The sequence below is a fragment of the Labrus mixtus genome, chromosome 12 (assembly GCF_963584025.1).
Source record: "Labrus mixtus chromosome 12, fLabMix1.1, whole genome shotgun sequence".
Taxonomy (NCBI): domain Eukaryota; kingdom Metazoa; phylum Chordata; class Actinopteri; order Labriformes; family Labridae; genus Labrus; species Labrus mixtus.
In genome coordinates this window covers 21902700-22142044 of record NC_083623.1, presented here as the reverse complement: position 1 = coordinate 22142044, position 239345 = coordinate 21902700, and the positions used below count along the sequence as shown (strand labels likewise).

At 40.1% G+C, this 239345-nt stretch overlaps 12 protein-coding genes and 1 non-coding gene across 14 annotated transcripts; 9 read left to right on the top strand and 4 right to left on the bottom strand.

Moving 5' to 3' along the window:
- Window positions 1–74454: 74454 nt before the first annotated feature.
- On the bottom strand, window positions 74455–85464 carry LOC132985403 (uncharacterized). Its single transcript, XM_061052752.1, has 6 exons — window positions 85299–85464; window positions 82986–83036; window positions 79745–82827; window positions 78001–78144; window positions 77445–77525; window positions 74455–75344 (listed from the first exon to the last, which is right to left on the bottom strand). The coding sequence occupies exons 3-6, from the start codon at window positions 82806–82808 to the stop codon at window positions 75211–75213; spliced, it is 3423 nt and encodes a 1140-aa protein (XP_060908735.1). The 5' UTR covers window positions 82809–82827; window positions 82986–83036; window positions 85299–85464; the 3' UTR covers window positions 74455–75210.
- Window positions 85465–86011: 547 nt separating this feature from the next.
- On the top strand, window positions 86012–124170 carry vsnl1a (visinin-like 1a). Its single transcript, XM_061052561.1, has 4 exons — window positions 86012–86277; window positions 95005–95171; window positions 119856–120071; window positions 121872–124170. Exons 2-4 carry the CDS (start codon window positions 95010–95012, stop codon window positions 122067–122069), a joined length of 576 nt encoding a protein of 191 aa, XP_060908544.1. The 5' UTR covers window positions 86012–86277; window positions 95005–95009; the 3' UTR covers window positions 122070–124170.
- A 1947-nt stretch (window positions 124171–126117) lies between these two features.
- Window positions 126118–130276, bottom strand: sf3b6 (splicing factor 3b, subunit 6). The gene is made up of 4 exons (XM_061052560.1): window positions 130117–130276; window positions 128392–128510; window positions 127596–127734; window positions 126118–126668 (listed from the first exon to the last, which is right to left on the bottom strand). The coding sequence occupies exons 1-4, from the start codon at window positions 130144–130146 to the stop codon at window positions 126579–126581; spliced, it is 378 nt and encodes a 125-aa protein (XP_060908543.1). The 5' UTR covers window positions 130147–130276; the 3' UTR covers window positions 126118–126578.
- A 7016-nt stretch (window positions 130277–137292) lies between these two features.
- tdrd6 (tudor domain containing 6) lies at window positions 137293–150800 on the top strand. The gene is made up of 17 exons (XM_061052558.1): window positions 137293–143197; window positions 143436–143503; window positions 143615–143695; window positions 143841–143880; window positions 144101–144180; window positions 144332–144386; window positions 145623–145690; window positions 145779–145842; window positions 145969–146045; window positions 147173–147227; window positions 147419–147486; window positions 147574–147628; window positions 147807–147853; window positions 147934–147997; window positions 148109–148176; window positions 150033–150087; window positions 150227–150800. The coding sequence occupies exons 1-17, from the start codon at window positions 137293–137295 to the stop codon at window positions 150316–150318; spliced, it is 6942 nt and encodes a 2313-aa protein (XP_060908541.1). The 3' UTR covers window positions 150319–150800.
- A 1071-nt stretch (window positions 150801–151871) lies between these two features.
- pla2g7 (phospholipase A2, group VII (platelet-activating factor acetylhydrolase, plasma)) lies at window positions 151872–158015 on the bottom strand. The gene is made up of 11 exons (XM_061052559.1): window positions 157711–158015; window positions 157071–157198; window positions 156326–156476; window positions 155748–155841; window positions 155554–155622; window positions 154180–154351; window positions 153756–153869; window positions 153435–153526; window positions 153080–153250; window positions 152821–152969; window positions 151872–152707 (listed from the first exon to the last, which is right to left on the bottom strand). The coding sequence occupies exons 1-11, from the start codon at window positions 157772–157774 to the stop codon at window positions 152607–152609; spliced, it is 1305 nt and encodes a 434-aa protein (XP_060908542.1). The 5' UTR covers window positions 157775–158015; the 3' UTR covers window positions 151872–152606.
- A 1945-nt stretch (window positions 158016–159960) lies between these two features.
- Window positions 159961–166851, top strand: ints9 (integrator complex subunit 9). The gene is made up of 17 exons (XM_061052557.1): window positions 159961–160057; window positions 160774–160901; window positions 160999–161059; window positions 161187–161249; window positions 161387–161526; window positions 161803–161889; window positions 161963–162083; window positions 162617–162751; window positions 162865–162976; window positions 163115–163295; window positions 163830–163890; window positions 164249–164420; window positions 164535–164659; window positions 165430–165597; window positions 165915–166013; window positions 166130–166267; window positions 166482–166851. The coding sequence occupies exons 1-17, from the start codon at window positions 160049–160051 to the stop codon at window positions 166656–166658; spliced, it is 1977 nt and encodes a 658-aa protein (XP_060908540.1). The 5' UTR covers window positions 159961–160048; the 3' UTR covers window positions 166659–166851.
- A 755-nt stretch (window positions 166852–167606) lies between these two features.
- glrx5 (glutaredoxin 5 homolog (S. cerevisiae)) lies at window positions 167607–172292 on the bottom strand. The gene is made up of 2 exons (XM_061052556.1): window positions 171877–172292; window positions 167607–169718 (listed from the first exon to the last, which is right to left on the bottom strand). Exons 1-2 carry the CDS (start codon window positions 172166–172168, stop codon window positions 169546–169548), a joined length of 465 nt encoding a protein of 154 aa, XP_060908539.1. The 5' UTR covers window positions 172169–172292; the 3' UTR covers window positions 167607–169545.
- Window positions 172293–172540: 248 nt separating this feature from the next.
- prkrip1 (PRKR interacting protein 1) lies at window positions 172541–174165 on the top strand. Its single transcript, XM_061052554.1, has one exon. The coding sequence runs from the start codon at window positions 172577–172579 to the stop codon at window positions 173150–173152; it is 576 nt and encodes a 191-aa protein (XP_060908537.1). The 5' UTR covers window positions 172541–172576; the 3' UTR covers window positions 173153–174165.
- Window positions 173835–174112, top strand: LOC132985881 (small Cajal body-specific RNA 13). Its single transcript, XR_009675104.1, has one exon. It is a non-coding gene; the product is annotated as a small Cajal body-specific RNA 13 (non-coding RNA).
- Window positions 174166–175559: 1394 nt separating the features above from the next.
- clmnb (calmin b) lies at window positions 175560–185367 on the top strand. Its single transcript, XM_061052553.1, has 10 exons — window positions 175560–176053; window positions 176506–176567; window positions 176663–176758; window positions 177678–177761; window positions 177863–177955; window positions 178081–178307; window positions 178397–178590; window positions 178928–179010; window positions 180055–181628; window positions 184122–185367. Exons 1-10 carry the CDS (start codon window positions 175969–175971, stop codon window positions 184246–184248), a joined length of 2625 nt encoding a protein of 874 aa, XP_060908536.1. The 5' UTR covers window positions 175560–175968; the 3' UTR covers window positions 184249–185367.
- A 3043-nt stretch (window positions 185368–188410) lies between these two features.
- Window positions 188411–194971, top strand: LOC132985258 (alpha-1-antitrypsin homolog). 2 transcript variants are annotated; one of them, XM_061052552.1, is made up of 5 exons: window positions 188411–188435; window positions 192635–193253; window positions 193500–193770; window positions 194006–194153; window positions 194351–194971. In XM_061052552.1, exons 2-5 carry the CDS (start codon window positions 192644–192646, stop codon window positions 194540–194542), a joined length of 1221 nt encoding a protein of 406 aa, XP_060908535.1. In that variant the 5' UTR covers window positions 188411–188435; window positions 192635–192643; the 3' UTR covers window positions 194543–194971. The 2 variants fall into 2 exon arrangements, with proteins under 2 accessions (XP_060908535.1, XP_060908534.1); XM_061052551.1 differs by lacking the exon at window positions 188411–188435 and adding an exon at window positions 192251–192391.
- Window positions 194972–199943: 4972 nt separating this feature from the next.
- LOC132985256 (alpha-1-antitrypsin homolog) lies at window positions 199944–203867 on the top strand. The gene is made up of 5 exons (XM_061052549.1): window positions 199944–200044; window positions 200591–201215; window positions 201383–201653; window positions 202754–202901; window positions 203526–203867. The coding sequence occupies exons 2-5, from the start codon at window positions 200600–200602 to the stop codon at window positions 203715–203717; spliced, it is 1227 nt and encodes a 408-aa protein (XP_060908532.1). The 5' UTR covers window positions 199944–200044; window positions 200591–200599; the 3' UTR covers window positions 203718–203867.
- A 2075-nt stretch (window positions 203868–205942) lies between these two features.
- LOC132985257 (alpha-1-antitrypsin homolog) lies at window positions 205943–214191 on the top strand. The gene is made up of 6 exons (XM_061052550.1): window positions 205943–206219; window positions 207811–207890; window positions 208397–209021; window positions 209170–209437; window positions 212773–212920; window positions 213853–214191. The coding sequence occupies exons 3-6, from the start codon at window positions 208406–208408 to the stop codon at window positions 214042–214044; spliced, it is 1224 nt and encodes a 407-aa protein (XP_060908533.1). The 5' UTR covers window positions 205943–206219; window positions 207811–207890; window positions 208397–208405; the 3' UTR covers window positions 214045–214191.
- Window positions 214192–239345: the final 25154 nt, after the last annotated feature.

Sequence of the window (239345 nt, the reverse complement as noted above, 5' to 3'; positions counted from 1 at the left end):
ATGTATTTTAATCCATAGGATCATAAAGTATGCACTTATCTAGGACACTAAATTATGCTAACATTAGTGTTGATCAGCTGCTACGGTGAGTTTCCTGCAGCACCATATTTTTATTTGATGCCTGATTTGTCTCTGTCATTTAAAACATAGCTTTGGTGCTAATCCCTAATTTAACAAGAATATTACATGAAACACATCAACTAACTGAATTAACTCAAGAAAACGTTTTTTTTTGTTGACCTAACTGAAGCATGATTAATTGCTCTTAACTTGAAAGCTTTAACATTTTTATTCGCACATATAAACCCGCCCCAATGTAAAATATACAGAGTGATGCCAACAAATGTCTAAATGTCCTTTTATTCTCAGCTCGATCACACTGTAACTCAAACGCTGTAACTCATGAACTAACACATTTCTAAATGTAAACCTTTTTGTTTGTGCTTGCAGCCTTTTTACAGATTGCTCTCTTCACCTTCTTACATGTTTATTAAGTTTTTAGTGAGACAGATACTTACTTTGGGCACACATTCACTTCAGGAAATAAGAGTGGCTGATGCAAACCAGTCCTGGTAGTCTAATTGTTATGAAGAAGTTTAACATTCAGAGGATAACTGTAAAAGGCATCCCAGGGTGAAAGGGCACAGTGATGGTTTAGTTTGTGTCGCCTGTATGTGGGCTTTTTTGCATCACAGATGAATTTGTGTTTGGTTTGCCCTCAGCTTGAATAATTTAGGCAGACATTTTGCAAAGTATATTAAAAACCTTGACCTCCAAAAAGAACAGTGGTAGAGTAGAGCGGGCGTGTTCCTGCATGCTTGATGAGGCAGGCACTCTTTTCCCGCCTTTTCTTCAGGGTCAGAACTGTCAGCTATTTCTTAGGGGAAGTAAAGTTAGTGGAAAACTAATTGATCTGACATTCTGAAATATTTCTATTTTTTCTTGCTAATGTCATGAAAGACAGGTGAAGTATTTTATATCTGGTTTTAAAGACAAGTTGAGGAAAGATTGTGAGCATGTCATGAGCTGGATGATGTCCAAGATGAAGACACTTTGAAAACCATCCTCTGGTATGCTGGGAGTGAATCATAGTTTGGGGCTTTGCTTCTGTACATGTGAAACTTACTGTAAGCTCTCTTAAGCTGCAGCTACATAATTAGGTCAGAGCCCTTCAGCAGTGTGAACAACGCACACTGCAGCTTGTGTTTGAGCCGAGAAGACAATATATGGACTTTAGTGCATGAACTGAAGAGGATACCCTTATTTGCTTTTGCTTCTCAGGCAAAATATTTTCTAAGATATACTGTAGCCATGTGTGTAATAAAAACATGTTAAGGTAAGGTGTAATTATAATCAATATGAGTGTGTTCTAAAATATAAATAATATGTATACAAAGAATTTACTTTAAATCAGTCCACGCATTTTAAATAACACGCAAAATAACTTGAAACACAATAAAAAACTAACAAAATTAAGCCACTTTACTAAGATCAAAGCAGATTGTATGACGCTCACTAGACATATTTTTGAAATGTCGACAGTTTTAATTTTTCAAAATGGTAACAAATACTATTGTTGAAATTATGTAGTTTTTTTACATCAATCATTTTTACTTTTATAGCACTTAATAATTAGGGAGTTCAGTTTGTTATCATTGTCTTGATATTATTGTGTGTACATGTTACTTGTATGTGCCCCCCCCCCCCCCCACACACACACACACACTAATATTTCACTGCAGGCGTACACTTTTTTTTTAGCAGCCCTGTATTTGGTCAGGTTCTTAGAAGTGACAACACATGTAGGGAAATGGTGAAAAGCCGACAAATTGATAATTTTACAAAACATTGAGTAAAAACGTTGTGACAGAGGACACGATAGCAAATAGAGTAACAGGGGAAATCTGTGATTGTTCATTGGGTTGTTTAATTAATTGATGAAATTAGTGCAAGCTTTCCTGATGGTTGAGTAAAGTAGTGCTCATTTGCACGAGGATACTGTAGCTACATTATTGGCGTAAATTATGCATAATCCTGTGTATGAAAATGATCCGTTCAGACATGAAGAGGTCTCTGGGTGGGCAGTTCAGAGCACAGTTACCAGCTATGATATGACCAAAAAAGTGGGGTTTGATTTTTGTCTGCGCTGCTGAAAAATTGCATGATTGAAAGCATAGAATTCATAGAAACACAGGGCAGTTGTACAGATAGAAACACAGTGATGAAGGGTAGAGCCGTCTGTCACTAGAAGAAGCTGTGACAATATTCAGAAAATTAAGAATAAACTTAAAATATTTTTTTTCTTCATATGAATGCCTTTTTTTAAAGTGACTTTCTCGAGACCCCCTCCATAGCTTAGCTTCCATGTGGGTACTTTGTCCCACTTCTCCAAACAGAGACAGGAGGACTGTTAACTGTGGAGGGTTGGCATGACGTCAGTGTTTTGCCTGAATGCCGCACAAACGCAAAAAAAAAGACTAAAGGGAAAAGATTAAAGGGAGAATCATTTGACCCCAGGTGAACCTAAAATCCACGTTCCCAATGTCACAAAGCTGGCTCTCATTTACCTGACTGGATCACCATGTAATCTTACTTTGCAAAGTCAAATCAGTTGAAAAGCACAGCCCTTTATTTACCTCATGATGTTCTCTGCAGGCAGTTTATTCCCCTACTTCTCCTTGTGCAATACTAAACAGTGCAATGTAATTCTATATTTATTTACCTGTACTGTTTATACACTTTCTGCCTGAGCATACATGTATTATTCTCTTTAACCTGTACAAATCATATTTTTCTACTGCAGAATACATATTTCTTACTTTTGCAATATTTACATTTCTGACTGCAATACTGTATATATTTATATTCTTTTCTTGTGGCAGTATATGTTTTACTGTGCTATATACATTATCTGCTGTAAATAGTTTTAATATAAATTGTCCCTAAAATTGATATATTCATGATCACAATAACTCAATCAGGTTTATGTAAATGTCAGTTAACCTGATTTTGGCAACATCTCAATATCCACGATCACTGTGTCTTTGGTAAATTGTAAATGGACTTGAGCTTGCATAGTGCTTTTCTAGTCTTCTGACCACTCAAAGCACTTTTATACCGCAGGTCACACCAACACATTCACACACTGATGGTAGAGGCTTCTATGTAAAGTGACCATCAGGAGTTACGAATCCCATTCATACGCCGCCGCGGGGCAATCCAGGGTTGAGTGTTTTGCCCAAGGACACATCGGTTGGTCGTTACAGGAGCTGAGGCTCGAACCCTTGACCTTCCTGTTAAGAGAAGACAACTCTACCAACTGAGCCACAGCAATTCTCTTTATTCTCTTTCAAGACCGAGTGACTTACATTTAAGCAGATATTTGTCTGTGCTTCCCTCCTATGAAGGCAGCCATGATGCCATGCAGGCTGTATAGCCACTCAGTCTGACACAGGGGAAAAGTGATGTCAGTGCATACTCTGTTTTGTACTCAGTACACTTACCCACCAGTCATAAGTACCTCATACAACCCGACTTCTAAAAACTTGTTGAGGCATAGTCAGCAGAATGTTAAATCTCTAAACAATATGAAATCAAAACCAGCCATCAGTGTTGCTTCTTTAATATTCATTGTGCAAAACAACCACGGGTCAGTGGTGTGTGAAAGAATCTGAGTAACGCTTTCTTCATAACATAAGACACCTAACTTTTTATATAGATCGTACCTCATGGAGGAGTATCTCAGTGGAGCCTCACAGCTCAGTTATGAGCCGAATAATGCAGAAACCGCTCTCCACCATCAGCCATGGATGCTTAAGATACAGCTCTGAATATTTAATAGCACCTCTTTTGAAGGCCTATTTTTATCATCTTGGCTCAATAATTCAAAGCGTACTTCTCCTGTTCTCATCTGCAGTGAATTGTATCAGTGTCATTGTTCTGTGCATATTTGTTTGTCACGACTTGTACATGTGTTTGTGTCTTTGGCTTACTGTCATTGTTGCAATGTCGCACAGAAAAGCAGACTGAGAGAAAAGGAAAGGAAACACTTGTTTTGGTCCGTGTCAGTCACCGGGTAATGCGTCTGCCCCCACACCGAGCTATCAAAGACGCCTTGCTGAGGAAATAACTTTAAGTTTTGCGTGGTCCTGACCAGCTTGTCATGCTGTCAAACTCTGTGGGGAGAAAATGGCTTTTTTCTTTTGGTTATGTTCTGAATATTTCCAACAACAACTTAGATGAGAGGGAAAGCATAAAAGGGAACTGCCAAACTTTACCGAGGCTGGGAACAATTCCCCATGATGTCAGCCCCGCCCCCCTTGAGTCTCAGATCTCTTTATGAAAAGGTCTGTTTTAGAATAATAAAACTCCAATCAAGCTCAGACACAGCCAAAACGCCCAGCACTTGACCTACAATCAAAACGGCCAAGAGAGGCATCAATGACCTTGCTCTTCTTTGACCCCCCCCCCAATCAGGATGAACGACAGGTTTGGATAAGAAGTATAGCCTGACGACGCCTACATCACAATGTCGCCCAGAGCTGTTTAAACGGATTTAATTAACAGCTTTTATTACAGCCCTGAGTACACTGAAAAGAAATGATGCAAGGACGTTCCTAACTAGGCCTTTGGGCTTTGTCCTTTGGCAGGGTAATAACATCAGTTTGAAAAGATCTGAAGAACTGCTTCTCTTTATTAATACCACCATGGGTAAATAAAATAATCAGTTTTTATGTTCGCACTTTAAGAAGACGCTTAAATTAAATAAAGCATAACAAAACATTTACACTTTAATGAAGTGATGGAGATTTTCTTCCCTGTTCCTTTCAACCTAATGTGGACCTTTATTTACGGCCCAACCAATATGATACAGGGATACCGATATATCGGCCAATATCTTTCTTACAACTATCTTAGATCTGTAGAGATAGATATAAATGTACACGTGTATTGTGTTGATCCCTCAGAAGCAGTTATCAAACACTTACAGAAAAGATATTTAATGAAGACAAGATGGTAACTGCACATGTACGTGCGTCAGCGTTCGACACTCTGAAGAGTGATAACGCCTGCTGTCATCCAGATAGCGCCCTCTGCTGGTGAAAGAGAGCTGCTAGTGTAATACAATGAAACTCAATGAAATGCTGTTAGACTGGTGAATGAATCTAGTAATATGAGCGCATGTCTGCAATAAAATTAGCCGATACTGATATTATCAGCTGGCCGATTAGTCGGTCAGGCTCTAATGTAAGGCAGTGGTAATCAGTCGGGCTCTACCTTTTATCAACATATGGGCCAAGCTACATATCTTGATATAGTTTAATTTCATCGTAAAAGAGTCCATCATCAACTGATACAGTGGTGTTTCCTTTGTGGCAGCTGATGTAGAAACGGGTCAAGACATTCCCCATCCAGTGTCTCGACCCCGAGGTCCCTCACGGCCCCCGGATTCATTAACCCTGTTGGAACTCCTCTCACCTCTATCTTGACCCTCGTGTATACTGCAAATAAACAACATTTTGTATCATTCAATGGAGTGTGCTTGTTAGTGAATCACTGGCTTATTATGAGCAATCAGATATTAAGATAAACTGCAAGTGTAGGGCACTCGTGACCACCCTATCCACCTCCTTATGAGATTAATTCTTGTTGTAACTGTACACTTTTATTAGCTTTTCTGTTTTTAAATGCATGAACTCCTGCATTATATGGAAGTGTAAATGCATTGTCATATAGGTGTATGCTCAGTTGTGTGCTTAATGCATAAATCGACTCTGTAATTGCGTTTAACTGTATACAGTATTTGTACAAGCAAGCGTGTGTGCCTTAACACACAAATGCATGCAAGCGTGCTCTGAGCGTGACTTAATAGAGACAGATGGCTCAGGTGCCCTCCACACCCATGTTTGAGCTCTGCTCATGCCGGCGTATTGCGTCGATCGCTGCGTGTGTGTTCTGTTGCGTTCCTCCCTGAATGTGTGTGCCATGGCATGGTGTGTTGTTCTCCGCAGTGACCGGGAATGGTGCTGCGGCCCCTGATGGTATCAAAGAGAGGCGCGCCAGCAGACAGCAAGTCGGGACTCACGTGGGAACATCTCAGACAGCACAGGGGACAAGAGGAGGCACTTTGTGTTTCATGGCAGTTTTATATGCAAGGTTACTGCTGAACAGAAAGTGAATCACTGTCTGACTCACTGCTGCTTTTACTGTCTAATCAAAGACACTTTCAGACTCCCTTAGGTGTAGTGTTCTTTATTCTCTGGGTGAAGGGAATGTAATTTTCATTCTATGAAAAATACATTTCCTTGGATTTAATTATGTCGTATATCTATAAAATATTGTGATTATACTGTTTACTTTCTAGCAGTAGCTAAAGATCTATAAGTTCACTCGTATTGCATAACAGTAATACTTTTACAGCATTGGTTTTTTGTTTATTTAACAGTGACACATGCAGTTAGCATTGCTTCATATGTTAAATACAAAGTAGACGCCATGAATAAAAGTTTCTAGACTTGGCTAATTTGCAACCCCTTCTCATATATTCGCCTGCTTCCACTGCTAATCAATTTCAACTTGAAACCGTAAACCACACTTTCTGCAGTGGCCGCATTGTTAACTTCCCTAAGCACCGTGCTGTGACGTCTTTATGTTTCTTTTATGCACGAGAGCCAGTTCACGACCGTGACAAGTTCACACAGGAAATCTGAAACAGGCCACATTTAAAATGTAATGTGAACAGCAAAAAAAGGTATCTGAGTAATGAATTTCAGAGCAAATAGTGTAAGATGCTCCTAAAAACGTACGGCTAAGATTTTTTTATTTTGCTGTCTCTCTTTGTTCTCAGATGTGTCTTTAGAATATTTATTTACTGCACATTCAAAGGTATAATATGCAACACTGATGAAGCAGATGTGCAATAAATACTAACTACATAAATCACTGAGTAAAGCGAAGTTAAACTCCCTCTGGGTTTGTTGTTTTGAGCTCTGTGTTCACGTTGGAGGGACAACACTTCAGTCAGCTTGTTTATGTTTCACTCAGAGGCACACATGTTTCATACATGTTTTTTTATGGGAACCCCTCCCTCCCTAACTGTTGGTCCTGCCACTATGCGGAGTAAGAGAGATGGCCCCGTCCACTTAGGGACGCTGTTTGTTGAGGCATAATTGTCAATGCAAGAACGCAACTGAAGAAGAACCAACAACTTTCCAAACCAAATCACTACTTACTCTTGTCTCTGTCTTTTCAGATCCTGCTCCACATGTTTTCCCGCCTTGCTGTGCTTCCTCGCCCTGACTATGTTCACCTGTGTCTTGTTATCTCCTGATTGTGTATATATAATATAAACGCTGTGTGTCCTCCCTCCTGTAACTAGTTTGCTGTTTATTCCCCCGTGTCACATAGTTCCAGCATTCCTTCTTGGTGAGTTTTCTAGTGTATGACCATTGCCTACATTTTTTTGCCTTCTTCTTTTTGGATGTGTTTGCCAGGCTGATTGATTACCTGTATTTGGACCTGGACTGTGTATTATACTCTGCTTTTCACAACTCTGCCCTCGTGTGTCCCTGTATTGGTGAGTCCTTTTCTATCCTGTTCTGATAAAGTCATGTTGGAGGTTTGTAGAGTATAACGACACATTTCCTTGTCTTGACCATAGACAATAAAACAAAGGTAGCATTAACATCGCAAAGGCTTGTGCGGTTTATGTAGCAAGTAAGGACTGATTTAAAGCAGCTTTTTGACATTTGAAAATATCGACTTAGATTTAGACGAGGAAATCTATACATCTCTCTGCTGAATATGGAGCTGGAGGCAGTCAGCTCAGCATTACGAGTGGAAACAGTGGGGAAAGCCAATCTGTATTCTGTCTGTAGCTTCATAAAAAAAACATCTCATGAGTTTGGCATTGATCTTTTATGTTTCTCTCAGTAAGAAAGCATAAAAGCGCCCACTCTTATGTAATATTGTTTCATATTGGATTCCATCTCTGTCATCATTTTCCATAAAGAGCCTAAGGCAGGTTTTACTGAACAAGGATGCTGGTTGTCAGCAGGGGATCTCTGTTTAATGGATCCCTGTTTAAATAATAATGACCTGTTTTCCAGGACAGCTTGTGTTTAGGACAGAGCCTGTGAATGTATAAAGGGAATCCTTAAACACACACAGCAAGACACACATACACTCGCATAAAGTGCACGGTGGGACTTTGAAAACTATTGGTAGTTTCATAACACAAAGAGAACATCAAGTCTGTTTTAAAGTACTCTGTATGCTTATTTGCTTGTATTCATGTACTTTTTACAAAGATACATAAAAACAATGTAAAGGATTCATGTCCTGGTATTAGCAGCAGGTCCAGGCTTGGAAGGTTTTGGGATTTTTGATTTGTTGGTGAGGGACAAGTGGTATTGTTGTGCGCACTATTCCAAAAGTTGAACTAATTTTCAAGTCAGAGCACACTGAGCACAACTAACCAGCTGACGGTTTCCACAGGATCTGTGTAGGCTGCTCTGAACAGAACAGGGGCCGGAGAGCAACCCAGACAGGAAGTCAGACAAGGGAACGCGTAGAGCATCCAGTCAGTTTGAAAATGAAAACCTACTATTGACTTCAGATCATATATCCCATCACTTTAGCTACTGCCATGTGCCAAGGCTAATGAGGAATCTAAGAAAACATAAAAATAACAAACTTTTATCAACATTTTTTTTTTTTTTAAATCAAACGGCAACCTCCAGTGCTGAAAATTTAAGCTGAAGTGGAAAATCCTACAGTTTGCCGAGTGTCCAGTTGAGGCTTGCTGCAAGAGCACCAGTCACATAAAATGGCCTTAACCCTTTTTTACAGAAGAAATGAACATGTCTGATTAGCTCATGTCTCCATCAGCACACACTGTATCGTGTTTAATTATCCGATAACTCATTTTGATTTTGAGAGATAAGTGTTATACACAATGTGCGCGTAGCCGACCTGATTGAATGGCGGGCGCATTTTAGATGTTTGTCAGGAAGCTTAAAACTCTCCTCAGACCCAGTTCTCAGTCTGACATTAGGTTCACTGAAAGTTAGGTTGAGACAGCATTTCCAGCATGGAGACTGCCATCAATGGGCTTCCAAAGCCCACGTCTCTCAGACTCATTAATACTTACAGTCTGTGGTCAAACAGGCTCCAAATGAACAGCAAATCAATCTCAGAGTAACCTGCTGTTAGCACCATGTTCCCTTTCTTCCCGCTTGACCTTTAGTTCTTGAATCTTATGAACCACGAGTCCAGCTGCTCATGGCTGTATGTGTCAGTAACAGATCAAACAGAGAATGCGACATCAGACGGCGCAAAATCCCAGCCGAGATGGAACAGCGAGCTTGGTCACATAAATTTTCTGCTGATGTGACTGTTGGAGCAAGTTGCTAAAAGCCTGTCCCTGAGATGATGAACCCCCCCCTGGGCAGTGCCCGACATAATGCAACATTAAAATAGACATGAACACACAAAAGGAGGAACATGCTGAAATAATCACATGAATCTAAATGCTAATGCAGCAGGAGGCTGGGGACATGGAAGGAGTCTATTAAAAAATGGGCCGCATATGGAACATTTGACCATAAAATGATTTCTGTCCCTGCCTGAACAATCTCAATATGCACAATCCCATACACAAATACAATCACATACAGTTCATAGCAGCAGTTAACTGTCTGTCTAAATGATACAACTGTTTACATGTGTGAGCCTACTAAAGTGCACACATGTGTACTTCTCTTGCTGGTTAGATGGATGGATATGTGATGGTTCACTGAACGATCACTTTCCCTCTTCAGAAATCCATCCATCTAACCATCTATCCATTCATCGTTCATTACTCCTTCCATCCCCTCCCTGAAAAAAGCTGCATTTATGTAAGAGAAGCTGTAGAGCACAAACACTAAAAGCCAAATGGACTGAAGTGGATCTACATTATAGTCCTGGGTATGAGAGGACTTCAAATGGCAACACAGCTCACTTGGAAATAATGGTGTTAGTTAGAAAGACAAGAGGGGGGATTTATGTTTTATAGATATACTGTAGTGTGCTCAGTGCTCACAGCGTATTATTCCATCATCAGACATCGGCCAAAGTCTCTAGTTCTTTGAGTAAACAGTTTTCCTGTGACGTAATAATACATGCGTCATAGCTGGAAATCTTATCCGCAAACTGACTTATTTATCAGAAATATTGAAGGTTACTGACTCATGAGTGTGAGACACTTAAAGGCATATTTTTCTCCTGACACAAATTACTACCTTTTTTTTTATTATTAAGTTGAGCCTCTCTAGGATGGGAATTAATGCTCTATTCAAAATGCGAAGGCTATTAAACAATCAAGAAGGTACAGAAGCCCAAAGAGGAAATGCATCCACACAGATCATTTACTCTGCTTTTACTGTATTAACTAATTTGTGTTTTTCGCTACATATATTTTGTATCCCAAGAGAAAAGCACAGAAAAAAAACCTTGAACTAGGCTTAATCTACCCCATCGAGTGGGCAATGACAGCATGGAAAGAAAACAATAAATAATATTAAGAACATGGAGAGAATAATGTATAGGATAAGGAATTTGGTTAACATCCTTGAGTCACGATGGAAGAAGTTAATAAACACTGGTTTAATATTAAAAAAAAAAAAAATGCAGATGTGTGTTTACCTGAACATTGGACTTGAGCCAGAAACAGAGAGTGATGAACAAAAACACAAAAAAAAGATCAAATAAACACTTTGGGTCGAACAAACTAACCTCTGAGACCAAAACAAAACCAGTTACAAAACCTGTATTTTTATTTTATTCTTTTAATCATTAATTTTTGTAGCTTTTTACATTCTATTCTACTTTTGTCATTTAGTTTCCGTCTTAAAATGAGCTAGGAGAGATAATATGTGTAGAAAATTTACTTATGTTCACATCTTTTCTATAGGCACATATATTCATGCTTGTGCTGACACTGATTTTTATTCAAAACTTTTAATATAAAGTATTAAAAAAAAAGAAAAAAGAATCCAGCTGTGGTCAAATCGCAGTAATAAATTGGATGTGCTACGTGAACCAGCAGCAGGATGAAGCAGTAATTAAGTAATGAATAGGAGTGATAAGTGTCATTAGGATAGAGTACGGTATTTCCCTAAAGGTTTAGCTCATTAAATATGATTTGACCTTATCAATATCTATTTGAAAGCTCACCATTTATGTTGGATTTGGCACCATTACTACAGATCGTCTACAATTCCCATGAGACATTGATTAATAGCAAGTTGGGGGGCTTTCCTCTCATAATTATCCTTTTCGCTTAGTAGACGTGTTAACCTGTGTCTCATGTGAGACATGAGCTTAAGCACTGATTAATTTGATCATGACTAATTTGGTGCTAAGATTACAGTGAAAGTCTTTGAGATCCAGGACAAACATAGCTGTGTCCTTCATATACACTGTAATGTACATTTCCATCTCATTTATAAAGGCAGAAAGTGAAATGAGGATGTGGTGTTGAAGTGTGAAATGAGCAACCTAATGTGATGATGCTACTGCACTCTGTTCCACATGACCAGTGTGCATGTGCACTGCTAGCATGTCCATAGGAAAAAAAGGCAGTTGCCTACGGAGGGGGCCTCAAACAAGACGGTGAAGTGTGGGCAAACAATTCATGAGCAAAATATAGTAACCGTTAGCAGAAGCTCTTTAAACACATGCACTTGTCTTTATACTTGCTGCCTCCCGTTCCCCCAGCTCTCACAGGCCAAAGGTAGTTGGTCTTCTAACCACCACGCTAAAATGTTTGTCTTCAAGGTTCAAGGCTCAAGGTTTCTTTATTCGTCCCCCTCAGGAGAAATGTGTCTCGGATACATGGAAATTGTATCCAACCCAATCACTTTTCAAACAGATTAGGGACAACATGCAGGGCTGTATTTGAACAAGGCACTGATGCAGCAAGAATTCTGTAAAGAGCGCTTGTTTAAAAAAAAAAAAAAGACCTGTCTGACAGAGACATTTTTTTATTCTTTTTTATTTAATAGGGACTCATGCAATGAACATTACTTCAAATGTAAAATACAAAGTAGATGCAGTTGCTAACTTGCAACTCTTGTCCCTGGCTATTCATTTCTAAAGTACGTAGAGCCATTATAATGGTAAGCTAAGGTTCAGTATTAAGGGTCTTAAACGTAGTTTTGAGGATTGAATGGAACTGTAAACATGCCCTTATTATTTCAAACACAACTACCAGCAATTGCTTTTATGGCCTTATATCTTTAAAATGGAATTTAAGGCTATCATTTTATCCACACCACAACTCTGATCCTTCCAATGTAAACCACGTCTATTTTTCAAGAGTAACTGGTATCATCTTTCATTTGGACTCACTCAAATAGATTGACCGCAAGTAGTAGAACAAAACTGTTTAACTGGAAACAACAAGAGGGAGAACCAACCAATAACACATTGAGCTTTAAAGGAGCAATATGTAACTCAGACACGTAGTGTTTGAAATTGTAACTGAAGTCCAAATTCAAAACATTGGAGAGAGCTGTCTCCCCCTGCACCCTCCGCCCTTGAGTCGATGAGCACGCCAGTTGTCATGTCATGGACACTGAAGCTTCAGTGTTTAGCCAGCGCTGCATAGGTTTTAAAACTTTTCTGCGTTCTAACCTCTCTCCTTTTTTCAACAGTTTGAACACGTTTCTGCTCGTTGAGCTTATTGGAAAAAAGCAGAGGCAGAGTTTGTTTGCTGTGATAACTGGTTTCATATCTAACAAACCAAGGGGCGTCCAAAACCACCTACCTTCTCTGGACAAAACAAAACCAGACCATTAAGGCACGAAATCGAAACTTAGGAGGTCTACTGGCTGCTGCATTGTTGTCAGAGAAGCCAGCCCTTCAACATAGCATGTTTCCTTAATGTCTGATCATATAGTAAGGTCATTTTATGATTTAATTCACTAAATAGCTTATCGATTGGACTTTTAACTGTAAAAAGAAATGCACTTCAATAGCTTACTAAGTGAAATATGAAATGTTTAAACCAAAAATACAAAACAACTATTTAGAATTTGGATTAATATCAGTTGTCTTTACATTTTTTTGATAGTATGAACCCTTCAAGCTATACAGCTCTTTTTTCTGTATTTGGATATAATACCCTGATTGTGGCTGTTGCAAGTCTCTGTTGGTCTTTATCGTGCCCTCTTACTGAAAACACTTAAGTCATGTTGAAGCTTGCCTGAGGATAACCACTGGTAAGTGAAGGAGGAGGTATTAATAGAGGATGAAAGTCAATAGGAGAATAGAGCACACTAGGTGTAGAACAGAATACAAGGTGAAATTGGATAGGGCTTGAGGACACTCAGAGGATGCTTTGCGGAAGTCAAACAGAGGAACAGAGGCAGAGGGCTTTGGGAGAAGCTGCTTCTTTGCTGTTGGACCGCAGTGATGAGAGCTTCAGCCCAACATCTTGTCTTTCCAGATGACAAGGAAGATTTGTTCCCTGCAGGAGCAGTGACACATCCTGCTGCAGTACTCTTTATTAGTCACTAAGTGAACGGTGTTTGATCGACCTTCACAAGCTATAGAGTTGTGCTTGGCATACTGGCTTCATTACACTGAATATGACACTGGCTTTATTGGTTTACTTTTTGAATAAGAATCCATCTTGCCAGGGTCCACTGACCTTGCTTTCGATAGTCTTGTGCAAACAACTGGTGTCACAAATAATGGATTCCACCAAGCCATTGGGCAGGGGGGAGCAGTGGATCCCAGCACCCAATGCCTCAGGCTTTTGACACCAGCAGTAAACTCTGTCTTTAACATTCATCAGGTGTTTGCTCCATGGAAGGTCCAACCTGAGACATGATTCTGCTGACCTCTTGGTGACTTAGATCAGACCAGTTCTTTAGACCTAGTCTGTCAACATTATCCATAGGGGCCAGGGGTTTATGGTGGCAACAGGCCAGGTGGAAGCAGAGGTAAAAATCTCCGCAGGATGGATGGAAGTAGAGGGAGACAGGCACTGATGTTAGGGTTGTAAGGTTTCAAACAGCTGGGTCTAGATCCTGATACCCAATGACTTCATCATCCATTCAAGATCCAACTAAAGGCAGAAGTCCAAGAACTTGATCACCTGGGATAAATTCAGTGTTCTGCATGTTGATCTTGAATGCACTTAACATGCCTCTTTTGTACAAGCCGGAAACTCCCACTCCACTCTCTCTGTATTCCCTCAGCTTCAGCAGTATAGGTGATCATACGTTCATGGTGGAATATGAATTTGTATTTGAGATTATTTTATACTGATTGACACTTTACTTAGCAGCCTCTGCCATCAGTGTGTGAATGGGTAGATGTGACCTACAGTGTAAAAGGCCTTTCATTAGTCAGACGACTAGAAGACATTTAACTCAGGAAGAAAAATAACCTTGAAAATACACAATTTCTGAAACCTCTTTGTGTTTCACAAATGTTTGACCTGGCAGAGACCACACATTTCCACATAAAATAAGCAGGTATAGTCGCGGTCCAGACCAGAGAGAACACTCTCAGGTTGCTCCTGCTACTGCATTTTTAATGAAGATGACTTTAGGAAAAACTTTCATATCTTTAAAAGTCCTACCTTCCAAAAAGTATTTGCTTCTCATAAATATATGTATGTATGTCTGTCAGTACAGGGGAGTTGGAATTGATATTTGCTTTCCATTCAGAGGAGAAAGTAGGAAGAATGGATGAGAAAAACGGTTACTAAAAGTAACCTGGCTCCTTTCAGTTTTTCCGCTGCTCTCTTGCCAGATGAAGGCAAACAAGCGACATGTTTGCTGTATTCCACAAACTCTCTTACGTCTAACAAAGAAGCAACTCCTGCCATCTACCACCACAAATATAGAATATCATTCTGCGGGGAATGCTGTATCTAACTAACTAATTAGCCTGTCAATTTATAAGAGTTGAGCAAAGACTGGACTGGATAGGTGTAAAAACTGCCAAAAAAAATTAAGTTAGCAGACTTTGTCTAAAGGTATAATTCTCCAACTCCTTCATTCTTACCTCCACTGTCTAATCAATATCTTGTCACTTCTGTCCAAAAAACAAAATGGCTACTGCCACAATGTCTTAGACAAGACTTTTCCCAAACCAATAGGTGACACCACTGTTCCTGAATCCACTTCTTTTGTAGGCAGCAGACATAAGGGCAATGCAGATCCATCCAAAGACAAGTGTGTTTGTTTCAGACAGCACCTTGCACAATGGTCATAAGATCCATTTTTATTTTACAGAAAAGCAAAGTAAGTGCTGAAACTCAACTGCTCAGAGGCCTAAAGCAAAGAGGTAAGACTAATAGTTGCATTGATAGTCAATCCCTTTCTGGGCTTCTGACTTAATTAGTAAGTAATAATTAAGAGACATTTTTTTATCTATGCTGAGTACTCTCCTTGCTGATCCATTTCCATTGCATCCTCTTGAATTAGGCGTTTCCTTTATCTCAGCAAAATCTTTTGCAGTGTTTTTCCATATCCCACTTGTTATACGCTGACTATTTATTGCATCTTACATCATAGAGAAAAGATCTTATCGAGGTTCTTCTTACTGCAAAGATATTTGCCTGCTCCAAGGCTCGGAAGCATGAGCCATTTTTCCTTTTGGACAACCGTGGGAGACAGCGAGGATAATTTGCAATCATCTCTTTTGTTTTATACTCCCTGAACCAATAAATCAGAAATTCATTATGCAAATTAAATTAAGAGCAGTGTGTTATTGTGTTCATCTTTCATACCAGCAGCACAAATCAAGCCTCTAAACGACACACACAGAAACAATTTTATGGAGCTTGGTGGACAATCATTTTGTGGAAAAGAGACAGAATATCGCTGTTTTGAAACACTTTTCTAGGAAACAGGCCCATTAATTACATAGCTATGCATTTGTATCCGTAACACATGCTGGAGAGTGTCAGGGGTGATAAATCTTCCTCTCTGATTGATCAAACCTTTTAAGTTAATTTGGCGACAGGAGAAGGAGCTAAATCGTCATGAGTCAGGCAGCAAGAGTCAATTTTGTTTTTTTTTGTCCACAACTGTAACTCAACCTTGACATGACTGGAATCGACTGCCATTAGCTCATGTGAGGGGATGTATGAGAGTGTGCATGTGATGCTAGTGCTGTGATGCTGCAAATATGTGAAAGGGAAACTAGCCTTTGTGCAGGAAACACAAGTCTTTAGCGTAGTACTCCATTTCCATGTACTGAATATATACAATCCCACACGAGGGACACAGACCTAGTTATACATAAAGCCAAATTCTACAGTACAAACTGTTCTGCTCTATTCACTGTGCTATTCAATGCAGTGCAGCTGGCTAAGGGCCCGGCTTTCAGTGCTAACAGGGCATGAATGTTGCCATGCAAACCCAAGAGACGAAAGACGGCGGCTAAGCCAAAGAAAGAGACAGGAGTGGGTCTATAAAACCCTGCCAGCTAACAGCTTAGTTCAAACAGAGATGTTCAAATACAAGAGAATGAACTTACAAAATGTACCCATGCAAAACATCTAAAAAATATATTGTTTCTGAGAGGCAATTAAATGCAACATCTGATAAACAACATAAAAGTGTCATCCCCTGTGACTATGAAGGGAAATCAGAGGATATGTTGTGGTAACAAAAATTTGTTGGGGCTGGGGGAGGGGTTACTGCCCTTTGAGATGTCATGAAGGAAAAATCTCCAAACAGCCTGTTGGAGCACACATTTTCTGACAAGTGGAGCAGGGAAAAGACAGAGAGGATGGACTTTTCTCATAAATGTGGATTTGTAGATAGACTAGGGACACATATTAGTGTTTAAGGGCGGCAGTAGCTCAGTCTGTAGGGACTTGGGTTGGGAACCGGAGGGTCGCCAGTTCAAGTCCCGGTACGGACCAAATATGGAAGTTGGTTTGGTAGCTGGAGATGTGCCAGATCACTTCCTGAGCACTGCCAAGGTGCCCTTGAGCAAAGCACCAAACCCCCTCCCCACAATCAGCTCAGGAGCGCCCGTTAGTGCATGTCCATAGGACATGTGCATGTGAGTATTTCAGCCTACGTGTATGTTGCATGATAAACAGAGTGTAAAAACTGAATTTCCCCTTGCAGGGATCAATAAAAAAAAAAGCAAATCTTAAACACGGTATTGCTTATGTGACCATTAATAAATATTTGCAATCCGTGACATCATCCCACAAACATTAAGCTGCGCCAAAAACATTTACATATACATAACTGTATCAATATAGATAATATCTAAAAAACAAAAGGTGGTTAAAAAAACAAAAACCGTTTAAGTGTTTATTATTTCATATTGATATTTTCACTGGTGAATTTAGATCCCACTGTAAAGGAGTAAACAGCGCATCAGACTGATAGTAACAGTCCGTCCTCCCTGCTGCTGATAGACAGCAGGCTGACAGACAGCAGGCTGACAACACAGTTGTGTCTGTACAGAGACAGGTAGTATTGATTTAACTGTGATATCTTATTACACATGTCCTTTTAATGTCCGCTAATATGTTTGTATAGCTGGCCCAGGTAAACAAACACTTGTACATGAAAGCAGAAGTTGGACATTAGATGTTAAGCCCAAACCTAGAAGGGATGTTTCATGATGATTTTGTTCCCCACATATGACAGCTTTGATATTTTCCTCAAACAATCTGAGAGCTCAGATCTGTGTAGAGCAGCCAGTTGCCTCACTGGTTCTTCCTACAATGGGACTAACGTGGTGCGTAACAAACAGTTGTGTTGCTCTCTGCCAACCCACCACCGGGTCCTGGTATAGACAACAAACTGCTGCATGGGCTGCATATACTGTGTGATAGTGTAACCTCTTAGAGGAATGAAAAAACAACATCTTTCCACGGCTCAGAAGCTGATGCTGAAGCTTCCATATCACTCGCTCAGGTCTAACTTGCTAGCTACTTTGCAAGCCGTATTTTTTTTAAACAGATTTTGATCAATACTGGAACACATGGTCTTGAGATTGTCAGTGTAAGGGAGTCTGTTGCTATAGCATCATCTCATTAGTTTTATTTTGCTGCCACTTCATGTGTTGGATTTAAGAAGTTTGTTTTACCTCTTAATCAGCTCTCTTTGATTTGATGGTCTTGGAGACTCTTCCTCAGTAATCAGCAGTGGTAAGAAACTTTACCATGTTACTGCAATCAATATAGAAATTCTTTCATCTCAACTTGTTTGAACAATTTGAGCCGTGAAGTTAACCTGTGCACCCAGTCTGGGGAAATGTTGATGATTACAGAGTGAGAGTGAGATGGAAGAGGAAAAACCGAAAAGCGTAGAGTAAGTCCAAAGTGTGAGTGAGCGACTGCGGCATACATTGAGGAAGAATGAATATGGGATGTGATTAAGCTGTGAGTGAAGTTTTTGAGTCAGTGACTTCTTGAGTGAATGACTATTTGAGGTGTTAAATTTGAAGGATGATTGAATAAGTGAAGGATATGTTGAGTGAGTAGGTGATGTAAAGCTTGTTAGAAATTAATATGTTTGTCTGGGTGGGTGATGAAAATACAGAAGGACCTTAAATAAAAGCCAGTATTCCACTAATAGTGACAAGTAATTTGGCTGCCTGAGCCCAAGACCGGTCAGCCTATCTACAGCATCAATTAGAGCAGTGGTTCTCAACTGGTGGGTTAGGACCCAAAAGTGGGTTGCAGAGCCATTTTTAGTGGGTCAGAGAGGTGTGCCTAGAAAAAAAAAAAGTTTCAAATAGTCTTTCAAGTGTGCGTGATGGTGGCATGGTGATTGGTGCTCGAGACCCATGTGCAGAGGCTGTGTTCCTCTGGGCTGGCGGCCCCGGTTCAAATCCGACCTGTGGGTCCCCACTCTCTCTGCCCGATTCCTGAGTCTATCCACTGTCCAATCTCTAAGTTAAGTCATAATAAAAGCCCAAAAAAAATGTTTGAAGTGCTCGTAAAAGATGTCGGTAGTGTTCTGTTTTTTTTGTTCTGTCACATGTTTTGAACCGTCTGAATTCCAAACTGCACACAAGTTTCATGAAGGAGTTGGTGGTGGGTCCTTAGGCTCCACCAGTTAAGAACAGCTGAATTAGAGAATTGCTTTTTACATTCCACAACACTATTTCTATATCAAATTCATGGAGCCCTGGTGTCATTTTTTATTTTTTTATTTATCAGTATTTAACTTCTATGACTGACACCTGAAGCTTCCTGCAGGTGTCTCACATTTCTGGTCAATCATAAATAAAGGGATTATGTCTTTAGAGCTGAAAGTCAAAGGACTGTCAGTTGAGGAAATGTTGAGTTTTTACTCAAACTAGCTTAACTCTGAAATCTTTCAGGACAATTGGTTCATATGGAGGAACTTGAGCAAAAACCTTGATTTCAACATTGACATTTGGTTAAAAACAAGCTGATTTTGGGCCTGTCCATCCAGAACCTCTTTTCAGCCATTTTCCAACCGGCTACAATACGGTCATCAATGTGTCAAAAACACAATTTTGTTGTCTTATTTTGACAACTTAATTTTAGGGTAGGGGGACTTGAATAGGGAATCTAATGGCATTTCTCTTAAGTCATTTTGAATTGGTGTGTGAAATCCTGTCCTCTCAAAGACGTGGTGTCAGTGCATTTTATTCTTCATGGAAAAATCACAAATGCAGCACATAATTAGATGTGTGATGTTAACAAGAAGGTTCAGAGGCATTGAAAATGGAGCAGTTTCTAAACAATTCCCCACAGATGAAGAAGAATTAAGACTGTACATGCAGATAATTTGGCTGTGATGAAGCTCTGACTATGATGCAGAAAGACCCCTGTGTGCTGATGTAATTGATTGATATTTGACAGAAGTAAGTGTTTGAATGGCTGAAGGTGCTGAGGGGAGGATTTACATGCAGGTAGTCGTGAGAGGGTGATACAACCACACTCATGAATTGTTCTTGTGTTTTTCTTCTGTCTTTATTGTAGAAGACAGTGGATAGTATTGGAAACTAGGGCGAGAGAGTGGGGAATGACTGACTGAGAGCAAACATGTCACCATAGCGAGAAGTGAATAATGAACGACCAGCAAGTTGAATGCTAATGTCGCCCTGTGCAGCATCAGCCAGCTGCAACTTTTCACCTCCTGAGTTCACAGCCGGCTCATCCAGCTGTCATTACAGCCCGCTGTGTCCAAGCCTCTTCTCAGACTCCATGTTTGAAATGGAAAAGAACTTGTTGTTTTCCCTGCAGGGTTCTCATATCAACACACAGTGGCATTGATAATATGAAATATTTAGCAATTTTTCCACAGGGATGAAAAAAAAGTGTGTGCAATATGTACAGTTTGTGTGTTGACATATAATAAATGACACCCCTGTCCAATGTTGTCAAATGCAATCCATCATGTCCATATTTCACCCAAGCGAGGATAGAATGAATTTAATTTACGAACAATTAAAATATGGAGGTGAATGGATAGAAGAAATGATAGGATATGTGGAAATATGTTAACAGGGGCAAACAAAATGAAAATCCAAATGAAAGGGTTGTATGAGATGCAACCTGAGGAAAAAGGACTGATAGGCCCCTTTGATGTTTTTAACATGGAAGGTAGAGGTGGCTCTGGTCGGCTGCACAGCCCAGAATAATATTACATCACTGAGGTAGCTGCAGCATCAGTGCACAGTTACATGAGCCTGTCACAGATCTTTCCACTCCTCCATTCAGGTCAAAGGCCTCAGGATAATCACCTTCACGCAGTAATTCAGTGACAAGAATTTCATTTAAAATGTATTAAGTGTTTCAGTGCAGAGCTGTGCTACCACATTTGTCATCCATGAGAAATAAGAGCTGGGTAAAAAAAAAAAACAAGATAAAAGGAAACAGATAGGGATATCTGACTTAGACATGTTTGAGTCAGTCTATAATGACATAAGAACATAACACTGTCGACAAATACTGCTCAGAACAACTAATATTAAGAACTTGATTTCTTGCACTGTTGGTTTTTTTGTGTTGATCATCTCCAAAAAACAAATGGATAATTATTTATGATATATTTCACACTCTCTTTTACTTTGTAAGGCTAGTGCAGTTTTACAGCAGCATTAAAGGCCACATATTATTCAACCAGTTTAAATAAGTCTCAGAGCTCCTCACAACACGTCTGTGAAGTTTCTTGTTCTAAATCCACTCTGATCCTGTATTTGATCATGTCTATAAACCCCTCTATTTCAGCCCTGTTCAGAACAGACTGTTTCTGTGTCTGTAGCTTTAAATGTAAATGAGCTGTGTCTGACCACGCCCCCTCTCTGGAAGGACTTGGGTGTACTCTGGCTTTCTTGCACCATGCCCTGTTGTTTACAGTGAGAAGGCAGACTCAGAGGGCAGAACAAACACCTAGCTAAGGGATTGTTTTGTTCATATTTTAATGTCACAGTTAGTATTGTTTTTCACATTTATTTGGTCTGCACCAGCTAAGTGGCTCGTTGATATCAACCTGCGAGTTCCTTGCTGTCCTTTTTTCTTTTTTTAAATCTCTGCAGTTATTTATTTTTTCTTTTAGCTGGAATCAGCTGCTTGCTTAGATTAGAAAGCTGCAAAACCAAAATTTTTCACTGAAAGAGGCATGGGCTTCAAGTTGAGAGAAATTCGATGAAGGGTTTATGAGTGACACGTTTAGCTTACCTTTTTAAAAATAAAAAAAATGGATTAGTACAGCTTAAACTTTATCTCAACATTTCAGTATCAAGTTTAGCAGAAACCTGAAAACACCGCTCAAATGTATTCAGAGTATTGCTTACACATGTTTCTGCTCCTCCTTCAGCGCGCCTCCATCTGTGAAACCTCCAGCAGTTTCAGAAACTCTGTGTACTGCTGACATATGCTAAGCCAACAGCCCCCCAAAATGAGTCAAATATTCTGCATATTTACTTTTTCTTGCCAGAAGACACCAGAGGATTCTTCTGACTTGTAAATGAGCTACCTGCACCCAAAATGCTCAGTGGAGCTAGAACTTCAGTGGCAGCAGTTTTGCATTCAGCTGCAGAGCACAGGAGGTCTGTTGTGCTGCTCTCCCACACATACAGATGAATGCTACCACATTAGCATAATGAGAGAAAAACAAAGAAGTAAACTGGCATAAAGCAGCTGTTCAATGGATATGACAGAGAAACTTACAAATCTATTTCTGCAGACAATGAAGAGCAGTTTGTATTCATATGGGTATGTTAAACATGATTTGTATTGTGTTAAGAAAAGGGTCAGCTGAGGTTGTTGTTGTGAAAGCTGCAAAAAAAAACAGAGCTGCAAGGTTGTAAGAGTGATTTGACTTTGGGTCTAAACAGGCGAATAGCATGAAAAGCACATTAGCAAAGTAGTTGATCTCACACAAACTGATATCGTAACTTTTTAACCTTTGAACTTTTAGTTACTGTGAGGCACATCAAGCAGCTTAAAGCAGTAGAACACACATTGTTATAAATGCTAGTTAAGATGTGAGTTTCAAAATACAAAAATATCTTCTGTCTTTATCTGTCGTCTGCAAGCATGATGGCATTCAGCAGTAGAAGAAAAAGCAGTTTTTTTTTAAACCACTGTAAGAACTTTAAACAGATGGATGCTATGCAGCATGTTCACCATCTTCACCAGGAAACATCACATGTTTTCTCAGTGAGAAAATGTTCTAATGTCAGCTAACAGCTGAAATGTAAATACGCCCTGAAATAAACTGAACATAAGATTGATGAAACATAAATCTTAAGAGCATCTAGGGGTATATTGTTTCATTGCAGACATAGCTGTAGACTTAAAGAAAGTTATTTCACTGGAACATGCCTGTGAAGGTTTATCCCAGAGGAACATTTTTTTTTTCTCCGCTTGTGTTTTTGCGTAGGTGGCCGTCATGTCCCTTCACTCTGCTGAGACTAGAGTGACAAAGCTCTCCTCTCTGGCATTTCACTTTGACGTTCAGCACCAAACAAGCTGCTGAGTGGAAGAACATGCTGTTTTTATTTTTTATTTCCTTTTGCATTGTTTCTTCTATTGAGTGTGTGCCCTTCTGCTCCTGTGCTGGAAATAAACCATCACACTGTGAGGCATGCTCATGATTTTAACATGAGCAGCACAAAGATGAAAAATGATGCAACACAATACTGATGCAGGATGTTCACACAGCAGAACATATTTCTAATCTATTTTGTAATATTCTTCAGCATTCTATTCCTATTGTTTTATGTGGATGTAGGAAACCTTAAATAAACACCCTCTATAAAAGAACATGGATGTGTGTATTTGTGTGTGTGTCATTGTGAGATGAAGTGGAGAACTGATGGGGCAATGGAGGTCAGCCAATCAAACTGTAACAGGGAAACTCTCTGCTGTTCTGTGCTGTGGTCACTTGGGTTCATCTTTCCACTGCAAACACACATGCATGGGGTTTAATATATGCATGCACAAACAAGAAACACACACACACACACACACACACACACACACACACACACACACACACACACACACACACACACACACACACACACAGCAGAAATGAAAATAAATGCTGGCCTGGCCTGCAGCCTGAGGGGCTGAATTGTTATTGGAGACAGAATGAGAAGGTATAGGCGAGATTTGATACGCTGTATACTTGCCATATAATGTTGATCTATTAGATCCATTAAAGAACACAGCAGAACAATCGGTTATAGAACAATCTATAAGGGAAACCTGTAACAGATGCAGTTGGTAGTGAAACCCATGAGGAAGACTTATAAAAGGGCTCTCTTTTAGTGTGACAATGAATACCCACTGATCCCCACTGTTTCTCATACGGTTTGTGTCAGTTCAATAATATTTATCGCTTCCATCCAAATTAAGCATAATTAAAGCAGCAAACGCCTTGCATTTGCAGATTTGAGGGCTTCAGGATTTCAACCAAATTTCAGCAGAAAGACGGCTCTGAAAGAATTTGGATGTTTGGATTTTGTACACTTGAACACATTTCACCCCCCTGAAATAACTTCTCTTTTTAAAGCTTAAAGGTCCCATATTATACTTTTTCTGGTTTTATATGCTCTTTAGTGTGTTTTCCAAGTGTCCTGTGCATGTTTAGGCACATCTATGTGCAAAAATTCAAAGTCCTCGGAAACGCGGCTTCTCCTACCTCCTCCTGTTAGCTGTAGCATTAGCCACATGTAACACACATCTAACTCTAGCCCCCCTCGAAGAAAACGTCATTGTCAGTGTGAGATCACTGATCTAAGTCCATTGGCTCGTTGTGACAAGCCCTGCAGCTCATGTTGAAATTTCCGAGACGCGTGCTGAGCAACTGACCAATAACGACAGAGCGGATCGGCAGACCAATCAGAGCAGACTTGGCCCACGTGGGTCTAACAGTGGGGGCTCAACAGAGCGTAGCTGACGGACTCAGAGCGGAGAGGGAGCAAGGAGGAGCAGTACATGAAAACAGACACTTTTTTCAGACTTTAGCTATTGTGAACGTACAAAAGTAGATACATAGATTAAATATACGAACCCCAAAAAGGACATAATATGGGCTCTTTAAAACTCCATTAAATGTAGTTAAGTTAATGTTGTGAATTCATTTTGAATCGATGGAAGTTTTATTCTCCATGTTTTTTGGATTTTTTGCCTTACTTACATTACCTCAAATATAAACAGTTATCAAAGCCAGAGAAATCTGTACAGTGATTTTATAGTTTTTGTAACGGGAAGTATCTGGTCGTGTCTGCCACCATGACAGACACAACATTTTTATGGTTGCTGTGGAAACACAGGATGTTACGTCAAAGACCGCTGCATAAGGAAGCGGGCTACTGAAAGCTGTCGTACTGTTGCTGTATATACTGCTGTGATAAAAACGTCATGTGTAATACTCTGATACATTAGCTCAGTAAACATATTATTTTCCTCAGGTCTGTTTCGTCCGTTTATCTTGACTACGGTCAACTCAGAGTTTGTTTTCATCTGGGGTGGGGGTTGGATTAGAACAGAATCACTACCATGATTCCTCACCAGCCCGACGTCATCTTTTCTTATTGTTTTGATTGAGAGCCCCCTGGTGGTGGAATTTACATCCTGTGCGTTTAAAGTAATACCAATGGGCAGTTGAATAAATAGAATTATGCCTAGAAATTGGACGTGTGGCTATTTCCCTTTACTACATTGTAATTGACATGCTATTTCTGGGTAACTTATTGTAAAAAAATATTTATAAAAGAACTTGCCTTAAAAATAATAAACCAGTAAAACAAAGTCTTACACACATCCCTTACACTATCCTCTTAACTGGAGTGACATCTCTGAAATGAGTCCTGGCTTATGAGTCATGCAGACTTTTCCAGGGCGAATTAGAAATTACAACGACTGCTAATCAGAGATTTATGACAAGGCGGTTTCATGTCAATTCACATCAAAGCAAGAAGAAGTGATGCTGTTAAGTGCTGACAAGACAGTATGTCTGTCTTCTTTTTTACTTCCTTGGTTTTTAGCTGACTAAATAAAGCCTACAGAAAGCTAGATCTTGAAAGTTACAAATGAACGGTTGTTGTTTGTGATACTATAAGTAGAACAGCAAGGGCAAAAATTTAGAAGCTTACATAAGGGGGCATGTCACGGTGCGTGGGCTAATAAATTCACCAATGCATCTTTATGCAATTGTTGAATAGAGACTATAAAGATTAGCTGCAACAGTAAAGATAAGCTGCAACACAGGACACGTCTGTAAACACAGCACTGGCTTTGTTCAGATTCTGAGAAAACTTTACGAGAAAACAAAATTATCTTGAGGTAACATCCATCCCTAAAACTATTGAATCAGAGTTTACAGTGACATTATGTAGGGAGGGGTCCTCTTCCTCCCTGCTGCTGTATGGCACTGTACCACTGTGTCCATATACAGGTGTTGCACTACATCACTCTCTCTCCTTCAGTTTCCACACATGACAGACCCTTGTTGGCATGGCAGAGCCCCTTTGTGTGGTGTGGCAAGCCTTATGTGCGGCGAGGGGGAGCTATTGATTTGGCATGACGGCAGCCCGTTATCCCTGTAGTGTAATACACACTGTATGTCCTCTCCATTGTGTGTGTGTAGTGTGCATATCGGTGACATGGTCTGCACTTGTTGGAGCACGGCTGTCTGCTGCTGCCGTAGGGGCTGGGTCGCTCTGTTGGAAGTTGGCTCTGGGTGGTTGTGCGTGCTTTGGTAAGTCTGCGCTGTCTGCCTAACCCTTCTTGTCTGTTCCCAACTGATTGATCATTTTATGCTTCAGCATGATCGAGTCGCGACCTTTGAGGCTCTCACCCTCCGGTGCTCCGTGAGGCTGTGCTGTATCCTAACAGATTGGTATGTATTCTTTTGGATCACCTTAAAATGCCATCTTTAGATCCAAAGTATAGTTTACTAAATCGCTTGTTGATGCATTTATTTTATTTTAGTGGCTTGGTTTATGGTTTGGCTCAGTCATTGGCCATCAGCCAGATGTCTACTGCTGTTTTGACTCTCTTTTTGGACCTTTTTGGCTCTGTAGTGGAACTGTTCTGTTTTTTCATTTTGGCTCGTTCCTCTCTGTTCGGGCTTGCTTTAGTTCACTCCTAATGAAAGCCTGCCGGCTCCCTCAGTCTCCCGCCTGCTGTCTTGAAATGTGTTTGTTTTAATGTTTACCTTTTAGACTTAATTAACATTTGTGCCTCAGTGTTTTGTTAATTAATTTTGTTTTGCTTTATTTCTTTGGCTGTTTCTTTTCATTATTGGTTGCCTGCACTGCTTTGTACAGCTGCTCAAGGCTGCGCTCTGTTGCGCTCACATTCAAGAAACGGATCCAGTGGGGCAGGGCGCTGGCCGTCTGATGGATCAAAACCTTGGTGCTGACGTGGCGTGCGTCAGCGCACAGACTAGGTGGCAATTTGGGGTAAGGCGGCAGTCCAGTTCCCTGGTGGTGGTTTCTTCACAGCTCAATGGGATAAAGTAAAAAAACTCGGTTGTAACTTTCAACGCAATGTGACTTACCACAGGTCTGTGCAGTGATGTGGTTTAGTTTATTGTAGCGGGTGTTCTCTGATTTTTCCCTCCCAGCCTTGTACACGCTGGTCCCAAAGCCTCCCCCCCATAAGCAACCCCCTAACTAATGCATACAGTAGCATATGATTGAGAGCAAAAGACAGGTTATCAATATGTCAATGTGATCAGCAACATCAGACTTCAGCAGCCAATGACATCTACAGCTGGAGAGATTGGACTGATTTTTTTTTACTTTTTAGTGTCAATAAACATCTCACTCCAGCAGTTAAGGGCTACCTTTAGCCTCTGATCTTATGAGTACAGTCCCTGGAACATTCGCTTAACAGCTGACCATTTTCAGTGCAGTTCAAACTAACAGAACAGAACTAGTGTAGAATAGTGTAAATATCTGAAATGTATGTACTTTTAAGATAGGCATGAATTAACTATGCTCTCATTTGTACTATGTTAATGACTCCTTAAATGATCATACTTAAATGCTACATAGCTATCGTGGAGCCAGAGAAATAACAGTAAATCAACTGTGTTGTTAGCTTGGTAATGTTAGATGACATCATGTTACAGTCTTAGGGAGCCCATATGGTCTGAGAGTCTGTAAATGAAAGTGTCACTGCCGATTTCCACACACTGCGTGCACGCCACGGTCCGTCAGTGCGTGCACTATGCCGCTGTTAGCTGCCACTCTACTTAATGTTCCTGTTTCAACAGCGAGTCTGTCTCAGGAGCATGCCAGCAGCGCCACTACGCTCCCCTCCGTTTCAAATACACTGCGAGTCCTTGAAGCTATAGCTGCAAGCACGCGTCAAACTGGACAGAATAGATCGAGCCAGACAGGAAGTCAGACAAGGAAACGCACAGAGCGTTTCATAAATTTCAAAATAAAACGCAGTGTACGGACTCCTGATCGTATTTTCTATCAAATTATCAACATTAAGTCGAAACAGGCACCAAATAAGTCCTGGTCTGTGAGTCATAAGTGGCGCTGACGGAACGCAGCAAGAAGGAACTATGTGGAAATTAGCTGAGCCTCGTTAAGTATCTGTGGTCAAACAGAAATCTGGTACCTTTCCTATCGGGTATATGGCCTATCCCTGCATGTCACGTATACCTGATGAACTGACTGAAACTGATGAAAACAGGCTTCATTCTACAAGCACAGCACAGAATGTGTTTTCAACAAACTGAATGATGACCAGCCATTCCAAACTCTGTCCTCCCCATCACAAAGTCTACATTACACCAGCCAGATCTGCCTTTCCCTCTCATCTCTCTGTGTCTAGCTGTATTCACAGCATCTGTACAACTCTCTTGAGAGCCCTCGTCCACATTTCCTCTTCAAATTAGACTGATGTGTGCTCATAACTGCCAAAGTGGCGCTGCACACAACGCTGTCAGGATCAATTTCACTGATCACAATTTCACTGGTCTCTCAACATACTAGGCCCGGTTTTTCCAACACAAAGTGTGTGTTCGATGTATGTTTGGTTTGTGATAGACACCAAAGAGAGAAAGACAGTGAGAAGTATGTAAGCTGTGAATTGTAAAACTTTTCCCTTAAATGCCTCTGAGCTTTGAATGAGGACTGAAACGTCTTAAATGAATGAATAAGCTGGTTGAAGTGAATCCCTCTGCTAACATATCATCATTGATGAGAAGCTAAAGAGAAACAGTCTGGACTGTACAACAAAGGATGGCTGCAGTGGTTAGTCTGATTTACATTAGTTTACACTAGATGCTACAATGCTCTTACATTAAGTCCTGTATCCATCAGATGCTGCTGATATCAACTTTATCAACGAGAATGGCTGAGGAGGAGAAACTACCTGACTCCTCTTTTCGAGGGTACGATTTCCAGGTCTAGAGCTGCTGCTTATGCCCATACACAATTCCTTTAAAATATTCATGTTTTCTTGATGAAACTTCCTTGAATAAAAGAAAATATGAAGGACACTGAGCAATTTCAAGCAGACATTACGGTCACTACTGAGGGAAGCAGATGTGCCAACCTTCCTGGCAACAGTAAGCGCCGTTGAGAAGTGATCATAAATTGAGGTTGTGAGTGCTCCATTAATGGACAGAGGCCTTTATGCCACATCATGTAAATTTTGCAAAGCAAAATCTGGCCTGACTGTATTACAGTTACTCCTTTCTTTCCCTTCCTCCCTAAAGTAAGATGTAAGGTAACATTTATCAATTTCTTTCTATCCATGATGTCCACTTTAAAATGCCATCTATCTTCCTATTTTTTTTCAGTGTTCTCAATATTTGCATTTGCAAAGTCAACAACAATGGCATATCTTACCAAAAGGGCATGCAGTGAGTCAGATGGATGCATTTGAGGGAAATCTGTAAAATGTTTTAATCTGACATAACCCTGAAAATGTCAACATTATACAGCTTCATCTGCAGTAGCAGTGGTGAAAAACCTGGTTTAGGATTGATCTTCAGATTACTTTAAACACTCAAGTGGTTACTATGAATGTCCTCATATAACCAGCTGCTTGTGCTGTTAGTTTTTTCTATCACTTTCAGAACTTTTTATGAACCTTTACTGGTTCTTAGATGAATTAGGTATTTCTCTTATTATACTAATGTGGAGATCTTTGTGCAAACACAACATTACAGTACAAGTATGTTAGAATTTATTTGGCTGGAAACATTTCCTTGTACAAACAACAAGTACTGCCCAAAGAGGAAATCAATTCCAGTTTTAATTTTCTGTGTTTTAACTTGAGAAAGTGGGTCAGGCTGGTATTAGATGCTAGAATTAATTACACGAAAAGGATCAATTGTACAAATAAAGCAAAGGATGTCTTAAATCCCAGTTAAGACTTTGTACAAGAGATGTGGGCAAAGATATTCAAGCCAAACTTTGAACACAAACTTCAGTAATGAAAACTGCTGTGACGTGTTGGAGCATGATGATGTTAATTCACCGTGAAATCTTCTTAAAGGGAGCTTGGTCTTTGTTCTGGATAGGATGCTCTATTAAAGCAAGTGAGGATCAAAAGCAGACAGCTTGATGAATCAATGGAGAAGTTTAGGAGCAATGATGGATCACTTTCTCCAAGCCTTAAAGCACACACTACTGTTGGACTGGGATGGTTTGATAAAGCATTGAAATCAAGTAAAAAGCAAAACTATTGCTAATGTTATAAAACAGAATCAACACAAAACAAACATGAGCAGTTATGATTGGCTTGTATGGGGACATAGCATTTTGGGTTTGCAAAATACTATATTTTAATATGCGTAAATTAACAATATGAAACCTTCACAGCTTGTACTAGTAGTTTCAAAGGTGGATTTTATGGCACGATAACTTTCAACATGGAGAATGGCTTCTCGGCCAGCACGGCTGGATCGTCGGTTTACTGCAGCATGTAACTTTGGCAGCGGGTCGAGTTCATCTTGTGATAAGTGTGTATGGCTTTATGGCAGTAGTTCACACACCAGCCTTTAAAATAAGCCAATTAACCTGTATGTGTAAGTTTAATACAATGGCTAAGAGGATTATGATGGATGAACCTGAGAAGACAAAAAGAAAGTGACCGAACAAGAAGAAGACAGTACATCCCTGCTGATGTGATTCATAACAGATTGCAACATAACGTTAGACTTTATCGTTATCTCATGTTTAGCAACTTTACCGGGTGCAGAAAGTCATCTAACTCAAGTTATGTCTCAGGTTTGCATACCAATTAATTAATTAAATCCATCTTACGCCACAAGTTTGTCTCTTTCCTTGTCGATCTTCAAGTTGAATTTGGTCGAGACCCCAAGGTTGAGAAACCCTGGATTAATTACTCCCATATTGAGTCTTCAGTGACTGCAGTGAAACACCTTCATTATTTATATTAAACTATGAGTTTAGACTTGTTTTAGCCTTTCAACACGCCCCACAGCTTTGATGTCCAAATTAAACATGAAAACAATGTCAGTCTAAAGGCCTGACACTGCAGGGCCCCTTTAAGACACATTTAACAGCACCCATTGTTTTGACCCTTTTTATGAGTCACACTTTATTATATATTATATATTTATGAAACGTCTACCCTGCAGCGTGCACATGGAAGCTGGCACCACTGTAAAAAGAGCTGGCCTGTGGGTGGCACTTTTATAGTTGATTTAAGTTGCTGAAACAGACGAGTCAGTGGTGAGAACATCCTTATTGGTAGTTTGGGATTTGTTTTTATCCCCGTAGCTGCAAAACCCAAGGAGAGATTCTTGAAGCAACAATTAAACAGAAAAATCTATACGGCAATGACTCAACTCTGCTGGGCTTTTAGACGTAATAATTGTTCATCTTGGATTTAGAGGTTGTAGATATTCAGTTGTTATTTTAAAGCCTTAGGTGCTCACTGCTTAATATAGTACTATAGTATTCACAAAAGTGCTGTATTTACTCAATCATTCACTGTACCGCCTCGTGTGTTTATTTATTTAGCCGTGTAAACGTTTAGTCGTGTCAGTAATTAGTCTTTCTTAAAATCTCTCCTCATCAGTCTTTCTGATAGTTTGCGTATAATTTATTGAAATCTCATTATAAACCTAACACTCAAGCATTTTAGTTTAACAGGAACAAATCCTGAACATCATGTATGCCTGTAGGGGATTTTTTTAAGTGAATAAGGAGAAATTTGTTAGACTTTCAGCATTTAAGTAGAAAGAACGAGGTCTTTGTCTATCAATCAATCAATCTTTATTTGTATAGTGCCAATTCATAACAAGTGTTATCTCTAGACACTTTACAAAAAGCCGGTAAAAGACCTTTCTCTTTGTCATATTAAAAGATCCAGCGTTAATCCGTCTTTAGCAATATTTTAGCAAAAGTTACAGGGGCAAAAAAAAACTTCCTTTAAAGAGGCAGAAATCAATCTCTACAGAAACTGTGACGCGCTTGAAAATGGGATAGGGGGAGATGGGATAAGATTCAGGAAGAGGGATACGGAACGGGTGGTGTTGGTCGTTCAGGAATGCCGTCCATCAACGATCCCGAGGAACCTTAGAGAGCTCAGGAGCTCCCAGGAAAAGATGTGGTTAGTAACTGAGATTTACAGATAGCGACATGCAGTAACATGATGTGAAGTGTCCTTCCTGTGTGTCTTCATCACTTCTTTACCCAACGACTGTCACAGTTTAACTTCCACAGTGACGGATGAAGACAGTGGCAATACAACTACCATATACAGTACATATATATCATTTGACAAAATGATGCACAACATATAGACACATACTGTATGGGTACAATAGAGGCTCTGACCACTAAATATTCAGTCATGTAATTATCTGAAGCTCAAATTTAACAGAACCCCTATAAATGGTCAAAAAAACAAGGTGCATTTCATCGACTGCTCTGTTTATCTGATATTAACAGTTTGAGACAAAGGTTGGGACATTCAACAATTGTAGAGATGAAAGCTCAGTGACAGGACAAATTATTAAAAACTAATTTTAAACCAGAAGCAGTATGTTTTTTTCTGTATGTTTCATGTATTAATTTAAGATTGCAGTTTATAACATGAATTTATATCTGATGTGTTTTTTCTGCTCCTACTTTTAGTCTCCTCGGCAAAGGGAATTATTCACTGAAGTTAGCTTCATGTACTGTACGTCATAATTAATTCAACAAAGATTTCCAATGCACATTTTTCCTTCTGTCCTTAAGTCCTAAACTTTTAGACCTCAGCTAGCTTGATATACCCCCCCTCCCCATACACACGCGCACACACACACACACACACACACACACACACACACTTCTTTTACCATCTATCAAAACAGGTAGGAACCTACTCATCCTGTACTTTTTTTATACCTAATGTTTTGCAGGATGTTTTTTTTTCAGGTCACGTGTTTGTCAGATTTTGCTCCACTCTCTCCTAAATCCTCCCTGACTCTCTCTCCCACATCATGAATCATGAAATTAAACCAATAAGCCAAAATGCATGCACGCAAGACATTACATACAAGCAAACCATGGTTCTGCTGCATCACTCCGAATTTGGGGCACTGAAAGAATCTCTCCCTCTCAGAGAGGGGGAGAGATTGTTAACAAACTGCTGAAAAGAGATGCCTTTTGGATGTATACCCTCAACACTGTTGGACTAAATAAGGAATTAAGCATGTTTCTTGTAATGTTGTTTATAGGATCTTAGGCTTTGTCTCTACAGAGAAAAAGTTGTCATCTTATAAATAGTACACACTATATTATAAATATGATCACATTTTGATGGGATATGATTGGGCTACACATGAGTGCTGTCACAGTTCTTGTATACTCGCTGCTTTCCTTCCACTTTCATTAATCAGTGAGCGATGATTCGCTGTGAGTAGAAGTGTTTAAAGCTTTTTAAAATGTATACCTGTACTATTTGACTCTGAAGAGCGTTGAAAGTTAGTCCTTTATTAAATTAGCCTTGAGTGATTCCTTTTCTTTGGCTCCTGTCTTGAAGGTATCCACTGATTTGTATTTTTTGTAAGCCAAAATGCATCTTCAAAACAAAGTTTTTGAAGCTTTCATATTCTGTTGCTGATTCATGTTATACAATAATGATTCATGCTTCTGTATCCTCTGTTTATTAAAGCTTGATGATTTAGTTCCAGTCTCACAGCTTGTAATTATTCCATAAATGTATTTCCCTCACTTTTTTTTGTCTTTTTAGATGTTTGATACATCACATGCTGTCTGTCCTAGCTTTTATTCCAATAAAACATGCAAGAAACAGAGACTGTGGATATTGGTTAATCTTGTCTCTTTAATGGAGAGGAGGAATGATGATGACTAATACTCATTTCAACGTGCAAATCTCATGTGACTATTACATCATGACCCGACACATCCTTCAGTAAAATGTGTGGCTCAATCAATATCCATGAAGATAGTCCACACATGGCAGTCTGAGTAAAAGTTGAAGAACTTCTGAGGGATCCTGCAGCATTGCAGTGGATTGTGTAGCCCTATTTTCTTTATACATTATTATGATATATTGCCGCTGTCATAAGTATGGACCCATTTACACTTCTCTAGATTACTGAAAGCCAAATCAATTCCCCTTGCTGCACTTTCTAATAGACTTTAAGTCAAGGCATGTCAAGACAAAACTAAACCCAGTGTTTGTTTCCTGAGATAAAAAACACTTCAGGGGCCTATTCCGTTAAAATAAAACAAAAACAGCACTTTTCTTACATTCGATATATCTTATGTTAGAGGAGGAGAATTTTTCGAGATGTGCATCCTTCCAGAATACATTGTTTATACATTAACCCTCTGATTTCAAGATGGCCTTGTGTATAATTGGCAGGATAGTCAGATTTGTATTACTTGTAGGGTTGTAATGGGAGTGCTACATGGGCAGTGGCAGAGACGTGTTAAGAGGACTGCTGATGTTAGTGAGGGGTTGGAAATTACTTCTGTTACTGCAGCGGTTGCACCTAGATCTTCAGGAGGTCATTAATATTCATTGAACACAACACATCACATACAAAACACAAAAGAACTGAAACGGTAGGGGGGGAAGTCCCAATCATAAATTTACATATAAAATATGAGTACATGGTGGGGAAAGATCCAAACTGGGGTTTTAGGTTTCTGTGCTTTTATTCGGAGAGCTACAGAAAAGGCTTTCTACTCACAGCAAGGACTTTAGGCAAGGGGGAAAGACAGACTACACGTTAGTCTCCAGTGTTAAGATTTATATGTGAGGGAATAAGTCCAGTAATTTCATTTCCATTGTCCAAGCTGATCTGCTATCTGCAGGATTAAAAAGGATTTCACAGAGACAATCAATAGAAATAAATCAAAGTGAGAATTGTATCCCACAGCACTTCAACTCCCCTCCCTTCTCACTTCAGCCTTTCTGTTTACAATAGGATATTCTCTATCTGCATTATCACACAGTCCAAATACTGTCACTTAATCTGCAGTTAGTAATCGGTTCAGATACCAGAAAGCGTCACTCTTTTGGGTTAATATGTATTTGTCCTACTATAGGTGGATCAGTTTGGTTGAAGTTTAATTTCCTGATCACATAGAAGGCAAAGTGCATTTTTTTTTATCTCTGCAATTAAACATTACTTCCTTAAGATGCAAAAAAGACACCAAAACTAAATTTACATTAACATCAAAGAACGTACAACTATTTATATTTCGCTTATATAATTGTTTAAAAAAAAAGTAGAGCCCTTAGATTGTTCCCTGGGGTACCCCACCATTTTATTTTAGCTTCTAGAGGGAAGTTTCTGATTCCATGAACACCTAAAGCACAAACTGAAACTAAGCCAATCAGAATGAAAAACACAATACTAAACAAAGCATTACATGATTATAAAATACATTAAAAAAAACATTAGCACTTTAACCTATAGCTAAAGTGCAATATTTTTTCTGTCGTAAAAACTTTTTCTCAGTTTTTGTGCTTTGAATGTCAGGAACATACAGTGTATTGTCATTTGTGTCATTAATGTTTGTTCCACAGCTGTAGTAAACACCTTTATTGTATTTCTGTATGTATGTTGCATTTAATGCTTAAATTGCACCATATCTCTGCTGTTTTCTTTCTCTTCTATTTTAAGTAGAGATCCAAAGTGTATCTGGACACCAAATCTCACAACTCAAGCAATTAAAACTGCTGATGACAAATGATGTCCCATTGCACCTGAAGTTCTCCTGTTTTACTAAGTGTTGCTTGTGATCATGTTATTTCAACTCACAAATCTCTGGAGTCATTACACATGCAGATGTGATTGCTGGTGTTTTGCTTTAATTACAGCCAATTCTTAGCTCAGCAAAACTCTTCAGTCAGTGCAGTCTCACATTAACATTTTGGCACAGAAAAAAAGTAAAGAATCACAGCTGGGTAAGGATTTTAAAGGCAGTGTAGAGATGTGTATACTGTATCATACTAAAAATAAAAAACAATTAAAGAGCCTTTCGTTTGTTGGTAGCTTAGGACACTTTTGCATCTTCATTAGCTTAAAAGCAAAGTAGCAAAAGTGTCTTTATGGGACACATTGCAATAGTTCCTAACTTCTTTTTTTTCTTTTTTTTTTTATCTTTACACAACTCAAAAATGTTATTCAGCATAAACTTGTAGAACTGCATGCTGGGAAGCATTTTGCTTTACAACAGGAACTTGGTATCTGTGACAGAACTGTCGATTGTTTTTGTCCTAAATACATTTGTGGACCTATTAAAAATTATGAAAAAATTGTTTCATAATTTTAATGTAACTACGACGTAAAAACAAAACAAATCTAACAGCAAATCCGTAATGTAGCGCATCATTGTATTTTAAAAGCTGTTAAAATAGGATGACCATACATCCAACAAATATCATAAAACACTAATAGCGGTATGTCCTGGTTTTGAGCAGTCCTTGTCCCAGTTTTAAGTAACCCAAACAATACACCATGCTAACAACACTGATTTGTCTGTATATCTGTCAATCAATGTTGTTACCAAGACTGTTGCTGTTTCAACCAATAGAAAAAATCACTAATGCACCACGAGTCAAATACTGATTTGTCTGTACATATGTCAATCAATCTTGGGGTTGTGGTTGTTGCTTAGCTGTAGGCAATTGGAGAGCAAAGAAGGCAGGGGGGAGGAGGTGGATTTGGTTTACAGGTAGAGCTGGATGTCATCCGCATAGCAACAAAACTGAATGTTAAATTTATTGAAGATATGGCCAAGAGGAAGTAAAAAGATGATAAACAGAAGGGGGCCCAGGACAGAACCCCGAGGAACACCGGTAGTGACTGGAAATGGCTGAGATTTGAAGGTTTTGAGTTTAATGAACTGAGTATGGCCAGAGAGATAGGATTTAAACCAGAGCAAGGGAGTGTTAGTTTTTCCAATAGAGGTTAGTCTGTCAAGGAGGATGTTATGAGAGATTGTGTCAAAGGTCACACTCAAGTAGGATGAGGATAGTTGAGAGACTGGAGTCAGCTGCCATGAGAAGGACATTAGTGATTTTTACCAGTGCTGTCTCTGTGCTAACGAGGGGAATTGTTCATAGAGGTTGCTGTCAGACAAACAAATATGAGATGGAGCTGGGGTTTTTTTTATTTTAGAAAGAAAATGTTTGACTCGTCAACTAAGCTGATTTTTTCTTAGTGAAATGAGCCAATGAGCAGGAATAAAATTGGCCAAACTCATTGCGATCCAAAAAATCCATGCATTCATTTTGAACACTTAAATCCTGAATTACTGACAGACAGCCCTACTTTAAAGACAAATTCAAAACCTGGGATAAAGAAAAATAGCTTTGTTACTACAGTTGTGCTTTGAACGGCTGTGTCAGAGGAAAATGCATGTCTCATAATATGGTGAATAATATTAGTAAAGACAACTTTCATGGGTCAACAATTTAGTATGCATTCTGGTATGTCTGATTTTACTCTACATTTTCACATACAGTGAATGTACTGTGCACTGAATGTACTGTGCACTGAATGTGTATGATATTCTAACAAGGCATTTGATATTACCTCTCTGCAGAGTACCAGTGCTCTGCTCTCTTCAGTTCAATCAGCAGTAACTCAGTGTACCTAAGCAGGGAGTGGATGTATTGGTCGCCTGAGATCTTCTTCACTTCAAAGTCTTGTTTGCTTAGTTCAGCACTCCAGCACCTGGTATACAGCAGAGCTTTGCTGCTTTATCAGAGAAGAGAGATTTTCTTCGACTTGGGTATACCGGTATGTGATCATATCAAATAATATCCAAACCCCAGCTTGCCTCGCTGTAAAGTTCTGAGGAGTGTTTTATGCACTGCAGTCAGAGGATACCAGTCCTTTAGCACCAGATAACCTACTATACATGTATCCAAAGATATAACAGGAAAAAAGATAACACTTCCAATTTTGCTGTTTCATCTTTATGCAGCATTGCCCTTGGTGTGATGTGATGAGACTTGTTTTTCCAGAAAATGCGAATGAATTCAGATTCATTGTTTTCTTTTATCATCCATTTAATGCTATTTAGGATTTATCTACATGAGTTTGTGTTGGACTGTCAGGGGACCAAATTTAAAATGTCTCCCTTCATTGAGAAAATGGGCTGCAAACCTTTTTTTCATAGCAGTGTTATTGCACTCTAAGGTGATTTCCCTCAGAAGAAAAGCCCCTAGCTGACTTTTTTTCTCCCAGTTATATTCAGTGATGCAGCTCAGAATATAAATGACTACTGAATCCATGTCAAGGTATTATGCTAAGCGTGTTCAATACCCCTTGAGAGAAGGACATGAGAACAGGCTGAAATACTGAACTCAAAACTATGTGTAGTCATGCAGATGTGGCAAAGAAAATACTGAAGCATCGTGGCGGCAGACAAGACAAAAGGAAACTGAGGAAGGCATGAATCGTCTATACCGAGCTTTTGTGAAAGATTTTAAATCAAGTCCGTTTAATTCAATTCAATTGGCTTCATGAGCTGGAAAGTTTCAAAGACGTTGTTGTGAGAGCATCAAATTACACATTAGATAGATAATTTATTGATCCCGAGGGAAATTCAAATCATATCATATCATATCCTACAGTGAAATAATTGGACAGTACACAATCATTTTCTCCAGCAAATTTGCAATATTTAAATCAAATAACAAGTTCCATGTGATACACAGTGAATCTAAGCTCTCTACAGCTGTAATGATTGGCTCATTCCTTCCAATTAACATGAGTACAGTGTAGTTTTTTCATTTTTACGCTGTAACCAGAGTATTGACTTAAGAATATTTTGTTATTATCGCCCATGTTTGTGCAATTTAAAGCCTCATCAGCTCAAATGATCACATGAAATTCATCGTGGTGATTGTGAGGAACATCTGGAAGGTCCAGTTCCTCTTGTTGGTGAAATATTTGGTAGAAATATAAATTATTTGAGATCAAGTCATCATGGCATGTAAAAGATTTTGGAAAATGTCAACCTTTAAAACTTACCACTTAAAATATCTCAAATACATTTTTTAATTTTTTTGAAAATTGACCGATTAATGGACAATTGATTGAAGCCTTGATCAGAGCTTTAGTTTTCAGTTTCCAACAGGGAGTTTAAACGTTCAAATCCACAAGTGTAGCCGGCATTTCCAACAACATCATCACTGATCATTAAAAGCTCATCAGACAAGAACATGAGCATGTAACTAAAAGGAAATGCGTGAGTGCTGCGCATGAATTTGTTCCTAATGAAGTTTGTCGTAAAGTATGCATGCATTAGACATTGATGGAAATGCCACATGGGGCCTTGCTAGAAGACCTGAATGACTAATTGATTTTTTTCACACAAATTAGCCCTTTGCTATTGATTACCATTAAAACACTTTTGATTTAGTGGTCCCAGAAGATATCCCCGCCTGCATTTACATGAGTGTATGAGGTCAGAGGTGTTTGCAATCTGTGCTCACATTTTATCCAGATTAGATATATTCCCAGAATCTCACATCAGATTTAAATTAATCAACTCGTGCCTTGAGAAATTACTTCTGCCAGATGTTAGTCTAAGCTGTGATTTTTTTTCCCCTCTGCCATGTTTGATCCAACATGTCTGAGTGGAGTATAGAAGGAATGCATTTGTATCCTGATAATTTCTGTCAACTTCCTCTCATTGATCTGAAATCTGAGCCTGAGGGAAGATGCTAGACCTAACATGGCTAGCAGACTACCACCATATCTACAGAACCAACTGATCCACTGCAAGATCTGATCAAACGCTGGCCAGGGCAAACTTCACCTGCTGCCAAGAGCTGTGAACATGGACCAGAGGGATTTTCTGCTTTGAGAGGAAAACAGAAGGCAGGGAGGGAAGTTTGCACATTCTGCTGTCATAAATCTTCACTAGCAGTGTGAACGCTGGCTGATTTATAATTTGCTTTGGGGCCATCCTGTCTCTGCAAAGAAATCTGTGCATTCATGCTATATGAGAGTCTTTACGTTTGTGTGTGCATTTCTGTGTGTTTGCCTCCATAGTCGAGCTTATTTGCTTGAAAAACACACTTTGGAAGAGCAGCTTTTCTTATTTGTCTCTGGTTTGCTCCACTGAACACTGCGAGGCTTATTCCGGATAATTAAATAAAGCCTCTGCTCCCAAAACAATGAAGAACAGTGTATCTGAAAATTTGACTTGGGGGCATGTTCATCTCATATTGTAAACAAATTAAAAGTTAAAAAGAACATTGTAGTTCACTTCAACTTGGGTCTCACATGTGGGGTTTGAGAATGTTAACCCTACATCATGTGGATGAAAGGCAATGACAAGACTCAGGCTTGTCACAGATGTTTTTTGGCCTTTTGAATAGGAGTTCTGTATTGGGTCTCTCAAGGCATCCACAGGTATTAAATCTAGTACCCTTTTGGGCTGCTCAAGCATGAAGACTCCAGTTTCCTTTTACAGTGAGTGTGAAGCTCCGGAGACCACTAAGTTAAAGCTTTTTAATTGTTTTGAACAGGACTGTTATAAGTCTGTACACTGGTAGACCATCAGTGGTACCCTGCACCCAAACACTGCTAAGGACTAAGGAAAAGTCCATTCAAAATGCATAGTTATACTTGTCTCACCTTATTGTCTGTGGCCCTTAATAGATTGCAATTATTAATTTTTTTATTTAACCTTTATTCATCCAGGTGAGACCCATTGAGCTCAGGCCAAGAATAGTAGCAACACACAGTTTCAACGATGAAAACACTTAAACTCAGTACACATTTCATAATAAGATAATCATCTGCTAAAACCGCTGCATGCAGAAAGCTTGAATTCAAGACTTTTCACTAAGGTTTTAAAAAGACATCTCGCATCTTGATGAGAATATTTTCCTGGTGAAATAAAATAAAATAAATGAAAACATTCAGGGTAACTAAGTTTAATATTTTAAAGAAATATTAATTTCATAATGATACTCATTCTCTGAATTCTTACATGTAACTCTTTAGGGTGATTATCCACTCCTGGATGGACTGCTTTAGAGAAAGAAAAAAAACAAAAAAACATTTTGGGCATAAATTGAGAGTAAATCAACTTTGCTAGGCGACACTACACCCCTGCACACACACACACACCAAGCTGCCTATCTGCAGGTACTCTTTGAGCTTGAGCTTGAGCAGATTCAGATTCTTCATTGTCCCACAAGGGGACAATTTGTTTTGCAGCAGGATCACACAAAAGACAACAAATACAAGGACAACATCCACAGAAAAATCTAAATTAAAAACACAACACAATATTACACAATATAACACATAGCAGTAAGATCCGTCTAGAGTTCGTACCAAAATGGGAATTTGTACTAAGTTAGTAAAGTGCAATGGTGAGATGTGCAAATGTGCAGTTAAAGTGCAACCTGAGGGCTAATTGCTATTTAATACATTAATTGCAACAGGGACAAATGAGACCTGGAGTCTTTTAGTTTTCCTCACAGGAGCTCTAAAACGACGACCTGAGGGGAATAACTCAAACTCACTGTGAAGTTGAGCAGACCAGTATAGCCTTAGCTCTCCTCAGGACCTGCTTGTTATAAATGGTCAGAAGCCCATTCTGACCCCTCACTGATGTTTTGCTACTTGTTTTATCAAGCCCCCCCCCAAGTCTGTTTTTATTGGTTAGGTTCAGTCTTCTAATCCAAGCAGCAATACAAACATTAAAACAGATTCAATGAAACGTAGCAATAGAGAGTCATTATCTCAGAAGACACATAATAAGAATAAGCAATGAAAACGACGCTCCTATCTCATCTTCTGGCCTCCACCAGAGGTGTGTCAGTGCAACTTCATGGGTTTTGGGGACAATAGCTTTTGCATTGTACTGATGGAAACTTTTAACTCTCCTGCTAGTTTCTCCAAAGATGCTTTACAGCAGGACAGTCAGAAACAATCCTTGAGCTACCACAAGAAAGACATGAATGTATGAAATACCTTTATTACAGACAACAATGGAGCGATGAAGAGGAAAGAGAGATAAAGTAACTATGACGTGCAACAAAGGTCTCTGTTAATCACAAAACCAAACAGGAATATTTCTTATTGGAAGGGTCACAAGGGCGCCCTACAAATGGCATTTTTTATGAATATACAGTAAAAGTCCTCGATAAAGATTTATGGTTCAGTATAATATTGTTACTATCCCCCAGGCAACACTGAGGAATCAGAATGACTGCTGTATCAATTAAATCTAAATGATATTATGTCATGAAAACTGTGTGCATGGCTCACAGGTTGGATGAGACATTTTGTAAAAGTCACTATTTACTGTCACCTCGTTGTAACACATACAAGGTAGTGAGGTTTGGACTGTACGGTTAGGAGATGGACATATAAAACATGGACTCACTGGGAGATTCTGGGAGACTGCAGGCAGCAGGTCAGGAGTTGTATTGGATTGTGCTGTCAGACTTTTTCGTTTTCCTCCTGAGAGAGGTATGGAGAGACAGCTCAGAAAGAACAAACATACACGACAAGAAGAACAAGCATCATTATTTTACTCAGGCTAAATCACTCCCTCTCTCCTCTCACTGAGGTGTTGTCCAGTCCACGATGAGTCATCAAAATATCAAACTGACGCAGGCGGTCATGTGTGACAGACTGAAATGTGACGCCATGACGTCCACCATGCGTCATCAATAAAACAGGGATGCAAATGTGTTGTTGGTAAAAACATTCAACTGTAAATGCTTCACTCTGAATTTGCGTCAGTCTCAAAACAGAACTTAAAGTCACATCTCTCAAATAGAACGAAATGATCAAAATAAGAGGAACAGACCATTCCTCAACTCTGTACACAGATGGTACGAATATTAATCTTCAACATTTTCATGTGAATGAAGCTCATTTTTTCTTCCCTGTGTCCCTATGATACCAAAAAGGCAGTGATTCAACTTCCAGGAAAAGCCAGTTCATGAATTATGTACCAAGGCAACGAGGGAATGAGGCGCTACAGCTATGAATCACAGAGATGTTGAAGGAAGCTGGTCAGGGTAGATGGTGGGCATATTGAGATTAGCATTTTGACACTGAGGATTGGTATTGCATCCTGGCAGAGCATGGTACAACAATAAATGTGCAAGTATTGGTTTTAAGTGCCCCTAATACTTTTTATCAAACCAGAAATTTGGGAGGGTGTACTGGGAGTAGTTTTTAACTGGTAATGAAACATTTGATTTGCTACTGATGCCTCTATAAGACCTACAAAACCAAACAAGAACCATCAGTGTGGAGACTGACTGATTCTACTGGCAGACAAAACTGTGGTCAGGTTGGACGTCAACCAAGTAATTTACAGCACTCCGACAGAAAGCATTTAGTTATGTGTTGCAGTGAGAAGTATGTGAGACAGTCAGAGTGAAGCAGGAGAAATGAAAGGAGAGAGAGAGAGAGAGAAATAACTGAAGAGTTCAACACTGATAGAAGAAAGGTTGTGTGCCTTAAAATGATAAGTGCTCAGTGAAGACGTCCCTCAACCCAATATTGCCGATATGCCTGATACTGATAGTTCAATAACCCCCCATATGGCCCTTGGTCGCCAGAGCAACCAAAACCAATCAATCAATCTTTATTTGTATAGCGCCAATTCATAATAAATGTTATCTCAAGACACTTTACAGAACAGCAGGTAAAATACTTGACTCTTTGGTGTATTATCTAGACCCAACATGAATCCATCATGAGGACAACACTAAGCAACATTTAGCAAAGTTACAGAGACAAAGAAAAAACTTCCTTTAAGAGGCAGAAACGAGCAGAACCAGACTTGTGATGAACGGACATCTGCCGAAACTGTTTTGGGCTTGTGGTGGAAGAAATGTCGCTTTGTTTCGTTTTTTTTATTGTAATGTCAAAAATATATTATGTAGATGTTCTATTTTTGATTAACTGTGCCCACCGCTTTCACAACCTCCTAACACAGTGTGAAACCACACACTGGGACACCAATATCCTTTGCGGAGGCAACATGTAAGTACAAAGGGTTAATGATGAGGGAGCTTTGTTACGGCTCTGTTGTTAAAGGACTGTAGACTAAACTACAACACTGATTTACCATTGTGAAGTCAGAATCAATTTATAGGCCAGGTATGTACATGTTAGACTCAAATCTTATTTGAAGACACAAATAGATAAATGTCCTTATGCTGTTAACAGACTAATGCAAAGTACAACATATATTAAACATGAGGTGTGTTTTTTTTGCTTGCAGTGTTTTCCATAACAAGTTGATCAGGTACCAGTGTACTTTGTAATTTTCTGTGCCTCCCTAACAACTGTCATCGTTCCTATGATGAATGCTTTTTCACCCAGATGAGGTGTGGGTTCCATGGCAACAGCTCACTTTTAAAGCGCTGTTCAGTTTTTTTGTATGAATGATTCATCTTGGCTCTCTTCCTGCCATTACACTGTAAAAAAAAAAAAAACTAACAATATACATGTGCAATCCAGCTGTCCTGCTGCCAGAGAGCGTGTCATTGTCTCAGCCTTTGATTACATTTTATTTAATTGATCTGAGTGTAGCTGTGAAAATGTGTTTTCTCTTTATAGTATTTTTTTTTTAAAACCTACTGCTTAAATTCTGAATGTGAGGAACTCTTATTTCTTGAACTGTAAACTCCTCACGATGTAATGTGATGCTGAAGTGCCGAAGTGTCCCTAATGTAAAGTTAGATTCTAAAGAAAGAGAGACAAATGAATCCCTGCAAAAAACTGTTACAGTTATAAGAAAGATATTGTCCAATTCATCTCAATTATATTCAGACTGTCAAGAGTTTTAAGTCCACACTAATACGTTTCTTTTCATGACAACATACAGTATATGTCTAACATCAGCACTATACTCTGGCATTTAACATCCCCTAAAAGAGGTGTGGACTATGTGGTACATGTCTTCCTTTTATGATGCTACTCTTGCCCACAAAAGCAGTTCTTTTCAGTGTACTGAATCAGTAGAATCAGTTCAGTAAAGTGATTCGTTCAAAAGATTCGTTCACCGAATCGTTCAGTACTTCTCTGCAGCTCTGTCTGTGAATCAGAATTTAATAAGCTGAAACACGGCCGAACGCTTAGTTCTGCTCGCGATCGTACTGAGAACAGCCGGTGGTGAATAATAAACCAATGAGCTGAGAATTTAGTTGGATAAAGTTACAGTTTGCTGCTAAAACAATCACATTTATTTTCCCCGACCGTTCTGTTCAGTACATTCAGTACACGTTCAGTTCGTTCACTGAACGAGAGCTCCGCTCTTCTTCTCAGTCAGTCAGTGATTCATGTCGTTCACTGAACGAACTGAACGAACTGAACAAGAGATCCGCCCTTCCTCTCAGTTCGCTCAGTGAACGTGATTCATGTCGGAGCTCTCGTTCAGTTCGTTCAGTGAACGAACTGAACGAGAGCTCCGCCTCCGAGTCACTCTCTTCCTCTCAGTACGTTCAGTGAACGAAACACTGACTGAACGAGCACACACACACACACACACACTGTACTGACTGAGGAGAGGAGGGAGGGCTTTGAGTGACTCTTACGGTCTAGAGAGAGACACACGAGACGGGAGAGAGGAGAGCGCAACTGAAGTTGACAAATGAACGACTCTTTTCAGTAAGTGATTCAGTTCAGTTCGTTCACCCAGATGATTCGTTCGTTTTGAACGAATCGTTCACGATCTACACATCACTAGGAGGCAGGCTCATTCAGATGTGTTATTATCCCTGTGTAGAACTGGAGTGCTTAAACACTTACGGTGTTGCTTCATATTCTGTATAACATTCAAACGGATGTATAGCTGCTGCGTTGGGCTCATTGAAAGGTGAAGGGTCTGTTCGTCCAGCTGTAGCTCCTGAGGCCAAGCACACCACATTGGTTTGCAGCACGCTACATGTTTGCACACGAGATGGGAGTGTGCCCCGCTTCCTTTGCGTCAAGGATATCTGCTGACATCTCCCTGTCACATGAATTAAGAATACTTTGAAGTTGGCTTTCCATTTTGGAAGTGACTTCAACTGTATTATATTTAGTGTTTCACGTTCAATGAAATGGCCTGGTATCCTATAGTTATACGTTTTCAAGTTTCATTCAGGGTTTCGAGTGCTGTTGACAAGACCATAATGTGATGCATCGCTCTGTGAGTAGTGTCGAGGCTCTGGCTTGTCAAACAAGTTCTGTTTATTATATTTTCTTTTTCAGGTTGATGCCAAGAAAACTGGCCATCAAATGAATAACATCAAATTCAATTTGTTTGCGTGATGGTGTAGAAGCATATAAATGCCAAATGTGTTACAGGGGCTTCATTCATAGGATATCCAATGGTTCATAAACACTTTGGATACTTTTCAGAAAGTCATATAGATACCCGAGAAATAACTATGAAATGCCTATCAACCAGTTCTGGTGGGAAGAATTGAAAGAATAAATCCAATAGTAGTATAATAATAATAATAATAGTTCTTTAAAAAGAGTAATGTTAAATAACAGGATTATGGATGAGTATTTAAAATCCAAAAACCCTGATCACAGCAGATAAAAAACCCTGACAAAAATGACCATCGCTGCCTTTTCCTTCCAACAAGTGTACACCTGAGACTGTCTGCCAAGTGCAGAAGCTCATTTGCCCTGACTTCTGGCCGCAGATCAGGGCCTCAAGATTCAAGGCGATTGTGTGTCTACGGAAAGAGCTGCGAGCTGACTGACAATCTTTGGTAGACCCAGGGGGATTGAAGGAAGGAGTGAGGAAAGAGAGAGGGAGAAGGAGGGGGACGGATCAATGGTTAGTAGACCCTTACAGACAGATCAAGAGGTGACCTCTGAGTACAAGCCAAGAATACTTTAGCAGGGGAGAGAAAATGGACAGAGCTAAGAGAGTAGAAGACAGGTGAAAACAAAAGAGAGTTAGGCTAATGGAGAGGAGAGAAGGGCTGACACAGAGCTTAGGCTCGCTCCACATCTTTCCATGGGTGTCTGATGAAGCACTACAGTAAATATAAACTTGAAATGGTAAATGGACTTGACCTTGTATAGCACTTTTCTAGTCTTCTGAGTACTCAAAGCGCTTTTACATCACATATCACGCCTACCCATTCACACTGATGGCAGAGGATACTATGTAAAGTGACCATCAGACCTAACTAATTCCATACACATTCATACGCTATCGCTGAAGAAGCGGGAGGAATTCGGGGTTAAGTGTCCTGCCCAAGGACACAACAGAGTGGACAAGTTGCTGCAGGAGCTGGGGATCGAACCTTGACCTTCTGTTTTGGAGACGACTGTACTAAACAAACTGAGCCACAGCCGCCCAGAAATGGGTGAAACGGGGTGTATATTGGTGAGCCATGTATTGTTGGTGTGTATGTTGTGCTCCAAACAAAAGGACATGTTGTGGTGGTCCATGTACAGTATTTTGTGACGTTCTTGCGTTATTAATTTTTAACCAAGTTTTCAGTTATGCTCCCAATGATACTTGTAGCATGTCACATTACATGTTTAAAATGATGCAAGAGCAAACTTCACACTTTTAATAAGATGTTTGATTTGAATGAGAACTTCAAATCGATTTAAATTTTCTGTCTAATTCTGTACTGAGTAATTAGTCAGAATAATTGGAAGTATCCCAGAAGCTTTATCATATGGTGAATTTGAGCTCGACTCCCAAGATGGATCATTTCCTGCCGGGTAACTCACTACACTACAATTTAAAAAACACTGATAGCGTTTTGCCTCTTCTGCACTTTAAACAAACTGTATTCCTACATATAGCCAAAGTCTGCAGGAACACTATAGGCCAATAACACATGGGCCTACACACAGAAACAGAACAGTCTCACGCCAAAAAATGTGTCCTCCGGATTCTGCATTCATATTCAGTATCTTTACATTAACCTTATGGAATCAGTTAATTACTAAAATAATTATCAGATCTGCACTTATAGGCGTGTCTGTCATTTTAACCAATGACGACAGTTAGTCAGAAATGAGCGTATATAGATGATCATCTGTTCTTTCCTAATTCAAACAAAACGAGGAGAGAGATTGAAGGATCAATAAAAGTTCCATTAGCATTGCAGCCTGACAAATAGGGCAATTACTCTGTCTAAGAACAAGATCAGTAGACAAGTCTCCTCAAAAAGAGAAAAGCTTGAACAGAAACTTAGTGTCAGTTGCTTGACCAAATGGTCGCTGCTCTGTTGTCTTTTCCTCAGTGGGAGATTCTCTTGAAGTTTAAATAACACTTGTTTGCCCTCTCCCCTTCTCATCAAAAATTTAAACACCTCTCTCTTTGGTTCATATTCTCTTGTCTTATTATCAATTCTTCTGTCCCTCTCTTGGTTAAAGGTCGGGCTCGGAGCTACAGGATCTTCCCAGAACATAGAGGTTAGGGGTACAATGTCCTTCCCCTCTCTCCCTCACTCAATTATTAAACCAGCTGCTGACAAGCTCATCAGTTATGTCAAGACGAGGAAAAATCAGACATCTTTGGCTTTACCTGGAAAGAAAAACCTGGACTTTAGGGGCTGCCACAAGCAACACATTTAAAACTGTGACCACGGCTCACTTCTCTGCTGTTTCATCGTGTTAGCTGAGTGACAGTTGAAACGTGCACCTTCAGGCGCGCTCCAGCCAAACCCTATCTGTGAGGCCCCTGAGACTGTGCATTACCGTGCGGCTGCAGCATAACTTCATTAAAGTTTCATTGTGTCTTGGAGCAAGCTTGACGGGAGCTCTAAGCTGGCCGCCTGCATGCCTTCACTGACAGAAAGAACAAACTCTCCTCTCTCTGACTCATTCCTCTCTTCTTCAGACTCGCTCTCTCTTCATCCGTCCTTCCCTCTCTCTCTGGTCAAGCTGAGTGCTTGTTAAATAACATGCAGGCCCCCTGGGATTTGCCCATAAGCCTGCTGTTGAGCAGAAGGGCAAGAGGAGTCTCTTACTCACTTAGAGCTGTCTTTTCTGGTGTTAGAAATGCCTTTAAGAGTCAGGAGCGGACATTAAAAAAAAGCAGGAAGCAGGGATTTTATCTCATACTGCAAATTTGAACAGACCACGGATCGTTGTTGCAGACCGAGGGCTGCTGAGATTCTAATTGCATACCAGTGTGCATCCCCCAATCGGATGGTTGGTGGTTCCAGACCCAGCTTCTGCAGTCCACATGTTGAAAGAGTCCTTGTACAAATCACTGGACCCAAAATATCTCCAGGTAGCATTTAAAATCAACATGTGATGGGTATGAATGGAGATTATTTTGAACTGATGAGCACTACACAGAGCACAATCTGCAATCAGTGTGTGGACGGCTGAACATGTAGTGTGACATGTAGTGTGAAAGCGCTGCGAGTGGTCAGAAGACTAGTGTCATATACAGTTCATTAACTTGAATCACCATTTTTAAATTTGTTATAGCATGAGATGTATTTGTACTTTTATTCCTGGCATTGGAACCATAAGTCGGTTTTATTGTCTCCCTGTCTGTCTTCCTGTTTATTTGTCTCTATCCATCCCTCTTTTTCTGCCCTTATCCAATTTCAGTCAAGGCAAATGGCTGTCCACAATGAACTCTGCTTCTTTCAAGGTCTCTGCCGAGTCAAAGATATTGTTTCTTTTTCCACTGTCTTTTTTTAAATCATGTCACAAAGAGTACAGTCTAGACCTGAGCAAATATTTGTCATGATGATTTTTCTTATATGAAAATAAATAATATATGTATTGATCGTTAGCTGTGCAGGACATTTTTCTTTCTCTCTCTTAAGACCTTCAGCTGCAGATATTTGGAAGAGAAGAGCTATTTATAGATTTAGACTGAAAACTGGTGCTTTGATGTAGTGTATCTTTTTCCTGTGTACAACATTAGCACCACTGCTGCTTTTTCTGGAGCTTCCCAGCAGTGCGTGTGTGCGTGTGTGCACTGTGCACCAAGTCGATCTGTCGATGGACCTGAAAGGATGCTTTGGTAAATGTAATCTGGAATCAATTGGACTTGCTTGTGGCTGGATTTGTAGCGCAGGACTTATATAGCGGCTCTGTGTGCTTTAACTGCAAATAGGGGTTTGCCTTCAACCAATGAATATCCTCTGAGTCAACAGCAGCTACAGGGGGGGTCTATGGGCAAAGCAGCAGGCTGTGTTTCAGCTTACATTGTACACTTTTATGAGCTCACTTTATCTTTTGAAGTCATTTTGAACCTTGGGTCAAAATTAGTCTTCACTGAAAGTGGTATTATTTCTATGGCTTTGTGTATTATTGCTTTCAAAGCTGCAGTAAGTCAGGGATCAAGAGATTGAGTGCTCTATTCTAAAATGCTGATAGATCACCGTCATGATTAACTCTTGTGTAGTTTGTTTCTTCCTTGTTGTTTTTTACATTACTCCTTCATTTTGAGTTTTGCATAAGCATGCATATTAAGAGGCGTGGCTTATTTGACTGACATGAGGCCACATTATAACCTTTTGCCACCTTAACTTCAACTTTTTTCCCATTTATAGATTGATCTGAAGTATGGTGGAGATAGCATTTCCAATATGGCAACTGCTAACGTAAGCATAATTAAGCTCTAAGAAACCAAAGAGTGACATCTCGCACGTGATTTCCTGTTTTATTTTGACATTTGTATCCTTGTGTTTCTCAGATGTGTCCTGTGCATTTTTTTGTTGATAATCCTGAGTTTAGTTTTTAGAGTTTCCTGTTTTATTTTGTAGTTCTTGCCCCTGTGTATCATGTCTAGTTTTAATATATAAGATAAGATAAACCTTTATTTATTCCACAATGAAGAAATTTATATATAGGCCTATATTGAGTAGAACTTTTTATAAGCGCCATGGCTGTGAGTGAGTAAAGTAAAAAACGTAAAATAAGCTTTTTCCACATGAAATCATGTAGTCATGGTAACAGAGAAGTTGCAAAGTGCTGTCCCATTTGTATTTAACCACTGGAGCCCTCACAGCCTCATGTACTCAATCACTTTCCAGGTGACGTCAATTAAGTCAGTAAGGGATCAGGGATCAGGGTTTAGGGTTTAGGATTTAGGGTTTAGGGAGGACATCAAGATTCAGCCAGAGACTTAAAGCACAGACAATCAGGAGATAACGAGACGCAGGTGAATACAATCAGGTCGGTGCTGACACACAAGGCGGGAAACATGAGGAGTAGGACCTGGAAGACAGAGACAAGGGTAAGTAACAAAATGAAACAGAAAATGACAATAATGAAACAATAACTATAAATAAAGAGAAGACATTTAACGTCTAGACCGAGTGTCGAAAGGCAACAGAGAAACATGCATAATTCATTCTTCACAACAAAACTGCTCAGGCCCTGTGCCTTGTCCTTATTAGCCACCATACTTGAGTTTAAGGTCATGATACAAACTTGGGATGTAGAGTTTGAAAGAGCTTGGAGCTTGAGCTATGTTAATTAATTCAAGAAAAGGTGGGCATTTTGGGGAAATACTCTTATTCGTCCTTTTGTTGAATGTTTGAAAATCATTACCACACTGATGTTAAATCAGGAAAAGAAAGTGAAATCAGCTCCAAATAGTATATATTCCTTTCAAGTCTGTATATTGTGACCTCTGCTTCTTCATCATTCTTTTTGACTTGGCAATACAAGTCCCTCACTTTATGTAAATGTCTTTCTAAACTGCTGGAATACAGATTTGAGCTCGAATGATTAAACTTCTTTTCTGCCTCGTCCCTCTCAACATTTAAATTCTTCATATACATACTTTTCTAAATCTATGCTGACCTTTACACTCCTTAAGCCTGATTGATTTTAATGAGGGTAAATCAAGGATATGAGTATATTCTTTCCAAACTTTATGAGCTTCATCAGGCATGCCTGTTAAAGCCTAATCTTTATAAACAGAGTCAGTTTAAACATGCAGAGTATGCGGGCAAGAAACTGGATTTCTGTATTGGACTTTTGTGTGTTTCTTCCTTTTCATAAGAGTACTTTTCCACTTGCATGTTAGCAGGCTTTGGCTGTTTGCAGAAGAGCAAAAGAAGAAGAAGACATTCCCCCAGAATGAAACCCCAGAACCCATCCTCAGTAGATTATGCTTTTATTAATCACTTTAAAATAACAACATGTAGGAATTTGGTTTGATGCACTTTGGTGCACAAGATGCAGAAAAAGTCGGCTGTAATCCAATCCCTTAACCCATCATCTGATCAGATTTAGTTTTTACCGGTTTTCATAAACAGATCTCTGCAAACACGTTCAGTTTTAAATTCAATCTCAATCCTCACTTCTTCAGCTTGACTGTTCCTGACCAGGGAGACATTCTGAAGTCTGCAGTAGACAGTCATAGTTCGTCTGTTTCAGGAGAAGAAAACAACACTTTTTCACAACAAGGACATGTGTACAGATTTTAGAGGTCTGTCATATTCACCATATCAGACAAAGATTTACCTCGAGATGGTCGTAAAACCGTGTAAGAAGCACCTGTGTGTTGTTTTTGATAACAAACCAGCATGCAATGACAACACAGATGCAAAACAAAGCACAGCCAAGATTGCACTTCCTCCAGAAGCAGAACTTCACCAACTGTCAAGGTGCATGAAGAGTGAAAGGCTTGAAGAGGTCAAAAAGCTCCAGCAACACTTGTAGTATGAAGATCAACTTTATTAACATCCTCCTGAAGCTACTTGATTCAGAGTGTGCAGTCGACTGATGACTTTCTTCTATTGCTCTGTTGTAGAGTCAGTCTTTACTTATGAAATGAACACCTGGTTTGGCAACCTCACATTGGGAGATAAGAACAGGTAACAACATTTCATTAGAGTTACCAGTAAGATCATCGGCACTAAATTGTTTGATCTTACACCCTCCTTAAGGGCACTCACACTAGGTAAAGTTGTCCTGTACCTTGCTTAAATTGCCCCCACTCCCCCGCTGGCCTGCACTCACACTGCTCCAGGACTAACCGGGCCTGAGCATGGTTACCTCTTGTACATAAGGTTGTAACACAACACACGCATGGCTTTACGTACTAATGAAGCATGCTAAGCTTACTAGACAGGGGGACTCGAGAAAAATAAATTAAAATAAAAGAGACGCGCGATTGAGTCTGCGTCCGCACATCAGAGAACACAGACAGCTACTTACTGACTTTGTGGCTTATTTTGAGTCACTTTAGTCAGATATAGCCATAATGCTCTTGGATTTCTTGATAATGCTGACTGTCCACGTTGTATACCTGTGCTTGTTCTCGTGCATGAACTATACTGTGCCCAAGCACACCTCTTCCAGGCGTGCCAGGGCAAAGGGAGTGCTTGAGCATAGATTGGAGCACTCACACTGGTCAAACGAACTGGACTTTAGGGGTGAAGCGTGCTTTGACACGATATGGATTGCCTAGTGTGAGTGCGCCCTAAGAGAGCAACAACTGGGTTTTGAGACCACTTCCTTTTCCTCCATTTTCTGCTTATGATGAATTTGAGCTCTTGCACTCTGGCAGCAGATTCAGATTACCAAAGGCAGAATCCAACAGGATGAGGAATTACTTTGTCACCCAGGCCATAAGACCTATAAATTCTAAAGAAATCTCATGAGGAAGCGTTTCACGCGTTTTCAAGTTTTGTTGGTTTTAATTATTTTATTCTATGATGCTTTTACATACTCTGTGTTCCTGCAGCCACTTGTATTCATGAATTCTAATATTTTGTGCACCTGAGTCCATGTGCCTCTGTTGCCGATACATTTTATGTTTTTATTATGGCTGCTAAACAAATTCCCCCTTGGAGACCATAAAGTGAAGTTGAAATTGCACAGCACAAAAAAGCAGGTCTTGCCTAGATGTTATTTGTTGCTATCCACAGGCTACAAAGGAAACTCAAAAGTGTATCCTCGCTCCCAGTGGCTATCAGTGTCCGACAATAACCAAGATTGTTTATTCTCTTGAAAACATTTCACTGGATTTCTTTTTAAACATTAATATGAGGAGTGTAGCTAGGGCTGCAGCTTTCAGCTACAGGGAGCAGATCAAAGTGTCAGCGCCTTCAAAGGAATGTCTTCCACTTCTGTAGGTCCCATTCTTCACTTCAAGCTCTGTCTATACATTAAAGAGCCCATATTATACCCTTTTTGGGGTTCGTATATTTAATCTATGTATCTACTTTTGTACGTTCACAATAGCTAAAGTCTGAAAAAAGTGTCTGTTTTCATGTACTGCTCCTCCTTGCTCCCTCTCCGCTCTGAGTCCGTCAGCTACGCTCTGCTGAGCCCCCACTGTTAGACCCACGTGGGGCCAAGTCTGCTCTGATTGGTCTGCCGATCCGCTCTGTCGTTATTGGTCAGTTGCTCAGCACGCTTCTCGGAAATTTCAACATGAGCTGCAGGGCTTGCCACAACGAGCCAATGGGCTTAGATCAGTGATCTCACACTGACAATGACGTCGCACTGACAATTTTTCTTCGAGGGGGGCTAGAACCGAGCATTACATGCAGCTAATGCTACAGCTAACAGGAGGACGTAGGAGAAGCCGCGTTTCCACGGATTTTGAATTTTTGCACATAGATGTGCCTAAACATGCACAGGACACTTGGAAAACACACTAAAGAGAATATAAAACCAGAAAAAGCATAATATGGGACCTTTAAAGAATGCAATCCATACAAGGTTTGTTTGTATGTCATGCCTTGTTAATTTTTCTCATATTTTGTCCCCGGTGACCACGGACGATCATTACCAATGCAACTGTTCAGCAACTGTTTCCATGGTTTAACCACATGCTTGTAAATCTATCCCATTCAAATTAGAAGCTCTCCCTTTAAAGGTTTTATTAAAGGCTTTAGAGACACACAGGCCAAATCATCAACAAACCACACTGTGATCACTCTAGTGCCCAGTTGGGAAATAAGCATAACCACGGCCGGGCTGTGGTTAAGCTCGTCCCTGTTTCCTCTGCGTGTAAACACACACATTGTTTCTGCTACAGAGGGTGAGAAAGAGAGAGATGCCATGGTGGATAACAGGTGAGAGATGGATTGAAAGTGAGACAAGAGAGACTGTTAATTAGAGGCTTGTGATGTGTCCTCCTAGTGTTGTTGTGGTGGTAAATATTCAATGACATGCAATGGGGCTAATCCTCAGACAGCAGCGGCGACAAAGAGAAAGAAAACAGTGTCATCGCCTTCAGATGAGCGATGGCTGTGGGAGGGGGAAGGAAAGAAAAGAGGGAGAAGGTGGAGATGGAAGGTGGTGTGGCACATGGCCTGTTACCATGGCAATGAGTCCCATGGCGACCCGCTGAACATAAATGAATTCCATTTTCTGACATGAGGATTCCTCCCTTTACCTAAGCTGCTCAACTTTGTCATCCCGGACCTCTCGCCTTCTCTGTGTGGTGATTCATGCTGCCAAGTAATGAGAACAACACGGCTTTAAGATCTGCTCTTTACTGTATGTCGAAAGTCAGATAACGCTTAGTCACAGTAGGGCTCATTTATATTCACACTGCTGTAACTTATGCTCACAGACACAAAGTGAAATCCCGCGCTGCAGAAAGAGACTCGTTTCTGTGCCGCTGGAAACGTGCTGACAGGATTTCGGTTGCATAATGTGTCTGACAGGTCGACGGCTGTGATTTATGGTGGTGAAACATTGATGCTGATGTTCTGGAGATGAAAGACATCTGCAGGTGGTGCGGAACAGAGAGGAGAGAGAGAGAGAGAAAAAAAAAAAAGAGAGACAGAAATGGAGACTGCAACACCAAACTGAAGACACGCAGTTTTTTTTTGCTGCATTCTTGTCACATAATATCACCACTTCGGTTGTTAGATATCACAACATGAACTGTAGAGCAAAAAAGGGAGCTGTAGCTTTTTCATGGCTTACATAACAATGATCAAAACAAACACCTACAACAATTCTGTGCAATTGATCATTTCTATAGCTGATATTTAGATTTATACAATAGATGTTTTTCTATATTTTTCAAATGCTTTTGCAGAAAGAAAAAGAAGCAACCATGGCAACCACTCACGGACCGATCCCATCGTGCTAACTGTGAATGTTTTTGTCATTTCTGAGACGCCAACAACGACCCTCTTCCTACTTCCACATCTATAACTCTGCGAGGACAAAACGGGCCTGTACAGCGGTTTTTACAAAAGTCGTTTTGAATCATGTCATATAGCGGTCCGCTTCCTTGCTTGAGCACGGTTGCGCCCACATCTCCCGATGACTGTACTCGAGTACACAGGAAGTATGCCCGAGAACACCTGTTCGAGGGGACTCGGGCACAGTTCACATGCACTGTACGTTTGTGTTCACACTGATTTAGCGTACTCAGATCAGGGCCCAGGTCCCTAGTGGGAAACCACCCTTAAGATATTTTGTTCAAAAGGTTGGAAGCCTATAACTAAGCTGGTATAAGATCTGATACTATTTCATCCATTCAAAACTGTTCAAGCTTGTCCTAGGAGGGCTGCAGTGGAGTGACTTCAGTCAATATCAGCTGACATGAGGCAAATGGCAAGGAACACACTAGTCAATAAACTAGTCAACTATTCATGCATACATGCATTCAACATACAGGCAATTTAGAGATTCTAGTTAAACTTTAATCTATGAACAAGCTCCTTTGAGGGTCACTTTTAAAAGTTATAAAGTTGTTAAATATTAATTAATCTTGAATACATGAAACAAAGTTTGTTTTTACACAGCCTAAATGTTGAATATGATTTCTTAGTGGCTCAGTGGTAAAGTCGTTGACTCTCTACTGGGGGGTCGTAGGTTCGATCCTCAGCTACTGCAGCTGTCGATGTGTCCTTAAGCCAAACACTCAACCCTAAATTGATTCAGTGGCGTATGAATGTGAGTGAATGATTGGTGTGGCGGTGTGAAAATGTTTTGAGTAGACAGTCCATTTACCATAATCTAAATTATAAAAGGTTTTCAAACCATTCCATCCTTCCAAAATTGTTCCTGCTTATACAGTAATAGGAGGGTGGAGGTGGAGTGACTAGAGCCAATCTCAGCTCACATTTGGCAAAGACGTGTTACTCCTCAGACAAGCCAGCAGTCTGGGTAAACTAACAACTACTCACATCAAGAGCCAAAATAGAGTTGCCAATTAACCCAACTGTAGACTTTAACCCAACTGTAGGCTGTAGGAGAAAGCCAGAGTACACAAAACACCGGCCCAAGGGGAAAAAATGCAAACTCCTAACAGAGAGGCCCAAACCGGCCAGCAGGCTTCAGTCCAGAAGCTTCTTGCTGTGTGGTTACAGTCATAAAAAATGCACCCCTGCACCTCATATCAATAAAATTGGAAATTAATGTAAAATTGTCTCGCAAAACTGAACCAGATTGTCATCCTGTGAGCAGATGACATCTCAGATTCCCCCAAAAAAGCTGGTACCAGAAGAGACGACATTTTGAAAGTATCAAAAAGAAGACAAATAAACAGCTCTCCCCAAAAACCAACCAACATGCACCAGCTGTCAAAATGAGTTCATGACAGAGTGTAGGGAAGAGGAGATCAATGCTGTGTTGACTTCATATATCATTTCCAACTAAGTTTTCCTGCCGTTTGTGCAAGAGGATCCCAGACTTCAGCTTACTGAAAAGTCTGCTCATGCACAATGAGTGCATGCCAGGACATTGGTAGACAAGAGGTTTAACCATTTTATCTTTTCTTATGACTTGTAAACAACTTATAGCAGGACTACAACGACCACAGATACTGGATTTTTTGTCTAAACATTTGTATAACTGACGGCTGTTGGTTGAAAAGAAGATTTAAACAAATATAAGAACAAATGCTTCTTTTATAAATTACAAACCCTAGCTTTAATCATGGTCCAATGATTGGCTGCAGCCTGGTTCTGGCAGATAACAGCATATTCATTTTCAGAATACATGCAGGTTACACATTACATACAGTTAATCCTCCAGGCCATAGGTGAGCACACCTAAAACCTGTGTTTATGCACCCAAACACCTCTGGGTCTTCACTTCTCTGCTTTTTATTGCTGTGTGAACTGCTGCTACAGCGAGCTCCGAGCAGGGGGGGAGAAGTATTGACTATCTCTACTCGGCACATGTGGGCGCAGCAGCCTCAGCTGACTGAGGTCAAGAAAAGAGCAACTGATTTGTGCATGCGCCCTAATTCTCCCGCCACCCACCCCACACACACACACACACACACACACACACCCACACACATACACCCCCCCCCCCCCCACCGCCCCCCCTCCCCTCACAGCTGGAAATGTCAAGCTAGCTATGCAAAGGGAGGATGTTTGGAGTCGTTAGCAAGCTGAAATGTTTACTGAGGGTAGAACATGAGTATTTAATTGTCAGAGTGTGTGATCATCTTCTAGTATTGTGAGACGTGTAAAATGAAGATTATTTTATGAAAAGACAGTCAAATGGCTAGGGCAGTGAGGGAGCATCAAAGGAAGAAATTAGTTAGCTTTCAGCTCATTGATTATCAAAGTAACCGTTTCTAGAAAAGAGCTTAATTTACCAACTCTTTAGTAACATTGTATGACATAATATAGCAGAATAAGGCTTTTTGGTCACTCGCAAACTGCGTTTTAGGTCACTGAAAACGCACCTTTTGGGAAAACTCCTTCTAGGGTGAAGATTTTCAGAAACTCTGTTTGAGTTGTCCACGTTTAGATTGGTAAAACAGAGTTTTAGGCTTGTAAAGTCACACTGTGCGCCGGTTTCTCCTCCATTTAGTGTCATGTGCAGTGCTGTCAGTTCACTTTATGAGATGAGTGCAATGGCAGGTATTAACTTTGCTAACTGGACTTTTTACATGCTTACACATTCATACACAGTTACTCTCCCACTATGTTGACGAGCAGACGCCTCAATGGACAACTTCATAAATGAAACGGTGATTGCAGAGGAATGGCGAGAATTTTTTTGAACCGTTAAGAACATAGTTTTTCACTTGATGTGCTCATGACAGAAGGAACAATGGGTTTTGCGTTTTCATGTAGACGTAGATGTTTGATAACTGAGAGCGTGTGAGGATGGGACTATGTTTTAAATGGAGGAGGAAGACCTCTGTTTTAAAAAAACACCCACCTGTGTGAAGACTAGGCCTAAGAAATAAACAGTTCTGTGTGCCAGAGTGTTTAGATTCTCTGAGCTGTCTTTGGCCGAGCACTGTGTGACAGAGGTTGTCCTGTACGTTATAGAATCTCTGCACAGTGTGTGTTGGAGAGGTCTTTCAATGCATGGTTGTATAATACCTCTGGAAGTGAATACTGTAGGTGGTAGATGTAAAGCTTGAACCTTGAAGGCAACAAATGGTAACCTTGATTATCTCTGCAGCTGATGCTTCTTCTGTAGAGTAAAGTGCTTGGAAACAGTTTTTAGGTCAATCCTTCTGTCAGTGAAGGGCCTTTTGTCACGTAACAGTAAGTGTATGCTTCTCTAACGAGTTCCTCCTATAATTACACGTTGATTTTCTTTCAGGCGTATTGTATACAATCTACAAGTCCCTCATCATAAAAATAAAAATGATGTTTCTTTTATCGTCCAATCTTCTTTTAGTATCGGTGTTTTAATGTCTGACATCTGAGAGCCAGAGAGGGAGCAAAGTGAAAATGAGAAAGAGAAAGAGGGGAGAGTCTACATTGGGCAATCACAAACACTTAATAGATACTCTTGATTTGTTTTGCTGCATTGCAGCAGTGGTTCCCTCATGACCACTCCTCTGGAAAGGAGGGAGAGTCAAAAAAGGAAAAAAAAAAATGGCTGTCTAAATCTCAGTTCAACTAGTCTCATTATGCACATAATGCTAAATTGATTTATCGCACTCATTCCCAATAAATACAAACATTGTGATCCGGGAGTTGTTTTCCTGTTTCTGGTTCTCTTGGGGAGGTTGTTTATTATCCTGCTCATCTCTCATCTCTCATCTCTCAACCCAATCATCCAATTTTCTTTCTTTTTAAATCTTCCTCATTTCCAATCCATAATACTTTCATTTATAAAATCCCCAATTCACCACATTATTCCATCAGTGTCACTGTTTTCTCTCCCTGGCATTTCATTTCTCTGACCAGATCACAGCAATTTATTAGCCTCAGCTTCAACACAGACATCAATTCCAAAAACATCAATATTACTCTGTGGAAGGTGTTGCCTGCTGCTTGATGATTTAGACAGATTTAACAGTCCTCCCTTTTTTTTTCTTTGTGACAAAACAGCTAATCCCTGTAGGGAAGTGTGAGACGGCTGATGGAGGAGGCGTGATCCTGGGTCAGAGTATCAACAAACCCTCCTGTAAAGGTCAAACCTTTTCACACCAGTACAGTCCTTATGACAGGACGCCCTGCAGGGGACCATGATGGGGACAGAGAGGAAGAGAGTCATTAAAACTGCACTAAACTAAAGGGCATACTTTAATATTTCCTTTCTGCATCCACACAAACTGACCTTGTATTAATGAATAAAAACCATTTTACACAATCAGTGTGCACAGACAGACAGAAACCGTTTTTCTGAGGGCTAAAGCTAGAGCGGGGTTAGCATAGCTGACCTCCAGCCTAATGATGCGTTCCATTTACCTCGGATTTCAGAACTGGAAATGACGTCACGCCCGAGTTAACCGCATTCCAGTTACGAGTTGGTAACAAGTCGAACAAGCAACATGAACGCCCCCAGGAGTAACCTTTGTTTTGTTAGCTAATACCAGGCGATAACAACACACATGTGAAAGTTTGCACGTGAAAATAACAACACAACACATCCATATATAGAACTCGCACGATATCGGTGGGATTCATTTTATTACACAAAAAAGAGGACTATGCTGCTTATAAACACGATAGCTACAGCTTAAACAGTAGTGTCGATGCACGTAGCAGCCATGTTGGATTTTAACTCGGGCTACTAGAGGTTGTCTGAGTTTCCAAGTTGGAAATGTTGATGACATAACAGACTGGCAACTAGGATTTTCTGACTTCTGAGATCAGGTTGAACTAGAAGTGCTGGCCTGAAAAAGGTTGGCTCTTTCCAAGGTTCAAACATACCCCTCAAAACTTTGTTAAAGATCACTTATTTTAAAATAAAGAACTGGGAGTTATTTCTTGCAGAAAAAACTTTTGCCTGCCAACCGCTTGGCGATGAAAAGACTCGGAGAATTCACTCTGCCCAGTCAGTTGTGTAATAATCGCAGCTCATTTCTCCCAGTGAAGTCATACATTTCCTTATTTGCATTTTGGTTTGTCTACAAGAATATTGAGTTTTTCGGGCAGTGCCAGGCCATCTGTTTTTCCCTTTCACGAGTCTTTCTGCTAAAGTGTAATAACCATCGCCTGACTCAGGCCTCAAGTTGGAGGTGCAGGATGGGAATAGCAGGAAGGATGCTAATCTTAATTTTGCTGTGTATAGAATGTCACTTCATTCATTTTCAATAAAAAAATAAAAGACTAACCTTACAGAATGAAAATGTTGATTAGATGAATCCCTCTAACTCACTGATGGGTAAAAGAAAAAGAGTCATTGATGACAAAAACATGAACTGGTACATTAACGTCTGTCTAAGACTGTTAGTCGTTCTTTTTAGCAACTTAATATGCTTGTTTCTATGTTTCTGCTTGTTCAAATACAATGTCTGTTCTTTATTTATTTTGTCATTTACTAGTAAGTTTCAATGGTTTGTATTACCCTATCCATGTTTCTTTCACATCCACACACATGCTTTCATATTTTCTTTATGTCCCTTTTACATTCCTGTGTGTGAAAGAAGACATTAAATAGATAAATCAATTCTAACTTGCTTCTCCTTTGGAATCAATTCTTCATTATTCTTGTTTTTACAGAACTTGGCTGAATGAATTATGTAAATGTTTTAACTGCTTCTGTAACCCGCTGGCCTCACAAAAGCCCTGACACAGACCCATGTACTGTAACTGGGCAGATTACGTCCAGAGACAGTAGGATATCAGCATCAGTAAGTCACTACCTCTGACAAAGGGTTAAGCTGTCTGTTTGTCCACTGTTATTTTTTAAGTAAATTTGTTACCTAAGGGTAACAGAATGAAAAAATATAACTTCATTTTAGCATTAAGAGTTGTGTATTTCCTGTTCCTTGCTTAGAGCACATTGTCATGCTTATAATATATTTTTTTCTAAAGTTTGCATTAGTGAGCAAGATTCTGTTTCATTTACATTCTATGTCCTATTCTATGTCCCTCTAGCTTTTATCAAGTCAAAGTCAAAGTCAACTTTATTGTCAATTCCAAAATATGCCAGACATACAGTGGAATCGAAATTGCGTTTGTCTCCGTCCCACGGTGCAATACAACCAAAATAAGATAAAATAAGATAAATAATATTTACAGTAATCATTATGCTAAGCTAACACAATCGCCTAAAGGCTCCAGTTGAAAAAATATGTAATATATAATATAGAGATAATATTACTGCAAGCCAACTATACATTTCATAATATTGCTTTCATCTTTTGACAACCTTTGCCAAACATTTTATGACCATTCCTGGGTACCATAGAATACTAGAATGAAATGTCCATAAAAGTAGTGTTGTAGTTGAGATCACACTAACCGAGACCAAGACACACCTGAGACCAGAGTGCTCAGAGACCGAGACAAGACCAAGACCAGAAACATCAATGAAAAATCATCATCCTGTGTGCATTGGGCGCGTCACTCACTTCGACCATAACACAGTTATTCGTTCTTTTAGAAAGGGCCGTTTTTCTTCTAATCACAGTAATGACACAAAAATTGCCTTTCAATGGTGGTCTTGGACAGTCTTGATTTGAAATCCAGAGTACACCCAATCTGAGACCGAGACAAGACTGAGTAAAAATGCTTTCAATTCCGAGACAAGACCTTCAGAACGTGAGACCAAGATCGATTTAGAGTACTACAACACTTCATAAAAGTAAATACTTTGATGCAAAATGAAAAATAGTTGATATGATTGAAACTGGAAATAGGAGCAGACAGTGTCAGTAAAAGAAGGGTGTAGACATCCTGATGTTGGTTCTGTGCTTTCAAGTTTCAAGTGCTTTATCACAAACTAAGAGACCATTCAGAGCAGCTTTTAGACCTCAGGAATTTTATTGAAATTCCCTGGTCATGTACCAGAGAAGAGTTTCCCAGCAGGTTTGCCCAATGGTTAAAAAGCCTGTTGCTCACATAAAAAGCTCCATCAGTGTCTGCAGCAGTCAGAGATAACAATGCAGTTATATATTCTGAAGTGGAAATGTTTAATTATCCACTCAGTGTATGTATTTCTTCTTGGAGGCCAATGAAAAGATGTGAGCTGCTACAGATTCTCCAGACTGCTGCAATAACAGAGCAGCAATGTTCCCATTCGTACATGTAATCAGTCATTTCCAACTCCCCAATCTATCTCATCCATCTCTGCTGCCACTACCACTCACCTGACAACTTATGGGAAGCAACTCAATACATATCCATCATTTCTGTGTGTTATCACTTGTATAGAAAGCAGCAGCAGCAACAACTGCAGCAGCAGTGTCCACAGCCATTTTATCATGAATGTTGTGGAACAGCACCCTGGAGATCAATGATTGAATCAGCATCACGCAGTGAATCAGGGAGGTTTGTGTGGAATGAGAATTAGTCTGGAAGATCAATGCACTATAAACAATTTCACTGACAACATCCCCCCTCTCCCACAGCTGAAATAAATACACCTAATTAAGCACCAGAGGGAACGCTGACTCCGAGACCAGACACATTTAGAGAGAGCAACAGATAATGTGTAGTGTAGCTCTGAACAAATCAAACATCATCGATGAGGATCCATACTGCTGAGCCGCTTCCTGTGCTTGTTTTCTTATTTGTGCCTCAGCACCAGTGTATCTGTGTCCATTGTTACTGAAAATGATTGGTTACTTTTCTTTGATGTCGTTCATGTACTGATACTGATGGGAAAAAGACATCAGACAGGATAACTGTTATTTCCTTATCTCATCTTAACGCTATCATTTTGTGTAATATGAAGTATTGTTCGAAAATATTTTGGGTCAAATTTATTCTTCAACTAATAATGCAAAATATCATATTTTAAGACCCCCCCCCCCCCCCTCCCTTCTCCCTGTAGTTGGTTTCATCCAAAAGTGGCCACAAGATAGGTCAGAGAAGCTGGTGAACACATTCAAGGCGTGCAAGTGGCAGGTAGCAATGTGCTGCTATATTACTGAAGAGATTGGTAGCACATGAACCCCATTTTCAAAATATGTAAACATGAAAGATTATTAGTTATATGTACTGCTAAACCACTAATTGATGTTAGCCATCCCATGTTCAGGTGGTTTAGACTTCTGGCTCACGAGCTAATGTTTGTCATTACTTGTTATAAACAAGTGAAAAATGAAGCCAATAAGGAAGTCCAAAATCCTGCAGTTCGTCGAGTGTCCACTTGAGGCTGGCTGCAGAAGCACCAAAAGTCACATACACACCCCATTCAAAAGAACCAGTTTTTAGAGATTAACATGTTTACAGCCTGGTTCAAAAAAAGGAAATAGGTCTGATAAGCTCATCTCCTGATCAGAACACACTGTACGGGGGGCTGAATTTTTTAGATTTTATGAAGGATACGCGTTTTTCACAATAATGGGAGCAGCTGACCTGATTGACAGGTGACCCCAGTGTAACGGTTTGTCAAGAGGCTTAAAACCCGCCTTAGCTCCAGCTCTAATCCTGTCATTTGCTTGACTGATAGTAAAGTTGAGATAGCATTTCCAGCACGGCAAACGTCACTGAAGGGTCTCCCAAGCCCCCTGCTGTAACAGATGGGTGATGTCACTCAGGCTTCGTCCATTAATATTTACAGTCTATGTTTATAACGTATTCTGTTTAATATTCATCAGGAGAGCTCAGAGCTGCATGAATCTCATGGCACTGAGTGAATGGGATGACATTTTACCACCACGACAGCACGGGTAAAAGTCGATAATAGTAGTACAACACTGAAGTCTATTTGATGATTTCAGGTTGGGATGGAGAGGATCAGGATAATAGCTGACAACAGTGCTACTAAGGAGCTTGTCGTAGAGTTTGTTGGTGTGGACGGGGATAGGGAGCGAGCTACACACTTCTTCATACCAACAGTTCTTCAGTGGAAACAGTGGTCAGCATCATCTACTGAACTGTTTTTTTTTAAGATTTATTTTTTTGGGGGCTTTTTGTGCCTTTAATGGAGAGATAGGAGTCAGAGATAGAGTCAGAAATCAGGTATAGAGAGTAGGAAAGGAGCACAGGTAGGACTCGAGCCTGGGCCGCCCGCTTTGAGGACCAAGGCCTCCATACATGGGGCGCACGCACTAACCACTGCACCACCAGCGCCCCTCTACTGAGCTGGTCTGATGATGTCCAACCGTGTTGTTGCAGGGAACATCACTGACTAGTAAGACAATGCACCACATAAACTGCCAAGCCATGCATGCCTTCAGCATAAAACTTTTTGTTATTTAGGTGCTGTTATGCTTTTTATCTTTTGTTTTGAAATGAGTCCTTTCACCATTTGTAGCTCAAATTACCCCAAATTGGTGCAATGTCCCCAAAACGTACCTACATCTATCAACTCAGGCTGAAAACGGTAATTTCCTCCGCGACAGAGGCTGCGACAGATAGATGTTAGTGTTAGTGGGGTCACAAACAACATGAATGAAACATCCTTCACCAGACATTCAGAGCCTTCCTGGCATATTGAAGAGGCAGAGCCATTTCAAAGAGTTTACACTTGAAAAAAAAAAATATAACTACATTGTGTCTGAGGGGGGAAAAATCATAAATCTGGTGCAAGAAAATCACTTCTGTCTTCACTCAAACAGCTAAGACTCTGCTCTGCAGCACTTCCTCTCTGTTTAACCAAGTCACACAAGTACAATAAACAGATTAATTGCTATTTGACTGCGACAGTGAAATGGCAGGCATGAAATATTTGTTGCTTTTTCTGAGCAGATCTGCCAGCTTTCTAACCCCCACGAGCTGCAGCAATGAACATTTCCAAGACAGCATTATCAATTTATTTTTTGTTCAATCCGGTCACAGTCGTGCTGAACGTTTCAGCTTTATTAAGCAATTTCCCCAGAAGAAGCAAACGCTCATTTCAAACATTATAGAATTGCTACTGTATTCAGTCCACAGGAGCTGTTCAAACACTGATTGACTCTCCAGGAGACGCTCTGACTGCTATTCTCTATCAATACCATTTATTGTTAGCAGCTGTTATAAGTAGCTGCAGTTTTTTTTTTTAAGAAAACAGGTTAACATAACTGCAGTTATTGAGGATGAGGGAACCAATGAGCGTTTCCACTGCAGATTAGTGCCCTCTCCCATCATGCCTTGGGGGTTAGCTGAGAGGCAGACAGCGATTAGTCACTGGGTGTGCTGAATTTATGACAGCCCCTCATTTTCATGTCAGCTCAGTGACTCTGCTTTCGCACTAACACACTCTTTGAATATCGCCTTGTTTAATCAGCCCGATGTGGACGCGCTATCAAATCTGTGGTGCGTTTGCAGACCTCATATGCCAATCAAATCCACGAATACTCACTGAAGTTTAAATGTACAACAGGATGATTATTTTGTACATTTAGCATTTCTGAAAAGTAATGTGCAGCGTTTAGCTTCAAAGCTGAGCTCCGGGGACAGCTGGAATACAAAAGGCCAGTGATCAGAGTGTGGGTGGATGAAAACGGTGCAGGAGCAGGTATGTAATGAAGTACCATAATGGAATTATGAGAGATTTTGGCTCTTGTTAATTCAGGCCATTACTTAATGGCCCCACCTACGTTCTTTTAGCTGATAGGCTCTGGCCCTGATTCAGGCTCCACACATTCATCTGGACTTCACCTCACTAAAATAACCATCCGCCTCATCGCTCAGCAGCAGATTTAAACTGATGCCCACAACAGCATCTGAAGCTAAGGAGCCTAATGATGATTGATTGTCGGGCAGGAGCTTTGCTTTTCTGACCCACTAAACCAACAGAAAGTAAGAGGGAGAAATAAGAAGCATTTAACTCCATCAACCCAAACCCCCCCTCAGTTAGGGTACATGACTTTGATACCACTAATAGCAGTAATTGTAGTTGTATTTGACCCCACCTTTGATATTTAAACCATTAAAGCATTTAGCTACCAGGAGAAGAAGAAGCATTAAACTGTAGGTGCACAGGGAATTGAGTTTAGTAAATTTGTTGAAGTGAAAATTCCCTTTTGCTGGACTATGTTGAAACATTGAGTTGCAGCGTTTGGTAAAATCTTGATAATAATTTCTGTGTTATTATCTGCAAGTGTACATAAGATTGGCTTCACCATTCTTCACCATTTTTATTTTTCAAACACAAAACTTTAAAGAGATATATCATGCTGATCCATATTTAAATACTTACATATAATGTTACCATGTTGGATGTCCATAGTATACCTCAGCAACGTGTTTTTAAACACAAGTACACAGTTGTTGGCGTAATCCCTGGACGAGCTTTTCTGCTGCTTTGAACGAGATGTTACGAGAACTTTGCTGGACTTGATCAGAACCGTATGCCGGTGTAGGAAGTCAAGGACACGCCCACCCAGAAGCTCAGTCCAATTTCCCTGCTGCTTCAAACAGAGCTGGCCAATCAGAGGAAAGTGGGCACGTGGGGAGGAGGGCCTTAAAGAGACGGCAGCTGAAATGAACAGTTTCAGGCAGAGGCTGATATGAGGGACTTTACTGACGCCAGTATAAGATAAATAAGGAACGCTTTTGAGCTACACATCTCCCAACGCTACTCAAAAGGTGTCCCAGGCCGACATGATTAATGATGAAAGTGAGTATAATAGATCTTCTTTAATATCAATGAATGTCTTTTAGAAGGAGGTGGAGATTCTGTCACATTAAAAGCTTTCCTGGAGGATCTCATTGATGTTAAAAGTTGAAAACCTTTGGAGGAACATGTTGAAGTTCTTTGTCCTAAACAAGCATGGAAAAGCACAGTACAGTACAGTAAAAGCAGATACCTATGGTAATAAGAATTACGCTAAAAGTATAAACAGTACACCTGTGCAACAACTTCAAATGCAAAAATTCAGTAAAAAGAAAAGGATAAGGATGCAGAACACGGTATACTTGTACATTCCTACCCGATTGTTCAACTTGGTTGTGAGGAAGTTGACACACGTGCACATTTTCTGGACACATGCAGAGTTCAGGAACCATCCAGTGTGCATAACAGACAAACAATTTAAACAGCTTTATCATATCTACCGATTAATTTTTTTCTTGCTCAATTCTTTGGTATAAATGTATCCATAAATTCACCCGACAGGTTGTTATACACTTACTCTTCATTGTTTCATATATAAAGAGTTTCTGTAAGCAAATGCTTCCTTTTGATTTAACACTTCCCTTCCTCTTGTTTCTAACACTATGAATTAATTTTCATACATTCATTATCCGTGCAGCTTCAAATACAACCAGATCCATCATTTTCCAAACATGTGATTATATAAAAATGGTGGTGTCTTATTGCTCTTGTATGTAAAATGTTAAATGGCTGTGGTGGGTTCTTTGTTGTTGCAGGTGTAACTCTAAAACTTCACATCCAGTGAATGGTTTCATTTTAAATTCAGTATCCAAAATATAGGCCCCTAAATCCCTGTGTTGTTGAAGTGTCTGCGAACGGAGGCAGAGCTTTAGTGAAACCTCAGGACAGCTGTCCTATTTGCCACCGCATCCCCACCCAACCCCTCACCGGTGCTTCTCCAGTCCTTTTCGCTCTGTCATGACTCAGCGAGGATTCTGTCTAACAATGCTGTTTTGTTTCACTCAGACAGGTCTCCTTTCCAGGCAGCGCCAATTTAATTACAGCTTTCAGGAACAGGCAAAACAAAACAAAAAAAATGCTACGTTGTGTCATAACACTGGACTGTGAAATCCGCTTATTGTCATTTCTCACGGCCTGCTACCCTTCTTTCTGAACGGTACAAAAGTAAACATTACTGTGCAGACAATCCTGAGAGTGACAACAGCAATATATATTTATTTTTTTGGTTCAACTTTTTGGACTAACTAGATGAAACCTTCATGGAACACTATTTTTTGTACTGCTCTGCTACAGGATGACTGCTACAGCTGCTGTCCAGTGTTATCCTATCAGATTCAAAACGAGGTGTCACACACTTACAATAAAAAGTATCCTTTTAATGTTTGTATCACAAAGTTTAGGAAGCGTAACGTCCTGCTCACAAAACATACGGTCCAACAGTGAGCTCAGCAGTCTGCAGAGACGATAGATATTCCAGAGTATTTTTAGTCTCTGAGTCGATCATCTGATTCTACCACTGTGGCCCAGTGATTACTATTGATCTGAGAGAGGCAGCAAATACATGCAGGCTTGGTTTGTGTGAGTGAGAGTGAGTATACATACAGTAGAGTGCTGTAGTGTGTGTGAATGGGAGACTCTAAAGCTCTGCTTGTTTGCTTTGCAGAGGTGCTGGAGTCTGCAGACAGTTTGACACCACAGATTCTCCTTTGATAAAAAACCACAACGATGCATCAGCATATATACAGAAACACGGACAGATACCTGAAGGCAGCAGGTTGTAGTTGTTATGACTGTGGAGAGAAGATGGAGCTCATGTGTTGTCCATGCACTACAGAAACAAGTCTTTGTTATTCTCATTTGTCATATGTATACATTCTGTGCTTGTTCACCTTTGCATGTGCACAACTGAATAACAAGGAGAAATCGTAAGCTGTATAATAACATGCTCTTTTTTGCTGTTGAAATATTGAAGGCATATCGGCTAATGCTCATTAATTATCCTCGAGCTTTCCAGTAAGACGCTTTCTAAGAATAGGCTGCATGGTTCTTCCTACACAGAGGAGCCATGCAAATGCTTCTTAGGGGCATAGAGGGAGGAGGAGCCGTGTGTGTATTCTCCATCTTCAAGGTCTCTTCACCAGCATAATAACGTTACTTGGACCCTCATGCTGGGACGATGCCCGACTTTGATTCCACCTAATGAAAATAAACAAAACGTGTGCATGGCTAATCCTGTTAATTTTGGTTTTGGGGTAGAAATTAAAAACAGGGGAATGTAAATCACTGCCAGGTTTCTCTTCTAGTAATATTTCACGTCTCGGATCCCTGGGTGACGCTGGGAGATCTTAATTTGTGGTAAGTAAATCATGCAGGGAAGCTTTTGTGAAGAGGGGGAGGAGGAGGAGGAGGAGGAGGAAGAAGAGGAGGAGGAGGAAGAGGAGGAGGAGGAGGAGGAGGAGGAGGAGGAGGAGGAGGAATTTTGTAAGAACTTAAAAAGAAAAAAAGAGATAACTTCTGTCTCGGTTGCAGCCTTTGAAGTCTCCTTGCAGCTCCTAAAGCTGTAATGTCTCTTTAATGTTACATTGAAGAGAGAAGCAGATATACAAGTTTGATTAAAATACCTCAACAACTATTGAATGCCTTGACATGACATTTGTGTACAGTCAAGATTATCTGATTGGCACTATTTATGATTAGATCAAGTGAGAATGCTGACATCAAAAACTTGGATGTCAAATAGGATCATAATTATACCTGCTTATTATCAGTGTGTTAGCATTGTCCTTGTGAGTACATTAGCATGCTAATAGGGCATTTATAGCTCAGTATAAGTACTGCTTTTTCTAGTACAACCTAGCGAGAGGACTTTAGAAATGTCACTGTCAAATATCTTGATTTCAATTTGTTTAAAGTCAAATTGAGTTTCTCCTTCTGAACTATTTTAACCCACAAGGCTTTGCCTTTTTTCCCAAAATTCAAAATGTTGTCCCCTTCAGCCCTTCGGGGATATTTCAGCCATGTGCATCATATATGGAGCGTTAAAAACCAAAGCATTATAAACATTTGATATTACTGACTGCCAGTTCCCCTGGTAGTCTAAGCCTATGGCAACATAACTAAAAGCTGGTCCAAGTCTAAGCCAGACCTAACAATAAGCTTTATCAAAAAGGAAAGATTTAAGTCTATTCTTATAGTGAGTCTGCCTCTCGGACCCTGCCTGGTAGATGATTCAAAAAGGAGAGGGGCCTGATAACTGAAGGCTCTACCTCCCATAGTACATTTTAGAGACTGTAGCTACCACAAGCAGGATTGCATTATGGGAGCATAATGGTCCAGAGGGGTAATACTGCACTAATAGCTCTTTAAGTTGAGATGGTGCCTGTCCATTAAGAACTTTGTTAGAGAGGGATTTTTAAAAACATTTTTCATAGAAAGTCATTGCAGAGATGTCAATACAGCAGTAATGTGATCTATTTGTTCTAGTTGTAGTCAGTTCACATGCTTCAGCATTTTGAACCAGCTTCAGAGTCTTTAGAGAGATATTAGGGCAGCCTGATGAAAGTGAACTACAATAATCCAATGTAAAGGTGACAAATACCTGGACTACTTTTTCTGCATCATTTTGAGACAGGATGTGAGTGAGTTTGGTGATGTTACGAAGGTGAAAGAAGCCTGGAAATGTGAAGGACATATCCTGATCACATTCCTAACTGTGGTGCTGGATGCCAGGCTGATGCTATCTAGGACAATATGTAGGTCACATATTATCCTCCTTTCCAACAAGTTTAAATAAGTCTCAGAGCTCACCAAAAACATGTCTGTGAAGTTTTTTGGCCAAAGATCCTACAAACCCATCTATTTCAGTGTCTGTAGCTTTAAATGCAAATGAGCTGTGTCTGACCACGCCCCCCTGGAACCATGCCCAATTGTGTTTACAGTAAGAAGGTAGACTCAGAGGGCAGATTAAAAAATAAAAAAAAAGCTGTGGGAGTGTCACCCACCTGGGGGAGGGGCCACCCTTTGTGATGTCATGAAGGGAGAATCTCCACACAGCCTGTTGGAGCACACATTTTCTGAAAAGTGGAGAGGACAGACTTTTCTCTGACGGGGGGGTTTGTAGACAGACTAGAGACTCATATTAGTGATAGAAATGGTAGACATGGTAAAGTGAATTTTGCATAATATGTAACCTGTAAATCATTTCATAAAGTTTATTTTCACATATAATCCCTAACTATAATCTGGATCATCAACAGTTAAACTATCTTGAATTGATTCCACAGCCTTAAAAAACATGTTGTCATCCTCTGTCAAGCTTTAATGTGAAAACTTGATGATTATTAAAGAATAGTACACAGGTAACCCACTTCAGTTCACCTCTAGTGTAACTGAAACTGGAGCATTAGCAGCCTGTGTTTTTCAGAAAGAACAATAGATTACTGTTCCAGCACCAGCAAATGAAAGTTTGATCTCATTGAATACAAATGATGGACCACTGAGCTGTTGCACAAATACAAAATGAATGTTCATAATGTATGGGAAAGTTTATTGGAATAACATACTCTCACCTCTAATCACGGAGAAGAATACGCTTTTAGCCAAAGGGAAAAAATGTCCACATGAAGATTAGGCGCTGAAATGAATCAGCAAATAAACCGGGCAAATACGCTTCAGAAGCAACTGACAATGATATTATGAACCACAAAAGAAAATCTAATTCATCTTGCCCAGCCTTCAAAGTCTGTGCCTGATTAAAAAGGCAGATTGAATGTGTTGCTTCTGCATCCAATTATACCTGGAAAGCCATACTGCGGCGTTGGTCCTTTTTGATTTGTGTTTGCCTGTCTGCCAGCTGAGGCTCCTCACTCATTGAAACAAACTGGGCCCCTCCAAAAAGGCCATTTGGACTCAGAGATGTAAAAAAGACAAAACAATCATTTCAAAATCCTTAAAAACGTCGGAGTATAACAGTGATGAAATGGCTTTGATTATTCTGACAACAGCACCTTTAACATGAAAAATCCTTCAAATAATAACACTCCAAGAGGTAAGATATACAACCAATACCAACACAGCCCCACAACACATCAATACAAACAAAACAAATAAACGACCTCATCTTAGTCCATCACTTCCAACCAGTTTACATTTGATCCATAATTTCCCCAACTTGCCGACATGGCGTCATATTCGTTATCACATGGGGGGCAAAATATGTTTTGTTTATGTTAAGATACTTATTAATTCACGTATCAACTTTTTATTTCATGCAACTGGGAAGACTGGTCCTTGGTATTTAAAGCTGGCTTCTCAGTCTACCTCTCTCTCTTGCCATCACCAACTTTGGTTTGTTGTCTTCATTTTGCCTCCACAACACATCACACGCACTCACGATCGCAGTCACCACTGATTTACTGCTGCAGATTCTTTTATTAGGATGTTTTGCCTTAGTTTTCTCCATTTTATTAGAATTAAAATTACTTTAAAACTGTGTCGTCTCTGGCTTTGTCCAGCTCACTGATCCTGGGTTATGACAAACTACATTCAACTAAATTAGGCTTTATAAAAATGGGTCACATCTCCTTTTCACCCAGCTTCTTTTTAAAGAGGACTTAACGGTTAATAAAACAAGTGCGTTTCAGATTTAATAATACAAAAAGATGGATTGGCAGGTAAAGAAGCAGGGAGCTGGCAACCAGCATTCTGTTTTAACTTGTGTACTTGACTGATGCTGCATTAAACATGGCACATTAAACGTATGTATGCACTGGGAATGTGGTTATGTTTCCCTGTCTCTGCTCACTGGATCAGTCTCTGACATACACTGCATATTCTAGGAAAGAAACGCTAAAGAATAAAACAAACATAGTTAACGTTCAGGGAGCTGTGTTTGGCAGGTAAACAAACCCAAACAGAACATCTTGTTAGCATCATTATAAGTAGAGCTGAGGTGTCACGTCCACAGCCTACAGCCACTGAAGCGTTCGCTGCTGTGACCCTGTTCAAATCAACTCGGCTTCTCTCCCTGATGTTTTTTTTGGAAACACTGTTAAACTCGTTACCTGACACAAGAAGTTTTTAGAAACCATGTTAGAATAACCAATTATTTTAAATAAAAGAATGCAGTTTGTTTTGTTGTCCCTCAGTTGTTACTTAACTTCTAATGTGTTTACGTGTTTGTTTGGTATGATAAAAAAAGAGTAGAGTAAGTATACCAAGAAGTTTTTAAAGTGTAGAGCCTGGTGTTATGCTAACACACAGCCTAATGCTGCCTTCAGGAAACCAAGGGTCATGGAAATAACAGCTTTACATATGTCTTAAGATTCAAAAACATGCCTGCATATTTTAGGTACACCACTTGGTATGGATTGAAATATAGTAGCCTAGCGGTTAGTGCACATGCCCCATGTACAGAGGCCATAGTCCTCCAAGTGGGCAGCCCGGGTACAAATCAGACCTGTGGCTCCCTTCCTGTGTGTCTCTCTCTGATTTCTGACTCTATCCACTGTCCTATCTCTAAAAGGCAAAACGCTTCACTGTCTTTATAACAAAAAACACTTTTCTGCTAAAAGTGTCAAACTCCACAGGTGAAAACATTTGAGGTGAAGTAAAAGCTTTTCACTGTAACGAACACGGATCTATGTTGCCTAAAGAAAGAGTCATGGGACGTACATTCATGAATAACACATTTAATATTGAAATCAATTATTGATTTCTTTGGAGAATTGACCGGTTTGAAACTTCAGCTCACCTCCCACAAAGGGATACGTTGCATACAGTTTAACATTAACACCAGAACAGAAACAGAACGTACACGCCCACACACAGCTTGAACAAGCAGCACACTGTATCAATACAACTACAGGTAAACATGTACAAACAGTTGCATGCAACAACACTGAATACAAAGCTAACATATTTCATTAATGCAATTCATTAAATGTAGGTCATGTTCTGTGTTCATGTATGGCTAAATCCTATAAATATGAATTTAAAAGTGGTATAAATATATAAATAAGACCATCAAGGATTTCTACTTTAAAAAAACACTTTAGGTCTGGAAATAATAGCAATTATATAAATAGATAAATACAGAAAACAAATAGTTAATAAATAAATAAATACTGGGGAAATATCTTTGAAACCATTTCCCCAGCAGTGAAGCGGGCTTCTTTCATCAACAGTCCTCAGGTGAGACACTCGCTCACTGGCTGCTGCGGTTGAGCTGCTCAGTGGACCAACAGCAGCACACTTGTGATTTTATGGAAACTTCCCACGAGGAGATGAACTTACATTTTGTAGACTGTAATACCATCCAACATGTACATGAATGACTCACAAAAAAAGATTGAAATATGAGCAACACAGTAAAAAAGCGAATGCCATGGCAACAAAGAGCGCGTCATTAAACTCATGCACATCATCCTGATTACATTTCTGACATTTCTCTGTAGGGGTGTGGGCGGTGAAGGTGTTTAGTCTTGGCTTTCTTTGAAAGTCCAACTCGGAGCGGCCGTGTGCACGTTCTCAGAGGCTCCAGTCTCCTGGTTGGCTCTGGTGCTTCTGCACACAAAAACACAACAATATGAAATAACTGTACGCACCAGTCCTGTGTGTCCAGTTTGTCTGTTTATGTGCATTAACACAGTTTTATGTCAGCATACACCAGAGAAGAGCTTATGAATATAAGGGCTACAACTCCACCACACTAAGTCAAATTCCTTGTATGTGCAAAAAAAACAAACAATTGTGATTCTGATATCCCACATAATGCAGTAGGTAAGCCGGGATTTGTTTTCTGGGAAATATCAGCGGTGAACAAAAAATGAACTTTAAATCTTTTAGCAGAGTTTAACAGAATTCTTTTAAATGTGCAGAGACAGAAAGCCATGCTATAAGACTGATTTATTTTCTCATACTGACGAGTTGAACACATTTCATCTCAGAGTAGGAAAGTTGTCGTACTGACTCTCCTGTTAAATATTCAAAAGATAGCTGATTTGACCCCCATCAGACACACACGGGTTCATGAAGAAGTGGAAACCAGCTAAATAAGAGGAAAGAAAGAAAAGCTTTGACTTGTGAGACACTGAATAAAATGTCACAACTGGAAATGATCATGCCTGTCACTTGCTTCTTTATTGTTTGTTTTTCCATGACACATTCTATTTTTAATTGTTTAAAGCTCCTATGATAACTCGTCATGAACTGTTGGGCACGTTACTGAAAAGTAGTAACTAAAGTGTACTCAAAAAGTCACTGATGCTGTTACTGAGTTATAAAAGTTACTTTATTTGCTTCAATCCTCATATTAATGTTCACATTATATATCGAGATTAGACAATTGCATATTTCAAAAATAACACTGTCGTCATTTTCAATTTGTAGGTATTTTACTGATTTAACCTCTAATATGAAGCACGCCACCAACAACATCTTACCTGTGTATCAGTCTATAGTCACGCTTACAGATTGTGGAGCAGGCAGTGTTTTAAATCAAGCTGGCTGTTTGTATGGACTGCAGAGCTAACGGGAGCTGCACCTCGGTCTATGAAGTTTGCAGCACCGTGCTCTCTGACAGCTAGCTTAGTAGACGTGTGCTATTGTTCGGTATTTCTTTCTTGTGAGACAAGTTTTCCTTTCTTCTCATAGACTCCAACTCCCCGCTATATTCTTGTCGTTTAACTCGAGCAGGGGGGAAATAATGTCAGTATTTCCTAGACGGAGAGCTCACGTCTGAATGATCGCCTGTCTGTGTCCGTTTACAGCATGTGACGTTCTTTCTCCCAGGATGCAGCTGTGCTGACCTCGTCTGCTTGTTGTCGGCTGTTTCACATGACGTAGCGACTAACGAGTACTTTTAAATGTCAGTAACTGTAACGGCGTTATTGAATCTGGAAAGCAACTAATCCATACCCCATTGTTAGTACGAATTTTCATGAATTCATACATTTTGGTAACTTTGTGAATGAACCGTTTAAATCTGTCTACCATCTAAGAGTAACTCTTCTCTTAGGTTGAAGCTGTAACCATATCTATGTAAAACATGTCATAGCAGCAGTTATATTTGGTTTGGAGCCAACTGTCTGATGTAAGCAAAGGTTTGCTAAAAGTGAAATGTATATGTCTGACATTTACGAGTCAAGCTGCTGTCTTCTTTCTTGCCTTATAGAGATATATCCAAGTGGACAAGAATTTGTAGGATGTACCTTCTAGCAGAATATAAGCAAGTCTGTTCAGTCTGAACTTTGTCAGTTCGTGATTGTTAACAATTTGTGTTCTGTTGTAACTGTCTGACCTCGCCCGATTAAACGGTAGAATAATCCACAGTCTGTTTCGCAATTTCATCATTGGATTTATACAGCATCAACAACCCCCACCCAACACCCATATAGTTTTTAGTGTTACAGTGACGTGTTAAATAGCAACGCGTTGGTCCCAACACTGGTTTTGAATAAACTGAAATGACTACTGATGACCTTTAGCAGAAAACAAGACTATTAGGGACAAACATGATCATTTCTGTTTATTAATGCCAATAATCACTGCCGCTAGGTACGTGTCAAACAACGCTAGTTAATGCAGAAACAGAGCTCCTTTACATTTTCCACAGTAAATATTCACAGTGAAGGGGCGTTTCTGCTACAACAAGAAGATACTCACTGTGGCTCAGTTGTTCCAGGAATGTTTGACACATGAAGGACGGAGACCACGTTTTCTTTTTGGACTCCATCTCCTGGGGCTCTGAAAGAAAAAAAGACACAGCACCGTCTCATTTGTTTCTGTACCCTTAAACTACATTTCACGGCGGTGTTATCGTCCCACTGCAGCTTATTGGGGAAGAAGAAATTAATATTTGAACATTCATGAGAGAAAGCTGCGTCAACTTGAAAAAGACAAATCAATAATTGTATTTCTTCTCTGAATTAACCTGGCTGACCTCGATGAGTCTATCACCAACACTCTGGAAAAACAGTGTTAACGAGGCAATGCTGCAAAACAATGGAGGGACAGAAAAGTAGGCTCTAATTAAACTACGTCCACGTAATGGCTCCTCATTTGAATGTTTTAGAATTTGCTTTGAAGAATTTTCTAGTTAAAAAAGGTAATTAGACTTTAAATTGGCATTCTCATTATCTTCAAAGATTGTTGAGTTCTATGTCTTTATAAATTAAGTTTTTATGTAGTTGTCTTTGTTTTTCACGAGTAAACTACAAACCTCTGTGTGTCTCTGCAGTGTACATGGGCGCTTCCTGGCAGCTGCCAAGGGGCACTTCCTGCTCATCATCACCACTGCCAGGGGTACAAGACACCACTGGATCGCTCACACACTCATCCAAAGTGCGGACTTCATCAACATCATCTAAAGCACAGACAGAGGCAAGACACAGCAGAGTCAGAGCAGTGTGTGTGTGGTTTCATACTGTGTCATTAGAGATCATTAATGCGGTTCAAAGCTCCTTACTACCTAAGTGAATTATCTGACACTAGCTGACCACTTCTTGAATGTCATTTGGTTAAATTTGTATGGAGGTACTGATTCCAATGTAATTGGCCGTATACCAAAACTTCTCAAGCCTAAAATTGTTTTTCCCATACTGTGAAATGTAAAAATCCCAGCATGTTGCAGGCATACAGCAGTTTAAAGCTCACTAGGTTGGAATGACTTGAGTGAAATAAGAAGATCAATACTGCTCTCCGCTCTGTTTCAGGCTACAGCCATCAGCAGAGAAGCTTATTTTAGCACTGATACAGGAATCTGAGGCAAATAGGCAGTCTGGGTCTGTCCAACATAAAAACTGCCTAAAAACACCCCATAAGCAAATTTTTGAACAAATCCTCGTGGGATTCAGATTAGTAGGATGTTATTAGCCCGGTGTAATTATTCCTTTAATCTTGTTTTACCATGAAGTTACCAGAAAATGATACAAAACTTTCTGCAAGATTAAAAAAAATAAAAATAAAATAAAGTATAATATAATTAAAACAATACGCCTATTCCCCCATAACACAGTTGTATATATTAATATTAAAGGTCACATGTTGTAAAAAATACATTGCACCATGGTTTTCTCACACTTATGTGTCCCAAATCTGTCTACAAACCCCCCAATCATGAGAAAAGTCCATCCTCTGCATTTTTTGCCTGCCCCACTTTTCAGAAAATGTGTGCTCAAACAGGCTGTTTGGAGATTTTTTCTTCATGACATCACAAAGGGAAGTAACCCCTCCCACAGCTAGGTGTTTGTTCTGCCCTCTGAGTCTGCCTTCGCACCGTAAACCATAGGACAATGGAGTGAGAAAGCCAAATCCCTTCCAGAGAGGGGGCGTGGTCAGACACAGCTCATTTACATTTAAAGGTACAGACACAGAAACAGCCTGTTCTGAGCAGGTCGGAAATAGAGGGGTTTATAGACATGATCAAATACAGGATCAGAGAGGATTTAGAACAAGAAACTTCACAGACATATTTAGAGGAGCTCTGAGACTTATTTACAATTACTGCAGAGGAGGATAATATGTGACCTTCTTATTCCCCAGTTATGGTTTGTGAGTAAAAAACATAAATATCAACTCTTTGTACTGCTGTGACATTTTGTGAAGAAGGGTAATGAGCCGTTAAATCCCAAAGGAGATTCTCTTCTGTGATTTCTGTATGAATGTTGATACAACAGTCAGCAGGAGAAAATAATGTTCTTCTAGGAATTATAGCTTTCATATGATCTCCATTACTAAGGTTGTAGTGTTCAACGTAAGCATTTAAATATCATATTGTGTAAAGAATTAATTAAAGAAACATTGAGATGAGATTTGATCAGAGCGGGTGTGAAAGTCTTTTATTGGGCTTACTGCTGTATCTGTACCTCATGTGAGCTGTGAATACTGCTGGAATTAGTCTTCAACTATTGTTATTTACGACCATACTATTGTTGTATTATTGTTCTTATTGTTTTTGTAGTTACCTGATGAAGTGTCTTTTTGGCATCCTCTGAGAGGTTCTTTGAAGTCTGTGGGGTCGCTCTCCCACACTTCAGTGACATCACTACATTGCACCGGTGAGGATTCTCTGCTGTAGCCTCCAAACTCACTTTTACTGACATCAAAAAACAAGTTCAGCTCCTTCAGGACGTTGTCAAATTCTTTCTTCATCTCAAACTTGGGTTTGTTGTTCACATCAGAGGCTGGACTGTCACATTTAGAGGAAGCAATGCAGGACATTGACTGTGGCTGTAACTCATCCTGGATGCCCTCAGAGGATTTAAAGGCTGATTCACAGTTAGGCTTGTGCTCCGTCAGGCCGGGAATAGGAACATCTGCTGCTGAGATAGGGTTAGAAAGTTCATCACAACTGTAATCACAGCTTGATAATCCATTTGCCATGTAGTCAGTGTGACACTCAAATCTTTCCACATCCTCCTCCTTGCCCTCGTCATCCTCCTCTTGTGGCACCTCCTCGTGCTCGCTGCTCTCGGCCTCTAGCTTGAGGTGGTTGAGCTGTTGCTGGGGTGTTTTCAGCAGCTGCACAGACAGGCTGCTGAGCAGAGGGTTGTTGCTGAAACCAGCATCATTATCACCGTCATCCTCTAGTGAGAGCTGGATCTTTTCGAAAGTGTCAAAAGCCCCCGATACGTGGGCACAAAACGTGAAGGCAGATGACGCTGGGGAAAATCTGTCACTGCATATGATGGCTGTGGGGTTTTTGTCAGCATTTTGTGAATGTCTCAATTCTTGTGTCGCTGGGACGAATGCATTACTGGGGGGAGGAAAAGTCAAAGACAAGAGGGCGTCTGTCTTTGGTCCAATTTGGTCATCAGAGAAACCACAGAGCTCGTTTGATTGTTCATGTTGGCTATCGAGGATTAATGTGTCCCCCTGTTTGCTCATGGTAGCCTCTGTCTGTTCACTGATACATTCATCAGGTGAAACCTCGGTTTGGTCTTCTTTCTGTTGACTGTCCACTACTTCCACTGACATTGCTGAGATGTCTTTAACACCATTTTCCTCCTCTTCTTTTCTTTCATTTCCCTCTGTTGTCACTTCAATCACTGGTATTACAGCACTGTATGGGTGATCACACAAGCATTCAAGGGTATTTCCCAATTCAATATGAGTTAAGTTTTTGCCCGTGTTACTTATTTTGATCTCTTCCCACTCATTAAAGAACTCACCAACAGACATTTCACATGGGTCTTCTTTGTGTTTTTCACTTTGCTGCAGAGGTTTGACCTTTGAGTCCACTGAGTGTTCTTCTTTTCTTTGTTCATCACTTTTCATTTCATATCTTGTTGTGTCTTCTCTTTCGTTTATCTCAGTCAATCCGTACATCTCTGCAATCTCAGCCCATAAATATTCAACCTCCTGTGTCAGCAGGTGGTCTAGACTGTCAGGCAAAAGACCAGACTGGTCCTGCTCTGTTGAAGGATGTCCCACAGCGTCGGGGCTCCCTTGTGTTTTGTCCCCAGCAGGAGGAGTGGACTTCCACTGACAGTTGTCGTCATTGCTTGTATTGTTGTGTATATTTTCTGTGGTGTTGGGACATGGTTGTGGTTCTGTGTATGTCTGACATGTGCCCTCTTTTTCATCTTCGCACAGGTGTGTTCTGCTTTGATCAAGACCTGAATCCTCCTGTGATGGCTGGACGTCAGGACAGAGAGGTATTTCTATCTCACGGATTTTTACAAATGGAGATAATTGTACACCTTCAGTGCTCTCTGAGTTACAGCACTTCTGCCTAGCCTCCCTGTCACTTTCACTCCAGATTGCAGGGTCAATTACACCGACTGGGCCCGCATCATTATCTCCTTCAGTCGGCTCTTGACTGATTCTTGACGACATTGGAGCCTCTGTTGTGTGATCAGCCGTTTCACTCTCAGTTTTGGCTATCATCTTGCCAGCAGCACAGGCTTCTTTTGCCCCACAGAAGTCATCGGCTTCAAGACTGACAGTCTCAGTTACAATATTTGTGGCTAATACCATATCATGAGAAAGAACTGATCCCTCAGCCCACTCAGCAGCAGAAGGAATTGAGTTTTTGCTCATTCCATTTTCATTTACTTGCGCTTTTGTTTCCCAATCGCAGGCAGCAACATTTTCATTTGCACAAATCTGCAAGTCTAATATTTCTTCCTTATCTTTTACACCTTCTGCCATCTTCCCTGAGGGATCCTCTTCAGGGATTGAGTAGAATGATTCAGAGTTTGCATAATCAATGAAAGATATGAGACTGTTAGCCTCTTCCTTTACCTTGCTTAAAAGTACGTTCTCACTAAATCCATCCTCACCATCCCTCTGATTACTCTCTTCAGCTTCAGCAGATTGGCTCCATGTGTTATAGAAACCTGTGTCACAAAGTGTGACATCGTAAGTGCAATCAGACAGACATCTGACCTCCTCATCACTTGAACTGAGGCTGAATGCTTGGATTTGACTGACACTATTTTGCACCTGTCTCCCATCTCTGTCATCTCCAGCAGGAAGATTGCAACCGCAGGGGGTCTCGTCTCCAAGTGATTTCCCCAGACGGTCGCAATCAGGATGACTGGACTTGTCAGCGCTGACGTCTTTTAAAGAGTGAGACTCTGCTAATGCCCCACCTGCATCATCTGGCGGGTATGAGCTGAGCTTGTCAGTTTCTTTAAGAGGAGGCTCCTCATCTTTCACCAGGGGGACAGTTCTTTCAGGAGCAACAAAACAGGCATTAGATGATCCTGTGTTTGCTTCGTCATTGTCTGAAGTGGATGACGTAGTTATCGGGTTGACGAGAAAATTAGAGTCTTGTGGTTGAGTTTCAGGTTTTACAAAATCCATACCCCTACATTGTACACCAGCACTCTTCTGCAACATGTTTGTGGATAATTGTGCGTTGAAGGTTTTCCGAAATGTCAAAAGCTCAGGAAAGTCAAACCTGCTTTTCTCACTGTGTTCCTCTGGCATTGAACAATCTATTCTTGGTCGTTTGGTGGAGAGTGGTGAATAAAGTTTGCTGTCAGTTGGTGGACTGATATCGTCTTGTGAGATTTGATCCATTGTCTTCTTTCTTCTAAACCTTAAATAGAAACAGCGTTAGTGTAAATGTGCCACATGATAGCCATGCTGCTAGGATCAATAAGTGTTAGTCTATTAAAATAAATGCAATCATTACAGGAAGGATTCTGATACTCGGCAGTCGATGTGCTCTGATGTATAAAAGCTTCAACAACTCACCTTACATCAAACTTGCAGATCAATACATATGGAAGTTATTCAGCTTTAGACCTTTGGAAAAAATATGGAAGACAGCAACATAATATTCAATGAGTTCTGATATCGAACAGATTGTAACACATCATGATGCTGATACACAAAACAGAACAAAGAAATGCCACTGTCGCATCCCTTTTCTAACACCCTTATCAGAAGCTGTGGCGCATCACTCTCTGACAATGCTAGCTTTGTCACAATGAGCATAATAGGCCTTTTTCACACCGGAGATATTGCCTTGTCACATATGGAAAAGCACAGGTGTTACTAAAGGCATTAACAATGTCTGCTTCCTGTTAAAATGTCCCTGTCAACCATGGAAGAATAACAGTGGGCAGACAGGCACAATACCTGAAACCGCAGCAGCTAAATGGAATGCAGCCCGCATTAACTTCATAATTTACACCTCTGATTTTTCAACTACGACTCACATATATTTCTTTTGAATGAAAAACCTATGTCTCACACCTGTGCTCCCCCCTCCCCGATCAACCAAAAGTAAAAAGGAAACTTTAAAACATGAATGTGAAGGCATCAACCATGTGATGTGTCTGTTTCCTGATAGACCACCATGTCAAACAAGACGTACATTTCAATGCTTATATAATCAAATGAGATCTGTGGAACTATTTGTAAAATAAATGAAGGATTCCACAGTTAGTAATATTTTGACAAACACCTCCCTTTTTTATAATATTACATTAGGCATCAAGTTCACCTCTTTTAGCAAGTTGTTTACAGTTTTAGCTGCCGTTTAGGTTTGTTGTTACATCATATCACAACAGGTTTTTCTTCTTCCTGCATCTCCCTCTATCCCACTTTCCAAGTCCAGCACAGTCTCAGGAGTCTGTTCATCATAAGTCTGGTTCTGCTTGAGGTTTCTGCCTAAAGGAAGTTTTCTTTGCCACTGTTACTTTAATAAAATGTTGCTCATGATGGATTAATGCTGGGTCTTTGTAGATAATATAACAAAGAGTAAGGTCTTGAACCTGTTCTTTTGTGTCTTGAGATAATATTTGTTATAAATTGGTGCTATAAAAGCAGTGAGCCAGCCACAGCAAGGCTAATATGTCCAAAATCATACACTCAATCCTTACTCCCTAAACATTGAGTTCTGTTTCGAGGACTATATAGTTAACTCATACAGCACTCTTAAAAAAATATTTAGCTAACTACTCACTGACCTCCGACAGTGACCTCATTACTGTCACAGTGACACAACTAAATCGTGCAGCTTAACACCCACTGAGTATGAGGGACAAAAGATGACTAAAGTATAAATAAATAATTAATTAATTAAATAAATGCATCAATAAATACATAAATAAATATATTCATATATTTATTTATGTATTTCTGTGTCCATGTTGGACAAGGAAAAGTAAATATGTAAATTAAGTGGGCCATCCTAACATTACTGAAGTAGGATTGGTCAATTTAGAAAAACAGACAGAAGCAAATTTATATATATACTTTTCCTCTTACAACCTGGACACTGGAAATAAATAGATGTGTAAATGTAAAAATACAGAAATAAATTAATAACTCAATTAATGTGGAAATGTATGCATTGATACATATATAACTGTGGAAATACGCTAATAAATGAATAAATACATGTAAAAATATATAAATAGCCTTTTTCATTAACAAAGTGTATTTATTATTTATCCATTGATGTATTGTTTTCAGCATTTATATATTTATTGATGCATTTATTTAATTATTTGTTTATTTATACATTATTGTATGCATTTCTCCCAACATTTATTAATTTATTTATACTTTAGTCATTTTTTGTCCCTCATACTGAGGACATGAATACCATTAATAAAGGTAAATAGCAGAATAAATGTGAGTGATAACTATTATTATACATTTTCACAAAAATCACTCAGATTTCTTACACAAAATAGTGTATTCACTATCCACACAGTGAGTGAACATGAAGCTCAACACAAGCTAGTTGCTATTCCAAAAACTTCTAAATTTACAGTTTTGAACAGTATTCATAAATTTAAATATTAGTTTCTTGCTTCAAAGATTGGTGCTTTATTACATATCATGACTTGTTATAATTGCACATATTACACAGAATAACTCAAGCAGAGGTAGTTAGCCAAAGCTGTATTTGAACAATACAGCTGCCAAGAGGTAAACTAAACTTTAACAATCATTAAATCTTAATTTCAGATATTAACTCGGATAATTTCTGACGCTTTCGGCAGACATATCTTACCTTTTTATCTACTTAGTTTCGACACAAAGGTTACTCACCTTATCAACTAGTTTGCCGAGTATCTGGTCTATCAGTGGCTAGTTCAGGTTAGCTGAGCGTCGTTTTCCCGCGTCCTGCCTGTGGCGCGAAAAAAAGTCAGACTTCCGTCACTCTCTCTCACTCTCTCTCTCTTTCACTCTTTCACTCTCTCCCTCTGTCACTCTCTCTCTCCTGCCTGTCTCTCTCTCTCTCCTGCCTCTCTCTCTCCCTCTCCCTTTCTCTGTCTCTCTGTCTCTCTCTCTCACACACACACTCTCTCTCCCCCTCTCTCTCTCTGACAATCTCTCTCTCCCCCCTCTCTCTCTCTCTCTCTGACACTCTCTCTCTCCCCCCTCTCTCTCTCTGACACTCTCTCTCTCCCCCCCTCTCTCTCTCTCTCTCTCTCTGACACTCTCTCCCCCCCTCTCTCTCTCTCTCTCTCTGACACTCTCTCTCTCCCCTCTCTCTCTCTCTCTCTGACACTATCTCTCTCTCTCTCTCTCTCTCTGACACTCTCTCTCTCCCCCCTCTCTCTCTCTGACGCTCTCTCTCTCCCCTCTCTCTCTCTCTCTCTGACACTATCTCTCTCTCTCCCCCCTCGCTCTCTCTGACACTCTCTCCCCCCCTCTCTCTCTCTGACACTCTCTCTCTCCCCTTTCTCTCTCTGACACTATCTCTCTCTCTCCCCCCTCGCTCTCTCTCTCTCTCCCTGCCTGTCTCTGTCTCCTCCTCTCAGTGCTTCAGCAGCAGTGTGTGTTCAGCAGCATCATCCTGACCCACACCGCTTTACTATCAGTCGAGTCCGACTCTCCTCCCGCAAGAGAAATAAAACAATAACACAAAAGAGATCAAGACAAATCGCACGACACAAATCTTAAGCTCGACAGAAGAGCATCTTCATACGTTTAAATCGCGTCTTTTTCCGTCCTCGCAGGGTTTTATTTTGACCAGTCCAGACAGCAGACCGGACTTCTCCCGTTCACTCCTCACTCTCGCAAGGTAAGATTCATGCTCTGTATCAATATGTTTGAGTTTTTATCATGTGCATGGATAACGTGTGTTTTGCACATTGTCCTACATGATGCAACCTGGTGCGTCATGCGCTTCATTTCACACCAAGTATTGATGGATGTATTGGTGTCCGTATTAATGAGAGGCTGATGACAACTGCACATCTCATTTTTCATTAAAATAGATGTACCGTTTTGTGCAACATTTGCACGTTTTGCACGAAGAAATGCGATTTATCTTCAGATTAACATGGTTGTGTCTTGCTCTGGTTTACTCTGCCTATACAAGAACACATGCATGCACACACACACACACCCCACACACACACACACACACACACACACACAGACACACACACACACACACACACACACACACACACACACACACACACACACACAGACGAACAACAGGCTTTTGATTCAACAACTAAAGTGTGAAGACGGACAAATCAGCACCGTTGATTCATGCTGCTCGACGCAGCGCTGTGGGATTTTTTATATCGATTAAAAAAAATGTCTTTGCGTGGGATGTCTGCGCTTGGCACGACATGGCACGATGTGGTGTGATGTATCCCAGTGTAGTTTGGTATAGGGGCTGAGAGTGTGTGTGCTTGTGTCTCTCTCTCTCTCTCTGTGTGTGTGTGTGTGTGTGTGTGTGTGTGTGTGTGTGTGTGTGTGTGTGTGCAGAAGTGAGATGGGGGTGTGGTGTGTCTCATTAATCCTCACCATCCTCAGGGTACCTCTGCAAATCAAGCAGGCATTAACACACCCCTTGCAACTGCACCACCATGCTGATTATACTAACACCTCTTCTGCACACACACACACACACCCTGTTACCAGATACCAGATTTGCCAAAACCATTAACCATTGTTCCTATTGTTGCCGGGGCTCTGCCTGCCTCTCAAGGTCATCCCCTGTTGGCAAATGATGGTGGAGGGACAGTGTTATGTAACAGCCACCGCCTGGCTCAGGGGCAGGTCTGCTGGTTGTCACAGGTCTGTATAAATTACTCATTTCACGATATATATTTCCAGCATCCCGCACCTGTGTGCTGATGTGTAACTAAAGCAAGGATTTTCCCCCCCATTTGGCTCTGCCATGGCCTTGGTGGACTTGGAGACAAAGGGCTATGACTCAGGTTTGGAGTCAGCATGGTGCTCTGCTCTGCATTGCACTGCAGACTGCCCCGGAGGGTTTGTCCCAGCCTCTGCCCCCTTTTAGATCTATATATGAACAAAGTGTGAAATACACCCTGTAGATGTAAAAAAAAAACATCAACATGCACACAATTAAGAGCTGACAGGGGGCGGGGTGTTCACTGTTTTGTGCTAACAAGAGTGTCATGCTCTTACATCGTTCTCAAATCACACCCTGATTACTCTCACATCACTTTCCTTGAATTTATCCCTTTTCCGGTCTTACATTCGTCTGATGCACTTCCCCTCCTGTTGCAGGGACCGTAAAATGTAACCAAGTGAGCTGAAGAATGTCGAAGGAATTTCACAATTATCGCAATCAATAAGATTGCTGTGTGGAGAGACATTTAGTTGTTTGACACATACAGATAGCTTTTACTTAATCCTACGCCTCATTGGTTCCAGTACAAGGCTGACCGTGAGCAGAGCAGATAAGAGGAGCTCTTACACAGCTCTGAGAAATGAAAGTTGTTGAAGGCATTGGAAATGAAAACAAAGAATCCTTCCTGGCGTGTGGCCATAGTAACCCTCTTTCAACTCTGTAAGGCACAAGGTAACTATCTTTCAAATGTGTAAAAAAACAGTGTAGGAAGAGGATATAAAACTGCCCTGCCGCACCTTGTTTTGACTTGCGTCACTTTAAAGGTTGTGCAGTTGCACGTTTTATATAGAGTGAGCTGCGGGGGTGCAGGTATTAAAAAAACGTGTGACTTATTTAAGTGTCGGTTTGCTTGTTTTCACACCATGAATTCAACACTTAAGATAAATTCTTTCACAATGAGTTGAAGTATTTGCTTCTTAATAAATAAGATAGTTTTGTCAGTTTAAACAAGGCTTGGACCTGTATGATGTGGAAAAGGTGCTCTGGATGTAAGGAGTCGGACGAGGTGCAGCTCTGTCTTGTTGCATGCAGGAAAGAAGACCGAGACACGTGTAACAGTTGTATTTTGATGTGGTGTGTGCATGCTGTGAACATACCAGTTAGTGCATCAACATTTAGTACCATATGAGAGGCTTTCCACAACATGCATGAACTCCTCAGAGGTTTCCATGTGTGTCCACTTCGACATCACATGCGCAGACAGTTTGCTCATAATGTGCTTTTAGGGCCTTGAAATGCAGCTCCATTCTTAATGACTTCTGCTGTCCTGGAATGCAATGTGCTCACAGATTCAGAAACATCACAGACACACAGAGTCAAAGTGCATGTGCTTGCTGCATATTTGACTTGTATGAGATACACAACTGTAACCTTTCCATTCATGCACAGTCTACAGCACACACACACACACACACACACACATGCACACACATCTGCACAGTGATGTAATGCAGAGGCTGTTATCCGCCTTGTGCTCACATCTCTCCTGAGACACATCAGTCTCCTGCTGCAGCTTCAGTCTTCAGGCACAGCCCATCTTCTCTGACAGCCAGGATTGTAACATTAAAGTGTTGGCAACTTGCTGTGGGAGCGCACTGCCTCCTCAGTTTCACTGCAGCACTTAGAGAGTCTTCTCTCATGTAACAGGATGTTTTCAATCCCTTTAGATAGAGGAGGGGGCCAGGTCTTCATTGTCACATTTAGACCTATTTTGTTTTTAACCCATAAGGATTGCTGCAGAGTCTCTCTACTTATATAGAAGAATCTGATCAGTGTCAAGAGGCAACCTCCATAAAACCGTTGTGTTGTGGTGCCTTTTTAAAGATTTTAACTTGCAAATGTTACATAATATGGCTTCTTGTATGGCCAAGTATAAGAGGCCATCCAAGAAGTGGGTGCTCCTTATTTTTGGTGACTTCTATTAGCAGGTATTGGTGTCTGGACTCTGGTTTAACGGGGGAATGACTTCTACACACCATTACAGCAAAGCGCAAAATTCTGGTCCTGAAGCATGAAGTGATTCAGAATCCGAATCAGGGCCAGTTTAATCCTTTACACAATCTTGTTTTGATTGTTATTAGAAGGGGCTGCTTTTAAAGCATGTTACTCTTGCATTCACTTTTGTAAAAAAAAAAAAAAAAAAATCTTTAAACAATTTTACAAACATTTCAACAACTTCATGTTCCCATGAAATGGCTAGCAGAAGGCGATGTATTCCTGCACATGTGTTTCCTTTTAGAACTAAAAGCTAGGGACGGGACTAGACAACTCATAACTTCTAGCTGGCTCGTGTGTTTTGTGCATTATGGGGTATAGGGGGCGTACTTTGGGGATGTGTTCCATCAAGTATCAAGCGGTTGTCTAACGCTAAATAAATATGAATTTATACGGTCCTAGACTGTTCATTTGTCTGGCAGATTAGTTAGTTAATCACAGTGTTTACCACAGAGTGACATTTTATTATGATAATGAAGCAGATGTTTCTAGAAAAGACTATAAAAGGAGTTTTTTAAATGCAGAAAACTTGCTTCACAGTCGCACAGATGTCTGCTGGGACAGCAGGAGGGATCAATGGACCAAAATGACTTGAATATTAAAAAGTCTGCTGTCTTTGATGTTGCCAAAGCCACCTGGAATCCTGACTTTTCAAACTCTGTCTTCCAGACATAAATGTATTAGACACAATGAACACGTTAACAGCTTGGACATAGATTGCTGCTTATTAGCACATATTAAATTAGTATTCTAATATAACTCTTCATAAACAGCTGGAGCACAGGATTCTTGAAAGGTTTATTATAATACACTATAACTGCAAAAGCAAGCGCTATACTGTGTTAGTCCAATATTCATTAGATCAGTTTTCCAAAAGGCACCAACGGCACTGACACAGCTTAGATTTGTAGTTCAGCAGCTGAAATGAACTGATTTGACAACTGTAGACAATAAGCAGCACACACTTGTCACTCTATGTCAGAGGTTACCAACCTTTTTCATCAGAGCCCAGCCTCCACTTGTATCAAAAAAGGCTCATCGGCAGCAGCCTCCATGCTGGTAATGCTGTCTCAGTCTAACTATCAGTCAACCTAACAACAGGCTGAGAGCTGGAGCTGAGGCGGGTTTTGAGCCTCTTGACAAACCGTTACCTCGGCCCACCTGTCAATCATGTCAGCCTCTTGCCTAACTATGCATAACTCGCATTACTCTTAAAATCAAAACGGCTGTGTTTACAAAAAAAATCCCCCCCCCCCTGCAGGATTTTGCACTTCCACATTAACTTCATTTTTCAACATCAGAGGTTGACCGTGTGTTCTAAGGACCGACTCACTTTAGCAGCCACTTACGTTTCTGCACTTCAATTTGCTAGCCCTGAGGTTGCCTACTGATCTTGACTCCTAAGAGTGACTAAAAGTCAGGATCTCATGAGTCCTCCAACATTATGGAACATGAAGTGCTAACAAACTGTAGTACCCTTTCAACAAGTCCAAGTCAGATACCTCTAAAAACAGAAATCATTGGTGCAATTCAAACTGTCATCCACTAATGTTGGCTGAAGAAAAAATATTGAATTGAAGGAATTTGTTCAAGGGCCTGTCAGAGTTATGATCCCTTCAGTGAATGCTGCAGCGTCACTTTTTTAATATCAATGAGACATTTTTGAATGCTATGAGTCAGACGATTTTATTTTCAACTGGAAAAAACCTCAACAAAGGACATTTTGTCAGCTTGAGTTTTGCTGCTGTGCTGATCCACTCCAGCTTCATGATTATTGCCACTATTGGAAATCTCTGTAAACATTTCTAGACTTGTAAACTGTAGTTGAAGGATAAGAGGGTCAGTTATGAATAAGAAAACTGACAACTTGCTCCGCTTTTCACAAGAAAACGAATGCACTTAAAAAGCCCTGCGGGTCACATTTACACAATACTGCTTTTCTCTACTCCTGAAAAGGCCCTATTTGACTAACACAGGGTTTTTATCTGAACTCTGTTATGTGCTCATATTGCCGGATCGCAGTCATAACTAACACATTGAGTCCTTGCTCAATGTGCCTAACTGTTCATGGAAAGGAAGAGGAAGGTCTGTGGAATCATGGGACGTTATAGCTCTTTGGCTTTATGGATCAAAGTGTCTCAAATCAATTAAAGACCCTTACATGGTAGCTCAGACACCATTATATCAGCTCTATGTGATGTCGCGTTTATAACCATGGCTCCCTGAGCTGAGAGGTTTATATTTTTATGTATTTTAAAGTCACAAAGCAATAAAAAATAGCCTTTTAAAAATGAACAATAGGAGTCTGGGATCTCTTTCAGACAAACACAGATCTAAAACGCTGCTCATCCCTGAAGTCATCAGAAATGTGCAAGAGACCTGACTTCAGGTCCAGAGGGATGAGATACAGCAGCTCTTGTCCCTTTTTATCCCAGGCTCCCTCACAGACAATAAACTGTAGCCTTTGACATACCTGCAGTGACTTAATTGGTTATAAATGAATATTTATTTGCTGTATTTTCCATTTAATTGACTGGCAGTAGAAGCCTGGCTCGTCCTAACTTGATTTTGTACACCATAAATCTTAAATCTCTTAATAAGCTGCGGTCAAGCTGAGGGAAAATGTGATTTCAGGGCAAAGTAAATTCATCTGCCTCAGACCAATAGTTTCCAAATGATAATGTAGGCACGGTATCATCTGCTGGGGAAAGTTCTGAAGGGCATTTTTAGGAAGATGGATTATTATTTTCTTTTTTTAGGTCACTCTTTCCACTAGAAATCCAAATTAGATCAGCTACCACACACAAACACACACACACACTAAGAAAAGTTTATTTGCATTTAGAAAAGTTAACTTGCATTCTTGCCCATGATAAATGGATTGGTACCATTGTCTTGTCTGCACATTATGGATGAAGCTGTTGCAAGAAGCCAGCTTACCTAAGCCCACACTAGAAGTAAACATGTTGTTCTCTAACTTCAAACAAGTCCTTCAAACTAAACCATTGTTTCCTGTTTGCTGTTTTTATGCTAAGCTAAAAGCAAAAAAACGAGTTGTATATAGAGTAGGGATGTTCCTAGCGATTAATTTCCCTCTCGAATATAAATTCAGACTACACAAATAGTCCAAAGATAAGATGACACTCAGAAAACCCTGAGCACAATCAGTTAAACATGGTTAACACAGGATCACAGCAGAAAACAGTGTCAAATTGGCTAACGTTAACCAAATGTGTTGCTAACATTTGCTGAGCAGCGGCCCTTCTTGCAAGTCAACCTTCATTTACTGATTTCCGTTTGCTCAAAATACTGCCAAACCACTACGGGATGCCACTGTGCTGGTTTACATCCAGGAAGTAGAACAGTATGGCAGCAGCCAATAACAGGAGCTACTGCCCCTGCTAGTGGCGGGCGGCTGCGTTACAGCTCACTCACATCATTTGACTGGTATTGCGGGCCTGAATTCATCAAAATATTAATAATTAGTGTAAGTAACTAGTACTTGTACTTGACTAGCAGTGTGATTCGAGGTAATTGGTTAATCGACTCCCTCACATGCTAAATGATGAAGGAGAGAAACACTTTCTTTTATTGTGTTTTTACATTATTGAACTGTACTTATTCAGTCGCTACCATTTTGGAAAAATGACGTGGCGTTGTGTTTAATATCATCTGACTTTGGGGACACGACTGTTGGTTGCTGCAAGTTAGTTTCTTGAGCAACTTCATGACGTGATCGAGCCCTGATAATGAAAATTCAACATACATGCACAATGCTTTGAAAAAAAAATGTTTCTCTCTGGCTGTCAACTTCAGAGCTACATGTTGAGTTTTTTAATGAAGAGAATTGAAAAAGTCCCTGCTCACAATCACATTACTTCACCACAAAAAATGGAACTCTGCCAAATAAAAAGGGCAGAAAAGTGATGCATTGTATGTTCCAGGTGAGCCTCAGGTCCCTGCATTGTTGAGATTCAAAGCATATTGAAATAAATTGAATCCAGTTTCAACCTTGAAGGCACAAAATCAATCTCCCAAACTTATAGTGTCCTTTCAAAATATAGTCACCTTAGAGAAGCACCTTTAAAGGGACCTTTCCAAAAAGCGGCGCAGCATGGCAGGCGCTCGGTATATGACTGCAGCACCTCTTGGATGCCTGCCTGAGTCTCCTCGCCTCACACTGTGCACACAGAGACAGATTGGCACCACACATGCTGTTGCTGCCTCGTATCTCTCTTGGTCTTTTCAAGCTAATAAAGTCTAATAAAACATCTCAGCAGAGAGTAAGAGAAGGAAGGCTCCAAAAACTCGTACCATCTTTTCCAAATTATCATAATTACAGGTTGTTTAATGAACTAATCAAGGCCGTAAAGTGGTAGCATCAGCACTGTGCAGACACATCAGCGATCTGCAGAGGCAGCTGGATGCGAACAGCTCCAGTGGAGAAATGAAGGGTCATTAAACACTAAAGCACACTTAAGTTTCTCTAAAATAGCCACATCTGGTCAATGGATTTAAAATGTCATTATTACCATTTTTGCAAATCTAAAGAGCATTATTGAAAAGGTAAGGTAATACTCACCATCTGGAAAGAAATGAGCTCAGGGCTTGATCAGAGGGAAGACGCAAACCTTTTCGAAAAACATTTGAAGAATCTGATGCCAAATGGGGACGTTTTTGTTTGCTTCTTTTCAGAGAAAGTAGGTTTTTACGTATTAAAAAAGAACAATATGAAGTACAGCTGTAGACATGTATCATTCAATCTGTATTATAACAACATAACAATAATAACATACAGTGTAATGCTAATCCTCATGAAGTATTTTAAGGGTTCAAAGCTCTTCTGAAAGTGACTCAACAACAAACGAGCCAAACTAGGGCGAGCAGCTGCTCAAAGGGCGCCAAAAAAAGACAAGTTGCATGTCTTACCAACTGACCCAAATATCCAAGAAGAACTGATGTTACAGGACTTATTTTCAGCCATGTGAACACGTTCCAAGTCCTCACATGACATTTTTAAAGCTTATGTTGAAATTGAGATTTGTTTTTTCCCATTTTTCGAGTTCTCTTGTAACCCAGTCTTTATAAATCCCTGTTTGAAAACTGCTTTCAGACTTCGGGCACACTCACACTAGGCAATATGTTTTTTACCTGAGCACGCTTCATCTCCAAAGTTCAGTTCGTTTGACTAGTGTGAGTGCTCCCGTCTGTTCTCAAGCACTTCCTTGGCCCTTGCAGGGTTGGAAGAGGCGGGCTTTGGCATGCACAAGGACAAACATTGGTACACAACGTGGACATGACATATAGCCTAACTGATGCTACAATCATTTTAAACGATAGCAGCAAATGGGTTCATGTTGGTCTGATGCAGTGGTCCAGTGTTTACTTGAAATTCAGGCAGACGCAAATATTCAGTCAGTTGAATAAAACCCACAACTAACCCACAACAACAATCCAGTTTTACGACGTGATAGTTGGGTGATGATGTGATGACTTGACGACATGATGATGTGATGACATATGTACAAGAGACAATGAGAGTTGACAACAGGTACCTAACAAAGAAGGCCGTCTATAAATTGTAAGATGATTAAGAACATCATTCTTGATGTGTCTGTGTCTCTTTCCTGTTTTCAGGCAAAATGGGGAAACAGAACAGCAAGCTGACCCCTGAAGTGATGGAGGACCTGGTGAAGAACACAGAGTTTAATGAACATGAGCTCAAGCAATGGTACAAGGGTTTCCTGAAGGACTGCCCCACCGGCCGCCTCAACCTGGAGGAGTTCCAGCAGCTCTATGTCAAGGTAAGACTCCATGACTCACTTTTACGTGATGGATTATGCAAATCTTGTTCACTTCAATACTCACACTCATTTGCATTGCTCACCAAGCACACACACACACATACACACACACACACACACACCAATACAGGAAACCCCCGCTGATGTTCTGTGTGTGATCCAAGGTGGGATTGTTTGAGTCAAATAACGTGACTTAACCTTGTTCTTCTAAAACGTTCCTTGAAGTATTTTAACCCAAACAACAATCTTTCTAAAACTGCCTCAGCTTAGCAAACGTTTACTGGTTTTTTAGGTGTAGGCAAGGCCGCCCATAAGGGGGGATAAAGGTGAATGCTTTCTGGGGCCCAATCACGTGGGGACGGACCATGGAGGTTTACAAAAAAACATGGTCCATCCTCATTTTTAAGCAACAATGAACACGTTTTATTTTAGACCTAATGCTCACCCTAACCTCTTGAAAGTGACAAAAACACACATTTTATTTTTTGTTGTTTCAGTAACTTGTAGCCTGTTTCAAAATGTAAACCCCCTCTTCTTAAAATGCCAACGCCTTGGCAGTGAACTTAACTTTCATGCCAGTTATGTCGCCAATCAGTATAGCCATTCCAGGACCTGCACAAATTAAGTACCCCAGAAAAGAAATTAGAAGAAAAGGATGGAGCTGGATATGAGCTTTAACCCCAACACGTACTTGTTAACAAACTTGATTCTGATGAGAGCCAGGCAGAGGGTACTAATGTCAGCCAGGAGGCCTTATTTTTTCTAGGTTTTTCTAATGATCGGACATAACAATGACTCAATGACATAATCAAAACATCCATTATTTGCATGATTTTCTGCAATCTAGCTTTAAATTGGTAATAATGTCAGCTTTTAGGTTAATGGAGGGATCATTGAAGAAGAAATGAAACTCAAAGTCTGCATGAGAAGGGGGCTCCTGTCCTGTAGCAGCCACCTTTATAAACAGAGTCAAAGTAGCACAGGTGCATCAGAAGTGTTATTAATAGCATTGTGGCATCATTAGCAGAGACATTACTGTTAACTGTATTTTCATTATTAAAAACAACCAAATACATTCTCAGTGGGGTTTTCCTCTCTATTCATATTAACAGGGCTGGTTGGTTTGACATGAACACATTCTGAATGACCAGGAAGACCACCAAGGGAAATTTCACTCCCATTATACGCCCTGCTAGATTTGTGCAGGCATCCTGCCATCTTCCTATTTGCCTCTCCTGTATCTGGGCAGAAAACCAACAGAGAGGCAGATATCAGAGGCGCTCAGATGATTATCTTCTAATGCTAATATGTAACCTAGCGTATCTCATTACCTCTTACAGAGCTGTGTGAATTTAATCCATGATTTATTCATTTAGTTTTATAAAACAGAGACACATTCTCATGGAAACAATGATGATCTTATAGTAAAAGGGGGAAACGAGATTAAGTGGCTATGGCTTTAGACTCAACAAATATTAGCTCATATAATCAGAATAAAACTATTTTTACATGAACAGAGCTGTCCTGTAGGTCTTCTAGCAGATAAAAAGGTTTTTCTAACTGTTAACATACATTAAAGAATGAGCTCTAACAGTGAGAAATTGATTTCTGGTCTTTTGTCCAAATAAGGTAACTGTTCCACCTCAGCTGTGACCTACTGAGACCTTTTTATTTTGTTGTAAATTAAAATGAATATTCATATGAAACACAACCTGAGAACAGTTATAATAATTGACCTCTAAGATTCCCTGGATTCAACTTTTATTTAGGTATTATTAGATGGGATGGATATTGCAGGATGGCTCATATGATAAAATAGGATAAAATATAATACGCTACGATATGACACAATATAATACGATATGTTATGAAAGGATACAGTACAATAAAATATAGTACGATACGATAAGATACAATACCTTACAATACACTATGATACCATGTGATGCGATACAATGCCATACAATACAATACGATATGATGTGAAATGGAATGATACGATACAATACATATGATATGATACAGTATGATAAGATATGATACCATAGAGTATGATATGATACAATACCACTAAATATATACAAAACAAAATATAAGATATGATTTGTTATAATAAGTGATATGTGGCTCAAGTTAACAATAATTCTATTTATTTATTTATTAGTGTATTTGTCATTTGTGTCGGCTTTGTTACATCTAGTTAAAGTGCAACCGGTGCAACATATGTAGGACTGGCTAATTTGCAGTCCTTTTCCCTTGTAAGGCTTTTAGGAAATCACACACATGATACAAACAACACTGTGAAACAGACTATGCAGTACAGTAGAGCAGACACAGACAAGCAGATTGAACCATCACGAGACATCATAATATAGACTGCAAGACACTCGTGTTATGATACATTACAGTATCTGATTAACTGAAGAATATAAAGTTAACCCTAAAAAGTGAAGGTGCAGGATTCATATGTTGATTCAGTAAAAGTCACTATCACCTCTTCTCATGCTTCATGCTTCATCCTTTAACTTTAAACTCACTTTTCACTGTTGTCCTACTACATCCCGGTGTCTTTATCTTCTTTTTGTATCCAAATTTAAATTCTTCTTTGGCCATTTAACTTCTATTCACTTTACCCTCGTGTATGTCATAAGCGCCACCTTATTGGAGTAGTGCACGATGAGTCTAAACAGCTGAGAAATCTGTTGAGAGCATCATGAGTTTTTGAATTAAAATATCAAGATTCGGCACCAGTGGTTTAGTAATTGTATCACATGACAATGTATCAGGATGACAATATATTTCCATGTCAATTTTTGTGTCCCACCTCTATTGTTCCTGACTGGTTTGTTTTGAGTAAAATGGAGATGGACGTTTTGACGGCCTCCTTATAATAACAGAAAAACAGCGTACTTTCTGTGCTGTTAGGTTTCTTCAGTCAGTTAAGAAACGACTCTTATCCCATTGTGCGATTACATCGGGCTAATCTCAGCATCCCGCATCCTCTTGTATGTTTTTCTTTAAAATCCTAGGAGTCCTCATTGAAGAAAGTGCTCTTAGTAGAGTAAGAAGATGCGTTCATTGTTTTTTATCGCTGGTGCCAGGAAATGCCTCATAACCAGGGGGGGGCTGCAGTTATGTAAGACCCGCCTGGACTCTAAGGTCACGGGTGCACTTCCTCTAAATGCCGTCAGAGCTCATGCATCAGCTGAGATCAGAAAAGAAAGTGAAAAAAAAAAAAATCTTCAAAAAAAAAACATCAGAAAGAAGTGAAGGTACGGCTGCCAAGGTTTCAAGATAAATCAGAACTAAAGGGCACCTGTCACCGGTGGGAATGACATTCTCCATTCGGACCAATTTGTTCCATTAAAACCTGCGGAAAATCATTTCAAATCGAATCGCAAAGATAACCCGGACTCCTGGGAAATAAGAGAAAGTTGGCAGCTCTGACAGAGGGATACAAACACACAATAGAGATATCCCTGAAAATCTCTTTACGGCACAATAAATGAGAGGCAGCCGCGCTAAAGGGGGCAACACATCTTACATCTAAAGGGGTCTTGTAGGCTTCTGGGTAAATCCTGTTATTGATGCATCCTATTGTGTTTCCAGGCAACTGTGTATCAGTGATAGGGCTTTATTTAAATCCAGAGAGCTGATAAGTGGAAAAACGGTCTGCTGCGACCTCACATTAACAGGACAGATTGTTCCTGTGAAGAGTGAGTCTCTGTGTGTGTGTGTGTGTGTGTGTGTGTGTGTGTGTGTGTGTGTGTGTGTGTGTGTGTGTGTGTGTGTGTGTGTGTGTGTGTGTGTGTGTGTGTGTGTGTTTCTGCTGCTGTGGGAGGGGGGGGTCATATGTTTAGTGGGTGGGAGAGGGAGACAGAACAGAGTGTTTGCGTCGGTTGAAAGCGAGAAACAGAGATGAGATGAGAAGAGTAAGCAAGTGAAAGGAAGAAAGTGTGCATACACATTATTTATTAGTCATTAGCTGCGATGGAGTCATGCAACAGAGACCTGAGAAATGAACGGGAAGAGTCGTGTGTGGATGTGTGAGCCTGTGACCTCACTCATGCATGCATGAGACATAGGCAGGGCTCCACTTACACCTGTGCACCCACATCTTAATGTCTCTACACTTCCTTCAATCATCCCTGCCCCTTCAGATCGCAGACATCCGCACAAACCTGCACCTGAGACCCTTGATGAGGGTTGTTTCCTCCACTCGGTCGCCTGTCTGGACTTCATGTACCTTTTTTCGGTTCAAAGAAGACACACTGTTCTCTGGCTTCTTTTAATTTTTGTTTCCATCTGTGCTCTTTTTCCTCTCTCTCTCTCTCTCTCTCTCTCTCTCTCTCTCTATTGTTCGTTTAATTCTATCTGCCTATGTGGAGGTAATCTTTCAGGCTGTTAAAAGAGAGAGAGAGAGAGAGAGAGGAAGAAAACGTGATGAAGAGGGCGAGTTAAGAGGCCGAGGCATTAAAAAGGTGGAGGAGAGAAAGGATCAGGCAGAGGGAGAGAAAGCAGGTGAGGCATGTCGGCTGGAAATAATAGGTGTATGTATCTCAGGGCGGTGTGTGATGTTCACAGTCAATGCAGTGGCGCAGCATATAATCTGCGGTTCTTCTCTGTATACTGTTACCAGCTTTGTCCTTCTTACACTCTCAGTGGATCTGGATGAGGGGGTCATTGATTACTTACTATGTCATTATAAAAACTGCTCCAAAAGTAATCCCAATCTCAAAGAGTTTTGAATTAATTCCTGCTGGATTCAAATGTAAATTGAAAAAAAAAAAGTAAATGTAAAAAAGCTATATGCATTAAGATTGTGTGATAGGACGTAGTTGAAATGGTTCCCAAGTGATAATAGTGTGATTTCAATGTCCATTCAAATGAATGAGCTCATTTAAATGCATATTTTTCATTGAAACACTCAGTTCTTCTCATATTTCCTGATGAAAAAGGGAAGAAAAGGAAGATGGAAATGAATAGAAAGACAGATGTAGTTAGAAGTTAGAAACTGAAGACCTTTCATTGGAGCTTCATTTTACAAATCTGCTCTGATCTCACAGCAGAGTTCAACACTGCATCCATGCAAAAGACCTCGATAGAGACATGGTGGAATATTCACTACCAACACAGCTGCTTGGTTAACTCCTGTAGCTGGCATGCTAACCATTAGCACACCAATCAACCAGAAACATTTAAGTGCTTATCAATCACAGTGCGGCTCTCTGGCTGTAGCTCAGCAGTGGGTAGTTTGTTCTCTGGATTTTTCATTGTAAGGGGAAACAAAGCTATTCAGTCACATCGAAAACTCAATAGTCAGACATTCATATATTCTGCTAATAACTATGAGCCACAAAACGTTTGCTATTATCTTGATAATTGGCTGAAGATAGAATGTTCAGTTCCTAGAGTCTGAGCAGACCTCGAGGCGGCTGTGGCTCAGCTTGTAGAGTCGGTCGTCTCTCAACCGATCGGGTTCGATCCCCATCTCCTGCAGCCACATGTCCTATGTGTCCTTGGGCAAGACGCTTAACCCAAAGTTTCTCCTGGTGCTTCATCTGCGGCATATGAATGTGTTTGAATGTGATGAGTTAATACTGATGGACACTTTACATAGCAGCCTCTGTCATCAGTGTGTGAATGTGTAGGTGTGACATACAGTGTAAAAGTACTCTCAAGCTCAAGTCCATTTACCATTTACTATTAAAGCTCCAGTGAGGAACTTTCATATTTGGTTGATTTTGGTGACTCCTGCAGACAAAGCAGGACAGTAAGTCACTGGGCTGATCTTGTCATTTACATAATGTATGTATCCTATTTTCTGACAAAAACAAATCTTATCTCTTTTTTTTAATTCTAAATGTCTCATGTGCAACTCTAAAGGCTGTTTCGGACAGAACGCTGCTAATCCCATCATGTGACACCTTTACTCAGCAGGGTTACAGGCGTACACAATAACTACAGTATTCATCTTTCCTCTAATGGTCGTCTCATTATGAAGGTCACTATTAATATTATAGTCAGCTAAAAACTCCTCACAGGAGCTTTAAAACATAAGACTGAATTCAGAACAAAAAAAAAAAATCTGTTAAAAATGACCTGACATGCTTTACAGTCTCATTGCTCCTGTCATGGCGGTCACCTATCTATAAATCTTGGTTGAACATCGCAGAATCAAATTATGTTTTTTTTTTGTTTCCCAGTGGATTTCCACTTTAACTGGCATTGCCGATGCCAGACAGTGATGTAAAAATGGAAGAGAGGCTTCGGTGACAATTTACACTCCAGCGCTTGTATGCCTCAGTGTGTGAAATTTCTCATCCTTGACACGCCTGCCGCTCTGGGAGCCATTTGTAACAGGATAACGACGCTCCCTGAGATGTTAAGGTGATAGATTTTGTCGCTAGAAGTTTTTTTTTTTTTTTTTCCCTCCTGCTCTTGATGCATGCAGAGACAGCAGCCACACACACAGATATCTACAAACACACACAAACATTTAACAGTGACCCATGAACATTACCAACACTACTCATTATTTTGTTCTCAACAGGAAAACACTTTTAGAATAGAAATACAGGGAGTGTTTGATAAGACCTGGTATACTTGTTGCAGGTCAGTCTTTGTTAGTGTGATGGTTTATAGTGACATCAAATAAGCATCAATATTGTTGGTCACCTTCCAGTTGATGTTCTGTTTTTGTTGTTGTGATGAACTAGCATTTCAACGTCAGTAGGCTATAATGGACTTTGTGGTTTCTGCTACACACAGCAGCTATCTGTCCCTGTCTCTTCCACTCATATTACTCTGTTGTTATTTCTACAGCGGAAACATGTAGTGATTTACAAACAAAGAGCAGCAAGCTTGTAGTCTTGTAGCTGCTTTCATTGCTTCTGTTATGTCTGTGAAGGCACAAATAGTTAAAGGAGCAATATGTAACTCTGACACCTAGTGTTTAAAACTGGTACTGCAGTCGATATTGAAAACATTGGAGAGATCTGTCTCCACCTACTGCCGAGAGTTGAGGCGCAATATCTCCAATATTTATCTTAGTTTGAGCACGTTTCTGCTCGTGAAGCAACATGCTGAGGCTTTTTAGGTCAGGTAGAATCATTTATATCTGAACCACTTCTCTTGCCCGCTTCCATCGCTGCAACACCTGTTGGTTAGCCGTTTGCTTGGCAAACCGAGGGGGCGCCCAAAACGACCGCGTGGGGGTGTCGTAAAAACCGCCTATCTTGTCCGGAATCAAAACTCAGAAGGAGGACATACTGGCTGCTGTATTGTTGTCAAAGAAGCCAGCGCTTCAACTTAGCACGTTTTAGGATTTCATTCAGTAGATATCTTACATACTGGACCTTTCTGAAAATGTATTTTGTAACATCTAAATAAATAGGATTTTTATTTTATTTTATTTAACCTTTGTTTAACTGGGAAAGAAAGAATAAAAATCTCCTTTTGAAGAGTGTCCTGGCTAAGACAGGCAGCATTTATAGTAATGCATCGACCAAAGGATAAAAGAAGAGCGTTTTGGAAGAAAAGTATGAACACTAAACTCTTCTGTGTCGCTTCAGATGAGAAGTGAAATGATAAAGAGAGAAAGCCTGACTGTAAATTGGAAGCATTGTTGTGACACAAGCCCACTCTTACACACACACACACTGACACAAACACACACACACACACACACTGACACAAACACACACACACATGCTGACCTGAATGTAGATGTATGGATGGATGGATTCCGCTCTGTTGCGTCTCGCTTGCATAGCCTCAAGGCTTTTGCTGTTGACGGTTGTGTAGTGTGTGTGTGTGTGTCTGTGTTTCCACCATTTAGTAGCGCTGACTGTGAGACTCCCCTCGCCCTCCCCAGATAGACAGACAGTTCGTCGGGCAGAATGATAGGATGGTAAATGGAGCGACAGACAGACAGTGACATCATCTGGCTGACAGCCTGTTACTGTGTGGAAACATATGTCGCCTGATCACAGGAGACAAAAAGACAGGAAAGATAAAGATGCGTTTCTAGCATGGCGTGGAGGATGAGCTGTAAAGCCCGCCTTTTTCCAGGAGGAGTTATTTGGAAAATCCTTCAGTAATAATTTGGAAAGATAAAACACAGTGGAGCTAAGCCTCTGCAGAGGCAGCCAGTGATGACATAGTGTGGTGAGCATGCTTATGTTCACTAATGCAGTGTTATATATTGACTCCCAGACAAACGCACGCAACAGATGGAAAATATAGCACATGTCAATATCACAATAGTTATATTATTACTTAACAAATCATTGAGTATTAAAACAGTGATTCACTTTTGTATAATAAAATAGTAATACAACAATAAATAACATGTCAGACATATTTTAACAAATACATTTTAACTCATGTACTTTAAAAAGAAAAGAAGTCTGCTTTGAGCCATGCTTTGTATGACGGAGTCACACATGTACCTTCCTTAGAGAAAATAAAGTTCATAGAAATAAACATACCTTTATGATATCAAAGTTATACTGTTCTTAAAGGTCACATATTATCCTCCTCTTCTGTAATTGTAAATAAGTCTCAGAGCTCCCCAAAACATGTCTGTGAAGTTTCTTGTTATAAATCCTCTCTAATCCTGTATTGTTTAATGCCTATAAACTCTATTTCAGACCTGCTCAGAATAGGCCGTTACCGTGTCTGTAGCTTTAAATGTAAATGAGCTGTGTCTGACCACGCCCCTCGCTGGAAGGGCTTTGGTGGCTCTGGCTTTCTCACTCCATGCCCAATTATTTACCGTGAGAGACAGACTCAGAGGGCAGAACGAACACCTAGCTGGGGGGGGGGGGGGGTGTCACCCACCTGGGGGAGGGGTTACTGCCCTCTGTGAAGGGAAAATCTCAAAATGTCCTGTTTGAGCACACATCTTTTGAAAAGTGGAGCAGGCAAAAGACGGACTTTTCTCATAATTGGGGCGTTTGTAGACAGACTAGGGACACATACTAGTGTCAGAAAAACATGGTAAAGTGTATTTTACATTATATGTGACCTTTAATATACTGTACATATGGCTACATCAATTGATGTGACTTATATTAAATCAGAGATTATCTGTGTCAAGAACTGTGTGTTAAAATCATGGTACTTTGAAACAGAGCTGAAAGGAGATCAATGATCATTTAATCTGAAAAGAGGCTCTTGTAAATATTTGGGCTCTTTTTTTTTCAAAAACTAAAATTAGATCAAGGAAATGTTTTGTTGTCTGTTCACACCAGCAACCTTGCACCCTCTCCCCGTCCACACAAATACACGATAGCTAATGGTGTGTGTGTGTGTGTGTGTGTGTATGCATTACAAAGCTTGTCAAACCCCTTATTCTCCCATAAAATTACATAACATCAGACGATGCTCTCCCTCCTCTATGTATTACTCTGTCGCTTCTCTTCCTTTAAACCTCCTTTTTCATCCCTCACTCTCTTTTTCTCTTTACCCCCCACTTCCTCTCTCACCTCTCTTCCTCTCCGTCCAAGTGGGCCTGTGGCTGCCTTGCACCAAAAATAGCTTTTGTCATCTCACAAGCTCTCTCATGCCATTCTCAATCGCTGTAACAACACACTCCCCCCCCACACACACACACACACACAAACTGCACAAGAAAGTCTGTTTATGTGGTTTAGCAGCATGAAAGACTTGTATACTTGAAAAGACTTGAAAAGTTACCCGTTACTCCAACATACAAACAACACAGACTCTTCATTCAGAGCTCAGAATATTCTAGTCAGACAAATAGTAAGAATAAACTCCAGACGTAATGACTCACTCATTATGACAGTGAGTCGTTTACAATGTTTAGAAAGCACAGAGGGGAGGGGATCTTAACACTGAATTAACAGACTGTAATTTTCACAAGACAAACGCTGCAAGTTTTCCTCAGTCTTTCAGAACAGAAAATTGGTGTTAATTGTTGCAAGTGTCTGTGTCAGTGTTTGCAGATGAGATGCAGCTGAAATGAGCAGTAATGAAGGAAACAGACACATGAATTGAGTCAGAGAGGCAGAAAGGAAAACAGGAAGACGGACCAATATAGATGCAAAAATGCGGGGAACAAAGTAGGTCCCGACCAATATGGGATTGTTGGGGCCGATACTGGTATTGATATTAGGAAGAGAGAAATCCGATAAGATATATCAGCCGATAACTTTCTTTGATCTACATTCGATCTTTAGATATAGATATACACATTTATCCCTCAATTGCAGTTATCAAACACTTGACACTCTTGCTTGTTGTAATCCATATAGCAGACTCTCCTAGTGACAGAGAACTGCTAGCGAAGTACAATGAAACTCAAGTGAAATGCTATTTGACTGGTGAATAAATCATCTAGTAATATTGGCGCATATCTGTGATAAAATTAGCCAATACCGATAGCCACTTGATATGCTATATCGGCCGATATTATTGGCTGGCTGATTAATCGGTCAGGCTCTTGAACAAAGGGACACTGCCATGGTTGGATTCATGATAATGAAATGCTTTTTACCTATCAGCCTCTCTCTGGCCTCTTGGCAAGAACCTAGAGGTTGTAATTTAATTATTCAGCATTTTAGCAAGTCTCACCATTGTTGCAGGGTGAGAAGAGGTAAAGGGAAGTAGGGGAGCGTTTTTATCATACACAAAGTAAGATAATAGTTCTGTTGGGAAATCATGTTCAGTTTGAGCTGTTTATAATCATTAGCACATCCTCTGCAAAAATAAATCAGTTAACAGGGTTGAATGGGGAAAACAAGAGGACAAAAAACTATTAGGTTTTAATCCCTTAGTGCAGCGGGATAGTAGTGAGAATGACCTTCAGTTGGTAACAAGCCACCGTGTTAAAAGGTATCTACCCATGAGACCAATGCTGAATCTCCATCTGTTTGACCTCTGACCTTCATGGGGGGGAACACAGGCAAAGAGAAAACAGCTGTTAAAGGAATTTGATGTCCAGTTACATAACATTTTTATTTCAAGTATGGATTTTAAACATTATAACAGATCAATAATGTTTTTTTTACACAAGAAGCTTCAAAATCTCTCAGAATATGATATTGTTTATATGAGTATCTAAACTAATGGAGGTTGAACACAAATGATTAGGTGCTCATTTTAAATATGTACTTCAGGTCAGGTCAGGTCAGGTCAGGTCAGGTCGTACCCAGTAAATAAAATTGTCCTTGTTAATAAATGGAGTGGCCCTCGTCTTGCCAGCTGGTAGTGCTTTGAAGTAGCCCAATATTAGGTTAGGGGCCTGGCTTTCCATTTGGTTGTTTTCATACTATCCTCATAGCATCATGTCTAATTTTAGTCTTTGTTTCTCTGTCTTGGTCTTTCCATTTGTAAACATTGTCCTCGCCTTGTTTCTTCCTTATACTTGTTTTCTCTCAGTCTTTCTTAATGTTGGTGTTGGTCAAAGGTATTGATGGTTAAAGGGATAGTCTCACATTCTGGATGAAAGCTCATTGCTTTGTAGCCAAGTAAGAAATCCGATACCACTGTCGCTAAATCGCTAAATCTGGATCTACAGCTAGGCTATGTTTGCTAAGCGTAGCATAAAAACTTGGACAAAGGCTAACCCGGTTCTGTTCAATAAAAAACAGGTTAAATCCCATTTCATTAGTTATTGACAACTTTCAAATGTAAAAACGAATGTCTGTTAAGTTTTGGTTTATAGGCTTGAATCAAGATGCTTGGCTAAGCAAGGTTAACATCAAATTATTTTTATCAGCGAAAATGAATAATAAAAAAAACCTAAACATTGAAAATCTACCCTAAATGGATTTAGACTATTGGCCTAGAGTTATGATGGCTTCTAAAGAGGTATTACAGCATTAACTTGTTGACTGGTATCACTTAGATTCTACAATATTCAATTTTGATTCTAAGTAGTTACACACCTGACTGATAGTGGTGTTCCTCAGGGCTCAGCAATGGGGTCCTTTCCTTTTACCTTTATGCCTCAGGATTGTCAAAGGCCCTCTGACTCTAATCTTGTCTGTTTAGCTTAAAAGTGAAGTTTCACACATTCTCCCTTTTCCATTGCCAACTTTCTTTTTGGAGTCAGGAAGTCATTCTAGTTTGAACCATCAGGCGTGTTAAAAGCCAAGAAGCTTTTACACTAAGACACATTCAGGGAGACGCCTCTAACATGAAAACAACTCAGTTAAGCCTTTAATATTTAATTGAAACAACAACTGCTCTCATTACTGCAGTCACAGAAGTAGACCTCAAAGTAAAACCTTTAGCATGATGAGGGCTAAAGCAACAACTTTATAGCTTTTGATGTGGTTTAGATAATGTCATATTTGTATTAACAGCTGAATAAACAGTGAAGTAAAAGCTCTATAAATTTAGTTATGTAGGAAATCATTAATCATCTGTATTTCCTCCCCCATAGTTTATCAGATTATATCGCTGTAAAATTTCCAGAATAGAGTTATACAGCCTAACTTAACACGACCCCAATGATTAAAAACTGGGATGAATATAATGAATGTAACAGTTACTTGCCTTTTAATTGGTGGTGATGTTTATTTCAGAAGTAATATTATGTTGTTTTTAAGGCTGTTATTGCCGACTGTTGTTAAAACTGTAAGCCAACCAGGAAGTGTCTAGTCTAATGCCAATAGTTTCAAAATGAACTTTGAATGTTCTGCATTGAGGAGAACATCAATAGTTTTGCAGACATTTGGTCAGAAACCACAGTAATGGGCAAACAGAAATTTTGGACGGCTTGCTCATGAGAGGGATTCAACCTCTGGAAGGCTTTCATGTCATTCAAAATGTAATGACTATACCAAAGTACAGATTGACCTACATTGTCACTTTGATCAGTAAATGTATCCATAAATGTGTGAGCTTAATGCCAACACTGCATGATTGGGGCAAAAGGGAAGCTTTTGGTTAGGAGGGTTTCTCCTTTGTATTCCTCACATTCCTGTTGTCCACACTTCCTTGCTGCTGAAGTGGAGGTCGAGGCAGGCCGTGCATGAATGAGGACGGCTGTGGTTGGAGACGACACAGTCCGATGGTGGAGGCTGAGCATCGGCCGGTGGTTGGGACGACACAGTCCGATAATGGAGGCTGGGCGTCGGGCGGTGGTTGGGACGACGCGGTCCGATGGTAGTGGCTGGGTGTCAGGGACTTCGGGTGGTAGTAGTGCCAAATCACCTTGCTGGAGGTTGGGGGAGCTCTTCTCTACTTGAGAGCCTGGCTTCTACTGTCGAGACAAGGCCATAAAATAACAACATTGTAGCGTTGTAGCTGTTTGTCAGGAAGCTTAAAGCCCACCTGAGCTTGAGCTCTTTCATCGTTTCTTGATTGTCAGAAAGTTTTCTTTCAGACAGAATTTCCAATATTGCAAACGACATCAATGGGCTTCAAAAGTCTGCTTCAGAAACCTGTGGGTGATGTCACCGAGTCTATGTCCATGTATTTACAGTCTATGATTTTGTGATAAACAAACTTAATGGGCCTTCAGGCAAACTCAGCCTGTCACTAGAGAGTGGACAGTGCTCACTGTGACAATGACAGGAAAAGGTTGGTGCATTTATATTAATGCAACACATTCATACGGTGCAATTAAGAGTCGTGTTTCTGTGTCAGAAACTCTTCCCTTTCTTTTTCTTGTCTTTCTCTCTGGCGCTGTCTTTTGACTTTGCTCAGCCGGAAAAGTTTGCTTGCTGATTATGAGCTTCTTTAAAAGGTGGGCTTTCAAACGGTAAAAGCTGCTGTGGATTTATCTTCCCCAGCACTTTAGAGATCAGCCATTCTGAACACACCACTAGCCAGCAAAGATAAAAAAAAACAAAAAAAAAAAGAGGCTCCCTCTTTTCTCTGAAACTTTGTCTCGCTTTTAGTTGCATCACAAAGAGTAGAGGATAACCTCAGGTGTACCTGCAGAACCTGGCAGCCAGCAGTGAGTCACACTCGGCTTCCTGCCTCGCTTGGTTGCTTCCTGTATCTGATTTAACAGAGTCGGTATCATAAAAGCAGAAAAATAGCACAAGTGGAAAACCCTTTGCCTGACATTTCTTGTCATTGATAAATTCATGGTTTTCTGGCCCAGGTTTACACCAGAATGGAAAGTAGTTGATCCCAGGGTTTTGATAAGGAATATTGTATGCAGTGAGTCTAACATATATAGTATCTCTCTCAATGAAGCCTTCCTGCTCATTTTTGTTTTTGTCTTTTTTTTCAATGCCAATAATTTTCCCCCTAACTGCCCGAAGTGATGAAATCAGTTGCCAAGCTCAATAGTGCCATCTGCTGTTATTGACACTCCTAAAGCAGTGTTAATGCTGCCAGATGGATGTTTGGTAACAACAGATAAACCCGGGTCAGATCCCTGGACTGCTCCAAATTCCTCTTAAGTCGATGATTATTTGAAGTCCAGGAATCAGTGGCTGATTCGTTGGCGTACAACCACAACCACTCTGAACAGCAGGGATCCCTATTCGGCCATTCAGAGCAAGGGTGGGGACTCCCACCCTTCAATATCTGCTCCCAACCTCCAGCACAGAGACATAACCAGTTCTCATTACACGTATCACTGGTGGTTTATATTTTAACCAAGTGGCCTCTCTTCCTGAAAGCCTGTTGTCTCATGGAATCAAAGGCTCATCCCTCAAGACCAAAGCAGTCTTAAAGACCTTGAATGTAAACAAAGGTCACATACGTGTTAATGCAGTCTGGTGACTCCGCAGTAGGTGCAAATGGATGCATGCCATATTTAGACTAAGGTAGTTGACTATGCAATGAAAGCAACAACAATGAACTTCTAGGAGAGTAACATCGGCAAAATGGCAAAATGGCAAAATGGCGTTTGCACAAAACTCCTTGAAAAATTTCAGAAAGTTTTCATGCTGAGCTTCATGTGTGAAAGCACACGTCCCAATATTTCACCCCTACTATACCCAGGATATAATATCCTTTAAAATTCCCGGGTAAGCAGGCGAGGAGACTGATAAGACCCATTAGACATGACAAAGCAGCTTCATAGTCTTTTCATCTCGCCAGTAGACAAGTAGCATTTATATTACAGTAAAAGACTGTCGTTATAGGGTTGGACTGTATCTCTTCCTGGGCCCTCTTGGACTTCAGCAAATCTTTTTCACATCATCCCCCCCCCTTCCTGTCCGGTCTGATGGAAAATGTCATGCTGCTGGGGATATCTGCAGGGTTTTAGCAAACCAACAGTATGATTCACCTCCACTGTTATTTGTGTAAGTACTTGAAATTGGTAAACACTCTTATCTAGGTATTTTAGAACTCGTGGTAACCACTGTGTCAGTTTACAGAGCAACCAAACACATTCCTGTTGTTAAAAAAAAAGACAAATCAGCCCGAGCCTATGGGAGGGGGAGAGATGTTTATATACTTTGTCTGGAGTCAGTGCATTGACTGTCTGTCCACGACCACTACGATCTCCGCGTACGTAATTAAACGGCTGCATTGTGTTTTCTGTACGTCAGTATGTTGTTGTTTTGTTGACATTGTGATTGCGCGCATTTTTTTACATCACGTCTTACCTCTGCAGACCCCCCCCCCCCCCCCCCCCCTCTCCTGTCTGACAGGGATAGTCTCCTGCTGTGAGGAGCATACTGTGAACAGCCAGGTCACGAGAACATCCAGATCAGTCCTCCTGAAGTTATCTAGGTATTTTCAGGAGTGTATTTGTGAAAACGGCTTGAGTTAATTACAGAGTAGAAGAACACTGAATGACACCACAAATAGTTTCAAAAAGGAGGTTTTGATTGAGAATTCTTATTTTAAGAAGGTTAGAACAAAGTGAAGTGATTATTTTAGGAGTTATTGTTAAAAATACACTCAGGGATGAATTGCCGCTAGCCTGTTTACCCTCCATGACACTGATATCACAGCAGACACCCATCTGAGGGGAACAAGAGGATGATTAAAAATGAATTTCGCAGAGCAGAGCAGAGGGAATTGTGTGCGTGTGTGTGTCTATTTGTGTGTGTGTGTATGTGTGTGTGTGTGTTTTCTCTATTGTGTAGACCCTGGAGGCTTGGAAGCAGTAGCAGCTACAGCAGCGTGCTGGCTAAGTTTCTGTTGCTGCCTGGCATGTCACTGAGGGTTTATGTAAGAGCACACACAGGTTCCGTCTCTCTCACGCAGACACGCACACACACACGCACACACATTGTAAATACCCCGGCAATGGATTATGCATGTATTCCCTCTCCCTCTCGAAGCGGCTGCATTCGCTTCTGTGAAGTAGCTTCTAAGCGATTCTTTGATAAAGCAATGTAAACAGCCATATGCAGAGACAGCCAGCGCTGTCAAGCCAAGGTCCTGCCTGTGTGTTTCTCCAAATAGGCTTGACTGCATCTGACAATGTTAGCGAAGAGATGCATGAAACATAAGGCGTTATTTACGCAGCCTTCTTGTGCCAAAGTGGAACTGTAGGAAACCAGTCCTAGCTAAAGCCTCATTTTTAAGCGTGTAACGACAGGGGGAAATGCAGACCTCGAGTGCTTGAAGAGCAAATTACAGTCTCAGACTGACCTCTAAAGCCTGTACACTGGGAGACGAACGGCCAATGGCAAACCTGCTACATATTGTTGATAACATTAGAGGCTGTGTCTGTAGCACCGTTGAGCGAGGAGAGATGACCTTGTAAGCTTCATGAAAAGCTGAGCCGAAATATTAATAGGCTTAAGAAACTTAAGTATTAAAAGATGTACGGATCAGATCTATTATATTCCACTCTATGTTTATTCTCAGATGATGAGTGGTCATTGAGCAGTCGCAGTGAGGGCTCATTTTTCTGTAGGCACAAGCCCTGAAGGTAATGATAACATTAAACCACGGGGCTAAATGATGCTCAAGCTTCCATATTGCTGAGGGAGAGGAAATCTGGCACAAATGAGCTCAGAGGCTCCCAAAATGGGGTTACATTCTGGCCTGTTGAAGCAGCAAGGAGGACAGAAAGATATGGAGTGGGCTGGATTTGGCTTCACACACTCTCAGTGGAAAATAGACTGAGTGTGGCATCACCATGGCAGCCGTCCAGCGCAGGCATTATGGGACAGTGTGCGCATGAATGATCACCTATTGGGTCATCTTCTGGGAGATAGGACGGACGGGGGAGAGGTCTGTTTCTGAAAGGCCTGCAGCATGTCAGCTTTCTGTCTTTATTCTCTGTTGTCTGTGATTAATTACAGCAGGCAATACAGAACACATTTGGCTCGTTATTGTATTGTGTGACAAAGACAGAATCAATCAATCAGAATTCTATAGTTGGTCCATCCATCCATCCATTATCGATACCGCTTTACCGTTCAGGGGGGGGGCTGATCCCAGCTGTCATTGGGCGAGAGGCGGGGTACACCCTGGACTGATCACCTGTCAATCACAGGGCTTGTATAACAAGTCTTCAGCATTTAATAGGAAGGAGGAATATAAAACTATATCCATTTAACTCCAAGCGTCTATTCTGTGTAGATGCATAGCTAACAAATACTGTGAAGACAATCAAAATCAGACAAACTATGCATGGTGCCGTATTTAGACATTGAGACCACCAAGACTGTGTCAACATGTTAACTTCTAAAGCAGTTTGTTTGACTGCACAGTCAACAAGTAGATGAGTTGCTCCTCTTCAATCACATTCTTTGCAGGGTAGCTGCTCGAGACCACCCAGTGGTCTGTACACGTGAAATGGGAATGAAAGTTCAAGGAATACTTTCATGGTTTCAGCTTTAATACATTTTTCCGTTATTTAAAAAAAGCTTTTTAAACAATTGGTTAAAGGAGCAATATGTAACTCTGACACCTGTTGTTTAAAATGGGTACTGCAGTCCAAATTTAAAAAACATTGGAGAGCGCAGTCTAGCCCTGCCCCCTCCTCCCTAGAGTGGATGCACACTCACAGGTTGTCATGTTGCGGACACTGAAGCTTCAGCGTTTAGCCAAGTCTGCATCAGTCTTGAAACTATTTATCCTAGTTTTACCACATATCTGCTCGTGGAGCTTATTAGAAAAAAGCCGAGGCATTTTAGGTCGGGTAGAATCAGTTCTATCTGAACCATAATGCCTTCTTCCATCACTGCAAAACCTTTTGGTTCGCTGTTTATCAGGCAAACTGAGGGGCTTCCAAAACGGCCGGTGGGGGTGCCTTAAAAGCACCTACCTTCTCTGGTCAAAACAAAAACAGACTATTCAGGATCGGAATTGAAACGTATTAAGAGGAAATACTGGCTGCTGCATTGTTAAGAGTGAAGCCAGCACTTCAACATAACATGTTTCTGTAATATCCGATAATATAGTAAGGTCATTTTATGATTTAATTCAGTAGATATCTTAAATATTGCTCCTTTGAACTTGACCTTTTAAACTGACTTTTGACAGAATCCTTGACTCTATGTCTGCTTAATAGCTGTGCAAAGTATTGAAACATGTCCATCAGTGTTCCTCAGTGTCCACTTGGAGGATGCTGTCTCTATTAGACAGACGTTGAGTTGTGGTTGAGGGGCCCTAAAAAAGCTATTAAATCGACGTTTAGAGGTTTTGGCCGCTGGTCAAAATAATACGTTTCTCCATCAACCTGACGGCTGTGCTTTGATGTGACATTTTATGACAAAATAAAAAATAAAAACCAATGATAAAAATCATGCAGAGATAAAATAACAGTGTAAGTAATTCATAGTCAATGATTCTGATTCATATTGCCTTGTGATAGCAGGAAGTCTCTGCAGCTCAAACTCAACAGAACTCTGCAGAAACAAGACTTACTGTAGGTTGCATCAGCTAGTGACCTTTTTGTCTAACAAATGTTCTATCTGTGTTAGCCAGGTGAATGCAATCTGCAGCTTTCCAAACTGTATATCTATAAAGTAAAGAAATATTTACAGCATTTAAAGCCCGAACCCTTGCAAGCTCATCACTGGAAGCTTTAAAGCTACAAGATGTCCGTCCAGCTAAGCTGTCATCTGAAGAGCTGGCAACGAAAACAGGCCAAGGAAACACAAAAAAATCTGGAATGAACATTGCCGTTACTTAATTATGAAGTTATTTTAAAACCGAGTCATTTGTCGCTTCTCACTGACGAGCGTCTCATTTGCTGTTGAATCACTTCTCAGTGTTTGGAGCTGTATTATTCATCTTGTTCTCTGATCTCAGTCAGCCGCTGCTCCTGGTGTGAAAAAGCCTAGATTTAAGTGTGACTTGTGAGAGTGTGTCTTTATATTCCGTGCTATTTCTCTCACTCTTTCCCTGTGTTTCTGTCGCTCTTCTTTCCCTTTTTTTTTTTTTTCCTTCCTTCCTCCCCTCCTCTCTGGCTTTCCCTCTCACAGCCCTTGGATCAACACCAGTGCCAGCTTGCCTGCTGATTATGAAGGCTTTAATGTTCCATTTAACAGCAGCATGTTTTGGGTCGTGTGTGTGTGTGTGTGTGTGTGTGTGTGTGTGTGTGTGTGTGTGTGTGTGTGTGTGTGTGTGTGGGGAAAGGTAGGGTATCTGTTTCACAGAATAGGCTTTGCCACACGCTCATTGTCACACAAGAACACGGCCACATTAGCCTTTTATTAAGCCAGCTGTGCCTGTCCGCTTGGCTCTTCCCTGAGTGGACAGAAGCGAGCTGGCGTTCAGCCGGTCCTTTGATGGCCGATTGCAAACAGCCGTATCAAACAGCCGTAACAGCGAACGGACGCCAAAATCAGGAGAGGAATAGGTTAACAGCTTTATATCCACGGCTGTAAAGACGAGGAAACGGGCGCTTCAGGTCCTGACTTGGTCATTTTTTCGGGTTGTTAAACGGTCATTTTGTGCCATCTAGTGATGGGAATTGTCTCTCGCCCAAGACAGCTGCTATCTATTTCCCCGTCATCTGCTTTTACATGCAAGAAAGATTAACTAAAGAAACTCAGATGGTAGAATTTCACAGTCTCATCACTCTGCCCCACTTTCTTTCTCTCTCGCTCTCTTTTTTTACATAACAAAGTGTTTCATAACTTGCCAGATTGTCGAAGAGCCGCAGTGCCGTTCTCTCCCCCTCCCTCATCCACATCTCTCCCTCATCACTTCTCTGACACCTTTTCCTTCCTCTCCCGCATTCTCCCCGTCTCTCCCGCCCCACCGACTCTTCCTCGCCACATTATCCCCGGCCGTCCACGTGCCGCCGCCTCTCCCTCCCGGGCCCCGCGGGGTCGAGCTGAAGCGAGGCCGTGTGGGGTGCAGGAGGCACGGCTCGTAGGAGGGGAGCCACGTTCAATTTGTGCAGGAACCATCAGGCAGCGTCCCGTTGGTCCTTGCCCGCTTTGCTCCAGCAGCCCCCCCATGCATCTCGAGGGGGCTTCCTTCCTCAAATTAGTTTGGCTTCTGCACAGCCGAGGGGCAGATAGGAACCTGTACCGAGCTCCATCGCGGTCACACTCTCTCTACCACTTGCTCTGTCACACTCACTTAAGTCTCCTGCTTCATCTTCTCTGTTTTCATTCCTCTGTCTCTCATCTTTTAGCTCATTGACATTCCTCTCTCTCCGCCCCCCCCGCCCCCCCCCCCCCCCCCCCCCTCGTTCTTTTCTGTCTGTTAACTTCTCACTGCAGTCTGATCGGTTTGCTGCTGCAGCAGAATTTACTTGGGTGGGACCTTGGTGCAGATGGGCAGCTTTACAACCCAAACTGACTCCCACTGTCTAACCCTGTCTTCTTCATCCTCCTCTTCTTTCTCTTCCACTTTCTGCCCCTCCCCTCTTTCTTTCTCACTGAAGGACTCAGGGACTCGTCTCCCCCCTGCTGTGACTGCAGACACTTTGTGCATGCTGGGGGGGGTTATTGTTTTATTGTTATTACAGGCTATGGCAGCATTCATTGCCCCTGTATAACGAGAGCGTCTGCTTCGTACAAAAGCAAGGACAACATGTAGAACACTTTGTCACTACCTGAAGTGATTGCTTGCTGCATGAGATTGTGGTAAATTCTTTCTGAACCTCTTTTAAAGTATTGGCTTTTTTTGGGGGCGATAAAAGCCGCTCAAGTATTCATATTTTGAGTCATTCTGGATAAATGGATAAGTGGATCTCTTTCCGTGGTGAAATCGTCTCCTTGTTCTGCAGTTCCCCTCGACCTGACAGAAGTTTTTAGCACACAGAAACATTTAAAACACAGTTTGTTAACACTGTGGAGCTTTTCTCATCCAAGGAGGAGCCAGGAATAGATGTCGAATAAAATCAGAGCTAAATATATGCTTGACATCATAGCTACTGTTTTAAAAGGTGATTTTATATCTGTAGTACTTCAGCAGTGCATTACATAAGTTAACTAGCATTCTGGCCAATTTGGTCACGATGACACTAATATTTTATGAACTGTCCATGAATGGTAAATGGATTTGAATAGTTTTTTTGACTTGAATAGTCTTCTGACCCAACTAGCCATCAGTACTTTTCCATTTACGTGCTGTTAGCGTAGCAGCAGGAGCAATTTAAAGTTCAGTGTCTTGCTTAAGGACGCTTCAACATTTGCTTGCAGTAGCTGGGGATCGAACCCCAACTTCTGGTTGATAGACGACCGACTGAACCACCGAGCCACAGCTCAGAAATAAGACAGAATCTTGAATCAAATGTTGAACATTGTAGCAAGGATTTGATTATCATAAAATCACATTAAACCAATCCTTCATCAGGTGTCCAATAACACATCATTAAATAAATGATCTTTTTGCTTCTTGACTGCTGCTTAATTTGTAAATCAGCAACTTTGTGCCAATTATTTCCCTAATCAACCTCAAAAGTGATTATTAGGGTTGTCAGCATTAACTAGTTAATAACAATTAATTAAGGTAACTGATTAATTCATTAATTTTTAAATCACGATTAATCACATGCTATTTTGTCCCTTTAGGCGCACCGTAGATAAGCCTCCTCAGTGTCTCCCTGTAGTCACGGTGATGGAGAAGAAGGACACTACTGCATCTTTGAATGTCTCAAGTCACTTTAAAAAAACTCTCAGACAGCTCAGCTGACGAGTCCAAATTGATATCCACCTTATGACATCACACATTTACCTTTGTTGCTGCACCTTTGAGCTGTTTTCATTTAGTTTTTGATCTTTAATGAGTTCCTTTTTCTGTGGTTAAGTTAATGTCGTGACCATGGATCTAACAGATGGTTCTTCGTTCGTTTTTTTCAAAATAAAAGCAGGGTTAAATTCAAACAAAAAGCTAGGTACTCTCAGGTTAAGACAGTACAAAAAAAGTATTTCAAACATTTGATGAAAAAAATACTGAAATTTTGCAATTATTTGTGATGACAAAAAGTGGTCGTTTGACAGCCCTAGTTATTATCTATCAATGTTGAATTCAGCACTTGTCCTGTCAATCGGCCAGAAATCAGTTGTTGCAGTTGAAACCTTTTTTTAAGCCCGTCTTACTCAGTGACTTGACTTTCTCCTGCCTCCTACATCCTACACTTCCTGTAATCATAGAGCTCAGAGAAAGGACCAACAGAATCTACAGACCTGAAATGACAAATTGAATAATGACATGATGTAGAGTACTGAGAGAAAGCTTTTAAGTTGATTTATTAAATCAACTGAGAAGATCTAAGTGCAGAGGAGTGACTCCTCCTCCAGTGATTCCTTTGCTTCCGTGGTTTGTGAAGATGTTGTTTTATAGTTTCTATTCATGTAAAATCATCTTGACTTAATTTATTCAAACAGATTATTTTTTTCTAGTTTTCTCATTTCCTTGATGAATGCTGTTGCTGCCGCATCACCGGCTCTCTTTTGTTTACACGCATCCTCAGAGAGCTGCCCCGCTCGGCTTAGATTGCCCATCAGCTCGGAGAGTTTTTACCAAAGAGGTCAAGTGAAAGGTTGTAACTAATGAATCGCTCAGCTTCTCACAGCTACCCACGGGGCTCATGGTCCACGGAAGATGACGAGCGGAGCGGGGGCTCTGCGGTCATCCACTGTGTTACTGCATTAACCTCTGAGCTGGTGAGGATGCAGTGATGACATGGACTGCTAACAGGCTGAGGGGCTTAAGATTAGGAAAATACTGACTGAGCACAGAGCTGATCCATAGTATTTACTTAATCATGTACAGTACAGTCTCAGGGTTTTAGCCTTCAGCGTCAGTTACGGCAATATGTTTTTGTCAACACTAATCCATTCAAGCAAAAATCATTTTATATCTGAAGAAACATTTTAATCATTAGAACATGTTTTCCCGTTAACCTTTTCACTGTTACTCTGAAATCTCTGATAGTTTGTCGGCTGACGAGCCAGATATAGGATTATTCCTTCTCTATTGCTGTTGCCTTGTTAAATCCTGGTATTGTTGTTGACATTTACTTGAAGACAAAATTGTACTTTGTCGTCTGTTTTGTGGATATCTGCCACATTTTTTCTTTTTTGACGTGAATTAGAAAAATATGTCTCCAGCCTTGCTAGCACGTGAAAGCTGGTGCTATTAGCTCTAAGCTAACATCAGCATGCTAACATTTAAAAATGACAGTGCTAAAATTCTTTGGTTTAGCAGGTTTCAGGTTGTTTCAGACTAAATATCACTGACACTGACACGTCGGGATTTACTACTGCAAAGTGTATTTGTGAGAAAGAGGACTCATATTGAAGTCACGTGTCTGTGTTAAAGTTTCAAAGAGATTGGCTGTACAGCTAGGTGGACTGACCATACGTCTCAATTTGACAGGGACTGTCCCGTTTTTCAAGCTCCCTGTCCAGCTTCCTTGGAAAAGTACCAGCCATTGATTTGAAAGCTGTCAGTTTTAGATGATTTCCAATAGCATTGTTGTCATTGATCCTAGGGCCTGAACGATGTGGGATTTTTGGGGCCGATATCGATATTTGGGAGAGGAAAAATTAGATACCGATAAATCAGACGATATCTTTATAAGATCCATGTTTGATCTGTAGAGATAGAGAGATATAAATATACACATGTATACAGTTAATATGCACTTGTGGAAAATATTTATTATTATGACAAGATGGTCACTCAACTGGAAAGTAACTGCACATGTACGTGGGTCACCGTTTGACACTCTGGAGAGTGATGATGATTGTTGTGATCAATATAGCGCCCTCTGCTGGTGAAAGAGAACTGCTAGTGTTATACAATGAAACTCAAATGAAATGTCGACACGTATCTCCGATTTAATTAGCCGATACCGAGAGCCACTTGATATGCTAATATCGGCCGATATTATTGGCTGGAAAATTAAATGGTCTAGCTGTAATTGATATGCACTTTTATTGCAATTACACCGCATGATCCTGCAAAATCTGACAGTGGTCTTATTATGACAAAGTTTGTATACGCAAAAACATGACCTGCATCATTTTACAACAACAGAGATCTGAGCCTCTAATCATCACTGAATTACATTTGCTGTGTGTCTGAGATGAACGGGCAAATGTATCTGTTCCTTGTGGGTTCTGTTTGCATGGGGGTCAAGCTTAGGATTCTAAAAGTGTTTTTGATTTGAACATCATTTTGAAGTTGCAGAGTGAGAGACTAAACATCCCACCATGACTGACATCATCACACAGGTTCATCCATTTTTTGAGAGTTTTTTTAAACAAGCTAAATTTGAAACACTTGATCACGCAAGGAAAAAAATGACTGATCATTATTTTTGTCTTCCTCTGTTCTCTCTTCTTTTTAAAAAAATCATTTTAGTTCTTCCCCTACGGCGATGCTTCCAAGTTTGCTCAGCACGCCTTCAGGACCTTCGACAAGAACAGCGATGGCACCATCGACTTCAGAGAGTTCATCTGTGCGCTGTCCATCACATCTCGAGGCAGCTTCGAGCAGAAACTCAACTGGGCCTTCAACATGTATGACCTGGACGGAGACGGCAAGATCACACGGGTGGAGATGCTGGAGATCATCGAGGTAACACAGCAAAGAATAACCTCAAAAGAATCTTTTGAATATCTTATCAGTCTTATATAAATCTTCACATCTAACTCAGCAAAAAAGACTATTAAGTAAATTTCCCAATATGTCCAACTACTTCTTTTAGGTTCTTGATTGGCAAGCATGAACTACACTTCCCCTAGCTCTGTGTGGTTAAGAGCACAGATGCACCGATTGGGAAAATCAGGACTGAAACAGATACCGTTTGTTTGAATAACAATTTAGCGGACTGCTGATTCTGATACCGATGTTTGTTTCATGCCGTCTTTTGGTGTAAACCTCCCATGATGCCACCATATTCTCTCATGTTTGAGCATGAAAACAATTCAGAGTTTGTTCAACAGGTGACTTAATCTGCCCAATAAAAAACCTCTTCTCTGAATCAGTCGTTAGGTGTACTAGATGTCAGCACTAAACCGATGGTGCATCCCTAGTTAACAGAAATGTCTATTGTTTGTAATTAGTAAAATGTTTTCTAACAGCTGAGGTCTGAGCCTAAAGGGACAGACAGAAGACTTATTATCTGAATACAGGAATAATGTGAAACTATAAACAAGAAGCAAAAGAGCAGCTTTATTGCTTGTTATCAGGAGTTTGGGCGTCTTTTTCTACGTCATATGATATTATGATATTATTACTGTTATTCCGTAAACATATCTTTAGACATTATTCCCACAAGTTTTAAGATATTTTTATTATAACATGAATTTATAGAGAGTATCTTACAAGTAAAATATCCAAACATCTGAGAGAGAAAAGCCACCCAGGATTGAACGCTCTCTCTCCCCTCTCTCTCCCCTCGCTCTCCCCTCACTCTCCCCTCTCTCTCCCCTCTCTCTCCCCTCGCTCTCCCCTCGCTCTCCCCTCTCCTCACATACCTGTTCACTCTGCTGATAAAGGAAAGTCGACTGACAATCATGTGCTCTGCTCACAAACACACGCAGACAAAGGGGAGAGTTTTCTGGGATTGTTCCTCTTCTACTAGTGGTGGTGTGACCCCTCCTGTTGCAGACCTTCTTCTGGTTGTTTTGTTTAACTGGTCACTATATCACCAGTCCCCGATCGCAGCCACCATTACTGTTAGCTGTGTCACTGTGTTCTCGATTGCAGAAGATTTAAACAGCAGATTGTTCCTTTATATTTCTGCCCTGTCAAATCACGTCCCGTGCTGTGTATTTTGACAGCACAGGGCATACTGAATAATTAGATAATACTCACTGAGGTATAAAAAGATGCTTGAGTGTCGCTGAAACCCACTGACAGGCGATCCAGCTGTGCTCCATCTGCTCTGCTGTCACATGAGGAGAGGACACCTCATTATAACACACAGCCATTTTTCCTGCCTTCTCATCTGTTCTCAATACAGCTTGACCGATTGATCAGCCAGCCGATGTTCGCTTACCCAGTGACTATCAGTGTCAGCTAATTCTATAGGAGCTCTCTTTCACCAGCAGAGGGCGCTATATGGATATGCAGGCATTATCACTCTCCAGAGTGTCTAGCGGTGATACACCTACATGTGCAGTTACTCTCCATTTAAGAGACCATCTTTATCTTTGTTATATATCTTTTCCACAAATGTTTGATAACTGCATTTGAGGGAGCAACACAATAAATGTGTATATCTATATTCATGGTTACAGATCCGAGATAGATCCCAAAAATCCATATCGGTCGGGCCCTCAGCGCATCACTCGAAAAAAGACTGAAGTGGAGGAAAGCTCAGTATAATTCGAGTTTTTTAATCGTTTTGCTGCTCTCTTTCTCCCCCTGCAGGCGATCTACAAGATGGTCGGCACGGTGATCATGATGAAAATGAACGAGGACGGCCTGACGCCTGAGCAGCGGGTGGACAGGATCTTCTCCAAGATGGATAAGAACAACGACGACCAGATCTCTCTGGAGGAGTTCAAAGAGGCGGCCAAGAGCGACCCGTCCATCGTATTACTGCTGCAGTGTGACCTCCAGAAATAGGCCGGAGGGCGAGCGAGCGGAGCGCTCCACCAGCCGCCACGGACTGCACAGAAAGAATTTCATGTTCCATTCAGTTTGCAGCTATTTCCACTGAAAAAAAAAAAATTATGCTTGGACTACCTTTCAATGGATCTGCTTCTTGTGTTTGAAACACTCGTGTGCATGAGAATGTTACTTGCTATAAAAAGATCTACACACAACATACGACAGTGTGCTGGTACAAGAGTGCAGGTGCACACTCACACCACAGACACATTCACACACACACACACACACACACACACTCAGACACACACACGCCTCTCACTACATATAAACACCTTGCACAAATGATATATATAGATACAGTATATAAATATGAATATATATATTTAAATTATTCAAAGATCAACTGCCAAAATGTGAAGTGTGCAAAGTATTTTCCATAAGGTTTCATTCTACTGGAGCTTGCGCATCAGTGATGTGCTACGTTCAATTTGCCGCTACTCTATTTATTGTTCCAAGTTTACTGACGCTAGCTGTATGTGTTTCATAATACTGAGTAATGTCGAACCAAATTCCTATGAAAATATATCTGCCTCCGAGAAGACACCGTATCCATCGTCTTGACTATTAGCTAGAAGAGATGGATTAGCATTTGTCCAACTTTTCCTTCCGAGAAACATGCTTGTACTGTCAGTAACGACAATGTAAACGTAGTTAATTTGCATGCCTTTAGGTTCTGCCTTAAAAAATCTCCCCATTTTGCATCCTGTGATTGCAGACGGAAAGCCTTATCATAGCAAGTGGCGGTGACGCTCGTCGGGGAGAAGCCGTGAGAAAAAAAAAGATTTTAAGCGCATAAGGGAGAAAAAAAATCATCTTTAACAGTGAGTCCTTCTACAAGTGTTGTCGTATGGGATGTGATTTTTTTTTTTCTGTGATCTGTCGAAAACGTTTTTTTCTTTTGACTGCTTTTATGTAGGAGCATGTTTCCTTGTAGAGTAGCTGTAGTCTATGTTGCTAAGAACTTAATCCCCGCCCCCTTTGCATTTACACATACTATCTCATGATGACACAATTAGCAGAAGTTGATTATGGAGGAATACAGAATCGGAAATAAAGAGATACATTGGCATTGGAGGCGAGTGAGATCAAACATTTACAAGAAGAAAAGGTCCCTTAGCTGAACATAAATGAGATTATAAATAAGAACAAAGTATTATTCTATAGTTGTAGAACATCGTTATCAGACTAAGTTATAACCTTCAGTATGTTTCACCATCAGAACCACTTTTTTCCAGTTAGCCTGCAGGTTGCATATCATTCTATTCAAGTCAGAGGAGTGTATTTGAGACTGAGCGTCAATGAGGAGAACAAATAAGGCCCGCGCAGCATTTTAACTTTCTCGTCTGTCTTTTTCAGTGGAAGTAATTGAGTGCTAAAGTGGTGAGAGGAGCAGTAGTGAATGGCGTTTCATTAAACACTGTAACTAGTAGAGGACAGCCCTTATGTAGAGACGTGTGTTTAGTAGGTTAAATACAATTCGCCCTTAACCCTCACAAGTATTTCTCTCCTACCAATCAGTCAATCTTTTTGTACTTTTTTACTCCCCTCTCTCACTCATAGTTCACGCCCTGACGCATTGGAAATGTAGAGAAGTTCAGCGGAGTGTGGTGCCCCCGAAACACGACTTTAAGTTTGACCTCTTAGCCCACCTGTAACTTCAAATGAGTTCACCTGGTCCTGTCTGAAAGCACCGCGGACGCTTTAACGACCTGCATTAATGCTACCAGTGTTTGAAGAGCTAAAGGAGGCTAAAGGAGACGTAATGAGTAATCAGTATTGCAATAAAGATTGAGCATGCCAGTCCATCGTCATCTCCCTGCAGCGTGGCTTTTCACCGTCACTTTGTAATCTGAACTTCTTTACATGAACGTCTTTGGCCAGACAATGTTTCTAATTCCAACTATGTTATTACTATTATTGCTATCAAGATACCAAATGTAAGCAAAGGCAACCGTGTACAAGGGTTCTTTTGTAGCATGTATTGTGTCCCTGACGACATGGCTGCACTACTCCCTGTGTTGTGATTTAATCTAATAAAAGGAACTCTATGGGCTCTCGTCTGCTCATTAACTTATTCAATCTAAATCAGTGTCACAGATCCACATCTGGACCAGAGGGTTTTAAACTACACACACTCACATTCTCATCAGATCGGATCATACACCCCTCTCATCATGTTCTGATTGTGTTAGTTTTGTCTGAATTAATGGTCCAATATGTAAGATCATAACATTACCTTACTATATCATCAGACATTAGGGAATCATGATATGTTGAAGTGCTGAATTCTCTGACAACAATGCAGCAGACAGTATGTCCTCCTAAGTTAAGATTCAGGTGCTTAATGGTCTGTATTTGTTTTGATGCAAACAAAGGGCAAACGGCAAACCAACAGGTGTTACAGCAATGGAAGCGAGCCAGAGAACTGGTTCAGATAGAACTGATTATACTCAACCTCAAAATAATCTGCATTTTTTCTAATAAGCTACACGAGCAAAAATTAGGATAAATATTAGAAATGCTTTTGAAAAATGGAGAGAGGTTAGAACACAGAAAGGTTTACAGACTGATGTAGAGCTGGATAAACACTGAAGCTTCAGTGTCCTCCACATGACAACCTGTGTTCACATCGACTCTTAGGAGGAGGGGGCGAGGGGAGACATATCTCCAATGTTTTGAATTTGGACTGCAGGACCAATTTTAAACATTAGGTGTCAGAGTTACATCCTTTAACGTGTGTGAAGTGACACTACAGGAAATTCAATTATATAAAAATGTTGGTTCAATTTAATTCACGCTGTTTCAAACTGTGTTTTTTATGGTGGTATGATCCATATTTTTAGATTTCCAAACCAACCCATTTCCAGTGTTTCATCTATGTATCCTATCCAGGAGTCACATTTCTATATCATTTTATTCAACGTGGATAAAGTGCATCAATGAACCTTGGTACTAAGGTACAGGATAGGAACATCTCAGAGTTAGCTAGAAAGCAAATTTAAGACCACTTAAACGTGACAAAGTATTAATATACATTTACATAATACACTCAAAGAAACGTTGTATCAAATGTTACTTTAAGATCATTCATATGATGGTTTGTCCATCACGGTAAAGTGATGAATGTATTTTATACTTCAGCTCATTTTAAAACAGTGCAGATTCATTAAACACAACTCAAGTTAAAGCCTGATGTCTAATCTCAAAATCTGTCCGTTGTGCTGAAACTCTGTTGCTCTGTACTTCTACCTTGATAGCTCGTGGAGGGCAGGATTACTGTGGAGTTCACACAAGTGAAGGCTTGAGGTCTTCTTCCCCCACGACACTCGGTCTGCAAAGAATTGCAGTTAACTACACAGAGCTGACAATTGATCTTGAACTAAATGTACTGTCCCACCCAACATGGGATCATAAAGATTCTTCAAGGCATTCTGCATAAATGTAATCAGCGTCTGAAAATACTAAAAGCCAGTGAAATGAAGTTTTGAAGCTATATCGTTTACTGGCATATAATAATCTATGTAATGTTGCTTAACTACCACCAGATGTCACTGTTGAGAGATATTTGCTTTTATTGGTGAAAAGCCTCTAAAACAGTTTTTCCTGAAGGGATTATTGTTTCCTTGGTGGATTTAAACAAGCAGCAACAGTAACTAGTGGAAATACAGTAAGTCCCTTTTTAGAAAGACTTTTAGTCTTTGTAGGAAGAGGAAGGCTGAAATGTTTACCCATAATTTTTTGGTAAATTAGCATTGAATACTCAGGTTTTCAGTTGGAAGCTGTTTTCATCAAACATATACAGCCAACTGCAAAGTTAGACCTCAGAGACTGCATCCCCACCAGCTGTTACAGGCTTCAGGCAAACTAGAGACTGGGAAACCCCTAACCCCTGTGCCAATGTGGAAAATACACAAGTCTATTTAATCTAATGGGTTCACACAGAGGACAGCACTTCCACTATGTTATATCAACGGTGTGTACAAAGTGAGCAGACAGGAGCTTTTAGAAAAGGAACATTTATTTGACAGAATACTTTACATAGTCAGTACTCAAACTTGATTTCATACCACACTCTGGCTAGCTTTAAATTAAAGGTTTGTAAAAGTATGAAAAGGACTGACAAAAAAAAGTGGAAAAACTATTTTCTCAAGCAGATTTAACATCTTACAAGGATTAACACAACGACCGATCAACGTCTGATTCCTGGAGTCGTGTTTCATGCTTTTCCCGTCTGTAAGACAATTCCTCCCTGTCTAGAAGATCACTTTCTTACAGATGGTCTATCCCACATTCAGAGGTTTCCAAGATGGACATTAACAAAATTATCAAATATAAAAGAAGAAGAATATTTTCAACCTGCAAACCAGCAAATCCTGACCAGCAAACAGTACATAGCTTGTAAGGATTGTAAAGGTAAAAACAAACAAGCGGCGGTGAAGGTGGATGTGGCCTTCTGAACAGTTACTTTGGAGGGTCTGTGTTGATGCCGTATTTCTCTTTTAGAAGCTTCAGCTGTTCCTCTTTCTTCTTTGTGTCCATCTTCTGGAAAGCCTGGAAAGAGATGATAACACAGAGACAAATTGATTTATCCGTCATATTACTTTCTCATATTTATTTAATCTAAAGACCTATAATGTTGCTTTATTTTCTTCATTTATTCCTCAGGAATATAACCAGCAAAGGACAAAATACCTCCGACCCCACCCAGAAGGGTTAGGTTAAGGGCCCACTCGTTACAGATGTAAAAGAAAAAAGTGATCAAAGTTTAAATGAACAAATACTGTCTGTGAAAGTTAAGTGTATTTAAATATCAAAATAATTCAATAAAAGGAGGAGAACCCCAAAATGTTATTCTAATTGCCACACAGATGTTCTTATTCAGCGTGTAATAGGCATTTTTTTCAAACATACACAGGTGAGACTAATTTATAATAATATACAAAAATAGGTACTAGTCCATCCCAGCAGGGGGAGACTCCACCATACAGTTTTTTCTGCCATTCAATTCAACCAAATATTTATTTTCCTGCATCCTGAAACATTTTAATGCACCAGTTTGTGATGTTTCTGCTACATTTATAATTATGATCTATTCTTGTTTCCTGCAGACTGAGATTATAAACTGTTAAATAACCCTGACTTTTTAAAACTCTAAAAACTGAGATCCAGTCCTCGCTTCTATCATCGTCTACCTCAGTTTCTCTCTGTGCATCTGCTCCTTTGACAATTACCATCAGGAGTTTGTTTCATTAACAACACAACTTGTATAATAAATAAGATAAATTCAATCTCAATTCTGTTATCACAGCAGGTGAGCCTATGAGTTTAATATTTAACATAAGACGTCAGCCATCTTTGCATTTCAGAAGAGACATGACAGCGGTCCTCTTTCTCTCTCTTTGATCATCTGCAGAGCTTACAGACACGACTGTCCTCCAACCTGATGAAGCATACCGACACCGTATTCAAAATACATACCCTGTTTGCATTGTAGTAGAGGACCACCAGGTAACGGTTGCAGACGTTGAAGCCTGACAGATGGTCACAGGCGTTCTTGGCGTCAAAGATGTCTTCATAAACCACGTACGCTGTTCCTCTGCTTTCAGGTGTGTTCCCTCTGAGAAGCAAGAGAGACCAAAGCACACAGAAAATCAATAAGAGAAATAACTGCAGTGTCAAACAAGTGTTTTAAAAAACAGAAGTTCATAATTAAACATTTTGTAAGTCATGGGAGCGGCAGAGCGGCCCTGGGTGGGAGTGCACAGGTAATCCTGAGTCTGCCGTCATAAACAAGCATCAAGCTTAATTTGCAGCTCATGCTTGATGGACGCTTGCTGCTCTGCGTTTTGAAGTGACACTGCACTCTGAATTGAGGCTTTATGAAGAGGCTGAGCTGGTGCGATGCAAGTTGAATGAAGTTCGGGGAAAAGTGTCACAGTGCGTTTGTGAACCAACTCGCCATTGAAGACGGCATGACCTGATTTATGAATTATGAATAAAGTCGCTTATTGTCAAATGTATCTTGTCTGTGTGCTAATGCATTTGTCGCGAGGGGGGATGCATTGCTAGATTACTATTAAATGTTTTATATGTCTGTTTTCGATGGGGAATTCAGTTATCCTATTCCTGCTCATCTTTAACTGTGAGCAGTTTCAAACTTTACCTCATCACTCATCTCTATAAACAATGACAACCTAACAATTTGTGATAAGCACTTTCTTTTGCACATTCGGCTGACAGGCAGCACTCTGAAGTCCAGAGAGTAATTACTTACGTTCTGATTTGCCGTATCGGTCCATATTTCCCAAAGATATCGTACATCTCCTCAGCTGTGATCTTGTAAGGAAGATTCCTGATGTAGAGGATTCTGTTCACCTCAGGAGGTAACCGTATCTGCAGCACACAGCAACAAAATCACTTTTTAAACATTTTCTTCAGTTTGCTAGTGAAACAACAAAGTGGAAAACTTAAGACTAAAAAACACTGGTGTAAATGATCGAGGTCCAGGCACTGAGGATGATTTGAAAAACATAAAAGGCCTTTGGTGTATAGGGCTAGAACATTTAAATTACACCAACACTTATTCTGCCCTACAAAGGCAAAAGACCTTAACTCGCCAGAGTGTAGAACTGAGAAAAATGACTTTAAAGTCTTTTTGTTGTTCAGCCAAATGAGTTGCAGGCAGAATACTGGAAATGTGGCAATTCTTTGTGTTTTTAATCAGGTTATTAATGTTCATAAAAATCTTGAGGTCAAACATGACCTTTGACCCTTATTTGGAAGTTAAGGTACTCTGCCTTTGCATTGCCTGTACAATAATACGGGGTCATGCCAAGGCAAAAAGCAGTAACTTCTATTTGATACTGTATCTCACTTGGTTGCATAGTTAAAATAACACAACCAACACTATTTCTTTGCTACACTTTAGTCAAGCTACTGTGTGTGTCAGAAGTGCTTGATGACAGATATTAAAACAAAGGCTTAACTCCACTGCAGTAAAACAGTAACTTCACTTTGATCCGCAGTAAAACAAAGGCAGAATACCTTAACTCAGTTTGAGTATTCCTGAATGCTGCAGTTCAAAGGCAGAGACCCTGATGAGTGAAGTTACTCTGTCTTGGTTTCTCGAGGGCTTTTGGAAGTTAAGGCAAATACAACCTACTATTTTCTCAAAAGAACAACACAATTGACTCAAGATATTTGTCCACATGATAAAGCACATCTGTAATGTTCCAAAAATGAGGAAAACTCATTTTTGAAAAAATTGAAGTTATTGCCTTTTGCCTTTGTAGGGCAGTGTTGTCTTGAGCCTTCTTCAGGGTGTAGTGACAAACTGAGACAAAGAAAGTAATTATCCATTTTTGCCGTTAACTTTTCCTTCACTTTTATTTTGAAGTATTCTCTTCCATGAGCACCGACAGTTTCAGTGAAAACAGAAGAGCTCATGTTGTCTCTTTTTGAAGATGTATATACTTTGACAAAATGAATCTTTCATAACAGTCAAAATGTTTCAACCAAAGCAAAAGTTTCTATTTTTTTATTAAACTCTGTGAAATGACCACAAAGAGTTTATCAAACAAATGTATACAAACAATGTCCCTACTGTCCCCAAAGAAGAACCAAACAAAGTTATATGTTTACGTATAATTGAACACCTTTATGATTATAAAGGTTTATATCAACGTTAGTGTAAATTATTATTATTATTATTATTATTTAAAACACCTCTAAAACTACATTTCACACCGCATAAGGTCATCTGAATATGTGAGTTTAGATTTAGAGTAATAACGTGTAAATGTAGAGCTATAATGTGTAAATGTAGAGTAATAATGTTAAATAATGTTTAGAGTTTAACGTCAGCAGTGTGATTGTTTTCAGTGTCTTAGCATGCTAACTGTTAGCTAGGACTCGGTAAAGACAGCTTCTAGCCATCACCAAACCTTCACTCTGGGCTATTCCTATAAAATAATATACTAACTACCAAGTTTATACTCACATTTGCGCGTTTCGCTGCTTGCATAGCCATGGTGAAATCTTTTTAAGGGTCAATTAAGCCGCTGAAAAACAAGCACGCAGTTCCGAAACTCTTCACTCTCCACCTCAAAATGGCAGCAGTCGCCAGCTAGTGACGAACTTCCGGTTCAAAGCTGAACGACTGCACGGAAATAAAGAACAGTGCTGCCCCCCGCAGGGCAACAACAGTTATTACAGCACTTCACCGATCCACCTGTGATTTTCAAGATTCAAATTAGATTAAAAAAACGATGCTAAAGCCACCTTTAGCCACCCACAAGTTATATATTGTGACTAAAGTTCTACGAATGTAATAAATAACACCTACAAGTTTCAGTCTATGTTTTCATACACTTAAAAGTCATTTATTTGAGATGCAGGTAGGCTATCATTTATGACTGAATAAAAGTAAGCTGCTCTTAGAGTTTGAGCACACAAAAGAGGAACTGAATCATAATTTTTCTGTACACTGATTGCAGTGGATGATTTAGATTTTAAAGGTCTCAGTTTGGACACTCAAAGAATCCCAGTCAGTTATGAAAATCTTTCCTGTAGAATCAAAGCGTCCTTGATAACTATTATGTCAAATTTAGCCTATGAGACTGTTACATCACCTTTCTATCAATAAATACAAACTAAGTGAAGGTTTCAGATAACGATAGCATTGTATTAGTTTATAGATTTGTTTTATTTGTAAAGGGACCATGTACAATTAAACCTAAATGATGCCATGTGATGCATAGAGCCAGAGTTAGCTTGGAGTTCATTTACATCTGTAGTCCCATACAATCAAAATTACAATAGATGCATTGCTTCAAAAATAAAGAATGTCCAACAAAAAAAGGAGAGCTGGGGTTGATCAGCTCAGTTTATTCTGTTGCTGTGTCAAATAACAAAATCTACTATAATACGGTTTCTTTCTAAACATTATAACAGTGAAACAGCTCCACAAACCAAATAAGTAGGTTAGCTATTTGGAAATAACATGCTGGTGTATTGATGACAGAGCAAGTATTGCTTCATTTTATTTTGAAAGTAATGCTAATTTCTCATACAGAAAAACAGAATACTATAGTAAAGACCAGTCAGACATTAAAGATAAAATAAATCTGTCTGATAAGGTTGAGCCTAAAAATGTGAAGCTGATTCAAAAAATAGATTTAGAAAAGAAAAAGATTGATACTCTATTTTCTTTGCAGGATGTTTGTCATTAAAATTGTTTGACATAACTTCCTCCATGCTGATGTCACGGGGACTGATCAATCACTTTACCAACCATTAACCTACTGGTGCCCCAATATTTTCAATATTATTCAAATACTAAGTCATGGGGTAAAAAAAATATTACATGCAGATTCTTGAAGCTATAGGACCTGCCTGCAAAACAGTGTGAATGAAAGGTTTCAAGCCCATGATGAAACGATCAGGCCAAGCTCTGCTTCAGTTTGTATGTAGATCTGACAAATGACAGCTTGTGCATTGTTTGATCAACAGCCCCTCCATTCACAAATTACAGTTTAACAACACTTCTCTGTGGTAAGATAAATCATGATGCTGCTCTTGCCACAAATTAAAGCTAACTGACAGTTTTTAAAATGTGTGGTGGCTGTTCTCCTATATCTATGTACACACAGTGGCCAGTATTGTTTGTTGTTGTTGCAGTCTTCCTCGGTGTAAAGAGGAAGTTGCTGGTGAAATAACTCTTGAGGCAACACTTTTCTCTATCATCCTTTCTTAAGTGTAAGTTCTCTCTTAAGTTCTTTTTAAAAGCTGTCAGTTAAAGACACTCTTAATGTCTTGGATAAAGTAGAAATCTGTTCATGAAAAAAAGAGAAAAAAAAAGTATGCTACAGCAATTGAGGTTTAGGTCTATGCGTATGACAGAGAGAAAGACACCTTTTTTTTACATGAACAAAAGACCAACATGTTCTGGTTTGAAGAGCCTCTTAGAGAGGTCTTAACATAAACTGTTTTTCTGTAAGTTTAAGCTTTGAAATATTTGCATTATATTATTTTTATTATTAACTTTCATGAACAAGAGTCCTTTAAAGAGCTGATGTGCTTATATGAAGAACATATCAAGAATTAGAGGACTTATGTCCCAGCAGGACCCGGACAAACTTGTTCAGCATGCTTTTATCTTCAGTCGTCTGTTGATTACTGTAACAGTGTCTTGACTTGTCTAAAACATCAGTCAGACAACTGCAGCTGATCCAGAACGCTGCTGCTAGAGTCCTAACCAAGACCGAGAAAGTGGATCACATCAGTCCAGTTCTGAGGTCTTTACACTGGCTGTCCCAGAATTTAGGGCCAAAATTACCTACTGAATAACAATGAACCATCCATCCAGACCAATCAGGTGGTCTGGGACAGGTCTGCTTGCACAGAGAAACAGTGCTCAGTTTCTTTGTTCCACATATCTGGAACAAACTGGGGTAGGACTTGACAAGCCTAGGCTTCTTCCTATCCCTTTTCGAACGAGTCAAATGTGTATTATATTGAAATTGGCTTTTTATTTTATACAGATTTTTTTCCCCCATTTGTTTATTCATTTTCATCTATTTTTAATCGTTCGAAATAAAGAATAAAGTTTAAGTTTAAGTTTAAACTCAGAAAAATACAGGTCTGCTGAAATGCTCAGTTTTAAATCAAGCTTGAGGCTCACCTGTTTACAGCTGCCTTTCAGTAGATTAATTTAATACATTTATTTTAATAAGATATTGAAATATAACTCTGCACTGTAACTTTTAATATTATCTTTATATTCAAAACTCATGTTATATTTTAGCTGCTTTTATTTTGTCTTCTCTTTGATATTTAAGGTTATGTTTTAATAATTTTAATGTGTTTTTCAGCCCGTTGTCATGATGCTTTTGATGTCTTTGTGTAAAGCATTTTGAAACTTGCCTTGCCTATAGTTAATTTCATTTTTGTTATATTTTGATTAAAAATTAAAACAACGAATTTATATCGTTTCAAAGCAACATAAAATTAGAAAAGTACAAGAAAAAAATCTGCCTTTACTTGATCGTCAGGGCAACGCGAAAGCCACTTCCGGTGCAGGAGAGAAAAAAAGGCGAAAAAAAGCAGTCAAGTTTCTGCACGCTGCGTGGTGTCGGGCTAGTTAACGCTAGCTGATAATAACTAACCTTTACTAACTCCGGTTTCATGTGGTGTTTTTTTTTTTAATTTGTCGCTTGGATAAAACATCTTCGTCAGAAAAAAGACGCATTATCTGTCACAGCAGTGAACATCAGAACAAATACACGGAGAGTGGATTAGCATAGACGGACAATCTGAAAAGTTTTGGCGGTTGGAGGGACGTTAGCAGCGCCGCGGCTGTTTGTGGATTCACCTGGTTAACTTACCTGGTTAACTTACCTGGTTAACTTACCTGGTTAACTTACCACTGTACTTTATTTGGCAGAGCACTTTGAATAAAAGAGGTGAGTTTTAAGTTTGACAACTTGTTTCATTATCTGTAAGATGACGTGTTTGATGTTAAATAGTACAGAAAATGAGTTAGCTTCATGTTGTAGATTGGTGAGTATTACACAACAGCAAACCCGGTTAATCGATGTTTTCATCCAGTTGTTAACACAAACCAGACCAATATGTGACCAATAGATGCTGTTACCTTCACATAACCTTAACAGATCGATATTGTAGCTGATAGATTAGTTCTCATTAAATTGTATCATAATTTCGACCCGTATTCCTGCCTAATTTACAGATTCAAGAGCATATTATACATCTCCGTGTTACTGTAAGATAGTTAATATGAGGGACAAAAAATGACTAAAGTATAAATAAATGAATGAATAAATAAATGTTGGGAGAAATGCATACAATAATGTATAAATAATTAAATAAATGCATCAATAAATATATAAATGCTGAAAACAATACATCAATGAATAAATAATAAATACACTTTGTTAATGAAAAAGGCTATTTATATATTTTTACATGTATTCATTTATTAGCGTATTTCTACAGTTATATATGTATCAATGCATACATTTCCACATTAATTGAGTTATTAATTTATTTCCGTATTTTTACATTTACACATCTATTTATTTCTGTGTCCATCTCGTAAGAGGAAAAGTATATATGTAAATATGTCAATTTGCTTCTGTCTGTTTTTCAAAATTGACCAATCCTACTTCAGTAATGTTAGGACATTGTACTTGTACAGCATGGTCACAGAAATACATATATATGAATATATTACTTTTTATATTTATTGATGCATTTATTTAATTATTTATTATACATTATTGTATGCATTTCTCCCAACATTCATTTATTTATTTATTTATGCTTAAGTCATTTTTTGTCCCTCATATTTTCCTGCCTAATTTACAGAGCATATTATACATCTCCCTGTTACTGTAAGATAGTTAAAGGTGCTAGATCTTTAAGGGCCTTCATAATTTCTTTAACTAATAAGGATGCTAATGATTCCCACAGTATGCAAGTCATTTTACCTATTTCTTTTTTTAAATGTCAGCCTACTCTGAAAAATAAACTTTTCGTAATTTAACTGAACTATGGTGCGGTAGTGTAGCACTAGCAGTTCTTTGTTTGTTCATTATTTTTTATTAACAGTTTATAGAAATGTTAAGCCAATCCACCAAACATTTAAGTTTAGTTGAAAACTGCCCGTATCTATGTTCTTCCTAAAATAGAACACCCTTATTATTTTTTTGATGATAGATTAATTATTCCTCATTTGCAGGAAAAGTTGTTTGAACAAGATATTATCTCTCTTACTGACTTGGATTAAACTATGTGAACAAACAAGCATGGCCTGAATGTAGTAAGCTTATGTTTGTTGTAGTTGTTCCTTTGACTCTTCTATTAATCCCCTTACAGTTAGTTTAACTATTATTAATTCAACTAAACCCTACACAGTCTGTTTTGAAGACAAACAAATGCTTGATTCAATATCAGAGATATATCATAATATTTCCTGGGCCTCATGATTTCAGATTTCCCTCTGCTCTCTGCAAGACTTGTGCCAGCTCCATCATCACCTTGATAATCAGAAATAGAGTGATTTGGGTGAGTAATTTGGTATAATGGCAGTGTTTTCCCACCTCATCCCAACACTTCTCTAGCAGACGTCTTTGAAAGCAGTTTAAACATTTGTTTCAGTCAACTGGTTGTAAGAGTGTACAATGATTCCTTACCTTTGGATTGCTGGAGTAAGGGCTGCTTGATTTCTTGTTCAACATTGATATTGCAATGTAATCACATTGCAGTGTGTAAATTCAAGTAAGGCACAAGAAGAAAAAAAACACTCAATCCTAAAATAATTTTGTGGCTTCATTACAATACCAAAACTTTAAAGGTTCTACTTTAACAAGGCCTGTTTGGGTATTTAATAGTGAGTGAGTGATGAAGTGCAACACTTTGCCACAGTATATAGTGCAATGACAGCTCTGCATGAAACGTTTGTGTATGGTCTATCTGTAAACATGCACATGAATTGACTACTGTTACAGACAATTCTGCCTGAATTCTCTAGGCATGTATTCAATTATATGATTGGCTTTTGAGTGCATGTATTCCAGTTATCAATGCCACCTCATCAATGTGCTGTGTAACACTGGGGCTACATGTGCAGTGTGATGTGCTGCAATAAGTATCTTTTTAGTGGCTACAACTGCAGCACATGGCACTGTTGTGTGAGTCACAGGTGGTTAAAACTGATGTGGATTTGTTTTAAAATGTTACTGCTACTGGGTTGTCCTGTGTCCTAATGTAAGAAATTCTTAACACGCACAACAGTAAAGTAAAAGTTGCAATATATTCAGATCAGAGTCCTGCATGGGTCCACTTTTACAGACCCACATCAGCTTGCACCTGTAAGGCTGGGTACCGAAACCCGACCTGTTACCTGCAATTATCCTCATATCAAATCCGGACCATCCCAGATCCATAAATATTAAAACCGAGATCTGGCCCGACCCGACATGTGATTAAACACAATGGCTACACAGTCACTTTTTAATGCTTAATCTTTTATTTGCTGGGCTAAATGTTTCTACGTAAAGGGCAGTGCTTTCACTGAAGTACATTCACTGAATTTCACAGATGCCAGTGTACACACATGGATAAGCAGTCGGTCACAGATAGTGTGGTGCTTTTTCTCTCTCTCATTAGTGCTTTCAAAATTGTCAATAAATGTCTTTTGAATATTCATTCTAAAAAAAACACATAAGTTCGAACCATTCAAATTTATATTTTTACGCGTTTTGTGCACAAGAGGCCAAATCAACACAGCAACGCAAGTACTTAAAAATATGTGCAAGTACTTATAGGTGTAGTGTGTGTGTGTATATTTTTTTACTTACACACAACACCAACAATAAAATACTGTCTCATAGCATAAAACCTTAATTATACCACCGATCTCTCTCGCTTCCTCTCCCTCCTCTCTATCTGCTCCGTGCTTTGTGTTTGGACAGTGGGATTGTGCGCATGTGTAATTGCCTGTGTGACATATTCCATGTGTACTTGCTTATCTGCTTGTCGATTTGGTTGGAATTGTGCATTAAGAAAGTTGTTTTTGTTATGGATTGTTATTATTAATTTATTTGACATTAAAAATAGGTCCACTCAACCTGCGGATGAAAAAAAAAAAAAATCTATCCTCTGCAGCACCTATAAAGTAGCCCAATTCCACAAGAAAAGTGGGACCTAGTCAACCCTGCTCCAAAGTTTGAACAAGTCAAATTCTTAACTTGGATAGGTTTAGGGGTATAGCTTACATTTGTAATGTGTCTTTTTAAATTTAGAGAAATCCATGAAATAGAAGTTTTGGTGTGATTAAAATGACATATCAGGTGATTAATTATTTGTAAACAGAATTATTTAATACTTCCTTTTTAAAGTAGTTTGGGTTCTACAAAGTAACTAGTATCTTTAGTTTTATCAATATCTAAAATCTTTAGATACTTTTAGCAGTGCACTTAACCCATTTAAACTTGAACTGCATGTAAAATATTCTTATTGTATTTTGTTTTAACCTGTATCATTGTTTGTGTGCCTGTGTTTGCTTACATGTTTTCCAGATAACATCTGGTGCCCCCAATCCTTGATCAGAGCTGATAAATGATGGGCATCTTGAGTTCATGAAACCTTCAAAATGACTTCAATATTAGGACTCCCTACACGAGGATCAGATGTAACAATCCTCATAACCAAGGTCCACTTGCATCCCCTTTGTGTGCTTGTGGAGTTCTGGGGAAAATTTAGCCAGTGGAGGGCTGCAGAATATGAGTGTCTGGCCAAAGAAATTCAGTCCCCTGAAAACACTTTATCAGAATCTGAAGGAAATTCTGGTGACCAGTGCTTGGTTCAGATTGATAGCACTTGGTATAGGTCCCGCATAGTCTCAAGAAATGGCTCAAACTACAGTGTGTTCCTCATTGACAAAGGGGTGACATTGACCACCTCCTCCAATAAGCTTGCATGGGGTAAGAAGAAACACTTCCAACTTCCACCTGAAGTGGAATTTTGTGTGCTAGCCAATGTTTTACCACTCTCGCCTGAGAACAGATGGTCTCCAGTGGCTCTGGAATTTCTGAAATCACTCTCTGGGAAGTCTGTCAAGGCACATGTGCAAGATGTTTTGTTGCCACACAGAACATTTCTACTGCACATCCCTTGCATATCCAAACAAATGTATGAGATGGGAATTGCCAAGAAGGTGTCTCCAGATGTGTTCCAGGAATATGTCCTTATGTCGCTACAGTCCCAAAGTGGAACTCAAGGGCCTCTAGGGAATGGGTGTACTCCGATGCTGGAAGGTGAGAGACTGCAGAAACAAGAGCAATTCATGTACCCAGAGCTGCAAGCAGGAACAGTGGAGACAGTCATAGTCACAGATGTGACAAATCCTCTAAGGATTTTTTGCCAGTTGAAAGTGTTCTCTCAAGAGTTGAGAAAACTCTCAGAACAGATCACACAGTGTTGTGAGGGAAGAAAGACCAATTGTGTTATAGGTCCAGAAATGATTGGGTTTCCATGTGCTGCAAGGGGAAGTGATGGCAGATGGTACCGCTCTGTTCTTCAACAGGTATTCCCAACCAACCAAGTGGTAGAAGTGTTGAATGTTGACTATGGAACAAAACAGTTGGTTCAAGTGGAGAATGTCAGACCACTGGCTACAGAGTTCTTCAGGATGCCTGTAGTGACTTATAATTGCTCCCTCCATGGACTCATTGACAAAGGGATTGTTTGGACAACCAGGCAGATCGACTATCTCAGAACACTCCTTCTGAGCAAGACAGTGATTGCCAAATTTGAGTACCAAAGCATCTCTGAGGGTGTTTACTATGTCACACTCTATGGGGATGAGAACACAAACATGAACAACTTGTTTGGTTCAAACTTGAGTTGTTCCTCAGAGAGTGAAAAAACACTTGAAGATTATGCCATTTGTAACACTCCATACAGGCGCCAGCATCCACCACCGCTAGAAAGATATCAAAAAAAGATGTTGGAAAAGGAAGAAAGGAAAGGAGTAGTAGAGAAGTTTCCAGCTGAAGACATGTCTCTCAACTCCTCACATGCTGCTGTTGTCCAGCATGTATCTGACCCATCAGAATTCTGGATCAAAACCCAGAACTATGCAAAAGAGTTGGATGAACTGATGGATGAAATATACCATCTGTACAAAGATTCAGTGAATAAAGTTGTAAGAAATCCTACAGTTGGCCTGTACTGTGCTTCCAAGGCAGAAGATGGTGACTTCTACAGAGCAACTGTGACTGAAGTTGGTGAGACAAAAATCAAGGTGTTTTTTGTTGATTATGGAAACACTGAAGTAGTTGATAGGAGTCACATCAGGATGCTTCCTGACAAGTTCAAAAAGCTGCCACGCCTGGCATTGAAATGCACACTGGCTGGTGTCAGGCCAAAAGATGAAAAATGGAGTCCCAGTGCCTGTGACTTTTTCAACACATCAGTAACAGACAAAGTACTAAATGTACATGTGACGGCAAAATATGATGAGAACTATGTTGTCCAACTAGCAAATCCTGAAGCAGAGGGAGAAAAAGATCTTGCTGTACTGATGTGTAGTTCTGATCATGCTGAAAGGGCTGAGACTTGGAGACCACTCAAAGCCAAAATGTCAGTGCAAACTGCTATTCTACCGACTGTACAACTTCCAGATGCCAGTCTCTCTGGAGTACAAATCAACAATGGATCATCTTTCCAGACCCAAAATGCAGTGGGCCTTGCCAGTAATCTAAGACAAACTCCTACCTTCAAGGAGCACATGTTCCCTACTGGAAGTGTCCTAGATGTCTGTGTGTCCTACATTGAAGGCCCAAACGACTTTTGGTGCCAGCTAGTACAAAATGCAGGATTCCTGAAATTGCTCATGCATGACATTCAGGCTTACTATGAAGGCAGCGAGTTTCAGCCTCCTGTAGAAACTGCTTGTGTCGCTCGCCACCCAGATACCAGAATGTGGTACAGGGCCCTTGTGATTCACAGACATGAAACGCCTCATGTGGATGTCTTGTTTGTTGACTATGGCCAGACAGAAACGGTCTCCCTCTATGACCTACGGAGGATCCGTCCACAATTTCTCACTCTTCAAGGCCAAGCTTTTCGATGCAGTCTGTTAAATCCTGTTGATCCCACATCTGCCACAAATGAGTGGAATGAAGAAGCAATAGCAAAGTTCCACAGCTTTGTTCAAACTGCTGCATCCAACTTTGTGATTTTGAAGTGTACCATCTATGCTGTTATGTACAGTGAGCAGAAGATTGTCTTCAACATTGTGGATCTAGAAACTCCATTTGAGAGTGTCTCTACCAGCATGGTCAATCTACTTAAAAGTGCACCTCCCAAGAAACCAGCTGCATCATCTTTCCGCCTGGACACATACTATTTCTCTACACACAATGTTAAAACTGGAACAGAGGAACAGGTCACGGTGACAAGTGTGAACAATGTCAGTCAGTTCTATTGCCAACTAGAGAAAAATGCTGATGTGATAAAAGATCTCAATATCAAAGTTAGCAATCTCTGTCATCAGCTTGAGAATGTAAAGCTCCCAAAAGTGTTTGGAATGTTATGCTTTGCAAAGTATACCGATGGACAGTGGTACAGAGGACAGATCAAGGCCACAAAGCCAGCGATTCTTGTTCATTTTGTGGATTATGGTGATACTATTGAGGTGGAAAAATCGGACTTACTTCCAGTCCCCAGAGAGGCTAATGACATCATGTCTGTGCCTGTGCAAGCCCTTGTGTGCAGTCTCTCTGATGTCCCTGCCGATGCTCCCGCTAAGATGAACAGCTGGTTTGAGACAAGTGTGACAGAATGCAAATTTCGGGCACTAGTAGTGGCTCGAGAACCTGATGGTAAACTGCAGGTTGAGCTGTATCACGGGAACACTCAAATAAATTCAAAAATCAAGAAGATGTTTCAGATTGAGATGGAGCATTCAGAAAAGGTGGTTGTTCACCAGGGATGGAGAGCACATGACACTACAAGAAATCCAACTCCAAAGAGTCTAAAAGCTGTTCCACAACAGGCTGAGGAAACTCAAACTGTCAGAAAAAATCTTTCTGACTCAAAACCAGCACATAAACGGGGGGATGTTGACAAGGATTCTAAGTCTGAACCTCAGCCTTCTCGCAGTCTTTGTGAAAATGGTCAGAAGGCAAAAGCTGCTCCATTAAGACTGTATCAAACTCCACACCAAAGGAAGGCAAGTGAAAGGACACAGAGTAATACAGAAAATGGGGTTGAGCCAGCAGCTGCCAACATCAAAGTAAGAAATGTGACTCTTCCTACAGAAACTAAACAGGTTGTCAAGTCTAAATCACCTGCCACAGAATCTCAGAATGAAAGCAATGTTGGGAAACTACCTAAACTTGCTGAATTACCCTCAAAGTCTATCACATCAGGCATGGAAGCAGAAGTGTATGTCTCCCACTGCAACAACCCATTGAGTTTCTATGTGCAACTTGTCAGAGAGGAGGATGACATATTCTCGTTGGTGGAAAAGCTCAATGATGCTAAATCCATCCCCCAAACCAACATCAAAGATGTGCAACTGGATGACCTTGTTCAAGCAGAATTTGCAGAGGATTCATCATGGTACCGGGCAGTTGTAAAAGAAATTCAGAGTAATGCGATGGCACTTGTCGAGTTTGTTGACTTTGGAAACACTACAATTTTGCCAGTTTCTAAGATAGGCAGACTCCAAAATTCCTTCTTGCAACTTCCCATGTACAGCACACACTGTATGCTGAGCCATGCATTGGCTCTTGAAGAAGAGAAGGTGATTGACCCAGAAGTGGTGTCAGCATTCAAAGAAGACATGGGTGGTAGTGGAGAAAAGGTGCTCAAGTGCATGTTTATCAGGCAATCTGGATCTGTGTGGGAAGTCAGTCTTAAAGACAGTGGTGAGGATATCATTTGTAAAGTACCTTCAAGATGTTCAACTGATTGTTCGGAAATTAACTCAGGAAAATCTGAACAACTGAAAGATATACCTGCCCAGAACTCTGACATCAGGCAGGTGCCAGAGATCTTACAGGAATCACTGAAATCCTGTTCGCTTTGTTACCCCAAACAAGAGCTTTCAGAGGGACAAAAGTTAGAGATCTACATCACAACTACAAATGACGATCAGACATTTTGGTGTCAGCATGCAGACCCAGAAAAGCTTGATAAGATAACATTTAATGTTGCAGAGGTTGGGGATTCAGCCAACCACAAAGTTATTGACCCAGGCTCTCTTTCCCCTGGTAGCCCATGCATTGCTCTATTTTCAGATGATAAGCTTTGGTACCGCGCAGAGGTTATCAACAAAGAAGGGGATGAGCTGTTTGTTTTCTTTGTGGATTATGGAAACAAGTCCAAAGTCAGTGTATCAGATGTGAGGGAAATACCCCATGACCTGACTGAAAGTCCTCCACAGGCATTTTTATGTGAGCTGGTAGGCTTGGATGCCTCAAGTGGATCCTGGGACAGTGGTGCAGTAGAAGAGCTGTTGGCACTCACAGTGGACAAAGCCTTGCAGCTGATTGTCACAAGAGTAACAAAAGAAGAAGGTCAAGTCAAATACGTTGTGCTGATAGAATGTGAAGGTGAAGTGATGAACAAGGCACTGACAACCTGGTGGAGGAGCTCCATGACTGAAAACAATCCTGTTGCAGTTGAACTGACCAATTCAGACATAAGAACACTGCAATGTGACGATACAGTGGAAGAGACTGTGCCAACAGAGGATCAGCTAGAGTGCCAAAACAAAGAGATTGATGCTTCTGTTACTTGGATTTACCCTCAAAGAGACCACAGTGAAGAACAGAGTGTAAAAGACCCTCATAACTGTCTTACAGAAAACGGGGTCCCAAAACTTGCAAGTAGTCCAAAGAACAGTAAAAGTTCTGTAGATAATGTTCATACTGATTCTCTTGATGTTTCTGAAGAGGAGGAGAGAAATCAGATTTCAAAAGAAGGCAATGTGAACTCTGAACCTCTAGTACTGAAAACCACAGAGAGCCTGACAAGTACTGTTTCCAAGGAAGGGGTGTATATGGTCCCTACTATGGTGGTGTCTCTAACCTATCCAAAATTCATTTTGACATGTGATGGTGGTATAGATGAAGCCAAGTTTACTCCTGAAACAGAGAAAGACACTGAGGAGGAGGTTGCCACAATGATGGACACTTTTGAACCTGATGACTTACAGTCTCAGTTGGATGAGAATCCTAAAGAGGCCATAGATGAGTCAGGGATTGCAATGACCGACTTGGAGTCACTGCCTGGAGAGATTGATTCCTACAACATTGATAGCAGCTTGGATGAGACCATGTTATCTACTGAAACCAACACAGGGATGGAAAAGGGGAATGTTTCAACGATGGACACTATTGGGCAAGATGACTTATATTGTCTGTTGGATAAGAACCCGACAGAGGTCGGAGAGGATTCAGGGATCACAACATTGGTCTTGGAGTCTTCATCTGGGAATGTTCATATCGACAACATGGAAAGCAGCCTTGACACCATTTTTGCTGGTAAGCAATGGTTTATTAATCTTTTTCATCTTTGTTTCTTGGTTATACGCATACCATCAAATAAGCAGCTTCTAAAATTAACCATTTGTAATTGTAAATTATGCAATTGTAGAAAATAAGTATAAAAAAACAGTTGTATCGTGCTCATATTGGCTTGTTAATGTCCATCAAAACATAACTGAGGTCGTATGTTGCTAGGCTGTAATGTTTTTTTGTTTTTTTTACTTTGCATTTCCAGATTCAACTCGTGAAAATGGGGATAAAGAAAGGGATGATTCTGTAAGCAGTACAACAACAGTGAAAATGGTAAATTATGCAACAATGCATATATAATTGGTATATACATGATGCATACTACAACTGACTTGGATAAATATTGGTACTTAATGAAATCTGGTTGGGTTTTTTTTTCGAAAGTTTCCTCGTGAAGACATTTGGCCAAGTGAGAGCCTTGATCCGTGTGAGACTATTGACGACACTTCTGAAGACTTTAAAGAGGTATGTGGAAATATCTGTATCACTAGGTTCTGTCTTAAAGTCTTCTTTAAAAAATACATTTAATTACTACTGAATGTAGTTGGTCTGTTGGCACGTTATGATTTTTTTAATGTTTCTGTTTGACTTGTGTGTTCTGTCACCTCAGACTGATTTAGTGCTGGCCTCCTGTGTACTTCCTGCGTCTGGTAAGGGATTAATTATGTTACTATGTAAAAATCAGTAAACATGCAACATTTTCAGGACAAGCAATTACATTATCCTTAAAAAAAACGTCCCCTTCAGGTAGCTTCATAGACAATAAGGCACTCTTTGAATTGGTGTATTTTAAGTGGAGATAAATGTGTTGTACTGTGACAGACTGTTGAAATAACTGATTGACAAGTGTAAATGTGATTGTCTTCACAGAGGCTAACTCTGAGCAGGACTTTGTTGCTGAAGGTGATGAACCAAAGGAAAATATGTCATGTGTTACTTCAAATGACAAGGTAATGTTCTCAAGAGCAATTACTCCTTTAGCTACTGTATGTTCCATGCAGAGGATTAATCTGTGTATGCTAGTTTTATTTTCTGATATTGATACAAGTCAGCTGTAAACACATTCCTCAGGCTAATGATGGATAATCTGTTCTGGTTTAGGACGACTTGATGACTGAAGAAGAGACTATGGGTCTTCAGGAGGACAAATGTTCAGGTACATTCCCCACAATATTTAGTTTGCCATATTGAAATGTATCGTAGTGACTATGAATAAAATGCCACTATTAGACTAAGTGGCCATTAACTGTGACTAATTCCTTAAAAAAATATAGCAATGTCAAAATGTGTTTGATTTGTTAATTAAACTCAATATTGATAAAGTTTTCCAATACAAAGTGCAAAACTGTGACATGGCAGTAAAAACATAAAAATAAAATCCCCCACTATCAGCCCCTTTAGCCCTGTTTTCACCGAGCGGTCCAGTATGGATCAGTACAGTTTGGTACGGTTTTGTTTCCACAGCCAACCGTAGTTACCGTACTTATATTTTTTTTTTGGTAAACCGGATGCTGATAGCCGCGTAAGCTACGTAATAGCGTGACATCATAGCAGTGCGACCCAGTATACCCCGCTAATAAATTCAACAAAAGAAGAACGCGACACAGTAAACAAAGAGCAACAATGGAGGACATCCAGCAATTCGTGGTCTTTTTCATTGGCTTGTGGTTCTTTGTTACAAAACACAATGAAGTTTTGTTTCAGACCAGGCTGTATGCCGCGAGGAAAAATACAGCCGTCCTTTATTACCGCTGTCGCACAGGAAGTGACGATTCTTTCGACCAATCAACGGACTGCAGTGTATAGCTCCAGCTTTTAGGGTCGGATTTGTAGACTTGGCACCCCAACAGAAGGGTAGCAAAAAGTAGGTCGGTACGGAACGCTGATTTGGGGACCTTTCCCGACTTTTGATAGTGGAAACGCCACAAAATGCGTGCCGTACCGTGAAGAACCGAACTGAACTGCTTGGTGGAAACAGGGCTTTTGTCTTGTTCAAGCCGCTCTACTGAACAGGTAAATAATGTGACAGTGCAAATAACCAGAGGTGATCTTTGGCCCATTAAAGTTATGCAGCCAAAACAAGAAGTCACCACAAGCGTAATGCACAATATGGCCCCTGCGTACTGCTTTAAAAACCTTTTAGTCTTTCCCTTTTCAACATGTGGACCCCAGGAAGAATAGCTGAGCTCTCTGGTACAGATAATGGGAATCCTAACAAATACAACAAGGAAAGAAAATACTTGTCAGTGAATAAAAACTTTAAAGAAATGCAAACTTGAGCCTTAATGTAATGAACGATTAATCAAGTTGTGCACATGCAGTGTGATACTTTTCAATAAGCAGGGAAGCACTCAGAAGCTTTTAGGAAACACATCTCTTTCTGAATCTGCAGACCCTCTAGCTGACACTGATGAAGCTGCCAGTGAGGGACACTCCTGCACAGCTTCTTCTCAATATCTGGTAATAGTTTAGCCAACACAATTCTAAAATTCAGCCTACAAACACTTCTCCTCTGATACGTGAATTCCGTCTCTTTTTGGCTGCACAGGATGATGGGGTGAAAGAGGTGACCTGTCCTGTTGAAGAGGCGTGTTTGACAGATTTCTGCCCAGGTAAAGTGAAATAGATATTCTCACCATGAACCACATCAAGTTGCTGTTTGGTAGATGGGAGAGTATGCTTTTTATTTCTAAGTTTATCCTTCAGTGTATCAATGATTTGTGTCCTTTGGACTGCAGATTTTAATGAGCCAAGTGACGGAGAAGTCTCCAGTACACAAGACGATTGTCACTACTGTGTGACAGCAGAGGAAATGGTAATTTCAACACACTCAGTTTCCCAATGTAAGGTACTTTATCAGTGTATTTATGCTGAGTTTCAGGCTATGTGATGTAGTAGTGAAAGCCTAGGTTTGCTAAAACTTACTCTGGATTTTAAGTCCTAATATGTTTTAAATTGGCTGGCAATCAAAGCGGCATTCACAAAAGAATCCCTGTATCATAAAATAAGTCTGGGTGTTAACTGGGTATGTTCCTAGGTGACTAATTTCAAAGTCAATTTAATGCCAATTTAAATTCAGACTGGAGTGTGGTTAAAGGTTAGCAGTGCTAGCACCAGCACTCTTCAGCATCCAGATGCCTGTCCTGAATGCGGTAACACATTGCTCTTGTTGATATGCCGGGTTAATCTGACAAAGTCTTCAAACAACTTCACCTCCGTTTTCTAGATCAAAGTACTGCTAAACCGCTCTGCTCATACGATGGTGTTTTCCCTGACATTCGTTTGGGTTGGTGGCCCACAACCCAAAGACACGGCCTCCCTCCACCCCAAAAGAAGTCACAAAATACTTTTATGTGCATTCGTTATGTTTCAACAGAGCATGACAATTTTTTTTTTTGCGTTTCACTGGCCTGTTCAGCCATTTGAGAAAAACATTTCCAGAATGCCAGTACGGTTTCTTACCTGTGATTGGGATTCAGCCTACATCCATCTGAGTCTGAGTGGGAAAATGTCCCGAAAATTAATTATCCAATAAACCAACTAGTAATTCTGATGTCAACTAGTGAGAATGACAGATCGTTGAGTTGGCTTGTCGCGCACATACCTAAGGTTGTGGACTAAGTTGTTGCCGACATGTCTTATTTGACATTTCAACATATAATGTACATTTCCAAAGAACTAATCCCAGTATTACAAAATTAAAACGCATGACCAATAGCAGGAAGGTTGGGTACTTTTTAATGGGTTGATGGTAGTATTTAGAACCATTTGTGGTAGCTTGACATTCATCAAGAAAAGTAATACTCAAACATTGTTTGAAATATAGGCCTGGTTTCCACACCATAATGCTGATATTACATGTGAAGTACTTAAGTTCTGGGAACTTAAATTTAATCTCTTTCTGCCTTTTTGCACTAAAATGGTGCATTTTCTTCAAATTAGGTCCAAAGAGAATCTCTTGTTTCTTGTACAGAGCTTCCTCATGAACAATCAGTTGGTGAGTAAATACACTGTAAAAGGGCAATGAAACATTCTGCAGGTTAAAAAGTGTGATTTATAACAAATGTCAAACAGTTATTGGTCCTCTTGATCCCAATGATATTTGCTTTTTGTGTCCTGTTTGTCTAAAAATATGTACTGTGCATGACATGAAGAAGATCTGAAGTGTGATTGTAATTATCTTCACAGAAGCTCCCTCAGAGCATGATCTAGAATGTGGAGACATTTCCCTCCAGGATGAGGCCTTGAATAGCAAGGTAAAGTGACCTGATTTCTGTCTATAGAGAATATGAATACAATGTTTAGCTTTTAAGATTAGTTTTCAATGAGGTGGTCTGTTTCAGAATAACTCAATGACTGAAGACAAGCCCGTGGCTCTGCAGGAAGATGAACTTTCTGGTTTGTTCTGTTTTCTTGGTTGTTTGGATATGAAGGTTAAATTAAAACATCTTTGACTGTTACTATATTAACCATTTGCATACTTTAAAGACAAGTTTACTTTAGTTACAATGAACCAATGTCAAATTTGAACACTGCATCCATGAGATATTTTTGTCGTCTGTTTTTGTGTTTACAGCTCTGCCAACTGATTCGGAAGTCTTCTCAGTTTCCTGTCCAGATCTGGTAAGAGAGATAAATCGACACACGACATAAGAAAAACATGTGACACTGACAAGTGAAAGGTTCCTTTGTTGCTTTTTTAGAATAACCTGGTTGAAGAGGTGACCTGTCTTGTTGGGGAGATCTGTCTGACAGACATCTGCAGAGGTATCAGACTGGATAACCGAAATGTGCCAGCACTGCAATTTAAGCTGCAGAAAGAGATCAAATTCTGTTGGTTTGAAAGCCTGATGATATTAATACTTCTTTGTTTTGAAGAACCACCAAAAGACACAGAAACAGAAGACAGAGAGCAGATGGTGCAAACACCCCCCGAACAAAAAGAGGTAACTGTGTGTATGAGGGCTGGGATTCGCAGATATGCTACATGATACATGGCCCATAATAACCATATCATGATATCACAACAATACAATAACACAAGAATACAGAAAGCCCCTTAAAAGGTTCAGTGCAGGATTAATGTATTCACTGATGTTTGGTGTCAGTTTCACCTCTTTTTGTGCTTCATTACTTTAATTCCTTTTTTCTGCTGTCCAGCATTATCTCGCTGTGCTCTTCTTTTTGTCAATTAACTTCTGTTCACTTTACCGTCATTCATGTTAATTGCACCACTGTGAGGAGGCGGTGTGATGAGGCAAATTGCCAGGAAGTCTGTTTAAACCTGTTTTGTATTTTTATTAACATGTAGATTTTGTGTGACCAATGATTTGACAGTTCTGTCCACAGATAAGGAGAACAGTCTATCACCCCATTCATATTTTGTCCCACCCAGAGTGTTAAACTTCAGGAAGAGATGTTGCCTAATTTGTGTGAATTAAGTATCTCATGCTCAAAGTAGTACTAAAATTCCCCATTAAGTACTACATTTTCCAGATTTTAATTCCAGTGTTTCTGTGATAAATGTAAATTTTGTAATGTATACCCAAAATACTTTAATTAAGCATTATCTGAGTATTTTTATATAATGTTTTTATTTTCTCTTTCTGTACAACATTTCAAATGTCTGATGACTCATCCTTCACTGGGGGCGTTTAGTCGAATCTAATGATCCAATCAAATTCATCCCAATGTCATGTCCCGCCTTCTATCTTGTGATTGGTTCTATCCCATTTCAGGTGGAAATGCGTCACAACACAGCAGTTAGACTCTCTTGAAGTTGCGTTTGATGGCGATGTTGAAATGTGAAGCCTTTGTCATGTAGATGGAATGTGTGAGGGGGTTAGCAGTGTATGCATACGCTGTACAAAAGAAGTGGATGTAGCCATGGTGATGTTACCTACTTGTTTTTTTAACCCAACCCTTGGTACTCATCTGGTAGGCTGTCACCATCATGGTATTTTGAAACCATAAAAGGTCATGATGATGAAAGGGTAGATAAGCCTGTGGTATCTATTTCCTGGTCGATAAGCATCAGTGGTAACAACCTGTTTGTCACAGAAGACACGACCTAAATTGCACCGGCTATATCCTTGATCTCTTGATTCTGCTCCAATTGGTTCCTTAAATTAAAGAATAAACATCATGCTATATTGGAGAAGACTTTAAACTAGTGATTAAAACCTGAATGAAAATGTCAACGGAAGTATTGACTTAACTGTAGAAGTGACAAATGTTAGTTGTTTTTGCAACCACTGAAGTCTCCCGCTGATGGCTTTTAGAGGGATTGCAGGCTTCAGGCACTTCCACAGTGCCTTAAATGTTGTAAGAAGAGGCTCCTTCTAGTGTAGTGTCTGTGGCTGTAGATTTGCTTACACACAATGTTAATCAGGCACTCATGATCTGTTTGTATTTCAGTGTTTGGACTTGTGCCCTTGACGCTCAGTAGGATCGTAGGTTGCCCCAAATAATGTGATTTGGACTTGTGTACAGTCCAGTACATTTGCAAAAAAAGGGCCACTTTAATTTTAACCTTGAGAATGTTAATAATTGCACTCATATCCTGGTATTATTGTTGATGTGAATATGATGATGATTCCACTAAACATGACAAATGTAGTTCTCAAATTCCACATGATTCTCACAATAACCAGGTTTCTGATCTTCTTTGTCTCATCTTAGCCGTTGCTCTTCTGTGAGAATACTGTATTTTCTACTCAAGCTAGCTGCCAGTGCTGTCATAATAAGGATATGAGTGCACATGTGAACACTTGTTGTCTAAGCTTTGTTGATGATTTTTCAGGATTTCAATGATGGTATGATGGAGGAAAAAACATCCTCTTCTGATGACAGTTTTGGTAAGTGATGATATAAATAATACGTTGAATTCAGCTTCAGTTCACGACTCCATCTTGCTCATTTCCCATTGCAGGATTTAATCTACATAAATGTACAAGTTCTGCATGCAATTTAAAAAAAGATAACTTACTTCCTTAGAAGATCAGCTGTTGAAGATCACTCATCTCTCTTTGAAGATAAATGATGGTTCTGCAGATTCTCTGCCTGTTGAGCGGCAGTCAGAGGAGTGACAACCTTCTGTTCCCTTCACGAGTCTTTATCAGAGACCTAAAACAGAAATGTTTCTACTGTTCTTTTCTTTAAGTTGTAAAAACAAAAAACAGACTCAAGTTCTTTCTTTGTTGTGTTCCTTACTCGATGGCAGTCTTGATTATTGGATTTACCTGCCAGGTTGTCTTTATCCTTTGGCCCATTGGCTGATTTCATTGTTCACATGAAACAAAAACACATCGTTAAAAGTGCCACTGTACAACAACAGCAGTCATTATCTCAAGATTTTGTTATTGGCACCTGCTCAGCCTTACTTTGGGCACTGTTGTGTGACAGATGATCTGTCCTGATAAACTGATGCGATGCTTTGAAAGGAACTGAATCTTTGGTTTGATATAAAAAATGCAGCAGTTTTCAAGAAATGGCCGTGTGTTTTGTGTGGATTCATGCACGTGATGAAGCTGTATTTATGTTTGCACAATAAATATCTTTAAAGAGCCAAGGAGACGAGTCTGTTGTTCTTTTATGTCCCCTTTGTTGGTGAAGCTGAACATACAATATGTGTGATGGTTCTTTTTCTGCCCCGAATTAACAAATAATCACTGTAAGAACTTATTGACACTGCTTCTTTGCCTCTGATCATATAATAGTGTACAGTGTTTTATCAAATAGTGATGGTTTGAAAAGGGTCCAACCTTCCCATTTATCAGTCGTACCAAAAAACTAGTTAACCTAATTTTTTCTAAACTGGAAAATCCACCCTTTAAAGGTCACATGCCCAAAGTATGAGAAAAGTCCATCCTCCCCCTCTATTGCCTGCTCCACTTTTCAGAAACGTGTGATCAAATCAGAGACAATAAATATTAATGGATGAAGCCTGAGTGACGTCAGCCATCTGTTAGGAAGGAGGATCATCAGTAGCAGCCGCCATGCTGGACGTCCTGTCTCAGCCTAACTTTCAGTCAACATAACAACAGGCTGAGAGCTGGAGCTGAGGTGGATTTTAAGCCTCCTGATTAACTGTTACATCATGCCCACCTGTCAATCACGTACTGCTTCAAAAACTGGCTTTTTTTGGCTGGTGTGTATCTGACTTCTGGGTTCTCTTGGTGCCAGCCTCAAGTGGTCACTTGAAGAACTGCAGGATTTTGCTCTTCCGCATTGGCTTCATTTTCCAACACCAGAGGTTGCCACTTGGCTCAAACAGGCCAATTGGAGATTTTCCCTTCATGACATCACAAAGGGCAGTAACCCCTCCCCTAGGTAGGTGACTCTCCCACAGCTAGGTGTTTGTTCTGCCCTCTGAGTCTGCCTTCTACCTGTAAACAATCAGGCATGGAGCGAGAGAGCCAAAGCCACCCAAGCCCTTCCAGAGAGGGGCTGGGTTACACACAGCTCATTTACATATTTAAAGGTACAGACACAAACAGTCTGTTCTGAGCAGGGCTGAAATAGAGGGGTTTATAGACACGATCAAATACAGGATCAGAGTGGATTTAGTACAAGAAACTTTACATGTGTTTATAGGAACTCTTAAGAGTTATTTAAACTGGTTGAAAAGGAGAGAAACAAATAATATGTGACCTTTAATTTAAGTGTCAGACATTGTGTTTGTATACAACCCAGGTTTATTGGATTTATGGTGTGTATAAATGGCACATATTTACAAAGTATAAAAGTAGAAGGCTGTCACAGTGACTCAGGATGAACAGTGTGAACACTGAGTTATGGCACGTTTGTTTTTAGTGTTGGTGGAACCCTTAAAATTAAACTCATTTGCTAAGATGGCTATCTACTTAATTTAATTATACATTTTTGCTATCATTGGTAGCTTTTAACAATGCCCATTTCAAGCCCATTGTTTGGACATATTCTCATTCAAGGCCTGGTTACATAATCACACAGCAATCATAGTATAACTTGTCTCTGTTGGAAGGTCATATCCAAAAAGACAAAGGAAAATTTGTGTGAAATAACATAATCTCAGTCTGCTAAAATAGAGTCCAAAATCAGAAAGATTAAAGGAGTTTTCATTGAGGTGATAGTGAGAAGAAGCATTCAAGCTGCTCATATGCAACATTCAGGCCTCATGAAACGAACACTGATCGTTGTATGTGTCCAGACAAAAAAGTCTGTCCTAATGGTGAGGTAGACATGATCTTTCCTTTCCATTACTACATTAAAATGTTATCCTCAGTCTTTACGCAGTGCTGAGTAGACCTGGCCTATCCTTCTTGGACCGTTCCACTGAGTCCCACGCAGCAGGAGATGAAAGCTGACGACCAGAGTCCTCTGTATCTTCTGCTGTTTAAATGGCAGACTGAAGCACGGTAACGTTCGTTCCTTGAATTAGGTTTTCATCTTGCCCATCAATCAGAGGATCCCACTGGTTAAAGTTTTTATCAAGGCCTGTAAAAAGCATGATAATGTTCATTCAGGACTGCAGCACAAAATGTGCATTTCTGCTCTTTACATGACACAGACTTGTGATGCACTGCAGGAAATATCAGTACTATTCATACCCAGATGGCGTTGCAGAAAGGCGAGGGTTGCTCTGTTGCTGAGGTCTAATGCGATCTCTGGGTCGATCTCTCCCTTCAGCTTCATCAGCTTCCCGATCCAGTTGCCCGTCAGGAAGGTGAAGTCTGGGAAACTCTGGTGGACTGTTCCACTGAAGGACAACAAGAAGACACGTCAGGGGAAACCTGACTTTCAGGGGAGTAACAGACTTTCACACCATCAATAACACTTTGTATCCATTGAATCAACTTTCATTTCTACCTGATTGTGATCATTTTTCTCTGAATGACGGCCGAGTCCAGCTTCTTCATGCGGCTGATGTTCCCCGCCCACTGAAACTTCTCTGAGTTGATGAAGAAGATCGGCTGCTTCACCCGTGCAAATATCTCATCGTCTAAAGGGAACATCCAGGAGTCCAGTGCAATGCCACACCTTAAACAAGTGGAGGTCAGAGAAGGTTGTCGTAAAACACAAAGAAGATAGATATTACTTTAATAATCAGATCTAAAACTTGGTATTGAGCTACATTTCACGATAATATACTGATACAAAAAAAAGATTGTTTTCCAACAAAATAGAGAAATGAAGATTGGATGAACACTGTAAGTCCACATACTTGAATTTAACCTCTTTGCACAGAGCTTCAATCACTGTTGCTCCACCAAATGAATGTCCCATCACAGCTATCCTACACATATCCATGGAGTTCTGTCGGCCAGGGGAAATAAAAACATGGTGAAAAACAAGATCACTGAAAAAATCACCCTTAACTGTCACCCAGGTACAAGGACACGTTTGAAAATATGAAATATCTTCTCTTCTTAATCATTTAAAGAGGTTCAGCCTGCAGTAATTGCCAGGCTCTTTGCTCATAGTCAGACATCAGATGTCTAAACCCAGACTTAAAAACTCAAAGGTGATAATAAAAAAAGTTTACCTCCAAAGTTGTCCAGTCAAACTCTGTTTGCAACACATTCTGCACTGCTATTCCTGAGTTGATTTCAGAGAGTTTGTCCAGAGCAAGAATGCATTCATCTCCTCTCTGTTTCACCTATGAAAGACAACAATGATTCATGTCAGTGAGGAGAAGGGGAAAATAAGTCCCTACTGAAATGGTTTCACATGAATCTCAAACTTTGAAACACAGTCTCAACATAAAACAGAGAAGTATTTCAAAACAAAGCCAGCATGAAATGCCACCGTAAGAGAGAGGAAAGTTACTTATGTGAGACAGAAAAAAAAAAAAAAACACATGACAGGCTGAAGAAACAAGGATGTGGTTTGGTTTGGTTAGTGAGTCTAAGTTCAGATATGTTGTAATGCAGCTGCTGTCATTCAACAGTGAACTGAATGCTTCTCACCTGTCTATTCCGAAGCGGGAATTCGCTCTCCCCGTGCCTCAGACTTCTGTAGTACATCCACTCTATAACCAGGTTGTCTTGAGCTGAGGCGGATGTGTTCGGCACGTTCTCACTGGCCTTTTCAGTCTCTGTTTTCTCACGGTAATAATACGTAGCTGACGCTGACTGGTCTCTGAATGCCAAAGAAACACACAATATGAAATGTTTAAAAGTCACATACATTACATACATACATATATTACTGCAATTCTTTTTTCAGAGTACCGATGAACCTTGACACCTTTGAATCGATTTATTACGATTTTACAATTCATTTTTACAACCCTACAGCTCACTTATATTTAAAGGTACAGACACAGAAACTGTCTGCTCTGAGCAGGGCTGAAATAGAGGGGTTTATAGTAATGATTAAATACAGGATCAGAGAGGATTTATAACAAGAAACTTCACAGACATGTTTTGGGGAGCTCTGAGACTTATTTAAACTGGATGAAAAGGACGGTAATATGTGACCTTTCAATGAGTAAAAACCGGCTGAATAAATAAATGTACTGTAACATTGACAAAGGATGGACTTCTATTATTGTATTATTTGCTTGTATTTGTACGTTTCCACTTAAAAGTAGTCTTGCAAAAGCAAAACAAAGTTGAACAAAGATTAAAAATAACTCCCATTATGTTAGATGTAAATACTGGGTAAGCATGAGATCACATTTTCCATCCTGTTTTGTGTTTGGTCAGTGACTAAGCGTACTAATTTGGCAGTGTGACAACAACAACACTGGCTGAGCGTCTGGACTGACCTCTGACCATGCAGCATGTGTAACATAGACTGTCCCGTGTCACAGCTTTGAAATACGTCACAACACAAGCACATGCAGTTCGGCCTTCACCCAGCTGCTAAAATTCAGTGGAATACCACTTCAGTCCACATTGAGCGACAAACTGTGGCCATTATGTTCATCTCCATATGGTCCCCTTGTCTCTATACTGAAAAGAAATGTGATGAGCTGGTTCGTACTATTGTCCAAACACCCTTTCCATTCCTACTCCACAGATAAACAGACAGCCGCTTGCAGGAGGGACTGACCTCTGTTATTGTTTGTTTGGCTACAGTTCAACTAGAATTTCCTCCAACCAACACGTGACATTAGTTTCTAATTTTAGTGTACGTATACTGTACACAAGCCTACAGTTTGAATAGCTGAAGATTGAATACACCATGAATTACAACTCCAGTTCTATTTGAATTACTGCCACACAGACAATCTGGTTTCTGCTTACTTCAAGAGGCTCCCTTCATTTGTAAAATAAATAAATCCACAATAAGAGAACATATGAGTACATTTAATGAAGTTAATAATGTACTCGTACCTGTGTTCCACGGATGCCACAATGAAGCCCTGAGAGGCAAGTTCTGCACATATAGCTGAATACAAAGTCCTGAGAAAACACCAAGGAGACGTCCATTAGACTTGTCACTGAGGCTTATACTCTGGTGGAATGACCAATTGATGATGAGCAAACATCTAAGCAGTGTTAAGATTGTTTTTTTTTTATGTGTATACCTAAAGGCTCCGAGGCCGTGAGAGAAGACAACCACGGGACATTTCTCTTTTGATTTGAATGGAGCATCCAAGTAGGCTGGGATCTTAAAGGACCCTGTAAGACACAGATTATAAAAAACAAAAGATTTAAACAGCACAATAACATTGTTAAGAAGCATTACAGACATTGTACTGTAGAGTATGAGGACTTTATAGTGCTGACGACTATGACTATCATGCCCACACATTTCTACACTAAGACAATGACACCAACTTACAGAATTTAAACTAACAAGAGTGGGATTCATTTAAATCCCAGTAGATATGTTTGCTTTTGTTGATGTCAAAGTTATTTTTGCCTCTTATAGAATTTAAAGGGCAGATTGATTACATGGGTCCTCTCTGTAAACATAACATTTCAATAATTACATTTCTTTTGCACAAGCAAAACTCTGAATTTATCCAGGATCAATCGTTCACAGATTATTGAATATGTCATATATTAACAAAAACCTGTGCAGAAATTGCTCATATGGTAGTATGGAAAGCCTGGAGAGAAGATTTTACACCAGTAAGAGAACTAATGGGAGGTAAATTACCAAAGAGGTAGTTGAAAATCTTTTCACTGAGAGACCTGTTGATTTTCATGAAGTCTGCGAGACCGTTAAAATATTCCCTACATGGCACCCAGTCTGGTTTCTCTGCTTTTTCCGTCTCCTGACAAGGATAGTAGAGCCGGAAGAAGCTGCCCTGTAAACAAGACAGAGTGAGGAGTTTATGCAGCAAAACGTACACACTTTGTTTTGTTATGGAATGACCTGAATGTCCCAAATGGGATTACATTTCTCATACACATACTGTTTGTCTATCATGTTGAACTTTGGAACTCTTGTCCTCGTTGAACCGAGGCAAGATTGACCAATGAATGGAAGTGGGAAGTGATTGACAACTTGTTACAGAATTAACAGCTTTATAGCAGACGTATCTAAGCTTTCTGCTGCCAGTGTCTCATATCATTTTTTATGTGTGGTAATCCAGTGTAAATAGTTCAAACATGGTGCTACTCTTTACAAAAAACGTATGTATGAAATGTCATAGAATTACTAAGACCATACTGTAAAGTTTTACATCTTAAACAGATCATGATCTCCATTTCAGTTTTATCTCAGTTTTAAAGTAATCTTCCTTTCTTTAGTAGTTACTTTTGTCTTATTTGTCATTGTTTTGGGAAGAAGAAATTATGTTACACCGCCACTCCTATATAAAACATGTCATATCCTAATCAAACAATATACTTTTAAAGGATTTTTATACACACACAAAGTGTATGTATGCTGGCTTTACCTTTTCAGTGTGGTCCATCATGAAGTCAGTACATCCCACAGCATGGGGGCCCTTGGCAGGAGGGATCCCGAGATGATTACTGCAGGCATTGCCCATGGTGAAGAAACTGAGCGTGTATCTCTTCTGGTCTGTTAAATACCAAGAGACTTGCTCCATAAAATGCATACAAGGGAAGCAATGACTAAGCACTGACAAGGAGGACAGTCACACGTATTAAGAAGTGGTTTTTTGTCACATGTTGTCAAGGTAACAAGTACTACTGTAAAGCTGCTGATATTGAGTTAAGGAAGTGAATATTGACATGTCAGTAGATTATGAATACAGTTCTGAATAAAACTCTTACAGCATCAAAAACACGTTTCTAACATGAGTAATATCTTGTGGTTTTGAATGTGTGGGGACATGTGTCTGCTGTCAGTTTTCACCAGGTGTTTGAATTATTACTTATTATTAACTCAAAAGTAACAAAAACATCGTTAGAATCTGTGTGGTATGACAGACAAATCCATAATACTTCAACTCATTATTATCAGATTATGTAACTAATTTCACGAGTTAAAATGTAGATTCACTGTTTGCTGTAACCTCGGCTGACCTTATAGCAGTAAAGGAAATGTATAGGTAAAAAAAAAAAACATACCTGTTCTTGCCCACTCGCAAATCCGCTTGACTAAAAACTGTACAAATCCCCCATGAGAAAACATAGACCTCAGTAGCTTCACAGCCAAGCTAACAATTGCATTTTCTTGTTAGCTGTTAGCCACAAAAACACAAATGATAAGAGTTTAACAAAAAGTCAAACCGACTGTAGATACAGAAGCACCAGGGTGGCAGAGTTACCACATCAGTTGCGCAACATTTTCACGAAGTCATCTTTACTTTCTGAGATAAATGAAACGGCTTGAGTCACTTAGGAGTGGTTTGACAGCTCGTTAAAGTTGGTGTTTAGTTAGCCACCGCTAGGTTAGCATGGGAGGGGTTTAACCGCAGAAGTGAATGGTGATTGGTCGGTTCGACGTTTAAGCCCCGCCCCCTATCCGCCCCCAGACAGACAACTTACATTCACACAGAGGTTGTTGCATAACCTCCATCGATAGACTCCATACTATGTTCTAAATTATTAAACAATAAATGTATTAAATTATTATAATTAAATATTATAATAATTATTAAACAATAATATTAGAAACACAGATATGTAACCGTCCCTTCAGCTAGATGTTTTTTGGTCGTCTTTGTTTAATGATTCACAGCGGGAGAAATAATGGAAGATGTGTGATAAATACTGTATCAATAATAAGCCTAAGGAAGTGTCTTACAAAACATTACATCGAATCTACCCAGCCAAACAGGTGTTAAAAAGATTACGTGATTTATGTGACTCTTGAGCAAGATTTCTCATGTTTTCATTCACTGTGTTTCAACAAGAATATTTAGATAAGATGAAGCCAAATTACATTTAAGATGGATGTTGACATTAAGGAGTTTGATGTACTTAAATCCAGATAATATTGGAAATGAAATGCTGTATCAACTCAGTATTTTTTGGAAAATTCAATATTCATATGAACAATTTGACTGAATCCCAACTTTCCTTTACTTTATAAATGAACGGAGACAATACAGAACTTTTGTATTAAATAATAAGAATAAAGCTATTAAAACATTAAGAATATTGAATGACTATGAAATGAACATGAGCTCAGGCATGGTGAATGTAACTTCGTTGTTTATATGTATGATTATGTATTTTCTTCTGCGTCCAATGTTTTTATGTAATATTGTAAAAAAAAAAAAAAAACACAGTTTGTTAATAAAAAACGACATACAAACTAGGACAAGGGTTTGCTGTCAAGTACCATGTTATAGGCATTTCTTCACCTGGCTGTCCTCCTGAGTGTTTTGTAAAAAACCGGAAATACAGGTCTAGCAAAGCGAGTCTGTTACCGCCTGTGGCCATGTACACTTGCTGACAGTAATTGGTGTTTTGATTGAACTTAACTTTTCAGGAACTTCTTGCAATAAACTGAGCTCTTTTACGAGCGATGCCAAAAACGAGTTTGTGATGTTTTTTTTTTTAACCGTCTTTATTGACAAATTTAAAATATACAAAAAATGTTTCTACAAACTCTTAAAGAGGATAAACATGCAACAGCAAAATACACAGGAACAAGTTAATTCAAACACAAATCAAGACTAGGGGGGATTTTAAAATTAAATAAATAAAAATCAAACTTTTCCAAAAGAAAACATCAGGCAAACGTAAGCAGACAACAAACTGGAGTAAGGACAAAGAAATTCAACAAGGGCCAGAAATCAAAACAAGAATTTCGATAAGTCAGCACTAATCTTTCTAGCAATCCTGCTAGATTTCATTTTTTAAGATAAGAAAAAATATTTGAAATAATTTCTAAACCAGTCAAAGGAGGGTTTGCTGTTTCTCCACTTACTACAGTGAATATGATATTTACTCATGAGTAAAATAACATTTACCATGTCAGTAATTGAAGGGTTTAAATTATCCATAAAATAGAGAACACTATAAGTATCAAAAGATGTGATATCATTCATTTTTAGCGACAACCAACTTCTAATGTTGACCCAAAATCTTTGAGACACAGGACAGAATACAAAGTGCTCTAAAGTCTCTTCAGATTCACCACAGAAAGCTCAAGGCTTCACATCAAAATTGAACCTTTTTTTGAGAAATGCAGCAGTTGGATAAATCTGGTGAATTATTTTAAAATGGGCTTCTTTCACTTCAGGGAAAACAGGCATCGTAATATATATGTAATGTGCTTTAGTCCGAAGAGAAAGCGCAATGTGTGATGTTTTAGTTTGTGACTGTAGAGACACTCCAGTCCTGTAGAGGGCAGTAATGAGACAGAGCCGGACAAACAAAGACACACAGTGGGAGGATGCAGTGTTAGCAACCTGACCACTTACAACTAATAAATCACCCCTAACTTTTGGTGAAAATGAAATTGGTGAGTAGACACACTTTTAGCGATTAAAGTAACACATTAAACCCAGCTGACTATAACAATGCGTCACTAAATCGTAAGGAAAGCGAGTTTAGATACTCTGTTAGCGTCGCAGCTAACACCACTGTATCTGACACACTGGGGGGCTAACACATGAATGTAGATAACAGGTTGGATTTGACAACTACTTCATGAAGTCACATGTTTAATCTTGTGATGCCAAACGGAGCATTTGGTCTTAAAATAAGACTTACACTTAGGACTGTTTTAAAAAAAAGACCTGTAGACTGAAGCATCTCCTGTTGTTGTTGTTGTTGTTGCTCTGTTTGCCTCCATCCTTCTTCTTGCATCTTTCTCTATCCCACTTTCCAGGACCAACACAATGTCTGTTCAACATGAGTCTGGTTTTCTCGAGGTTTCTGCCTTAAAGAAAGTGTTTTCTTTCCACTGTAACTTTGCTAAATGTTTATTCATGTTGAACTCATGATGGATGAATGTTGTGTCTTTGTAGATCATAATATAACAAAGAGTGAAGTCTTGTACCTGTTCTTTTGTAAATATTATTTACCTGTTCTTTTGTTCTATACAAATAAAGATTGATTGATCAAGGTGATGTCGTCTTAAACTTGCTTGTACTGTATCAACCAGATAAATTATGGTTGGCACATCGAAGTTGTTTCCATATTTATCACTGAAGACTTCCCTTCCATGTGTTTCAGTATTGTCTATCTGGTCATCCTACATTGCCTTGCAATGTTCTCAAATTCAAATCCACCACGATCATGCTGGACTGTGGGCTGGACACCACATCTGTCCTGAACTTCCTGCCTCTTCCTCTCGTTCACAGGTGAGTCACCGACATCTCCTTTGTAACTTTTGTTCGCATGTGTAATCATTTACGCTTTCATGTTTGACTTATATTTGTATGTTTTTGTTTCTTTCAGCCCCAGACTCTCCAAGCTGCCTGGTTGGGTCTCTAAGGATGGGACGGTAAACTTAGAAAAGGTATGAGGGATTGTTTTTGTTGTTTTCAATTCACTGAGCAAGCTGTCTCCCTCTGTGTCTGCCACCTGTGAATGTCTAAAGATTTGACAGCGATGCTAAACAAGGCCTTTCTTCCTGTCTTTTCCAGGAGCTGAAAGAGTGTGCAGGAAGAGTGTTTGTGGACTCACAGCCGGAGTTCTGTCTCCCTGAGGTAGTCAAATCAGCCATCACACATACTTTGAATTATGTAGCAAGTTGACCTTTGGCTATAGACGTCAGCAAAATGCTGACAAAGAGTATAAAAAATGCAAAAGTATATAAATCTGTCCAATAATCTTTTCCTCACAGAGAGAACTGCTGGATCTATCTACTGTTGATGTCATCCTGATCTCCAACTATCACTGCATGATGGCCTTACCGTACATTACTGAACGCACCGGCTTCACAGGGACAGTGTACGCCACAGAACCCACCCTGCAGATCGGCAGGTAGGACATAAAAGGGGCAAATGGTCATAATATGGTTTTTCTATATCAACTGAAAGGAAAAGATGCATGTTATCATCACACCTTTCTCTATGTTGCCATGGTTTATTTCTAGAGATTATCTTTAGGTCTTCATCAAAGCTTTGAATTAAATGTTGTATTTTTGAGACGTCACAGGAGAATAAACTCTGGGTGATATTGTATTGTGTATCAAAACATATTGATTTGGGTTTCAGATAATGAATTAATGGATTCTTATTGTTTTTTTTTTTCTCTCAGACTGTTGATGGAGGAGTTGGTGAACTTCATGGAAAGAGTTCCCAAGGCCCAGTCTGCCACCTGCTGGAAAAATAAGGAAATACAAAGGTGGGTAACCTGTTCAGTCAACACCAATGCACATAAAACTATAAGACATGAATGAGTATGTTTTATACATCAGGATGCTGCCTGGTCCACTAAAGGATGCAGTAGAAGTGTGGACATGGAAGCGAAGCTACAGCATGCAGGAAGTCAACTCTGCACTGAGCAAAGTGCAGCTTGTGGGTTATTCACAGAAAGTGGTAAGAAGTTGTTTCTTCTAAACTGTCTGCACAGACACACTTTAACACTGATGTTAAACATCTTGCCTGTAACTGCAATAGGCTGCCATCAGAGATTAGAAGTGCTCCAAACATAAACATTTTTAAAGGTTAAAAACATTTATTTTCTCGTGTGCCTTTGAATGAGCCTTTAAGCTTACACTTTATTGTTATCATTGCACTTCACAAATAATATCAATCAATATAGTAAATCTATCTATCTATCTAATTATGATGTAATCTAATTGCTTTGAATTATTTTAATGTCTCTGTTAAAAATGATTTTATGGACTCCTATTTTATCTGTATTTTAATTTGATTTGAGCCTCGTATTTGTGTAGTCTCCTCTGTGTAAAGCACATTGAGTTGCCATATAAATAAAGTTGTCTTGCCTTGATGTCAGACAGACACACGTCAGGCTTCACTTCATACAACCCATCAGACATCAGGCTGTGATGACTGTATGTACTACTTAATTAGCTCCCTCTTATTTTTCCTCCTGTTCTCTTCTTTAGGAGTTGTTTGGAGCTGTACAGGTCTCCCCCTTAAGCTCTGGTTACTCACTGGGCAGCTCCAACTGGATCATCCAGTCTCATCATGAGAAAGTGTCTTACGTGTCGGGTTCATCCCTCCTCACCACACATCCACAAGTAGGTCAACCGGCCTTAAGCCAGATGTGACTACACATGTGGGCAGAGACGAACTTGCAGTAATGAAGGTAGTGATGTAAACATTCAGTGTTTGTCATCTGCTCTTCTCTAAGCCAATGGACCAAAGCTCCCTGAAGAACAGCGATGTTTTGATTCTGACAGGCCTCACACAGATGCCCACAGCCAACCCAGACGGCATGCTGGGAGAATTCTGCAGCAACCTAGGTAGGTTCAAATTTACTGGATAGGGTGAACAGACTGTTGGATTATTACAGTTTTTCCATTTTGAAAACTTTCCATGCAATGTTCCATCTTTGGTTTGAAGTGTTTTAATGTCACTATGATTCATCTCTGTACCTGTAGCCATGACAATTCGAGCAGGAGGCAACGTGCTCGTGCCATGCTACTCCTCAGGGGTGATATATGACCTGCTGGAGTGTCTGTACCAGTTCATCGATAGCGCCAACCTGGGCACCACACCGTTCTACTTCATCTCACCTGTCGCAAACAGCTCGCTGGAGTTCTCTCAGATCTTTGCTGAGTGGTGAGGAGCTATTCATCAAAGTTTACGTTTAAGTTACTTTCCTGAAACAAAATGTGTGAAAATGTGTCTGTGTTTGTACATCGGTTAACAAAGTACGAGCATTTCAGAAGTTTGGTTACATTGAGTTCAGCTTCTTTGTCCTTTGGCAATATTCAACTTTTAAGATGTCTTAGCTTATATATTAAGAAGTAACCGCAAAAATGTGTATAAAACATCCTAAAACATGTCACCATATACATCTTGTTTACCTTTTCAAACAATACAGAAGCTGAAGCTCGAGTGAATTCTTGAATTTAATCATTTGTTGTCTAACCGCAACAGTTCTGTGTCTTCTGGTTTGAATTGTTAAAGCTACCGTATTTGAATTTTTGTGTTTCCTCGTGATAAAAGCGTAACCGTACATTGTTTACAATAAAGGTAAACAGGGCTTGTTTACAGTGTTGCTTATTGTCAAAGGTCACCTGATACACTACTTCCTCTGCAACTTTCTCGATTTAATCTCATTAGATTGACTTTTTATGGTTTTTATTTCAGGCTTTGCCACAACAAGCAATCCAAGGTTTATCTTCCAGAGCCTCCGTTCCCTCATGCAGAGGTGAGTCCTGCCGCTGCTTCTCACTTTGGTGAAGAACTGTGCACTATTTCAGAGCTCTCATTAAAGCCAGTAAAAGCTTGCAGAGGGTTTCTCAGACCATATGTAGTTGCCTGACATTAGAACAACGTGGCAGATACTCCATTACAGTACATGTAATAGTAGTTGTTACAACTATATTATATGTCAGTGAGCATTCCACTGGGATAGCAGTTTACATTTAGGGAATGATTTATTACATTATAAAATATAACACCATTAATAAAGTCTGAGTAAGAGAATTGATTTGAAATAATGGAGTCTTCACTCCTTCTACTTTCTGCACAATCAACTCTTAACAACGCCTGCTTCTTTATTTCAGTTGATCCAAACCAACAAGCTGAAGCACTACCCCAGCATTCACGGAGACTTCAGCACTGACTTCAGACAGCCGTGTGTGGTTTTCACTGGGCACCCGTCTCTTCGCTTCGGGGACGTGGTTCACTTCATGGAGCTGTGGGGAAAATCCGGCCTCAACACCATCATCTTCACTGGTAACTCTATCACAAGCACTCCGGCACCATACACATCAAGTGATGAAACATATATCTCCTGTTATTATAAAGCTATGCTTTGCCTCTAAAAGTACTTTTCTTACTTCTCTCCAGAGCCAGACTTTTCCTACCTGGATGCCTTGGCTCCGTATCAGCCGCTGGCTATGAAGTGTGTCTACTGTCCCATTGACACGCGGCTCAACTTCCACCAAGTCTCAAAGCTGCTCAAAGAAGTCCAGGTAGCGCCCACACTCCATTGTCATGACACTTGTACTTCATGTAGTTGTCCCTTTTATAGAGATTAGAAATGTACTGAATTTATATGAAAAAGAATGAATTTATAGAGGAGGTTTTTATTTTAAGACAACAAACGGCAAATAGAGTGAGAAAATATCTGGCTCTGAAACGGCTGTCCCCAAAGACATTTAGTAAACGTGCAACTTTGCAAGTAGAGTGGTTGTGGAACAAGCAAATAAAGGTTTAGTCAGCACCAGTCCTGAGTGAAAATAATGTTACAATCTGGAAAAGAAAATAAGAAAATGGTGTTATCAGCGTTCAAAACAGAGCAGGAGGGAATACACAACAAGAACTGAAATGCTACAGAGACATATTGATGGTTTGTTTCAGTTCAGTAGAACCTCAAATACTTGTGTTATGTAATCAGGAGATCATTTCTCAATCAACCAAATGTCTGCTTTGCAAATAGTGGGCACACAGGACATAATGAATATTAATAAACTGCTGCTTAAGCACGGTACGGGACAACATTGCCAGTTTTACCGTACTCTTAGACTCTCTGTAATCTTTGTTAGACTCTCTGAGGCGTTATATTGGCCATATTGATTCTCATATTACAAGAGAGTTATAGTGTCTTTTGCAGTTTTTCTTACCCAGAGGTCTTATGATCAAGTCAATTTTGGACAATTTTATCCAAATCAAAGTAATATATGTCAAATCACTGTGTCTACATCAAGGGTTAAACCATGTCCTGTCTTTCCCTCCCCCGCAGCCCCTCCATGTGGTGTGTCCAGAGCAGTACACTCAGCCCCCACTGACCCAGTCCCACCGCTCAGATCTGATGCTGGAGCTGCAGCCTCCTCCTATGCCCTACAGACGCTGCTCTGTGCTCAACCTGCCTTTCAGACGCCGCTATGAACGTGTCTACATACTGCCTGAGGTGAGTTCACACAAGAGCAGGACCTATGGCAGCTAGAAGACTGGGAAGTGAATATGTTCCCCTTCAACTTGTCTGGTAAATAAGGACCCAATAGACTCAGATGACAAGTGTGGAATAAAAGATCAAATCAGTACTTTTTGAAACAGGTGCTGAGTGCATTCTTTGAATTCTCTCCTGTGTTGGTAGAGACGATGACAAATTGCATGCAAAAAACTGTGAGAATGAAAGAATGAGATGCATTATGGAGATATTTAAACTGCTGCCGGAAAACAGGCGGCACATTTTCAAGTCTAAACGTCAGATTCTTCTCTTTCAAGCTGGCCAACTCCCTGGTGCCATCAGAGATCAAACCTGGCATCTCCCTGGCAACTGTGTCTGCCGTGTTGCACTCCAAAGACAACAAACACACACTGCAGGTGAGTGTGTGTCTGTCACACATGTTCATATGACATGTGAGCATTAATATATAAAGATGGGAAGTTTTGATTCCATTGTTAATGGAAAAAATGAAAGTTTCTCTCTGTGTTTCCAGTCGGTGCCCAAACCCCCTCCAGTGGCCCCGAGCAAGAAGAGGAAGCGGGTCATCGAAGAGCCTCCCGTTGTTCTGGCCCCGAAACCTCTGCTGAGTGGAGCTGTGCCGCTGGACGCTTTCCTCTCCACGTTGCAGAAGGTATGAAACCTGCAGACACCTGTTTGTAGCAGTCTTCAGCACTTAAAATAGATTTGTTTTTACTTTGCCCATCCCCCCTATTTACTGCAGCTTTTGTGACTTAATCTCATCAGCTCTGATATTACAGTCACCTCATGCATAACGCTGACAGGATTTGTAGGAAAAACAACTAAATAAAAACTGTACTTTGCATATTTCCCTCTCCCCTGCGCAGCATGGTATTACAGAGGTTAAGGTGGAGGAGACAGCAGACGGACACATTCTCCACCTTCAGGCGGAGGACACGCTGATTCAGCTTGAGGAGGACGGGACACACATCGTCTGTGACAACAACGAGCCGCTGCGCACAACACTGCGAGACTTGGTGCTCCGCTTCCTGCAGAAACTCTGACCTGAATCCCCGTCATACCTCGTTGTTAGTTGTTTTTTTAAATATCTGTTTATTGAACTGCCAGACGGTGTTAGCGGCAGAGGATGTGAGGAACGACGACTGGACTGTCTACAACTCAGCCGTATCTAACACTGTGAAACATTTACAGTAGTGTTACTGTTGTAAAATATTTTGTATTAAAAGATTTCATCCACTTTGCAAGTCTCGCTTCGCTGCTACTTCTTATGAAAGAAAACCTCAACAATCAGAAAAATGTGAAAACTTTACTGAAAGCTGCTCTCGCTCATCTCAGACAATTGTTACTGGTAACTGGTTAAAACAGAATGTCCATCTTGTGTCAAAAATTGGATCCCTGCATACATTGAATCCTGATTTCATGCCATTTGGTGAGCAGCTCTATGACTGAATCTGTTGCAGCAGGTTTACAATAATCTGATGGACCAGGAGCCTGAAAATAGAAAAGGTGCAAACAGGTTGGGTACTTAGAATTTGAGGAACAGAAACAAGCACAAAAAGACTTTGCTACGAGATACACTGTGACATGAAACATTTTGTAAAGAATGAGTTTTAATGATGATGATGATGGCTAATTTCCATTTATTAAGATTGTGGATATGCAGCAAAGAATCCAAAACAGTGGTCTCCATTTTTACATGTCTACACATTTCAGCTTGTGGCCTTCATCAGGCTCATCTCTCATGAATGACCCCGATGAAGGCCACAAGCCGGAGCACATCGGTTTAATTCAGATTCAGATTCATACCACTAGTGTTGCTGCAGCCCTTTCACTCTCCATGCACCTTGGTAGTTGATGAAGTTGAAAATACTTTGTACTGTTGGCTGAGATCAATAGTCAGTTAAAACATATGAAGAAGAAACCCCTTGGACTCTCACATGTTGAGTGCCAAAACAAACGAAGAAGAAAAAGTAACATCAGGGCACTCGCTATTTGTGTCACAAAATATTTAATTGGTGCAGGGTTTACATGTGGCTAATAATATGCTTTCAATGTACAATACTTTACAGTGTACTACATGACCATCGCTTTCATAATACAACTGTGTGCAGCAGGAGGAAAATCTAGGATTCAAAGATGTCAAAGTCTCTGAGGCTCGTTGAGAACTTCAAACACAAAAAAAACACTCCCCACCCCTACAAAAACGGACAATTCAACAAAAAACCACGGACTTAGACTGACGCAACAAACTTCAAATATAAATGCTTGTCTCTTGTTTGTCCAGATTCGCTGCAAAATCAGTCATCAAGTGAGAAAGAGAGAGAAAGGTAACAAGGTGAGTTTGTTGTGTTTCAGCGAGTGTAGAAGTTAGAAACACGAGGACACATTTTGTATGTGGTTCATAACAGGAAAATAAAAATAAGGGACACTGATGTTGGTTCCATCAAAGTCATACTGATGTGTGTGTGTGTAATGAGGTCGGCCGGTCTCTGTCAATTCGAAGCTTGTTCCAAAGGTCCAGTTGGCTTTGGATCAAGCTTCAAATCTACCCTGACCTGGATGACTGAGAACCTACACAGACCCCCGTGTCTGTAGATCCCTCCACTGTTAAAATTCTTTGTTGAATAGGTCACATGTCAGCTTTAATGTATGAACAGCAGTATTGTACCCTCTTTTTTGTGTACTCAAGTCACAGGCAGTGCATTTCTGTTTGGAGTATGATGACACATTTTCACACCCTGAGGCTCATTTGGTCTAACACACACACACACACACACACACACACACACACACAGAGAAAGGTGACCAGGAGATGTCGCAGGACTGTTAGGAGGGAAAGATGATAAAGGCTGGAAGCGCTCATGTTACCTAATCAAAACCCAGAGAGGGAACCTTTAAGTCTCTCTTTGGCAGTAGAAGTTAAAATTTCATTGTTAATGAGTTCACTAACAGTGCAGATAGAGTCTGATCATCATCGCTGTATTCACCACTTAAAGCCTGCTGGTAAGGTTTTCAAACTGATCTCCTGTAACTATGGTGATTAGAGTGTGCAGGTATGAGATGAGGGGTGAAAAGTGGAAAAATATGAAAACCCTTTAAAATGCTGGAGGAGGAGTGTAAAAATCAAAGAGCCCTCCGTGTGTTCATTGAAAAGGAAATATTAAAGCTGGTTTTAATCTGTAAATCATGTTTGAAACAGATCATAATGACTGTGAGTGTGATGTGAAAGAAGGGAAATGTCACCAAACTGGTCCATAGCTTGACTGTTTTAGGTGTCTTGTTTTTTTTTGCAGCTGAAGGAAGATGATACACCCAGTGTAGACTACCTGCAAAGCGCCAAGTGGAAGACAGCACAGATAGCAACTAGCAGCTAGTGGTGGCTGACATTACTGAAGCAGAATATTTTTAATAAATGTGAATATTGTTAGGAATAGACAACTTAGTGATATCAACTTAAAAGGTATATGTCAGTGCGGTTTTTAGCAACTTGGACCTGTGACCCCCAAATAGCAAAATAATATTGATTACAGATTTACAGAGAAGACGTGAAACCTTGATATGAGTCAGGTAAAAATGATTTTGGATCTCTGTGCAGACACATTATTTCCCTCTAGATTCTAGTCCTTGCTGGCCAGGTGCATATGCTGTGAAGTAAAGCAGTGCAGCTCGAGCTCTGTAAAGCACTCTGTGTTGTTTTGATGTATGAAACATGATGATGCGTGGATGTTCACGACTCGTGATGCAGTTGCTGCTCCTTGTAATTTCATCTGCACTCTTGCTGTGCCGTATTTGCCGGAGGGGGTGAGTCCGTTTTGTCCATGACTGCCTTGTGAGTTGATTTTTCTGCGATCATCTGAGTGGGGAGGGGGATTTAACCTGATAAATGTGTGTCCTCTGTCTCGTCAGTGGTTTGGAGTTTATCCTCTTCCTCTACTTAGATTCTTTCTCAGCGTTAAGCAGGGCAGAGCTGATGCCCAGCTTCTGTAACTCGTCCACCAGGTCTCCATTCTGGTGCATCTGGAGCAGGATGTCACAGCCTCCCACAAACTCTCCGTTGAAGTAAACCTGAGGGATCGTGGGCCAGTTTGAGAAGTCCTTGACTCCTGTGGAAGGCAAGTGGCATTCATGTCAGAGTCATAAATATACTCAAAACATTAATGGATCAGGTGTCAGGCTCAGAAGATCACAAGAGGATTACAAACAAAGGCTGCAACAGATCCTCACTGAATATGAATACATTTACATCTATCTCCAGCAAAGTATGTTGTATTTAATCTTTCTTATTTAAGACTAGTAATGCTTAGTTAAATCCTGGTTGTATATATTCCCATTGTATAATGATAATGCTTGTTGTAATCCATATTGCGCCCTCTGCTGGTGACAGTCAGAAACAGAACTGCCAGTGTAATACTATGATACTCAAATAAAATACTATTTGACTGTTTATTAAATCTAGTATTATCTGCGCATATCTGAGATAAAATTAGTCGATACCAATAGTCACTGGATATGCTAATCAGCTAGCCGATTAGTCTGTATTCTTATTAGAATATATCATTTCAGGGGTTTATACCACACAAACACTTCTGTGTCCAAGTTATGTAGGATTCAAGTGCTAGACAACCCCAACATGGTACAATTTGATACTCCAGACCAGAGAGTGACATGTTTATGGTATGATATCTATTAAATGTCTTAAATGTGGATATCCCCAGTACTTATCAATGTTAATCTCTGTTATAAGGAAGTGAAATTACCTTTTTTTTTTACCCATGAAATGATGATGCCTCAGAGTCCCCCCCCCCCTCAGTAACAGTACTTAGTATGATGTAAACAGAGGAAATAAGGAGTTAGCATGAGCCGAGGTTAGCACAGTGACTCATTCTTCAGCAACTGAAACCCAAAGAGACAGAGCTCATATTATCACCAACTGTTTAGTGACCGAGTGAACTCATACTGTATAAGTACGAGTAGTAAACACCACATGTACCAATTTAATATGTATTTAAACAACAAATGTGTTTGTACACCTCACTGTTAGACCGGAGAAGAACGGATTGTTTTGTAACGTTCCCTAACAATTTAGTGTAAGATGACATTTTAAAAAGTTAACAGTATGTTCGAGGTAAATTGCCGAAGTAGTGCGTTCCCTTTTAAAGCCCTTTACTGAAAATGTGCTGAGAGACCTTGTGTTTAAAATCAAATGACGTTAAAGGAGCAAACTACTGATTGTACTTCAGATGAATTTGTTAAACTCGAGTTACAACAGCTGTAGTGAGAAGTCGACTCTACAGCAGCACAAGTACATGAATCCTCTGATGTGTTTTACTACTGCTCCAGCAGCTGTGACAGCACAAGATTCAACACATTACATTTAACACTGACACCAGAAAGCTCTGTTTGCAGCCGCTGTCCTTGCTGTGACGTTAGATTGTTTATCTACAAGGTATTTGGGCAGAACTCATAAGATTAAAAGGGATTTTTCCCTGTACTTGTTGTTTTGCCAAAATGTGTGTGTACGTCATTCCCTGAACTCGCTCTGTCTTTGGTCAAAGTGCTTTTAGTGTGTTCTAAAGTCAACTTAAACTAGAGCTATTAGTTGGCTTGACAAATTCTCAAACAGGATAAATGATCATTCCTTGTAAAATAAAGTTACTCTGAATGTTTTTAAATCCTTAGTGAGAAGTCTTGAATCCAAACTTTCTGTCTGCAAATGTTAAAGCTGTTGATTGTCTTATTATTAAATGTGTTCTGGATGAGTTTGGGTGTTTTTGTGGTTGAAACTGTGTGTTGCTGTTATTCAACATGCCATGACTTAGCATAAATCTGCTGTTTCTGGCCTCTAGCAACAACATCTCATTAAGTGTTAAGGACTTCCTTGTTCCTTAACCTATGTGCTGCCTGCCACCATTCAAAAACACACGACTTGTAGCTTTAGTAGCAGTAAATGTTAGACATAATCACACTGACGGTGTCATGTTTTACTCAAGAACCACACCCTGTGGTCCTGCTGCAGAGCACTGATAATAACAGAACAGTAGAAGTAGTTGAGATGGTCGTTGTCAGAAGTCTGATATACCACAGGATGTGCTGAAAGAAAAGTCGTGTAACAAACCAGGACAGATACAAGGGGAGAATATTTACAGGTTACAAGCAAACTGTTTGGTGACACTTTCACGGTCCATTTTGAAGAATGATAAAGACTTCCAGGTGACAACTTGTTGCTGTCATGTCCTAAATGGTTCACCTGAGTTTACTGACCTTGTCTGAGGTCCTGGTCCTCCAGCACGTTGTACGCAGCATACTCGTCTACCCCATGCATCCTCAGGATCTGAACAACTGCATTACTGAAGCCACACATGGGTTGAGCCGGTGTCCCCTTCATAAACACGACCACTTTGTCCTTCTTCACAATCTCACCAAGGTCTTTCTTCACGTCCGCGCACAGGAACCGGGCCGGGGCCGACCAAGTGCGTCCGTCGGCTGGTCTTGGCAGATAGGCTTGAGCCCCTGACCGCAGACACCTCGCAGTGATTTTAATTAAACTATTCATAGTCTTTGGTATGTGTTACCTTTAAATGAGGAGGAGAAATGTGGTAGAAAGTGACCAGCCGGTACTGTACGAGGCGGAATAAATGTAGTGCGTCAACACACTTCACGTTCGCGGAGGAGAGGCGGGACTTGAAGGGTGATTGGATCCCGAAAACTCTAATCTGAATGCTATTGGTCCAGCTACACGTCAATCACAACAGTCAATAAAGAACAAAGGTACAACTTCAGAAAATAAAAATAATATCATCGCAAAAATGCCACTGTCGCATTTGTTAATGAATTTTGGAAAAGTAGCCACAAGAAAGTTAAATACAAAATAAAAATATTAATCCCCGGTTACAAAAGCCCTCAAGTACTTCCGGTGCGACCTGAGCAAACAGGAAAAGGACCAACAGGGAAAGTTTGAAAGATGGCGGCGCACGAACAGAAGAACAACAAGCCGAAGAAAAGCGGGGGTAAAGAGGCTCAGCCTCTGATAATCGCCAAAACTCCGGCGGAGGAGCAGCGTCTGAGGCTGGAGAGGTTGATGCGGAACCCGGACAAGCTGGCTCCCATCCCGGACCGGCCTAAAGAGTGGAACCCGCGGGCCCCGCCGGAGTTCGTCCGGGACGTGATGGGCTCCAGCGCCGGGGCGGGCAGCGGAGAGTTTCACGTTTATCGACACCTCCGCCGCAGAGAATACCAGAGGCAGGACTTCCTAGACAAGATGTCAGAGAAGGTGAACGAGGACGTGGACTACCTGGATAAGGTGGAGCTGAACAAACAGGCAGCCGAGGAGAGGACAGCAAAGCGCAGGAAGAAGAGGGACAAGCTGAAGCAGAAGAAGTTGATGGCAAAGAAAGCCAAGCTGGAGGCCAAAAACAAGAAAGATGACGACGGCAACAAAAGCTCGGAGAGCAGCGAAGAAGAGGAAGATGATGACGATGAGGAGAAAGAGGCTGAAGATGATGCCGAGGCTCCTAGCTTCATCATGGGGAGGAAATGACACCCTCTGTCCTCTGCAGGGTGATGGACACCCTCTGTCCTCTGCAGGGTGATGGACACCCTCTGTCCTCTGCAGGGTGATGGACACCCACTGCCAAGACAGGACACTGCAATTAATGCTCCTCGTTGCATTGAGGGTGGATTATTATAAGACCATACTGCAACCTGAACAACCAGAGGAGGCCAACATATTAGGAACCAGTTGCAGAGCCCAGTACCAGCCTTCTGTAGAAGAACTGAAACAGAAGTGCCTAGTTGAATAGGCAGAGAAACTAGCTTCACTGGACAATTTTCAGCATACAAGAGTAGTCAGACTCCGGCTTGTAAAAGAGACAAACATGTTGAGACACCTATTTTTCTTACAGATTGTCTGATTGATGTTTGTGGTTTCCAGGTCTGCTGTTGTCTTCGAGTGCTGTTTGAGTGTGTCGATGTTTTCAGATTTTTTTCACATGCCTCACTATGATTTCAAGTTGTGATATTGTTTGGGAATCCTCTTCGTTTTACTGCAATATTCTCTATGTTTTGAATGAAAACATAATAAAAAAATGTTTTGATTAAACCATGTACACTTGGGGTGTTTTGAAGTTAATTCACATATATGACATGAGTAAATCATGATGTTAGTTTTCCAATGTAACGTGTTGAAGAGTGCGTGTAAGTATGACTGAATGATGTTGTCAGCTTTGCAGCCTTGTGAAGTTGCTCCTTGCAACCATTATTGCTCGTGAGCTCAACAAGGATGCAGAAAGTATCTCAAAGAATGAAAAGGCGTGACTTCTAGAGGTTTCAGGAGTTTCACGTGCGATGTTCCTTGGACACAGTCCTGCTTTCCACGGAGGTGATGGGCTCTTCCTGTGTCCTTCACCTTTCTTGAGGCAGGTAGAGAAAAGTACTCGACAGCGAGATATTGTTTGTCACAGGAGAGATTTCCTGTCAGACACTTTCAGCTGTCACAATGTCTTCACATTTTCTTGACATTCATAAATAAAGTGCGTTTTTCAGAAACTTCAATTTCAAGTTTTGTTTTGTAAGTTCTTGACACTCATGGAAATAAACTTGATGCACGACAGAGCTCATAGCAGATCGAATGTTGTTGAAGGAAAACATGACTGAGCCACATAGTCTGACAATATGATGACACTTTTTAATCTATAATCATGTGCCTGTTGTTAGATATTTAAAATCAACCCCCTCCTGCTCACTTGTAGTTAATTTTCCTGAATATTTCCTGCTCCTTTGTCCTGTTATCTCAACTTCCCGTGGCAGCTCACCCCAAAGTTTTCAGGAGTTTTGTGTATGTGTGAAAGCAGTACAAGTGATGTCAAAGTGTTTCCAATGTGCTGTAACTACATTAGTTTGACACCTACCCGACCGCAGCCGTTATGGGTATTAAAAATAACTATCTGGAAATGAGCAATGTTGTTGCTAATAGTCTGTTTGCATTTGAGTGTCCCATAGAGACATCAGTATTCATTTCAGAGTATTTTATAACTCGTCAAAAGCAACATTACGCGTCACATTGTCACAATAACAAAGACTACAAATTATAAATCAAAGCATGTCTCTGTATGTTTAATCAGCTCATCAGAGGCTCAGGACTGTATACGCTCTCCTAGCAAAAAACATCACTGTACAACACAATACCACCACCATACACCAGAATTAATGAAAGTCACATATCAAGTGTTTAATATTTTGATATTTATAAAACAAAGCCTCCAGAAAGAAGGAGAAAATACAAGATTTTGCTGTGATGGTTGTTTGTTACGGTGATTTATTTTGGTGGTCTCCAGGAAGTCAAGTTAGTCCTTATATGTTAAATATGTTCCTTTCTTTGTCCATGTTACACATCATTCTAGAGGCATACAACTTTTAAAAGCTTAAATCTTTGCACTTTCACATCAATCACAATTTATTTGTATAGCGCCAATTCAGAATCAGAATCACCGATTTTTGAGACACTTTACAAAACATCAGTCCACCATGAGGACTATAAGCAACATTAAGCAAAGTTAAAGTGGAAAGAAAAAACATCACCCAAACATTCCATATCACCAGGCCAGACCAGACCAACGATCACGAGGAACCTGCAAGACGAGAGAGCTCAGGAACTCCCAGGAAGATATGTGGTTATTAACAAGCATAGTATAAGAACATTTACAGACAGTGACGTGCAGAGATATGATGTGAATGCACGAGAGAGGGAGAGAGGGAGAGAGGGAGAGAGAGAAGCTCTATGATGATGACATCAGCTGTTGGTGATCAGGCCTATATGGGCCAGAATAAACAAAGTTATATGACAATATAATAAAAATAAGCTCAGAGAAAAAAACAACTTTGGCAACATCTGCTCATTCCTGCCGACTACTCACTCCCTTCCTGTGACTCTGAGCTAACATGCCTCTCTGTCAGTGAAACACTCTGCCATACGAGAAAGATTTATTACAGACATCTGTGTAGGGCCAAAAAAACAGACACTCAAAAGAGTTACACCGGCTGATTTCTTTTAACAGTGGACGACTTAATGCTTCCAAAGAAAAGTTTTATGAACCACACACAGACTGCTGAAAGGGTTCAGGTTGAAGTGTCTCAGGGGAGTGGATGATAGAGTTGATCAACATTTTGGAAGGAGGTGTGAGCATGTTCAGGCAGGACGCACTGCCTCACTCTGCCTACCACGTCTACTTCGTCACTTGTAGTCTGTGAGGAAACCAATGAACACCTCCAATGGCTACATGTGCCTTACATTCAGAACTGTTCTCCTGTTTTATCTCGTCAATGGATCATAAAAAAAGGAAGTGTGACTGACTGGAAATGAGAATGCAGGACAACGCGGATGGGGATCCACATGAGAAATCAATGGGAGAGTTCAGCGATGAACATGTTCAGCAGCCTCAAGGTAAAAATGAGACGAAAATCTGTTTTAGGTTCATTGTTAGGATTAAGCCACTTTGTGATAATGATAAGTTGTGTCATGATACACATACAAAATTAATTACTATTTAAAAACACCACCATTACCTGAATCTCTCCATGTCATTTCAAGGTAGACGTTATTGCGTTATTGCATCTTGTTGCCCAATCATACCCAATTGTCTCGCCTGATGATAAGCGTCTGAAAGAATGTGTGATGCATGTGAAATAATCGATATAAAGGGGTTCAAAGACGTGTTTGGTCATCTCTAATGTCTTTGTTTCCTGTAGTGTTTTTGTGGTGCAACACTAATTTCCAATGTTCTTGAAGACTCTATCCTCATCACACTTTCAAAGCAGCCTTTGCCAAAATATTACGTGTCAACTGGAACACAACACTATCCTCTCTGCCAAGTCCCTGTTTTGTTTTTCCAGCAGATGACAGGAAAGCAGTGCAGAGGAGAACCTTCACCAGGTGGATGAATGCTTTGCTGCAGAGAGTAAGTCATAACACAATGCAGTTATACTGATACTTTATTCATCTATCATTAAGCTTACTTGCAGTCATATTGTTTACAATTATTTTTATTTCCAGTGTGATCCTCCAGTTGAAGTGCACAACCTGTTCACAGACATTCAGGATGGCAGGATACTGATGGCTCTGCTGGAGGAGCTGTCTGAATGCAAACTAGTAAGAGTCATGCTTTATAATAGAAAAATGTGTTCACAGAAAAGTAGAAAATATGATTAAATATGTTTTAGCCTGTGTGTGAGTCTATCGAATCCCTTAAATGAAACAAATAAATCTGAAACATTGAAACCACTCCCATGTTTTGTAAAGCAGACATGATCTAGCGGCCAGTGAGCTTGGCTTAGCACAAAGAAATGAAGCAGATGGTGAACATCTTTTTGCCATTTTTACATAGTTGACGAGTTATGCTCATGGTGGAAAACTGTTAAAATTTTGTACTGTTGTGATCCAGGTTTACAAGTTGTATAAAATAATAAGTAAGAGTTTACAATTAGGCCTATTTATTGAACAGTTAAGGAAAAGATAAATATGCTATTTCTATGGCGATTAGACTCTGTCATGACAACTTCATGCACTCAGAGGTCAAGTGAGGCTAGGATAGGATATATTTTATGGCCAAATGCCCCTCCATATTTGACTATGCAGTGTCTTTTAAGTTTTTCTTATCAATAGGGAAGAATTAGAATAACAATTCCTGAGATTGTTTTCATTTAGCCTCCTGAAACACAGCAATGTGACATTAAAATACCAGTGTTTGAGCTTTTCATCCAGGGAGGGACAGAGTGAGTATGGTGAACGACTGGCTCAGATTAAAGTGGACAAAATCCACCATATCAGGAATTTAAAAGCTTGACCCAAAAAAGTTAATCAAATAAGTCTGTTTAAAAAATGTTTGGACAGAGCTAAGCTAGGTTTTCCCTGTTCTATAGCCAGTATGCTAGGCAAAGCTAACAAGTTAATGTCTGTAGCGTCATATTTGTCGTACATGAGCGTGGCATCAATGTTTTTATCAGAGCAAATTGAGTTGGTTCCACAAATGTTGAACACTTCCCTTAATTACTGCAATTTTTCTGATTAGCTCTACAGGTATAGGTCATCCTCTCACCGCATTTTCAGACTGAATAACATTTCCAAGGCCTTGGCTTTCCTGGATGATAGACATGTGAGTTTATTTGCTGTAATTGAACACAGTAATATTTTTTAGTCATGTTTTACATTTACACCGGGAAAAACAATATTTCAGATGAGGTCTCCTCCCTACAGGTGAAGCTGCTTGGCATAGATGCCTCTGGGATTGCTGATGGCATCCCTGCTGTTGTTCTTAACCTCGTCTGGAACATCATCCTGCATTTCCAGGCAGGTCTTTTTTTTTTAATCAACATCATTAATCAATCCAAAATGTAATGGATTATTTCACCTGCCTGGGTGGTTGTCTTTGTCAACGACCTTACATGCCACTCTGCTTTTCTACTCTTAAACAGGTAAAGGAGGTTACAGGAGGCCTCCAGAGGCGTTTGTCTTCAAGCCTCTCTTCCTTATCGATGAGCAGTCATCCTTCCTCCAGTGACCTCTCACCTGAGCCGAGGGACTTTAGCAGCCATTCCTGCAGTCCAACGCCAAGCAAAGGCAGAAGAGCCACAAGAAAGCCAAAGTATCATGGGAAAGCATTAAAGACTCTCCTGCAGTGGGTCCAAGGATGCACATTGAAGTGAGTGTGGAAAAAAAGAGAATCTCTTACCAAGACTGTTTTGTGAATTTTGTGTGAGCTGACTTTTTTTTCCTATTGTGTAATTTCAGTTTTGGGGTGGAGGTGCTTGATTTTGGGAAGAGTTGGAGGAGTGGGCTGGCGTTCCTCGCTATGATTAAGTCAATAAACCCATCCTTGGTTGACCTGAGGGAGAGTCTGACTAGAGAGCCAAGAGAAAACATTCAATTGGCTTTCAATACAGCCCATTGCAGTCTGAATATACCACCTCTGCTGGAGCTTGAAGGTAAACACTTACTGAATACTAAAGTGGATAATATTGATCCATTTTCAAGGCCAATATTTATCTGCACCATCGCTTAAACAGTTCTTCCACTTCTCCTACTCTAAGAAGTTGCTGGAGGCCCATCAATCTGTAATGATACTACCCATCATGTAGCCACAGGTGTATATCAAAAGCTCACTAGAAATGAGCAGCCAAGTTTATCACTTCATTGACAATCTTTTTGGTATATTTTCAGTTGCCCATGGCACCTAAACTAGTCCTCTTACAGAAGGGCTGTCACCTTGGTTACCTCTGAATGCACTCTTAATGATTAAACAATCTAGTTTTCTATCTGCAGATGTGTTGTGCTCTTCACCTGATGAGAAGTCCATCATCACCTATGTGTCCATGTTTCTGGTGCATTGTTTGGACATAGAGGAGGTTAGTATGCCTTGAATCTTTTTACATGTTTACTTTTTTGACTTCTTTTTTAGATATGGAGTACATTTCTTCCACTTCCACTGGATTATTAAAAAAAATGAAGCTACCCAAAGCTGCTAGCTTAGTGTTTTGATATTAGTTATTCATGAAAACACAGGCCCACGATTGACAAAAAGAATCAAAATATGTGTATCAACAACTCTTTTTGAACACATTATATCTTGCTTGTTGTACACAAAAACTCACATCTTAGCAAGTGTATTTATACATTAATCAATTTCTAGTTAAACATGTCTCAATACACTCATTATAAGGCTAATTTATAAGACAGAAAGCGAAAAACAAGGCCTAAATTGTTTGTAATAAGCAAAATATCTGCCAATGGAATAGTACATTTTACTTGCTAAGTGTCATTAAAAGAGATATAATCTCTTAATTACAAAGTACATTTATTTTAAGACACCCAACAAGTACAATGTAAACTACCTCCATTTGCAGATATTTTGCTAATTACAACAATTAAGGCCTACTTTTTTGCTTTTAATATCTTGAAATAAAATGTTTGCTTGTCAGATAAATATGGCTGATAATGAGTGTATTTAGATATCTTTGGTTAGAAATAAGACAAGTTATTAGAGTTTTTGCAGTAACATTATGTGTATTTTCCAGACTTCCCAGAAAATTTGCTGTCTTGGTTAGTTAGTTGAATTGACTTTGTACCGATAAAGCAAAGAGATTTTAATATTGCTGAAGTCATTTCTGTGGTCAGATTTTGTTCTCTTTGGACACAAGCTGTCTTCTGTTTTCCAGTCTTTATGCTAAGCTTGGCTAACAAGCTGCTGGCTGTTTGAAACACTCAGGTATGAGAGCAGCATCAAACTTGTCTGAAAAAAAGAGTTAATGACATAATTTGCCCAAATTTCTAATCATTTTTTTGAACCCCAAAGACATTTTCACATTTAACAATCACTGGATGTCCTCAAAGATACTTACATTATTTGCATTGATGTGATGTACTAAGAAGTCATAAACCATTTGTTACAGAACAATGCCTCAGATGTTGAAGTTCCTGCGATTCCAGATTTTGGATCACTTGAGTCTGTCACTTTTGGAGAGATCAATGCCGATGAGCCAGAAGCCAAAGCTCTGCTCATAGGCTTTGAGAAGAGCACCGAGCAGCAGCTATGGAAACGATGGGCCAGAAGACACTCAGGGAGCACCCGCTCCACCTTACGTCACACAAATGGCGCAGTGACTTCTGACCTCTCCTCCAGTTGTGGTGACATCTTTTCAACCTGTCACAGCCAAAGCACCACTGAACAACCAGCAGGCAGCCCTGAAACCTCAGCATTCACCAAAAAGAGAAGCCAATATCGAAGTGTTTTCAAGCCACCCAGTCCACTGGATGCAGGCGTCGTCAGCCTGGAGATCCGATCATGGATGGACGAAGCATCTGGAGGTCAAGGCTACAGCAAGCAAAAGGCAGGTGAAAGTCGCTTTTCTCTGAGCTCTGAGGAAGGAGTCTACAACTTGTCAGCACTGGACTCAGATGAGGAGGAAGCCTACAGCTACATCCTGGAGCTGAATGAAGAGGATTTCCAACCAAATAATCAGCTAACAAGGAAAGTACCAAGGGTTGAAGAGGAAACTGCAGAAGAAATGTTCCTGAACGGACAGCTGAGTGAAGAGTCCAAACCTCTGGAAGTACATGAGAATCCAAAAGCCAATGGATATAAAGACCAAGAAGTCCTTCTCAAACAAAACGTTGAATTGGATAAGTCAGAGGCTCAAAGGGAGTGTGATTGGGACAAAAATGACAGACGTTCCAAAGAGATTGCAAACAATGGATCAGTGTTAGCCATGCAGTCAGAGAAAGATAGAAAATGCAGAGAGGGAAAGAAAGAGGACAGAGATGTTGAAGGACAAAGTGATGGACGTGGTGAATATTGTGGGGAAGACAGGAGGAAGGAGAAGTCAGATAGTGCTCATTTGATGACACATGGATGTAATAAAACCGAGGTTCTGAATGATGAAATAAAGGAAACAATTCTTTCTGAGGTTGAGAAGGCAACTGAGAGAGGACTTTATGAAAGATGTGGACAAGTGGGTGAAAAGAGATTTGAAAAGGAAGAAAAAGACAAGGAAAAATATACAATATTTGAAGAAGGGAAGTACAGAAAGGAGAGGAGGGAAAAGGAGGAAGTTAATAATGTGAAGGACCAAGAGAAGGGAAATCAACCAACTGTTTTCAAGGTAAATGAAAAAATATTAGTTGACCAGCCTGAAGTCAAAGGAGCCGCTGCAACTAGAATTAACACAAAAGAAGACAATGGCAGCAAGGAGACCCCGACAGTGGAAGATTTGACTTCTCAAGATGAAGACAAGAAAGAGTACAGGGATAAAGTCAAACATTTGATGGATGCTGAGGAAGTTTTAACCAAAGAAGAAAAGGACATGGAACTTCAGTTCAAGAGACGAACACTGTCTGTTAAGAAGGCAACAATAATGGACCACAGTGGTAAAACTCCCCCCCAAAATGGCACAAATGGAGGGGTTACAGTCCATAATGATGACAAAGGTTGGACTCCCGCTGACAGTGCAACTTCTCAATCATTCAGGTAGGTCTGACATTAGTAATTAGTCATTAGCCTACAAATACAAGTAACCTCGTTTAGTAGCATTGCACTCTTATTCCACTAACATCTCCAGCACATATGCAGTTTCCAATGATAAATGTGACACACTGAAACTCTATTTAAGTGAATTAAATGTATAAGCGACATGGTTTCATGATTCAAAGTGAAGAAACTTATGTGGAAAGAGTGATGTACCAGGTAAAAAGTCTGTATCCTTGCTAGCTGATGATCCATTCAAAGACAAGGATGCAAGTTGAAAGGTAGCTACTCCTTACTATAAAGCTAGCTCCAGTATTATGTAATTAAAACATTGTTCATTCAACCATAACCCTTGGTTCATTTAGTTTGCTTCTGTATAAAATATACCGGAACAAGTAGAACTTGGGTATTCAGGGTCAAAAAGCATGTAATCCGAGTTTTTGTTTTGAGAAGAGAAAATAAACAGCTGATCAGAGTAGTTGCAAACATGAAAACTAACCTGCTGCAACAAGTAAAGAAAAGGACAGTGTGAACGCCAAATTATTCTCGGAGCTCACACAGGATAGACCTTTTTTTTTTTTCCTCTAATGCAATCTTTAACCTCACAAAATAGTGTTGTGAACTAGCGGCAACCCCAAATGTTGAAAAAAATGAAGCCAATACATAATTGCAAAGAAAGTACCATCCCTGTTGGTCCACTCCAAATATCCCAGGAAGCCTTTTTAACACTCATATCATGATGCAAGTGTTTAACAGCAGAAATAAACATGTCTATAAGGCTAAGAGCTGGAGTTGAGGCAGGTTTTAAGACTCCTGACAGACAGCTCCAGTGCGCCTGTCCATCAGTCAGGTCAGCCACGTGCCTTATTCTTATCCTTCATAAAATCAAAACAGATACGTTATCCAAAAATAAACCCCTTGTACAGTGTGAGCTTATAAAGACATGCGCTATTCAGATCAATTTTGTTTTATAATCAGGCTCTAAAAATGTTTAATTTTTGCATGGGGTGTGTATGTGACCTCGAGAGCTTCTGCAGCCAAACTCAAGGACCTGCAGGTTTTTTATGCACTTCTGCATTGGCTTGATTTTTCAACACCAAAGGTTGCTGCTTGGTGACGTCACTGAGACTATGTTCATGTTTTATACAATTTAGTAACTTGATTTTGCCAATCAAAGCAAACCTATAAGCCACTGATTAGTAGCTACTATCCGAATTGACGTGTAGACTTCCGTGTGGCATGGCAATGACTCAATTCACAAACATTTGTGCAATCATACTCATGTGATCTACATACACTTATCCAGTATAACTTGAATGCAAACACAGGCTCGATGTTCAGTCCACGCTACAAATAACAACGCTGGTCAAAAAACTGTGCCTCCAACGGTAGGCTGCTCACCTGCCATTGATTACCTCTTCCTGTACTTGTACATTCATCATACGCCATTGTGAGTATGCTACCCACTCAGAGGTGATTCTAGAGTCTGGTGGGACCCAGGCAAAAATCTATTGGGGGGGCCCTCTCTCCTAAAGACGATAATGACACATAATCCCACTTCTTTTCAGAACTTTATCGCCAAACATTTTCAGAACATTTTCAAAATGTTTTCACCAAATGATTTCAGAACGTTATCGTCCAAACGTTTTCAGAAAGTTATCGCTCGCATTCATAAATAATGTTCTAGCAATGTTGCCTTTTAACGTTTTCAGAACGTTATCGCCAAATATTTATCGACACACGTTTTCAGAAAGTTATCGACAAACGTTTTCAGAATGTTATCATAACCGCTTTCATTTTTCTTTGTTGACTTTCATTGAAAAACTTTGGTTTTCAAAGCAATAATGCATGCAACTTGTAGCAGGGCAACAAGAGTGAGTGTTGTCAGATGGGGCCCCCTTAGGGAGGTTTCCTACTGCCATTTAAAACTTGACACATTTTGGTCCACTGCTTTGGTTTAAGTGTGTGAGCCCTCAGGGGAAAGCAGTTGCCTGCCTTGCCTGTTGACAAACAGCGCCTAACCCACTGTGATAACTAGAAATTACAACCAAGAACACACACTGAAAACACAGCAATTGTATACAGAAATGACTGTGGTTACTTCCCCATGGAAATCAGGGAGGGAGAGAGAGAGTGGGGAATGACATGCGGGAAAGGAGCCACAGGCCGGATTCAAACCCGGGCCGCCCACTTGAAGGACTACAGCCTCCATACATGGGGTGCGCGCACTAACCACTGTGCCACTGCGCCACCAGCGCCCCTTGAATCCATTTCTGAAACCATTTATCTTTTAAGACCCCGTACACATTGCTTAATCTTAAACAACGATTTTATTTTAAGTGCTGACGGATTAATGGTCTTATCATTCACAACAACTGTGCAGAAATATAACCTTAGAAAAACGTAATGGGACCATATAGTTCCTCTTTATAAATGTGAATTTAAAGCGCCTTTGTCTGGTTCTAACACTTTCATGTTTGCTCTACTTTCCAACAGAGGTGCAGGATCTACTCTTCGATCTCTAGCGGCCTCTTGTGGCACAACCCCATTAGAGCTGGAAATGCTCTTGGTCCTGTGGATCCTGCTCTACTGCTGCTTCATCCTGCCCCAAATCAACCTCTGATCCCATAGCAGTGCATCGTCCTTATTAAGACGTGCTGATTCTCCCGGTTCCCATTAGTGTGCCATGCAGGGACACTTCGGGTGGAATCTTTATCTGTGTCACTTAATTTCCCTCAAGGCACCTTAATGATTTTTTTGTTTCGTACTGGCAGCAGAAATAATTTGTCATCTGGTGTTTAGTTTCAGACAAACACATAATCCTGTTAAACCCTTTATAACACACTTTTTCAGCTACTTTGGTCTTAAAGTTCACAAATGATTAGACATGTTTTGTGGGGTGTTTGTTCTAAAATGCTCTGTTTATTTGATGAATTTAGCAGAAATAGTCTTTTTGATTTCAGTTGATGTTATCATCCACACGGTGGCATCGCAGCATCGCAGCAGCTCTCTCAAATGACAGACTCTTTTAACAACATTGTGTTTACTGCTGAGAATCCCATATGAGCTGCTGTTTAATTAGACGCTGTATTGACATGGTGAGATTAATCTCATAGTATTTAATGAGCACTTTGACATTTGGCAGTCTGTCACTGTGTCACTGGTGGCTTTGAATGTAAACTGTTTCATTGTTTTTGTCCCAGATAGGATATAATAGTTAGACTTGGCTTTTTTCCATTACATTTTCTGTGAGATATGAATAATAAAGCAAATACTGTATCTGGGTAAGAGTTTGGTTCTTCCCATGAGATAGACCCAGCCATGTAAATCATCAACCATTGATCATTGAGGGTCACCCTCATTAACTATGATGCAGTGAATACATATATAAATGACAAACAAATGAGTTAAGCTACCACAGGAAATAAAAATCAATAAAAGAGCAATAACAACAATAAAATATATATTATAAAATTTAAAATGATTTAAAAGGCTTCAAATTACTAAAATGATTAGTCAACAATAAAAATCAGTTGGGAAACAGTTGCAGGGAGGTATTGGGTGGTTAAAAAGAATCAGAGTGACCAAGAGGGATAAAAGTGCTCAATTTCAGGTAATGTTGTAAAATAAGAGTTTGCTGCACTAACACGAAAAGCAGTTTTTCCGAGTTCAGTCTTAGCATGACGAACTAATAGGAAATACTGTATTTGTATGTGCTGAAGACATAAATTGTTGGTTTTTACTGTTTTAATGTCATGAGTTTGTGTGCACATGTGAAACCCTAACTGCAAAAATGAAGTATGCATCAATTGCACAAGTGTTCAAATTCCATGTTGCCCAGCATGTGTATCAAAGGGGGGAATGAGTGTTCCCTGTCCTCACTGTCCACTACAACACACACACACACACACACACACACACACACACACACACACACACACACACACACACACACACACACACACACACACACACACACACACACAAACACATTCATTGCTGCTGAAATTCTAAGAATATAAAAAAGCCACCATTGTTTGTTTGGAGCTCAACCCAAGGGTCAAAAGCTCAGCCCAGGAGATCGATATACTTTCAACAGCACCTCAACCCCCGCACCCAGCCACAAGAACAACACTTCCCCCCCAGCTGGACTTTGGCTGGTCTTATGTGAGCCTTTTTTGAAACAGGCCAAGCCAGGAAGGGTGGAGAAGAAATTATTATATGTCTCTCACTGTTGGAATTGCTCAGGGGTTTATTAGCACATGGCCCGGTTTTGCAAAATCCTGAGAAAATTTGCCAGTAGGCCTCTGCAAAGGCATCAAGAGGTCAAGCAGCAACAAAACATCAGCCCTAAACACAGCGTTGGCCTTTGAACTGTACCATTTCCTGGCTGCCAGAACCACTCCTGAGCTGGGGATCCATCAAAAGCAACAGCCGACACATCTTGTCAGCAGCGGTCATGCTATCCTGAGGGACGGGCTCCGTGAGCCAGAGCCAGGCGCTGGAGGCCCTCAGAGGAGAGCATACATATCTGCTCATACACATCTTTAGCATATATCTTCTCTCTCTAGGATGGTGGAGGTGGGGTTCAAAGGGCAGGGTCTCAGGCTTCGAAAAAGGACACAAGACTGAATTGGGGCCAGTGCGGGGGTGGAAATTTGATTGGCAGGTTATCAAAACAGGTCTGTTGCAGTCGATAGTCCAAAGGTTTGAAATGGAACTGAAGGTGGGATTCACACAGGGAGTCAGCTTGTATAATAATGGAAAACCCTCACTGGACAGTTATCACAGTCTCTCCGGGCTTCAGCAAACTCGACCCTTCACCTTCAATATCAGCTTTGAGATGATGAAAAAAAGACTTGACAAACTTGACTTAATTATAAGCACTTTAAAGGTAGTGTCTTGTTGTATGAGTGATGACAGCAGATTTAGACATAACTGTTCACAACACGAGGTTTGAAAGAAAGATGTTTCACTTTATTGCTTTGCAGGAGAGGAACTCATCCCCGTGAAAATGTATCAAGATTTAAAGCTTAAATGGAAATGAATTGCAGCTCAACTAGAAAGGCATAGTCAGTACATTTCCAATATGTGTTCATTTTGTGAGTGTTACACCACCAACTAAATATTTTTTAGTTTTTGACAGTAAATATACAATTCATATTTAAATCACAGCCTTCTCTATTAATGGCAAATAAATAAATTAATCAATTATTCAAGCAGACAATCCGCCTCCAGCTAAACACTTGTGCCATTTTGCTTCTAATAATCAATTTAAGTTGCATCAAGGACTAATAGAAGTCATTCAGAGAAGGACATTCACAAAAGTTTAAAGGATGTTTAAAGGATGAGTGAATATGAAATGATGTTGCATGTGTCATTTGGCATCACATTTGAAATGCAGTCCACAGTATCACTTTCAAACTACAGACTAACATAGGACTGTGACCTTCCTCAAGCAAAACTATGAAACTGACATCATTACAAATTGAGACTGTAAATTTACATTTCACTTTGGGGCAGCAGTAGCTCAGTCTGTAGGGACCTTGTTTGGGAACCAGAGGGTTGCTGGTTCAAACCCCAGTGCGGGGCAAAGCACTGAAGTTGGTCTGGTTGCTGGAGAGATCACCCCCTGAGTACTGCCAATGTGCCACTGAGCAAGGTTAGGGACCCCATACAGCTCTGGCGCACACCCACTTTTACATCTTTCCATTAATGCATGTCCACAGGTCCTGATTGTGAATGTGTGTAATTCAGACTTGTATGTGTGAGAAACATGTCTCTAAATAACAGAGTGTAAACCAGAATTTCCCCTCAGGGATTAATAAAGTATGTAAAAAAATAATAACTAAAGTTTGAAAACCCTCCTTTAAAGTGATCTAGTTATTGTGTTATTTGGTTCTGCAATGGTCCATGAATGGTGAATTAGCATCACCAACTCTACATTGTAATTCACATTCTCTTCTCTGAATGCTACTTAAAACCCTATGAAAAGTGTCTGTTGGAGCTATCTAAAAATGTTTCCCACCATATATGGAACTTCATTTCCCCTCTGTTGTTACAGTTTTCTTCATTCAGTACTCCACTCTGTCTGTCTGCCAGCCACGCCCACCTCATCAGCCAAATCAACTCACCTGTTTGTCCCTGACCTACGGTGGCTGGGAAGTGCAAAGCAAAATTACAAAGTGTTAAACACTTTTACAAAATGTGAGACAAATTTACATTTTGAAAAACATTTTATGAAACAAAATTACAAAACCAAAAACACTTATCAAGGACAAAACAAATTTACAAGATGTGAAACACTTTTACAATCGCTGAGGCAGAACACTTTTACCAGTCCCCAAACAAATTTACAAACGACAGAATCTTGACGGAAAGGGAATGTACCACGACAAAACAAAACAAACAAAATGACCCCTCACTCGATCACTTCCGGGTAACTTCGGACATTTGGTACATTCCCATTTTGTCAAGATTCTGTCGTTTGTAAATTTGTTTGGGGATTGTAAAAGTGTTTCACATCTTGTAAATTTGTTTTATAAAATGTAAAAATGTTTTTCAAAATGTAAATTTGTCTCACATTTGTAATTTTGCTTTGCACTTATCAGCCACCGTACTGACCAGCCAGCCTTGTTGTATCCTGGAAATATCCTCAGCCTTCTGTCCCAGACGAGGAGTTCTGTCTCTGCCCTCCTGGTTCCTGTCTGGCTTTTCCCAGCTCCTCAGCTCCACTTTTTCCTGTTTTCCCGTGTAGATCTCTGGATTCTACCTGCTGGCTTCCTGACTAGCCTTCTGCCTTTTTCCTCAGTAAGCTCTTGCAGATTTAATCCTGAACTCTGTTACCTGCCTGTTGAACTTGCCAAATGTATCAGTAAAGGTTATTGTCATCGATCTTGAGTTTCCTGTGTGCTGCATTTGGGTGCACTGCAGTTACTGGATTTATTTTGTTTACATGATGAATAATTCTGAGTAGAATGAAAATAAGCAGTAATTACAGAACTTTCCACACATCACTGAGGGAAAGCCTGCAGACCGGGTCCCACAAGTTGTAACAAGACAACTTAGAGCAAATCCATTTAAAAATTGATTGTTGTTTTCACAGGCGGGCATAAATCCATTTCCCTAAGTTCCAACTAAGGAAATCTTACAGCTTAGAAAGCCGTCTGAGGACATCTGGGGTATTGGCTATTTTCTCAGACTCAGCCAACGTTTGAGGGTTATCTCTGAAGAAATAGCTGAGACCTGTCAATGTTAACAGAAAACCTAAACTGTCCTGTTCCTCTTTATCAGTCAGGGACAACAGTCTGACTTTAGGAAAGGTCACATGTGCTAAAGTAACATTTGGGATTTTATGACTTTCATTCACCTCCATTCGTTACAAGCAAGGGAACAAATGAAACATTTAATTCTGGCAGCAGAGCAAAATTTGCATCTTTCCATGAGTTCAACTTTGGTGAACTTTGACTTGCAAAGTCGCAGCCTCAGCAGAAAGGCAAAAATAGTTTGTTTGGTTAGCTGAACATAGCCCCATTCACATTTAGCACAATAAGATATAAATGTACAGGAAAAGGTAGTTTATCAGAATTTCTGTGACTGTGCTTGAAGCACTTTGTTAAGGAACATATTCCACATGAAAAACTCATTATCATTAACTATGAGCAACTTACATGCTGAACTGTTTTCCATTCTCTCATTCTGTCTGGTGCACACATTCACCTGTGTGTTCTTTCAATCTCTGTTCTCGGTTTCTCTCTCGTTTTACCTGGCCACCTCATGAGGTTTAGAGTTGGCAGAGACAAAGTAGGAATATGGGAGGAGACCTGGCATCACCCTGGTCTTCTCTGTTCTCCTGAGAATTTCATTTAAGAGACCATTCATGTCAATGATCTATGATAATGTTAGGGGGCTCACTCTGCTCATTCAGAGAATGATTGATTCCACAGATGTGGAGAACGAATATTACACTCTCCCTTTGGATGTTTCTTGTTTCGCTTTTGGTATCATCAGGGGCGTGTCCAGAGGTGCCACTCCAAAATCCAAATCTATGATTGCATATTTGCATAATCAGAGGTGGGATTTTTGTACAAATCAACTATTATGACTGTTTTCAAGTCTAATGGCACTTGCTCATTTGTAAAAATGCCCAAGGAGAAACTTGTGCACACAGTCTGACATAAATAACTTCCAATAAATGTATTTTTGTAAGTTAGACAGCATAAGTGTTTGCACGTCACTTTCTACATACATCTTTGTTTTGGAGACCCTAAAGAATGAAGCTAAGGACATTTACATGTTCACAAATTGTGTTTCTTTCATTCTATTAGTGGGGATAGACAGGGTAGAGAAAATAATTAGCTTTTTGTCTGCCAACAAAGTTTCATGCCACCCCTGCATAAATCAGTAACCCAGGTCGGCCACCCCATTAATATCTGCACACATCCATGTGCATAATACTGCATTTGGTGACATTTCTACTGCTTTGGTTTACAAATAGTATGACATATCATGTTGGAAAGAAAATGCATTTACAGCTATTTTACTGAAGTTTCAGAATGTTTTGTTTCACCTCCAACTTTTCTAACATTACAGGAGGATTTATAGTTTATTTTCCCATTTTCACAAAATGATGAAAGGGATTTTAATGGCAGACATTTTCCCTGTAACTAAATCTCTGCTTTTGTAGCAAACACATAAAACACCTTTCTTCTATTGCAAAAAAATGTTCTCTTCTGTTGTCCCCCCCCCCACTCCATAACCAATTTCCTGCCTTTACATCTCTTTATCACCTTTCACAATTATTGGAGATGGCTTAGCAAGAACATCAAGGCTTATTTCCCTCACACAAAAGGTAAAACTCATCTCTTACATTTTCCCTGTGAAGAAGAGTTCAGCAGATCCAGGATGCATGAGAATATTTTTTTTGTACCTCAGCAGTAGACAGCCTTGAAGAGATGTCCTGATAATATTTCACACTCTAAAGAGATGATGAATAGAGGACAGCTTGATGAACAGGACAACAGATTTATCACAAGTAACAGAAATGTCAGCATATTAATCAAGAGGAGCCTTGACAACCCCGCGTTTGGAAGCCAATCGGAAAAGAGCCGAGGGTTCCCAGAGGTGACTTACATCACTTTTCTATCAGGCTCCCAAGACTTATAACCCTTAAGCATAAAATATGACGAGCAGATGGGCCAGATGTATAAACAATGCAGACACATAAGAACCCATATGCCGTTTTCCATATGAAGTGGTGTTTTATGAAGGAAGGCTTTGCTGTGAGAATGGGTACAACTAATTTTCAGACGCAGGTAACGGTGTGATTATTACAGGCCAGTAGGGCCACTGTACAATATGTGAATGGAAGTTTATAATGTTGCCAGGGACAGCTTTAGAGTTATCTTTTCATGAATCATAAGCATCTAAGTCTTTGATCATGACAGCTGTTAATTTTCTGATACAATGTTTAGATTTATTTCCAGGCTTTTTTTTATGACTTTGGGCTGGAGAGATTGGGGAAAGACTTGCGCGAAAGGAGCCCCGAGTCAGACTACAACCTAGTTCACCCACTTTGAGCAGCCTCTGCACATCGGGTGCACAAACTTACAATTGGGCGAACTGCCTCCCTGAGTCACATGGATTTGGAGGGTATTTGTAGGTGATATGATATGATGAAGTGAAAACATAGTGAGAGATATAACCCAATAGTAAAACATTGTTTGTTCTATTTGCTATTTGCTAATTTCCCTGCTTCTTTTATTTTTGGCCTTAGCCGTTATTGAATAGGACAGTGAATAGAGTAGGAAGCCGGGTAGAGGGAGAGAGCAGGCACTAACATTTGGGAAAGGAGCCACAGGTCAGACGGCTGACAGCTTAGAGGACTATAACCTCCCTACCCACCCTTATTTTTATAACACTTTTAAAAAATGCTAATTTTGCGTCGCAATAAGCTTCATCAAGACTGATGTTACATTTGTTCACTGAAAGTCCAGTTGTACTCTTGTGGCTTCACAGAATGTGACCCTAAAGGAACTGCCATCACCACACAGTAGAGGAGAGACATGTGCATGAGGATCCTCTGGTATTTATCAAAAGAAAACAACTGTTCTGACCCAGGTAATCCAAGAAATCTATGACTCAGGGCCACAACAGCTTGATTTGGACATACTTGGTTGACATCTTTTTAAATTGTTCATATGTGTTATGCTCAAATGTAGAGCCTTAAGTTTGAAGCCAGTGTGAAACTTATGTTAGGAGTGATGTGAAAAGTGTTATTTTTAGGTTCGGAATTGATCAAAACCTGGTTTCATGAAACTAGCATGCTGTACTGTAAAAAATTCTGATCTTCAACCTAAAATTAATATTTCCACTTAGATGATTAAAGAAGGGAATGTAGTTTGTTAATCCATGCAGCTGTTTGTTCCTCTGCAATCTGACTGGCCAATGATTTTGTTTGTTTACTTTGAGTCAGTCTGTTTCATTGTTAGCATAAAATATTTGATAATTGCATTAAAAAATAGATACATTTATAACACCCATTTTCTTAGAAGAGCTTGTTATCTCAGCGGTGATTCTTGACCCATGACTTGCTCAGTAAGTTGTGTTACATCAGACATAAAGACAGTCATGCCAGATATCTCTGGATAGAGAATGGGGACTGTGCTTGGTTAATTTTTGACCAAGCTGTCAGCTGACTTTCAGAGCTCCTGTATATATTGAGAAAACTGCTGGCAAACTGTCTGCTGCAAAGGGGGACATTTAAGGTAACCATGGCACTTTGTTGAAATATACAAATATTATCGTAAAACTTGTGACTTCAGACGCATTTAAGACTTGCCTTAATCTGTAAAAAAAAAAAAACATGTTTGGAAAATTGAAGCTTCTTAATTTAAAGTGTTAAGCAAGCTTTTGTCCAATTGTAATTTTGTTTTAAAAAAAAAAGCTCTATTGCTATCATACATTCTATTGTTTAGCTGATCTAACTTCTTTTGATTTCCACTGGACAGGCTGTGAAGATGCGTGGTGTTTTCAGTAGTTGTGCACTTGCAGTTCTGCTGCTGGCTGCAGCCTTGGCAGACCACCACCACCACCACCACCACCACACTCAGGGAGAAATGAGCTGTCACAGGATTTCTCCTTCCAATGCTGATTTTGCCTTTGCCCTCTACAAAAGTCTAAGCGCCAATGCTGAAGCTGGAAAGAACATCTTCTACTCGCCGCTGGGCATCTCCACTGCTCTGTCCATGCTGTCTACAGGGGCCCGAGGCGAAACCCACAGCCAGCTGTTCTCCAGCTTGGGCTACAGCGCTCACAACCAGGAACAGGTGGATGAGTCATACAAGCATCTTTTCCACATGCTTGGCCACAGCCAGGAGCAACAGCAGCTGGATGTTGGTAATGTTGCTGCAGTGCGCTCTGGCTTCAACCCAATGGAGAAGTTCCTGAATGATGTCAAGCAGTCCTACTCTGGTGAGGTCCTTAAAGTCGACTTTAATAATCCCACTGAGGCTGCAGCTGAGATCAACAGATTCATCGCCAGTAAAACCCAGGACAAGATCAAAAACATGGTGAAGGACTTGGACCCGGCTATGGCCATGGTGCTGATCAACTACGTCTACTTCAGAGGTAGGATAAGTACACTTATAGAGAGATTGACGAATTAGGCTAAGGATAAAGTTAGCTGTCTGCTTTAAAGAACACATTAAGGACACATCATCGTTTCAAGTAAACGTGCACATGATCTCCTTGAGTAGTTTAAGGAGATTGTGGTCTGAAAGATTCTGAAAGAATGCATGACTAACAGAGCTTATTTTAGAACAAGTAACCACAGGCTACCAGTTGACTTGCAGTCACTTTAATGTTTTCAACCAGGACAGTGGGAGAAACCCTTCGATGGTAACCTGACAGAGAAGGCTGACTTCCATGTGGATGAAAATACCAATGTTCAAGTGGACATGATGAAGAGGACAGGTCGCTATGACCTCTATCAGGACATCGACAACCACACCACAGTCATCATGCTGCCCTACAAGGGCAACACCTCCATGATGATCGTCCTACCCGATGAGGGCAAGATGAAGGAGGTGGAGGGCTACATCAACAAGGACTACATTAAACACTGGCATGACTCGCTCTTCAGGACGTAAGAGAGACATTTGATTACTTTTGAATTCCAATTCTCATTGGTTGTGTATAGATAGAGTATCAGTGTGGTGATTGGGAATGTCTTGATATTACGTGGGCTACAGAATAATCGTGTATTAGATACAAATAACTTAAACTAGTGACTGAGAAGGTTTTGAAGTGATGAGAATGTATTGTGCAGTCAATTGTATAATTATGTGATGCTGATGATAGTTGTGTTCTTTGTTTCTCAGTTCTGTGGATTTGTTCCTGCCAAAGTTTTCCATCTCCACTGATGCTTCCCTGGATAGCACCTTGAAAGAAATGGGTATAACCAATGCTTTTGCAGACAACGCTGATTTCTCTGGCATGTCTGATGAGGTTAAACTTAAAGTCTCAAAGGTAAGATCATCAAAAGTTCCTCTTTTTATTTGTAAGGAATTGCAAACTTTAAAAGATTACGTGTATTCCGTTGCAATTGCTCATGGAGGAATATTAACATGTTCACAAATAGTTTATAGTTAATGCAGGATACTGAAGATACTGCAGATACCCTTCGATAGCTTATCATGACCTGCCTCCTACTGCTTCCTCCACAGGTTTCCCACAAAGCCGTGCTGAGCGTGGATGAAACTGGCACAGAGGCAGCAGCCAGCACCACCATCGAGATCATGCCCATGAGCATGCCTGAAGTCATGACACTCAACAGACCCTTCTTGGTCTTCATCCTTGAACACTCGACAAAGAGCATCCTCTTCATGGGCAAGATCAACGACCCCACAGCCATGTAGAGAATCCATGAAAATGAGTCCAACATTTTAACACTGGAGTAGGTTTTTTTTTATGTAGCGTCAGGACACATATGTAAGCTCTGAGGAGATGTCACAGTGGTTTAAGAACATTTGGGGTATGATGAAAAGAGGATGGTTTGGTGAACAAGACAACAGATCAATCATAAAGAACAGAAATGTTGCTCAATTTGAAGTCTTCCAGCATGACACATTTATTACCATCAACTAAACCTGGCTCGGTGAACCAATGTCTAAATACATTATATTGTATCCAGCTAGCTTTTGTTAAAGTTATAGAATAAAAACAATGGTGGATGTTCACCATTGAGACATCTGCTTAAACACTGAGCCTATGTGTCCTATTGTGCTTTTGCTGTTTCAACATCCTTCAATACCAACTGAAATAAAGACTTTGTCATGAACAACTGGCCCGATACGTATCCTTAAGTTATTTTTTGGGCATTTTTGCCGTTAATGGATAGCACAGCTGAAGAGAGACAGGAAATATGGGGCAGAGAGAGAGGGGATGAAATGCAGAAAAGGGCAGAGGTCGGATTCGAACCCACAGCCGCAGCAACGAGGACTATAGCCTCTGTACATGGGGCACGCAACATAAACTTTACATCGGCGCTCCCATGTATCTTTCAGTCTTTTCTTAATTTCACAATCTAATCATCTGTAAAAGGTTCTATATATTTTCCAACACCAATTAATCAAAATACATTTAGGGAAGTAACCAACATTTTTTAATTGTGCTATTAAGTTTCATATGAACCTCCTTATGACCTACTTTTGATTTTTGATGTAGTATAAATTGACTTTATTTCATTATTTTGCATTTTTCTAACCTTCTAACCACTCAAAGCACTTGTCACTATTAGGATTGTATGAACCTTATATGACTGTAATTATATCTGGATTTTCTAAAGTTTAAACACATAAATACATACATTTGTAGCACCGATTTTAAGACCAAAATTTACCCAATATAAATAATTGTTTGTACCCGTCATATCAAATGGACTGACTTGCCATAACTCTTTGGACACAGTGCAGAAAAAGAGGCAGCCCACTTGTTAATTTTTAATAGGACTGTCAGCAACGTCTCTTGAATCAATTATAACGGGGACATTTCTGCTAAACTGCAGTTCAGGGGAATTTGTTAGGAAGTGTGGCATTCATAGAAATAAGCAGAATGCATAATGCAACCTATCAAGAGCTGTGACGTACAACTAAGCGACATTTGGAATTCATTACAGTTACATAAAGCTTACAGTTTGTGCTGATATGATGTATGAAAAAATGAACAGTTACTTTACTATTATCAGCTTTAATCTTTTAAATGGCGACATTAGCAGATTATATTATTTACGTGGTTGCATCATTAGTTGTTTTTTGTCAGTCCTACTTTCTCTTGCTTACTATTTCTGGGGATTTTAAAAGATGTAGCCTATGGGATCCTTAGCCACGAGCTGTCTTCTCCCAATGTTCAACTTTACAACTTATGAAAGACTGAAAGCTGAAGCTGCTACCTGAAAATAAACTCTACTTTCAGAATACTGGCCTCCTCCACTACCCTGAAACAGAGAGCCAGCTAATCTGCAGCTTGGATTCTAACTTAAAAAAGACTCTGACTGCCTCCTACTGGTTCCTCTACAGGTGTCCAACGGGGCCATGCTGAGCATAGATGGACGAAAGACAGCAGCTACCACCACCTAGTGCTAGAGTGGTGATAACATTTTTCTAACTTGTAGCCTTGATATTTTCCAAACACTGTGTTTTAAACAAAGGAAAAATGTATTGCCTCTCCCTGCTTCCTGCTTATGTAGCCTACTTTTTGTCTTGGAGTCAACCTGAAACAAGGAGATAGCTTTGTAAATAAGACACAAGATTTATCATACACAAAAGAAAAGGAAGTTCATTTGCAGTGACTCATGAATTACCATAAGCAACCTGGAATTGCTTAGGTGACAAAAATTCTACATACATTTTATTCAGTAAAAGGTTGTTAATTGAAAAGTTGTATGTTTTGCCGACATTTCATTAACCTTGGTATTGTTTTGCTATATTAAGTTTATTGCCTTACTAATGGATGGAAGTCCATGGAATCGGGGAGAGGAGCACAGCACATCATTGTTTAGGCTAACTGGTTGACATAAATGGAAAAATGTGTTAACTCGTGAGAGATTGATCTTACATGGTGTTGTAGCCGTTATCAGCAGACACGTTTACAACCTCTCTTCCTGCAGGACTCAGGACTGTGGATTAACATTACTTTTACCAAGGAACAAAGGAACTGATCAGTGATTTAAGTCTCCCTCTCAGACAGGATGTTATGAACTTTTACAACACCTGGAATAAACAATCGAGCGGAAACAGAACACTCTCGTAAAATTGACCATCTGTTGAAGGACTGCTGAAGAACTGAATTAAACCACAGCTTTCAATTCTGCATCAAATTAACATTTATGTCTTTCTTCATCTAGATATTTGTAATTGTCACATTGAATGTATTATAATCATCTTTTTAAACTCAAAATCTGATCTTCAGAATAGGAATAAGAGTTATATTATGTTTAATAGGAATTTGACGTGGAGCGCTATTGCCGTCTAGTGTTAGAATATCCATGAATACGTAACCTTCATAATTATACATTTAGACATGTTATAAAGCATACTCTTTGATATTAGATATAGAAGGTGTTATTTAAAGACACCAACTTCTTTTCCTACTTTATTAATATGTCTTATTAAGAATGCTGACTGTATAACATGTTTTTGTTCACCTACAGGATGGGATTAACTGAGGATGTTCCCAGATGGTGTGATTTTCATCTCAACATGAATCTGATAGAAATGTTTGTCTAAATATATGACGTGAACCTACATCAACGTGGATCTGATAGAAATAATATCGAAATGAATGTATGGTGACGTATATATGTTTAGATTCTTATTCTTAATCTTATTGAGTCAACTCGGTTTAGTTTAAACAATTGTCCTCCAGTCAGAATGGGAGTCACCCGTGGGCGGCACCCCTCTTTGCCTGCAGACCCCCCTCCTCCCATCCAGGTGATAAGAGTTCACACTGAGCTCAGATCTTTGGGTTCTTCTTAGTTTTGGTTTCTTGAAGTTTAGAGCTTCAGCTCTTGCTCGCTTCTCTTCGGACTTCGGTCCGAATCACTTCTTTTAAGTTTGTGCCGTAGAGACGAGTCTCTGCCAAACTTTCTTTTGCACGCACAATTTTTGGAACATCAATTCTTTCTGGCTCAAGCAAGGTTTTTGAACTTTCTTCTCCAAAGTCTTTGCTCTTCAATTTTGAACGCCAATTACTTAGTTTGGATTCATCGATATGGCCATCCGGTTAATCTGAATTGGAAATCGACGTATCAAAAGACTCTTTAATTTTTTTTTTCCTGTTGGATCCTCTTGGAGCTTCTGAGACGATGGCTGAACCGACGTACAATCTCCATCCCAGCTGCACACTCCGACCAAGTTGTTAAGGCATCTAATCTGGCCCGTGGACCTCTCTGGGCCTGAAAAGAACCGCTTGCCAGAGACTGAAACGCGGGACCAGCCGGCGGAGTTCAAATGAACACATCTCACAGTAAGACTGCTGGTGCAAGGGGTGTTGGAAGATTGAGTCTTGAGTCGTGTCTATTCAGAGCCCTCCTTTAAATCCAAATAGAATCCCAAAATTCCTTTATCAACTTTTTCTTTTTGACCATTTTCTGATCAAGTCATTCAAACAATGCCGCATCTTATCTCATTACTAAATATATAATGTCACCATACATTATGATTGCATTATCCTGATCATAATAACCATATTCTTTATCTGTTTCATCTATACATTATTGTTTACCCCTTTTATATTAAATTTTACACATAAAATTCAGGACTTTGTCTGTGTGTTTTCTTGTTTAACATTTCCAGAACTTACTTCTTTCAAGATATGAAACTGACTGATTAATTAATTAACTTATACCATTAAAGTTATTTTCTTCCTTTAACAGGAAGTGGTGCCTCTTCTTAAATCCGAGGTTAAATAAAGATATAACATCTTAATAATTTAATTATGCTACAGTGTTATCACATCTACATGTCAATACACGTGTCAATCAACTTTTCTACACAGTGAGAGTCAGTTCAGGCAGAACTGAGTCCACACTGTGTGTTTATTCCGCCGTATATTTTGGTCTGCTTTTGGGTATGCACGTCAGCTGTGCAAATTGAGTCTGCTAACATTACTGTATCTAACACCCTTTCTTTGTCATCATGTGGTCCAGCTCCAAGGTTTAGCTTGTGGAATGATGCATTTATGCCCAATGACTGCACAAGGACACAGCATATTGACTATTGCAGACTACATCATTTACAGAAATAAGTTTCATTTCCATCAAACTGACTACCAACAGCTACATAAGGTTGCTGCAGAGGCCCAACATTCTTAAAACAAAGGATTTGTTGTTGTTTGGTGACATTATCTGTAACATAGGGGTGGCTGTGGCTCAAGTTGTAGAGTCATCGCCCCTCAACCAAAAGGTTGAGGGTTCGATCCCCAGCTGAACAACATGTTGGATTTGTCCTTGGACAAGACACTTAACCCAGCATTTTTTTTGGTGGCGGTGTATGAATGGATTAGTGTTGTACTTACTCTCTGATGTACGTCGCTTTGGATAAAAGTGTCTGCTAAGTGAATTGTAACATTATTTAACATTGTTATACTCTGAGCCTTGTAGCTACCAGATACTTAAATGCCACATCAATTTCTAAGTGTCATGGGCTCACAGATTGCCTTATTTATGCTCTTATAGATATTGCAATTACTTTGCTTCTCTCGTATGACTCTAGCTTGTACAGTGTTTTGTTTCTGGTATATTGACAACTAAAATCAGACCAAGGACACAAGACAGTTACAGTTAAAATGCAGTTCACCTGGTAATTTTTTTTGGAAATATAGGGTCTGCATAGGAAAGCATCCTGAGAGGCAAAACATTCCAAAGGGTCCATGTAAGAAACAAAATCTTGATAATAGCGGAGACATAAACAGAAGGGCAAGTCATCAGGATATAAGGCTTGAAAGCAAAGTAATAAGACAGTTGGGTAGAATAGGAGAAAGGGTTAATGGCATGATGAGGGGAGATGTTTTAGTATTTGAGTGACAGTGGGAGGCATAAAGGGGTAAGGGCCTTTGTGTGACTGATGAAGAATGATATGTCTCAAATGAGATCATTATTGGAAGTGCGAAAACCTGGTGTATAGGATAAAAACACAAGTTATATACCTGGTGTTTATAACCTTTAGACCAAACACCCACCTGTTCAATATAAGTACTTATCACATGTTGTGTTTTTTGCATGATGTTGTTGAATTTCCAGTAACAGGAAAGAGGTGGTTCCTCCTGGTTAATTTTTAACAGATCTGTTGGCTGAGACTGTAAGATCGACTGAATATAATATCAAAGTTTCTGCTAAGCGACACTGAAGAGGACATTGATTGGTAAGAATGGACCTCCAATGAATTCATGCTTTGAGAACTTAAACTTGAGAAGTGAGATGCATTTGTACTTAGTTAGTCTTTTAAAGTGAACCCTTGAGAAAATGGTGACAGTATTTGTGACAGTGGAAGTGTAAATATTTAAGAACGTCCTGGTTGAATGTGTCAAGCTTTAAACTACTGTTGACTTTATCCTTTTGATTCTCAATGTTATTGTGAACAATGTTTCCACTTTACCTCATGTTACATTTTGTGTGCCTTATCAAATAATTACTTATTCATTTGGTAGGTCACCAAATGAACTATAGAGTGACATAATTATATACTATATATATATATATATATATATATATATATATGTATATATATATATATATATATATATGAATTATATGTACAGTACAGTGTTTCCGCATTACCTCATGACACATTTTGTTTATCTCAGCAATGAATCACTCATTCATGGGGTTGGTCACCAAATAATATATTGTCAAATAGAATGGACAAGCTACTAAGAACTTTCTAAATTTTTTCCTGTCATGTCTACAGGCTGTGAAGATGTGTGGTATCGTCAGTAGTTGTGCACTTGCAGCACTGCTGCTGGCTGCAGCCTGGGCAGACCACCATCAGAGCCACGTCTCTGAACACAGCCATACCGGAGATATTACCTCCAACAAGCTGTCCTCTCCCAATGCTGACTTTGCATTTGCCCTCTACAAAAGTCTGAACGCTGAAGCCGCTCCTGGAAAGAACATCTTCTACTCGCCGTTGGGCATCTCCACCGCGCTGTCAATGGTCTCTGCAGGGGCTCGAGGGGAAACTCACAGCCAACTGTTCTCCAGCCTGGGCTACAGTGCCTTCAACCAAACTCAGGTCAATGAAGCGTACAAGCACCTCTTTGACATCCATGGACGCAGCCAGGACAATCTTCAGCTGGATGTTGGAAATGCTGCTGCAGTGCGCTCGGGCTTCAGTCCTCTGGAGAAGTTCCTGAATGATGTCAAGCAGTTCTACCAAGGTGAGATCTTCAATGTGAACCACAACAATCTCTCTGAGGCTGCAGCTGAGATCAACAGATTCATTGCAAATAAAACCCAGGACATGATCAAAGACATGGTGAAGGACCTAGACCCTGATATGGCCATGGTGCTGATTAACTACGTCTACTTTAAGGGTAAGAAGCAAGTTTGAATTTGTGATTTTTTTGTAAGCCAAGATTGATTAAGACACACACCATTTACATGTAAATAATAAAAAAAACATTTTGATGATCTTTACAAATTCCAATGATTTTTGGTCAGATATCCACTGTTAATAGAAAATATATTTGTGGTTGTACAGGAATGTGGGAGAAACCTTTCGACAGTGATTTTACACATAAAGACGACTTTCAAGTGGACAAAACCACCAAAGTTAAGGTGGACATGATGACAAGAACCGGTGACTACAAGGCTCACTGGGATCAAGAAAACCACATCACTGTTGTCATGCTGCCATACAAGGGCAAAGCATCCATGATGATCATCCTGCCTGATGAAGACAAGATGAAGGAGGTGGAGGGCAACATCACCAAGGACTACATCAGACACTTGAAAGACTCACTCCACATGAAGTATGTAGAATCAAATGTATTGGTTAGTCGTAGATTGAGTTTGTCAAAGATAAAGAACAAGGTCCAGTAATCTTTGATATGATGAAATAAACAGGGCTGAAGTGATTGAGAAGATGTTGACTGGAACATATATCTTCATAATAAAACTAAATTAGACAATCTGAAATTCATTAGTATATTCTGTTGGTTCGGACACGGTGTCGATGTTAGAGTCAGAATCTCGAAACACAACAGCACCATCACGAACCATGATCAGAGGTCACCTCTTTCCTGACATTTAAATTTTTCCTGTCTCAGGGCTTGTACGTTAAGATTGACAGGGATGAGTCAGTTAGGGCCACTACTGTGCAGAGGTGACAGAGAGAGGCCTACTGGATTCAATATCTACAGACAGAGTATCTAGGGACTTAAACAAGGAGCTTTCACTTTCAAACTTCTTATAAGTATTGTGATGGACAATACTCTGATCGAAGATGAACTATTGGTAATGGTAGGACTTCTATAGCACTTTTCTCATCTTCTGACTCCTCCTTTTAGACCGCAGATAACCCCTGCCCATTTACACCCATTCACACACTGATGCCAGAGGTTGCTATGTAAAGTGTCCACCTGTATTAATTAATCCATTCAGCAGCAGGAGCAACTTGGGTTAAGTATCTTGCCAGAGCCCACATCAGACATGTACCCACAGGAGCTGGGAATCGAAACCCTGACATTCCGGTTGAAAGATGACCGACTCTTCCACTGACCCACATCTTTTATGATACATTTCTGCTTCTTAGTAATTTTCCCATCAATTCAAACTTATTTTGTGTAAATGTGTTTGTAATTTTTTGTTACCAGAATTCTCTGTAATTCAATTCATTTCATTTCATTTTGATTTGGATTGTATTCATTTCGTACCAATTTTGCTTGAATATTTATGTACAGGTTTGGCACTTGGCAACAACTGTTTATAAATGGGTCACACCCACATAATGTCTTTGAAATGCTGATGAAAGCCTAGGGCTGAAACATGTACTTTTCTATTAGTAACTCTTTATCTTTACTATTATTGTGTGTGCTGACGTTTCTTGCAATCAGTGTCCTTTGTTTCTCAGCTATATAGATCTGTCCCTGCCAAAATTTTCCATCTCTGCTGATGCTGCCCTGGAGAACACACTGAAAGAAATGGGCATAACTAAAGCTTTTGAGAACAATGCTGATTTCTCTGGTATATCTGAAGAGTGCAAGCTTAAAATCTCAAAGGTAGGAGACAGTTTCTTCACAATTTTATGTTCAAATGAACAACATAGGGATATTCCTTTTCAACAATATAAGCAGTAGTTCATTAATATTGCAGACTTGATATATATTGTAGCGTTCTGCTCAATGAAGTCAGGAGACGTCATTCAGCTTGCATGGGGGTTTATTTCCAAACTTAAAACAGGCTACTGTAGGCCGTAGCCAACGCCAAAAATAACAACCCTACAGCCTTTCTCCTAGTCACAACAACGTCGGCTAAGCTCACGCACACACACACCGCAGTCCCACCTTTCCTCAAGCTGTCGACCAATCACCCACTTGAACAACCTGCATAGACACTGTCATAGGCACGTGAAATAACTGACAGGCTTACGACCTCTCAGAACACTGGTGTCAATCTAACACATTCACTGACATTAGGGAGAACTCAGTAACTGCCAAAACAGTCATGAAATCTGATCCGTTACAAAATGATAAATATCATATCATATCATACTTGATATATATATAATTGATAAATATTTCCACAGGATTCTAACAATGCTGAATATGATCTTGTCTGAAAAAGATCTCTTAGGTTTGTTCATATATCATGACTCATGAGTCTTCCTTCTGTCTTTTTCACAGGCGTCCCACAAGGCTGCGCTCAGTGTCACTGAGATGGGAACAGAGGCAGCAGCTATCAGTTTCTCAGAGTTCATGTTCATGAGTTTGCCTCCATCAGTCACTATCAACAGACCCTTCCTAGTTTTCATCGTGGAAAACACCACCGGAAGCATCCTCTTCATGGGCAAGATCAACGACCCCACAGCCAAGTGAAGACACACACACTTGGAAACTAAAGGGATACTTCACCTGTTGAAACATGAACCTGTATCGACATTGGGTCATATATGTAGTAGAAATGTGAAATAAATAAGTTGGTGCCTTCTTGACTGAGAAAAGGCAGAAAGTGTCTTTAGTGACCTCACTCTGATCTGTGATAGTTCTGTAGCTTCAGTGGTCGAAAATATGAGGAACTAACGATGTAGTTTCACCCTGCTAACCACAACAGCCACCGATGACGCAAAATGGCATCATCGGAAGCTCCTTTTGCAAGAAATACAAAGATTTCCCGTCTCAGGGGAAAATGAGGGCGGGATGCACGACCATTCAAAAATACGACCAGGTTTCTAATGAAAGCTTAATGCAAATGGGTGAAGTATCCCTTTAACAATCTTGATCCAAGGTGTCATCATACAGTGGTCAGAATTGCATTCCCAAAATGCTTTGCAAAAGGGGAAAATACTACCACATTAATGGAAAAGAAATGCGAAAGGCCACAACTCTTACAGACACACCAAAACACAAATGAAAATATCACAACATGGACGCAAACACAACAACACAACACTAATGCAAATAGCCACAAGCAAAGTTGTATCCTGTAGGATCTTGTCTTTGTTTGTGTCGGACTGTTATTCCCGATCGACAAGTGGAAGAGAAGTTTTTTTTTCTTCTAACTTTATAAAAACATGACAATCGTTTTGTACAACACAAGAAGAAAGAACAGCACATAAATAAATTGTACAATGTTAAAGGTAGAGTCAGTAGATTTTTCCTAATTAAATATATATGCATACAAAAGTAAAGTAAAGTAATTGTGTTGTATTGTTTGCATTTATGTTTTGATGTTTCCATTCAGAGTGATGGCCTTTGCGTTTGTCTTTTCCCTTAATGCGTTTGTGTTTTTCTCTTTTCCAAAGCATATTGACAATGCAAGCTGAGGCTTCCCGGCCACCATACCATCAAGACAATCTCATCATGATAAAATCACTGACTCGTCACCCATCTTAACAATACAAATAGGCAGAACACGTTTCCATAGAAACCAATGTAATCAAGATATTGTTATTGAGTTGAATTCAAAGGGGCTATATGTAACTTCAAAAATACTGCGTTTGCAGCTACACCACATGCTCGCGTGCTTGTCATACGTGCTCGTACGTACACAAACGAGCATCATCATCGGCCGTGAAACACTGGATATTTACCGGCATAATGTTTACAGAGGAGCTAAGTGGTCATACACATGTGAAAGTCTGTGAAGGAGTCTGTGTGTCTGTATTCATTCTCCATCCTACAAACGACAGTCTCTGCAGGCACTGTCTGAGAGCGGGAGTGTGTGATGAGTTTGTACTGTTGATCTCTGTAAGCGGAGCGGAGTGAGGAGGACGTTGAGAACGTGCATAAAATGTCACTTCCTGGAGCTTTCGTGGAAAATACGACCTGGGGAAACTTTTTATACAGGCAACACAGATAGACAGTGAACATCTACTTTTTCACATCAGTTAACCGTTTGCTTATTAATGGGTGATAAAAAAACTATTTATACATGTAAAAAGTGACATATAGCCCCTTTAATGAAATTCAATGAAATAAAATAATATTTGCAGATTAAATAATACAAAAAAGAATTGAATTGGAACTGGTTGGTCTTTTGCTTAATCAAAAAAATACACAAGTGCCCTAAAAAGTTGAAAGTACATTTTTTGTTGTGGTTGGACAGCAGGTCATCAATACACTATCTTCTAATAATCATAATAAAATCTATGACCTGATAATCCTGTTTCTAAGACAATGAATACATTATCATTATGAATCCGGCCATGTTTATCAGCAGGACCATAACACAAACTTAGTTTTCTGGTCATTAACACTTTTATGACACTTTTGATACCTCCAAAAGAAGATGAGTAACCTGATGGGCAAGTCCCCCATGTGACTCATCACCCTTTGACCTGTCAACAGTGTTTGAGTGTTTACGCAATCAGTACACATACACTTTGTCTCCCCTGTCAGCACCACACACACTGACATCTGTGAGGGACATGAGTAAGAAGTGTCTGAATGACACAGCGGTGTGGGCTGCTCTTCAGAGGTGTAGAAACGCTTCCAGTCTGTCTGCTGTATGTAGACAGATACTGATAAGGACCGGGCAGTCCTGAATTTGCTGCACAGGTTTCTTGGGTCTTTTGATCACAGTTGCTTTTATTTATGGTGAATCTGTTTTTGCAAGTTAAACTTACACAACTACTCATGTCAAACATCATCTACTCAGTCTGTAAGGACTTGGGTTGGGAACTGGACAGGTTTGCCAGTTCAAGTCCCGGTCAGACCAAAGTATGGTAGTCTGTTAGCTGAAGAAATGCCAGATCAGTGCCCGATTACTGCCCAGGTGCTCTTGAGCAAGGTGCCGAACCCCAAACAGCTCTGGCGGGCTGTGTAGCAGCCCCACTCTGGTTTGGACTCTGACATCTCTCCATGAATGCATGACCACAGGTTTGTTTGTGCATGTGTGTATATCTGGCCTATGTGTGTGAGAAGCATGTCTCCTGAATTTCTCCCTATAGGGATTTATAAAGTAGGTAAAATATTATACAAAAAATGTAACTTTACCTTCCTTTATGTGATAGATGCTTATTTTCTCAAAGATCCCTAAAAGATACTGCTGTAGGTTAATTTCTGTGCAGCATAAGATCTGTTAAGACTAATATTGAACAGCCTGTGCAGGGGAAAAGTGAAGCAGAAATATTTAGAGCTTTTCATGTTGACTGGTTGCAGTATAGGTCATAAATCCCTCCTCCATGTTAACAGATGGAACATGGTGCAAATTTTAAAATTAAATTACACATCTAAGACATTTTTCTGGAATATGGATAATAGTTAGTTCTTATCATTTTGATTAATTTCCAAGAGTGTTAACTTTTCTGAGAAGTTTCGTTTTAATGGTTCATTAATGTGAAAAAGAGTGTTGAGCCCTCCATAAGTGAGGGTCTGCTTCACCCACACAAGGATGTGGTCTGCTGTGGACTGTATACCAACCTGAGGGATTTTTGTGCTTAAATGAGAGCTTTAGGAGGCAGGCGTCAATTCAGTGGCTCCATCAGCCAGATCCCTGCTGAGCATGTCTTGGCTCCAAGCAAAATCACCAGTGCAATATCAGCGCCCCTCGCAGGGGTATTTTTCTTAATTTTTCTACAAGAAGGAGATGGAGAGGTGTTGCCCATTTTCATGTCCAGTCTATTTAACTTGTTTTGTTGACAATGCAGTAAATGAGCATATTGAAATTAAAAGTATACAATGTATTGTATACTGTACTGTAAGGGGTATGTTCAATGTGCAAAGCATGTCACTCTCAAACATTAGCAATAATGATTCATAATAAAAATAACCTTTTATAAAATCCAGAGTAATGTCCCTGTGACCATGAAGATGAGTCAGTCCTGAGTCCTCCAGTCCGTTGTTTTTAGGGTTATTTAGATTTGGATTTGCAATTACTTTGCTTCTCTCGTATGACTCTAGCTTGTACAGTGTTTTGTTTCTGGTATATTGACAACTAAAATCAGACCAAGGACACAAGACAGTTACAGTTAAAATGCAGTTCACCTGGTAAATTTTTTTGGAAATATAGGGTCTGCATAGGAAAGCATCCTGAGAGGTAAAACATTCCAAAGGGTCCATGTAAGAAACAAAATCTTGATAATAGCGGAGACATAAACAGAAGGGCAAGTCATCAGGATATAAGGCTTGAAAGCAAAGTAATAAGACAGTTGGGTAGAATAGGAGAAAGGGTTAATGGCATGATGAGGGGAGATGTTTTAGTATTTGAGTGACAGTGGGAGGCATAAAGGGGTAAGGGCCTTTGTGTGACTGATGAAGAATGATATGTCTCAAATGAGATCATTATTGGAAGTGCGAAAACCTGGTGTATAGGATAAAAACACAAGTTATATACCTGGTGTTTATAACCTTTAGACCAAACACCCACCTGTTCAATATAAGTACTTATCACATGTTGTGTTTTTTGCATGATGTTGTTGAATTTCCAGTAACAGGAAAGAGGAGGCTGCTCCTGGTTAATTTTTAACAGATCTGTTGGCTGAGACTGTAAGATCGACTGAATATAATATCAAAGTTTCTGCTAAGCGACACTGAAGAGGACATTGATTGGTAAGAATGGACCTCCAATGAATTCATGCTTTGAGAACTTAAACTTGAGAAGTGAGATGCATTTGTACTTAGTTAGTCTTTTAAAGTGAACCCTTGAGAAAATGGTGACAGTATTTGTGACAGTGGAAGTGTAAATATTTAAGAACGTCCTGGTTGAATGTGTCAAGCTTTAAACTACTGTTGACTTTATCCTTTTGATTCTCAATGTTATTGTGAACAATGTTTCCACTTTACCTCATGTTACATTTTGTGTGCCTTATCAAATAATTACTTATTCATTTGGTAGGTCACCAAATGAACTATAGAGTGACATAATTATATACTATATATATATATATATATATATATATAGTACAGTACAGTGTTTCCGCATTACCTCATGACACATTTTGTTTATCTCAGCAATGAATCACTCATTCATGGGGTTGGTCACCAAATAATATATTGTCAAATAGAATGGACAAGCTACTAAGAACTTTCTAAATTTTTTCCTGTCATGTCTACAGGCTGTGAAGATGTGTGGTATCGTCAGTAGTTGTGCACTTGCAGCACTGCTGCTGGCTGCAGCCTGGGCAGACCACCATCAGAGCCACGTCTCTGAACACAGCCATACCGGAGATATTACCTCCAACAAGCTGTCCTCTCCCAATGCTGACTTTGCATTTGCCCTCTACAAAAGTCTGAACGCTGAAGCCGCTCCTGGAAAGAACATCTTCTACTCGCCGTTGGGCATCTCCACCGCGCTGTCAATGGTCTCTGCAGGGGCTCGAGGGGAAACTCACAGCCAACTGTTCTCAAGCCTGGGCTACAGTGCCTTCAACCAAACTCAGGTCAATGAAGCGTACAAGCACCTCTTTGACATCCATGGACGCAGCCAGGACAATCTTCAGCTGGATGTTGGAAATGCTGCTGCAGTGCGCTCGGGCTTCAGTCCTCTGGAGAAGTTCCTGAATGATGTCAAGCAGTTCTACCAAGGTGAGATCTTCAATGTGAACCACAACAATCTCTCTGAGGCTGCAGCTGAGATCAACAGATTCATTGCAAATAAAACCCAGGACATGATCAAAGACATGGTGAAGGACCTAGACCCTGATATGGCCATGGTGCTGATTAACTACGTCTACTTTAAGGGTAAGAAGCAAGTTTGAATTTGTGAGACACACACCATTTACATGTAAATAATAAAAAAAAGTAATTTTGATGATCTTAATAACGTATAATGATTTTTGGTCAGACATCCACAGTTAATAATTAAGATAAGATACTTTTGGTTGTACAGGAATGTGGGAGAAACCTTTCAACCGTGATTTTACACGTGAACACGACTTCCAAGTGGACAAAACCACCAAAGTTAAGGTGGACATGATGAGAAGAACCGGCAACTACAAGGCTCACTGGGATAAAGAAAACCACACCACTGTTGTCATGCTGCCATACAAGGGCAAAGCATCCATGATGATCATCCTGCCTGATGAAGACAAGATGAAGGAGGTGGAGGGCAACATCAAGGACTACATCAGACACTTGAAAGACTCACTCCACATGAGGTATGTAGAATCTTTGGTTGGATTAAGTTTATGTTTTTCAAAAAGGATTTCTCTCTCCACCTTTGGCCTTCCTTGTGTAATCTAAACAGACCAAGGCACTAATTTCCAGTCAAACCCTTCAAACACATCCTCAGCACTGTGAATGTTTCCAGCTCACCCCAAATCTCAGGGTGTTTTGAAACACCAGTCGTTAAAGTCTTTTCACCACAAGTATTGCAGAATTCTGCAATTCTACAATTCACTTAGCAGACGCTTTTATCCAAAGCGACGTACATCAGAGGGTAAGTACAACACAAGCAAGGATCTAGAAAAAAGGGAACAATGTCAGTAAGAGCAAACGATCAGCTTTGAGTCCGATTGGACACACAGGTGCTGACAGGCATTGCACAGAGGCAAAGCACAACATTGACGGCAGTTCTTGAGAGCTTTAATCAGTATGGAAACCATCTTATAAGTCATCATTATCAAACAAAAACAATCGTCACAACCATCATCATCATCAATGATATCGAAACCATCATCATTAAGTTAGTAGGTATTCATGAAAGAGCTGGGTCTTTAGCTTTTTCTTAAAGGTGCAGAGGGACTCTGCAGATCGAATGGAGTTTGGAAGTTCATTCCACCACCGGGGGGCAACAGAGGAGAAGAGTCTAGTCAGAGACTTAGGACCCTGTTGTGAAGGTTGGATCAGACGCCTTTCATTGGCAGAGTGTAGTGGGCGGGAGGGAGTGTAGACCTGGATCAGAGAGTTAAAGTAAGGAGGAGCCGTTTTTGTTGCTGTTTTGTAAGCGAGCAGCAGAGTTTTAAATTTGATGCGAGCAGTAACTGGGAGCCAGTGTAAGGAGATGAACAGCGGAGTGACATGTGCTCTTTTAGGAAGGTTGAAGACCAGTTGTGCTGCTCTATTTTGTATCATCTGCAGGGGTTTGATAGTGCATGTAGGAAGACCTGCCAGTAGAGAGTTGCAATAATCGATGCATGATATCACAAGAGCCTGTACCAGGAGCTGTGTAGCATGTTCTGACAGGTAAGGTCTGATTTTCCTGATGTTGTACAGGGCAAATTGACATGACCGGGCAATCGAGGCTACTTGAACCTTAAAAGTTAGTTGGTCATCAATCATGACACCCAGGTTCTGGGCAGACTTTGTGGGCATGAGTTTGGTTGTTCCAAGCTGGATATTGATCTGTGGTTGCATAGAGGGACTGGCTGGGATGACAAGGAGCTCAGTCTTTGAAAGATTGAGTTGAAGGTGCCGTTCATTCATCCATTTAGAGATATCAGCAAGGCATGATGAGATTCTTGCAGAGACTAACATCGTCTGGCGGGAATGACAGGAAGAGCTGGGTATTGTCAGCATAGCAGTGGTATGAGAAGCCATGAGAGCGGATTATTGAACCAAGTGAGCTTGTGTATATGGAGAAGAGAAGGGGACCAAGCACTGACCCTTGAGGTACCCCTGTGGATAAGCTGTGCGCTTTGGACACTTCTCCCTTCCACGACACTCTAAAGGATCGCCCATAGAGGGCAGAAACCGATAATAGTTTGGCCGAAGGAATTCCGTTTGTGTTGTTTGCAGCCCATGAAGCTGTTCTAGAATCCATGTCCATATCCTTGTCCATGAGCACTTGCACCATGCCAACTCCCTTTAATAAGTGTGATGAAACGTAATTATGACCGCTTCGCTTTCAAGTTGACGATACAATACTGGCTTAACTGCCTATACCTGGTTCTGCACTTTCCGCTAAATTGTCCGGTCCATATGGTCTTAGTGACAGACTATGTAATTGCCAGATGTGTCACATAAACATTCTACAGCCATATTACACCGGGTCCAAATCTACTCCCGTTCCATACGGCTTCCTACAAAGTATGATGTTGTAGCTATTGTTTTGATTCTCATTGATCCATCACACGTCTGATGATGAGAATGAATTGAAGATGTGTCATTCCTCACTTCAAATTGCCAGATTGCCAAACTCAGAGATGTTGGAAGTGTTACCGTCCCAGTTAAGCTGCTTATCATCTGCGCAACCAAATGAAATAACTGCCATGATTAACCGCTTTCTGTGTCTCTTTAAAGATGTTCCAACTGAAACCATCACTGAGAGTAAAATACTCGCAGAAACATTTTACTACTGTACTATCAAAACTTTTAAAAGTTAAAAATACTGACACTCCAGTACATAACTAAGGTTTAAATTAAGGACTTGTAATGGAGTTCATTCATAGTGTGGTAAGAGTACTTTATAACCATCTCTTGCATCATACATCTTTATCAAGGGAACCTAATTATGTTTACTGTATTATGATACTTTACAGACCTAACTCACTCACTGCTTGCTTGGAACGATGTTGTCGCAGTGGCCTCACTCCCCTCATGTTCACGATGTATCCTATTTCCGCTTCCCTGTCTCACACCTGCTCCTCTTGGTTTCTGTCTGGCAGTGCCACAAACCTCTCCTCCTCCAGCTGTTACAGTGGGTTAGTAGTAGACCAGGTCTACAGTGTCACACTTTTTGGCATCTTGATTCAAGTTTCTTTTGTATTGTATCATTACATATCCCAGGAATCGTTTTGTAATTTCCTCTGGAAACTTTTAACCCTGAGCAGGAGCAAACAGAGTGTGGAGAGGGAGCTGCAGAGATGGCCCAGTAGGAGGAGTGATTGGGCAAGCAAACTGTCATTATCAAGATAACAGCCAATGGGCCGCTGCCCCTGCTATGTTAGTGATAATCAATTAAAAAGTGAATTATGATATAAATCATACCGGCCCTAAATGCGTTGGCTCACTGGGAAAATGCCCAGTATGCCAGATTACCAGTCCAGCCTTGGTTGGGAGTGTTGCATCCTGTAGAGCTGGTTGCTGATCAATCCACCTGTGCTGAGACGACTGATTGGTGAACAGCTGCTAAAACCGATAAACCAATCAGATTGGAGCACCCATCGAGTCAGCCTAAAGAAGCCTGTCGGTCCTGTGATTCAGCAGCTGCTCAATACCAAGATATAGCTGTGCCAAATCTTAGATTTTATACAGCACTCAATGGCCCTTTCAGTTTGCCTTGCTTTTGTTACTGTTTTACTTCTTTGTAAATAAATAACTTTACTTATTTACTTAATTTATTTTACCAACAACAAGTAGTTCTTTATGTTACTTTCCTTTTCCACGAGCTGAGGTCGTAACAGAGGATGAACAAGGTCCAGTAATCATTGATGATGTAAAACAATATGAACTATTGATTGAGAAAATGGTGACAGGATGAGATGTCTTCACAAACTGAATTCATCTTTACATTTTGTTGTTTCTGACATTGTTAATTCTCTTTGTTTCCCAGTTATATACGGCTGTCACTGCCTAAATTTTCCATTTCTACTGATGCTGCCCTGGAGAGCACCCTAAAAGAAATGGGGATAACCAACGTTTTTGAGGACAGCGCGGATTTCTCCGGCATATCTGAAGAAGTCGGGCTCAAAATCTCAAAGGTAAGAGACAGGTTGTTCTCAATTTTAAAACAACATTATGTAACTTTTCAACTTTTAAAGAGTAGTTTCAAATGTTTATTTTATAGCTCAATAATTCAGCAGTGGGCCGAGGTAATCTCGTGAGAAGTGCGTATAACTTCATCACATCTGTTAATACACAAGCCTTTATTCATTAAAAAGAAGCCAATGTGCCTGTTTCTGCACAGTTTGATACATTGGCTGAGGATAAGAGAAAAAGGTGACAGAAGAAGCTAAGAAGAGAAAAAGAGAGAGTGACCAACCAAGAAGCAGAGTGTACATCCCTGCAGATATTAGTCATAACTGATTGCGCCATAATAAGGCTGTATTGTTATTGGTGTCATTGTTGTTTCAAGTTAAGCAGCTTTACAGGATGCAGAAAGTCATATACCCAAGTTATGTCTCAGGTTTGCATACTTATGATTTAATTAAATCCATCCTACGCCAAAAGGTTGTCTCTCATTGTTGATCTTAAAGTTAGCTTTATAAGTTTGGAACATTACAAACCGGCATGTCTAAACAAGCATCACCTTCTCCAATGTAGCCATTTAGCCACAGCCTGTAGATATGAATATACATTAGATACACATACTCCACATGCAAACAGTTTGAAAACAACAGGCTGAAGATGCTTGCAGAGTCATATTTGGTAATCTGGTAATATTATCATACCTTGTCAGTCGACATATTGTTGCTTTAAGTTTGTACTTACATAAATATTAGTTCAGGAATAACTGCACTCCCGAGAGGATGCTGAAAATTATTATGAAAATGTTATTTTCTGAAGAAAAAAGATAATTTATATATGGATATATGGAGTGCCTCTCCTCAGGGATTCAAAGTATATCAATTTAAAAGGAAAACATTGTTCATAGACCTTTCCCTACGATTCCTTCCTTCTGTCTTTTTCACAGGCATCCCACAAGGCTGCGCTCAGTGTCACTGAGATGGGAACAGAGGCAGCAGCTATCAGTTTCTCAGAGTTCATGTTCCTGAGTTTGCCTCCATCAGTCACTATCAACAGACCCTTCCTAGTTTTCATCCTGGAAAACACCACCGGAAGCATCCTCTTCATGGGCAAGATCAATGACCCCACAGCCAAGTGAAGACACACACACTTGGAAATGAAAGGGATACTTCACCTGTTGAAACATGAATCTGTATCGACATTGGGTCATATATGTAGTAGAAATGTGAAATAAATAAGTTGGTGCCTTCTTGACTGAGAAAAGGCAGAAAGTGTCTTTAGTGACCTCACTCTGATCTGTGATAGTTCTGTAGCTTCAGTGGTCGAAAATATGAGGAACTAACGATGTAGTTTCACCCTGCTAACCACAACAGACACCGATGACGCAAAATGGCGAATTTTGCATCATCGGAAGCTCCTTTTGCAAGAAATACAAAGATTTCCCGTCTCACGGGAAAATGAGGGCGGGATGCACGACCATTCAAAAATACGACCAGGTTTCTAATGAAAGCTTAATGCAAATGGGTGAAGTATCCCTTTAACAATCTTGATCCAAGGTGTCATCATACAGTGGTCAGAATTGCATTCCCAAAATGCTTTGCAAAAGGGGAAAATACTACCAACCAACTCTTACAGACACACCAAAACACAAATGAAAATATCACAACATGGACGCAAACACAACAACACAACACTAATTTGATGTTTCCATTCAGAGTGATGGCCTTTGCGTTTGTCTTTTCCCTTAATGCGTTTGTGTTTTTCTCTTTTCCAAAGCATATTGACAATGCAAGCTGAGGCTTCCCGGCCACCATACCATCAAGACAATCTCATCATGATAAAATCACTGACTCCTCACCCATCTTAACAATACAAATAGGCAGAACACGTTTCCATAGAAACCAATGTAATCAAGATATTGTTATTGAGTTGAATTCAAAGGGGCTATATGTAACTTCAAAAATACTGCGTTTGCAGCTACACCACATGGCCGTTAGGCGAACTGCACCAGTAACCTGTTGCTCGCTCTCCTTCGCGTGCTTGTCATACATGCTCGTACGTACACAAACGAGCATCATCATCGGCCGTGAAACACTGGATATTTACTGGCATAATGTTTACAGAGGAGGTAAGTGGTCATACACATGTGAAAGTCTGTGAAGGAGTCTGTGTGTCTGTATTCATTCTCCATCCTACAAACGACAGTCTCTGCAGGCACTGTCTGAGAGCAGGAGTGTGTGATGAGTTTGTACTGTTGATCTCTGTAAGCGGAGCGGAGTGAGGAGGACGTTGAGAACGTGCATAAAATGTCACTTCCTGGAGCTTTCGTGGAAAATACGACCTGTGGAAACTTTTTATACAGGCAACACAGATAGACAGTGAACATCTACTTTTTCACATCAGTTAACCGTTTGCTTATTAATGGGTGATAAAAAAACTATTTATACATGTAAAAAGTGACATATAGCCCCTTTAATGAAATTCAATGAAATAAAATAATATTTGCAGATTAAATAATACAAAAAAGAATTGAATTGGAACTGGTTGGTCTTTTGCTTAATCAAAAAAATACACAAGTGCCCTAAAACGTTGAAAGTACATTTTTTGTTGTGGTTGGACAGCAGGTCATCAATACACTATCTTCTAATAATCATAATAAAATCTATGACCTGCTAATCCTGTTTCTAAGACAATGAATACATTATCATTATGAATCCGGCCATGTTTATCAGCAGGACCATAACACAAACTTAGTTTTCTGGTCATTAACACTTTTATGACACTTTTGATACCTCCAAAAGAAGATGAGTAACCTGATGGGCAAATCCCCCATGTGACTCATCACCCTTTGACCTGTCAACAGTGTTTGAGTGTTTACGCAATCAGTACACATACACTTTGTCTCCCCTGTCAGCACCACACACACTGACATCTGTGAGGGACATGAGTAAGAAGTGTCTGAATGACACAGCGGTGTGGGCTGCTCTTCAGAGGTGTAGAAACGCTTCCAGTCTGTCTGCTGTATGTAGACAGATACTGATAAGGACCGGGCAGTCCTGAATTTGCTGCACAGGTTTCTTGGGTCTTTTGATCACAGTTGCTTTTATTTATGGTGAATCTATTTTTGCAAGTTAAACTTACACAACTACTCATGTCAAACATCATCTACTCAGTCTGTAAGGACTTGGGTTGGGAACTGGACAGGTTTGCCAGTTCAAGTCCCGGTCAGACCAAAGTATGGTAGTCTGTTAGCTGAAGAAATGCCAGATCAGTGCCCGATTACTGCCCAGGTGCTCTTGAGCAAGGTGCCGAACCCCAAACAGCTCTGGCGGGCTGTGTAGCAGCCCCACTCTGGTTTGGACTCTGACATCTCTCCATGAATGCATGACCACAGGTTTGTTTGTGCATGTGTGTATATCTGGCCTATGTGTGTGAGAAGCATGTCTCCTGAATTTCTCCCTATAGGGATTTATAAAGTACGTAAAATATTATGCAAAAAATGTAACTTTACCTTCCTTTATGTGATAGATGCTTATTTTCTCAAAGATCCCTAAAAGATACTGCTGTAGGTTAATTTCTGTGCAGCATAAGATCTGTTAAGACTAATATTGAACAGCCTGTGCAGGGGAAAAGTGAAGCAGAAATATTTAGAGCTTTTCATGTTGACTGGTTGCAGTATAGGTCATAAATCCCTCCTCCATGTTAACAGATGGAACATGGTGCAAACTTTATTATTATTTTATTCATTATTAACAGACACACAGCTCCTTCTATTGGACAGATACGATTTAAACCAGTCTAGGGCAAAGTGAATAACCCAAACTTGATGACTCCGCGATTGATGTTACCAAAATATTAGTAATGAAATATGAAAAAGCATCTTTAGATCCTTTATTTTCTCCCTGTACTCAGTTACATGTTGTATAAGCTTACCTGACAACACTTTTAAAACCATTTCTTTCAACCAACATTGTTTAAACTAGCATTATATATTAATATATTTAAGTATTTATTTATCCATCAAATCACTGCACTTTATCTGTTTAATTATTTATTCACTGCACAACAACGTCTGTTTACTGACCATAAGCCATGCCTCTACTCATTTAATGTAGTACAAGTTATGCTAAATGTCCAGTTCATAGCTTAGGATATATTTTTACATTTGAACAGATTTGATGAGGCTGCTGTACGGGATTGCTTCAGAGTTTAGTTGTGTTCTTTTATACAATGACAATAAAGTGCCTATCATATTATCTTATTTAAAATATATACTGATGTAAAACAAGATTAACTTTAAACTCCTTAATATAAATCAATAACAATAATAATAATAATACATTTTATTTATAAGCGCTTTTCAAAAACTTAAAGACACTGTACAATAGTTAAAAACAGAAAGAACAGCACAGTAAGGACAGACTAACATATATTGCAACATTACACACAAATCATAAAGATAACAACAATAAAGGTAAACTACAGAAAACAGAAAATACATCACAATCATACATTAAAAGCTTTTTTAAGGAGGTGAGTTTTGATAAGTGATTTGAAAGTAGGAGGGTTGGTGCAGTGTTGAATGTGTGTAGGGAGTGAGTTCCAGAGGGAGGGGGCAGCTATGGAGAAGGCTCTGTCCCCCCAGGTTCGGTGCTTGGTTCTAAGAGGGGGAGATAGGAGGTTTTGAAGAACGGAGGCTGTGTGCAGGAGTATGAGGGTGAAGGAGAGCCGTGAGGTAGGAGGGGGCCTGGTGGTTAAGGGCTTTATGTGTGAGGAGAAGGATTTTGAATTGGATACGGTAAGGGACAGGGAGCCAGTGGAGATTTTGAAGGACAGGGGTGATGTGTTCACGTGTTTGGGTGTGGGTGAGAAGGCGTGCAGCAGAGTTTTGGATGTATTGAAGTTTATTAAGGACTTTGGATGATGTGCCGTAAAGGATGCTGTTGCAATAGTCAAGTCTGGATGTGATGAATGCATGGATTAGTGTTTCAGCAACAGAAAATGAGAGTAGCGGACGGAGGCGGGCTATATTTTGGAGGTGAAAGAAGGCGGTTCTTGTGAGCTGGGTTACATGGTGATCAAAGGAGAGCTGGCTGTCAAAGATGACTCCAAGATTGCGGATATGAGGGGAGGGGGAGAGAGTGGAGTTGTCTATTGTGAAGGAGAAGCTGTGAATGGAATTGGTGAGGGATTTGGGGCCGATGATTATTATGTCCGATTTTGCATAGTTGAGAGAGAGGAAGTTGGTGTGTCAGGGTAGAGCGGGTTTCAGTGGTGATTGAACTGGTGGAGATGTAAAGCTGGATGTCATCTGCTTAACAGTGGAAATGGAGACCATGCTGGCGGATAATGTTACCAAGAGGGAGCAAGTATATGATGAACAGGAGGGGAACACGCACCGAACCCTGGGGGACGCCTTGGGACAAAGGAGCTATGGAGGAGGAACAGTTATTGATGTTGATAAACTGTTGTCTTGGTGAGGTAGGATTTTAACCAGGAAAGAGCCGTGCCGGTGATGTTGAGTGAGTGTTCTAAGCGGGATAAAAGAATACTGTGGCTGATGGTGTCAAAGGCTGCAGTGAGATCGAGGAGGATGAGGATGTTGAGGAGGCCAGAGTCTGAGGAGAGGAGGAGGTTGTTGGTGACTTTGAGGAGAGCTGTTTCTGTGCTGTGCTGGGAACGGAAGCCGGACTGGAATGGTTCAAACAGGTTATTGGAGGAGAGGTGGCATTTGATCTCCAGTATTTTAGAATTACAGGGGAGGTTGGAGATGTGGCGGAAGTTGCAAATGCTGCCTGTATTGAGTCCAGGTTTCTTGAGGATGGGGGTGACGGCTGCCAGTTTGAGAGTTTTGGGTACTGAACCAGAGCAGAGGGAGGAGTTGATGATTGAGGTTATGAGTGGTGCGATGGCTGGGAGACAGTTTTTGACGAGACTGGATGGGATTGGGTCGAGAATACTGGTGGAGGACTTCATGCTAGAGGTGTTGATGGAAAGCTCATTTGGGGACACTGGAGAACTGAGACAGAGGTTGGGTGATGAGGCGAGGGGATGCGGGTAGGGATGAAGAGGGGACAGTGAGAGTGTTGAAGCTGCTGTAAATGGTGTCAATTTTTGATTGAAAGAATGAAAGAAAAGCATTACATTTATCAACTGGGTACCAGCCAAGGGTGGACCTGGCTGCGCTGAGAGCTTCCATGTATTGTTTGAGGTAGTCAGAGTATGATTGGAAGTGAACTGTTAAACCGGTTTTCTTGTAGAGTCTTTCGAGCTGGCGTTAGCGGGATTTCATTTTCTGGAGTTCGGGAGTGTTCCAGGGTGCATAGTGTGCACTCAAGGATCCATTTTTCTTTTTCTAACTTTGTTTAGTGTTTCTCTGTGGGGAAACAACCTTTGACAGACAAACTTTAGACACTACATTTTTTTACTGGTAGGGGTATGTTCAAAGTGCAAAGCATGTCACTCTCAAACATTAGCACTAATGATTCATATTAAGAGTGATGAACCCTTTATAAGTTCTAGAGTAATGTCCCTGTGACCATAAAGATGAGTCAGTCCTGAGTCATCCAGTTTTCCAGTCTGGTGTTATTAAGGTTATTTAGACCAAAATTCCAAGGCCATTTTCCATGACCTGTTCTGTTCCTCTGCAGCAGGGATATGATGTACCTCAAACCTTCAACAGGGAGCTGATTGAAAAGAAAGCACACTGACTGGAACATGGGAGGTGCAGTGGCCAGGACAGAAGAGTTATACAATCCCCAACTAAACATAATTTGAACCAAACTATTGAGACTTTGCACTATTGGTGAGGAAAAGTGCCATTTGAGCCCTAAACAAACAAAAATCACACATCCCAATCCCATGCAATAACTGCCTGTTTACCCTGCTGCAATCTGGAAAACAATACACAAGTGACATGATTTGATTTCTTATTTTGTAGATTTTCAGAGTTTAGATTTTCTTGTATTTAGTTCTCATTCTTCCCTGATGGTGTTGTTTCCCTTGTGTGTTTTCTAGGTTAGTCTTTAGTGTGTTATTTTGTAACTTCGTATCCTAGTGTTTCTTTATGTTCTAGTGTGTTTTGTTACATTCTTGAGGTCTGTGTGTCTTCAGTGTTTCATGATTTATTTTGTAGTTGTCCTCAGTGTTTCTTGCCTTGTATTTATTCCTGCCTCTGTGTGTTTCTCCAGTGTGATTGCCCTCCTTGTCTTCACCTGTGTTATTAGTCTCACCTGTGTCTGATTACCCCTGTGTCGATTTAGTCTTGTTCCTTTCCTTGTGTTGTCAGATCATTGTTAAATGTGAGTCTATGTAGTTAGTTCTTGGATGTAGTTTGTCAGATGTAGTTGTATGTTGAGTGTAGTTGTTGTTACCCGTATCTCCTCATGTCTCCTTATGGTCTTTACCTTTGTGATTTTTGAAGTAAATTATTGTTTGCCCTTTGGCCTTTTTGTTTCAAAAAATATTTTTAGTCAATTCTGCACTTGGGTCCACCTACTTTGTTTTTTCTACATGGTCCGTGACACACAAGTATTCCTGCTGTACCACAACACCAGAGAGCAGCTTCTTACTTCAAGCTTTGAAGAGCAGCCCCTCTACATATTTCTAAGATGGATAGCGAGTCTGCTCACAATAGTTACAATAGTTGAGGTGAGTTAAGATAAAAGCATTTTAACCCTCTCGAAGTCGTTTAAAAGAAAGAAAAGGCTTGATCTTAGACAGTTGCTTCAGCTGGAAGAAGCTAGACTTTACAACAGAATTCATCTGTTTGTCTGTTTTAAAATCACTGTCCATTTTCACACCCAGGTAGGTTACTGTGGGTTTGACATAAGGAACAAGTGGGCCAAGGTCTAGGGAGGCATGACAGGCACCACTGGGTCAGAATATTATGACATCAGTTTTACAGTCATTAAAATTTAAAAAGTTCAAAGCCATCCAGACTTTGTTGTCCCTAAGACACTCTGACGGTGGTTCTAGAGAGTTTGGGTTTTAGTTTTAACGGCAGGATTAAAAACAGTGCATTAGTTTCAGACCGTAGTTGCATCTCTATTAACAGGTTAACCCTAACAGCCCTACTGTGAATGCAGGTTATAAAAGTACTTTTTGTTTTGAAGTATTTCTTTCAGATCAATTACATAAGCTAAGTTAAGTTCCTGCTATCATACTTGTCCTTGCTTCGGAGACATCACACACTCAAGATGTGTTCATTAGTGTCAAGCTCCACAACTCTCCCTCTTCTACTGAAATCTCTCTGATCTCTGCTCTGCTTATTATTCCTGCCTGAAGAAGATCAAATGCATGGAATGCATGCAAATCACGCCATGATGTGACACATTGTGAAGTGAGTATCTATAATGCAAACAGCGTCAAGTTTAAGGGTGTGCGGGTCCTCTCACACACCTCTACACGACTCATTGAGTCCGATGTTGACGGGAGGAGAAACAGGCTCTCACTGAAGAGGTGCTACTGGCAGACAAAGTCGGAGAAAAGACAAAAGACTGAAGTGATGAGATGATCAGGTACACATTGTATCTATAGTCTGATGTCTGACACAGCGATGACATTCACAGCAGGTACTGCTGCAAACTGAAGAGGAACTACTTCAACAATTCTGTTTGTTGGCTCACCAGCTGTCTTATGGTGTCATTTCATCTGTTTGTTTTTTCTTCTAAATTATAGACTTAAGGTTTAGTTTGTTTCATCACTTTGTGGTTGCATTTTAAAGGAAGTTTCAGTGAATCTCAGCCTCAAAACAAACTAACTCTATTCTCTGTAACTTTTCTTCAAGCGACCAGGGAAAACTTTTGGGTGATCGTTGGCAAACTGTGAAAAAGGGCAGTAACCCCTCCCCCAGGTGGGTGACACTCCTGCAGCTAGGTGTTTGCTCTGCCCTCTGAATCTGCCTTCTCACAGTAAATAGGTCATTAAGAACAGATTCTTATTTACAAAGACGGCCTGGAAAATAATAGGGCATGGAGTGAGAAAGCCCAAGCAACCCCTTCCAGAGAGGGGGCGTGGTCAGACACAGCTAATTTACATTTAAAGCTACAGACATAGAAACAGCCTGTTCTGAGCAGGGCTGAAATAGAGGGGTTTATAGGCATGATCAAATACAGGATCAGAGTGGATTTAGAACAAGAAACATCACAGACATGTTTTGGGGAGCTCTGAGACATATTTAAGTTTGTCAAAAAGGAGTATAATACGTGACCTTTAAAAACAGTTTGTGTTTAACTTAAAAGTAGAAGTTGAAAATGCTGTTTGACGCTCTCTTCCCGTCACAGCCGCTCACGTTACATGCTGCAGTGTTTGCACATTGATGTTCCTCACCCAGCAGGTGCTCTTGTTTTTTTGTTGTTGTTCATATTTTTAAATCCTTTTTGTGTGTTTGTGGTGAGTGTGAAGTGTTAGTGTCTCTGGTGGTACAGTGGACATGTAGTGGAAAAGTGCAGCTCTGCTTCCACCTCCTGTTGGGTGTAGTGGGTGCAGAGTCAGTACAGCATTTTTTGTTAACCACAAGCTGCTGGTATTTCCAAGACAGAACGCTCCCGCCTCAATGATCATCAACCTGTGTGTGTTTACTGCCTGCAACATTCTTTTTTGTTGTCCTAAAAGTATGAAAGTACATGAAAAAGTAACTCCATATCAATAAACACAGAAGTGTTTTCACTTTCTACAACTTCTAACCACATTTTTTGAACAGAGGAGGAATGACACTATATGCTTCAAAAAGAGAAAACTAGTGTGCGCTCATTCAAGCCAAAAGCAGCAGGGGCAGGACAAAGAAATGTATGAGCTGCAGAAAAAAGGCAACAGTCCGCAAACATGTTCTTCTCCCAATGAGCAACTTTATTTAAACAGGGCAAAGATCTTCCTCAGGCAAATGACCCCATGCTCACTTATTTTTCTGACAAAAATCCAATTTCATTAATCGTACAAGGAGTCTAGAATGTCATGATTTACTCTTGTTCAGTGTGTTTGTTCCTTGTTGTTGTTGCTTAGTTGGGATTTGCAGTTTTATTTTGTCATTTGTATCATTGTGTTTCTCTGTATGTTTTTCTTAGTTTAGTTTTCAGTGTTTCCTGTTTTATTTTGTAGTTCATGTCCCTGTGTATCTCGTCTACTCCTACTTCCTCCCTTTGTGTCTTTCCCTCTATTTTTGACTGCCTACATAAGTTTCACCTGTGTCTGATTGCCCCCTGTGTTTAGTTTCGGTGTTTCTTCCCTCGGTTTCAGTTAATCTTCAGATTTCCCCCGGTGTTCCTGTTTTGACGTTTCCTGGTGGCTCTTGGTTTTCTTCTTTGGGATGTTTTTTGTTGTTGGATTTTGATGGACTGAGTTTGAACTGAACTGCCTTTGATTTTTGCCTTTTGTTAAAATAAACCTTTTTCTGATCTGCAGTTGGGTCCACATCCTTGTTTTTTTCTGAACCATGACAATAAGAATCTATATTCATCCCAGTTTCATATTAGTGTAATCTGAGGGAGATATTCTCACCTTCACAGATACTCATCTAAAGAAAACAAGCAACTAAGAGTTCAGATAATTTGAAAACATCAGATTAAAAGTGGCATAGTTTAAAACCTGAGGAGATACGACAAACAGTGAAGATGAAGCTGATGTGACATTCCCCTGATGGCAACAACTTCAGGTTTTCAATCATTTCATGATAACATAAAGTCTAAAATAGATGACTTGTGATTATTTGATCACGTTCTATCAGGAATCTGAACATTGAGAAAAGGTATACTGTGTTATGCCTGCAATCATAACATCTCACATGCACCTCCTTTAACAATGACCCATTAGCATTCCCTGTCACTTCCTCACCAAACAGACCCATAATACCTTTGCTAATGTCAACACATTAACACACACAGACAAAAGGTCACGAGTATTTGGAGGTTTTCATTCCTTATCTATCATTATTTCCAAATCGTCCTCCTCGGAGGATTATGATTCCACAGCAACATTTGAAATATGAACTGTATGCGATAACTGAACCATAAATCAGTTTCAATAAGATAAGATTAATCTTTCTGCGTCAGCATAAAGAACAGATACACAGTATGTAGGATATTTATCTCAAACACAACAACTCTTTAAGCATTTCAAAGATATACTGTATACAAACAAAGTAAGAACAACAGAACTAAAATGATGTGCAATAAGAAATGGGTAACCCAATGTAGGTTTCACTTTGAATTAAGGTCACAATATTCAGGATTAGCTAGCTGTTTATTAGCATGCTAATAAGTAGCATACTGATTGCTCTTTATTACTGCTTAATGACCATACTAAGCAAAGTATATTTAGATCAAAATTCATGTACAATGACTTCCTAACTTACTACCAATAAGCAGTAATTAGGAGGTGTTGAGGGCAAACTCTTAACAGGGCCCTCAGTCTAGCTCCTCCCCTCTGTCTCCCCCGTGTTTGAACGAACTACCAAACTCCATTTGATCGTCAGAGAGATAAAGACCCAGCTCTTTATGAACACCTGCACACACAATGATATTGATGATGGTGATGATGATGATGACTAGGATGTTGTGGATAGATTACCAAGGAACTAGGTCACAGGTTTCCTTGCTCATCAGGAGCTATAGACTGCACCTGTGATGTTCTTCCTCATCCTCCCTCTGTTCATCGACTACCACTTATCTTTTGTTCTTTATGTTTTCCTGCCACCTTTAAAACACCGAAGGCCCACTTATTTTGTACCCTTTTATAACAAGTGCAGTATTTTTGCTTAGTTCCCCGACTTGCGACCCCTGTCATTCAGATTTGTTTGTTGTCTCCGGGGAAATGTACATTGATGATGGTTTTGATGCTGTTGATGTTGCTTAGAACTCTCAAGAACATCTGTCAATGTTGTTATTGATTAAGATATGTGAACATAAAAAAAGGTGCACTTGTGTGTCTGATCAGACTTAAATCTGTTTATTTGCACTTACTGACGTTGTTTCCTCCTCTTTAGATCCTTGCTTGTGTTGTACTTACTCTCTGATGTACATCGCTTTGGATTAAAGCGTTTGCTAAATGAATTGTAGAATTGTAGAATAAAGGCCTATTAGCCATAGACTGTGATCATGCAGAATAAGGTACTAATATGTGCTTAATGACTTATAAGCAGCCAGTATGTACTAATTAGCATGCTAATAAGCAACTAGCGGTGAATATTGTGACTAAAATGCGATTTTTCAGTAATAACTAAATGTGTAAGATAATACAAATTGAATATCAAACATCACAACAGTACATCTACTGATCTCAGTAGTCTCTGTTACTTGTTCGCTGTGTTATCAGGAGTTTGATAGAGACTTGATATCAGTTGTTCCTTCTCCGTCAGATGACAGTTTTTCTCAAGTTACACGTTAGCTTGGCGCAGGGGCGGTTGGTTACACCTCCAGCAGGGGAAAAAAAAAGAAAAGAAAAAGAAAGAAATACAATTGAAATGCATGTCCTGAGTTGTCCAACCTTCACGCTGCCTGTTCTTGTTTGGCTTACTTGCACTAAACACTGATAAGCCAACATTCAGGGAAGAGTTGTTTCCAGAGCTGGAGGGTATTTCCACACAACAGCTTTTCTCCTGACATCACGCCCAGGGTGGATGACAAGCTTCAGTAAGTGGTTAAAAAAACTTGTGATGGTAGTAAATAGGATATCAATGATGTTGTGTTGGTCTAAATATTGTCTCGTCCTCCACATGTGATGGTCTTTTCAGTTGCTGATTATTTAAGAAAAGGTGAAAAGATATACATGTTTGAAGTTGATTTTGTCTATATGCATCTTGCAACCTGGATTGCAATAGAATAACATCTGGATGCATCTGGTTACATCGAAGAAAGATGGAAAGAAGCAACAATGGCATACACCATTAAAACTTGTATTATTGTAACCCTATCGAAAGTTCAGTCAGGAAGGCTTTATATTGTTCATTCTCATACTGTGTGACATCGCTCCTCACGCATGCTCACTCATTTTTTTTTAATCATCAGCTGTTCACATCCACTTGTCCAACATCTGTCCAATATCCCTGCTCCACTGTCACCAGTCCATTCATGCCATCGTTATGTGCAACGTATCTCCCCATCACCACCAAGCCTTCCCAGTTTCATCACCTTCTTAATCCCATCACATCAGCCTCAGATCCCATCATCAACCATCTTCCCCTCAACACCAGCCTTCACAGTTTGGTTAGCCTCTTCATCCCTTAAGCTCCGGACGAAATCTTCAACTGTTTCGGTCAGCCTCATCAGATGACATCATCAACCATCTTCTCGTCAACCCTATAGTCTTCACAGTTCGATCAGCATCTGACGGCATGACTCCACTGGATGATAGATCTTGCTGCAGCTCTGGGCAGACATCTTCGATTACCTCATATCTCGCTGTGGAGTTCAAGCACCAAAGATTCTCTGTAAAATAAATGTTTTTTACTTGTCTCTCCCGACTGAATCCAAGTAAGTCTGGGAGCCATTCATGTTACTTTATAAGTATGATGTGGAACCTTCAAAACTTCCAGTACTAAAACACTAAGAATGGACTCAAACAGTGAAGTAGTTGGAGTAGCAGAACTCGTGAGCAGTAGTTCCATTTTGAAATAGATTTCAGAGCAGAGAAAGGAATGTTTGCTTTATTTATTTTTTCACTTTCTTTGAGTTTTATAATCAGTTTCATTGAATCATTTGTGGAAAAAAACCTTGTTATAAAAACATTTAAAGGACACAGAGCAGATACACAACCACACAATCGTCTGTACAAACTGTGAAGAAGAAAAAAGGATTCAACTCGGCTCTATACTCAGCTGAACATGTTGATCACACACATGCACCAGTAGGTGGCACTGTTGTGTCACCGGAACAGAGTGGGCTCTCTTGCACCTTGCTATATTGTTCACTTAATGCTCTGCTCATTAGAGTTTGTAATTCAGACTGAAATTAAAGCACAGCCACTCCTCCATTCTTTGTTCTGCTTTTCACATCAAAGTCACTTGATTTGAAAGCTTAGAAGGTCACCAAAAGGTTATTTCACCTATCATCCGCTGTCATCTGTGAGCCAGGGAAACACATTGAAGGGGATCTCTACCAAAACACTGAGAGGGAATTGTATTTCAGTCAACTTGGACGGGGTAAACAGGTGCAAAAAGAGCAAGAGGAAAGCTTTTATGTGTCTGTGTGGAGGACTGAAAGTGTGTTTCTAATCACAGATTAGCACCTAGTTTACTTTGGCAATAACAGCGAGAAAGGGATGTTTATTTACACAAATCTGGAGTTGAGATCCAAGATCAGAGGGGTAGTTTAAAATTCTGTTTCAGGGTGTACTTCTCATTTTGAGGCACCCCAGGATCACACACTCAAATGCGTCTTCAAACATGCCATAAGGACGCATTAGGAACATCACACAAGTGTCAATGATAAAAAAAAAAAAAAACAGAGTACACAAGTGACAGAGACCTAACAGACTGAGTGTCTGAGTGTAACCTCGTTAAAAGTGCATCAAAGGAGGGAGGCAGGAGCTGGGCTGACAGAAAGAGGCTGCTCCTGCATCAAAGACAAACAATAAAGAAACTGATCATGTTTATTATTTATGCCTGCTTTGCCAAAGTGGAGATGTACAGTGAGAAATCGGACTGCTTTCATGTTCAGGCCTGCGTGTCAGAGACGAGATAAACTCGCAAGAAAGTGAACTAAAAATGGTTTGTATGCCGAGCACACGTGGCTGTGTGAGGCTTTATTACAGTAACTCATGCTGACAGTCAATGGCGCATCACTCACTAACTGCGCTGACCTATGCATCTGTGCCCACACACACACAAATACACACAAACTGTTACTGTGTGAAGTTCCCCTGCGCAGCAATAGCTGCTGCCTCGATGTGTTTGAAAAGTGTTGTTTGACGCCATGACCCTAAAATCCAAGCGTGTCTTTGCTGTTGACAAATGGGATTAGACGTAGCAAGTTTTAAACAGAGAACCCGCTGTGTTGGAGGATTGACTGCCTCCGTATCTACGTTGTACTGTATCAATCCAGGTCAGTGCTAAGACAGCAGCTGTGTTTCATTATTATTCCCCTGTCATATCGCATCAACCCTGCAGCATCACACGGCTCTGTCCGCGTTCTACACACGCTGACTGTTTTCTTTTTTTTACACCTGCAGCTCCAAGGTGTGTGGCAGTGTGTGGCTTATCCATCACGTCTAATGTGTGGTGAAATTGCTGCTGGCCTATTAGGGACATCCCTGAACTTAAAAACACACAAACACACACACACACATACACATACACACACACACACTACTCCACCACCTACGACCTGTCCGATGGCGGCAATCAGGAGAGATTTACAGGATCATCATAGTTACACTGCAGGTGTTGACATAAGTAGCCCAAATAAACTTGCTCTCTAAACTTGCTGCAGGGCTGTCTTGTGCTTTCATGTGCATGACTCTAAAGCTTAGACTTTCCTATTGCACACTTTGATAAATGCATCATCAAGTAGTAATGGAAACTGCAGCACATTAGAAGAGCTGACGGGACGCTGTAAGAGAATTAAAATCCAGTTAAAAACACACTTAACAGCAGGACTCCGTGTGGAAAAGAGATCCTGTTGAGGAGATGTTGACCAACGTGTAATTAAAGACAGAGTCAGTAGCCTTTTCCTAAAATAAAATAAAATAGACTTTCATACAAAAGTAATGCTGCTCAATCATCACTTATGGAGGACGTCCATACATGTGTTGTGGTGACTGTGTCTGCAGAGACCCTGTCTGTCTGGATTTTGATGTTTTGTTTTGTTTGGGTTGTCTCTGGACGTTTCTGGACGTGGAGCTGGTGTGTTTCCCCCAGCCACTGACAGCACGCAGGTGAGTTTAGGAATTCAATGATTGGACATGATTCAAACCAGTGAATATGAAGGACCCGTACGTACTGAAGCGGCAAAGGCAAAGAAGAGAAATGCAATCATAGTGAAATGCCAAGCAGTTTAAGCTTGTTCAAAAACAAGGGTGAACCTCGGGTTAGCTTTTAATTACATTGGACAGGCAGCTGCCAAGCACCGGTGGTTAGCTTGTGCTAGTGTGCGGTAGCTTGCAGCATAAGGTACAAGCAGTAAACCGACACTAGGGCCTGCAGTGAGTGTGTGCTTCTGGGTGCAATGAGCCTTGAGGGAAGGCCCAGTTTGAATGTTGTTTTCACAAGCTTCAACGAGCAATTCTACTAAGTTGTTTTTCTACAGTTATGATAAAACTACTAGAAAAAGACTCCGGTTTATCTTAGACTGTCCACATTTTCTCTAAGTAGTTTCTTCCTGATTAATTGGATTAACAGCTGAATGGCAAACAATTAATACAGCATCTTTTTATTATCCTTATTTTGCACGTATTAGCTCATCAAGTGGTGGAACGTCCAAACTATTTGTTTTCCACATGAATAAGCCCACCTTTGCATAATTAATATATGATTAGCAAAGACCAGACACAACAAAAACAAATCAAGTCAGATCATGTGAAAAAAATAGTCATCATGCTTAGTGTTGTATAACATATCTTCTAATTAATGACTAGCAAAGATAATTTGAAAATAAATGATTTCTTTAATTGAAATCTACATGAAATTATCTTTATTGTCTCATATTGTTTCTAACATTATACACATTCATAACGTTTGAATCAATGTTCTGATGATCTTGAAAGAAATCTGTTCCGTCTAGTATAAAAAAAGATTTTTCAGTGTTGAATGAAAGTTTGGTGGGATGATGCCTTCAAGGGAAAAATGGTAAATGACTGTAAAGTAATTTTAAGCATGTGGTCATAAAGCGTCCCTAACACGCTCTCAGAGTGATGAACCTCTTTCCCTGAAAAGACACAAATAGTCACATTTGATCATCTGTGCGACATGTAATGAGAGATAACAACAGACGTGTCATTTCACACCTGGTTCAGGTTTAAATTTAAATCAGGTGTTAATATGGGAAAGATGTCAGTTAATGGGATCTACGGTGTGTTGATGAATCAGTGTCATCAGAAATTATAGTCAATTTTTAAGTTGATTACCATAGTGTCAAATTCTACCACTTCTATGCTTGTTAAGAAAACGTTTCTGTTATATTCTGTCGACCTAACAGCAATATAAGCCTGCTCTGGGGAGATGGCCTCTTTTGTTAAACGACTTCTGCTGAACTACAAATTCACACCCTCAAAATGTTCTTTGCCATTTCTTGGTTCATTGTGCTTTTCCACTCACAGAAAAGTACAATTAGCACACTAGCTCAATAATGAAAACCTTGTATCCGGATGATTTACTTTGCACTTAAAAGAACAAGTTTAACTTCAATAACAAAAATGACAATTTGAAGCTGTATGGGAAAACCTACAGCGATAATGAAGTCACTGCTCCTTCACAAGAACATAACAACCTTTTACACCTCACTTCTGTATGAATAAAAACCAACAATACTCTAGAAAAAATGCCATTTATAGAAATGTAGACATACTGATGGTATCTTTACACCTATGGGCATTACTAGCTGTTTGGATGTTTACAGTGTTGACAGATCAGAAAGAGTTATGCAATTGTTGAATTTGTTTTTACCATATATTTACTTTTTCTTTTATGATCATTTAATCCATTTATCATTTACTTCACATATTTTCTTTTTCTTTTATTATCATTTAATCAATTTATCATTTACTTCATATATTTTCTTTTTCTTTTATGATCATTTAATCCATTTATCATTTACTTCACATATTTTCTTTTTCTTTTATTATCATTTAATCAATTTATCATTTACTTCATATATTTTCTTTTTCTTTTATGATCATTTAATCCATTTATCATTTACTTCACATATTTTCTTTTTCTTTTATTATCATTTAATCCATTTATCATTTAATTCATATGTCATATAGTCATAACTATTTTTTGCTTTTACATATCCTGTCAATCATGCATATACCCGCGGTGCCTATGCACCTATGAGGTCAAGTGTGCCGTACTTTGAGCAAAGCCACATACGAGCTCGTAGGTGTATAGCGTTTCTGCGTATCTGCCTGGTTCACGGTCTTCGAGCTAAAACCACATATGAACTTAGTATCACCTGTGTTACCTTGTATGCCTTGACATCAAAACCACTTATGAACTTGGTTGAACTTGGTATCAACTGTGGATGTATCACATTTCTGCAAATCTGCATTGTTGAGGATTCACAGAATCTTGAAAAAAAAAAGAGACAGTTTGGCTATAAAAACGCTGTGTAAAAGCTGATCGAGGTTCTTTTTTACTTTTCTAAAGGACTCCACGTCACTCTGACTTTTGAATCCCCATTTTGGGACTTAGTCTCTGAGACCAAGATCTTTTAAAACCTCAAGTGTCTACACTCTCGGGTTTAGACTTTGGTCTTTGTGTTTTGCTTTTTTAAAAATTTTTTTTATATTTTTACTTTCACTGTTTTGTATTTGCATTTATATTATCATTTGAAGTTGTTTTTTAAATACATTTTTTCGGAAACTTTTTAAAATAATTTCTCTGACTGAAATCATTTACACCACAAAGACCGGAGTCTCCCTTAAGGACCCCGTGAACCTCGGAAGGTAAGCTTGAGCAGTCACACCACGGCACACTTCTACTGACTTTTATTACACACCTCATACAAACCTAACATTCTAGCGGGGGGTTCACAGTTATTCCCTCTCCGGTTGGTAATCTAGAGTCCTATACCAGGGGTTATTCTTGAATCTAATTATTCTAGAAATGAATGTTAGGCAGATAATCCTGGGGCTGTGATTATAACTTGTTCATCCGTCCTCCAAAGGGTGTTAACGGAGTAATTTTACATAGCTCCTTCCACTAGGAAAAAGTAGACTAGCAAGTTGGTAGTGTGCGAGCTCTCATTTAGTTATAGGAAAGAGTAGTCTAGTTAACTAATGGGTGGTGAGCTTCCGTTAGCTATAGTAAAGTTATTCACCCCTTTTTGCATGTCCAGGACATGCTACAACAGTCTTCACAGGAGTCTCAGCCAATCACCTTTAACCACAGTGGACGCTGCCTGATTGCTCCAGATCAGCCCCAATGTGTCTTAAAGAGCCGAACACAAATCCAGACTTCAAAATCTCAGAGGTGAGGTCAGGTCACATCCATGAAGTGTTTTAACCTGTCAACAGTCTGCCCCCTTGTGGCTGTTGTATATTGCCTGCAGCTGTAGTAAACATAAAGGAGGTATTTCTCTCTGCACCTGCAGTAAAATGTTAAAATAAGAGTGCTCTGCTGTGTCCGGAGGCACACTGAGGCACAGAACACCGAGACGCAGAGCTGTAAAAGACTGCAGCTGCTGATTTGACCCTCAACACTCGGAGTGTCAGCAAGTGTAGCTTTGACCCTGCAATATCCACAACACAACGTGGGGAAAAAATAACACAGATGAGCATGAGATTCAGCTGGAAAGTAGAAAAACACTGAGCCAAACAGGATGGTGTCATCACTGACAAAACGCTTCAGGGCAAATCTTCATCGCTTCTTCTCCCTTCCCCTCTCCGTGCTGACCTCAAGCTGCTCCTATTCTCCATAATTTCTCAAATGAAAACAGAATCTGAAAGTCCTAACATTAGCGAACTGCAGCCTCACACAGCAGAGAAGTCCAGTTCCTAATGAGCCAGGCAGTGACATGATGAATTGACAGAACCGATCGTGTTCCCGCAGCTCGGAGTGGACTGTAATCAAGATGAATGTTTGTTTGGGATTGCTTGTGACTGTTGAAGGCTCAGAGTTGTAGCTGGATTTTTGACAGCAGAAAAAACGATGGTGGACAGAGCGACATAGAGAAGGAGAGAGAGAGAGAGAGAGAGAGAGAATCAATGGGTCATCTATTACATCCAGTGCTTAATGAAAAGGCTCTGCTGCAGATGAGCACAGTGCTGCCAAAGGGAAGTCTTCAGAGGCTCTCTCTGCCTTTAGCCTGATGTCATGATCAGTTTAATACTCAGGCTGCTCGTCCTCCACTATTGACCCGCTGCTTAATGGCTTTCCTTGCACCGCCATCATTCAAATACCACTTCATTGTTGTTGTTTTTTCTACTGATTCTTTCTGACACCACTTATCCATTACAACACTCTAGTCTGATGTGGAAAAACTACAAGCACCAAATTCCCACAATCTGCGTTAAGGTCATTTAGCTCTTTCACTGCAAAGACTTATAATATAGAACTAAGTGATTTCGATTTTTCCCATAATTATCAAAGTGTACTCTGACATAACCTGTAACCTTGATTTCAAACTGACGTTGCTAACAGGGATTTGTATTTAGCTAACTTCAGAACAATACAGGAATCCTATAGCTTTCTTTACACTGATTTTTGCAGTTTGCAGGAGCGCTGGAAGTCAGGCATAGTTATGGCTGCAGGAAGAAGTCATTCGATTCAATGATGTCATACTCTCTGCTGCGTGAATTTATAATGTATTACTTATTTGAATGTTCAGGATGATAACAGCAGCTCAGACCAATTTTAGAATTTTTTTTACAATTCAACAGACAACAAACAACACAGAGAGTCCACACAGTCGAGCGTTGCCTACGACTAGCTTATAGTTTACAACTCACAGAACAGTGAGGGTGTATTAGGTGATGAGTGGATGATTGAACAGCTAACTCAACACGAACTGTAACTGTTTATATGAAACAGCATCATCCTGATGAAGTAGAGACTTCAGTCTGCAGTTGTTTTCACAATGGGAGTCTTCTCTTCTGCACAACAGCTCACTGTAACAGCAGTGAGATCAAGCTGTGTGATGGGTCGCTCATTGGTAAATGTTATGATATGAATTCCCATAAGTCTAAATGATTACCTTTGAACATACAGTAACTCTATCTTGTAATTGAGGAGATTGAGGAATTCCACTTCTTCTGTGGCTAATAACACCTCTTAACAGACATATTCAGATTTACTGAATAAAGTCTCACCTCAAGGCTGGATTAAAAACCTTGTAAGAGCTATAACTGCACGGAAACCCTCCATAGAACGGCAAAATGGTAAGCTACCGACCACAAATATCCCTGTAAAGATACGTCGTATGGTTACAGAGATATTATAAATGATATGAGTGGTACCCCAGGAGATCGCCCCTGTGGGACTCAAACTCAGTCAATCTCAGCAGGAGTTGGTCTGTGACCACTAACTGCCGCCTGGTGGCTCAGTGGTGGATCTTACTATGAGTGAACTGAAAGGCAGCTGCGTCTGAACATAATGTAACCTCTCAGTTACATTATGTCAGTGACTTGTTAGTTTGTGGTTTACTCAAGTCTCTTAAACCTTCTGCCTGTAAATAGTTTTATTTGGGCATTTTTCTGCAATTTGCAGAAAAGGTTCCTGGCACATGCTTTCAAGTTAGGATCATGAATCCTATGAATTCTGTAATTCTCCTGTCATGGCTTTGAGCTAATGCAAATATAAAAGAGAAAAAGAGGACATTCACAAATCATTAGGAAACTTAAATACAGTCCCCAAAACAAACAACTGAGTTTTTTTAAGAGCTTTTTACAGAGACTTCACCATCAACTCTGGCGCTGATGATGATAAGAACATCGACTGCCGCCCGGCCTTGTTGCCGAGCTCTGGTGCCTGACCCCAAACCAGCTTAATCCCCACAGCCAGGTTCTATGTAACTATGTTAAAAAACCTGTTGTAAGAGTTGTATGTATACATTCAGTGTATGAGTAATGTTGTCCGTTCTGTATAGTGGCAGATCGCACACTCTCATAGTGGTCCACTGTGCATTTTAAAGATTTACTTTTTTGGGCATTTTCTGCCTTTATTGGAGAGACAGGACAATGGATAGACTCGGAAATGAGGGAGAGAGCGAGTGGGGAATGACATGCGGGAACGGGGCCACAGGCTGGATTTGAACCTGGGCCATCCACTTGGAGGACTACAACCTCCATACATGGGGCATGCGCACTAACCACTGCGCCACCATCACACTGGTCCACTGTGCATTTTAAACCAAATCAGCTGAAGTTTTTCTCTGACCAGCCCATTACCCAGGCAAATAGCTGTATTAGTTTATCGATTTTCGACATGGGTAAGATTTTAAATACTAAATATACTAAACAAAACAAGAGACAAGCAGAGTTCACTACAAAATAAGCTGATGAGATGATTTTCATGAAAATTCACTTTCTGAAGTGCCACCTCTTCAAAAGAAAATGCAGTTTCCAGTCTAGGAGTGGTTACCTTTGAACATATTTATCATTTCAGCTGCTGTCAGTGTTGTACAGTATGAGAACACATATGTTCGTTACCTGCAGCATGAGCCCACAAATCTGTGACCTGGCAGTGTTTTCATCTCAGATGTGTTTAGTGACGCCGCGGTGTGTCCTTGTTAAAAATGCTCTCGGCGGTTTATGTGTCCGCTGCAACTGTGAACCGTGGCCCAGGGATTTATAACACCTCATTACTGAGCCATCATAAAACCCTCATGTTTATAAATGTTAATGCTCCTGATTTATATTTAAATGTCATCTGTATGTCGTTGAAAGGTGTGTTAATGAGGGCGGGCGAGGGTGGGGGTGAGGGGTGTACACTGGTGTACAGACTGGTTTACAGACTGGTGTACAGGCAGACAGAAGGACATGTCAGATTACATGAACACTGCAAGGGACTGAAAAATGAATTCACTGTGAAAACTTGTATTCCTCCATCTTTTTTGTTCTTGACTTCATGTTTGGCAATTTGTCATGAAAGCTGCTCGTCCCATGTGGCAGATCTACAATCAATTAATTATGGGTATCAGCGCTATAGCCGCAGTCAGAACTGCCACTTTCCTTTGTGTCAATTTCGCTGCTGCTGAATCGTTATTATGGTGATAAATAATTTGACGTACAGAACTGTGCTTGTGAACATATCTCACTTCAGATGACATCTCACACATGCACTGATACTATCAGTGTGCGGGGGAGCGGCAGAGTCTCTCCTCTGCTCCTCTCCTCAGGAGGTGACACACTTCCACATCAAAGCTGAAATGTAGCTTATTAGTGTGGCAGAGTGAGACCGATGGTCGGGTTCAAACACTCGTGCTCACTTTCAATTACACTTTTGGAGACAGATTCATATTTAGATCAGGGAGAAATGTGATCATCAAAGCACACAAAGCAGTGCACACTAACCCTCCTCTAGCTCTCTGCCTTAGATGATGAGAACTGGAACTCCTGATTTGAGCCAAATGATCAAATTTCATCTTTGCACACACACAAAATGAAATTCTTATCCACTTACATTGAGTAGATCTGTTATTTTCACATTCTTCTGTAGGAACAAGTATCTGGCTTTAATGAAGAGATGTTTGATAGTTTCCATTACAAGCCGAGGGTTGCTCAAAGTTCAGAGCAGATGGACTTGATAGCCATCAAACACAGTGGAAACTTATCTATGACTAACACAAGTTGGTATCCTGAGGCAAAACTGTTTATAAGTCCCAGATCCCGGGTAACGGATGTCTTTTCACAGCTTCAACAAAGAGCTGACCTTCTGGGTTGCCTGCTTTAGACATCCTGAAAACCTGTCCTGAATGACAGGAGATGCATTCTGGATTTGGGCTTTGAATCACAGCCCCGATGGATCAAACACATCTCGCTGTTAGCATCACCTTCAAAATTCTAACTTTGGGAGCAGAGCTGAGGTGAAATAAACAAGCAGGGACCACTACCACCACCAGTCAATCAAGCCAGACACAGACTCTTTTTTAATGTTTCACTAATAAACAATTGATCACATGCGAAGTATAGTTGTTTTGAATAGTGAAAAAGCTATTGTGTACTAAATTATTATCAGACTTTGCGGTGACTCTCCGCTTTTTGAAATCATTAGGCCTCATTCACTGTTTTGATTTTATGGCCCTGTTTTTTCTCTGGCTGTCATGCAGCTGTTTCAACAGCTGCATGACAGCCCTTTTCAGCAAAGCTCACTGAAAAACAAACACTGCATGGGACCTGTCAAGCACCAAACAGCAGAATGACAAAGTAAGCGACTAGCTGGCGAACATGAACCCTTTACATATTGCAATGCAGCAACAGTGCTGTAACAAAGTTCTGTTTGCATTACGCCTTTTTATTTACACATTTCATCCGCAGCGGCATAATATTGTGTGGTTTCACATTGCATTGCGGCTTTGAGGATGCGCAAGAGGCACAGGAAGTAAACAAACAGTGGCAGCTTCACATGCACACGGTGATCCAGTCAGTTCAGACATTAAACATCAACAAAATCTCTCTCTTTCTCCCCTCTGTTTCGCCCATGTAACTACCTCACTGTAGTTACCGAGGTGTAACTACGGTGACCGGTAGGGGTCACGCGCTCGACAACTGCTGAAACAACAAACATTTAGAAAAATGTGCAGAATATTCAACGGCCGAAACGTGCTGCAAAAAACAGAACTGCATTAACATCAAACAAGTACAGAAATGAAGCAAGTCAAAAACACACACATATTCAGGAAACACCTGCAGATCAGAAACGCTGCAAGTTCAGCCTTTAACGGGAAGTGCTCCAGGCCTGTAGGGGCGCTCTGTGCAACTGTTTATTTACGGGAGAAAGTAAAAGAGACAGCTAGGAGCAGAAAGTTATGTTTAGCTAGGGAAGTTGTATCATTGAAAGACACAGAATGAGATCATTATGACAGAAACACGGAGATTAAAGCGAGTCCGACCGGAATTTTGACATCGGGGACGAGAGCCGAGTGTGGGTCAGTGGCTGCAGCCCCCTGGATGCCTGGAGCTAGTGCTAGCTAGCGCTGCAAAAGAAACAAACGCACTGCAAAAAGGCAAAAAAACTGCATTAACATCTAACTACTTGGTTCACCATAGCATATTTGTATTGTATCCACAGTTTAAGTGTTTCCCCTGTGCGTTACGTCCCCCCCTTTTCTTGTTTCGCTTACCTCACCGCCTTGTCTGTCCTGAGTTGAATGAATGAAATGCACAGTGATAACCGACCTCCAGAGTCTGTTTACTCTTTAGAAGTTCTAAACGACATATAAGTATACAACAATATTAACAAGGTGATAAAAATGTTGATTGAAAGATAGTTTAAATAATTCAACCTGTTTAAATGTAACCTGGAAATGTTTTTGTAAATGTGGTAAAGCAATAAAGAAGTAACCTGTCAGTTGGAGATTTATCTTTGTTCTTGAATGAAATGGAAAAAAAAGAGTACTTTGAAAAAGTTATGATGTGTCAATTCTTGTTCCATCTGGCACTGTTGTCCATCCTGCTACCTTCTGACTGTCTGTCTATTTGAATAATTCATTCAACATTATATTGTGTAGCTTTGAGTCAAAAGGGTAACACAAAGGTATTCTAATAGACTGTACTATCTGCTTGTTACAATTGAAAATGATGTTTCTGATCCCTCAAGCCTGGACTGATTAGCAGCTGCACATTTGAGTCATATTTCTCTATTATCCTTGTCAGTAGAAGCAGCACATTTCAAAGTAATTCACTCCATTGTTAATATAAGAAACACATCAAGACACTTTAACTTCCTTTGACATTTGGTTTCAGCCATGGTGTTTGCCACTTGGATGAACCTGCCAAGACTTTCACTCAGAGTTATTTTGCAGTGATTTTCTTCTCTCCGTGTCTGGCATTGAAATCGAATAATCCCCCTCAGTGGAGGCATTGCTGCATTCCCATACCGCTTTCCAACTGCCCATCAAATGTAGAGTGACATGAGACAGTAACACCTAGAGTTTAACCCTTTACCTCTGGAGCACTTCCCACAAATGCAAATGATCCCCAAAAAGTTGTCAAAATGTACATTTTGTCAAGTGGTGTCGGTTTGAATATGCGCATGTTTCAGATAAAAAAGGAATGTTTCTGCTTTCGCACATGATTTTCATTAAGAATCAAGGCAGCCTTTATGTGCTAAAACAGAACAATCTGGACAGACTCCAGATGAGGTGTTGAGTAATGTGAGATCTGTGGGTTAGAAAGTGAAACTTTCTCTGGTTGTTGCTGTTTGCTGAACTTTAGAAGCATTTTTTGGTATTCCCAAGGTGACTTGGCCTTTTTGTTTATTCCCCAGACAAAGCGGCCTCGCTTGTAGCTGTTGTTTTTGCCCCACGAGGTGTCTGTGTTGGTGTCTCTGTGTGTCCCAGCGAGCAGGCCGCCCTGCCTGGTGGTCTTGTTGTGCGGCGTTTGCTGAGCTGCAGAACAACTAGGGAATGAATGGACTGTGAAGTCGTGGTGTCAGCACAGACAACCACCTACAGTCTCCAGAGGGCTCTTTTTGTGATTGCCACCAGCGTTCTTGTGTTCCCTTTGATGCAAAACATTTATCACCTGACAACAGTTTGCAACTTCACTCCTTTTTCTCTGCCTAAGGAATAACTTGATTCAAACAGGGGAGCAGATTAGGTTGGAAGACACATGCATGGCTTTTGTGGAACT

Bases quoted from the DNA above. Each gene is read 5' to 3' on its own strand.
- LOC132985403 (XM_061052752.1), bottom strand. From the start codon at position 82,808: ATGGATCAAATCTCACAAGACGATATCAGTCCACCAACTGACAGCAAA. The intron at 77,526-78,000 runs GTTTGTAGTTTA...TTTTTCTTTCAG, and splicing joins CACTGCAGAGACACACAGAG to AGCCCCAGGAGATGGAGTCC. The intron at 75,345-77,444 runs GTGAGTATCTTC...TTTTGTGTGCAG, and splicing joins CCTGGAACAACTGAGCCACA to AAGCACCAGAGCCAACCAGG.
- prkrip1 (XM_061052554.1), top strand. From the start codon at position 172,577: ATGGCGGCGCACGAACAGAAGAACAACAAGCCGAAGAAAAGCGGGGGT.
- LOC132985257 (XM_061052550.1), top strand. From the start codon at position 208,406: ATGTGTGGTATCGTCAGTAGTTGTGCACTTGCAGCACTGCTGCTGGCT. The intron at 209,022-209,169 runs GTAAGAAGCAAG...TTGGTTGTACAG, and splicing joins TAACTACGTCTACTTTAAGG to GAATGTGGGAGAAACCTTTC. The intron at 212,921-213,852 runs GTAAGAGACAGG...TCTTTTTCACAG, and splicing joins TCGGGCTCAAAATCTCAAAG to GCATCCCACAAGGCTGCGCT.
- vsnl1a (XM_061052561.1), top strand. From the start codon at position 95,010: ATGGGGAAACAGAACAGCAAGCTGACCCCTGAAGTGATGGAGGACCTG. The intron at 95,172-119,855 runs GTAAGACTCCAT...AAATCATTTTAG, and splicing joins TCCAGCAGCTCTATGTCAAG to TTCTTCCCCTACGGCGATGC. The intron at 120,072-121,871 runs GTAACACAGCAA...CTCCCCCTGCAG, and splicing joins AGATGCTGGAGATCATCGAG to GCGATCTACAAGATGGTCGG.
- ints9 (XM_061052557.1), top strand. The intron at 161,250-161,386 runs GTAGTCAAATCA...TTTTCCTCACAG, and splicing joins CGGAGTTCTGTCTCCCTGAG to AGAGAACTGCTGGATCTATC. The intron at 165,598-165,914 runs GTGAGTTCACAC...TTCTCTTTCAAG, and splicing joins GTGTCTACATACTGCCTGAG to CTGGCCAACTCCCTGGTGCC.
- sf3b6 (XM_061052560.1), bottom strand. From the start codon at position 130,146: ATGGCTATGCAAGCAGCGAAACGCGCAAAT. The intron at 127,735-128,391 runs GTAAGTAATTAC...CTTGCTTCTCAG, and splicing joins CCGATACGGCAAATCAGAAC to AGGGAACACACCTGAAAGCA. The intron at 126,669-127,595 runs GTATGTATTTTG...ATCTCTTTCCAG, and splicing joins TCTACTACAATGCAAACAGG to GCTTTCCAGAAGATGGACAC.
- pla2g7 (XM_061052559.1), bottom strand. From the start codon at position 157,774: ATGTTTTCTCATGGGGGATTTGTACAGTTTTTAGTCAAGCGGATTTGC. The intron at 157,199-157,710 runs GTATGTTTTTTT...GGTATTTAACAG, and splicing joins TTGCGAGTGGGCAAGAACAG to ACCAGAAGAGATACACGCTC. The intron at 154,352-155,553 runs GTACGAGTACAT...TTTGGCATTCAG, and splicing joins GTGGCATCCGTGGAACACAG to AGACCAGTCAGCGTCAGCTA.
- clmnb (XM_061052553.1), top strand. From the start codon at position 175,969: ATGAGAATGCAGGACAACGCGGATGGGGATCCACATGAGAAATCAATG. The intron at 177,762-177,862 runs GTGAGTTTATTT...TCCTCCCTACAG, and splicing joins CTTTCCTGGATGATAGACAT to GTGAAGCTGCTTGGCATAGA. The intron at 181,629-184,121 runs GTAGGTCTGACA...ACTTTCCAACAG, and splicing joins GCAACTTCTCAATCATTCAG to AGGTGCAGGATCTACTCTTC.
- LOC132985256 (XM_061052549.1), top strand. From the start codon at position 200,600: ATGTGTGGTATCGTCAGTAGTTGTGCACTTGCAGCACTGCTGCTGGCT. The intron at 201,216-201,382 runs GTAAGAAGCAAG...GTGGTTGTACAG, and splicing joins TAACTACGTCTACTTTAAGG to GAATGTGGGAGAAACCTTTC. The intron at 201,654-202,753 runs GTATGTAGAATC...TTTGTTTCTCAG, and splicing joins AAAGACTCACTCCACATGAA to CTATATAGATCTGTCCCTGC.
- glrx5 (XM_061052556.1), bottom strand. From the start codon at position 172,168: ATGAATAGTTTAATTAAAATCACTGCGAGGTGTCTGCGGTCAGGGGCT. The intron at 169,719-171,876 runs GTCAGTAAACTC...TGCCTTCCACAG, and splicing joins GGACCAGGACCTCAGACAAG to GAGTCAAGGACTTCTCAAAC.
- tdrd6 (XM_061052558.1), top strand. From the start codon at position 137,293: ATGACTTCAATATTAGGACTCCCTACACGAGGATCAGATGTAACAATC. The intron at 147,228-147,418 runs GTGAGTAAATAC...TTATCTTCACAG, and splicing joins TCCTCATGAACAATCAGTTG to AAGCTCCCTCAGAGCATGAT. The intron at 147,854-147,933 runs GTAAGAGAGATA...TTGCTTTTTTAG, and splicing joins CAGTTTCCTGTCCAGATCTG to AATAACCTGGTTGAAGAGGT.
- LOC132985258 (XM_061052552.1), top strand. From the start codon at position 192,644: ATGCGTGGTGTTTTCAGTAGTTGTGCACTTGCAGTTCTGCTGCTGGCT. The intron at 193,771-194,005 runs GTAAGAGAGACA...TTTGTTTCTCAG, and splicing joins CATGACTCGCTCTTCAGGAC to TTCTGTGGATTTGTTCCTGC. The intron at 194,154-194,350 runs GTAAGATCATCA...CTTCCTCCACAG, and splicing joins TTAAACTTAAAGTCTCAAAG to GTTTCCCACAAAGCCGTGCT.